This window comes from Anguilla rostrata, chromosome 9 (assembly GCF_018555375.3).
Source record: "Anguilla rostrata isolate EN2019 chromosome 9, ASM1855537v3, whole genome shotgun sequence".
NCBI lineage: Eukaryota > Metazoa > Chordata > Actinopteri > Anguilliformes > Anguillidae > Anguilla > Anguilla rostrata.
The window spans coordinates 17,182,330-17,434,547 of record NC_057941.1 but is presented as its reverse complement, the minus strand read 5'-3'; the positions used below and the strand labels follow the sequence as shown (position 1 = coordinate 17,434,547).

The following is a 252,218-nucleotide window of genomic DNA, read 5'->3' as shown; positions in this document are numbered from 1 at the left end:
CACTGCGAAAACCAGTGGACACTGCAGCCCTCCAGGACTGGTGTTTGACACCTGCGTGTTAAGAAAAACAGATTTAAAATGAATAGTTTTCTCAGCAGAGAAACCTATCCCCAGGATGAGCGCAAGGAACTATTGGGATAGATGCTTCCTCTTGACTTTAATTGTAAAATAATAATAATACTAATAATAATAATAATAATTGATGTTACACTTTGCAGCAGGTTTATTTAGCTAGAGTTCTAGGGCCAAATACTACCTGCTGTGGACACTACTGTTGGCACCCTTACCACTAAAACAGAAACATACAAAAAGAACATCATTTATTACACCTGTTTAACAAAACATGACAGTGAAGATTCTTTGCATGTAAACGTGATAAAAAATAAAAAAAAACATATTTTAATGCAATTTTTCATACACATACATATCACTCTGCATAAATTGGCTCATAAATAGCGTAACCGTATTGTATGATGGTTTGGGAAGTGAGAACTCAAACGTTGCTAGTTGGATTCCCACGTGTGAAAATGGTTTGCATGTAAAAATGCAATCTGTGTAAATGACTCTGGATAAGTGGCTCTGGATAAAAGTTTCAGCTGCTGAAATGTACATGTACGAAGGAAGATATTTTTGGCTTGCCTGCATTTTCATTTGTATTGATGAACCGTGAATTACACATCCACAAATAAAACTGCTGCCCCTGAAGTTCAACACAAGAAAGTATTCTTTCACACAGGCAGTAGATGGAAGATTAAAGTTTGGACAGAACAGAGCTGGTCCTGCCCTCCTTTTCATTGGAAAATATGTAATGTGTGGGAACAGGGTTTTGGAGGGAAAATAGAAAAATGCTGATATAACCATGGCTTGTTCAAGGAGCAATGGGTGGAAACACATTTACTGTTCACTGAAGGCAGCAAGATCGAACTCATTTTTACTGATCAGCAGTTGGAGAAACTGGATGCCCTTCCTACAAGTGTTTTTTGTTGTTTCTAAGAGTTGATTGGCCCTTTGTGTTTGTCTCCGATAATTAACTTTTGTTCAGCAAAGTCACATACAGTACTAGCACAAATTATGGAAACATTGCATTTATCAACAGGGTGCAATATTTTGCAACAATTAATCTTTTTGCCATAATAAATTTAATATGTTATTAAATAATAAATAAATAATAATCAGCATAATAATAAATAATCAACATTTAATAACAATAATAATTATTAAGCCTTCTAATGTGCATTGGTTCATATGTACATTATTTAGCAGTCTAACGTATCTTACTGGTAGAAATTTTCTGAGCTTGAACATTTATTTCATTGTCATTACCACTTGTGGTCAAGAAGATGATTGTTTTGAATATATTTTTACAGATGGAAATGGCTCAGAGAAGCAACAAAGGAAGAAAGGGCACAGATAAAAAAAATTGAGGGTACTAAACTTCTTCTTTGAGCAGTGTTTCCATGATTTGTGCCAGTACTGTATATCAACAAAGTTGCATGAATTTTAGGCAACTTTTATTGGGTGTAAAGGCAAGGACTAAAGTCCCTTATCTTCAAAATATAATAAAAAGTATTGACTACAAAGGCTTGTGACGCTACAGATTAGCATTGATCCAAAAAAAAAATAAATAAAAATAAAAATTCAAACCTCAACCTGGAATCATCTGCAGTACTAGAAAAAAACCCATTCAGCCAGTTTGATGTTGAAGACGAAACAAAATGAGTTTATGCAGTTTTTACATTTGTATTATTATGTATTATAAAAAATTGTGGAATTCAAGTCACTCTAAAACATGAATTCATATTTCCAAGAACAACGAACAGGTTGCAGCAATTAGGAAATGCCTTTTGGTTAAACTGTAAGACTTGATTTTATTTAGTGACCTACTCTAGCATCGACAAAAGCCAGCCTTGCCATCTGGACACAGAAATGGAACCCCTGTTGGCCCAAGGTGGAGCATGCAAATGCCGTCGTCAGGCTGGACTGTTTAATCCAGGGACAAGTCCTGTCACTCAGGTTCTATTGGGAATACGATTGGGTGCCACAACTGTATCAGTTTATCAAATCTTTATTCATGATTGTTGATTGGAGGAGCTGAGCTGTCAGGCGCCGAATCCCGCCCTGTAGCGGATTGGAGCTACTGTCAAGCGGCCGGGGCAGCCCTAATGACAACCTTAACCGGAGACTCCAGTTGAAATCTCCTAAAGGGACTCTATTGGTGAGAATTCGATGTTTCTTTTCTTTGGAAATGAGGCGTGCAGTTATATTTTATTTTTATAAATGTAACTTCTTATTTTATGATACGGTGCAATAAACACCCAAGAAACGCTTTGGAAATCATCAAGTTATGGGATAGCGGTCCCCAAGCCTATAATTAGCCAACTTGTCCGGTTCTCTTTTTATTTGGAGATGTAATGAGAATTTCGACGGTTTCTGTGTTGTTATTTTAACAACACAATAAATATCTACTGTCGACCGATTTGTGTTAACTAGCCGTGTAGTCCCGTGTTACTTTTTATTATGGTTTTTACGGTTGGATTGACTTCGATTTCTCTAATCTTTACGGTAGGCTAGGTTAATAAATGCCAGGTCACCGAGACTATAGGCTGCAATCTTAATGTTTTAATGAACTCTCATCCAATTTACTAATTTACCGCGATAGCCTACTGCAAAATGTAATTTCTTACGCCCATTTAGTCAACATTTAAAAAAAATTAGGCTGTAGCTTATTTAGCAATTTTATGTTTTAAAATCACGTGGCTCTTCTTAAAATCACTGTTTGTTTGTATCTGGGTAGTTTTGACCTGAACTGCATATATCCCCATTGCTTTTGTGAATGAACGACCCGACTAGGGCAGTAAACAGTAAAGAATTGATGTCATCGGTCCATCAATTGTAAATGTATAATGCATTCTATTTATAGAACCCCCTTGGTCTCGCGACAAAGCCAGTGCAGGCGCTCCGTTTTTTACCCGCTTTTAACTTTTCACACTGTTTTGGTGTGATTGTTAAAACTGGACCGCGTTGACTTCCCTCAGGAAGAAGGCTGCACCACAGCTTACTATCGTGATGTCATTTTCCAGTAAGTGTAGTGGGATGTCGGGCTTGGCTGCTTTTTTCTTCTGTGCATCTCTGTTCTCTCTCTTGAGTGCAACCTGTCTCCTGTGAGGGATGTTTCGTTAAAACGGGATGTATGACATTAGAGTACAATATCAATGTCAAATTAGATGTGTAGTAATATTTCTTTTTTTTGCTAAGAAAATTTCCCCCTAGGGGCACAATGAAAAATTTCTTTTTTTTTGTTAAACTGCTATATATCAGAAAAAAATTCAGCATCACACAGATCCATATAAAACTGTATATGGACTCTTTCCCTTGTTGCCTTTCAGTAATAGCCTAGATGTTTAGCTAGTTCATCATATTGTTTTCACCAATTTCAATTTGACAAATTATTATAAAGAGTTAAAATTAAGGTTCTGCCTGAAGTGTCACTAATCAGTGATGTGAACCTGTTAATGGATTTGTTTGGGAGCGGTAGGGCCTCAAGGTTCACTTTGGCAATAGCTTTGGTCTAAGTAAAGAGTAATATTAGGTCCATGACTCTCAGTAGACAAACATACGACAATACGCTGATATTGATATGCTGTATTGTGGGGTCCAGTATGCAGCTCTAACAGGGAGTGCTTCAGTGCTGGTGGACTTTTACAAAATGAGTAGCCACACTGTTGATGGCAAAGCAACACTCAGTCTTATTCACCAATTCAAAAATGTGCACAGATTGTATCTATAGGGGTATAATGCCTTGTCACTGGAGCAGTACTCTCAAAAGTATGCCCATTGTGCCCTTTACCCGATTAGATTAGTATTCTAAGTTACAAATTGGTCCTAGTGAGGGAACATTAAAAGGAACTGTACCTAGGAGAATGAAAACAGGCCCCTACCATACCCCCTTTTTCTGACAGTGCATGTAATCAGGTGAGCTGCACCTTATAGATGCTGTGCTGATTGTAAGATAAGCTACAGGTGTACAGTGCACGGTGAGTTCACAGTGCAAGGCAGCCATCCATGGTGCTGATCCACTGAGAGGGTCTTCCTCCTGGCCCAGCCAGGAGTGGGGTGCAGACTGGACAGGTGTGATATTTCACACAGGCAGGCAGGTCTTTACAGCAGCTGCCTCCTCTCCATTTGCCACGGGCAAGATTATGCTTTGTCATTGCACGATTTTGAAGTGATCTTAACATCACTTCAAAAGTGATGTTAAAGCCTGTTAAGACTTATTAGCCGTAATATGGTTTTCACTGAAAGACAGATAGGATATAATATATCCTTCAACTCGTAGGTCGCTATTGTTATTATCGTTGCAATGTACTCTTGGTAGTTACCTCAAATGGGTCTTGGTTCATTGCTGTTGTCCATTGAATGGCATTGAAAATGTCTTCTGTTCAGCCTTATCGATTCAAGCTAGAGCGGGACATTACTTAGGAGGAAAGCCCTCATCAAATAAATCAAAACAATGAAAATCAGACGAGACGAGAGTCGGACATAAGACTAGAGATCATGTCTGTGTGCCAACTGCTCACTTATACCAACAGAGATGGAAGAGTTGCCTGTCGTAAGGAGCTGCGCTTTCTAGCAGCAGCTGTTCAAAGTCACTTTACCATATGGGCCAAACTATCGTTTTTGGTGGAACTGAAACATGTCATCATCCCCATTAATTTAATTGACGTAACGTTATTATATATATACGATGTGGATCAATAATAACATTACAATATGTGGTTAAGCCCGTGATAATACCTCCTTTAAATGCATAATCCCTAAATGATAATACGTGCTGATACACTGAGATGTTTATTGAATCCACCCTATTCACACATATCTTGTGTATCACATCACACACAAATTCTGTGGCATTGTATTGATATTTCTCAATATTAATTACCGCAACTACTTGACAAAACAACTGTGCCCTCCTGTGCAACCATTTTACATCAACTACCCAAAGTGCACTATGCGTCTAAAATGATGGCGACCTCCATAGCTCAAAATTTCTATTAAGGGCTGGTTTTTGTGTTTTTCACAACATATTTCCTTAGTTGAGAGCATTTACAACATATTAAGCCATACAAGTATTAACAGGCGGGGTTCCCTTTAAGATTTGTATTTATGATATAAATGGGTATTGTCTTTATTTGGCCTTGCACATTCTGTGTGAAATGGTGAAATGTTGTTGTGTGATGTAGTAAATATTGCTCTTTGCTTCAGCCACAGATTCTGAGATTCACACATAATATTGTGAGTCAAACTCACTCTGGCCCCATCTGTCTTGTTTTGTGAGGTCCATAACAGTGGGTGTCTGAGAGAAGGTTAGGGGGTCAGTGGTTTGGGGGAGGGGAGACTACCAAGTAGTTGCCATTGTTACTGGGACTCCAAACCTCATTATCCCACAGTCACACTCTATGGCAGTAATAGTGACTGTAATTACCAACAACTCTTTAAAAGCACCTCGTTGATTTGGTCATTTAAACTTGTGTACATTTTTTAAAATATCCTTCATGGCATTCTATCCCTTTAAGGTATTGTTTGATTAAGACAATATAACCACCACTTTGCCATTGATGGCGTTTTATGTCAAAAGTCATCTAAGTAGTTCCCCCAGACTAAATCTGGCAGCCAATCTGTACAGTACTGTGCAAAAGTCGGAGACCACTCTTTATTTTATTTACTTTCCAGTGAAAACAGCCATTAAGTGCAAGTTATTTTCAGTGTCAGAAAATAATGCAGCAAACACATTTAACACAAAATTACACAAACCTCCACAATTATGTACAGTATCAAATCATTCAGTATTTAGTGTATCCACCCTTTGCCTTTTTTTACAGGTTCCTTTCTTTCTAGGAGACTTGCTTTGCGTTTTTCTAAGTAATCTGCAGGGATATTTGTTTACACTTCTTGTGAACACCTCCAAAGTTCAGTCTTAGAAGTCGGTTACATTTTCTGCTTCTCTCAATCGGCGTAATCCCAAATACATTCAGTAATGTTGAGATTTAGACTCTGGTGGCCAGTCCATTGTTCTGAGAACAAAAGCAACTTCATCTTCTTAGCAGTGTGTCTGGGGTCATTATCTTGCAATAGAATGAATTTGCGCCCAATTAAACTTTGTGCAGAGGGTATTTTATGATAAATTCATGGTGCCTTCAATCAAAGCTATATAACCAACTTCAGATGTTGTTATACAACCCCAAACTTGCACTGATCCTCCACTATGCTTGACTGATGGTTCTAGTCATGGTCTTTCATTGCTTCAGGAGCATACATGCTGCCTTCTCTTACTTCCGAAAATCTCAAATTTAGACTCATTGGTCCACAAAACCTTACTCTACATCTGAGGTGTCAAGTTTTGGTGTACTAGTGCTAACTTTCTTCTCTTTTGTTGATTTCCTTTACACTAGTGGAGTTCTTCAGATCTGAAGCAAGAGTGGAGCTTGATTTTTTCTTTGTTGATTGGAAGGGTGGAAGACGTACTGTAAAGTGGTAGCAGGGTGCACAGAAGAAAGACTGGACATATTTGATATGTATGTCTAGTGGTGGAGGCTTTTCTGTAATTTTCTATATATAAATATAGGCTTCCTGCCTGACACTGAAAAAGAATTGCACTGAATAGCCAAAGTGACTAGAAATTCAATAAACAAAAAGGTGCTCTCTGACATTTGCACAGTACTGTACTTCCCTTGTTCTTTTTGGTTGAGTCATTATTTTAGAGGTAAGATAAGAATATTTATTCCCCTCTAATATGTTACTCTCTCCAGCACCGAGCTAACATGATAGTAATGAACTATTGTCCAAGTTTTTAGGTGCTCATCAGTTTAATAAACTGCAATTAAATAAATTAACCATATTGTATTTTTTCATTTGATTTTGGAAGGGCTGCATTACCCATAATGCTTTGTAAACTTGATAATAAAACATGGTAAAAAGCTGTGGGAAGAGGAAAGTGGCGATTTGGCTCAGAAGATCACAGGAAACACCCAAGTTTAGTGACTGTGAGTGGGACAGGAAACAGAAAGTCAAAGACTCATTTATCTTTGGCTCAGGAGTGGGAGTGGGACAGGAAGCAGGAAGTTGAAGATCACTGATCTCCTGCGGCAGGCACATATAAGTGGTGCTAGAAAAAAGAAGGAAGTGGACTCTTTTTGCAATGCATGTTTGAAACTATATGTGTAAAAATATTTGCTTGTGGTCACGAATGTGATGGCATCCTGTTCTTTGATGTGAATATGTGTGCACAGGCCTTGACCAGCTGCTCAGTCATGAGTTGCTGTCAATTATATTTATAGGAATATATACTGATATTACATTAAAATACATGACAAAGTACTGAAGTGATGTTTGCAGTGAAGCAGAGCTTGTCATCACTTGTCTTAGGAAGATTGATGGTGGATTCAAAGCGGATCTGATTGGAAGGTTTATGGAGAGGCCTTGGAGAGGAGAGTGCTTAACCATGAGCCAGAGCTTATTTGTCTCGGATAAGCTGAGCATCAGGCAATCAGTGTGATTCGTTTTGGGAGTGCAGAGTCTTTCCCTTCAGAGCCATTCATAAATTCTCATAATTTGATCTTCGATGTGCGACAGAGCCGGACACCAGCATGCCGCTTGTTAAGAGGAACATCGAGCCGCGTCACCTCTGCAGGGGGCCGCTGCCGGAGGGGATCGGCAGTGAGCTGGACTGCGTCACCAACAACAACCTCTCGGCCATCATCCGCCAGCTCAGCAGTCTGAGTAAGCAGCACCTATCCCCACCCGACCTCGTTCCCTTCTCACCCTGTCTGGCGTGCTATCAGATGAGCTGCCTTCAATAAGATATGAGAGAGTTTTAGTACTATAGACTGCATGAAACAGTGAATGAAGTGACTTACTCTCAAATATGGTATGTCAGTTGATTAATTTAAAAAAAATGTATGATCAGATTGTCTCTCAGACAGTCAGAGTATATAAAAAAGTAACAATAATATAAACAAACATCAGGAAAATTGGAAATAACCTCCAAACTCCCTGTAGTGGATATTAAGGAAAGCAAAGGGGAATAGCATGTTATATCATGGAGTTCATGAAAAGATATATAAGTAAGTGAAATTAATTAATAAAGCCAGATTCAGGATCGAACAGGTACAGGCTTTAGAGACAGGGGACAGACATTCTTGTTGGTAAGGTGAGGTGAGGGGAGGTGGGGTTAGGTGTTGCCCAGTAGTCCTCATCCTTCAACGGTCCAAGGTAGTGGAGTGGTTCTCGTCTTCCAGGACATGAGGTGAACAGTTTCTCTCTCCCTCATATAGGCAAACACGCAGAGGACATCTTTGGAGAACTTTTCAATGAGGCCAACACCTTTCACTTGCGGGCCAACTCCTTGCAGGATCGTATTGACAGGCTGGCTGTCAAGGTCACCCAGCTGGACTCTACAGTGGAGGAGGGTGAGTCTGGTGTTGAGAGCCAGAACAGATGACGATGACAGTGAAGCAGACGTAGCTAATCGATTTGTGTCAAAGACAATTTGTGCACTACTGTTCTCTCTGTTATGCAGTTTCATTGCAGGACATAAACATGAGGAAGGCATTTAAAAGCGCTACTGTTCAAGACCAGCAGGTTGTGTCCAAGAGCACCATACCTAACCCAGTACAGGAGATATACAACGTCAGTGACAAACCACCACCCCTCAACATCCTCTCACCCTACAGGTGCATTCTGTCTCCATAGTGACCTTCTAGTTATCTTTTCCTGTTCTCTGTGTTTCGGTTTAGTTACAGATTGTTATCAGCTACTGCACAACTTCCATCTTCTGTATTAAACTTGATGTCTAAGTTTCCAGCTGGTGGCAGGAGTTTCTGATGCTATATATCAGTTTCTGAATATTCATGAAGAAATGTGCCCAAGGACAGAACATTCATGGCTGCTGATACTGTTCTTGGCAATACTCATGAATATTCATACAATGCACCAAATTGGAAAGTTACAGATTTGACAGTACAAGAGACATAACATTCAATAATAAGAATATAAGGCAGACCATCTGATTGAGGTGTCTCCTGTTTTGATCAGGTAACACCTCACTTACCTTTGGTCTGGATTTTTTCCCTCTTCTCACAGGGATGACCAAAGGGAAGGGATGGAGTTTTACACTGACCCTTCATACTTCTTCCAACTTTGGAAGGAAAAAATGTTGCAGGATACTGAGGACAAGAGGAAGGAGAAGAGGAGACAGAAGGTATGAGGGCCTGCGCTTTCCTTCCTCTTACTCCTCTTTACCTTCTTCCCCTTTCTTCCTCCTTAACTTGGGAGACTCTAACATTTCTACTCACTGCATTGCAGCTTCATAATAAAACACACTGGCCTCCTAATATAGCGTGAAACATACCAGCCTACACGCGTTGGCCTGGTACTCCATGGTGTAAAACATACCAAATTGCTACGCTTTATTGTAAAAAATGAAGCCCAGAGCTGCTAAAGTGAGGAGTCTCTGCGCGCTCTTTCTCTCTCAGGAGCAGAGGCGGAGCATGGATGGCACACTGCCACGGGAGGTGAGGAAGGTAAGGAAGGCACGGAACCGCCGGCAGGAGTGGAACATGATGGCGTTTGACAAGGAGCTGCGCCCAGACAATCGGCACGCTCATACCCTCCACCGGGGGATGTCATCCGAGGGGTCCCTCTCTCCGGAAAACAGGTCTTTACAACAGCCGCAGCCTGTATCCCAGTAAACCCACACACACACACACACACAAACAACAGCAGCCCTGCAGAGTGACACACAGTTATCTCCAGCATCGTCCCGGGATGGGATGATTTCATTCATCCATAGTGACATCATCTCGTTCTGCATCAGTGACCCCTGCTAGTTGATGAGGCACCCACAAGTTTGTCTGTTGAGTTGCGTGAGGTGTCATCCTCTGTGCCAAGTCTGCACAGCCCGACTTGTGAACTGTGGCATGATAAGAACATATTACAGACATTTACAATATACATATACATGAAAATTACTCACAGTCCGTAACATGTGATTGTACATTGGCAGAGGTTTCCTTTGAGACCCAGAAATGAAATACATATTTTTCTGCAATCTAATAAATAAAATAAATATTATGCCACACAAATTCAGATTTTACTCTGAATTGCTCTGAAATGAATTGCATTTATAGCCAATGAGGTGCAAGATGTACAGCAGTGATGATTGTAGGAGGATTTTGTTTGGTACATAAGTTACTTTTAAACTGTCCAGCATCAGGAGTTTATTTCTTTGTGTGCTCATGGCTATACCTGAAGCTTCTGAGTAAAACGTGATCTCGGTGTACAAATGTATGAAAATGTAATATCCCTCCATTTATCCTTCTGTCTTTCTGTCCTCTATTCCTGTCTCTGTGTCTGCTGTTTCTACAGATCGCATGGGGTAGATATCCCAAACTTTTCTCAGACCCTCCCACGCAATCCCCATGCCCGTTCAGCCTCTCACTCTTACATGGATAGTCACTCCGTGGTCCAGGAGCATGAGTACCACAGCATTGCCGTAGGACACAGGGCAGGCGCATCTAGCCGTCACAATCAGCCCCTGCCCTTGCCCCCTTCTGCTGAGGGAATGAATGGTGTCATGCCACTCCCGCCAGCGGACTACAGGTACTGCAACAGTGAATTATGTCTCACAGACAAACTCAGAAATGTGACTCATTTCATTCTGGCTAACGGGATGCTTAGTGTCAGTGAAAATGTGTCTGTATATAGTGTGTAATTCAGGATCCTCCCTCCTAATTCTTTCCCTTGCAGTGTGTCAGCTGCTCAGATGATGGAATGCTCTGGTCGCTCCAAGCCGCTGCCGCCTCCCCCCGCCCCAATCATTCCATCGGCGCAGACCGCCTTTGCCACACCCCTGGGAGGCCCTACTCCAGCCACGCCCTACATTGAGCCAATGGCTATGGGCGGTGACTGTCCCCTCCCACCCCCACCACCTCCTGGATCTCTGGGAGGTCCAGCTCCCCCAGGACCTCCGCCGCTCCCCCCTGCCGCCTCCCACCCAAATTCTGCACGGCCCAGCGAGGACAAGAGGCAGGAGGGCCAGCCAGTGAGTGATGCGCGCAGTGACCTGCTGTCTGCCATCCGCATGGGTAAGTATGTGCGAGTTAGCAACGATCCCGTTCATTCAAAAACACACAATTATGTGGTTAACCTTTTCTCCCCATTGTACTTCAGTCCCTAGTTTGAAAGGCCCAATCAGAATGTAGACCTATCATCAGCGAGTGGGTTTATTAGATAGAACAGAAAAAGCCCAATGTTTAAGCTCACAGTTTTCAGGGGCGTGCAGAACAGGACATTAGCTATCTTTTTTGCATCTACAGCAATCAGTGCCAAATTTGTCACAGAACACCTTCAACTAAATTGGTCCTGACCCACTGCTCCATATTTTGTCCAATTACAATAACCCATTGTCTCATGACTTTAATAAATAAAAATCTGTAAGTCAGGTGGCTGATGCTCATTTTGGGTATGGTGATAACTTTATTCTTAAGACACTTAAAAAAGCGAATGCAAGCATTTTCATCTTTGTTCATAAAGAGTAAAAATCTGTTTATCTCCAGATCCTCATCAAGTCAGCTACAGAAGTGAGCTGATAAATATAAAATACTTCTTTGGTTAGTCCTAATAATTCAGGATTGCCCCTGTAAGGATTATGACCAGGTTTCTGATTATTGACACGTTTGCATGCTAGATTGGACTCAGTGTTAATACTTTTCTTGTTTTCTATCTTAAACTAAAACTTGTTCTTTCTATCTTAAATAAACATGAATTAATCATTTGAAAGCACTACATTATGGACTTTTTGAGAACATCTGACTTTGTCTGCAGACCTTTATACTTAAAATTTAATGACTTCTTTGTGCTATTTAAGTAACTTTCTCATTGTCTCATTCAATATATTTATAAAAATATTTTATAGTTTATTTTGGCTCCTTATATATTACGAGATACAACAAAGGCATGTTTGTGTGTTCATTTTAGGGATACAGCTAAAGAAAGTTCAGGAACAGCAGGAGCTGCAGGCCAAACGCGAGCCAATGGGGAATGATGTGGCCACCATCCTGTCCCGCCGAATCGCGGTCGAGTATAGCGATTCTGGTGACGACTCTGAGCTTGACTACAACGAGTGGTCTGACTGAATCCTCTCTATAGCATAGATGGATGATATCCACACACTGGCCCCATTAACACTGAGACACACCTTTCCTTCACAATGAGACCGACACACGCACACATTTAACTATTTTCAGGTAAACAGTAGCGAATAGTGATCACTGTGACCAGTAGGGAGAAAGGAGTTTAACTTGAATCATGGCTGTAAATATTTTGTTGTACTACTGAAAAATGTGTAAAATCACCCTGGTTAAATGCATCCAGCACAAAAATAAATGTCATGTTCATGTTGAAAATAGAAAATTAGATGTAAACATTCTATAAATATACCGTTGAACACTGGCAGTAGTAAATTTTGAAGAAAGGGACATCAATACTAGCTATGAGACAGTAGTATTAAAAATGAGGTGAGTAGAGGGCAATCATTTCATTTGAATATTTTTTAGACCAGAAGCTTGCTGAAATGCCAGCCATTATGTCGTTTTTGATTGGCTGTGGGACCTTAGTGGAGATCAGGGATAGGATTCAGGCTGCTACAGAATAAGAATCGGGGTCAGTTACCTTGAGGTTGTAGATAGGGATGTTGATTTGGGTGAACGCTAAATTAACCAAGACAATCCCTTCACATACTGTGACATACATCATACATCATACCTATACCTAAGGAGAGAAATATTTAGTTATTCATGTCTAGTTTTGTTTAATTATAGTTTTATGTTACTATTCATGTCCATGTAGTGGTAAAGGAACTGGGATTCAATTCCCAGGTGGGGTACTGTTGTTGCCCTTTTGCATAAAGTAGCTTGAATGACTTAAGTAAATATCCAATTGTATGAATGGATTTGTATAACTAACACTTGCCCTGAATAAAGAAATAAACCATACTAACATACCCTGTCACAGAATTGTGTTGTTCTCGAATGGATGATGTAGAGATGTAACAACAACACCCCCCCTCCCCCCACACTTTGACCAGTGAACATAGTAAAATAGGCAACATGGATGGACTGAGAGAGTGGATGATCAAAAACTCAGAGAGTGACAAAGAAGCAAACCCTCTGTAATACGCAAAGGAATAATGGTGACCCTTTATTTTTTACAATAAATTGGGCTAATTGGGTTTCATATAATGCAAGTAGAGACACATACTTTTATTTTGAATGCTCTCTAAAATTTGAAAATTATTTTAGAATAGTAATCATAATGGTCATATGAGACGAACAAGTAGGCTGGTTTTACACTACGTTTTTAACCCTGTATGAATGAAATTCATCCAGTTAATTTATACCTTAAACAATTAGAAGAGACTTTAGGAAATTCAGCATACGTGACCAAAGTTTTTTTGATAGAAATGTATTTAGCTGTGCACTAAAGTCCACAAAGGTCTATAATACTATGGAAAAATGGAAACATGAACACTACACAAAGTATAGAGTGACTCTGATGGGTATTAAATTTGCGCTTAGCAACATAATAATGATGAACTGTGGATTAATCTTGACTGTTCCAAGTCACACGTTAATATTCAGAACCTTCTGTCTCATTACTTCTCACAGCTTTGGATTAGTGAAGACAGAAGGTCCTGACACAGTCTGTAGATTTCTCCTACATTGCGTGAGTCACTCCTAGCAACTCTGACATACTCTTCAGTGCTTCGACACTCATCACTGACCTCTGATATAGGTCAGTGCTTGTCATCCCCATTATTCTTTCCCCATTTGGCTTCAGATGTCCCCATTCCATTAACATAGCCACGCAATCAATGAAAACTGCCTCTAGGGGTGTATGTCTCTTGCTGGTTGTTGACAGTAAAATTTTCTAAAAATGTTCATATAATGCAAGTTAATAAAATAATTCTCTAATATAATTGAAATATATTTTCTTTCTATTATTATTTTTTAAATTTTATTGCAGACTACAGTATCTAAAAATAATTACACAATTTTTTCATGATAGAACTCTGATGGAAGGCTATACAGCCGTCATGGTAGAATGGTCGGAACAATGGAACTAGGGCAAAGATGGCAAATGGTAATATCAACTACAGAGCTCTGTCAGAGCAAAGCAGGTTAAGGGGAGAAATAGGAAAGATAAAGTATTGTTGCCGAGGACAGTGGTTCTCAACCTTGGTCCTGGGTACACGCTGTGTATGCTGTGTTTTTTTCCCCAACCACAACTGCAATCCAAGAACTGAACAATCTGTTAATTTCTCTTAATTAGGTACTTTTCATGTTTAGAGCAATTATTTACCCTCTTAAGTCACAGTATGCCAGAAATAGCTATGCATGCCATCAAGAACACAAGTCAAATATTCGCTTTGTGCTATATTGCATACAACTACATTAGAGGTAAAAAAAAAAAAACATGACTTAACTGATACAATTAAAGACAGTAGTGAATCAATAGGCTCTTAGATGGTGAATGTGTACACATGGCCAATATAATAATAATAAGTTTGGGGGGGGGGGGCAGGATTATGAAAGAACAACTACCAAATTAGGTGCCTATTAAAAACGTACCTCTTTTGTGAAATTGCTTGCAATATAACACAACAAGCACAATGTGAACATGGAACTTGTACTATTGGTTGATGATAAGGGATATCTTGGGTGAGGGGGGAGGTTCGGGAGGAGTTTGCGGGGCTGTTCCACACTCCATCACAGTAGGTGGCGGTAATGTACCTTTTATGAATGTTTAAAATAACCAGTAAACACCATCGAAGAAGACGGAAGGCTATAATTTCAGTCAGGCAGCATTGAGGAGTGCCATATAAAGGAGTGTTGGGTCCTTACCTCTTTCTTTTTTCCGGACCCGTCGTCCGTTAAACAAGGATAGGTAAGCAGATTAAAGTTTTTCTGGCTTAAAAACCTATGGAAAGTCTCCTGAAGCCAATTTGAGTGTAATACTACATTGTAAAAAATGTCAAATGTAACAATTCACCACTGAAACACGACAGTATAAACACCACAGACGACTGAATTAGTAACGTGTTCGTCGCGTGGTGTTCATGTGTTGGGCCCGACGCGCTTCCGTAATAAATCGATGACCCATTGTAGTACGGTAGTTTACGAATTATCCTAAATAAGACTAAGGTACAAAGCGCTGATATTAATATCAAGTCTTTGGAGAAATATTGAACGCTTGTCAAAACCGCTTTGTAGCGTCAATGTATGCTAGCTGATATAGCTAACGTTACTGGGCTGACTACTAATATAACCCAGTGGTAACGAGCATCGTGTATGTACTAAGAATACCTGGTAGTCACTCGATTGATTGTACATTGCAGACCAGACATGAATGTATGGCTGTTGCGTTCATATTGGCCAGCAAGTTCCTTGTTTCCTAGGTTAACCAGCAGACCTTTGGTCTCCAAGAAGCCGACATCATGACGAACACAAGAGGCAAGAGGAGAGGGACGAGATACATGTTCGCCCGGCCCTTCCGTAAGCATGGTGAGTATATTGCGCTTTCGTTCGTAAGCAGGGATGTCCAATCTCATCCGGAAGGGACCGAGGTGGGAGCAGGTGTTTGTTTTAGCCCCGCACCGAGGCAACTGATTCTATTTACCAAGGTCTTCATTGAAGAACGTGATTAGTAGAATTGGGTGCTATGGTGCTGGGCTAAAACCAAACCTGCCCCCACATTGCCCCTTTAGGATAAATGATCAAGATAAATGATAATGAGCCTTACTTGCTTTCTCTTTGAGTTCTTCATTATCTACCAAATGGCTGGCCTTGTATTTGGAACATACTGCAAATTCATATTTTCAGATATAGTTATTTGTGTGAAAAAGGCAGCTGTCTCTGACGCCTTGTGCACACTACATCATGTCAGCGCTTATCAAATGTTTTGTTGCTCTGTAGTTTGCATGAGCAACTACATGGGGAAAAAATGTTTGTAGTCTTAATGACTGTCAGTGCAAATGACTGTCAGTGCAACAAGAACAGTCAACTATACTGTAAGCATAACCAGCTATCCTACTGTTTTGGTGACACCTTAGTTGATATGTGAAGTGCTTTTTATTTTCAGGCCCTATCCCCCTGTCCACGTACATGCGCATCTTCAGGAAAGGAGATATCGTTGACATAAAGGTAAGGATTTATTCATATTTTTATTTGCTCCAATGTAGAGCGGAGTACTGAGTGTAAAATCGTCTTGAGTGAAAGGAAAGTGCTGATCTATACATCACTGACCTGTATGTGTGTATCACCCTGCTGACTGATCATGAGAGTGAATGAGACTGCATCTCACTCTGAGGCAGGGCTCTTCAGCAACTGCTTATGACCGACTCAGTCTGATTGCATTGGAGCGGTACTGAAAGTGTTAATGGCTAATTCTGCAATTCAAGGAGAGTGCGCTCTGTCTCAACTTCTCCTTACCTCCCTCCAGGGAACCGGAACCATCCAGAAAGGAATGCCCCACAAGTGCTACCATGGCAAGACCGGTCGTGTATACAATGTCACCCAGCATGCCTTGGGTATCATTGTAAACAAGCAGGTCAAGTAAGTATAAAGTCACAAAGTTCTAGGGGTTTTGTTGGGGACGGGAGATGGGAAATGGGAGATGGGTGAGAAAGATGGGGTGGGTGGTGTTTGAAGTGACCTCCTGGTGGCACTGAAACACCAGGAACTCTACATAGAAGCTCTGGCACTTAAGGATGGAAAATATTTCCTCTGTAGTGTAAGGATCTTACATTTCTGTTGCATTTCTTAGTATAGCGATGTACTTTGTAATCGAATCCTCACCATGCTAGAGTTGAGGCCTTCCATAAACAGAAACAATTACTTTAAATCAATAAATAATTTCCTGTTTTAAGAATGAACCTAAAGTGAAAAGGCATTGCTTCATAAGAGATTTCAGATTTGCGATTTATTTATTGATTTTGTTATATTTTGTTTATGGAAGGATTCCGGCTATGGTAATTTCTAGCGTGATCAGAATTATTCAACAGCGGAGTACATCAATACACTAAGAAATGTAGCTGGATGTTTAGCAGTAGGACAGTGAAGTGGCTCACCTTGAATTATGCCATCTTCATGGGACCCAGCTCCCTCTGATTGCAAAAATTACAAAGGAATGTGTGTATTTTTGCTACAAGCAATGCTTCAGAGCGGGGAAGGGGGGAGGGGAGGGGCAGTTCCATGCCTGCAGGACTAGGGATGTATGCAGGTTTTTATAGTGACCAATGCCCAAATTAGCAAACTGGCTGAATATGCTTATGCTGGTTTAATCATACATAATTAGACTACAATATCATGCTTCATGTTGGGACAAAGGAACAGCCTTCAACTGTCATCCACATTGTCATCAAAAAATGTAGCTGGAATAGGGCTGTTTCAGTGAATATTCAGACTGGTTGAACAAGTGAGCTCTCTTCGCAGGGGCAAGATCCTGGCCAAGAGAATCAACGTGCGCATCGAGCACATCAAGCACTCAAAGAGCCGGGACAGCTTCCTGCAGCGCGTGAAGGAAAACGAGAAGAGGAAGATTGAGGCCAAGCAGCAGGGCACCTGGGTGGAGCTGAAACGGCAGGTAGGCCAGCCAGGGTCTCATACGAGCTAGCCTAAGAGCACAGCTGAGCCTGTGTGCAAGCCTTTTAAATTTTTAGTGGCTATTGAGTATCTGCAGCAGGGCTCTGGTCAGTTCTACTTCAGTTAATTTGAGAAACGAACTGAAATTCAGTTAATGAAGTGAGAATTTCATTCATTGGAATTCATTACATTTCCTGATTTAATTCATTGTTCACTGTCAAATGTGTACTGTTGGTAAAATGAGATTTGTTGATAAGGTTAGTCTTAGCGGTCTTCTGTTTGCTTTTGTGTTTCAGCCAGCAGCCCCACGTGCTGCACACTTTGTCACCACCAAGAACAATGAGCCCCAGCTCCTGGAGCCCATCCCGTATGAGTTCATGGCATAGTGCTCGAATAAACAGATTAATACACTCTCCACAGTCTCTGTCTCTTATTGCCATAAATGCGCAGTGCTGTTTTTGTTTCTCTTGCATGAGGGCATGGAGATGTGGAAAAACTTTGGCTCTTTGAAGTTTTAGGCTTAAACATGTATTTAAATGTAGTTTTGGAATTACCAAGGGTGTGTGACCTGAATTTAAGTTTTTTGTTCTCATACACTGCAATAAGATACATTTGGGCACTAGGTGGCAGTGTGCACTTTAACTTTGTTCTCCGCTCCACATCGTCTGCATTATACAAGAATGTACTCAGGCGCAGGCATGCTCACCAATACTAATGACTTCTATTTCGTCTATTTGGCTTGCTTACATGATGTAGCTGCACATTTTGTACTCTGGAGATGTCAGTTACCATAAACAAACAACCAGTTCTTTACGACTTACTTGCTTCATGAAGTGTTCTCATGACAGTACGTACTCATTCCGAAGAGAAAACATTCAACCGAATTTGGTTCTTCTCAAGTTTTTCACATGTAAGTATTTTAGTGTCACTGTTCCAATAAACATTTTTCCTACTTGCTAAAGGAATGTAGTTGAATAGTATTCTCAAACATACAGTCCATTATGTTCTACACCTGACTTGGAATGCAACAAAGTTCTCTCCACTTCTAAGGAATTGTTTGCTTTGCTTGCAGTACCTCAGGTGGTAAGGGATTGATTGAGGTAATTTAGTTGTGAAATCGGCATTTCAGTTTCACTTAACGCTAATATTTTGTGCACGTTTTGAGAGCAAAGAATTGGAACTGGTTGGGATTTGTTCTTGAAACCTGTTTGCATGTGGATACGGAATGTTTGGCTTAAGACAATCTAATGAAGTTGTTACTTGGACTCACACTGGCTGAAAACCATGTACATCCCAATTAAGCACATTTTGTCATGAGTGATGGTTTAATTGGTATATGAATTTTCACAGTGCTGTCACTGGTTATGTAGCCTACTTTTGTCAGAATCTTTCTGGGCTGTTTCTGCCAAATAGTTATTCTCTCTACTTGTGATTGTGGTTTCCTCCAATTTCTGGAAGTTGAGGGAAATTATATCACCATAATTCACGCTTACAAAAATATGAAATCGGCTTCAAATCTCTTGAAGCAAAATTCTGGTCTGAGGATAGGGGTATGTTTTGGGTACAACTATTTAGCCAGTGCTACCAACAATGGACCCAAACTACCTGCCTCCAGGGTTAAAGCACAGAATACATCATAAATCATCCTGTTTCAGGACAGCTTTCAGATAAAAGATTGTATGTTATGAAAGGATGACAAACGTGAAAATCAAGTTTGAAATGAACAAAAATTGCCTGGCGGCCAACCAAGCTAGAAAGAGTAAATGAATCCCAGAAGTATGCACAAGGAGCAACTTTGTATAAAAAGCAAGATTTTAGCTTGAGAGAATTAGGCCCATATTAGGTTTAAAATCCAAGTACATTTTCTTCTGTACCCTCTTTAAAGATTTATGTTTTTTCTGTCACTCTATGATCAGCAGGATTACATTAAAGTAATGGGCTTCAACTAGGCAACTCTCTTCCCCATTACCATCTTCTAAAAGGCTCAGTTCTGTCCAGCTCCACCCTGTGTGACCTTCCCTAATAAGGGGTTAGATTTAATCCACAAGGGTTATATTTCATATTTGGCACAGATTATTTCCACCCATTAGCCACCACTCTGTTTTTTCTTCTGTTGGAATTTAACCTTCTGTAAGATGTGCTGACTACAAACGTGTATTTTTCCAGATGCTTGGAGTGTGATAGGTAGACCTCAGGGAATGAGAAGGATCTGGTTCAGCAGTGAACATTGCATTACTGGCATTTTGCAGGTACTGTTATCGAGAGCAATTTACACAACCTTAAAAAATTATTTTTTAGCATTTTTACATAACATCTGTTTTTACAGGGGGATTTATACTGAAGCATTTGAGGTGAACCCTTTAAAACACACTTACAACCCAGGGCTTTTTGTAAGAATCAATCCTGTCATAAATAAATGTTATCATGTCCAAAACTATATACAGTACTGACATGGCTCAAAGCTTGAAATAAAGAGCACATTAGTACCTAAATGACCAAATCCCCTGATCCTTGGAGAGTCTCACTCAGTAAATATACAGGATATTTTTTCTGAAAAACAACAAAAAATCCAAAAATAGTTTAATATTTTCTTTATTCTGTTTTGATTACATGTACCTCTGATGCTGGACAAATCCATTTTCTTTTTCCAATTGTACCGCAGGATGTATACAACACCAGGTTAAAAGTTTGGAGTGGATTGAAGTAAGGTGAACCACAGGTAGGCCCAAGTGTCCCCACAACCTCTTCAAATGGCACCAACCTCTCCAAATTGGAATATTGTACTAAACGTCTTCATAGTGGTTACTTATCACAGTGGTTCTCAAACTCGGTCCTGGGGACCCCTGGTATGCTGGTTTTCATTCCAACCTCAACAGCAATCCCATAATTTTCACAAGCTGTACATTTTTCTTAATTAGGTGGTTTTCATGTTTTAGAGCTGGGGTCCCCAGTCTTATCCAGAAAGGGCCAGTGTGGGTGCACACACATGATCCTGATTCTACTAATCACGGTGCTTAACAATGACTCGAGTGATTGATTAGTAGAATCAGGTGTGTGCACTCACACTGGCCCTTTCTGGATATGCCTGGGGATCCCAGCTCTAAAACATGAAAAGCGCCTAATTAAGAAAAATTAACAGCTTGTTAAAATTCTGGGATTGCTGTTGAGGTTGGAATGAAAACCAGCATACACACGGGACCCCAGTCAGTGACCGACCTTATCACACCACTAACACTTGAACAATCAAACCACTCTGGTCAACACAATAAGACCGCCCCCCCTGGCACGGTGGTGAATGTGTGGCCTTATTAGGGTGCCCGTGGCGCAGCCAGTTGCCATCATTGAGGAGATTGAGGAGGACGAAGCGGTTGGGGGAAACTTGTGGCTTACGGTGTGGCCCCAGCATGATGGCCCCAAACCCAGATGGATCCCTCCCCTTTTGCAATGACTCTAGGTGGCTGAACATGGTTTCTTTGCTCCCAGTAGGGCAATTCCAGTAGTGTCCTCCCATTTGGGTTTCATGGTTCACTGGTCACATTCCAGCCCTTGATGGATATAGTGCTTAGCTGTATCAGTGCTTTGCTGCAGCCTATCTGGATAGCATGCTTATCGACTCTACCACCTGGGACGAACATCTGAGCCACATCCGACAGGTACTCGAGGTTATATGTCACTACAATGGGTAAATATTGTGCCATCTGAAACATGTTGACACCACAGTAGTCTTCCCCTCCTTCCCAGAATATGAGAGGTATTATTTTGGCTATATGCAATATGCTTGGGCCACATTTAGCCAATCCCTGGACCCATGGGCTAGATTCTGCTAAGTGAGCATAAATTTAGCTTTTTACAGACTAAATATGGGTTATGTTGTGCTGAAAATGACTGCAATGAGAAATATACCAAGTCCAGATGGCAGTCAGTTGCTGCTGGGTGCATAGAGGCAAAAACAAAGAAAAGCCATTGAAATAGTTTTTTAAAAATACCTCATATCTGTATTTACACATCATCCAAAAAGCACCTTGTACACCAGGTTCAGTATAATTGTAAAACTGCTGTTAGACCACAGTGAGAGAGACCTTTCTCCTGACTGAACATGTAGAATCGTGAACAGTAATGAACAGCAGTAAAGGCTTTCACATTGGTCATCCATTCAGGATGTGAACTTTACCGGTTCACGGTTTCAGTTTGCTAGCTACTCATGTGAGACACTGGTCTGCTGGCTAACGAATTCTGCTGTGTGCCCTTGTTGGTGCCTCACTGCCTGTTTCACGAAATGGCCATGTCAGCGTAGCTAAATGGGCAGATAAAACTCAATTTCGCCGGCTTATCCCCTGCACAAGACATAGCTCTGGAATACTAGAAAGTCACATTCTGCCAGGTCAAGTAGGGGTGGGGGAGGTAGGTTGCCTTCCCTCAAAAAGGAAGGAAAACCAAATTAGGTTGACAATGCCACTCATATGCTCAGTACCACCTTCCTGTGACACAGCTGAGGTAGGATTGACATGGGGTGCAGGTTCATGCTGGCTCTCAGTCACTCGGCCTATTCTGTGTCTGGTCCTTCATCTCAAGTTGAGTCTGAATGGACTGACTGAAGAGTCCCTGTGGCCTCATGCTTTGTAACTCTGAATGCACTCCCTGGTAATTGGTATTATGTTCTGCCATGTTCGTTTGCTGCCATTCGTCTTGTGTGGACCGAGAGCAGCTTTTGTTATCAGAAATTATATAAAAACACATTAAGGTGCAACCCCAGTCTATAACAATAGCCAGGTTTTAACAACAGCTTATAATCTACTAGGCCATGCTTGTTTTTTATTTTAAAAGTAAATAAGTTTGAGGCGCAACATTTCATACAGAGACAATTTAATAATACACAGTTCTAACCTTGGAGTCTGAAAGTATGGCCATTTTTCAAACTGAAAGTCTTTTATTTTAAGTCTGTTTAACTTACCTACTTGAAGAAGAGGGACCAACTATTTATGCATTGTCTTTCCTATCTATGAGGTGCACTTTTCATTTTTTTAATAAATTACTCAACGAATAAAATCCTTCTTGGTACAGTCAGTTTGTGACGATGAGGAATGCCGCGGGGCGCCACCGCTGTGAAGTGGGGGTGGCGGTGGGGGTGCCGACGTGTGCTTCGCGGCTGGGCTCAGGAGAGGACTCCGGGCAGACGGGCAGGGGGAGTGGGTGTGTATAAATTACTCAGCCGGGCAGAGCAGGGGCAGTGCTCCTCCAGCCGCTCACTGTACAATAAGGCTTAAGCCTCCCTCATATGGAAGGTCAGTAATCCGCAGGCAGCTGTTGCATCCCCCCCACAGGGGAGTCCGGTGCCATTGGGACAAGGGTCAGTGGAATGCGGGGCAGGCGTGTTTTTAAGATGGTGGGTGGCTGTGTGTGCATTATTAAATTACTGCAGGTGGAGCCCCAAATGCAGACCGCTGTTACATGACGCCAGAGGATTACAACCTTTAATGACAGAAATCCACAACAAGCCCCCATTGTCATGATAATGCCTTTGCAGAAGTTAACTATGCCCAAATGAATGAGACTCGGCAGCAGAAAGGAGCTCTGATCAATTAAACGAACCGACGGGAGGTGAGGACAGACCCCGATTGCCATGTTCAACATCTGCATGTTACACGGTCACTTCTCTGGCAGGGCACAGCCACTAACTAACGTGAACATTCCACAGTGAAAAACCAATCACAGGATACCTCTCGTGTGCTGTCCGTATACAAGCAGATAACTACATCAAAGAAATATGAACACCTGTTCCATCAGTATTCAACATTTACAGTGAATGCCATTAAACATGCACTGTGGAACAATATATTAACTTGTACTATGTTCCTTAAAGCAAGCCATAATTTAACTTTTATTTCCATGGATTGCTGGCAGTTGCAATTCTTAATAGCTTTAAACATTCGCAGATATTTCAGTTGAAAATCTGTAATACTTTACACAACAATAATAAAATACCTTTTGGTCAAAGTTATTTGAGTGGAATGTGAGTGAGTGAAAGATTGCAGTTCTACAGGGACAGATGTGTACAATATTTGCGCTGTTGACTCCTCAATTTGTCTAGGCAAAAAGAACACTGAGAGAGAGTGTTTCAGCAGGCCCAGGGTCTGGGGACCTGCAGTTAACAGCTATCTGTGTCTCACATATTCATCTTGCATTCACCATTGAATGATATACCTCCAGAAGTCACATTGTACTGATTCTGTCATAGAAGGACAACTCTTCTGGAGTTTGGATATAACATAAAGGCTAGTTGGAATTCAAAATTAGTGGACACGTGGTCATGTAAGGTAAGCATCATGAACTTGTAGAATAAACGATGCAGGAAATCAAATGCCACGGACTCTTAATTACGCTTTCATAACTTCAGCAAAACCTCATGGGAAATTCACACTGTTTGTGAGCACATTTTTTAAAACTATGGATAAATGTAAAAATTTGGTTTACCCAATCACAACTCTAGGCCTGTCACGAGAGTGAAAGTTCTCATTCAGTGCAGTCATATGTGCATCCATACGCACAAGTCAGACTGGAGACTGAAGCCCTCCCTCCTTGGATGATACTACAGCCACTAATGTGACACCCTGCCAGCCTACCAGCCACAGTCTGCGCTGGCACAGTCAGGACTTGATGCCAAGCTGTGGGGTGTGTGACTACACTGAAACCCAGTGCAGTGCTGGGATGAGCTACCCCCCATGACAGCCCCCCCCCCCCCCCCCCACACTTTTTACATTTCCCAGGCTCAAGAAGGAGAGTAGAACTATCCCTTAATGAGGTAAGAGGTTTAAAAATGAAATTCCAGCATATTTACATCAGAGTTTCTCAAAGATCTCTCTCAGAGATCTCTCTCATTGAATGCCTTTGATTGAGAAAACCTTACTCCCAGAATGCTCTGGGCTCAGCATGGCCTATTCACGCTGTTTGTTTCAGTGGTTTTTAAGTTCTCGAGTTCACATATTTGTGGAGCCATGGAAAGATCATTAAACACTGTTTTACCACTATGTTTAATCCCCCCCTCAGAAAGGGAGAGAAAAGAGAAAGAAAAAAGGGGTGCGAGATTAAGTGGAGACTTGACGAATCTAAACTGACAGGTCATTTTCCCACCGTTGCTAAGGAGTATCAGGAATCTGATCCCGAACCTCCTAGCTCAAGAGCCAGCAGTCAGACTCTCCCTTTCCCGTGTCAGCCATCGACTCCTGAGTTGTCCCCCCAGAACCATCTGCCTGGATTACCCAGCAGGATATGGTATTATAGAGAGCATCCCATTCTTCTCATGGCTGCAGAGGTTTGCATTAAGGTTGAACTCGGGTGCGCTTACAATTAAAAATAGAGTAAGCTTTATCCATCTTCGAGCCCCCCCCCCCCCCACCCCCAACCCACCCTCCCCAAATTACTGCCTCTGTTAAAAAAGCCTTGTACTGGTGCATTTAAAAGGAATGTTTTGCTCTGGCATGAAAGTGGATCTCATCGAATGCACTGTCTGTTGCTGTTTTTTTTTCCCAAACGCGACAATAAGTGGTGCCCTGAAAAAGCCCATTGGTACGTGCCAAGTGTGATTGTCTGCTTTAATAAGCATCAAAAGGGCAACTTTCTGTGTTACCATACAGGTGAACTCATTCCTGGGAAAATGAGCGCTTTCTCAGCGGCTGTGGAGAAGTAGCGTCCCCCTTTTCCCTGCCCTAACGAGATTAGTCGTGGCTTGCTCCCCCGCTTTCACAGCTCTGTCTACTTCCCATCTCTTTACTCTGATGCTAATGTGATTAGCCCAGTGCCTGTGGTCCAGGGAGGGGCCAAGCCCCCCCCCCCCCTCTCGCTCAGCCTATACCTCTGTCTTCAGTCTGAGGCACAGTCCCTGGCACCTTTGTCAGACAAGGGGGGGTGGGGGGGGGGGCGGTTGGGGAACAACACCACAACTGAAAGAAAATGACTCCTCTGAAGAAGCTGATTCCATATTGAGTCCAGCGTGGGCAGTACAGGGTTTCGTTCCATTTCTTTTTCACTCTGCTATCTCCGAACCTCCTGAAGCTCAGAGGCCTCACTTGCTAAGTCAGACGTACTGCTGCTGATGCTGTTTCACTGGCCAGCAGAAGAGAGCATTAAGGGCGCTGGTGTAGCTGTAGCTGCCTCCTCGTGGGTTGCTGTTCCCACATGAGTCTTCCTGTCATTAGCATGTATGAAAGACAGACGTGCCATGATGTCCTAATTATCAATGAACATTGATCCATCAGTCAAACAATTTGTATTTCAGGCTGTCACTCACACATTATACTATAAATAGTCAGTCAGGGCACTTTGCAGATGGACAGAAATCAGCCAGAAAACAGCTCACGGGTACAAACCATTTCTCATCAATAAATTTGGAGAGTAATTATCATGTCCAATCAGGAACTTTCAATCTTTAAATCACTTTTGAGCATCATGTAACTGTACTACCTGTTCATGTCCTGAAACCTAGCAATATCCTAAGAACTTTCAGTTTGAGCATAAAAATCCACTTTACCACGAAGCCAGCTGTTTCAGACTACCATGATAATATGGCTGAACAAACATGTCTTAACAATATACTATGAAAGAGGAAGGGTGACATGGCTGGTTGCTGAAATCCTACTTTCTTCTTCTATTTGACTTTATGTTATGTTACAATGTCTGCATACTTGATACATTGAGGTTGACATCAGAAAATGCTCTGCTTGTGTCCACAGGACAAGATAAAGTCTGGGTAATCCCATGGTTTTGTTTGAGAATGATAGAAAAAGTGAATCACACCTGATGGTTAGACCATTGAAAATGTTTATGATGGGTATCTCCAATACATCAGGTCTGGGCCCCATATAAGATAGACGGGAAGGCTAAATTAGGCACAGAGGGGGACCGGCTCAGGCGATGGAAACAGGTGATGGAATGGCTTGGAGGAGGGTCCAGGACCAGACAGCAGAATGGACTCAAAACATTACTCCAAACTAAGAAGCCAGACAGGACCCCAAGGACCCTGAAAGTCACATTTCAACATTCTTCACATTTTTCCTGGTGTTGTTCAATCCACCTTGGGAATGCCACTGCTTATGTTTGTAAATAATTATCACAAAAGAGCTACCCTGACTTTCACATACTGTAATGCATCAGTGAATTCACTGTTATTGAATATGTTCCTGAACGTGATATTTATTGTTATGCGACGGTCTTGTGAACCAGCTTGGAATTAATGTAGTCATTAAGCTCTGTATTCAGGCTGTGCTGCATCAATTCGCCCTGGAGTTGCGTATCCACCCTCTTCCCTCACTGTGTGCGTGTCTCCAAAGAGAGTTGGTTCAGTTCCAAAATAATTATTGCATACGCTTCCGCAAAACAAATCTGATTCAGATCGACTCTGGATGTGTTCCGCCCCCCCACTCCTGCGGTCCGTGTGTTATGTCCCCCGGGTGTCTGCGCACAGCGATCGGAGGACGGAACGCTGCGGCGCACGCAGCCAGTTGGGTCTGTTCCCTTTCTCCCACCCTCCTGCACAGCGCTGCCACGTTCACGTGAGCTCACACTCCCGTCCAGCCGAGACCGCTGCGGCAGGGAGGATTATGGCCCCTAATTGAGATTTTGTTGCATCCCAGCGTGTGCTGTCTTTGTGGGAGACAACAGCTGCCTCGCTGGGTCCCGAATAGAGCTTCCCTAATGTACGTTTACACACCGCCTTCGCCCAGTAAACACCTGTTTGTCCAATGAGGCCGGGGGTGGAGCTCTGGTCCTGTGAGTTCATGTGACGGGCCAGGGGGGGTCCTGAGCAGAGGTAGCTATTAACGCGAGACAGGGGCTAGGGGCCAGGCACCATGTAATTGGACCTGACACTGATTGTATTAATATGGTCTAATGAGTGACTAAATGCGCCTGGCTGTGTCCTATGAGGATTCTCATCATGTAAGAACACTGATAAGGGTGGGGGTGGACGCGGGGAATGAGAATGGTGCGAGGATAGACCCAAAATCCCGACTCAAGCTGAACAACTGCTCTCTGCTGCACACATTCTTGTAAAATAAGAAAAAAATGTTTATGTGACAGCATTATCACCTCTTCTCCTGGCGGGGATTTTCATTGGTCATGGTGGGCAAGGTTCTTTCGACCTCTGACATGTTCTGAATAGAGAAAGCACTTACACTGACATGGTCAGCCTCAGTCACAAATGCCACACAGCAGGGAGGACAAGACCAGTTCAGGAGACTCAAATCTAGACACAACTATAGCAGCTTATATGACACCACTCCAACCTCTGCTCTAATACCTGCTATGACCATAGCAGTGACCATTGGACCACCCAGTGCTATGGTCACATCTTTGACCACTGCCATGACGCCTAAACAGAACCACTTTCAAATATGTGTGCGTGTGTGTGTGTGTGTGTGTGGGTGTGTGTGTGTGTGTGTGTGTACAAGTGTAAAAGCTTCACCAAAAAAGAAAAAGGTATTGAGGTATTGAACTAATTCCATGTAAACCAGTTTTAATTTAGCCAGGTGCAGTTAACTGACTTCACCTGACAATGATAGTAAATAAAACTGTATGTACCAATTAGATTCAAGTTCTTTCTAACAAATATACTCTTTCTAGCATGTTGACAAATCACTTCAATGAAGTCCACTGAATATTATTATCTATAGTCTCTTAACTCTGCTCAGCTGTGATCACCCCTTGTTGATAGCATTGAAAAGGTGCTTGTAATGAGTGAAACAAAATACAGATAGCCTAATTAGGAGTCAATAGAATGCTCACACTAAGGCCTGGATTCAGTTAACATTTATCCCCAAATCTGACTCATAATTAAATGCAAGTGCTTTTTCCTTCGCAAACACCGTTTGCTGAGTTCAGCAGTCAGAAAATCAGCTCTCCAAATAGTATTCACAAAGAAAAATACAGGTAGTCACATTCACTCAAAACAAAGTTTAGGACAAATGTTGACTAAAATCTGGTCTAAATTTCTACACATTTAAATTTCACTGATCACTGATAGTCTGTAATGTGTTCTTTATTGAGGAGTAAAATTGTCAGTTTAACTCTTGTGTTGTTCCATGTTAACGACACATACAAACGTTTTGTGTCCACAGAGCCAAAAATGACCCACCCTCGCCAGTTCCCCTGTGAGAAAAGCCTCTTTGTTGAATTTTAAACCCTAAATCTATATATTCCATGTAAAAGCAACCTGTCACTCATTAATAAATCAGTGAATAACTATTTTCCTACTTCACTGTGTAGACAGTCTGTATTTCTTCAGTCTACATTTTTACTACAAAACACATTGTTAATTATTATTATTATTATTTTTGTTGTAATAGATGCATGGTGCTTCAGTTTGATTATGACTTCATGATTTCACAACTGCATGGTTAAAAAAACTGAGGATGTACCCTGATGGTGTACCATTTTTACAAAAATATTTTAAAAATTTTAATATTATATATTAAACTTTTTCTAATGGTAGGGTAATTTCTTGTTGAAAAGGGGGTGGGTTCACTACTGTTAAACTCAGAATAGGGTCACTTTCATCTCTGAGGGCAACAAGAGGGTTAAATACTCTCCAACCAAGTTTTGTCTGACCAAGGGTGGTTTTAAGTGATTCTACTTTGCAATTAGTGTTGCATGTCACCAGATAAATACACAACTAGTACCTGTAAACGTGTGAGTTCTGAGTGTCTGACTGGACGGGTTGAATTAGTAAGCTCTGTTAGTGGGCTGAAAAAAGAATAAAAACGGACTAAGGCACCTGAGTGTGTGGCAGGGTCAAGGAAGAGCTGTATATTTCCTTTTGTTGTTTATTTTATTTAAATGCAGCAGGCTGTAATAAATCAGTTTTTATTTTAAACTAAGATAGTCTACCACTCATACATCAGGCCCTGCAGCACACAAAACGGATTACCAAGCTGTATGCAATGCTGTAACAACAGTATCTATTGTTTCACAGCGCACACAGATACACACTAATACAGACACAATAAGAGATTAATAACAATGCATTCCACCACACAGTAAAATAATACAGATTGTTACATTCATATACACTACACATGAAACACTCAATTTTCTTCACTGAGCATTAGTAATTTTACCATTATTATGACTTTGATTTGGATATTTTTGAGAGGCCCTTCACTGCATGTTAAGCACATGCATAATTTCACCTCTTGGTGGCAGTGTTGAGTCATATTGGCATATTTTCCAGAGATGTGCCTGTTGAAGACACTTGGTGGGTGTGTGGTACTTTAAATTATGATACTTTTAACTAGAAAGGAGTCTGTGGTTTCTTAGTTGCTACTGTCAGTGCTGAAAACTGTGCCTTCAATAGGCTGGAATGACAATGAATCATCCATGTTTCTTCAAAGTAACCTGTTAATCAATATTTTCTTGACTTCTTATTGTACATTTTCTATTCTCAGTTTTATATTCACTGTTTTCTAATCTGCAGGTTTTATGTTTTATGTTTTCTGCAAGCTGCTTGGTATTGTAAGTTATAGAAAGTAGGATGGGCTGGTACTGAAAGAGATATCGGCCAACCGAGGCCTGTGCAATACACGCCGACACGCGGCTGTGATCTAAGAGCTAAGTTGTGTGCTTGGGAAAGATACGGAATAAAATGGGAAGGTTGTGTGCCAGGGACAAATACAAATTTAATAGAGATCTTAATAGAGACCTTTTTTGTCAACTTTGAAAGGGAAAGGATCTGTCTAGTTCAGCAAACTCACATGTTGATGTGTATCCCTGCCAATAAAGGACATTCTTGCTTTATTGAAAATCCTTTATTTGTGATAGAGAACACTGAGACATAGCCTAGTTAATGTGGGGGCATTATAGCTGAAACCCCTCTTAATAACAGATTCAGACTGTGTAGCCAGTTCTGGCATTGAGCCAACACCCTCACTCCTCAATTCAAATTAGCTTCACCAGCATGAGACACAAAATATTTAATTTAAAAAACATACAATGAAAACACAACTATCAATAATGAAAATAAACACACAAATAATTAATAATATTGATAATGGAAATAATGATGCTAACGGTCGTTTATCTCCTTCTCTCAGACCTGCACGTACACACAATGCAAAAACAAACAAACAAACAAACAAATAAACAAACAAAAAACTATTTTGTCTCAAGTTTTAGAATTCAAAAAAGCTCAGCAGGACCAAACGATCGAACAAGCAGGCTTGTATCGGCGCCCAAGTTTAACGTCAGCACTTGGGGGCTTTGATTCCTTCAGACGATTTCTTCCCCTGTCAACCTTCAGCAAGCAGGCAGCGAGTTAAACCAAACCCACTGTGCAGCGGGGGTGCACACCATAATTAGAACATAGTTACACATGCGTACATGGGAACATAATACATTTATTGTAATGTGCCACTCCGAAAAATACAAACACAATATTGAACCGCGCGACAAACACTACGAACAATTGAATGTCTTTCTGTTTTATAATTAGTGTTGCAATTCCCCCCGACGGCTGGAAGTAGTACTTCCGCGACAGGATATACAGGAACACGTGCTTCAACATGGAGCCCGACAGTAGTGATTGTCACACCTGGGGAATACCAAATACTTTTGTAATTCCTCTATCTGTGTTTACGATGGGCGAAAGAAAGCAAGAGACTAGCAAAATCTACATTTGCTCGTTCCCCGAATGTGGGGCATCGTACAATAAACTATGGAAACTCGATGCACATCTTTGCAAGCACACTGGACTCGTGAGTTCTATTTAACAATTTTAGTCCACGTCCTAATGTCATGTATTTTGATGTAACTCGCAACTTCGCTGACTAACCTTAACCCTGACCCAGTACAGAAACGGAAAATCACGCGTCTACTGGTTCTGGTCCCGTAGGTAGTTGGCTAGCTTGGTATGGTTTACTTGCAATGGTTTCGTTTTTGCGATCTGTTCCTGAATTAATCTCTCCCCTATACAGAAGCCGTTTCACTGTGAGCGCGAGGGTTGCGACAAGAGTTTCTGCACCAAATACCACCTGGCAAGACATGAACTGAGCCACAGCGGCGAGAAGCCCTACCGGTGCGTACGTCACACAGGGCAAAACGGAGGCAGCTTAGAAACGAGGCCATGTCTAAAATGCAGTCAATTCTTTTCTTGTTCCAATACCTCCACTGTTCACAATATTCCAGGTGTACGGCAGAAGGATGTTCAGAGGCCTTCTCTACAAACACCAACATGAAGAAGCACTTTACTCGCAAACATCAAAACAAAGAAAAACTGTACACTGTGAGTCATGGGGCTGTGGTTTTTCTTCCTGTTTCATCTAGAATGTTAATGAATGTTAATTTTATATCTGTTCTGAAATTAATTAATTACTGCATTTAAGGAACTTCCATATTTGCTTGGTTCTTGTTAATCTTGGTCCTGTTCAGTAATTGTAGTATTGTAAATACTAATTAATTTTATTTCTGGATGCCCAGTGTGAATATGAGGGCTGTGGAAAAGTGTTCAAGAAGAATAACCTGCTTAGAGCTCACGAATATGAGCACACCAACCTACTTCCTTTCAAGTGAGTATACATACTGTCTAGCCTTCCTGTTGCGATTAAGGACATGAGAAATCAATTTGTCTGTATCAGTGAGGCATTTAAGACCAGGACTACAGTAGGAGGCAACTGGCACTCATCCTCTGGTTTTGAATCTCTAAATGTATAAACCAATGAGGGTGTTGTGAGCACAAGCAGAAGTTTTGATGAAGACCTGGGCTTAATAGGTTTGTGGATCTGGGTATGATAATACTGGCACGCCCTTGAGCAAGGTACTGTATTAACTGAATCACATTTGACATGCGCAAGTTTTTCTGAATAACGTTGTCAAATGAAGAAATTATGGTTATGGAAAACTGTGTTCTCTGAAATCTTGTGTGAAACATAACATTTATGTGGAACACTCTAAGCTTATTTGCTGGGCATTTGGGTAATTGTCAGATCAGATGTACTTCAGGTCAGACAAAACTTGAGCAAAATTATTCCGAAATGTGGAACCTTTTTCTGCAGTTTCCTTTGTAGCATCTTATAAATCTGATGTATTTTTTTTGGCTTTGATCAGGTGTCACTTTGAAGGCTGTGAAAGAAGGTTCTCTGTCCCCAGTAAATTGAAACGCCATGAAAAAGTGCATGCAGGTTGGTGTAAACTCTTTTTACAGCACTATACATATGAGTAATGTGGTGATTCCTGTCTTTGGAGGGAAAAATGTACATAAAACAAGGTTCACAAGTGTTTAATTGGATCTTGTTTTTTTCTGCTGGCTGTGATTTTCTGTAAAAGGTGTTTATATGTAGTTGTACTGACCCTGGTCATCAAACACCAAAGTAAAGATGATCTAGAAAAGATTGGAATGGTGTTACTTTGGCTGATGGGGTTTGCTGAATGTCTTCTCTACAGGTTACCCCTGTAAGGAGGAGGGCTGCTCCTTCCTTGGAAAGACCTGGACAGAATACCTGAAGCATAGACGGGGGATGCACAAAGGTACTCTTTACCCCACCTTGACTGTGCAGTTTAAAATCAGTGAACAGATTGAGTAGTTTGTCTCTAGTTGGTCTTAAATGGTCTATTATTATTTTGTTGTATTTTAGCATTTCTGCACATGAACCTGAAAATTATGTTGTATTTATATGTCAAACACTTTCAGTGGTGGGAAATGAGTTCCATATTGGTTTCTGCCAATTTCTGGCCTTAATGTCAGCCACAGACTGTTCTTGTGTCTCTGTATGAAATGTTTTACTATGATTTAATCTACGAGTGAACCAGCGTAGATGTATACAGCCAAATCGCTCATTTAGCATGGGTAGTTGGTGGGAACAAAAACCTGCATACACACTGGCCGCTCCAGGATCGGAATAGTGCAATAGCCTGCTTTAATTGTTCCAGATTGATTCGTATTGTTCACATGTAGCCTTCACAGAACTAATTTAAATGGCTCTCAATGTTTGGAGCATGAAGCGTACACTTTGACTTGTCTGCTACTGTGAAGAGAAACTGAGAGAGGGAACACTTAGAAAATATTACTTTCCAGATGCTAAGTATTTGAATTTACACCCACCCATACATTCCAATACTACAAAGTGTTGTGAAACATAACTAAATTTAATTGCATGAAAATGACAATTTTTAAAATCTTGTCTTTCAATTAAGTCTGGTTCATTTAACTCTAATTGCTTTGTGCGTGTACAAAATCTCTGGTTCTAAGAATGTGATCTCTCTCTAGTCCAGCTGCAGTGTGATCACTGTCATAAGGTGTTCCGGGACTCCTGGTTCCTGAAGCAGCACCAGAGAGCGCACCAGGGGGAGCGACAGGTGTTCAAGTGCCCGAGGGAGGGCTGCCAGCGCACGTACACCACGCCCTTTAACCTGCAGAACCACATCGTTTCCTTTCACGAGGAGCAGAGGCCTTTCTCCTGCCCGCACGAAGGCTGCGACAAGACCTTTGCCATGAAGGTGAGGACAGGACTTCAGTGTGGAAAGAGCCTGAAGTACAGCGTTCTCCTCCAATTCCTATTCTCAGCTGTGCTTTATTCAATAACGGATGGGAGACTGACAGTGCCTAGTCTGCGGGTTATCGAGCTGAATTTGAACACTTCATTTATTAGAAGGCATTTTCTTGTTTTATACAATGACAGCAAGTTTGATTTCTTTCAACTACAAGTTTTTTTTACTTCAACCTTTTTTGTTTCAACAGCAAAGCTTACAGAGGCACAGTGTGATCCATGACCCAGAGAGGAAGAAGATACAGGTAAATGCAGGCTGTTCACTACACAAGGTCTCATAATTGTTTAGAGGCACTTATATAGTCTCATTTACTTGTCTGTGAAAGGGAGTATGATTCACGGTTAGTAATTGGCATACGAATATTCAATGCTGATAATTGAGATGAATTTTAGTTCTGGTAGCAACAATCTTGGTAATGGTCTGTATGAACAACTCCATTAGTTCACTCTCTTTGAAGTCTGTAACATGTACTGTATGGATTGTTAATTATGTTCAGCTATACTGATCAGCTGTTCACTACATTTCCCATCTGCAGAAGAAGCCACGCCCCAGACGCAGCCTGGCCTCCCGCCTCAGCGGCTATCAGCCCAAGAAGGCTCTCCCGTCCGAGACGAACGGCTTGGCCGCCATGCTGAAGGACGCGACCCTGTCCGAGCCCCGCCCAGATGACACGTGCACAGCCCCTGAGTAGCCACGCGACAGGGGCCGCTCGGCGTGCCCTGGGCGAGGCCCCACAGTAGCACTTGTTTTTTGTTCCGTTACAGTATTCAGTAATCAATGAAGCTTTCAGTTCTGTACAAACCACTTTATTGAATAAAGTTCACTGCTGCAGCGGGCTGCTCTTTGTGCCGTCGGGGGTGGGATCGGCGTCTGCCGCACCACCGGGTGGGGGCTGGTTCGGTTCTTTTGGCAGCGCCCCCCGTTGGAGCAGCTCCTTCTCGGAGGGGGCGCGGAGAACACACATGGCCGCTTTCCCGTCCCGGATCATTTTTGGTTTGGAGACGAAGCCCACGGTGGTCGGCATGCGCTGTAAAATCTCTTCCAGTTTGGAGTCCTGCGGCCAACACGCATTCACATGCCACGGCTAGGTTCAACCTTTTTTCAGCTCTTTAAACATTTCAGATTCTTTAAGCTACCTTTCCCCTGGTTTCCCTCACAGTGCATAAAGATTCTGTTAAGTGCAGCTGAATTTCACTTAGTGTGGCAAAAATAAACTAGCCTGCAGCACATTTTACTAGTCTACTGTTTGGGGGGAAAAAAAAATATTTACAGTATATTTAACTCTCAAAGGGATGCCATAATAGTTAACAGTTAAGCTGTCACAACAGGGGCTTGTCAAACTTTTTCCATCAGAGCTTCCTGCGATCTATGAAAACTGCCATCCCAGACACTTTACAGCCTGGAATTAATATGCTTTTCATTGGTGGTATTGTTTATGTCCCACTACTTTCATAAGTGTAATCTTGGTGCAGTAATAAAAAAGAGCCATATAAATAGAATTCTGAATGACTTCATGTGAACCCACCAGAAAAACATTTTCAGACCTAAATAAATTGTAAATCATAAGTGTGCACTTTTGCCCTCCACCCAAAAGACATTTAAAACACACAAGATTTAAACACACGTTGCATAAATATGTGCTTGGATTACTTTTGGTGATTTACACAAAACATAACTACCTTAAACAATAAAAATGACATCTAAATAAGTTCAGACATCTTAAGTATTGATTTTGTCTTCATCCATGTTAAAAGTAACAGCGTTCATTTAAATATGAGGCAAGGACACCTGATAACCACAGAGTAACCACTTACTTTCCAGACAACGCAAACAATGTCTTGAAAATGTGGCCCTCAACAGTCTGGTAAAGTGCAGGTGAATCAGTGATGTCAGACATTTACAGCATGGCCGAATAAGTCATGTTAAAAAGTGGAATAGTGAGCAATGCCAGACAGGTAAAGTCAGATAATTAATGATGTCAGTCAAGAATATTTGGGTGAATGAGAAACACCAGTCAGATTAATCTCTAAATGAATGTGAGGTGTTAAAGGTAAATGAATGGGTGACATTAGACAGGTAAAGTGTAGATGAATGGGGGACACCAGACAGGCAGTTCTCACCGGTGGCTTTGTGTCGCTGACATTTCCCTTCCTCAGCGTCAGTCTCACATGGCACTTCTTGCTCAGCCAGCTCTGTATCTGCCGCAGCTTGGTGTCCAAATCATGAGAGCCAATATCTGAGGACAGGGTGAGCTCTTTTACCTGCACAGGGCCTGCCGAGAACAGCATGGACAGGAACTGAGCTTTGGCTGCATGCCTTGCATGCATGCAGTGTACACACCCTCTTCACACAGCAGATAGGCACAGGCACACAGGTGTTTCTCACCGTAAAACAAATACACCTTCTTTGGCCCTCTCCTTCCCCCCTGAGCCCACAAAGCACATACACGCTGTGGCTGTGGTTCGCTATTTTCCTTCATACTGCACACACAGTACACTCACCTGCTTTGTTCTTCTGTTTCTCTCTCAGTTTGAGCTGCTCCTCATGGATTTGCTTCCCTGTCATCAGCTGGTAGACCGGGGGGTCCTTGTTTTCATTGCGGGGGACAAGTTTCAAGCCTTCCTGGTCCATCAGTCGCAGTACATCTGCACGGTGCATTGTGCCCAGGTTAGTGCCGTCATGTCCTATCACCTGCAAATGGCGCTGGTGTATCTTCCTTCCCACACTGCCAATAGTGCTGCGTGTGTGGGCACTCTGCTTCTTCCTGGGTGCATCCCCGTCCCCTTCTCCATCTGCTGTAGTGGACAGAGCCGCTGCTACGCTGCAAGGGGCAGCTCTGTGGGACGAGAACAGGGTGTGTGGTCTCCAGGGGCTGACGCGGAAGTGACATATTCCTGTCACTGCCTGGCTCATAGCCCACCTCAGGCAAGTTGTTGACATACTGCTGTGAACATCAAAGAGACAGGTGTTATCAAGAGAACCCTGCAACTGCAAACGAGACAAGCACGCCAACAACCCCCATGTTTAACTGGTCGTGTAATGCTTTACGAGTTCCAAAACTAACCCCATATAAATCTCCATTACTCTGCTTTGTTAAATGGGTTCACAGGTATTCTTTAAATGGCATACAGCAGCCAGTGCTGACATTAACCAACAGGCGTAATAATACAATACTATTAATTGTTTAAATTGTTATGTATTGTTAAAAATAAAATCTTAAATGTACGTTACGGTAATTTCATGTTCTCGGAGCACAAAGAGATATAGTATCGTACCCGAAAGAATTCTTGGTTTCAGTATTAATGATTATCTAGCTCACCAATGTTTAGTTATGAAACTTACTTCAGCAGACAAAACGTGCTGCCCTCCGTTTCGAATAAAAGCAGACAGCTTGATAATAATACATTTAAAAAAGTGCCACAAATGCAGTAGACTAATGCAAACTAAGAAAATGCAACAAAGAAACTAATAATTTGCACGTCAACATCGACAGCTACAAACATAACCTCCAACTACTGACGCTTTAAAGGCTGCAGCGGGGTCCTTTTTTTGGTTGCACGAACGTCGCACAATGATGACACAGAAGCCTCGTGCCTCCCTGTCTGTAGTTTTTGTTAAACTTTGGAACTCGATATTTGCGGTTTTTTGGCCACGACAAACGGTCACCAAAATAGAGGATAGCTCCCAGATCCACAGCCACACACAATTACGGTAAAAACTTAACTCATATTAATAAAAAAAAAACCAGAATGAACGTAATCTGAGTAATAATTCATGTAAGTGAACCGAAGATAGATTCGGCCGAATATTAGGCTACTGATGTATTTGTAAATCTGTCAAAAAATAAGATTTTGCGCATATCAGTCATGGTATACACATCTGTAAACAACAACATCATGTGTATCGTTATAGCCGCTGATTATATTTATTTCAGTGTCACTATAGCCTACAGTAGACCTATGGATAAATAAAAAAAAACGCAGGAGTTGTAGCCTATTTAAGATCAACAGTTGGTCGAAAAACAACAATTCCTGTTCTTTTAAAACAGGTAAATTATTGCATTTAAATAATATCTCATCCACAACATTTGGAACAGGTAGTGCGCTGATAAAAGAAATACAAATGGATGCAGGACAAATAATTTCCATTCAGAGACTGGTGTGTGCGCGCTGAACTCAGCTTCTGAGCGCTCATCTGTAGTTAATGCGAGTTGACACTGTTTGACCCTACAACACCTCCGCTTGCCTGCCTTTGTATCCCTTGTTTACACACTTTATATTTTATCAATTTAGTATGTTACATAAATGTCTACACTCTTACCATGTTATCTGTTCTGCATAAACAAATTTTGCAACATTACACGAGTCATGAGAGATTGGTAGTGGAACTGTCGGCTAAAACAGGTTCAAAAGGGAAACAAGGGGTTTGTACTGAAAGAGATCTTTTATCTGTTTAGTGTATTTTGCAGGAGCTTAGTGAAGGGGAAAAAAGCTGACTGAGACACAAAAGTGGGTTTCTTTAGCCCTCAGAGAAGAACAGTTTGAAAAGAGTAGGCGGGAATGTTGTTTTTTATTTGTTTGTATGCTTGCTTTGGATGATTGCCAGTAGAACTGAAATTGCTCAAAGTGATAGACATTAAAATATTTTATGAGGCCTTTTCTTTTTTGCTGAGAAAAAAAACCTCAGAGATATATTTTAGTATTTTATGGAATTGAAGGCATGATGTGGCCCCCCAGTTCAAACCCAGTTCCTTTAGAAACAGTAAATCTAGAGATTTTACAGTCAGATGAACAGCAATAGATTAATTTGTTTAACGCTCCTGGGTACAAAGGGGGTCTAATCTTCACTTTCTTCAATGGCTTTAACCCTAGTGTCAGGGTGGGGAGGGACGCATTGGAGACGAAGTACGTTCAGACACACTGTCACCTGCCCTGGCACAGGTGCATCAGCCCCCCTCAATAGCACCCATGCTTTGTGCTCCCCCTTCACAATGTCAGCCTCTTCTCAGGGTCCCAGCTACAGGAAGTGCAGAAAAGAGAAGGGTCAAGGGTCATGGGGGGAAGGCGGGATTCATGTGAAGGTCATATCGGGTTTGAGGTTGAGCTTAAATCAACAGAGAGCAAGCGCTTGCGGCTGCTATAGTGCACAGAGAATAGGAAGGCAAAGAAAAGGGACTTAATTTGCGTCAAAGTAAAGACAGAAGAAACAGAAACATAAAGGGACCAATGACACAAGGAGGATGACGTGTCTCTGTCAGTCACTTAGGGAGGGCTGGGGGAAGCTCATGCAGTTGAGATTTGGTCAGATATATCAAAATAATTATTCCCAAAACAATGTATGACGTCTCAAAGATTACAGGGTTGTTAATATGTATTAAATTACATTTTAGCCAGCAAGTGTGGGTTATTATTACATTTTTAAAAAATAACAAAACCTGATATTTGGAGTGGCGCTATAGGCTAATGGTTTTCCTTCATTGTCATAACCGCAACGATGACTATTCACTTAAGACTATTCTATTATTTACTAATTCCTTATGTAAATGAAATAGTTGTCTGTTTTGAGCTTTCTTTACATTTTACATTTCATGCTAAGCGAAATAATGAGACTCTGTCGCGTGGGCCGGTTTCATAATATTGTCATTTAGGACAGCCAAACGACTTAATGATGAAGCCATGCCATTCAGCGCTAGCGGCCTCGGTCAGAATGCGCAGGGTTGAGGGGCATGAACTGCGAATGTGTAAGAACCCCATTTAAATAACTTTCTTTAAAAGGAAATCTGAACAAAAAGTGCATCGTTTGCGAGCAGCAGGTGGATGATTGTATATGGTTGACTGACTCGGAAGAAAGATGCGCTCCCAGAAAGAGCATTCACGACAGAGATCGCGAGCTTCCTCATTTCCTAATTAGCCCACGGAAGCCGCTTCCTCGTGCTGGCACCCCGCACAGCTACCGCATCCCAACAAAAAGGTAAGTTACCACACGACAGCTATTCTCTTTCCGCTCAAAAGAGACTGTGAAACACGCCGTTTCTTTCTGAGACAATGTTTCTTTCTTTCTTTACTTTTTCTTTCATTCATTCATTCTTTCTTTCTTTCGTAATTTTGATTTCTTTATCCCTTACTGTGTGTGGCTGATTTTCCCAAGCGCGCATCTTAACAGCGAATACGGTCTTTCTCGTACGAACAGGCGTTTCATTAAATCTCTCTCTCTCTCTCTCTCTCTCTCTCTCTCTCCCTCTCTCTCTCTCTCTCTCTCTCTCTCTCTCTCTCCCTCTCTCTCTCTCTCTCTCTCTCATGTCACTGTAATATTTATTTGACAAATTAGCAGGCAACATCTCTATTGTACTGTAGGTTACCTTAGCAAGTTCTCAAGATGGAGTTATTGCATATTCCGTAATGAACAATTAACCAATTAAGTAATTAATTACTTCAGATCTTTCATAATTGTCAAAATATTACATATGGTTTGACAGGTCCTCTCCAACATCTTTAAATAGTGATCTGAATTGATTTAGGGAATAATTCATTTTATTAGAAAAATGTGGAAGCTAATTATTTAATAACTAATAGTACTGGCATGGTCTATGGAACAACCTACTGAAGACTTGATTAGGGTATTTGGCAGTAATTTCATACCATGATTAAGAATTACTTGCATTTCTCCAAAAGGCCAGAGCTTTGGTTTTATTTAATTGTAAAATTCATTTTCTTGCAACTATTACCTTTTTAAAGTTATTTTTAACTGAACATTTAAAAATGTTTTCATTGTCTTATTTCCAACACAGACTTGAACACGCCTTTTTAACCCAACTATGTATCCAGATTTGCATTGTGACATGGATCAAAGTTTATCTTTGGCAGAAAGAAAATTAGTTAATTTGAATTCCCAAAACCATATTTCCATGTTGCATATGGATAATAAAAGTATGCCAGTATGTATTTCTAATCATATATATTTATATTTTTTGTAAAATATATAACTAATGGCAAAATATATTTATATTTTACCATTAGTAAGGCTTAGTTGTACTCCAATAAAATTCTGTAGCGCGGTACTGCTCTGGAACTGCATTATTGACGGTAAAGGACATCTTCAGTTAAAAAAAAAAATACAGGTCTGTAACTTGACCTCTCCATTTCACTCGTTCTGGGCTGGCTAAAATACGTTTTGTTGGTAATTATGTCTGAGAAGCATTTGGAAGACTTTGTTCTTCATAACTCTGGGTCAGAAATAAATATGTTTCTTATATTTCTAATACAAACAAGCCTCAGTAGGATAAAATCTTAAATCACTCCTATGGTCGAACAGCAAAAGAATATAATAACTCAAATATTTTTTTTTCTTGTGGATACATTAACAGTTTTTGGAACCAAACATTTGAGCAAACCAACTTGCTGATATTTTGGTCACAGAAAATTTAAATGAAGCAATAACGATGGATATAGAATGGCGATTTAATTCTAAATAGAATTTGAAATGCAATAGGTTACTGTAAAAATTGTTTTGTGAATTTTACGGTGTTTTATTTGCAAACAATGTTGCCAGTGAAGTGCTGTAAAATAGCAATAGATTTCAGTGAAGAATCACATGTTACTGTAATACAAACCCAATAAATTACTGTATTAGATTGACAGCCCATTACAGCTTTTTTACTGTTGATGTTTTACAGTAATCACATGTAACTCCATGAATTACAGTATTTTGCTGGCAACTTGAGTTGTCAATAAAGTCCTGTAAAAAAGACAATGTTATATAGTTAAGAACAATCACAACATTTCACTGTAAATGCAAACCCAGTATTTTACTGTATTTGAAGTACAGCACAAAGTTGCATTTCTACAGTAGGTTTTTTACAGAAATCACTTGTAATTCCTTGAATTACACTATTTAACTGGCCTACAAGGGTTGCCAATAAAGTCCTGTGAAAACCCCCCAATATATTACTTATTTTTTCACAGTAAATGTACTACAATATTAACTGCAATACAGTTTCATTTCTTCAGTGTCATGTAAAATAATGCAAATAATTATTGCAATCAACTAAATTTTACTTAATAGGTTGACTAACAAAAATAACAACACAATTTAATTTTTTCTTCAGCACTTTCATTGAGAAACACATTTAGCATCTAATGCTTTAAAATAGTTTTAATTCTTATATCAACATAAAAAGCCAACGCCTTACACTCTTCTCCAGGCTGGACAAAAAATAAAAAAAATCCAAAGGGCTCATCTCAAACAAGGAGGCCTTTTTATTTCCACGCAGGCTTCATCAGATTCTCTGTGTGTGCAATGAACTCTTTGGATGCATCACTGTGCTAATGTTTACTGCTCTCATCAGCACCCTGGAAGGTATGCATGTCTATGCAATGAACATTGTAGTTTAACGGAATAAAAAAAAAGAAAAGTTGACTCCTGAACAAAAATCTATTTTACTTCAGCCATGTTAAAATTTAAATGAGGTCAGGAATTAGCTAAACATTTCAGTGAAATGGAGCACCATAAATAGCATATGTAACTGACTGTGTCCTATGTGAAAATACAGAAACAAGTTGACGATAATGTCAGATTAATTGACCCAACCATATAGCACAGCCTCAAAGGGGGAAAAAGAAATCCCAAGAGAGAGCAAAATTCTGTGTATGAATAATGTCAGAATTTGAACAGCGCAATCCCCACAAGACATCAGAAAAACCACATGCACATCAAAACAAAACAGGCTAGTTTATGTTTAACCACAACACAGGAGTTAAAACACATTCGACTTATAACACATGATTTACTGTACATTTGTCAACTGCTTTCTCTCCTTACTGTGTCATGTTAACACATTGCCATGGTTCACTTGGTTTTCAGTTGGTTAACAAAGGACGCGTAAACACTCCCAATTTTGTTGCCATCTTTAAGAACATCCACAAAGCTTTTGGGGGATTTCTTCACAATCATTTCTTGTAGACAATCTGATCTTGTAGAATGCAGCTCAACGAGTCTCATCTCATTCACAACAATTATGACCATCTCCCTTTGGTCTGTAGGAGACAGACACTTTTCTAAGGCTGCTGCCATTCGCACTCCATGGGCATCTTGCACCACGGGACCTGAACGTTAGAGTATCAGGCCATTTAAGCAGGTCTGCTGTACTGCTTCTGCTGTTGGTGCTGACAGGAGACGGTGTACTAGAGGTGATGAGTTCTTAAGAGATGGATTTGCCAGCTCTGCAGATGATGCATTGATGATCTCTAACTGCACATGTGTGACGCACCTTTCCTGTTATAAAGGAAAACAATCCAATGAGCCTTTATAAGGCACAACATAATACAAGGCACAACATTATACAAAACACAATATATTACACAGAAAAGCTTAATTCGAATTTCATAAGTACTAGTAAATTGAACATTGATTTTCGTCATGTGTATTGCCTCCAGTGTTCCATGCATTAAAGAGTTTGTGACACTATATAAGTTTAATGTGCTCCAGTAGATGAACTGTGGGTCTGCCTCCACAACAATGCTTGCCAACTTGTCCAAGAGGGATGACAAGATGACAGACTTAGCAGTGCTGCTAGTACTGCCGCTCCTGTATCCTCTGTAGACATGGCTCTACAAAGAAGATAAGGAATGGGGCAGAATTACAGCTGATGTATTGTGTACTTTGCACACTGGCGATGGGTAGTAATCAAGAAGGTCTTCATGTGTAATGCAAATGAGTTCTGTGCTACTGGCTTTAAAGAATGGAACCCCAGATCATTAAGCTGCACTGCCTGCTACAACACAGTACAAAAAAGAACACAACGGACCAAGATCAGTTGTATTGCCCCTACTATCAACCCATTATCATCCCCTCTGATCACAACACACATTCCCTTTTTGTATTAGGTACCTTTCATAGTTATGTCACTAGCAGCTACTGTAGTGTCAGGAATTAGGCAGAGAGGCAGAGAAAATCATAAACACATAAAAACACATAACACATACAAATAACTGATGTTAACTGAGGAATTGAAATCAACATATGCCCCAGATAACGTGAACCACCAGCTAGCTTGTTGTCTTAATCCATGACAAAAGCAGAAATATAACATTATGCCGTATCAACTGATATTGTTGTAATAGCTAATGTTACACGTTTGAGAATTAAGTAAATTCATATAGCTAATTTTAACTGAACTGCTTGCACAGCTAAGACTCTGTTGGGTAACTGCTTCTTTCCCTACTCCATCGAAGGTAGCAAGCGACTCAGGCTGGATCAGTAGGGATTCTGCCTGGGAGTTGCCTGCTATCTGGGGAGTAATTCAACGGAATTAAAAAAAATAAAATAAAATGAAATAAAAAGACTTTCTTTAAAGTATGCATTACAACCATATATTTTTGATCACCTCAATTTACAATAATCTTCGAGCTTGGAGCCTTTCACAGAAGAGCACGTGAACCAATGATACCATTTGGAAATCCTCTTCTTTCTGGGGACAGGTGCCCACCTGTTTTTTCCATTTTTACTGTTTGATATACAGTTGATTAATGTAGCCTTATTGTGACCCAAGATGCATTTCAGACTACAATAATATATTGGATTAGTCACAAAACAGGGCATTACTGTATGATATTTCTGAAGGATTTACAGTAGTTTGTTATAGTGTGTAGTATTTTTATGTTCATAATTCTGCATTGGATAGCAATTAGATTCATGGAAAAAGTATCTTCATATTTTAACTAATAAAGACCAGACAGGAAAATAAATATGATAGGACAATAAATAAATAAATCATCTGAACAGAACAACGACATAATTCAAATGAATAAAACGTGTTTTATTTCACTTACACTGTATATTGCAGTTATAACAAGGATGAAAACAAATGACCAACTACAGAATTGTTAATGAACATAATAAAAACAAAATCTTATGTGACATTAATTTGAAATGGAATAAAAATGCGCCCACTCTTATAGTAGTCAAGAACCCCACCCCCACACCAAGACTGTCCTCTGCCATTGCTTCCTTAATACTTGAACGCCCACCCAAAGAGGCCGACTTTGCCCCAAACACCCTGAAACGCTTGAGAAATCTGCTGTGCGTGGGACACAACCCCAAAAAGTTTCTCTCTCAGCCTTGCACTCTGCCGCTCCATACCGCCAATCTCTTACTTGAACATGTTTATAACTGTTTTTAATCCGAATGGAATCAGGGCTAATGCTTCATTAGCAAGTATTTTTACATAATGATCCTTGTGCTTCGGCCGCTCAGTTTTTTATTAAGGTAATTACGGGGCTCTCGAGAGATGGGGTTTGGAAGGTATAATTACCCCGCTGCATGCTGGGAAATAGTTTCAGGTGGCTTTCAGCAGGTGGCCCAGGAGGTTAGAGGCAGGCGCAGGGCATGCTGAGGCGGGTGATTACTGGATGAATTTCACTTTAATAAATGTTGAGCTACATTTGGAAATGCAGATAGCGGGGCTTTCTTTCTAATGGTGCCGCACTAAAACCACTTGAGTGAGGGAATGATCTGAAAGAGGATTTAATTAACACATACGAGAGGGAGGGTGGGAGAGAGAGGGGGGGGATAGAGAAAGAGAGAGAGTGGGAGAGAGAGAGAGAGAGGGAGAGAGATAACGGGAGGGAAGGAAAGAGAAAAAGAGAGAAGGGAAGGGAGAGAAAGAAAGAAAAGGGGGCAAAAGTGATGGAGGAGAGAGAAAGCAAAAGAGAAAATGGGGAGAAAGAGAGGGCTGCCAGTAAGCTGATGTACAGTTTGCCCATGCAGCCAGTTTATTGCAGTTAAACACTCTTGCACTCCCTCACACAAACCCACACACACTATCACACATTTATACCCTCTATCTTGCACAGAGCTGTAGAATTTTCTTTGTGCTCGTTAGGCAGTGTTTGGGACCTCCATGAACAACATTCCTCGGGAACCTGCCCACCGACACATACAGGCACACATAACTCATCTGAACACATCTCCCTCACACAGTCTCCTAAAACACCCGCCAAACACACCCTCCTAAAACACCTTCCAAACACAGAGCTGCTCCCCCAGACACACACACAGCACCAAATCACACACATTCACACACATACACACACCCACTCCGACACACGGACTCACATACACACACACCCACACATCCACACACACACACACACACACACACACCCACACCCACACACAGCACTCCTCTTAAATACCGCACACCAAATCACACACATCCGCACACACTCACACACACAGACCCACACCCACACCCACACACACAATCACACACACACACACACACACACACACAGAACTCTCCTGAACACCCCTTAAGAGCTCTCAAAGCCACATGCCACAAGACATCACAGGTCTTATTTACATATCTTGTTATTGTTGTCACTAAGTGACAGAAATAAGCAAAGTCGATTGCATTCTGATGTGTTCTCTATGGTCTTTCAATCTGTCTTCTCTCGCCGGCTGGCATTGTGTTCCTCTACACTAAAACAATCCTGCCACGAGTAGGGCCCTCCTGGCTTCGCGCAGGCATGTTTACTTCAACTCCCCGGGAGCTAAAAGCCTAGAAACGGGACGGTAATTGCCCAATTAGGCCCCTTGCCACGCGGGACGTAGCGCACCACGAGCCTCCACGCGCTCCCAGCCTGGATAATTGTGCTGAAAGCAAATGAACGGACGGCAGACAAACAAGCTACTAGAAAATAATTACTTGGAGTGTTTCTTTTCAGTACCTGTACAGCAGATTTCATTATAGTCAATAGCCTCTAAAGCTGCTAGAAACGCTGGTAGTTGTCATTTTCATAGAGACTTGATAATGACATTAATTTGTCTTAATGGCCAGTTCTATTGTTATAAATAGTAGAATGAGCTGAAATTGTCTTGCCTGGGCAGGCGGAGAGGGCTCCACCGTGCTCCCGGCAGACATGAGGAGATAATTTGGTGTGCTTGTCAAATTTCCAATAATTTGTTATATGGAACATGAGTAATGCCAGTACCATTAATGTTCATTTTCCTGTAAATTCATTACTGCCCCTTTTCCCTTTTATGTTTTAATGTCTCTGCCATTTTTCTGTGCTTCAAGTGGTTATACAAGGGCTGGCTGAAAACACACACTCACACACACACATGCATACATACGCTCTCTCCCTGTTTCGCTCTCTCTCTGTCTCTCTGCCTGATGCGCATGCACACACACACACACACCCACACACCCACACTATCTGTCTGGCCCATGCATGCACCTATATAGTACATTCACAGTGTTTCCACATTCTCTCACACATGCATTAGCCACAGACACACTCATGATCACTCACACGCTCACACACACTCTTCTTGAATACAAACACACACACACACACACACACACAAGCACACACGCATGCATGCACACACACATGCACGCACACGCGCGCGCGCACACACGCACAATTATAACTAGATCTGCGCTACTATTTTTTTGAAAAAAACTTATAATGGCCTGTACTACTTTAATACTGTTCATAATTAAATATATTCCTTCAAGGTCAATCAATTATGTATTTCTATAGACTTTTACATTTTGATTGACCTTGAATGAATAAACAATGAATTCTTTGTGAACAGAGAATTCTTATTCATGTATTATATTTAATCTACAAAGTTGCTTTAATCCATTTCCATTACATTTCCACTACTAATACATTTATGCGAGGATCAATGATGAGCCAGTCTGTAAAATATCATAAGGCTTTTTCACTTCAAATGTTTCCATTTACATAAGCTATAACAGATTGCAGTGAAATATGTGAAATTAGTGCAGGAAAAAAATTGTACTTCCAAATGAACAAGATGCAGAACTTGTCATCCAGTTTTGGCAACATGGAGCATTTGGCCATCATGAGCAAAACAAGATCTGCAGAGGTGCAGGAGGTAACATGCAACCACTGATGAAAATCACGTTTCTTTTATATTTTTAGCAAGTGTTTCGTTGTAACCTCCCTGAATACTCTATGAGGTTGTGAGGGTATTGTAGACTCCGACAGATGCTTCTGTTTTCCATTTGATTTATCAGCCAGCTTGAAGTCACATGTATGGTATTTTAATGTATGTGTGTTCTGTTCATTAACTTTTATCAACATAAATAGCTGTCATTTAAAAAACACTGTTTCAAAAAAAGCCATTCAAAAATAATTGTTAGACTACTATTCATGGTTTGGACACAGTACTAGGCTAGCTTAAAAAATCAATTCAGTGAATAACTGTTGGCTATATAGAACTTTCTCTACTGGTTTGCTCCTGTTTTCTTTCAGCCCCATTTCCAGCAGTGGTAACTTCCGCCCAGGTAACTCTGCCATCTCATTTGTTGAAGCATATTGCAGAGCTGTCTTTACATTATAGTATCTTTACACCATCTTTGGTACCTTCTATAGACAGGGCAGAGAGGTGCTGTTGTAGTCAGCAGGGCTGTCCTCATTTCAGACACAACGCTACTCACCTGGTGATTGGGGACGTACTGTTCTCCCATATTGTCAGAGGATATTGCAACAAGGGGACATGATAACAGTTTAATTTAGCCATTCTAAACTGGAAAAAAAAATTAAGCAACTGATATCTTCTACAGCCATGCTTCAACACGCCATGATTCAACACATATTCAATCATTTTGACAACAGTAGTACAACAAAGTTTCTAACTCAGTTTTTAACTTAAGACTTTAACCAGCATTGTATACCGATTCATGGCCTCAAGCAGAAGATTGGTTTGGGAATAATGCATTTCTCTATGTGCAATCTTGGTGCAGAGCATGTTTGTTTGTGTGTTTGCACTCCCCCCCCTCTCCCCCCACCAATTCACAAGTCGTCAAGTGTTCTCCTGGCAGTTCAAAACATCTTACCGTTCACCACCCTCATGATGGTGGACCTCCCCCCCTGAGAATCATGTTTCCACCCATTGCATTGAGTTGTGTGTAATTGTTACTTTCCCTTAGAGTACTTTGTTTCTGCACTCACCTAACCTGTTGGGACAAACATGCTGTTTAAAAGAAACTGATTTTATGTTTATGTTGGAAGGATGATTAGGGCTGGCACTGTGGGAGGACTGAGTCAGTGCAGTTGTGTAACTGAATATTATACGCAAATCAAAACGAGCTGTCAGTGTGATGCGGAACCACACTCTAAAATAGCTTTTAAAAGCCCCGACCTAACCTTTCAGTGAGACTCTTATTTGCAAAAAGAAAAAGAAAAAAAAAAAAAACACAGGCTAGTAAAACTTAGTTGCATTAGTGCCGGTACATTAGGAAAAGAACACTTGAACTTACAGGGCTCCACTTCACGCCGGACTAAAGTAAAGTCTCCTTCCTGCCCAAGCTTGCATCAATCTAATGACCGATTCAAGCTTTGAGAGTCTTCAAACAATATTATGTGTAGACATGCTGGCTAACCTTTATTGTTATTATTATTTATTGTATGTACCTGGACTTTTCACTCTCCTGGCCACCTCCAAAGAGCTTCCAGATTATTCAGTACTTTTCAGCACTTTTGGGTGAATCACAAAATGAAAAGTTAATAGCAAATGCGAAATTGAAATTAATCATAATACTCTTACATACCTGTTACACCATACCATTAAAACAGCAAATCCACTCACATGGCAGGTGTGCCCTCTTCAAAATGTTCATGGCAGACAGAAGAGCTTCAAAAATCTAACTGTTTTGAATGTTCTGATTTTGTAGTGGAGGAAAAATAATTGGTCAAAGCAGAAACTCCTACGATACCAAAATTTGGAATGGAATCAATTTTCATTATCAGACCCAGCATGTTCTATAGAATAAGATAGATATTACCATCTGAATTAAAGTTATAATTATTTTAATTCTAATAGCAAATCATTTAATTTTATTATGTCAGTATCATATATGGTTTTGATTATGTGCTACGGGTTGCATTGATCATCAGATTCCATTTCCCAGGCACGTGAATAATTAGTATCACAGGGGCATTGGACAGCCAGCTTTAAAGGGTTTCTTATTCCCAAAAAACATAGCTACTGAAGATGCTTTCATGTAGACTACAGAATAGGATATCAAGTGGTAGGGTCAAGAAAGGCACATTCTCCATAAAACACTGCAAACATAAATGTTTATCTCTAAATGAAAAGCAAATTGAAAATACAAAATGTATAGTTTATGCATAGGGGATGCTATTACAGTCATTTTTTACCAACAGATCATTTTCAGCTGCTGCGGGTGATTTGGGAATTATCAGAAACCTTGCGAAACTCAGGGAAGTCATAAAAGGCAGGAAAGGCATAAAATATAATAGTTGTACAATGTTTAATGGTGACTTCACTGACCCATGCTGACTCACGTCCTGTGTGTTCATAGGTTCATAGCAAATGTAAAAGTGACCAGGATCACAGGCACATAAATGACTTGCATTGCTAAGTTAACTAGCAGTATTTTAAGAGAGTGAAATGAAAGAAATTAGGCTCTTGAGTGACGCAGTCGGTAAAGACTGTCACTATAATTGCAGTCTGCTCGCTGGCATTGCAGGTTCCAACCTGACCATGATTCAAAGAAATAATACCATGGTTGTGTGGTTGTGTGGCTCTGTCACAGACGTGGTTTCCAGGGGCTAAGAGAACCATTTTGTGTGGGATTTGACTGCATTTGAAACGTAATGTCTCCACTGGTACCCTGAAACCTGTCAGCATTCAGGTCACAAGGTTAAAGGCAAGGTCACCAGGTTCTTGATGATTTTTTTTATTTCAGTCTGTAAATTGAACATTGGTGACTTTATACATAAATATTTTCTTCGGTGTTCCCTTTTGGTATCAAAATCTTATCACCTTCCACATCACAATGTCAAAAGTCAAGGTCACAGAGCTTCCTAGAATTTTCTTCCATTGCAAGTACCTTACTTGGCCACCTGCACATGGAATTTTAGTTTCAAAATTTTGTCTTTTCTTCTGATTAGATTGATCTTCAACTTCAACAGCCATTTCACACATGAAAATACCAAGACAGATAGATTGTGATATCCACATCATATATGGGATAAGAAAAAAATAAATACACTCACATAAATACATATACATGCATAGACATATACATCTTAGTGGGTACAGCATCAAAGACAATCTAAGCATCCCCTCCATGTCACCTTTGATCAAATATCCAAATGTCTGGTTCTCTGGGATAATCCAAAATAAATGTATGTAGGTGGCTGTTTGTATATATTACTTTTGGCAACAGCGGGGAAACTGTGGAATCATATTTACTTCTAATAACTGGAGTAACATGTAATTTATGAACAATCGTATTTTGCATTTCATACTCATCTTTTTGTATTTAAGATTCTTTTCATGTCTACCTCTAGCCAATCTCTATCCCAAGTTATTGTAGTACTATTCATATTTACTTTACCTGTTTGAAACATATTATATTAAATACAGCTTACTTTAAAAAAGTAAGCTGTAAAAAAAAAGAGGCTTGAAGCAATACTTTTTCAACTAAGTTTGGTCTTTATATCCTGGCACAGAATTTACGTAACTTCTAACTTGGAAAAAATAAAAGAATTGATTTTAATGCATATTAAATTTATCAAAGAGGTCTCTAATATTAAAAATCCCATCATAATGGCAACGCTTAAATCAAACATGTAGATAGGATGGTGGAAAGTTTGGTTGATAAGTTTAATATTAGGTAATACATTAAACAATTTTTCGACCTAGAAAATTGGGATTTAAGGAAACTGTTCTCCTCCTCTGGTTGAGGTCCCAAAACTATGCAAAAACACAAATGATTTTCCAGTGACAATTTAATAGACTGCAGTGGGTTGCATGGACACATTTAATGTAGTCTTCTGATTGAATTATGATTCAAAAATAGCTCTTCTAATTGGGATTATATAATATTGTAATAATTTAAGTAAAGATTAACTGAATGATCGGTTTGGTTGTTAAAATATCTCTATTACTGGTTCACAGGTAATTTGTTTGAAAAAGAAGGATATTGACATGTTCCCTGGCTTCTAGTGTTAAATGTTAATCTAGAAGACTGTAAAAGCACTTACTCTAATACAAAGTCACAAATGGTCTGAATCTTTTCAGGCAGGACACAAATGATGTGCATTCAAAGTGAGAAATTGTCTTGTTGCTGCTCCCTGAAAGAACTGTGTGGCAGAACTGTTCTCACCAGTGCATGACAAAGCTGGTTATCACACTCAGCCATTAGGCATCAGGACATGTGGGTAGGAGTGTGTGAGTGCAAATGCGTGTGCATGGTTCTGCATTGGTGCTGTGTGCATGTGTGTGTCTAAAGATACAGCCGGGAATAAAACAAAAAACAAAATTCTGAAAAATCTTATCAGTTAAACAACCACAGATCTACCAATTAGAGAACTTTTGGACACTGGTTAATTCTTTAACCAGTCACGGAGCGACAGGAAATTGTAAGGTGATTTTCCGACCAATCACAAAGCCGCAGGGAGGCTGAAGACAAGTCCTCACAGACAATCACAACGGCTGTAGAATTGGTGACTTTTATTGGTGGAAAATGAAAGGATGGGATGAAAGCATCAAAGGCTAATGAAGAGAAAGGGGGATATATAGGGAGGGGCAGAGGAGTGCAGTACAAGCCTCCATCCATCAGTGCTACAGAGAAGGCGCATTCCTGCAGTCTGTGCCGGAGGACACACTATGTGAAGGCCACAATGGAGGGGCTGACTGGGAGGAGCGGTCATGAATAAACAACCTAACTGATGAGCCTGGACCTTTCTCCTGCTGCCAGTCTCCATCACACCCTTCTTTCTCTCTCCAGCTTTCTTCTCCCAATCGCACAAAGGGGGGGGCTGAAGTGGGACGGCCACCATTGGGGAGGGAGGGGGGAAGCAGGTGATGGCTCTCAGAGCGCACCCCTTTTGCAACCCTTCTCGCAACCCACTCTTTCTCCGGCTGAGCAGCGTGAAGAGGTAGAAGAGGCTAGGGACGCCCCCTCACGCCCCCGGGAAGTGCACCTGCCAGAGGGGGCGGGGGGCGGGAGAGTGGAGGGGGGGCGACAACTGTGAACTCTGACCCCGTGGTGTTTTCCCAACGGTTTCTCTCATCACGAGACCTAAGACAGGTAACGCACGCGCGCGTGCACACACACACACACACACATACACACACACTTTAATAATCACACACAGCTGTGAGAAATAAAATTTATATAAGAAACAAATAATTCTGTTGATTGTTGTATAGAATAAATAAGGTTGCTACAGCTCCAGTCATGCATGTGTATTAATGGGTACACAGCTCTGACCTTAATAGCTTTTCCCCTCTAACTGAAATGGCTTTGAAGCTTGAACTCTACTGGGACTTTGGTCTTGGTTGGGATGGTTTCGCAAGCCTGTTTATAATGGGACAGAGCCTCTCACTGTGGAGGATATTTGGTCCTTACTATAATGGGCTTGCGGCTCTGATAGTAATGGGTTCGAGGCTCTAACAGCGCCGGCGTGGACATTGGGTCTGTGGTTCTCGTTTGGCGGTGGCGATATGGGAGAGAAAGGCCAGGGGACAGACTCTCATTAATAAAAGTCATCTACTCCGACAGGCTGTCATGACGACCACAGCAGCTCTTGTAGAGTTTGACAAACTGGGTACAAATGGGTATTATTCAGCGAGAGGGGTTCCGTTTGGGTTCCGTCGGGCCTCGGTGCTGCGTGAGGGTCGGTGTCAGCGGACCCCCGACCCAGCCCAGCTGAAAGCCAGTGTTTGGGTTTCTATGGCAATGGGCGAATAGCCGCCCCTCCCGCTAGCGTCTCGCCGCGTGTCGCCTCATGAATAGAACGCATCTGCAGAAAATGGGGGACCCCCCTAAATGGGCAGTGACCCATCTCCAACACCCACAAAAACACTAACACATTTTATACTCCAGAACTGGGGAGCTGGGTCTTTTCTCATCATTTACGTCATAATGCAGAGACAAAGAGCAGAGGAAAGCGGGCCTCCGCTGTCAGATACGGCAGGAATGGGAGAGAGAGAGAGAGATAGAGGGAGAGAAAGAGAGAGAGAGAGAGAGAGGGGTGCCCCCCCTGGTCACTGCAGTGGGGGAGAAGTCAGATGCCAAAGTGAAAGAGAGAAAAATCAAACAAAAAACTTCAACAAAAGCTGCCCCCAAAACACAAAGCCATCCACAGAAATTTGGGATGAAAAGAAGATATTGGGTTATGAAAATATTCAGGAGCCTCCTTGCTCATGCAAATGCCCTCACCAGCTTTCTCATTTATCACCGTCGAACTGTCACCCTGAATGTGACGACGTTCTATGCACTTCCCCCGCAAAACTCTCTTATAACGCTTTTACAGTCTTATAGAAGTGTCACACCTATAATAACACTGAGTGGGGTTTCTGAGACAGCCCTCCGGAACCCAGGGAACCACCCAACTGTGACATGCATCGCAACACTGCCTGGTCGCCCTTGACAACTGTGATGGGTTAACCAGCCATTTCAAACTAACATTCACAGCAGCATGCAATTATGGTATAGTTAATTACTAATGATTTTCCAAGGCTGAAAATCGCAATTGAGTTTAAATGTACAAAACTTTGGAGGAAAGTTTTATGGAAAATGCAAATATTTTGAACCGCAAAAAACAGACTCACCTAATACTCCATAAACAGTTTTTGTAATAATGTAGGATAAAGAGGATCCCACATTAGTAAGCTATGTCTTTTCTTTGATTTTTCAGTCCTTATTAAGTTTTACTGGAATGAAACTGGCCTGTGAAGGGTGTGTTTCCCATGCCATAGCCAGTCTGCAGGTGCAAAGAGAAAGCACATTTCATTGAAATGTATACATTTTGTCTTGTCGTTTTGGCAGTTAAAACTAAAATTTACTCTCATTTCTGTTCTTGGGCACAAAATGCTCTATGAATTACAACCCCCTACAATAACACGGGCACTATGAAAGCAGCGATTTCCAGCTGTGCAGGGCTGGAGACATCTGTAAATTATGCTAACCCCATAGCATATATCCATTTTAAATGCAGAACCGTGCTCATTCAAAATTACTTTCAAATACATCTAAACCAAATCATTGGCTGAGCAAATATCATATAGGAAAAATACTAAAGGGATGCCAGTTTACAACAAGCAGGTCAAGGTTTGGATATCATCTCCTTGCCTTAGTTTTAGATCAGAAGCAATGAAAAAAACAGTAAGTATTCGAGTAAAGAAAAACACCATGATAGATGTGGATGGTTACTCATTGAGATGTGATTAAAAATAGATCATGAAGAAATTAAAGGATTAGAAGAGATCCAGAGATATGCAAATAAAGTGACAGGGGAAGGAATAGAGGGAGGGACAGTAACAGAGAGATTGTAAGAAAGAGGGTGAGAGGGCATATGCGTGTGCCTATGTTTGAAAGAGAGTAGGAGAGAGAGAGATTGAACAGTTTGTTGTATGTACATTACCATGAGCTGCTTTTAAGGATCTCTTGTGACTTTTGTAAGGAGAAAAAATGTGAATGGGGTAAAATGTGATTCACACTCTTTGACTTTTTGTGCAGTTGGAGAGTGTCTGGGTGTGAATGAGGATCTTCCACAGAAAGGGGGACAAAAGTGCACCTTAACTGAGGTCACCATTACTGACACTTTGAACAGCCTGTCAATGGGGATACTGAAGTGGTCACATTCTAAGCATTCTGTCACATTTGTGTACAAACCCTTGAAAGACTTTGGTGACCTGGCTGAAGTCCTTTATTGGGGCTCAAATGGCAAGACTCGCCCATTGTGTCCAGGGGAGTTCATTAAATTCATTGGTTTGACCTGTGATTTTAAAGCCTTAAAGTCCACTGAATTGGCAAAAGTGAGTCACCCATACAAAATGTGACACATTACACAGCCTCTAGGCCTCTTCAGACCATGAAGCTTGGGGAAATCAAGTGCTTTGAAAACCTTTTCTTTGCTTTTGTTTGAAAACAGAGAAAAAAGGGCAAGATTTGGAACATATCAGTACCATAACAAATGTATTCACAGCCTGTTCTTAATAAGAACAGCTGAAACACACAACTGGTGCTAAGGACATATGGAAGAAGTACAGAATGTATAGTGATAAGTATGTTTCCTGTCCAGTACTGTTTAGGTTGTACTGGAATCAAGTCTAAAGAAGCTTTTTGGATCCATCTGGGCTCACACCAGTGGATCCATCTTGAGTCAGATCAGTGTGTCCATACCTGCATATTTCAATGGATCAATCTTTAAAATGCGATTGAATTGCAAAATTCAATTGAACTGATAACTCTAACGTGGATAAGTGGATCCATCTGAGGTCATGTTAGTGGGTTCATCAACGCTCATTTCAACAGACACTTTGTAACTCAGATAAACTGACCCATCTGAGATCACATCAGGGGATCCATGCAAAGTCAAAACAGAAAATCTACTCATTCATTCCATGGTAGCATCTAGAATGATGACTGTGCTTCAGACTTCCTCTAGATCGGTAAGTAAAACAGTCTAATCTGCAATTAATAAATCCTCCCATTTAGAGAGTAAGTTCACAGGTCAATATTACACTGGGGAATACAACAGTGTTACCCAGATACAAAAACTGGACACACGCACACCCAGACACACACACACACACACACACACACACGCACACACACACACACACACACACACACACACGCACACGCATGCACACACACTCGCACGCGCACGCACACACATTTTGCACTTTACACATTAGGGATGCATGTATGCGGATCGGTGGCGCTCATCCCGAGATTATCACGACCCGTGACCCTTTCCGCGGCTGCCTCGGTTACGGCGGGACAATGCCCGCTCCGCCGCGCCGGGCGCCCCTCTCCCTGGCCGCGGCAGCCCGGGCGTTTTGAAGAGGTTGGGTGGTCCCCCCGCGCAGCCCGCTCTGCGCTCCTCAAACAGCCCGGCGATGGAGAATGTCCCGAAAAACAGACAGTAAGAAGACACAGAGAAAGCCGCCGCGGCAGAGGGAGAGAAACCGGGTAGTTCTGCTACCCCCCCCCCGGGGTGTCGCTCCGAGGGGGGAGGTGGGCACAAAGTGCACACAGAGACAATTCTTGTTGATGCATCTTTGCAATGACTGATCTTTTAAAAAGGAGGAATTTCGTATCCACCAGCAGCATGAGCCTTGGGAAGCGTTTACACTGCCGGGATTAACTCGGGCTAACAAAAGGACACAAAATAATGTCTGCGTGTGACTGTGTCTGTGGGCGTGTGGGAGAGGGGGAGATTTCGGTTATCTGTGCCAGGGTTAGAGGTGAGAAAAGAGAGAAGCAAGATGCTGTGTGGTCATAGAGGAGTGTTCTGTGCCATTTTCATGAGAACCTCGCTATGTATTTTGTTTAGATATATTTTAAATTCAGTTCTGTATATATTCCTTCAAATGAACTGCCAGGACACTTTTATATGTATAATAAAATGTAGCAGATGTATATGAAGCAAATATATGTAGCAATGGCAGAACGGTTCAGAGTAACGGGAATGTGGATGTGATCATGAACATTTGTATGTATTTCCATACCTCTGATCAAGAATAAATATAGTCTAATAAAACGTGCATTAATAGTAGGTTAAAAAGGAAATCCATAGATTGAAAGTGGCCGTTGGGACACCGAAGGAAGAAATGTTCAGGTTTCAGGGGCTCCTGATCCTTTGGGCACTGCTTGTTAACAGCATCACATGGGATAAAATAAAAAAAGATGAATCAGCATTGTTCCTGGTTATTGTTCCATCCTAATCTAAAATTACATATTTGGATTAATTATTAGGCTTTAAGAATGCATGTGATCATGTGTTTGAGGTACTGGGCATTTCACCATTCAGGCTGAGATTCTTAATAATCAATCAAACTCCTGCAATGAGGCTCAGATGGAACAAAAAGAAAGAACAGCACTGGCACTATAAGAGCATGGTTCTGGAAAGTAACATGGGGTTTCGCCAACATTTTGAGTAGCTCCCGCAACTGAACCTTACTGTACTGTATTGGAGAGGATCAGGCTATATACATGAATAGATCACAGACATATCGATGGTAAGGCTGCTCGGTGGCTCATCTTGTCAAGGCACTGTTGCACTGCACGGATGAGCCCCACGGCGCTGGATTGAATCTGGCCCATGCCAGTGTAGACTGCAAGCAACACACTTTTGGTGATAGCGTCGCCCACTAATCTGTGTCATCACTCTCAAGTGACTCTGGCTGGTCGACTGGGTGACGAGGGTTGAGTATCCGAAGCTACACATGAAGCAATCTCCTCCTCTTTGCACTGGTTGTAGGGTGAAAAGAAGTGACTACTGATACCGCATGTTTCAGAGAACATTGCCTTTGGAGGCACTCTCCCAAAATGACTGCAGAGATTGCCACATGAACTATATACAGAATATATACAGTAAAAAGTATTGGGATAGTGACACAATTTAGTTGTTTGGGCTCTGTACTCCAGTACATTAGATTTGAAATAAAACAAAAAACATGAGATTAAAGTCTAGACTGTGCTTTAATTTGAAGATATTTACATACACATGGGGTGATTCATGTAGAGATTACAGCCCTTTTTATACATAGTCCAACTATTTTAGCAGCGGAAAAGTAGGAAAATTAAACTAAATTGAAATGAAGTCATCATATTTCATACTTGGTTGTAAATGCTTTGCATTTGATGACTGCCTGAAGTCTATGACACATACACATCACCAGATGCTGGGTATCATCCCTGGTGATGCTCTGCCAGGCTTGTACTACAACCATCTTCACTTCCTGTTTGTTTCTGGGCAACTTTGCCTTTAGTCGTGCCTTAAGCAAGTGAAACACATTTTCAATTGGATTCAAGACAGGTAATTGACATGGCTAGTTGAGAACATTCCACCTTTTGGCCCTGAAAAACACCAACTTTGTTGGTTAGGGTCATTGTCCAGCTGCAAGGTGAAGCACCTTCCAATTAATTTTGAGGTATTTGGTTGGATCTGAGCAAATAAGATGTTTCTGTATACTTCAGAATTCATCCTGCTGCTGCCATCAGCAGTCACATCACCAATGAAGACAAGTGAGCCAGTGGTAGCCATACATGCTCAACCCATAACACTACCTCTGCCATGTTTCACAGATGAGGGATGTGCTTTTGATCATGAGTAGTTCCTTTCTTTTTCCACACTTTCTTCTTTCCATTAGTTTGGTACAGATTAATACTCGTATCATCTGTCCATAAGACTTTATTCTTTTTTTTAGCAAACTCTAACCTGGCTGTTCTGTTCTTGAGACGTACCAATGGTTTGCATCTTGTGATGAATCCTCTGAGGTTATGCTGGTGTAGTATTCTCAGTCTCATAGTCTTTGACACATCTATCAAGGTGAAAATGGATTTTTCTTCACAACTGAATTCATTTTTTTGGTCATTCATTACAGTGGTCTTCCGTGGTCTTCCAGGTCCTTTGCTACTGCGGAGCTTGAGAGTGCATTCTTGCTAAAAATGTATCAAACATTTATCTTGACAGATCCATTGTTTCGGCTATGCCTCTGTATATGCCCAATATATTCAGATTTTTTAGCCTCAAGCTGGCGTGCTTTATTGGGATGACACTCTCATTCTCTTGTTGAGAGACAACATCAACAGACTCCCAAAGGAAACTACACACCTAGAATGAGCTCTGATGCAAAGACACAGAGCAGGCCAAGACAGCTGAGCTGCCAACTGTCTAATTACCTTTTCACTGTCCTAAAATGGGCGACTATGTATAGAAAGTCTGGACTTTAAGGTCATTTTCATAATTTTATTTCAAATCCCATTTGCTAAGCCAAAAGAACAAAAACAGTGTCACTGTCTCAATACTGTTGCAATTAACTATATATATAGATATATATAGTTATGCTTCAGAATGCTTTAAACAAATTCAAAAAAGTTATTCAGATTGATCACCTTTATCCTTTGATGAAACATTTCTATCTTGATGGGAGTGGTATCTTCCAGGATGACAATGTCCCCATCCACAGGGCACAAGGAGTCACTAAATGGTTTGATGAGTATTAAAATGATGTAAATCATATGCTATGGCCTTTGCAGCCACCAGATCTCAACCTAATTCAACATCTATGCAAGATTTTCGACTGAAGTTTCAGACAGTGCTCTCCATCACCATCATCAAAACACCAAATGAAAGAATATCTTTTGGAAGAATGGAATCTGTCAAGGCACATCGAAGTTAGATATATTACCGAAAACTGATTATTTTCATTATTGATCAAGGGCTAAGGCAATTATTATATTCAGTCTGACTTCCTGTTCAAAAAAAGATTACTTTAAATGTTATAAGTCAAAAAAGTGTACCGGTATTTACTGAAAATCAGAACTTGTTAGTACTTGGTGTGTGTGCCTTTCACCATGATTACTGCCTTCACTCTGCTTCAGTTCAGCTCAGCAGCTCATCTGTCAGCTGCCAAAGCTGGTACATGAATGGGGGGTTCCAAATGGCCAAACTTCCCTATTGGCATTGGTACCCAATCATATTCACTGAAATCGCCCAACAATCACTCACACGCTTCCTGACAATGCAGGTCCCACGGATGGCATAATATTAATTTTATAGTGGCAATCAGTTACACACCAAAATATGTTGGCCAATTAATGTTTCATTACAGAAGCTCAACTATCAGTGATGTGTCAGCTGTCAATATCAGTTCCAGTAAATTCTTGGAGATTGCTTAACAATCACTCATTTGCCAGCCAAAGTTAGTGCACTGTGGCCAAATTCCCAGTGGCCCAATTGCACTGCCAACATTTGGATGCAATTATATGTACTATGTACAGTACATTCATTTCTTTCATTACTTTCATTACTTTCATTCGTCATTGTTGAATAACCAACAATTAACTCTTGGGTAGCAACTTACATTGATCCAACAATGCATTGTTACAGTTGCAGAGACAGGCACTGCTACAGTGTCCACCACTGGGTCATAAAATATATATCTACTTTTCTATCAGTTTTTAATCTTATCGGTAAAACCAGGATAAAAACTTCAGCTAGATACGTTCTTATATCATTTGTGCTATGTGAGTTTCAGGAAAAACATCAGATACAATTGGTAATTAGTTTTTATAAAAAAATATTCATGAATGTTTCAATGTATGTGTGTTCTGAGAATTGTTAATGAATATACACTCACCAGCCATTTCATTAGGTGACAGGAGTGGCACCTGGTGTGGTCTTCTGCTGCTGTAGCCCATCTGCTTCAAGGTTTGACGTGGTGTGCATTCAGAGATGCTCTTCTGCATACCTTGGTTATAACGAGTGGTTATTTGAGTTACTGGTGCCTTTCTATCAGCTCGAACCAGTCTGGCCATTCTCCTCTGACCTCTGCTATCAACAAGGCATTTTCGCCCAGAGAACTGCCGCTCACTGGATATTTTCTCTTTTTCGGACCATTCTCTGTAAACCCTAGAGATGATTGTGCGTGAAAATCCCAGTAGATCAGCAGTTTCTGAAATACTCAAACCAGCCTGTCTGGAACCAACAACCATGCCACGTTCAAAGTCACTTAAATCACCTTTTCACCCCATTCTGATGCTTGGTTTGAACTTCAGCAGATCGTCTTGACCATGTCTACATGCCTAAATGCATTGAGTTGCTGCCACGTGATTGGCTGATGAGATATTTGCGTTAACGGGTGCAGTTTGCAGTTGAACAGGTGTACCTAATGAAGTGGATGGTGAGTGTATAATTGTCTTCATTATCCAAGTTTGAATTTCACTATTCGCTATAAAGTTATTCATGACTTTTGTATGCTCCTTTAAAAAAAAATAATAATAAAGATAATATTTTTTTAGGTATTCATCTGACAGCTAGTCCATATATTGTTTCATAGTTCTTGTTTGGATGCCTATGTGATCTGGAAAAATAAAACAGTTGTAAGGCTTTAACGCTCAGATTTCTGGACTAGTTAAAGGTGATGCATTGTATATTTAAAACTACAAGACTTATATACAAGTGTCAATTGTGTATTCTGAAATTAAATCTGTTGCAGTTCAGGTAAACCAGTATATTTCATTGCTGAAATATAGTGTACATTTTTGTACACTTTACTGTTCACTTCAATGGGTTGATCAATATTGTCATGGCTGTCACTTTATGTACCAAATAATGTGTTGTTTCATGGTCCCTATAATATATATATATAAAATACAGTAGGTGATGAATTTTGTTTTATTCATTCCATTTAAAGCTTCACTTTCCAGAAAATAAGTCCTACCAATAACAGGAACACCTATCTCCCCACCCAGAGCAAAAACAAACTTTTATTCTAAACACCTTAAATATATTTCTGAGCTTGTTCATGCGTACACATGGCAATATGACACAATAAAAATAAATAAACTCCTACAGTGTAAAGAAACATGCTTTTACACTGGTGGAACCACACATAATGCAACTGGAACAAAAAACACATTGTTTTCAGATGGTGGGTTCATACTCCTTGCAACTATTTGGAAAGGAGTCGGCGAAATGGACTTGCAGATGGAAAACACCACACTCAATTTCACAAGGCAGCACGATTATCATTCTCAATTTTATTGGTAACATGTTGGGCTTATAACTTTTTTTTTGCAGGGTCAGCTGTGTTGGCTCTGGGACTGAAAGCAGTTTTGATGAGCATATGAATGATAATCTGCTCTTTGTATAATTGTCTCAGTGCAGAGGGGCCTGCAGGCCATGATGTCCCCCAAGGGCAAGATTAGGGGGGTAAAACAGGCCCTCAGTGTCACGTTGACAGTCACAGCACCCGTCCAGCCCGGCCAATATTTAATCCACTTTAGCACCCCCCATAGAGGACCCAAATCCTGTTACATTGCCAAGTCCAACTGCCAGATATGTAAGGAACATATGTGAATGTGTATATACGCTTATGCATATATGGGTTGTGGTTGTTAATCTGTGAGTGTGTGTGTGTGTGTGTGTGATCACACAGAATTATAATCATTGCAAAACATGTCAAATATTTTTAGATTTTGATAAATTAGAAAATGCTAGAACCCATTCTCATAAAATTAATGATTTGGTCTGGTATCAGAATTCGGTGCAAAATCTGTCTTCTTCAGACTATTAAGGAAACAAAAGAGTGTGCAGTATTTGGAGTTATATGATGTATAGCACTTGGAAGAGATATCAATAGGAAGTGTAGTGTTACATGTAAATGCACCTAATATGAAGGAAAAATTAGTTATTCTGAACAAAGAAACAGAAATAGCACTTTTAAAACCTCTAATGGTGTTTAATTCCCCACACATGTAATGGTAATGTTGGTAAATCCACTGCTTCTCACAGTCAGTTTCCCTTAGGTACCAACTGTAAGCATTACCAATGGATAGTACTTGGTTTTGTGAAGGATGATCGGACCTAGAACAGTGCATGTATTTTGTCCTAATATACACTCACAGTATAACGGTATCTTTAGGATTTGAGAGAGTGATACAAACTCCCTGTCAAACAGAGCTGAACCCCACATATAAACCCCTTCACAAAATGTCAGTGGCACACCTCCCCCCCAAAAAAACCCCCTCCGGTCCTTCACGCTTGTCTCCACGATTAGGATCAATCACACAAAGTTCAGATCCAGATTATTAGGTTATGTGATTATATCGTTTATCAGATTACCATTCCCACATTAAAAGGAAGTTCCCAGCCAGTGGCAGCTGCCCTAGTTTCAGAAGTGAGTGGTGATGGCGGAATAAAGAGCAACTGATAGTTCAGACTTAGTTTTAATTAAGGGCCCCACATGACTGACAACCAGAGACCTGGTCTGTACCTGAGTCATGGAAGATAATGCCCTGATGAACCCACACGGCTTTCATCAGGAATCTGCACATGTAGTATTCATCCTGTAGTCATATAGTAAAACGTTATGTGTGTATTTGTATAGTTATCTGACAACACTGACAGGGAAGTGCAGTTCATGACTTGGACATGAATGGCAAAGTATTTACATTTGCTAAGGATACCAAGGTAACTAGAAAAATATATAAAGTTGACAGACAACTGGCATGTAAAGAAATTCATAAAGTTGCACAAATTTCTTTACATTTCAATGCTAAATTTATTCCACCAATGTTACACATACATACATACATTCAGTAGAATCTCTGAGATATAGGAACACATAGGGAATGGATGTGGTTTGTAACTTTGAAGTATTTGTAACTTAGAAAATGACATGAAAATTCACCAATTTTAAGAACTTGAAATCTTCATTGATGGGAATAGTAACCTTACTTTTTATTTTAACATTTTTGTCCCTATAAACTTTGTTTCAATTTGAAAAATCAAAGCAGTATTATCAAGATCTCATTCTCAATCAGGAGCATTCATTATGTTTTTTCTTTTGAAACAACGGCCTTTTCATTGAATCACTATCTTTGGTCCCCAACCTGTCAATGTTAGAATCAAAGAATATATTCACAATTTCATGTTCACAACTGACCCTGCAGAGTGTGAAGGAAGAGCAGTATTAACTGCCAGTCTTCAGACATAATTTGACATTTCAAGGTAGCATTGGTAATCTTGTTATTTTAAGATAACAATGTGGCCAGTGGGACACATGGTTTACTCAACCTCCTCCACAGACAGATATCAGATATTGAGCACATTTAAAAGCCAATGCAATTATAATTTGTCAAAGAGGATAAAAGACCCCAGAATGGCAGTCTATATAGTTATACACCACAATCAACTGCCACTCTCCCAAGCACACATATCTCGACAGAAAACAATTATTAAGATTTGTTTCCTGTATATTAAACCTGCCATCTATCTATCTATCTATCTATCTATAGATAAATATATACGTACTATGGTCCAGTCTGCATGCGCTTCCTGCCCTCACCCCAAGAGGGCCGTTTCAGATCGTTTCGAGAGGTCAAAGCTATTTGTCGAGCTCCAGTTGGGATTACAAATGAGGCTGAGCTTCCCTGAACGGCGGAGCTTGCTGTGTCTCCCTCCGTCTACATGCACTGAATTACCCGCACCTGTGGCGAGAACCAAGGAATATGAAGTGCGTTAAATCCACCAGTGAACCTAAAGAAGCCAATATGTATTGCATATCCCACAACACAGTAAAGTGTTGTAGTGTTGAATCAACTCTTACAGAGTACATATGGTCCCTAATGGACTTAGATATCCTCTGTTAGAGTTTAATTAACGGTGCACCCTATGTCAGTCATTTGGGGAGCTCATTCCCTTTGTTTATTTATTCTCTGAATAAAACAGACAAACAGACAAGGTGCTCTCTGTGCTAAGGAAAGTTTTTTTTTCGGCTTGCGACCAGCCATTAACATCAAGTAAATATTGAACTTAATTGGAGAAAATTGTCTTGCAACAGTAGCCTACCAAATTGTCTTCTGTGTCCGTTATGGGATCATACCTTAACACGTCTATTAAATTAATCTAGTTTAAATTGGTGCTATGTAAATAGAGAAAGAATGCCCCAAATGAACTCTTTGTTAGATTATAACAACATCATTAGGCCATTTTGTAATTAACGTTTAGAATGAAACGAAAATTAAGAAGCTACAGCGGGATCCTCCATTAGTTAATGGACGACGCCTGGCACGCGGCAGCCCAGATAGTGAAAAGACTAATCCCACTCACGGGCAGATAACAGGCTCTTGCCCGCGTGACTCTGTACCTGCGATTATTTAAGGGTTTAATTGGTCCTAATTTGACCAGTAAATAACCGCTATTATAGTACTGCGAAGTTAGGGCCAAATTATACCCTTTATAGCAGTTGAGTGGTATTTCCCATAGAGCAGAGTTTCCTGTCATTTTACAAAATAAAACAAATAGCCACTGGCCATTACGCGGATAGGCTCGGTTCGGAACGGAGAAAAACGGTATCACTGAGCGGTCCAGTAATTGTCATGCACAAGGGCCGATAGAGGCATGTTTTTATTTATTTTTTTATTTAACAGTCGTGAAGCATGCGAAAAGAATGTCAGAATTCACCAAAATAATGGGAATACACATGAATAAGAGTATTCAAATCAGTAAAGTCACCCAACAACAGCACAAAATTGTAACACAACAAAAATGTGACATGGAACCAATCACATGAACTATAGAAATATGCTGTGACAGTTTGAATATTTGATTGCAACTAGAGAGTATAAAGAATTGAAAACTTTGTGTTCATGCAGACCATCACAGCGAGCACCGTGGGCTACCTGGTGAATTCCCTGGTGGTTTCTAGGACACGTAAATAGAAGGATGTAAATCGAATAGCCTATAGAATAATATTGTAATTCGATGTGATTTTTACTTTTTTAAAATTTAATTCCATTTTGACAAAATGTTAAATTACAAGTTTAACACACCAGAAAATCCCAAACCTTGGAATAGTGGAAATAGGATTTTCCGGACGTAACCTACTAAAAGCCTGTATTTCATCTATGCAAACCCACAAAAGAGAAAGAGTAGGCTCATTTTAAGAGCGCATAAAAATTTGGACGATATATAAAGACAATGAAGACTAATAAAATGTAATAATAATAATAATAATAATAATAATAGAAACACAAAGCATAACTTTAAAGCAAGCTGTGAAAAACCCTGATTCCAAATGGCAAAACCTCAAACAAGAAGAAAAGTCTGGAGCTAAATCGTCTGTTAAGTAAAAAAAAAAATCTTTTGAAATTATTCAGAAACGAGATAAAAGCACCGGAGTAAGGGAGGGGGTGGGAGTATCAAAACCGCATTCCAGTGTTTACTCGCACATTAATGGTCCCAGTCGCTTTGAAGGTGTTGTTTAGCGGTCTTAAAGTGAAAGAAAATGTTTTCCTATTACTTAATTCAATCATAGCGAGGAGGGGGCTTTCAAACGCCACGCATTCGGCCTCTCTGTGACAGAGTCTCCTTTGTGTGCGCCTATCCGCCGCTGTCACACACTTTAATTCGAGCCTCTTTCTCTCGCATTGAAAACTCTCTACAATGACATTCAATAAGGTCCTGCGAGTGAAAACCTGGTTATTTTTATATATGCTTCCCCGGACCCCGCGGGGGCCCGCGCTCAGGAATTAATCACTGGTTTTAACCGCATTGCCTGGAGGCTGTGACTTGTCTTTTCAGTGACTAAAAGTGATACATTGGCAACACAAAATAGGCACAAAAAAACACATTCACACGTTACACACGCACACGCACACACACACACACACACACACAAGAAAAAACTGTGTAACGTTAGAATTATTTTACAGTTTTACAGAAAATATTATAAATCGCTTTTTAAAATATTTTCGTTGTTCACAGATAAGTGTCAAGTGTTCCAAGTGTGGAATAAACAAAAACAGTATGTTCTTCTAAGAGTTCTGCTAAGTATCGTATATTGATGTATTAATTAACCGTCTGTGAATAGATCGCATGCAATGGAAATGTATTGAATCCATATTTAAGGGAAACGATATAAAAGTAATTTATAGAATAATTCAAGAAATGTTAAGTTAAATGTAAATAATTCAGTAAATGTTATACTAGAAAAAAGAATATGAAAGACAATACAAGAGAGGGACCAGGGGACGGAATTTGCACCAGCACCAACACAACACAACACTTGTTATGTAATCTAATTTAGGTCTACTTACTTCTGTTTGCGAACGTACAGTTTACGTGCATGCACCATAGGGATGGGCAAGGTATGTATTCATTGTAATTACAAAAGGCAATACAAATAGTTGTTTCTATTAGACCATGCTCTTCATCTTCTTCTTCTATTAGTAGTAGTAGTAGTAGTAGTAGGAGCAGACGCTGTTGTATTAGAAGTAGTAGTAATTATAGTTTGCAACAGTAGTACTACCAGTAGCAGAGGTTTTGTTATTAGCAAAAATAGAGATTATTATTATTATTATTATTATTATTATTATTATTATTATTATTATTATTATCCTAAAGTAAAAAGGGGAGGGGACAGTGTCGCCTTTTTCAGCGTGGGTGGGGTTGACAAGAATAGACTACATTATGCAGTTCATTTAGTTAACAAGTGAAATAATAGGGAAGCGTGCAGTGTGAATACCGAGAGAAAAGGCACAAAACCCTATTGAGGGCTCTCAGGCGCTCCCAACGTAACTGTCACATGGAGGAACCGGGTCCACACTATTTAAACTGCAACACTCTCCTTCAGCACCACTCCGCTGTCCAGCCACGCGAACTACACTTCAGGAAAGAGAAAGAGGTAGACAGACAGACACATAGATAGATAGAGAGAGATAGAGTAAACACAAAAAACTTAATTTGTGAAGAGAGAAGCTTGTGCACACAAAAATGCCGAGGTCTTTTCTTGTGGATTCGTTGATTTTGAGGGAGGCAAGTGATAAAGGGACTGAAAACAATCCACCTTTATTTCCGTATGCCGTGCATCCATCGCACACTCTCCACGGGCTTTCTCCGGGGTCCTGCCATTCTAGGAAGTCGGGCTTGTTGTGCTTCTGTCCGCTCTGCGTGACCGCATCACAGCTACACCCAACACCTCCGGCTATCCCGCTCCTCAAGGCGTCCTTCCCTGCCTTTGGTTCCCAGTACTGTCATTCTGCGCTGGCGAGGCAGCACACGTCCTCAGCTAGTGTCAACCTCAACCACGGCCCAGGGATATACCAAGCAACATATCCAGTTCCGGATCCACGCCAGTTTCACTGCATCTCCATTGGTAAGTAACTGTCTCCTATTCATCCAACTTTGCACTTCAGTAAGTAGGCATTTACTCTACAATGTCTTTTTTGGTGTCTATTTGTTTAGCAAGGCCATGGAATCGTTATTTAGAGGCCCTCGGATATTTAAAATTATCAAATTAACCTTAATCACACCGAAATGACACTTATAGAACAGCGATGTAAATGTATTTATACATTTTCATTTATGTGACAGGATTACTCACTGGTGTGCGTTTTTCATTTTCACAGAGAGCAACAGTAGTCAACTCCAGAGCAGTAAACGCATGCGTACAGCCTTCACCAGCACTCAGCTCCTGGAGCTCGAGAGGGAGTTCACTTCCAACATGTACCTCTCGAGACTGAGGCGCATAGAGATCGCCACGTATCTGGACCTCTCCGAAAAGCAAGTTAAGATCTGGTTCCAGAATCGCAGAGTCAAGCACAAGAAAGAGGGCAAGAATGGTTCGCACCGGACGGGTTCTCACAGTTGCAAGTGCTCCTCTCTGTCATCCGCGAGGTGCTCAGAGGAAGAAGACGACCTACCTATGTCTCCTTCATCATCAGGGAAAGAAGACGGAGAGCTGTCTGTCACCCCATGAACTCTCAATTATCCCAGAGACTGTTGTGCCACCTGTTGGATTCTGAACGCAGCCAAAAAGTTAACTGTACATAATTCTGACTATGTCATCTGTAAATACAGAAAAAGATATATAAACTGGGAGTTTGTAAACACCTGTATTATTGCATAATTTAGTAAATGCTGTAAGTTTGTAGTTTTTCTGAAAACGATCAATCTCAACCGTGAGTTGCCTATCCAAATTCAGTCTATAATCGCTGAAAGCGGTTTGATATTTGTATAATAAATATCAGAATATACTCATATAAATAGCACATTTGTTAGTGATATCTATTTTTGGAAAATAAATAATAGTTAAGTATTTTGTATCAATGGTGAATACTGTTTAGCTTTATTGCTGTGGACTTGGATGGGAACGGAACTGAATTATGGAATGTGTTTGGAAACGTCTAACAGTGTTTTCTGACGATGTTGCGTAGCCTAAATGGAACGGTTCTGTTATTGTATTGTCAGTGTAATTGAATATATTTATTTATTTAAAAAGCAATGATACTTAAATAAATAATTTCGTAGTTACGAAGCCTATTTCCATGTCAAATGGGTTACCATTTCGTGCACCACACCTACACAAGGGCCGGTGCACACAACACCACTCGCGCGCAAACGCACACCTTCCGCGTCAAACACTGGTCGGATGAAATCCCAAATGCGTATTAACTTCAACGACAGTCCGTAAATAATATTTTTACATGCATTTACAGGAGATCTTCGATGGCCACATGGAAAACATATTCGATTTGCCACATGCTCTAAATACATATTTGCATTTTTGAATAGGGCCTGACACTGTACTTCGTCCTTGCAACAAAAGACATGTAACTAAAGTAGTGTAATCGAATACAAAACGACAAACGAATTTAAATAACGATGAAAGTTGATTGGGTTGATTTTGCTTTTGTATGTGTAAAATCATATTTTGAAATAAGTCGACATGCGCATTTCAGTCGACAAGTGTAATTTAGTTACACTGTATTATCTGGGGTAGGTACTGCACGTTTCATATAGGACTACATTTCATTCTTTTAAACGCATTTGCCCCTCAGCATTAGCGTTCACTGGCTTAAATTCAGAATTATCTCTGAGTTAAAGCATTTGTTGTTGCACGTACTCATTCATGTAATATTTCATTGAGCCACTCAATTCTTTAAACAGTCTGGTGACACGTGCCTTATTTTTAGTATGCTGAGGGATACCATATCACTCTGCTTGTATTTTTCATTTTACTGGTGAACCATGTTGGGCCCTAACGCTATACGATGTCTTAAGGCCACTAATGATATTCAAGTCTGTTATAGCAATTACGCATTTAGCAATGTTGCTGTGGGTAGTAAATATCACAACATATCTGTAAAATGAATCATATTTTATTTTTTCTCAAACACAGAATACACATTTTGTCTTTACGATTCCACACACAGCAATCAGCTGGCACGTAGAAAACCGTACAATAGGATGGGACTCACATGTTATTCACTACCAAACAGATGTTATTATGTTTAGAAGAGGGTTTCACCGTTTGGATGCAATCTCTAGTTACTTATACACTACAAAGGTACATGGGTTGAAGCCGAGATGGGGCTGCAGCTTTCCTTGATACTGTACCTATGGACAGTTTGCGCACATGCTAAAAAGATGGTTAATCACCAGTATAACTTTCTAACAGAGATACCTAGACCTGTATACAATCAACCTTTATCTTTAAATTTGACATACAAGTAAATACAAGTATGACACTTTTTCTTTACTAACTTGGTTTGGCGATTTAGTTTAAGTAATGACTGAACTCGTAAAAATGTGAAGAAATTGTTTTTTTTTATTTTTATTGTTAGTTAGTTAAGGACAAATGTTGATCGAAATGAATGACTTTTAAAAGCCCATAGACTAAATTGGGAACTTTCCGTCCAGTATCCATCTCCAATCCAACACCTCAAGTGGGTGTCACAGCGACAGAATCTAAAAAGAAATAAAAAGATCTTTGGTTCTAATTCCCAACACAAATGGCATGAACTCGTGAATCTCTTTCAAGAAGTTCGCCCGAGTGGCGTTCACGCGGGTCATCTGAGACTTCTCCCTTGGGAAGGTTCATAAAGCCAGAGCTTTTCTCTGGCGCAGGACCCCTCGGAGCTCCAAAGACCTGTATCAGGCATTCGCGCCACGGCAGCCGTCTCGTGCTAGGGAGTTAATAAAACCTGTCGAGTGTATTAGTGAGTGAAAGAAGGAATTAATCAATGAATAAATACATTTTCGAATCAGTTAACACTTTCTTTCATCAAACATCTTAAGAGGTTGCTCATCTGGATTGAGCCACATTTCTTTCTTTTCTTGAACATGACAATGTTATAGGGAACTAAACTTTAAATGTGCGCGCGCGCACACACACCCATATCTGTGTGTGTGTATGTAGGTGTGTGTGTTTTTTTAAATCTATGCAGTAACATTAGTATAAATATATATGCAGTGACACTTGAATACAACTGTATTGCGTGAAAAAGCAAACCACTGTAACTCAGCTGATTAAGCGAAACGTTGCCTTGCGCGCAGAATGAAACAGCCTCTAAATTCAGTAAAAGTCCGAATCTAAATTTGGTTAAGGATAGCCTGTTTGACACGAATATTAGGATAAAAAAACGAATGCAGAAATGGCACGCCTGGCTGACGCGGTCTCTAACCTACTGTAAACAAGTTTTGCTAGATCACTAAACGGCGCGCGACACGCTGCTCCTCCTGCTCATAGTGTGTTCTCAAAACTACATTTAATTTATTGAAATAGGATTTAAATGGTATTTACTTCTCTGCCAACTTATAATCAGCCTTCCGTCGTAACAAAGGGTCCTCAGAGGATTGGACATTTACTAAATTATTCCAGATACTGTGCCGTCGGGCTGAGAAGTTGGCCTTGTAAACTTTCATTTAATTGTTCACTTAAACATTTTAACAAAACTCCAATATTTGCATTTGTTAAGATATAGGATTAGGCCATTTTGTTAATTGCACCATAGAGGCCCATTTTGCTCTGTGCGTCCTCCGCAAAGCGTCCTTTATCCATTCAATAGCTTGGGGTTTGCGCCCTGGGGGAGCTTATAAGCCTGGTGCTCAAAATGCTCAATTTATTTATTCTTAATTTTGTCCCGATCAATTCATTGAAGCAAAAAGGGCTACAGTGTCTTTTTAAGAGAAGAAAAGCGGATTGTTGATGTGACCTTGACGGGCTGCTGAGAGGGCTTCCCGGGCGCTCGAGGGCCGCTTGAGTCAACAGGCGCCCATCTAGCAGACTCGCCGTTGTCTTTATTCCAACTAATTTTTCATTTAAGGCTTTTCTTAGACATGTCTCTTATCTATCAGATTAAAAGAGCAGCTTGTAACAAATCAGTCTGCCCGATTTACAAGAGCATTAAAAGCAGACAAAAGGAGCAGGCCGTCAGTACCTGAGTCTGGTAGACGGTGCGGCGTTGCAGCTGATTCGATGGGTTGAAAATGCGCACGAAACAAAATACTTGAATCCTGAAAAAGAGCCTTTGTAAGTTTCTTTAGAAATCAAGCAATTCTGCATGACAAAGGACAATTAATAAGCCGTCTTTTCACGACCAGCAGCTGGTTTCCCCGTCAAGGAAAGTTGGAAAAAATTCAGACTGAATGCGCGCAAAAGCCCTTTGCGCGCAGACAGCTACCCAAGGTGACCCATTTGGCACAGCTAAAATAACCAGGCCGGAGCAAAAGCGAGGGAACTGTCAAAAACATTTAAGCTGGAATATCTTGAAATTGCAAATCCCTTTATGTGGGGGACGCTGCCGATGTGGGTTGGACGTACAATGGAGGTGGTTAAGTTGGAGAGGGCTTTGGAAACGGACACGTGGCTTCTCAATGAAGACTCCTTAGGACTCGCGTGGATCGCGGCTGCACTGCACACTTGGAGGGAGTTTAAACTACATATTTAAACAAAGTAAATTATAAAATACTCCAGACAAATTGTTCAGTTTATAAAGTTTAAGGATAAAATTTTAAAATCTTTAAACAACATGTTATTTAAATGCAAATGTGTCAGAATGTATTAGAAGGTGCTGCGGGAAGGCAGTTTTTTCTTCCGTTTTCCTGTGACGAATCAAACGTATTTGTTATGCTTTATACAATTTAAATTCATATCAGTACTTTGACGTGTACTTTCAAATATGAAATTGAACAGATTTACACATGTTCACTGCTGTTGACGGAAAACAACTTGTTGATTTCTTAGTCCACTGCCTCCTTCTCTGAATAATTAAGAACAAAAACGCAGGCAAAACAAGAATAAAAGAGAGAAAGAAAGAAAAAAACTCAGCCACTTTCTCCTGTATGCAGATAACTTTCTAAAAATCGGGAACCTGCATACTTTTAACTAAAATACCTTTAAAAAAGGAAAATAGAACATAGTCAATGTGAATGCTCCTCTAATTATGTAATTGTCAATGATCACATACAAAAATAAATATTAACAAAAATAGATTTTTTAATATGTCAATTTTAAATAATAAAAAACGGTGCAACTTCTGTGCTCTCCAAATTGCGTGGGTGTATTAGTCTCGCTGAAACAAACATTGTAATCGCATAGCTGGTTAGAAATGTAATCTGGGCACCGAAGATAACCAGATAGCTAGCGGAAGCAAATTAAATCAATTTTTGAAAAGTTTAATGAGACGCTTAACATTTCACATATTTTAAAAAATGCAGGCAGGAGACAGGACCCTTCTGTCGGTGTCTCACGGGGACAAGGTTTTAGGGGAGCATGCGGACACACCGGGGTCAATGGCTAGGCTATATATATAGCCTCGATTGTGGCGACGCATCCAGTCAGGAAATTCATCCCGACAGCATAGTCATCGATCATGACCTTGTAAGCATCAACTCTCCTCAGCCGCAAAACCGTCATGCCGTATATGTTCATTTTCACTTGAGTTTTGCTATAGAAAGACTGCGTATACATTTATTTTTTAATTTCGCTTAACTAAAATGACATGATCCAACTCACTATCGTCCAAAATATAGTTTGTACCAATATGTGTAGCACACTGTCATCATGCACCCACTTATACCTACAAAGTTTTCCCAAACAGAGCCATAGATATTTTCTATTTATACTGAAAAGTGCCCTGACTACAGTGAAATCAATATATTTCTTTATTAATCCATGCGCTTATGTGTTTCATCCACAACAGCAATCGTTGAGAAATGTAATTTAGCAATAAAGAAACAGTGAAAGGAGAAGCAATTTCCAGCTATGCTAGTCTGCACCTGCGGTGTCAAGGGTCAATAAATAATGAACTGCGCTGACTTGAAACTGCTCTTTCAAGTGTTAACCTTTGTAAGTGATATAATGACAGAGGGTGGAATAATATGGCCAAGCCGTAAAGAAAAGTTACACTTGCATACCGTCTGTAAGTCTTTCGCAGAATAAGCCGAACCTCGGCAGTTTAAAAAATTTCTCGTTTGATTAAATTTTGCACAGTTAAACAATTCTAACCACCTCCTACCCTCGCACTATTGAAAGCTTTCTGACCTGATAAAGCGCGCTTGGCTGCAGTCAAATAGCCCAGCTTTGCCCGTTCACATTTAAATATGGGAATTAGTCATGAAGCATGACACAAGCTGCAGAAATTGCTAAATTGTTGGCCTCCTTTCACCGTGGAGAGGGGGGAGAAAATCGCATTCATTATTTTGAATTTAGCGGCGAGGTGAGAGACCTTTTTGGCAGTCTTTTACCGAAATGTCATAACAAGAAACTGATCTGGAAATGAGAAGGGGTGAGCAGCAGGGGATTGGAGAACGAGAAGAGCGCGCCCGTCTGGACTTGCGCAGTGTAGCCTCAAAATAGACCCCATCGCGATATAAAGTTGAAGCGTTTAGAGATAAAATGTAGGCTACGGATAACTTGATTCTCTTTAAAGGAATTGGAAAAATAAATAAATAAATAAATAAATAAATAAATTGTGGCTGCCAGACACAAACATATGCCAATTGTGACTACTGGTTCTATTACTACACAGTAAAATGTCCAGTGTTAATTCAACTCTAACAGTGTTAATTTAACTAATTTGGTCCCACTCTGGACCAAATGTTAGTTGACACTATTAAAGTTGAATTAATACTGAACATTTTACTTTGTAGTCTCTAAAGGGTGATGACCACAACTACTAAAATCAGTGCTATAACTATTACTACCATTCACATTTAGCAGGTGCAATACTGACATTGAGAAGATGCTCTTAGAGTGACTTATAATGCAAAGATCAGTACTACTACAACCACTACTACACAGTAAAATGTCCAGTGTTAATTTAGCTCTCACAGAGTACAATAGAAACAATATGTACTTTGAAAGTGTTGATTTAACATTGGATATTTTACTGTGTACTGCTATTAATATTATTGCTACACAAGTACTACTACTGATAAATAGTAATAAAACACATTCTCTTGTAAATATACAAATTCTGACCTTTTGTACAATGATGGCACAAAGGGCTTTTTACCAGGTAACACCACTGAACTTTAATGAAGACTGATTGGCAGTGGCCACGTGGATGGACCTCTTTGCATGGGCATTTCATTTAAAGCAAAGCACAATAGCGGGGACCACGCAGTTGCTTATAATTTTGAGTACGAGAAGCACAACCTTGATTGATGAGCTGGTTTGGGCTGCAGCAGTGTTTGGCCCAGCTTTGCCCTTTAATATAACTTGCAGCTTCAACTGACTAGTTATGCAAAGAGCAAAGTGATACTTTGTAATAATAATAATCAACTCAATGAGCTAAGCATGCAAGATAGAAAGTTGGGCCATTATGTTAGCGGGCTAAACCATCTCAGCAATGACCTGCAGGCCAAAATATTCCCATTGCCAGATGCAACGGTGGTATACATATATATATATATATTGCAACATTATGCATGTTTAAATACCTAACTGAACAACATGCCATACACTTATAAAATGCAAAGGTTACACATAACCCATAAATCAATTCTATTATAATTAAAATTATAAATATAATGAACTGTTTATTTTTAAGCATCCTTTGAATCAGCCTAATTGGGGTTACTTACATTTAAGTAATCTTTCCCCCCGCTCACTTCACTTTTTCAGTTTTAACCATGATGTATGGTATGCATGATGCCCGTTTTTAATTACCACCCCTTTTGCCAGCCAACCCAAGGGGCTTGATGGGCCAAGTTTAGTCCCCAGGACGTAGATTGGTCATCCCTGCTTTAGACTAACAAGTGTGCAATTATACAACCTGCATTAATTTGTTTTTAAGCTCTGTAGCTAGTTGTTTGAGAACTATAGCTATACAATTTATGGTGGATATGGTGACAAAAAGTAAGCTACAGAACTAGGCTAGCTATACCTTTCACTGTCGTAGGCTAATTGGTGAAGGTGTGAGTATAGACTACGTTCATATTCATCAATTACAATGAAAGGATTTGAAAAAATAAATCCATTTATAGTAGGCTACAAATGAAAAGGACTTAGCAGCCAATACAATGCAAGACAATAAATAAACTCAGCTAAGCAGCTGGTCTTTGACTTAAGCATTCTCATATTTATTAAAAATTCCGACGGCAAACTGGTTAAGTGATACATGGAAAATAATCGGTAAGACAAAATACCGTTCTTTGGGAACAACTGCAGACAGTCCCAGAGCAGTCAGTTGGAGGCTATATAGCGCCACCTGCATACACACCATAACAGCAACCTGTAACAAGACTCACAATAGAATTTACCAAGTACACGTCACCCTCGTCCCCAACACAGTAACAAACACGCATTTAGCCTACAGAAAGTGGGGTTTGACATACATTATATTGCAGGCTTTTAGAAAATTGCAGACCACTAGGCCTACTAGCATACGAAACAGACAACTCTGAATCAGGTTTACACAAAACTAAAACAGGGCCATTTAGGCTACTTGTAGGACGCTAGTTACACATTTATTTTTGTGTACTTGTAATTGGCATATTATTTCAAACAGTTGTTTGGTGAGTCACAGAAAAAGGATTTATACTCACACCTGAATTTAAAAATTCCCCCACACGAAAATGAACGCATAGACGTATAAACACACATACTCCTACCAACCTAGCCCACCTACCAACGTACATACGAACAAGCCGCAAGAACAACTATCTCCAGTAGAAAAATCAAGTTGGCTACACGAAACTTCAGTTTTAAAGGTCTACACATTTAGATAAGATCACTTCTACAACAAGACATTCATCTCCGTCGCCCGAGCAACGGCAGTAGCTTAACCAAGTCAAACAGGAAAGCCTACCGCATTCTGTGTAGCCTATGCTATTTCTACAAATTCAAATATCGTTGACTGTACTCTGCGGATTATAAAATGTACATGGGTAGATCATAAGAAAAAGAACAATAATCATACCCGGAATAAACACAAGCCTCACAGTATTCACTATTCAATGATGTAGGCTAAATTCAGCTACACGTTTCAGTCATGAAAGTGAAGGAATTCGTCCGGCTGCCGTACATTCTTGGAATCACTAATCTCCTAATTTCAATTAACATACATCGTACGTATACTACAGTAGTGAAAATGGGAAATTACGTGTCCAGCTAAAACACAGGGTGAAGCAAAGTATTTACCGTCGAGAGCTCCAGTTTCTCCCTTTGCCCGCTGTCACCGGGCATTTCCGCTGGCAAGGCGCTTTCACCCACAAACCCAGAGCGACTATTGCCTACGTGCATGTACTGAAAATTGGAACTTGCATGCCCTCTGGTGGTTGTATGTTGCAGCTTAATTCCTTCACAGAATCCTGACATACTGTACCTGTACCTCTCGAAAACGGGGGAATAAAACGTTGTTTGTACTTAATGTTATGTCACTTTCATGTTGCCGAAAACAAGCACAAACGGCTTCGGTACATTCAGTAGTAGATAGGCATACCACGCTGGGAAAAATAAAGATAAATAAATAAAAACAGTGGGTAAAAACTGATTGCCACAACATAGTTTTCTTGTATTTTGTCTTTCGTTTGTGTTGTTGATCCTTGATGCTCATTTGTTGAATGCTGACTTTCTATTAGAGCAGACAAATCATTACCATTCTTTTTAATTTCATTTTGGGCTCTAATATTATTCTTTGTATCCTTAATTGCCTTGACATGTGTTGATGGAGATATTGGCAGAATTCTGTCTGCTTTAGTTAGGTGCTTGTGTTTTCCAGGAGTTTAAATTCTTTTTAAATAGTCAATTAATAATTTACCATCTTAAAATTTTAAAATTTTGTATTTTTTACTGTTCCAGATGTAACTATCAGCATGCTAGCACAGGCAACTGTCCGTCAGAAAAGTCCTAGAGACCTTTACCCTATGAACTCTGATGTAATATAGAATATAGATTCCACAACAGATCATAGTTGGTCATAGACAGTCCTACAATAAACAATGCATCATTCCTCTGATCCTAACTGGTTCAAGCTGGTTCAGTGCAGTGCTCCGCCTCTGTGTCAGATTACACACCCGTAAAATACCTCTCCTCCACCCACCCCTTTTGGTACATAGACTGTTGACTGAGTGATCTCCCCTAACTATCAACTGATTCTTGGCCTTTCTCTCCAGTAACAATGAGGCACTGTACACACCTTAAAAGACTCCTTCAAAATTCCACACGGATTACCTGACTGAGAAGACAGACATGTACTATAGTGCGGTAGAGCACCCTCTCCTGTCTGTCTCAATTGATTTAATAGTGGTAGATTAAAATTTGTGCAGCATAGCATCCTGTTTGCAATTTAGTGACACTGTGGTGATTATGCCAACAGAAGATCACAGCCTCAGGGATTGAGAGGATCAAGTATAGTTGCTGTTGCTACATGATTCCTCCAACACCCTCCCCTACCTTTCAGAGCCAATTGTTACAGCATGAAAAGACTATGATAACAGAGACTGTTCTATTATTAAGTAACTCTAACACATTGTCATCCTTGTACTTTACTTCAATGGTCCTGAGGGACAACAAAATAACATTTATTCATATTTTCAGGTCAACAATGCAATAAAATGTAACCCAAGAATGTTTACTTCAAAACATATTTATATAACAGATAAAGTGTCATATCAGAAAAATTGCTGAGTAAATCTGTTTGTATTTTGGCTGAGGTACATCTAAATGTTCTGCTGTGAATTCGCAAGCACCACACAATAACCAAGCACAGTAACTGGATTAGGGCTGATATAAATACACTGTATCTGGAAGAAGTGTATAACAAATTCAAACAAATAATTGTCTTTATTCATACATTCACCCTGTTATTTGTTTGAGTCTGTTCTATACTTCTTTCAGTGTGTTTATATCAGCTCTAATTCAATTGCCCATCTTCAGACTGAAGGGTAAGGTAGGCATCTACGAATCCGTAAACATGCACAAAGTAAATATTGTCCAACAAGTGCTTATATTCCAAAAAGAGAAGTTGTAACACAGGAAACCCGTCACACAGAAACATAGGTCCCGTCTGCTGTCTGTCCTGGCCCCTCGCTGGTGGAATGACCTTCCCGTGGCAGTCAGAACAGCAGAGAATCTGACTACCTTCAAACGCAGACTAAAGACTCATCTCTTCAGGCTGCACCTCTCCCCACCCCTCCCTAGCCTATAGTTTAGCTCAATGTACCTAGTTAGGCTAATACGATTACGTTAGTTTTTATTTGGCAGGATTGTTTTTGTTTTGTCTGATTCTGATTAGGCAAATGTGATTTCAGTGCTAGGTTGTACTTGGCAGGATTGTTGTTTGCTGAACAGGTTACTATACAGGGTTGGAGTCCTGATCTGTGGTCACTTCTGGCACTACGATCTTTACTTCACTCTAGTGTGTTTCTTTTGCACCTCTGCACCTTGAACTAATGCACTTGTTGTACGTTGCTCTGGATAAGAGCGTCTGCTAAATGCCTGTAATGTAATGTAATGTAATAGGTAAAACTGAAATGAAAAGACTTTAAATAGTCTATCTACACACATACTGAAATCAGGGACGTGCAGAGGGGGTGGCTACAGTGGCTCAAGCTGCTCCCCCTTTGTCTTCCTTGGCTGAAATACCCCTCTGGACCAAATAAATAATAATAATAATAATAATAATAATAATAATAATTATTATTATTATTAGTATTATTATTATTGTTGTTGTTGTGTTGTTGCTGCTGTTATTGTTATAATTACGATTACTGTTATTAAACCTAATTAAATCGCCAAAGTCGAAAAATTAATTGTCAGATGATAATGAAATGGGGGCAGCAGTTTTCAAAATGTCTGTGCACTACCCTGACCGAAATATACATTTAGCAGACTCTCTTATCCAAAGCAAATTATACAGCTTACCTTTACACACAATGCATTTATAGCCTGGGTTTTCAACAGGGGGTTTGCACACCACTGGGGGTCCTTGAAAATACAGTAGGGGGTCCCTGGCCAGACTTCATATGCAACAAGATATTCACTGAAGGTTAATTTAATTGCTCGAGAGTAAAACTGGAGTGCAATTGCTCATATATTTTTATTGTTGTTCATTGTTAGACACTACATTTATGCAATAATAAATGTATCCTTTTCAGGTCAATATAAGTTGTATGTATACACAAATAATAGTATGTGTGGGTAATATCTTAGCTTTGTATTTCAGCTTGATACTTTAACATTGAGGTGTTACCAGCCACTCTGCCTGTCTTCCATGTATCTTAATATAAGCATTCCCTCTATACAAATATGCAGTTTTTCTGCTCTATTGAAAATTGAGTGACCGTTTCCAAGCTACCAGAGCAATCTTCTTTTCTGGGTTGTCATCCTACCAGAAAAGGATGTGGAAATTTAGATATGGAATTCAAAAAGACAGATATGCACAAACATTTTTACAAAGCTGTAAATCCAAATTATATGCAAGATGACAATTATATCCTTAAGAATTTTTGATAAAACAGAGAAAGAAATACCCTGATCTGTGAGAAGTAATGACAAACAAAATCCCTAAATTTGTTTCCATAGATTGAAAACACATGTAGATCCTTGCATTTTAGGAAACAAATCCCATATTTGTTTTATGAGTCTGAGTGGGCATGGGGCACCTCTGCCCCACCTGTGTTGGTATCTTTTCACATCAACAATGTGGCGCCACAGGACAAATACTAAACACCCCAAATCTGAATTTCTGGGTATCTTCCATGTATTTCTCCATGCAATTATAATAAAAAAAATATCATAATAATTCTTAAATTTTTATCAGTGTTTGTAACTGAGAAATGACACTGCCAGGGATGGACAAAACAACAAATAAAATGATCTTGTTACAGAATTCCTTCCAAATGAATGGATGGAAATGCACTACAAAATATTGATGCCAAATTTGCCTTGACTAAAAAAATAGTAATTCATTACAGACACTGGTGACTGGCACAATAGACCAGTAAAAACTTGCTTGGTTTTCTATGAGTAAGATTAAGCTCGCACTAGCTTACTACAATAAAATAAAATAAAAACATGAAACAAACAATAAAATTAAGAACAATGCCGTGTTAATAAGTTCACAGCATCAGACAAAATATTTAAAGTGGAACAGAATCTGCCCTGTGCAGCCTTGCAGATGCCCTTCATTTTATACAGGAGTGAGGTGAGGTAGAACTTGAAGCCATACTGTGATTGTTGCCATTAGCAAGCTAGTCTCAATCGTCCATCTAGTTCCTGCACCATTACCTGCTACTTCCATGGTTTATGATAATTACTAACACTCAATTCTCAGAACAATCAAGTAATAATTCAAATCATCCCACAAGAGCTAAAGCAAAAGAATACTGGTAATGATTCAATTTAAAAGTGCAGAATGTAACTTTGGAGAAATGCGTGAGAGAGGTAGATTTTGTAAAAAAAAAAAAAGTTCTACCCCCTCCCCTTATGTCTCCCTCCAATGCCCCGCCCTCAAATATTATCAATACCAAACGCATCTGGAACTGGAGTGTGTGCCATTTCTTTTTACCACTTGAACAACCTAGGTAGCTATAAACATAACCAGCTAGCTACAGATACGCTACAATATAACACTTAACGTATTAGCATAGCCATAACAGTAGGCTAAATACATCAACTAACCAGCTAACATTTTCTAGCGACATCGGCTACACAGTTTGGGGTGATAACAAATTCCTACAGAAATAGAAAAACCAAGATCATTAGTCTACCTGTCCAGCAGAAATACTGCAAGCTCAGCATTACTTCTGAAGCTCAAGTCCCTGAGCTCTGGCTGAGAAGCTGAACTCATGTGAGAGAGAAGAGAAGGCAGAGAGAAGTTCTGATTGGCCTCCTTGCAGAGTTGGTTGGTTGGTTGATTGGTTGTTAAGATTCAGGTGTGCAGTGAAATTTAGAATGGCTGATTTCAGAGCCTGGGGCAGTCAGAGAGACCGGATTTTTTTCTTACGCTTATGAATTTGAATATCTGTCGAGATGTGAAGGAATTTTAACCAAATATGAACAAAAGTATTTTAAAAAACATACATGCTGCACATTTAATAGTGTAATTCATGCTAATTGATAGGATTTTCCTGATCAGACCAGACAGATGCAGATAGTGAATTCTGAAGCAAGTGGACCTGGTCCTGTTCACTAGATCATGTTTACGTGAACGACGTTGACAGGGATACTGAAAGTACATCAGTTAAATTTGCAGATTACACAAAACTGTAAGATTTAGCAAACAGTTTGAAATCTACTAAATTAATTCAAAAAGGTTTAAAGAGAACACAGAAATGGCAGAAACCTGACAAATAAAATTTTAAATAGCTAAATGTAAAGTTATACTGTGGGAAATAAAAAACATAATGGGAGGAATAAAATTGTAATATGCTCAGTTTGAAAAAGACTTAGGAGCAATGGTTAATCAAAGCCTTTAAGGTCCTAAGCATTGAGCTTTGGCAGTAAAAAAGGCCAACAGAATTCTGGGATATGTAGCCAAGTCAAGCCAAGCATTGAGTAGAAATCCAAGGAAGCTATAGTTACTGTATACAATACCCTTGTCAGACTACACAATATTGTGTGCAGTTTTGGGGATTGTACTACAAGAAAGATATAGAAGCCCTGAAAAAGGATCAAAGAAGGGCAACTAAAGTTGTTCTTCATATAAAAGATGAAAGTTATGAGGAAAAACTTAAGATGCTTCAAGCTTAGTAAAAGGATACCCATTGGTGATTCGATTGAGGCTTCTAAATTCATAAAAGGGATTAACAATGTGAACTACAAGACATTCTTCAGGTTGAGTTCTGCCAGTTGAATGAGGGAACATAAATGGAAATTAGCAAAAGGTGAATTCAGCACAGATATTAGGAAGTATTTTTCACACACAGAGTAATCACTGTGTAATAGCCTGCCAGGTGATGTAGGTGAGACAGGTTTTCAAGACCAGGCTTGATACAGTGCTGGATACTATATAGTTCGTAGATAAATTATGAGCACTAGGTACCCTTTAGTAGCAGGAAAATGGCAAGCATTATTGGGCTGAACGGTCTGTTCTCATCATTATGTTCACAGTGATTTGACATCTCAGAGGGGAAGTCTGATCTTAAAGATTGTACAATGCATGACATTGCAGCCATACCAGACTTGGTCAAAATGGACAACATTTACATATAATCCTTACTAAGAAAATAGGAAAAAATGCCATGCATATACACTACTCTGGACAGGCTATTACAATAAATTCTAATTTGGCACCTACACGCATTATTCCTATGAGCAAACGGAATTATAGACAGCATGGATTTCTAAATTGAGTATGAGGAATTAAATGCACCCAGTTTGTTGTATTCCAACTCCTGTGTGGTCTATTACCGGACGCACTGGCTAGTTGACAAGCAGATTAGTAGATACCAAGCGCTGACCACAGTCGTACACATATTTTAATACTTACAATTATTGTGATTACATTTTTAAATCAGACACCATTGCACACTGCTCAGGGTACTTTGTGGACACACACTACTGATTTCACCCTAAAAGGTGCATCAGACATGTCACTGAATCTTAAAACTTTTAACTAATATGTTACACTGCAGGGACGGCCGCGTCCAAACAGCGTCTTGATGGGCGTAGGTATTTTCTTCAAATATACGCCCGCACAGTTATACATGTTATAATTTCAACAATAAAAATTTCTAGAAATATAATATAATATAATCGTTAAACACGATGCACTTTCCAGAATAGCTCGACTACTTCAACCAATCTAAATAAAATGTCTAACTAACGCATCTTAAAAGCCGAAAACGCACGAGTTCAGGACAACTCTAGGCAGCTATCTGAACTGTGCGGCCAAATTTGTGGCTGGCGTACCCATAATGCAATGGTGTGCGCTCGTGCTTAATGAAGTGGCTCGAAAGGATGAGGACAGACAACACAGTGAGAGAAGGAAACTTGGCTACGGCGCCTGGTGTTTATGGATATTGCAGAGAATATATCGTTCTAATATAGCGCAAGTGGCATTCGATTCGACAGCCAATGTGAATTATATTAATTGTAGTTACCTCTCTGGATACTCTTTGCAGTTTTAAAGAACCCGCTCGGTGTCTGCTACGCTTCTCTCTATGTTTGAGTGTCTTCCGGCGGCAGCGGTGGCAGCAGCAGTAGCAGCGGCAGTGCCATGAATAGTGGGCTCCCAGCTTCAGCTGCTCCACTCGGGGGGGTCGGAATTCCCAGCGTCAAGGTGAAGTTCTGCAGATATTACGCCAAGGACAAGACTTGCTTTTATGGAGACGAGTGTCAGTTTCTGCACGAAGACCCGTCCGTGGCGAGCCTACCTCTGCATGGTGGAGGAGGCAGTCCTGTTCCTCTCTCCATGGCTGGGGGAGCTGTGGCGGCAGCTGGATACCCTATCGGTGGAACGGCGGTAGCCTGTCCTGGCGGCGGGGGAGCAAGTGGCCCAAAAAAGAACGAGTCTGTGGGGCCTGCAGGCACGGGTCTGGATGGACAGCTGTTGACCAGTGAGCATGTTTTTTAAATCGTTCTCGGCAGCGTCAGAGGCCTAGCCAATGAACACCATCTCTTTTGCGCTATTTCCCGGGTTTCTTAGTAGCTGGTTAGCACGTTAGCTAGTTATGTTTTTAGAAATTGAGACCGAGGCTTCTCCTAGGCCGTATTTCCTAGTATAATGCGGACCCATGCAATTATTTGGCAACGTTTGCTACCTTTACCTGGAAATAACGAAAAAAGAAAAAGGGAAAGAAGCGACTTAGTGATTAGTACATGCAACAATAGCACGTAAAGTTGCACTTGATTTCACTTGCCTTCTTTGGTTTGTTTTAGTTAGCTTGTTAGCTGAGCTGGACGGACGAAATGGAAAACCATCTAACTAGTTTTAATTGTTACATACCACCGCATGATCTTGCATTGATATTTTGCATTTTTATCTAACCGTTTGTGTTTTAAAACGTGAAGTGAGTCATTGCATTTGTTATACTGTTTATTTTGTTTACTTGGCTCGATGCTAGCTAGCAAAGAACATCATAGTATTGACTTGCTAGCTATGATACTTCAGAATGGCGAGCTGCAGTTTGCGAGCAAGCTATTTATCGAGGTAGATTGCTGTATAGGTAGCTAATGAACAGTGGACTAAGTGAATTAAAAACATTTGAGTTATGAGATGCTTAGTTTGGACAATATTGTTCGAAAACAGGTCGGTTTTGGCTTCAGTGCGTGTTTTAATTTTTGGACACAAAAGTTGAATACGTCTGTCCCGAGTCGCTCTGTGATTGGCTGAGTGTCGCAGGACGGCTTTGACAGGAGATCCCACTGCCCAAGATGCTAGCTTTGCTTGCCAACTGGTAACAGCTGGCTAGGAAGGTCGCGATTGATATTAATTCTACGGATTTTTTTGTTTGTTTTTAAAGACTGTTTCTTCCTTGGCCTTTTCTGAGCAACAGGACGAATTCTTCAGTCTGCTACCCTTTGAAGTAGAACTAGTATGGAAGTACAAGTTTGTTTAAAAACTAAACTATCAGTACCATGGACAGAGCGAAAGGGAAAACGCTTCATACGTTTATTGTGCGCGCTTTTCTATATAATATTACTATTTTATATAGTTATTTGACTCATTCTTGTCAAAATTGCAGGATTCTGCAACGGAACTGTTAATTCTGCTTTCGTGTGTTTTTTCAAGTGCGGATAAAGAACGAGAATATAAGTAATATTTGGAAATGCAATTTAAGCACTGAAGTGAACTGATATAGCTTATATATCAGATGGAGCTAGCGTTTTTATATAGACTACTGCCGTTCTATCACAGTTCACTGTAAGGATGATTGTAAGGGTAATTGAAAGGATGTTGGCTAGCTTTGGTTAGTTTTGTGGTGCAGTGGCCTGTGTAGTGGTCAGCGGTGTGTAAAGATTTCATAAACCTGCTGTATTTCATTGTAGTCCCTGGAATGGATGGTGGAGCCCTGGCTGACACCAATCTCACCAACTCCTACTTCAGCAGCAGCTTCATTGGGGTCAATGGGTTTGGGAGCCCCACTGAACCCAAGTACTCCATGATGCAGGTACTGATATAACCCTAACCAAAGTACTCCTTGATGCAGTGGCTTATCAAACTTGAAGTCAGGTGTATGCCATAATTTGGGTACTTATGTGTTATGTTTTTCTTTTGCCTACATCTGTGCTTCATTTTAATTAATAAAAAAAAACACTGGCTATACAAGCTGGAGGCTTATTTAGGCAAGGGTACATTTATGTAACTGGAAAATCAGCGTGACAGTGGGAATTGTTTGATCATTGGGGAGGCTGGAAAGCTAAATGTCGTTATGTTGCCTGCTATATTAAATCTGGTACTATGTAAGGTTTACTACATGTAACACACACACACACACACACACACGTATATATGTGTGTGTACGTGTATGTATGTGTATATACATAAATATTTATATATGTGTGTATTTATATATTATATATATGTGTATATAGACATATGTGTGCATATACATATACAGTACATATATATATGTGTGTGTATATATATATTATTTTTTAGAATTCATTTTTAAAATATTATGTCTTGACATTTTTCTGAGTTTGTCCTTGCCTTGTTGTAACAGTTGTGTGTTGAGTGTTGTTACTGTAGTTGTTATCTATATTGTATTGTGGTTTGCAGAGCTTTCAGCTTTTTTTAGTCTGTAGCCATGACTAAAGTAGTGACTGCTCGGCACAGTGGCTTGTGGTTTAAAAACTATGATTCCTTAGGCACTTTTTCATTTTCCCCTATCTGATTAGAAACAAACTAAAATGAACAATTTAGCCACATGTAAGAAAAAGTAGTCTGCTGTTTAAAAGAAGCTGCGTGTCAGAGGAGGCAGGCTGAATACCTTGTGTTATGTACTTTTTTATCCACTCGGTAGCTTAGGGGCTGCTGGATAGCTCATCCAGTCAAGGCACCGTTCTGGGTTTTAATCTCTACTGTGCCTGTACGGGCTGATAGCCCTGCTGGGTGAGACGCAATCAGCGGTAGCATTGGCTGGCGTCTGGGAGGGTTCGTTCGGCAGGCATCTGTGTTTCTGGTGTTTACACAACCTGTTGTGTGAAATACGTTTTTCATTATCCTGAAACTGATTAGTACGGATTTTTTGGGGCAACGCAAGCACCATCAGGACTCTTCCGTAGCATGGGTTTTTGTCAGTGCCATAGTTGGATATGACACCCGAGAACCTCCGAGGGACTCCTTGAAGTTAATATTAAGACCACAAAACACAAATGTAAAAGCTGGCCTGCAAGTATTTTGATCTTATCAGTTTGATTTGGTTATCATGTTCTTTTGTGGAGACTTTCATATTTTTTCTTTAATTTTGAAATGTTGACATCACTGGGTTTGTGTTTCTCTATTGTTGTAATTTCATGTTGTCATGTAGGGCTGTTTCACACTTATTGTAGTTTTTTCGGAGGGTGGTGTTATCCGTGTTAAAATGAGCAGTGTGATAGACTAGTTTGGAACTGGTTCTGTGCTGTGGTGGTGTATTCATGGTCTTCTTGTTGCTTTGCAGCGAATGGCCAGCAGCAGCAGTTCTCCCAGCCTCCTGAATGACAGTGCCAAGAGCTACACCTCACACGGTAAGGAGCCCTCGACACATCTGGAATGGCTCGGCACAAACTGTGAGAAAGGGCACAACTCGCACTATCGCTATGAGTTTGTGCCCCGGGCAGGACTGCTGCGTAGCGAGACCAGCAGCCGCGATGCCTTCGGGCAGTGATGGACCGCTTTCTGAAACGGCGGCTGTGCTAACCCTGAGCGCTGTTCACATTGCTCTCGCGCAGATGCTGTGAGCTCGCCTGCGTCGACCCTCTTCAGCGACTTCACTGCACTGAGCCTGGCGCAGAGGAGAAAGGTGAGTGGGCTGCGTCCCAGAGTTAGACACGGCCAGCTTGCTCGTGTCCCTCCCACCACCGCAAACATACAAAAATGGAAGCCTGAGAGAACCTAAATAATGCGAGACACACTGGCTTCATGGCTGTGGTCCTCAGTTACCCTCAAGATGTATTTTAAAACCTTTAAAAAAATTCTATATTGAATTATAATTTGTTTAATATGCTTTATCCACCAAAAAATGTTCAACAAACTCCTGAAAATGGCTTGGTAGCATCTCTACACCTTTACTCTCATTGAGAACGCCAGAATTATGAATTTTTCAAATTGACAATGCTTGTTGCTGTGGTCCTGGGATATAGAGTAGGCACAGCATCTGGATTAAAAATTAATTTCTTCAAAACCCGTTGACTTCTGCACGAGGTTCTGGAAACAGTTGTGTAAAATGTGCAATACAAGTGTGGATTCCCTCTATGCTGTCAGGTACATCAACATGATTTTTATGGACAAATTCCACCCATTTTTGTTTTAGAATGGGCTGCTTTGGTGACGAAGTTCCTTCCTCCAGATTGCACCCTAAAACTGCGCAGTCTGCCATCTTCAACACACAAACTGTCACAATAATGTCCCAAACCAGACGGCTTTCTGTGTGCTACGGTTTTAATTTACCACATCTCTCTCCTGTAATTTGCGCTTCTTTGCGTAGTGGACCATGATAGGGTTGACGCATTTGTGATGTCACAAGTATTGCGTGTACGTGCACGTTTCCAACTTGGATATCAGGACGGAGAGAAATTCTCCGTCTACTGTGGACGAATGTGAATCTATTAAACGATTGTTTTTGATGAATTATAAGGGGAAAATAATACAGATTACTGGTTAGGTGTTTTCCATGGAAAATATTGGCTGAAGTTGCTGAGCAGAAAGAAATCAGAGTTTAAAAAACAAAAATGTTCAATTAAATTAAATTAAATTAATAGATTTCATGTGCTGCAGTGAGGAAATAGTTGAAATAACATGCACAATTGTAGCAACAGTGACAAGTGCTTCAAGTGCTGCTACGAACAGCCTACGCATTAAATACTTTGATTCAGTGCAAAAACACCATCGAAGGTCCTAAAACAATGAGAGTAAGTTGTGGGTTTGACCAATGATATTGTTGGCCTACTGATCTCCTACATTCTCATTGGTTGGAAAAGGGGAGAAAATGGTCAACCAGATTCCTAACGAGCTGTTAATGAGCTTTTATTTCCAGTTAAGCCTTTTAATATCTATTGAATAGTTATGCTCTGAAGACCACATTATGGCAGAAATGGCTATGATGCATGCCATAAAATGTAATTGTCCCATATTGACATTCCAGGGATTTATCATGCAGGTCAACTAGTGCTTTCAATTTCTGTAATATAGCATATGGCAAATGATTCCTGAAGGAAGGGATTCAGGGTTTTTCTGGGCATGAAAAGGGTGTTTGGTGCTCCTCCTTGTCATTGGGCCAGGGTTAGTTTGGCTACATAAGCTTTGGCGTGACCTGCTCCATCGTTTTGAGTTGTTTTGACCCCGAAACATATTTCTGGTTTTATAAATGACAGTGAAGGTGAGAATCTCAGATTTTTTGTGATATTAACAATATCTGTCTACTCCAAATTTTCAGTGAGAGATGCTCATTTAAATATCTGTCACCAAACAGGCTTTTTGGGAATCAGTCTTCACAGTTCGACTGTCCATGTCTGATTTGACAAAAATGATGCATGTACAAACAAGCTGTTGTGACCTCCGACTCAGAACTTGGAACCTCATAGTTTCCTAATGATAAAGATTAAAATATTATAAATGCTGACATCATTGATTTAAGAACACATTAATTTGTTTCATTAAGGTTACTCATTGATTTATGGAAATCAAATTGAGTGGTTTATGTCTGTGGTGTTTCCCCAGCTCACGTGTTTGCACTGTGGGTAATAGAAATGAAGTGGCGTTTGCCAAGGAATTAAACTTCTTTCTGTTTCCACATTTTTGGCAGCTGCTTTAATTTTCCCTCAAAGATTTGTTTTATGCTATAAAGCATAAAACAAATGATTTATCACATAATTAATTTATTATATACAAACAAAGCTTCTGAAGTGAACAAAGATCATTTGTAGTCAAATGATTATGCTGGCTTGCTAAGTAAGGTAAGTGACATTAAATGGTGTGCAGGCTGCGCTCTCAGTTTCTGTACATTTAGTATCAACAGAATTCAGAATTGTGCTCTGGATATCAATGTTTAACTATACTCAGGCTTATAATGGTCAGTAGCTTTCTTCCAACAGTTCATACATCATTTTTCCCCAGACAGGAACATTTACAAGATCACTGCAGAAAAAAAAAAAAAAAGCCTGACTTGTACTATTGGGGTACTCTGGTCAAGTATAGTGTCGAGTTTGTCTCTCACAAAAAACAGACTCTTCGGTTTATTCAAGACAGGGCAATTGAATGAGCATTTGTAGTAAGATGTTTGCTTATACAGAAGACTTATTGTTCCATCGATATGTGCAGGTTCTCGCATCTGAGGAGGAGGCTGCCTCTGAAGAGCAAACAACTGGAAAGCCTGTATGTAGCTCCATGCCCAGGGTTAACTGCCGTAGATAATGGCACTACATCAGCGCAAAACTGCATCATTTCATTGGCTAGACGTCCTAGTTCAGGGAGGCTTGTTCAGCTGCACATGTGCTGAAATAATTGGGGCGAGGGACTCGGGCCATAGGGTGTGTGTGACGGCTGTTTCCTTAAAGAGGTTTGTAGTCTACTTCTCTGATGCTTCCTTTAGGCTCCGAACCCGACGGCGACCGAGTTTGTTCCGAAGGGAACGACGGGGCCTCGCGTGGCGTCCATTTCCCAGCCCAGCATGCCCGCCTTCTCCTCCCCGCTCTTCTCCCACCCCGCCCTGGGCAGCTCCACTGTGGCTGCCCTTGCGCCAGGTGAGTCTCCAGCTCCGTGCCCTAGAGAAGTGTCCTAGACTGGGTAAATGAGACACACTCTTACTCGTGTATCCCAAGTGGCTGTCATGCATTCTTACTAAGGCATAACCCAGCAGAATTATTGATGCCGAATGCAATTATTTTTCTGTCAATTCAAATTAAAATGATAAATTGATTTGCTGTAATCATTGTCTTGTAACTTACCACCACGGACATCAGGTTTGCTTTTGAGGTGAATTTAGCTCATTTAGAGTTGTTGGTAGTGACGTCTTTAAACTTGATGTGGTGTTGACTGGGTTAGGGGTGTAGCCAGGTGGTGTCCTCTGAGTTAGCTCTGCTGTAGAGATGTGAGTTTGAACTGAACAATGATGACAAACCTAAAACATCAGGAATTTTTGAAAAAAAATAGTGCACTTTGCCTTGTTTGGGGCTGCTACGCAGTTGGCTCAAGCTTTGCCCAGGGATGGGAGGATTTCAGTCGGCCGGTGTAAACTGGGTATGAGTTGCAGAGGTGGTGTATACTGGGTTATTCCTATAAGCAGGTGGCGAAACAGGTTTATTTTGTAGGCAGGTTGTGTTGAGTACGGAATGATGTATTATCGCTTTTCCCCTGCAGGAATGTCCCTCTCAGCTGGGTCTTCACCTCTCCATTCCCCCAAAATCACCCCTCACACTTCTCCAGCCCCACGCCGGCGCAGCCATACCCCAAACCCCAATCCCAACCCCGCCAGCTACCTGGTGCCCACCAGTGCCTCCACTCCACTGGCCGACCCCGGAGCAGCTGCCCATATCATCCAAAAGGAGACTGTGGGTGGGACCACCTACTTCTACACAGACAACACCCCTGCACCTATGGCTGGGATGGTATGTTCCCGACAGGAAGTTGTGAGAACAGAAGTCACAGAGAAAGTTCAGGTTGTTTATGACATTCCTTGCTTCATATTGTGTGTGCCAGGTCATTGCAGACCTTTTTGAATATACAATGGCTTAAAGTAAATAAATAGTAAAATATTGAGGGAAGAATATATCCCAGAAAAAAATTAAGTTTTTTTTTTTTTTTTTGCAATTGGAAGAGCACAAGAAAAATCCAAAATGTAGTTATGCAAAATGTCGAAATATAATGTATATCTGTTTCATATCTCTTTAAAATTTTCTTCTTCACAGCCTGGCATGTTTGAATGCAATTCATAATTTTCTCCCAAAAGGCAGCATTTTATGTGGGAGTCTTTAACACGTCTCTCTGCGTGCTATCTGAAAGGAAGTGCCAGGAGAAGCACATTATATGCTTTATGTTATCTGACTGAATGCTCTGAAATTAAGTAGCACATAACTGCTGTAATAAGTGTTGCAGAGAACATGTCTATCCTGAGGCATTTCATGCATACAGAGTTTTCAAGATACATATTCTTTTCACGATATGGATGGGAGTATTTTGGACAACGTTTGCAATCGCATGTGTTGTGTTTTTATAATTGACATCCCTCCCTCATGTTAGTCTCAAAAACTGGCAGAGCTCCAACTGAGATAATGTGGTGCTTTTTGAGTATAGAAAATATGAACATAGAACATATTCCAAAATATGTGCCTTGAAATATGAATTTAAAAAAGGATGTCTGTGATCATTATAATCAGGCATATGAAATGCTCTAATGCAATGGCAGTGGTCTCAGTGGTCGGACTAAAATGACAGCGCATTTGTTTTTGCTAGTTATCTAACTAAAATATTTGATTCTGTACATTTTGAAAAGGGTGAATCGTTGTTTTCTTTCTGATACTTATCATGGTGCTCCTTGATTCTGTATCATGCACATCACCAAGCTTCAGTCCTAAGCCCCGTTCACACAGGACTAGTTTTACCCCACGACGTCCTGTAATTTTAGCCTGTACAAGTCATCCCTGTCTGTAATTTTTACAGATGGGGAAAGTAACAATTCCAGCCTGAGTTATCTGCTGTTTTCCAGTCAAACTCAGAGGCCCTTACATCATACTAATTTGGTATGGATGTACTGGAATTTTGGAGCTACTTTCTCCTTGTTGTCGACCCTTCCCATTCATTACCAGGACACGGTCAGTGACTGGGGTGAGAACGCAGGGAATCTTTTGTCTCGTGGGAATGCTCCGCTGCAGTTTCCCACGTAATCAGTAAAAATAACTTTGCAGGACCTCCTTGCATATAACTTGCGAATAGGGCTTTATTAGTTATAAGATGGATTTTCATTGTCCAAATAAACAATGCCTGAACTAAGGTTCAGAGCAACCACTAACATCAACATGAACAGTTACAGAATTATGAAATATAAAACCTTCAACAGTTTGTGTGTATGTATATAGATTTTAATCAAATATCTTATATAATTTCATTTAAATGTGTTTGTAACAGTCAAGTATAGAGAAGATTGTTCTTGCCTTCTGTTTTGCCATTTCTGAGCTGGTGCTGAAAGCTGATTTGTTAGTGCCTCCATCTGGGGTGTCAAAACTATTTCTTCTGCCACTGCCACTCTCCCTGCCACACTTTGAGTCACTCCCCACTCCATTAATGTCACCACTCCTTTCCCCTCCAACCTTTGGGCTTCATTCTCATGGGGTCTCTGTAATGCTCCCTGCCTCTCTCGGTTTGGATATGCAGTCGTATGGGGATATGAATTTTATTTCTCTGTATCTGCATGGGAATGCATATTCACTCTGATCATCTGCTGAGTTCAGACATGGTTTGTGTCTCGCTGTTGAGGCAACAGGACGGGATGCTTGGTGAACCAGAATCACTGAAGTTAAATTTTACCCGCAGGTGTTTCCCCCCTATCACATCTACCCCCCCACGGCGCCCCACGTGGCGTACATGCAGCCCAAAGCCAACGCGCCCTCTTTCTTCATGGCCGACGAGCTCCGACAGGTACGTCTTTGATCTCTTTAATTGTCGCAGTCGAAGACGAAAAACGCACTTCGCGACAAACGATATTATGAAGAACACGGCGGTATGATTATAATCAAAACCTGTTTTGATTGTGAGCAAAGTCTGCCTGATTACAGCTTCACAGCTTAAAGTGTGTAATAGTTGATAAGCACCTCAAGAGAGAGTATATGGGGGGAGGGGAAAGTGAGTTTGATGCCAGTAGCCCTGTACCCTGCCAGCCAGTGTGTGACATACTTATCCAGAGTGCCTTATGGTGCTTTATTTTACTTTCTTTATCGTTTTTTTAATTCATTTTTTTAAAGATATACAGTATAAAGGTTAAGTTCTTTGCTCAGTCCTGCCACTTCAGAGTTACAAGCCCAGTTTCTTAATCAGACTACAGTGCTGCCTCTCTCTGTCTTCTACCCTCACATTGTTTCTCTCTTCTGAATTCGGACTGGAAGGAAATGCAGTTTGCGCCCCCTGGTTTCCTGTTCTTTTATGCCCTTTTAAATGTTAATTAAATCCACAAAACTGGATTCAAACTGTGGTTCTATTCCCCAGGAGTGACAGTTGATCATGAGTAATGAATTTGCAGAATTCTGTTTCCTGGACCAAAATAAAATAAAAATCAATGAGTCCTTTTTTCAGGCCATAAATAGGCACATACGTTAATTGGTAGTCACTGAATTCTGATGGGTGGGATTGTGGTGTGACAGCTCTTTGGGAAGATCTTACTCAATACTGGCTTTGGATTTGGTCTTTTTATATAGTACCTGAACTTGGATGGGATTTTCTGAACCTGAATAGGAGTTGAATGTTTTTAACTAAATGACTGAAAATTGTAGTACTACTTCTCATGGCTGCCACTTAAAAAAACCAAAAAAAAAACATAACAGGTGTGTTAATCTTATCCCAAATAGAAGTCGAATTTGTGTCCTGCTTTTTTTGACTGCTTTTTTTTTGCCTTCCTCCCTGATCTCCTTTCTTTTAACCTACCTTCCTTCCTCTGTTGAACTGTACCTGTCTGCAAAGTGTTCAGCCTGCTGTAGTTACATTTCAAAGAGTAACATCCCCTTTTCCTCTCTCGTGGGTGTTTGACGGCTGCAGCTGATTGGCTGAATGACTTTAATGTTGTTCTCATCCCTTCCACAGGAGCTGATCAACCGGCACCTAATAACAATGGCACAAATCGACCAATCAGAAAATCCTGGTAAATAAAATTTCTGTTATCTATTCAGTTTTTATTGGTTTGAACTTTGGAGGCACGTAATGAATTGTTTACATGCACTATAAATTAATAATTGATGTTTCTAAAGTTGCCTGGTTCAGATTAAACTGCAATGTAATGATTTGTTGTCTTAATTTAGGTAGTAGTAACCAAAAAAAATGTATTCATAGCTTTCCAAAATCTTTCTGAAAATTTAAATAATTCAACATTTTTATTTATTCATTGGAATATTTATAGCAATTCAAAAATCTGTTCATTTTTAATTAACACAATGTGTAAATGTGTGAGTCAGTCATTTAAGATTTAGTCAGTCATTTAAGGCTTAGTATTTGGAGTATGAATACATTATAGGTTCTCCTTATTTATCAAGGAAATTTTGGAGTATTCTATCTGTAACTTTCACATTTTAATTTGTAATAGTGTATTCAGACTAAGTTTCTTACATGGTCCAATCACATTCCCTGTTCTTGAATAAGTATTCAATGCAAACTATCCTGTGTTCGATAAAGACATTGCTTGCTTATTGTAGGGGACAAGGAAATATGTTAAAAGTAGGGATGTGGTTTTGCTTTGTAATAACATTAGAGGTTCAGTATTAACTTTCACAGTGCAGGTTAGCAATGTGCAAACAGCCAGAACTGAACATTGCCAGAAAACATTGTAACATACCAGTGTTTGGCTGGACCTATTTTTTGCCACAGTCTGTAGCTCTCTCTGCCCTCACAGTTAAAATGTGGAATTACTGCATTTTCTAAAAGTGTACAGAAATGTTGCAGGTTATATTTTACTTACAAAACCACTCCAGTAGGTATGATGGATGTCATTCACCGCACAATTTGAAAGAAAAAGCACTTTTTTTCTTTGCAGCAAATATGCGCGTGGCATTTCAACCTGAAGTCACAGAACATATGACCGTACATGATAATTTCGGTTTCCTAACACTGTTGACGTGAATAGCACAAATTCAGTGCTGTGCGGGCAACACTTAATACAGACAGGAACTCCCATCTTGTGCTCAGCGTACAATGCATTGACTGTTTGGATAGCGTGAGGAACGTTTTTGCGTACTCTTGTTTGCATTGTGGTTTTCTAAGTCAATGTTGACGCAACCACCTGGAGTACCTGCAGGTATGAGGTGTTGTCCGTATATCCACATGGTCTAAAATAATGTAAATCGTAGTAAACCAAGCACTTTGTTCAGCCTTTTTAAAAACATTTTAGAAACGAGGTAGTGTATTATTTATGTATAAGAACTGATAATGCACTGAATCATTTAATTGCAATGTAATCTAAAATACCTGCAAAGAAAACTAAAGCCCAGCTTTAGGAGGAAGTGTCTATGGTAAAAATGTAATTATAGGGAAGCGAAATCATGGCTAATATGCCTCTGGCTCGTTTTTAAGCAAGTGCCAGAGTGAATGTAAACAGTTGTGCAATCAGCCCACAAACAGACTAATGGAATATAATTCAACCTAATGTGTAGTTGTGCTTTATATTGGTGGAAATGCATGTTTCTAGTGTTTACTGAAGGACGAATAAGAAAAGAAATATAACTGTGCTAAAGTAGTGCTGGCTGTGTGCCTGCAGATACTGTGAGTATCTTGTTGTCTTGCAGGGGTTCCCACAGAAGTGGACAGTTATCACAGCCTCTTTCCCCTGGAGCCCCTACCCCCACCCAACCGCCTGCAGAAAACTAGCAACTTCAGTTACATCACTTCCTGTTACAAAGCAGTCAACAGCAAAGATGACTTGCCGTACTGTCTGAGAAGGATACATGGTGCGAAACAGACGCACACGCGTGCACACACACACAGACACACACGCACAGACATGCATACACACACACACAGACACACATACACACACACGCAGATGCATACACACACACAAACACGCACACAGATGCGTACACACACATACACAAACACGCACAGACGCATACACGCACACACGCACAGATGCGCATACACATACAGACGCACGCACGCACACACAAATGTGCGCACAAACACACACAGACACTCATACATGTGCATGGCAGCTCTTAAATACTGTAATTTCATACTACAGGTAAGGGTACAGATCTGTTATTTAACGCACATGTATTAAATACAGCTGAGGTCTCAACTTTGGAGGCTACTGTATATATGCATGCATTTAAAACACTTCAGTGCATACAAACACAGAAACTGAAGGCATAATGGTATAAATGTATATTTTTTTTGTCTGTTTTGCATTAAGTATTATGATGGTAATGGAAGGTTGTCTGTTTGTGAGAGTAATGAATATGAATACGAGTAATGAATATAAATATGAATTGTGCTTTTAGAATTGAATCATGTGAATGGGGTTTTCCCTGTGCTCAGCATGTGTTGCTCCTCCCTTTGTTCAGGTTTTCGACTGCTGAACACCAAGTGCATGATGCTAGTGGACATGTGGAAAAAGATCCAGCATTCCAACTCTGTGACACTGAGAGAGGTCTTCACCACCAAGGCCTTTGGAGACCATTGTGAGTGAGAGACTGGGCTAATACCGCATTATGTTTAGTCTGAAAAGGTCCGTTTTTTTACACACACTGATGGAAAGTAGGTCCTGAAAACAAGCTTTATCACGTGTCCACAACATGTGCTAAATTCTCACAAAGTAGGCAACCGTAAGAGAAGAAATTTGCCCGTCTTCCATGCTGTTAAAACATGGTTTGAAATTGTGTTATAAATCCACCCCAGCGTTGGTATTCTCCTACGACTTCCACGCGGGGGCAGAGACCATGTTCACCCGCCACTTCAACGACCCAACCGCTGACTCCTACTTCACCAAGAGGAAATGGGGTGAGTGGGACCGGGTCAGGGACATGTGTCACTAACTGGTGCAATGTGGTCTGAATGTTGATGCAGTCTAAATGACTGTTTATAAATAATGTTTGTCTTTGTAATTCTTCTGTTGTGAAGTACAGTACCTGACTGACACGGTTGCCGACTGTTCTATGCCAGGTTAATTTCTGTTTTAATAGCCATATTAAAATAGTAAAAAAAAAAAAAAAAACATCAAAATAGTTTATGAAAACGTAAAAATTGCATTTCAGCTCATTTCTTTACAAGCCCCATCTCAAACCCATTTACTGCTAGGAGCACTATAGTCTCAGTCTCTCAGTACCTACATATGGTGCTTAACTTCAAGATGAAGTTTTATGTGTTGACAGCCTGTAAGTATATTATCTGTTTATGGTACGATCGGTTGTGACTCTAATGACTTGGCATCTGCTCTTTGTTGCCTAGACCTTTTTGTATGCACTAACATAACTTGCCCTAGATAAGAGCATCTGCTCAATGCCTAAATGCAAATGAAATGTAGTTGTTTGTAAAAAAAAAAAAAAAAAAAAAAAGTCTGAAGGGTAGACCTAAAAAGCTCTTGGACAGAAGGGATGCTGCTGTACTATTTGGACACAATTGAATGGGTATGTGTATATAAAGATGCATTTTCCCGTTGATGTTGTTTGTGTGCCAGTGCAGGACAGTTTTTCCATTCGCAGTGTAACTGTGAGAATTCCATTCCAACACTAATTCTGTGCACGCGTGAGAGATGGAGAGTGACAGACAGAAAGCTGCGGTCGGTGATGCAGCCGACTCAATGCCCTCCCCGTGTCCCCAGCAGGCCAGCCCGACCCTCCCCCGCCCCGCCAGCACGCAGGCCTGCTGCCCGAGTCGCTGATCTGGGCCTACATCGTCCAGCTGAGCTCGGCTCTGCGCACCATCCACACCGCCGGCCTCGCCTGCAGGGTGATGGACCCCAGCAAGATCCTCATCACTGGCAAGACCAGGTACGCTCGCGCTCTTACGCACGCACCCGCACCCACACCCACACACGGGAGGTTCCGCACGCGTTCGGTTCGGAGCCTGGTCAGTCTTTGGAATGTTGCGCGTGCGTAGTGCGCAGCCTTGTGTAAAGGCTGTACTGTCCGTATTCGGGGCTTGTTTGAGGATGGGCCCGGCTTGTGTTGAGTGTGCTCTCTCCCACTTTTGCAGGTTACGGGTGAACTGCGTCGGAGTCTTTGACGTGTTGACGTTTGACAGCAGTCAGGCCAACCCTCTGGCCCTCATGGCACAGTACCAGGTAAGGCACTGCTTGGATTTAGTGTAGGGCTGTTTGTCTGTGAGAGCGACTGTTTGTTTAGTATAGGGCTGTTTGTCTGTGAGAGCGACTGTTTGTTTAGTATAGGGCTGTTTGTCTGTGAGAGTGACTGTTTGTTTAGTATATGGCTGTTTGTCTGTGAGAGCGACTGTTTGTTTAGCGTAGGACTGTTTCTCTATGATGGTGTCTGTTTATTTATGGCTGTTTCTCTGTAATGGTGTCTGTTTATTTGGTGTTTGGTTGTTTCTGTATGAGGGTGTGTTTATTTAGTGTAGGGCTGTTTCTCTGTGAGGATGCCTGTTTATTTAGAAGTTGATGGTGTTTGTTTATTTATGGCTGTTTCTCTATAATGGTGTCTGTTTATTTAGTGTGTGGTTGTTTCTCTGTGAGGATGCCTGTTTATTTAGAAGTTGCAGTGTATGTGAGGTGACCTTTCTCCTTCTGTGGCAGCAAGCAGATCTCATCTCATTGGGCAAGGTGGTGCTGGCCTTGGCTTGTAACTCACTGGCTGGGATTCAGAGAGAGAACCTCCAGAAAGCTATGGAGCTTGTGTCAATCAACTACTCCTCTGACCTCAAGAACCTCATCCTGTAAGATTCTGTGTTCCTCTGTCCAGCTCCTGTAAGACACTTTCTATAAAGCTGTGCTCCTGTCTCATATACAACAGTGTACCTCTCCTCTTTGAGGAACTGATCATTTATGGATGTTTTTGGATATCCAACCATAGAAAACCATATGAAAACTTGCAAGAACCTCATTTTTTTGCGCCCCTCCCCCCCCACACACACACTCACACTCATACACATGCGTGCGCACACATGCACAAACACGACCAGACGCACGCTAACAGCTCATGGTCCCGTAGGTACCTCCTGACCGAGCAGAGTCGACTGCGCAGCGTCAATGACATCATGCCCATGATTGGCGCCCGGTTCTACACCCAGCTGGATGCTTCACAGATGAGAAATGATGTCATTGAGGAAGACTTGGCCAAGGTACAGAGGGCCGTTCAAGGAGCAAAATGAATATTTAATATGTCTGTGCTGCGTATGAACTACTAACCTTTATGATTGAACATTACGAGCCTCTGCCTTTCAAGAGAGCCTGCTTTAAAGAGAAAAGGAGAGAATCATGTTCCTTCTCCAACAATAAGCGATGTAATCTTCGCCATGCTGGAGGCAGAAATTGATAAACACACTGCATTTTTCTACAGGCTTCACAGTGTGTGTGATGGTGATAATTATCTTTCCAATGTCATTGATGACATTGTTCACTCCCATTAAAAGCTTTGGCTGCTAGTGTGGCTGTTTAGCAGCATTGAAAAGGGGAGGAAGGTCATCTCCCTGGCTTTACTGGAAAGGCTGGTTTGGAATCTTCAATCATCCATGGAAATACTTGAGGCAAATGAGACCACTGAAAATTGATTATTTTTTCTCCTTCTGAGGAAGTCTTTTTTTCCCTAGCTTTTTCTTCCAGTCGCCTGCTGTACTATTGCTCTGTTTTTTTCAGGAGGTGCAAAATGGACGCCTTTTCCGGCTACTGGCGAAGCTGGGAACCATCAACGAGAGGCCGGAGTAAGAACAGGAGCCTTTTCTCCATAGCAGCCCAACAGAACAGTGTTTAATGTGTAGTGTTTAACTCTTTAAATGGATTTAACTGAACGCAGGTTTGGCCCATTCTCATTCACACCGTTTATTTACACCATGCTTTTGGCTAGCCTGTCAATGAAACCAGTCAAAAGAAAGTGTCTCTCATGCCCCGAGCCTCCTTTTCTTTGAGCACATAGCAGTAAAAACTGTGACATCCATTTCAGAGTTCAGTTCACAGTTCAGTCGCACTGATTTCGAGAGCGGGAAGCATTGAAAGGGCTTGTGCGGTGCTGGACAGCCGTGCTGAGGAACGGAGAGCGGTTGAGGTGTGCGCTGTGCGCGTGTAATGTGGGCTTTGAGCATCGGTGTATTAAAAAAAATGGTGCGTGTGCCTCACAGGTTCCAGAAGGATCCCACCTGGTCAGAGACGGGGGACCGCTACCTGCTGAAGCTCTTCAGAGATCACCTGTTCCACCAGGTGACTGACGCGGGGACCCCCTGGATTGACCTCAGCCACATCGTTTCCTGCCTCAATAAGGTGAGCTCTCACGGCCTGACTGCGCTGCGTATTGTGCTGTATTGTTCTATGTAAATATCCTCATGTTATACACCATGTAATATTGTGGAGACTGTGTAATGTTTCAATGGTAAAAAAAAGTAATTCTTAAAAAATTATTTCCCAATTTAAACTGATTCTTTTTAAAACTAATGCAACTAAAATCTTAGGACTTAATATTTATACCTTTTGAGGTGCTTTGTACTTAATGTTGCTGCATCATGACCATCCCTTAAATCAGCTACTGAACTACGTTTCCAGACTTTTCCCTCCTCATTTTCGACCATAAGAGACAGCGAGTCTGCTTTTAGCCTGTTCTTTGATCAATAGTGATTCGGAATCGTAACCTGCTCCTTGCTGTCTAACTCCCTTGTCTGCTCCTTTGCTGACTAACCTCCAGTCTATCTTTGTTTCTGTCTCTGTGTGTCTGTGTGTGTGCATGCCTGTGTATGTGTGTGCGCCCGCATACATGCGTGTCCCTGTATGTGTGCGTGCATACATGCGTGTCTCTGTGCGTGCGTGCGTGTGTATGTACACGCGTGTGCGGGTGCATCCCTTTGCACACGTAGCTGGACTCAGGTGTACCAGAGAAGATCAGCCTGGTGTCGCGGGACGAGAAAAGCATCCTGGTGGTGACCTACTCCGACCTGAAGCGCTGCTTCGACAGCACCTTCCAGGAGCTGCTGGCCGCCGCCAACGGCCAGCTGTAGCTGCGCTCAGCGCTCGCCTGCGGGTGCAGGCGGACGCCTTCGGGCCAGGACGCACTGAGGAGTTTAAACTGGAGCTACACTGCAGCTGACAGACTGAGGTCCAGGGACCGGGAAGCCAGGGCAAACGCTACACCTCAGCCTGGTACAGTTTTCTGTCTGGAGGGGTCTTTTTCTCCGGGCTCGTTTTTTAAGTTTTGAAAATTTGACCCTAGAGCATCAGTACCGGACACAAGGGGCTGTGATGATTTTTTCGGATTCGGGGAACAAAAACCAGATGTTTCACTTTTCCTGCTTTTTATTTTTTTATTTGGGGTTTTATATTCCTGTGGTTGATGCACTGAATTTTATTTTATTTTTAAAAGTCTTTTTGTGTGTGGTCTTCGGAGTGCAGGGGAAAGCTGGCTCTTTCATAGTCCTTCCTATTGGAGAGCAGAGACATAGTCTTTCCTCCTATTGGAGAGCATAGACCTGGTCTTCCTATTGGAGTGGAAAGGCACTGTTTTTCAACCTACCGGAGTTGAGAGACGTGTTCTTCTTTCCTGATTGAGTGGAGGCCCATGATCTTTCTTCCTGTTGGAGAGGAGAGGCATGGTCTTTTTTTTTTTTCCTATTGGCGAGGAAAGGCATCGTCTTTCTACCTGTCAGAGAGGAGAAACCTATTTCTTCCTGTTGGACAGGATGTGGTCGCTTCACGGCCATTCTTGTTTTGTGTCCCCAAGGGTTTGACCAAATCTAAACCTCTAAAGCCCTCTGCTGCATCTACAACAGAATCACGGTTGGACCATCGGCAGGGGGGGGGGGGGGGGACTGGCCCTATGGGTAAGAAGGTTCACTTCCTCCACCACACTTTCGTCTTCAACCCCCTCCCCCCCACACAGAGTCGTTGATTGTTCTCTTCTCCTGTCTCGCCACCTCTTCAGTTTCAGAATTGGTCTGATGTAAGGAGGAAGTATTGATCCAGCAGGGGGTAAGAGCATTGGTCTGACAGAGGCTTGGGTAATGCGAGGCATTTCCCCTCAGTATGCAAGTAATGCTTCTGCCTTTGGTCTTGGTTGCATTCTGCAGGCACTGATGACAGCCCGGGGACAAATTCTCTCAAACTGCTGTGGATTTTTTTTCTCTCTCTGGACAGACGTCCTTTCTGTCCAGGATGGATTCCAAACTCCTTTTGAGACCTGAATAAGCCGAACTGGCTAAAAGTTATCTGATTCTGTCTTTTTGTATGTTTTTGAGAATTTCACGCCTACGTGATTTTATAGGAAAAGGAACACTGAGATTTCCTCACAGCGGCCATGCACAGAGGCATGATGGGATGCAGATGGCCTCCTCCCTGCTATATCCTGTGGACTATTTATTTTGTGTCTAAAAATGCTCTCACTGTTGCAGATTATGTGCTTTTTAAGTATCTCTTTAATGACCCAGGCTTGGAGGCGAGCAGGGCTTCTCCAAACAACATGGACAGTTTCACTGACCTATTGATGAATAGAGCTTAATCTTCAACAAAAGTAGTATTTGGAATGTGATTGGCCCTTTATTATGCTGGAAAAGGGAGGGTTGTGGCTTCGGTAGCTGAGAGAATGTCCTGTGACTTTTGATTGCTGGCGGCCTAGACTCAATTCTGATCCCAGGAGGAGGAGCAGTGGAACAGGGGGTTTGAATCATGCATTTTGTCTCTTCTTTTTCTGATAAATGGCCAGACCCTGTCTCTCACACACGTGTTAACACACATCACAGACACAACACAGAGACACATCACAGACGCATCACAGAAACGACACAGACATGACACAGACACACACCATATTTGTGCCACCTCCTCAAGAAAATGGTTTGTATCATGACCCTATTGTGTTCGTCTCAAATTTTGCAATATTTGTGTGTACAGCAGTATTTTAATAAAGAATACCAACACTTCACCAGATCTACAGTAATTTGTGGGTATTTTGTCCTCTGCATAAACACGACAAAGATAGCTGCCTGCGGTAACCTTAACCATGGATGGCAGGGGTGGTGTAGTCGTTCCCGGATGGAAGTTTGTGTTTGTTCCATTACGTGAAGTTTCTTACCTGAAATGCTTGAATAATATGTTATGATCTATAAATGGATAAATGTGAAAAACCACCCCCTCTGTCACATGTGCCCATTGTTACTGGTGCTTATTTGGCAGATGCCCAGACTCCTAGTAACTTGCAAAACATGAAGATACAAACTCATTTCCCATAAAGGCCCTGCACACACACTGGGGAACAAAAACATGAACCTAGTTCATTTTTGTGCTTTATGTTCTTGTTGCTTGAGAATATATTTTTAATCGTGACAATGTGGCAATAATAAAATTTAGTAATTTCCTAACATTGTACATGTTGTTTACATAGTACATGTTGCATTGCAGGGCTGCCACTTGACAGTCGGAAACACAAACAACAGAAAGAGTAAAAAGAAATTATATTTCAACAAAAACAAGTTTTCCGTGTACAAAAATGTCAAGTTACTCATGCATACAAAGCACTGTGATTAAAACGTGCAAAATCTAGGCCTGGCATTGAAAATATTGATTAAAAAAAAGAAGTTACTACAAACAATATTGGTTATCTTACCTCAAACAAATTAAACAAGCTCTATTCCAAATAAATGCTACCCAATGTTTCCAAAATTATTTCAAGTAACTTGCCAATGTGTTTCCATCTTACCATCGGAAAAGAATATGGCCATTCAAACATTATGTGTCAAATCATTACATTATAGACAGTGCTTTGTATGCGTGCGTAACTTGCCATTTTTTGTAAGCTGAAAATGTGTTTTGTTGATATTCAAAATACAGTACCAACAGTCTATGGAGCTAACACATTTAGTGCTTTGCTGAGAAGAAGTTAACCCATAATCAAGTCGCGAGACTTTACATGTCAGCGCCATCTAATGTTCAGCAGGCAGAAGACAAACACCTGATACAAAAGGGTTGAAAAGAAAGAGAAATGCACAGGGCAAGAAGTGGGCTGTGGAGAACAAAAAGAAAGAGAAATGGTCAAGGAGAAAGGGAAAAATGAAAAAGAAAAGATACTGACAGGAAGATGAATGAGGTTTTGGAGAGGATAAATGCCTTATTTTATCTTTTTGTGTGTATTATATGACTTGACATCAAAAGCAATGGCAGCAGCAAGCAAGGTTGAAACCTTGTTTTAAGCAGGTTTTAGACAACCTATGACTAACCTTGCCTAACAGAACCTGATTTTGTAGTGTAGGCCCTGGCATGACTGAACACCTGGACTGGATTATGGGAAGGCTGTGATTAGGGGCCGGGTTCTCAGACATGGATTAAGCCTAGGCCTAGAAGAAGAAAAAAAGAAAAGAAAAATTCAACGATTTCCATTGGAAAAAAAAATTTCATCTGGGACTCAACTTAATGTCTGGGAAACCAGCCCTGGCAGTTTATTTCATCCTTTTGGCTGGTTGTTATCTGGGTAAGTTACTTACAGTTGCAGCTCTGGTAATGTGGGGGACAGTACTCCAAAATGGAGTAGGCTTATATTTTATTCTTATACTTATATTAAGGTAAGTGGATTTATTGGATTCGGAGCATTCAGCTGTTTCATGTGTTATATTATTGCACATCAAAGTAATCTATGTGGCTTTCCTGATAAATGAGGTTTATAGGACTTTGACAAAAACATGCTGAAAATAGTGTCTCAGGTATTTGTATACATTATTTAATCTTTGTTTAGCTGTTTCTTTTGAAAAGGATAACCATGTGAAACTGTTGTCATTGAACCCACTGACCTACCACAGAACTCTCAAAAATGTATTGCAATTTGAAAATAATTGCTGCATGATACATTGTAAAATGAGTCCTCAAGACATGCTTGCTAGCAAAAACAGAACACTTCTATCATGGTTCAAAGAAGAAGAAAAAAACAACCCGAGCAAGAGAGCCACCTGTCGTAGTAAACTGTAGACATGTCAGTGTCTGAGAGATAAAGGCCTAGATGAAAGCAGATTTATCTGAATAATGGCTTGTGAAGAAACCCATTATATCCACTGAAACAGCAGCTTCTATTAGTTCATCCACAGAGACTTGGGGGGGATCCATGTCTTTCAATGAATCTTTTCAAGATTAATGGAAAAACATGGTGATTCTATTAATTAATGTATATGTTCATTTTATTCCATTCATTGTTTCAGCTATGTACATTTCTAAAAAAAAAAAAAAAAAAAAACAGAACATCTGTTCCAAAGAAAAAACATATTCCACTTGGAATTCAAATGCAAACAGTACAGGAGTGTGATCAAATACAAGTGTTGGAATAATCTCTGTTTCTGTAACATACTTGAATAACAAGGATGAAAAGGTACAACACAAAAAAAGTGTATTTCATGAAATTTAAAACATGTATTTCTGAGGCAAATTAATTGCAACAAAACACTCCTGGCAGATATATAAATAAATGGATGTTGATTCAATAGAATCACTTTCCCAATTATCAGGGAGTGTGTGGTCAATTTTAGGTCAAGCAGAGGTTTAAATATGCTATGTATATGCAGAACCAAGACAAGAGAAGGTGCCAATTGCCCAAAGAAGCATAGCCTACACAGCTTCAGGAAAGCAACCCTTCCTAAGTGGGGAAAAACTATATCAGTGCTTTTGTGTGGCAAAATAAATAAATAAATAAAAAAATAATAAAAAAATGGAAACGTGTAACATTGAGTACATTATCACAACTCAGGAAGAACTAAACTGGTAAAACATAAGTTCTGTTTAACTGATGTAATATCTATTGAATTTGGGAATTTCTAAAATTTTCTATATTTCCATTAAGTATCATATATTCCAAATACAGTATAAAATAACCATTGGATCACTAGCCTACATTTTGGAGTCATGAAAGCAACAACATAGCGGGCCTACAGCTGATATGCGTATTACATTTATGAATATACCTTATGAACAAGGAATAGTTATGTAACGTATTGTAGTGGCGGAAACATGCACAGTACTTACTGAGAAAACCGGAAGTAAAAGGTGAAATCCATTGACTTCTTCAGACAACTGTGTGGACTACACTTTATCGAGCTGGCTAACAGGCAACGGAACGCTAAGTATTGTCCTGACAGAGGAACAGTATGGCAGCGGCTGTGCTGAGGAGCTGGGGGAGAGTTGTGCTGAAAATAGGACCGAGAGGAGCCGCTTGTCTTACGCCTCGGGCCTCCGGAGGTCAGAAGCGACTGTTACCTTTTGTTGAAACAGTGTTCTCCACAAACTTATCAAGGTGGTTGTACCTAGCAGGGAAGCTACTAGTATATGTGGAATAGAGAATGATTAGCAAGGCCTTGGCGCCACTGCTACCATATACGGTCGTGAGAATGCGGTTTGCGAAGAAATCGTTTCGTCTCTTGTTAAATAATGTCTAGTTAGTATTACCTGTCGGTTCAGATTCGTGTTTTGCTAGTACTTTGCTGCTAACAAGTCGAGTTATGTACGTGTGGCAGCAAATGACAGGCGCCGTCGTGATTAATTTTAGCTAATTGTCTAGCTAGACTAGCTAATTCAGCTAGCTAACATTTTCTTAAATTTAGCTGGCTATCTAGATTAATTTACGTTATCGTATGACCATAAACGATATAACGATTAGTAACAGAGTGTGTTAAGGCTCGGGATATAATGACATTCAACCTTGAATCTGCTCCAGTTGGTTGGTAGATCTAGCTAAGTAGCTTGGGTTAACTGGCTAATAACGTTACAAGTAGCAACATTGAAGTAACGTAGCTAGCTGGATTACTCTTCGTAGTGATATTAAGGGCCTTACATCTCTCTTATTTCACCACTTTTGTTTTAAACCCCTATAAGGAGTTTCTTATTCTTTCCATAAAGTTACCAAAATGAAATTAAAATACTGCCTAATTAAAGCATTGTTCAATCTGTTTTTACTTCATATGACTTAGCACTAGGACGCGAACAGTGGTGAAAACAGTCTGGGTTGATCCATTTCTGAAGTATTTAGATTAGCCAAATAGATTAATCTGTTAAATCCTCACCATTATCAAGTAATGATAAACGATTCGTCACACAAGTGAATATAGGTCACGTTTTCAGCAAGAATTACCTTGCATACATTTGCCATTCTTTTAGGTGCCAAAAAGAAATAAAATAGCTCGTGAACAAAACAAAAAGTGAAAAAAAGAATGGAAATATTTAGAAAAATATATTTTAAGACCCTGTTCCTTAACAATAAAATAAAATAAATAAAAATAATCTCAAAATGGTACATCAGGATGCTGCCCTGTTTCAGTGGTATCAGTCCTGAAGAGTTCCATGGCAAGGTTTCACAGGGCAGGTACTTTGAGTTGTTGGTCTGATGTCGTGCACATTGTCGTCAGGCTTCCTCATATGTCGTGCACTTTGTCGTCAGGCATACTCGTATGTCCTGCACTTGGTCGTACCTTATAGTTATTTGCAGATGTTGCTTCAGCTTATTGACAAGTGTTTGCCAAATGATTTGGTGACATGGTTTTCAGCCTATGTGCACACAAACAAGTTGCCCCTAAGAACATGAGATACTGCATGTGCTTATATGGACAATATTTAGATTTTTATATTGGATATTTTTTTATACTTCATTATAATTTTGCATTTAGTGTAATTTTAGTGACATGTAGGCCCACATTTTTTATTTTCTCCCTTCAGTTTGGTATCATTAGAAAATATATTTTCAGTTCTAATAATGTTTTTGTTTTACTAGTTCATACAAGTTTATATGAAAAACTGGTCCCAGCACAGATCCCTGGAGTATTCCTTTCCTAGACTGTCTGTTTTAGATAGCTGTGGTGCTTTGACAGACTGGTTATTCCTGACTATTCACGATGATGTTTTGCATGCAATACATGTTGACTTGTAATTCACTGAAACTGTGCATTCCCCCTGTTTTATGGTATGGCTGTTTGCGTCTTTCCGTGCATTTTGTGCACGTGCACCTTTGACTCAAATCCGTATTTTTTTGTTGTCGTTTAAAAAGGTCTCAGGCAAAAGTCTACAGTGCAGTTTGCGACACGGCCAGACCAGCCAAAGCTGGCCTATCGGAAGGTGAAGGGAAAGAGCCCGGGCGTGGTCTTCCTCCCAGGCTTCTCCTCCAACATGAGTGGGCATAAAGCAGAGGCACTAGAGGAGTTCTGCAGGTCTTTAGGCCACTCCTACCTGAGGTAAGTTTCATGGAGTAGCTTGAGCCATCATCAATGCTTCACATCAGCAGTGCCTGACTCATGTGTTAAAGGAAATAAACCATTGTTAATTGAACACTGAATGATTAAATTATAACCCAACAGTTTGTGTTATTCTGTGTTTCTGATGTGTGTATTGACGCCCACAGTCAAGCCACAGTAATGATTATACTTTGTGTAGGGTGATGCATACTATTTGTTTTGTTGTTAGCACGATATATGTTTTATTTCTGTTTTTTTAGGTTTGATTACACGGGCTGTGGGGCGTCGGAGGGCGTGTTGGCCGAATGCACAGTCGGCAGCTGGAAGAGAGATGTTCTGTATGTGCTGGATGAACTTGTGGATGGTCCACAGGTGAGTTTCTCCTGAGACGGTTTTCCTCCGTTTCTAAGGCAAATGCGTCCTCTGCTTAGATATGTCACAGTGTGCATTTTCTGCAGAATGCTTTGTTTTTGCTGATTATTGAAATATCAACAGGGTTGGTAAGTAAGTGTGCACGTGTTGTGGGATGGCGCAAGCTTTAAAATAATATTTGCTAAATGTCTTCCCTATTATGGACGCACCATCACAGATCACGGAAATTGTATTGAACTGTTTGTGTGCCTTTCAACCTAAAATATTCAACTCTAACCGTACCATCTCCTACAAGGCCCTGCAATTTGCAACATTGTTTTTTTTTCTTCTTTGGAATAATCTGCAGTTGCTTGGGTTCAATTTTAACAGTCAACACCGGGCTGCAGAAAGGTCAGCTTAAAGAGTTAAAGGAACTACCAGGAACAATATAAATAAAAAGACCAGGCCATTTACAGCAGTTGAATGACAATTCTATCTTCCAGTGGTGAAAATACTGGGGGCATCAATGGACTTCACATCGAATTTGAGAAAAAAATATATATATTTTGAGGTAAGTTGAGTTGTGCAGGCTCAAATAAATCAGATCAAAGACTGTCTCAAGTAAAGGCCTCAACTGCTGTGTTGTACACAGCATTCTTGTATCTGTGTTATAACTAGAATCATTAAGATGTAAATCATTTGAAGACTATTAGCTAAAGTTAAAGCTAGCTTATGTGGCATTAGTTGGTGACCGTCTGGTTGGACAGATGAGATGTTATTGTTCCAGCTTGATGATTTTTCTGGTAAAAGATTTACGATTAAAATGAGTGACATGGCATTTGAGAATTTTTTGATCCATTATAAGGCACTGGTTTTAAATCTTACTCCGTTGGTATGGAGCTATGGATTTGAAACAAGTTGGTGCAGAATTTGTTTAGATGGAAAGACTTCCATTTAGCTCATCAGTAAGTTCAAAAGAAAATACATTGCCCTCATCTAAAGATATAACTACATTCAGAAGATATAACTACATACAAAAGATTCACACATCAAAGTTTTTAGTTAAAATGGGGAATATTACTGAAATGTTAGGTTCTTACTTTACAGGAATTTAAGACTGCTAATGAACTTACAACACCATTTCACAATATGCAGATTTTTTTGTCTCATTTTAATTAAAAACATTGAGTACTGGTCTATTCTGAATGTAGTTGCTGATTTCTTTAGATCTACGCACCTCTGTTTTTAACCCAAAGTGCTGAAATTAGTGTAATCCGTTTCAAATTCTGATGTAATGACGGAAATCCTAGTGTCTGTGAAGCTTAGAGAAGTGGTTTTATGCCTTTAAGCAACTAAATTTACTGTCTTTTCAAATATATATATATATATGTATCTTTCCCATAAAAGTGTTGTCATGTTCTAAACTGTCAACTAAGCAGTGCTTGTTTAACCAGGTAGTGTACCTAGTTTTACCTGACAGTGTAGCATGCTTTGTTCCCCTCTGTCAGTTTTTGTTTTACTCTGTCAAGCATGATTACTTCAACCTCGAGGTGACCTTGTGCTATGCAGTCTCACGGGAAAATATTTTGGGTTTCCTTGGTTACCACTTAAGTCTAGTGTCTCTAGCCATTAGCAGGTTATACTTGATTATTATGTAGCTTTTATCATACTTTATGTATGTCTTACATTGACAGACGACAGCCATATTAAGCTTACAAAAAGGTATTGGCATCCTGGTTGTAGCTATATGTTTATTCAAATGCTTAAGATTCACAAAGCAGTGTGTGCAAGAGAGACCAGTGTGTCGAACAAGTCTGCCAACGGCCAAGTTGCTCTTAGAATTGGCACTTTCTCACCCTGTCACTAAAGAAGTTGTATTTTTTCCATCTATGTGCTAATCCTTAGACAAATGGAGAAAAGTGGAGGTAATGTGGCTTACTGGTTAGGAAACTGAACTCATAATGGTTGTGGGTTCGATTCCCAGCTGGGGTGCTGCCATTGCACTCCTGAGAAATGTGCTTAACCTTAATTGCTTCTGTAAAATATCCAACTGTATTAATGGGTTATATCAGGAGTGGGTAGTTCTGGTCCTGGAGGGCCAGTGTGTATGCAGGTTTTTTTTCCACCAATTACCCTGGCTAATTGAGCGGATTGGTTGTATACATCAACACTGTCTCATTTGCAGATTAGATCACAATAAAAGGTTTCATATAGGCACACAAGAACAGCCTTTGGTTATCCTTCATCCACTTGTCTAGAAATGTAGCTTACAATGTCATATGGTGTAGATGTTAGTGCTAATTATGTAATTAAGACCTGAAGCTGGCATGAAAACCAGAAACGGATACGGCCCTTGTTGCCCACCTCTGGGTTACATGTTAAAAAAGGAATCTGTTTAAGTCACTCATCAGGCATGTGTTTCATGCCAAAATGTAATGTGAAACTTGTTTATATTCAAAAGTAGAACTGTTTAAAGATATACATGTAAACAAACTGGACTCATCTGCTTACTACAAGCTTGCTGCTTTGTTGTTAGTAGAATGAAGAGCATTGTGTTTATTTAATTATACTTAGAGATTTTGAACCAAATGCAACACTTGAGCCTTCCCAACCGCTGAAATATTCTTGGGATCCACACTGAAGAGGTGGTCATTGATAGTACTGATCTGAAGCGTAGCTCTCCCTGGAGGTGCAGTTACAACTGACACAGACTGCCATTTGGACCTGCCAATGTCATCTCCTCTAACGTAGGCATGTTCAAAGGGAAACCACACAGCTGTTTTTCAGTGGTTACAGTGGGGAAGTCACCCTTTATATAACCATAAAAGGGGTATTTCTTCTGTTTGATATTGCAAACATTCTGAAGAGTAGTCGTGAATGGTTTAAATATTTTGTTTCTGTCATTTTGCGAACCTGAGGTTGATTTTCTGTGCTGTAAATGAACCTCAGCGTTGTGCACAGCTGCAGAAACGTCTGTGTAATCTGAGTGAGTGGTTTCCCGTGGTCCTCTGGTGCAGATCCTGGTGGGCTCGGGTATGGGCGGCTGGCTCATGCTCCTGGCAGCCATCGCCCGTCCAGAGAAGATCTCGGCCCTGGTGGGCATCTCCACCGCAGCCGATCACTTTGTCACAGCCTTCAAGTCGCTTCCTTTAGAGGTGAGGCAAATCTCTTCACCGCTACTGTATACTGTGATTATGAACATAGGCAACAATGAATACCATGTTTGTTCACTTATGCACGTTCACATGGTGATCCTTGTTTCTTTGAATGAAAGGCCAACAAAAATTGAAATGCCCAGCTGCTTTTCATGTGTGGGAGGGCATGCTTCTGTAACTGTTGGTTGCATTCCACATTTGCACGACAAATGCTACTTTAAGAGCTGTCAGTTAATTTTATTAAACTTATAATAAAAAATCTGCTTGCACTTTTTAAATAAATTTTTTTTATAACATAAAAGTAATCATATCATTTCTTGTCGTTTGTTTGGCAAAAAAAGCCACATCTGTATGGGAGAGTGTGTTCCTGAGCTACAGTTGATGTAGAAGCTGAAACAGCCCCTATGGACATGTTATAATTGTAAATATATGGATGTTTTGGAAAATATAATGACAAATATATTTCAGAGCAATATATTAATACAGTTGAAGATGTAAAGTGGTGTGCAGCTCCCACAAAGAGTCAGCATTGCGATTATTACGCCACACAATAACTGTTATAATCATATGAGTAGTAGATCCTTTTTGTGGGAGTTGTGGACCACTTTACACCTTCATACGAGTATAGCAGAGGCCAGCACCCCAACCCACCAATTAAGGGTGAGCTACTAGTGGCACCAGTCCACTTAAAATAAATAAATAATAATAGTCATTTGTGAATATGCCCCTTTATTGTGGAGTGTTGCAGTATCATTTGTGACCATCATAATATTTCATTTCCAGAAGGTGATGGGTGTTTGAATGCAAATGATATTTGTGAAATATCTCTGTAGCTGTGATTGTGACACTGGACAGCTTTTATCGCACGACGCTGACCCTGCCTTTTGTGCTGAAGGTGAGGAAGGAGGTGGAGGAGAAAGGCGAGTGGACCGTGGCCACCAAACTCAACGAGGAAGGCTCCTACACGCTGAGCATGGACTTCCTGCACGAGGCGGAGAACCACTGCGTGCTGCAGTGCCCCATCCCGGTGACCTGCCCGGTGCGCCTCATCCACGGGCTGAAGGACCTGGACATCCCCTGGCACATCTCCATGCAGGTGGCGGAGCGCGTCCTGGGCTCGGACGTGGACGTCATCCTGCGCAAGCACGGACAGCACCGCATGGGCGAGAAGGACGACATCAAGCTGATCGTCTACACCATCGACGACCTCATCGACAAACTGACCACCTTGGTGTGAGCGGGGGGAGGCGACCCCCTCCCAGGTGACTACACCGTTCCTCCCTCAGGCCGGGTTTGACCCTATCGTGCAAGTACAGGAGAGAGGAGCGGAAACGAGGCTGCAGACTGTGAAAAAAGAAGCTTGTCTATAACGTGCGCCTTACGAGTGGTTTTTAATCATTTTTTTTTTTTGGTTCCTGTTTATTCAGTGTTGTCTTTGTAAAAACCTTGGTCATGCTGCTATTTTCGGTCAACAGAGTACAGCCCCCCTTCCCCCCGGAGGTCTGTTCTGCTCAAACGCCAGGTTGCATAATTCTCTACCTGTGCCTTTTTTTTTTTTTAAAAACACTTTTCACACTGTTTCCCATTGTTAATTCACATAATAAACCATATGTTTCCCCAAGCTTGGGTGTCTCATGACATGTTCTCATAACAGCCCACTGGTATAAAGCATTCTTGCAGTGATCTTGAAGGGAACAGCCCTCTGTGATGAAGCATTCTTACAGTGATCTTGAAGGGAACAGCCCTCTGTAATTAAGCTTTATTACAGTGATCTTGAAGGGAACAGGCCTTTTTACTGAAGCATTTTACAGTGCTCTTGAAGGGAACAGCCCTCTGTGATGAAGCATTCTTACAGTGATCTTGAAGGGAACAGCCCTCTGTGATGAAGCATTCTTACAGTGATCTTGAAGGGAACAGCCCTCTGTAATTAAGCTTTATTACAGTGATCTTGAAGGGAACAGGCCTCTTTACTGAAGCATTTTACAGTGCTCTTGAAGGGAACAGCCCTCTGTGATGAAGCATTCTTACAGTGATCTTGAAGGGAACAGGCCTCTCTAATGAAGCATTCTTACAGTGATCTTGAAGGGAACAGCCCTCTGTGATGAAGCATTCTTATAGTGATCTTGAAGGGAACAGCCCTCTGTGATGAAGCATTGTTATAGTGATCTTGAAGGGAACAGCCCTCTCTAATGAAGCATTCTTACAGTGATCTTGAAGGGAACAGCCCTCTCTAATTAAGCATTCTTATAGTGATCTTGAAGGGAACAGCCCTCTGTGATGAAGCATTCTTACAGCGATCTTGAAGGGAGCAGCTTGCTGATGTGAAACATTCTCATTCGCAGCTGCTGTTTGCAGTGCTGCACGACTCTCGCAGCTGCTCTCTAATGAAGTTTTCTCGAAGCTAAAGAAGTGTCACAGCAGCTCTAGTGAAGCCTTCACTCGGCTCCCTGCAGTGAAGCATTCTCACAGTTCATTCTTGCTGTAAGGTAGTTTTCTCAGTCTGCCCTCTAACGTAGCGGCTCTGTAGTTAAGCATTTACACATTTGCTCTTAAATGCAGCAGTGGACTATATAATGAAGCATTCTCACAGTTTATCTCTGTAATGAAGCATTCTAACAGTTTATTTCTGTAAAGAAGCATCGTCACAGAAACTCTGTGATGGTGCATCCTACTGTAACAGCAGCTCTGTAAAGAAACATTGCCATAACAGCCCTCTGTATAGAAGCATTCTCTTAGCTGCTTTTTGTAATGAAGCAATGTCACATTAACCCTGACAGGATGCATGGTTACAGCAGGAAGTATTTTAGAAGGCATTGTTACGGTATCTTTAATAGCATGCCAGCATGGACTGTCACATAAATAAGCACTCTTAAAAAGCATTTTCATGGTTTGTCTGACAGGATACATTGTAACAGCTGGAACTATTGTTAGCCTTGTTGCAGTTGCTGTCTTTTAGGAAACATTGTAACAGCAGGAAGCATTGCAATGTATTGCCACAGTAGTCTCTGACACGATTTTCCACAGTTTTCACTGATTCCCCTAATTTTTCAATATCATTTGTTTGCGTGTCCCTTTGCTTCAACCTTCTTGAGTTTGGGAGAACACAGGCTAGTGTGTTTCCTCAGAAGTGCGTGCTGCCTGCAGTTCATCATAGCACCACAGCCCCCCAGCAGAGCTGCGCTTTAATTGCGTGGGAGGAGTGCACCGTGCTCGACCAGAGGAGCTGCTCATGCTTGAAGAGGTGGGGGAATCCTGCAGGGATCTGGTGATGCTATCAGAAATATTGTGCCACACACCACTAATGTTCTGACCACAGTTGGCACTGCCAAGTTCAGAATTTGTTTCCAGAGCATCTTTGTGTTCATGTATTTGATTTGCTTTTTCACTTTCCCACAGGTACATTTTTAAAAATGTATTTCAAATTAGATTTAGAGAAGGGAGAGCATTACTAATGTTCAAATTTCTGATGGAATATGCATTGCTGTTTGTACGAGATTAAACTGTGGAACAGCCTCTTGTCTTGCCTATTGTATGACTTCAGATTTAATGTATGTTTGTATTATAATTTTACATTTGGCACAAATGTCCTCTTTATTTCAAGCTTTGAACCGTGCATGTACTGTATATAATTTTGGGTATAATGGGGTTTATTTAAATGCATAGTATGCAGGGTTTTATTTGAAAATATTATAAAATAACTATGTTCAGTCATATCTATACTGCATTGGCAGTCTCTGTCTTGGCACACATTTGCTGAATCTGTGGTTCTCTGCCTTTATTTCTTCTAAAATATGTAATGCTTTTTTGTGGGGAGGAGAGGGAGTGGCTACAGGGCCTGTTGGGTTGGGATCGGCTGCTGCAATGGCGTGACGAAGAAGAAAGTGCGGTGAAGCCAAATAGCAAGCCGTCAGGGCTCGTTCAAAAACCAGAGTCAACCTTGGAATAGCTTTTCCTCGATGGCGATAGACATTTGTAAATTGTATGTTTGTGGTGTTGGTCCACCAGAAATATATAAAATTTGGAAAGATTCAATATACAGTGTGTTTGCAAAGTAAGTTTAATTGAACGAGTGTTTCTGGTCTGATATTAAGCAAACCTAAATTAAACAGTGCATTTAAAACTGCAACAGGGTGCAAATTAACTTGGTGTGAAAGTGCACAAAGTACATAATTATTCTCCCTATGAGACCAGACTTCCCTTGGTATGAGAAACCCTGTATATCAACCTATATTTAAACCTCCATTAGATGGCAGCAGATCTTAGTACTTGGGCTCTGACTTGCACGCAGGAGAAAATTGTAACGTGAGGACCCCCATTGAGGAAGACTCACTGGATCACTGGCTGCAGTGTGGAGGACTCACCTGAACACTGGCTGCAGTGTGGAGGGGTCACCTGATCACTGGCTGCAGTGTGGACTCGTCTATTCACTGGCTGCAGTTTGGAGGACTCACCTAATCACTGGCTGCAGTGTGGAGGACTCGCCTGACCACTGGCTGCAGTGTGGAGGACTCGTCTGATCGCTGTTTAACAAAGTTTTAAATTGATTAAGTTTTCTTGTATTGTGTAAAATGTGCCACACCATAAGACACAAGAAGAGGGAATTGAACTAAAAAGCACGGTTTGCTTGTTTGGCAAAGCTCACCTTTTGACCTCCTCATGTACTCCAGAGATGTCTATTCTTCCTGGTTCAGTCAGGATGCTTTCTCTGCATGGGTTTCTGAATAATTAGCTGTTTAAAAATTCATCAATCAGCATAGACATGGACTTGAAGGACATGAAATTTTAGTATCACTAGAAAGAATTGTGCGGCCAATGCATTACCTTACAAACATTTAAAAACATTTTAGATAAAAATGATAATAAAATATTGCTTAAATATACAAACATTGCTTATTTTTGTTTGACATTTCAGAAAAAGCCCATGTCACATCGACACCCATATGCGTTCCCTCACCGGTAAATTCCTGCTGAGTTTTGAAGAAAGACTTGTTTCTCAGTTTGCTGGCACGGAAACACGTGATTATTTGACCAGTGTGATTTAGTTTGGTGTGCTAGAGAAATTTCTCCCAGTGAAAAGAGGCTTTTTTTAACGTGTGACGGCTATCTGTGAGATTCATTGGGACTTGTGATTCAGAGAGATTCAGGCAAGCAGGGGTGAGGTAAAGATTACTTCACATCGCTTACTGCAGGTAATTCAGTCTGCTAAGTATTTATGCATAAATTCGGTATTTCTATTTTATCTGACCAGTTTATGTTGCACATTTATGTGGTATTGGTACATTGTAGTTTAAACACTATAAGTTAAGGAGCCTTGTACTGGTGTCCAACAGTTCCAGTTAGAATGCATATTTATGGAATCACCATCTGTGAGATTTCTCATTACTGTATAGTTATGCTGTAAAATATTTGCCGTGGGTATAATTCTGCATAGCATTCATGTGCCACGAAGAATTATAGTGGGCAGTGTTTCAATTATGGTGAGAAGTATACAGTATATACACTGTAAAAAATACTCTGTAAAAAACAACAGCAATCCTGTTCATTGCCATTATTCTATATGACCTTGACACTGTTTTGAAAAAACCAGAAATCCTGTACATTTTACAAACATTTTCCTGTAAGAGATATAGTTTTTTAATAGGGTAGTCAGGTTCTGAAACTACAACTACTGCACCTGATTTCAAAATCTGTGTGGTGTCAGCCCAGAATCTGAAGATTTGTCTTTGGCCAACTGTCCATGACATTAGTGTATTGTTTATTAACGTGTATGATTGTTCATTGGACTGGACTCACTGGGTTGAACATCACACTGCTGCAGTAACCAGGTCTGATTCAAAGGTCATTCTGATCTGTTAACTGCAACACTGACCTTTCAGAGGCATATGCTGGCAATAAGTCAGCTTCACCTCAAACGCACAAACAAAGGGCATATCAGCAATAATATCAGGACACACGTACTCTCACACATTACTGAAAGGATTCAGAAATGTACATACTTGTACCAGATTTTCAGAACTAACTGTTTCTTTTTTTTTTTTTACAGGTTTGAGACATGAGGACAATTATACTTCTGCTGATTCTTTTGAGTGGTAAAGTGTATTTTACAGAACTAATACTTAAGCTTATTGGATTACAGTGAAGCAAAATGATTACAGTGTACCCAATGAAAAATAAGTTCAATTGCAGGTAGCCATTCCTTTCACGTGACACTTAAGTTTGTCCACATGATGTATATTGAGGAATGATTTGCTTTTTAAGGCCATGCTATTTCAACATTATCAATGTGTGCCATGAATACATGTGTCATATTCACAAGACCTGTAATCAAGCCAGTTAACTAACATTTTAATGTACTATAATGTGTTATATTGAAAGAGAGGCAGGATTTCCATATTTAGAGCTGATGCATTTAAATCTGAATTTCTGTTCTGCTGTTCTATGTTTTTGTGATTCTGTAAGCTTTAGCAGTCTCAATATATGTGGAAAATGGGGTCAAAACATGACAACTCATTTATATTTTAGATTTTAAATGTTAACATGTTTTCAATGGAGATCATTTCACATTAAAAAATGTGAACAGAACTGAGGGACACAATATTTGAGAGCGATGAAATGATTGGAATAAACTGCTAGTTTAATAACTAGCAGTTACATTCTAAAAATGCTTTTTGTAGGTTTATGAACTGTAATCAATAACACTTTTATTTAAAAATATTTTCTACATCAGGAATTTATACTGCCCCGGTAATGAAAGAGGAAGAAGCAAAGCAATTCATCCGTCTGAAAAGGCAGACCCAGTATCCTGGCGCAGGGTACTGGGACCCATACCACTCCCAGAACCAATGGGGATACACTATACAAGAGCAGGTAGGGTGGTAATAACCAATGGGGTTCTACCTCCAGATTTACACAGCAAAAGAACATACTGAAGACTCTCCTGATTGGTCCCTCATTCACTCCTACCTTCAGACTCCCTTTGGAGTGATCAGTGAAGTTTAGTGTTTGAGGGAGTGGTTTAGAATGTTATTATTACATATACATCCTCAGCATTTCATTTATAGTAGAATAAAGAAGCTAATTCCTAATCTATGGATTCATGGGTTCAGATGTTACATGACCTTATTTGATCAGTCTGCATTTATTCTATTCTCTTAGAAGTATGCATTTTCTTCTCATACATTAACTACTGGACTTTCTTTAGATATGAGTAACAAAACATAGCTGTCTTTTAAAAATATGAGTAAGAAAGCCGTGGTTGTTTTTAGCAGCAAAATATACTGAAATATACACAGTGGAATTATAGTATAGTTTAACTTGTGTACACCTCTTGTCTCTATTTTTGCTTTTATGGAAAATTTTTTATGAAAGTGCATATGTAACTTATGTTGATACGGTGCCATCAATGTGACTAGTTTGCACGTCTTTGTCTAATTGCGTATCTTTATGTTTGATGTTCTGTGGGATGCATACATGCACACTGTCATGCATGGGTGTGTATACTGTATATGTATGTTTGTGTGTAATGCCGTGGTCTCTGTGTTTCAGGCCAATGAGTACTGGACGATGCTCCGGACAGATGCTCAATATTACATAGACATGGGCTCCCTCATGTTTGACCGTGCCGTTGCCATGTGAGTACCGAAGCCTGTATAGACAGTTTCTATTTATTAAAAATGTATTATTATGATTATTATGATTATTATTATTATTATATTGTCAGCTGTGCTCATAGGCTATCCAACAGAGATACTTGTTCACACATAGCCCCTCCCCCCCATCCACTTCTCTCAGTTAAACCTTGCTACCTCTCTAAACCGTTTTTCCTTTGTATCTCTGCCCTGTTTACTTTGCATGAAACTGAGAATCTCAGCATTCACTGCAGGGCCAGTCCAATCATTTTCTCCAGCCAGAGATTGTGGCTTCTGGCTCTCCCTCCCATTCTGTCTTGGCTCTGTCCGCAGACGTTCTGGAGTGGTGGTGCACTTGAGCCCCTCAAACCCACAGCTAGCTTGACAAGTTCTGTTCTGCATTTACTGTAGCACTGAAGCAGCGCTAATGAGTTGCTAACAATCTTCCTTCTGGTTCCACTTCCTGTAAATACCGCTACTGCTCCCAGCAGCCTTGGAAACATATATCACTACATGCATTATGAACGTCTGTAAAAAGGATTTTTCGCCAGCTAACAATGGCCTTGTATCATGTCATTCTACTTCTTCACTCACCATTTTTTATTTAATTGAATGTTGTAATACATGCATCAAACCTGTCAAACCAGGGGTCCCACTGGGTCACAAATTTAACCTATTAGCTTTAAACATTTCCTGTATGCCTAAAGCTCTATTACCCACCATGCCGTGATATGGATGACAGTGAAATCTTATTCTCATGCCCCTCAAATGAACCCTTCATTTTAGCAGCTGAGTGCATGAGCAGCACTGAGACCTGGAGCAATCACTCAGTTATTTCATTAAATTAATACTGTCTGTAATGCTCTTCCATCCATGGCAGCCACTGAGCTGGAAAATCAGGATTTCACAAAAAGAAATGGCCATGACATTGAGACCCATGATTCAATGAAAGACAATGGATCATCATAGATCCCAAATGAAAATGTTAGTTTTAAAACTGAGTGTGTCCATATTGTTTGGGACAAAGGCATATTTTTTCTTGGTTTGCCTCTGTACTCCACAATTTTTGATAAGCAATAAAAACATTTGATTGAATTTAATCAGAGTAATGGCAAGAACAATGTGTGAAGGCCAAAAGGAACTGCCCAAGATCCAAAGTACAACCCTCATCTATGACACATGGTGGCGGGTGTTATGGTTTGGGCATGCATGGCTGCCATAGGCACTGGCTCATCATAATTGATGATGTAACTGCTGAAAGTAGTAGCAGAATGCATTCTGAAGTGTACAGAAGCAACACATCTGCTCAAGTTCAAAGAAATACCTCCAGACTCACTGGGTATTGCTTAATCCTACAGCAAGACAATGATCCCAAGCATACTGCTAAAGCAAAAAAGGAGTTTTTTAAAAACGGGGAAATTATTGACTGACTAAGTCATTCACCTGGTCTGAATCCAATTAAACATGCGTTTCATATTCTGAAGAGTAAACTTAGGGCAGTTAGCCCTCCTAGCAAGCTGGAGCTGAAGATGGCTGCAGTACAGGCCTGGCAGAGAATCACCAGAGAAGACACTCAGCACCTGGTGATGTTTATGGGTCACACAATTCAAGGAATCATTGCATGCAAGTACTAAACATTACTATTCTCATTTCCATAATATTTATGTCCCAAACATTATACTGCCCTGAAATGGGAAGACCGTGTATGAAAAGTGCTGCAATTCTAAATTGTGAAGCCAAGCTGAGAATGTATACTTTAACCATATGTGAATTAACTGATTACAAATCTAGAATTGTGGAGTACAGAGCCAAATTGAGAAGAAATATGTCTTTGTCCCAAACATTATGGAGCTTGCTGTGTAAATATAGACCGCTGAACTGAACTCAAATCTGAGCTAATGTCATACCTATGCACATCTTCTTTCTGTCTCCTGTGTTTGATCCGCAGTACATTCTTAATGGTCTTCAGTACAACTACAGCCCATACTTAAATCAGACTGTTACCAAGAAAAAAGGATATGGCACTGATTTTTTCACATTAAAAAACATGCTCAATCCTATCAAATTATTTTTTTAAATGAATGTATTATTTATTTATTTATTTATTTACAGTTTTAGCCCAAGCAGATATTTATAAAATCCAGTTGCTTCAAAGTCCTGTAAACAAATATGAAGTGTTCATAGGCCAAAAGATGAAGCTTTATGCTAACTTTAAAAACATATATTAGCAGAAAGATAATAAAATTATTTTGCAGATTGTCATTTCTAAACACTAGCATTTAAGGTCTGTACGTGTGTGTTCTGCGCTGTACTGGATATTCTGAATGGCAGCACACTAAATGGTCATACTGCCTTGTTAATGCAACATTGTTGCTTCAGGATTTAAAAACATATGTCACAGCATTTGTTGGATTTCACAGGTTTCAAAAGCTTCAAAAAAATCAACAACCACACTTGAGCATACACACATAAACACATTCAACATTGCAGCATAAATCCATATATATATCTTGTCTTGTCTTGTCTTCCAGTGAAAATAACAGGCTTTACATGGATATGCTTCGGAATGCTCGAGCTCATCTTGATGGACACACAGAAAGACACTGAGAATGCTACAGAAGGAGATACTGGCGAATAATGAGGGAACGGGGAACACCCACAATTGTTCACTTCTGCTGAGCAAGATAATAGAAATGAAGCCCTTGATACAGATGTAGGCTCTGCTGGAATAGATGTTGGTTCTCGGTAGTGAATCAATCTGACATATGTAATACATTTTATTTTACTTTACGACAACGTACAGCAGATTCTCGTGTAACCAAAAATAAATATGCATTTGTGAACAATTATCTATGTCATTACTGCATTTCACATGACATGATCATTGTGCAATGAATCGCTGACTTTCCAAAATCTGCATTCAATAGGCCTGCATTCAATTTACCGAAACCGACGAACCACTCCAACTTCATACTCATTTGCAGGCAATTAATAACAATACACATCATCTAAACTCTCTTTAAGCCGAAAGGAAACGTCATTTTGAGGGACAGCGTATTAACTTACACGTGTTAGGCTATGCAAGGCAGTCATCTTTTGAAAGCACAGCGCTTATCGATCGCTGAGAACGCTTTCTGGTTTGCTAAATTTAGACATACGATTAAAGCCGTTTCCGTTCGCAAGCGGGATCTTATATCACTCACTGGATTTTGATTGACGACACTAATTTGCACGTAGGCTTATGTTTGAATGAACGAATGAAAAACGCACGACTGCATAAACGAATAAATAAAAAAACGAATACCTGAAACATTAATTCATTCTAGTTCCTGTTCGTATTTTGTATTTACTAAGGAAATAAAAAATAGGCTACTCAACATCGGGAGATTTAACGTAGCCTAGTGTGCAGAAGGAGGCCGACCAGAGCTTCACGCAGCTTTTGTGGGCTGTGAAAAGCAGAATTTGAGGCTCGTGGATCCCATTTAATTAAACTAGGCTTAATTGTTTCCTGAAGATCAATATTGAGTTGCAGCGTCTATGCGATTATAGTGAAATGTTATTTTAACCCATGTATCCCAGGGTAAAACGTACGCATGAGTTTGCCTTCATCTCTCCTGAAGTGTTGTAGCACTATTTTGTACGTCATATCGAGAAAATAATTGTGGAGTACAGGTTAGGAACTAGTAACAATAACGTAGGAGGTGGTCGAATTGTGGCACTGGTGTACCCCGGTGACCTGAATTGCTTCCTGCTATATAAAAGGATGCGAACGTCTGTTAAATAAATGTCGACTATTTCAGAGCAGCATCTTGCATATAAAACGTGGAGCAGTCCGCCTCCGGACAGTGAGCTCATAGCCTCGCCCACGCACGCGCCCCTGTCCAGCCTCTTCAGCAAGTCACTGCGGAGTGAAACGAGCAGAAAGCAACGACGCTACGCAGGCCCTATCTACAAAATCTTATCGTAAGTGCGACAATGAAAACGGGTTTTAAATGTATGTATTAAAATACAAAATGTGATTATATTTTTTTAGCACTTTCATTTTGCTACATTGTTACAATAATTTTGTAAAGTCACGCATTGATGTCATGTTGTCGAGAATTAGGATATTTGACGGTTATATTGAAATAGCAGTTGCGCTATTACGATGGTGCATTTGAAATAATCTTCATTTTCCTGCGATTATTTTGAAGAAAATAAACTGCGCGTAATAATGTGATTAAATATAAATGTGCAATCTACCATATATACCTAAGCGTGTACTTTAGAATTGGATTTTAAAGATAGAATTGGAATTAGAAACTGGATTGTACGTATGTAAAACAAAAGTAGGATATTACATTGTGACAGAAGGCGTTTTTATTTCTGACTGTAATTGACGTCCAGTGCCACACCCTACTCTACACGACCGCTGGTCCCAGGACATTGGTACGCAATAAGTTCTGGCTTCGGGTGGGAGGAAAATTTTGTTAATGCATTAGGAAGTTCTCCTAGGTAGTCTGAAATTCAGCTACGGTTAGGTTTTGGACTTCAAAGGCAATGACTTAAACGCTTTGGACGAAATTGCCTTTCTTAAAAGATTGCTCTACTGGTCTACAGCCAAATCCTTTTTAATATACCTCACAGATGACACTTGATTCAGACGATAATATTGTTATTCGTCAGGCTATTATTCAGTCCCACACAGGATTCAACACTTTTAACTTTGGTTAAAGAGCTTATTTCCACCATTTCTCCATGCTGTCATGTAGTAACCTGACACCAAAGACAATATATGATAAAAATAATGAATATCTAGCACATTAAATGGATACATCTATTCTTAGACTGATGATACATGATTATTACAAATTAACAAAATATTGCATTGCATTGAAAACCTGTATTGAATTCTCTTTCTTAAAGATATGCTCCTTGGAAGAAATTTGGATTGACAGCAAGTAATAATTGTCAGGTTGACCCAAATAACATAGATCTCAATGTAAATGGTTGGGATTCTCTATTGAGTTCTAGGGTAATCTAAAGACGGAAACACACCCTGATGAGGAAATGAAGCTGTCACTGCAAACCGTGTCTAATGCATTTAGTCTAATCCATGTCTTGTGCATTTTTCAGGGTGTTGTTCCATATTTGGAGGGCAGTAGTGCTGGGTGGACAGTTTGTACTGAGAAATACAGCAGTGATGGCCAACAGAGGACCCAGCTACGGACTGAGTCGGGAGGTGCAGGAGAAGATAGAACAGAAGTATGACCCTGAACTGGAATCCAGGCTGGTGGACTGGATCATTGCGCAGTGTGGGGGCAACGTGGAGAGGCCGCAGCCAGGAAAACACAACTTCCAGAGCTGGCTAATGGACGGAACAGTGAGTTTATTCATGTCCCTGGCTATAGACCCTCATGGATGATTATCAGTCAATAGTACAGACCACAGACCCTCAGTGATGCATATGTGGGGGCGATGGGAGACCTTGTGAGTTACAGAAATGCTTTGGTTGAGGGCCTGATATGCCTGTTTTCAAAGTTGAATGGAGACAATTGGCAGGCAGTTGACAGAGATTACTGTAAGTGAGGAACAGGAATGGAAAAGTAGGTACATTGAAGCAAAATATTCAACTATTGATGAGAAATGAGCTTTTTTAACAATCTACTATATGTAGCTACCTTGTATATGAAAAAATAAAAGTAAACAGTGTTCTTTCATCGTTCTTCGACCTGGCAGAAAAAAGTTAAAGTATTGAATTTTTTTGACAGCATGCACTTGTTTTGGATGATAAAATTGCAGTGAAAATATTATATATCTTATTTTTATTGAAAGTCTTGTATTGTATGTTTCAGCAAAGTAGAATATATGGTTCTTGAGATTAGGACCAGAGACTCATGTCTACAGGGGGAAAATGAATTTATGGGTCTTATGAGGATACAACTGATATATGCAAATAGATATATCTACATTGTGTGTAGCTGAAACACTATAAATAGACCTTCACTCCCTTTCCAGTACCACAGAAATATAGTGTGTTCTGTGTTTCAGGTGTATGTTAAAATAGTAATGGATATAATTTCAGTAGACTAGTTTCATGATTTTGTTGGTTTGGAATGTGTTCAAGGACAGTTGGTTTTCCCTGTTTTGAGATGTGCTGGTCAGTAGTTGTCTGCCACATTTGCATGGTCCTTTCCTGCACATGGCAATTTAAGCAAACTAAATGCATGTTTTGAGGTACTGCAAATTCATTCAGGTTTCATTGGGAGGATGCCATTTTGAAGGACCCGGTAGTGATATTCTGTCATAATGATTGATGTATAGCCAAGAAGAAAATGTGACCACTTTGCAAAATGTAGGACCCTGCTATTTGTTGTCCACATACACATCGTACACTGACTGTTGTCCTTAAAAATTATAGTTTTTAACTGCCTCTCCTCCTTGTAGCAGCCAATAAATTTGCTGGTATAAGTGGTGTTGATGCGTCAGCAATGAGCCGTCTAGAGACTGGATGAATAAACTCACTGCATCAGTGCGATGAGAGAGGATCCGTGGTGAGGGAAGGGCCATCAGATGGGGCATTAAATCCTGGTTCTGATTCTGTATGATTCTGATCCCATGGCAGGGGTCTTACCTCTTGTACCGTGGCCAAATTTCTGATTAGACCATCTCCATCTGGTCACCTAATCACACCCTCTGCAGGAAATTGGCTTAGTAATTGTGTTGCTTACTCACACGAAGCTGGTGCTCCTTAATAGAAATCAATTGGGAATGACTCAGTATATCTTAACACTCAAACCACATGATTCAGCACTTAATACCTCATAGTAGCATTGCAGTGGATAGCAAAGACCACTCCTATAGCAGTACCAACATTGTAGTATTTGACATTATGTTAACCATTGCAACACTATAAAAATAATTTACAAAATATTATCACACCTTTTTCTAAGGAATTGCACTCCACTGTTCAGCTTCTGGGTGGAGCGTACAAGACAAAGCCACAGTAACATGAAAAAAGAGGAAAAACTAGATTATAGCCTTAAATCATAAACACCGGGGAAAATAAGTGAAAAGAGTATACACCATAAACCTAAATTTCATGCAAATTGTAAAAATAGCCACAGACAAATATCCAGACTGTTAGCCAAGCTGTTGGAGGGTCATTTCCCAGAGCAATGCATTTTCAACCAGTTGCACAGTCAGCCATGTTTTCTCATGGTGGCTCAGAATTCCTCTTTCCTGTGCAGCTTCTCTGCAGACTCATTAATAGCCTGTATCCACGCGGCAAAGAGCCAATCAAGAAGATCCCAGAGACACAGATGGCTTTCAGGCAGATGGAGAAGATTTCCCAGTTCCTGAAGGCGGCTGAGGCCTATGGGGTGATCACAACTGACATCTTTCAGACTGTCGACTTGTGGGAAGGTTGGCAAACGGTTTTATGATACAGTAGCTCATGCCTGGCTAGACTGTAGATCCAGATTTTCACAGACTGCAAGAAACTGACCAGAAAAAGAAAGGCAAAACCATGCACATGTTTGTTTCTGCTTCTGCTGTTTTCAATATGAACAAACTATGGTTGTAATATCCAACCAAAGGCCAAAAAATATTAAAATGAAATAATTGAGCCATCCATTCATCCAGTCTTTCTGGAGTGAAAAGATTGTACAGTATATATTTTTAGTGAAGTTACTGAGATGTTCAGTATGCAATATTTGAACCAACATTATGACACAGACATGTTTGTTTAATGAGACTTGGACATTAAGGGGTACTTTATGCTTGTATGTGTCATGAAAAAATTCCCTGTTTCATTCTATCCGTGGTTACAGGAAAGGATATGGCTGCCGTGCAGAGAACCTTGATGGCTCTAGGGAGCGTGGCCATCACAAAGGATGATGGGTACTACCGTGGTGATCGTGATTGGTTCCACAGGTGAGAGTGATGCTGCTACACTTCATGGCATTAGTGCCGTTTGTCAGAAAGTACTTGAGGCTTTCCTGGTTTTCTGTGCAGTGATGCACCTCACAGTGTGGTACTGAATCCTGACTATGCCAGCGTCTGACTGTGCAGATCTGTGCAGAGAGTCTTGCAGGGGGGGGGTGCATAATTTCCCACATCATCAGGAGGAGCAGAGGGTTTCAGCTGGCTCAAATTGATTAGGTGCCTGTAGTCTGCCAACTGAGCTTGAAAAGCCTTCCTCAAATGCAGTGGCTGCACAAGTGAGGTGGACTGGGGAGGCAGCGTGCCTATCTGGCTGCGCATGTCTAAGCTGGTGGAGAATCTCGCAGTGATGCAACAAGCCATCCAAATACAACTGGACATCAAAAACAGAAAAAAAGGGGGAAAAAATTGGATGAAAGTTGGTTCCAAAAACAAAACCTGTGTCCCATTAACCTATGCGATTGCCTGTCCCGTCTCACCTGTATGGTTGCCTGTTCTGTCGTTCCCGTGCCCTCAGGAAAGCCCAAGGACATCGGCGCGAGTTCTCCGAGGAGCAGCTTCGTCAGGGCCAGAGCCTGATCAGCCTGCAGATGGGCAGCAACCGCGGGGCGTCTCAGTCGGGCATGACGGGCTACGGCATGCCCCGCCAAATCATGTAAAACTGTTCCTCCAGGCCTCTTAGGCTCATTCCTAAATGTACCCGCGTTCCCCTGAACCCCCTAGCTCCACGTACCCCCGGTACTCCCACTGTATACCGCTGCGTCCCCTCAGTATTACTGTCACAGCACAGGGGCCAATCTGTCACACTGTGTTACAGCACTGTCACAAAATGGCGGCAGGCTTGGCAGGAATATGCCCCAGCATACACACTAGTGAGAATGAAACTTTGGAAAGTATTATGAAAGTATTTATTTATTACTTATAATTACATATTTATTAATTCCAAATTATTATGAATATATTTATTAAATAGTTGTCTTGTTAATTTATTTATTTATTTGTTTGGATTTTTCTCATCCTTTACTTTTATTGTTTGATATTTATCTTGTGAAATCCAAAATTTGGCTCAAAGCGATGACATGTAGGTGTGTGTCAGATGTCATGAAGTGGTACAAATACAGAACGATTAGAACTTTGATTACACATCTGCAATAAGATGACCCAGATGGAGTTTCAGTTGCAGAGCCAGTACTGTATTTCTGGATTACATAAAATTATGTTTCTAATTTGTCCTGTACGTTAGTGTTGTATATTTGGATGTTAATATATTGCATGTTTAAAAGAGGGTTATTGGTTACGATGTGGCAGTTTTAGTTTTGTATATACACAGTATTTTTGTTTCAATACATTTTACTGTGCCTGAACTTGTCACGTTAAATGGGAGCAGTATATTTGCATAGGTCTGGCAGCATGTTTATTGAGAGAAGTTAGTAAAAAAAAAAGACTAATACACTTCATCTGCTCAAAGTTACCCCTAGAATCCACTCCTCATGACGAGGCAATGCTTAAATGTAGGAATAAGAAGCCTTTTAAATACTCTCAGCCCTTTAAAAATCAGGGGCTAAGGTGAAAAAATAATGCCTTTGCATAATGCGTTTATTTCAGTGCCACAGCACTTGTGTTATCAGTGTGGAGATGGGAGGTGGCATACCCTTAAAGGGAGGATCACTGGCGTTATATATTGAAATATGATTTTCAGGTTGATGCTGTGTTCTCCACTGCTGTATGAAATAAGGCAGTGGATAGGTTTATCTGAGGGTTTATCTGTGCCATTAATGAATATCTCAAATGTTAAAAACCTGGCCAAAGTCTGTATATTTGATTATATTCAGTGGACAACCATTAGTGGACTGAACATGTGCTTATAGATTTTTATTTTTTTTCCCTTTCTTTAATATGCAAAACATGACTTAATACTTTGTGCCTTCTTTTACTGGATGCAATTTGTGAATACAAACAAAAATACAATAATCTTTAAAAATGTTTATTTAAGTAGTTATGTCCTCCTTCTGATCTCACTAACCAGTATGACTGTATGATAGTTGAGTGAATGAAATAGCATCAGGTCATGTGTTGTCACTTTTCTTTCAGTGCCATAGCATTTATAATATTTTTATGTTCTGAAGCTGTTTATCAATCAGTCTACATATATATAGATGTTTGTTTATTTAGAGCAGTGAATGTGTGCTCTCAACATTTCCAACTCTATTAAATTATATTTCATGTGCTACTGCTCTTCACATTTAAGGTTTTTTCTTAAATGTTTATAAGTTTGATGATGTCTGTAGTTTGTAAGTTCCTGCCTGTGTCTTTATTGTTATTATTTAACATAGTATTTCTGTATTGCAGAGTTTTGTTTTTCTCTAAGTGACCATTGATTACGTCAACATAAGAAAACTACAATTAACCTCCCAGTCAGTTTGGCAATGGTATTCATTTGTGGAATCTGATTTTATTCCAAAACCGTGACTCAATTTGTTTTTTGATTCATTCAGTAGATTCCATTTTTATTTATTTATTTTTATTTTGAAGCCACTATGGATATAAGCATGCATTAAAAAACACAATCCCAATCACATCCAACAAAATACTTTTTGAAAACTAACAGATGAATATTCTTGGTATTTTCTTTTATCTAATACAATGCAAACTGTTTTGATTACCTTTTAATTCTGTCGCTTGTGGAGATGAGGGGTGGCATTAAACATGTGGAAAAGGGCAGCCTGGATGAAAGTTGTTTGCATGTAAATGGTTTGCAAATTTATGGGGTCAGAGTATTTGTTCACTCAAGTGTAAAAATGAGTGAGCTAAAGACGAATGAATTAGCATTTATTAAGTGAAGCATCTACCCCGTTTTCTTTATTTAAGCGGTTTTGCAAACAATTGACAGGGGCCCTCAAGAATTTTAGAGCGTCCCTGGGCTGTGATGTGATGAGTTTTAATATCAAATATAGAACATGCTGCCTAAGAACTGTGCCTCACAAGGAACATAAATCAAATAAATATATTAGTAATAAATACAATAATTTTAAAAAAAAATTTGAGGATAAAATACAGAACTATTTTACAGACCTATTTGGCAGAATTTGCAAATTGGCCAGATGTGCTGCACTGAAATATTGGGGCACAACACTCCTGAATTCTAATGATAATAACTTGTATGACACTAAAACAATGGCTGCAAATTTAAGGTAAATTACTGGTTACTAGCAGTAGTACTTTTATAGTATACTTCACATTCATTTAGTGTAACATATATGCAGTATATTGCAATTAAATGACAACTATATACAGTGATCTTACAGCAAATTAGACCATGAATAGCTGTATGCTACTGTAGAATTACAGTAAACAGTTGTTTACTGTATTACAATAATAACTTTTATTTTCACATATCAACTGTAAAAATAATGCAACTTAGTAGCCCATTTAATGTCATTTGTAATAATAATAACAATAATGATAATATTAATAATTTGTAGCACTTCTTATAGCACTTCTCACTCTCAAACAAAACAGTGATGAGGGAGAAACTTACTACCACTGTGTAACACCCACCTGGATGATGAATGAGAGTCATTTTGTGCTCAAACGCTTGCCACAGGAGGAAGAGAACAATTCTTTATCCATATTAGAAATATTATACCAGGGGATGATTAGGTGGCAGATTGAGAATTTGGTCAGGACATCAGGGAACCTCCTACTCTTGGTGTCATTGGGTCTTCAATGACTACAGTGAGTGAGGACTTTGGTTTAACCTCTCATCCAAAAGACAGTGTCTCCTACAGCACAGTGTCCCAATTACTGCACTGGGACATTGGTGATTATTTGCCCAGAGGGCCAACTGTACCCTGCTGGCCCACCAACACCACTTCCAGCAACAACTTAATCTTTCCAGGTGGACTCCATTCCAAGTAAGCCAAGTCCACACTTGCTTAGCTTCAGTCATTCTGCTGGCGCAGGATGCAGGTGGTATGGCTGCTGGCATTTTACGACCCCTTTTCTAATTAGGTAAATTAAAATCAAAGACAGTATCCATATTACGTTACGTTTTTTATGCTACCAAAATGTATGTCCATAGGACTTAGAACACCATGAAGAATTTGTCAGGAGCTTACACAATGAGAACCGTATATAAACAATCAAAAGAAATATATTTCTATTATGCAAAATTATGTAAACATCTGTTTTAAATGCAAATGTACAAGCACAATAACACTGAAATCTTCAGAAAAGATTTTAAAACAATTCAAAAATAATGGAAAATCAGCTATTTAAAAACCTTAGATGAATGAATGAATGAATGAAACATTGCATTTATATTGCAATGGGGGAAACTCACCTCAACCACCACCAATGTGTAGCACAAAAGTACAATCACTCTGGTTGAAGCCTGCCCTCTCTGTGTTGATGCACCTGTGAACAAAAGGCCAAGACAAAAGCCTTCAGTTTCATAGACATTTTTGGCAAAGATTCTCCAAGGTACATGCAATAATGCCTGTTTCCTTATAACACTGAATGCAATAAAGAAAATTACTGAAAGCCAAGTGAGATTAATTCCACATGTATTTTACCAAACAGCAACACAGCGTGATGAACTGACAAGTTGGCTAATAATTTCAGTATAAAATAACGTTAAATTTGTGATATTGGATATCAGCCGCTTACAAAGCTAGCTCGCAAGTAACCTTATCTCAAAAGAAAAGGTTTAATTAAACCCAAACCCAAAAGATCATTCACTCGCTCATCCATTCACTGACTATATGATTTTAGTTAGCTAGGCTAACGTAAAGTTAACCTTAACAGTTGCCTCCATAATCTGACACAACAAACTCCAGCTACAAAGCATAAAGTATGACTCAAGTGTTGAAGTAAGTCCTGTAATCGGTTATATTTGAATTGTATGGATATAGACATTTTAGTCTTGGATGGCTTTGATGCTACAGACCTTCCGGGGGGAAGAAGGGAGAATTTTAATGTGTCTTTGCCTCTTGAGTTAAACCACAAATGCATGTTTTGTTTCTTGCTACAGAATGAGGGCCATCTGGTAGAGTTCTACCAGAAGCAGAACAGTTCCATGTATTAAATCTGGGCTTGCATCCAGTTGCAGTTCAAAGGTAACATGTTCACATCCAGATTTGCCAGCGCAAAAACCATCTGCACAATTATGGTGGCTGAGGACACTACAGTGAGTGCTTTCATTAAGTCACCATGTGCGTGTGCAGAATTAATGGAGGACTCACAGTGTGGGCTTATCATTACCCACATGCCTGAAAACTCGGATGGAAGAGAAAAGAGCCATACAGATACATTAGCCAGCAGTGGATGTACAACTAATCATGGACCAATAAGTAACCAAGCAGAGCCTGGTTGCAGTTCTCTGTCTGCTCTGTGCTGCTCTGTGGACTCTGCACAGTGTGCGGCTGCAGTTGTGGTTCAGTGCTACAGTGTGTATGCGTGTAGCAGCGTTTGTCTTGGGTGTGTGTGAGCATGCTGTGGTTCAGGGGGCTCCTCCTGCTGTCGCTGCTGGCTGTGGGGGACACAGCGCAGGAGGGTCCACAGCGGGACACCTGCATGTGTGGACACCCTGGAATCCCAGGTGACCCCGGCCACAACGGGGTGCCGGGCCGCGACGGGCGAGACGGAGCCAAGGGGGACAGGGGAGACCAAGGTAACGCTAGGGCTGTGTGACTTCATTGATACTGTGGAATATGTGTTTTTCTGAATAATTAATTTTGGTTCTTTTCCTCAATAAAAGAGGGTGAAGAAAAACGGTGTGCAACATTATAAAAATAAGCCATGTTAGAACATTGCTGCTCTTGCCTAGAGTGTCTATAACACAAAATAGCGTTGCGTAAGAATGTTGTTTTTGTGGCAGGACCTGTCGGTACATGTGGTACAGCAGGGCAGGATGGTGCCAAGGGAGACAAAGGAGAGCCAGGTGGGTCACAAAAAAATATACAGGGGCATACAGTATATACAGTGGTTAAATATTGGTTGGTAACTGGTAAATACTGCCCCATGAAAACTACATCTTTCCTAATCACTATCTGTGTTACCATCATTGCATTTTCTATGCTGTTTGAGCTCATCAGCTATGTTTTGATCACAGAGAGGGCACTGCTGTGTTGTGTGTCATAGGTTTATATTAAACCTCAAAGACTTGCATCATTGCCACATGCTTACAATGACCAATCAATACTTTAGTAAATGAATAGATTTGAATATTGAAATGATTGGCAAAGCCCCTCCCCCATTGTTTGGCAGGTGCTGCAGGCATGGCCGGCATGAAGGGGAGACGGGGAGATAATGGGGATCGGGGGTTTCCTGGGAAGATGGGTCCACAGGGTGTTCCAGGGGTCTTGGGCCCTAAAGGACAAAAAGGAGAGCTGGGTCTGCCTGGCCCTCAGGGGGTAAAGGGTGAAGTTGGTCCTCAGGGCCCCATGGGCCAGCAAGGCGACATTGGCCTTCAGGGAGAGAAGGGCTTTCCAGGGCCCATGGGCCCCACGGGACGGCAGGGCCCTAAGGGAGAGATAGGGCTTCAGGGTCAGAAGGGCAGCATCGGGTACAGAGGGGAAAAAGGGACGAAAGGAGAGCTGGGAGAGAAGGGGGTCCCCGGCGACATGCCCAACATAGGGAAGAGCGCCTTCTCTGTGGGCCTGACGGAAAACAGCAAACTCCCTCCCGTGAACACGCCCATTCGCTTCGATAAAATCATCTACAACAAGCAGCAGCACTACGACCCCCGGACGGGCCGCTTCACGTGCTCCCTGCCTGGGGCGTACTACTTCAGCTACCACATCACCGTGTACTCCCGCAACGTGAAGGTGGCCCTGATCAGGAACGGGGAGCGCATCGTCCACACCACGGACAACTACCAGAGCAGCGAGGACCAGGCGGCCGGAGGCGCCGTGCTGCACCTGCAGGCGGGAGACAAGGTGTGGCTGCAGGTGACAGGGGGGGAGCTCTTCAATGGCCTTTTCGCTGACGAGGACGATGACACCATCTTTTCTGGCTTCCTCCTGTTCTTAGATTGAAAGTGAAGAGTATGCAGATATGCACGCACACGCACGCACACATGCACACGCACACGCACACGCACACGCACACGCACGCACACACACACACACACACACACACACACACACAAACCCTAATGCTAACAGTGAGGATTGTTTGGACAGTATTGGCCTCCAGCAGGAAGATTAAACATACAACTAGACTGCGCATGGCTATAGATAAAAAATTATGATTCTCAAGAACATTTTAAGCAGATATGTAAAATATAGTAATTCTTAAAACCAGTGGGTTTAATAAATTTATTTTATACTGGTTAAATGCCTGTCTTTATTCTGATTAATTATTATTTGATGAATACATTATTTGTCTTCAAGGAATGGAATAACATGGCTTTTTTGCTGAAATAAATTTTTATGCAACGTAGAGGAAAAAAGTTAATTCATCCCACTTGAATGTATTTAAAATGTTTAATCAGCAAAGAACAATGATAAACATGATTGAATAAAGTGTGATCAAAATTCACTAATCTCTGTAAGATGAACATTAAAAGCACAGACTGCTGGTCTGAATAATGTCATTGTTCACATGTTGTTATGAGAAGCCAGATCAATTCCACAGCTTTGTGGTGTTTCATGTCTGCACTGTACAGAGTATATGTCAAATGAATTAGATCCTAAATTTGTCATTCTAACACAATGAATCCGTGCAATTCATTTCCATGATGTGCACACAAAATAAAAAGTCACACATACTTGACATTTTGTGTTGGTTTATTGCTTCGTATAAAATCCTCTGCTTCTTTTACAAAGAATGATTAGCAATTACAAACCTAGCTTTACATTTCAATGGCTGCATCTAGATCAAACAGGTTATAATGCAGGCAGTGTGCAGTTCACCACACTAGGCCATAAAGTCACATGTGAACTGTGGTGAGTGGATAGAACGTGATGTGCGATTAAGTGTGATAATTATTTTTAGTGTCATTTCACGTATATACACACGGGTAGATGACTAAAACCTTTAGATTGCATACGCTCTACAATTGGCCATTAGTCATATAATACATACAGAGTTAATGTATACCATGAAAATACTAGAAATACCTATAGCACAGTACAGATGCTCCGTACACAAAATGGAAACAAATGAGGCAAATAACAGCACAAAAAAACCAAACTCAGGAAAATAAATAACTTTCAATTTGCTGGAGCTTTCTCATGTTTGTGTTCATGTTACAGGTCCCTTGCTCATTTCACATTATGTTTCATGTCTTATTGAAGAAAGTGCTTCAGGTGAAAAAACCCAAAATAAAAAAAACCCAATTTTCCCGTTTTGAATAGTAAATACAGCTACAGTTCAAACGCCTCGCTACCAAAATAAAACTAATCTGCTGGCAATACAACCATTCCATGAAAAATAATTTAATCATTCATAAAAACCAAGAGTTAGTACAAAAATGACCTTAAGTAAACTATCATCTATTTACCATCAATCAAAAAGACTGAAACCAGTATGAAATTATGGTTCTCATGTATTTTCAGCAAACACTGTCATTTTAGGAAATGGCATCTCAGTGGAGCTTTAAATAAATGCTTTACCGCCTATACTGTTGTCCTGTCATTTGAACTGGATTTGATGAGTAAATGATGTGTCAGAGTTCTAGTAATGAGCAGATCAGAAGAGTCCTCTTCTCTCTTCCTGTCGTGTGCTTGTTACATTTCAGAAAACAGTCACCAGTTCTTCATGACCTGCCTCTGCATGCGCACCTTCTCCCTGTGGAGCACAGCAAATAAAATACATCTTGCTTCAGCCTCACACGGCCATTCACTGCCCTCTGTGGAACCACCAGTTCACATTACAGCACATTCACCACTGATTTAACACAGACCTAGAGACAATAGTGATGTCATCAATATGCGCCTCTAGTTTGCATAAGGTTTCACAGCAAGCGGCAAAACAAAGACGACATCACAAAGGCCTTATGCTCCCAACAGTGAGCACATCTACCACTAAAAAGATATTCCATTTCATATATATATATATATACTGCCAACTGTTTTTGAAAAGCCGAACAGTAAATTAGGCCTTGCCTGGAAGATGAGGGTGTAGTGGATGATGAGTTCGCGGGTGAGCCGGACCATGTTGGTGTTCATCGCCAGGTCCTGGAACAGCGTGGGCACAAACACCAGGGCGAGGTTCTGAGCGGTCATCCGGTTCTCACCGCTGTACAGCTGAACCCTGTGCCAAGAGCAAGCGGGTGAACATGGCTGAGCTCCTCCACACGCTTCCATTGAAACCGCCAAAACGTGCTTTACTTCCCCCAGTGTTCTCAGTAGTACAGTCCGGAGCACGTAAGCCAAGACAAGCAAATGTTCATCTGTAAACATTTTTTTACGATTTTGTGTCTCTTCGACACTAGGCAAATCTCAAAGCATTTTTCCTAGCAATGCAACTAAAGTTCAAGCAATGTTGAAATCACATATAACTGGAAAAGGATACATGCCGTGGGGTCTTCATTTCTGGGCAGGGGCACAACTAATATACAGCCACTGATTAAACAGACACACATCTATTGCATTCGAGCTGGGCAGGTACTATGCGCACAGCCTGCCTGAGGTGCAGTGTGCAGTGCAGTGTGATAATCGCTCTGGCTTACAGGTAGAGGTGTTCACAGAGGGCGTTGAGCGTGGCTCTGTTGTCGGGGGGAAGGCCGTTCAGACTCCTGCGGAACATGCGCAGTCTCTTGGTCTCGTCCGAACAAGCTGCGTGAACACAAAGGGAAGTGAGGGAGGAGGAGAGCACAGAGGGACAGGAACCACACTGGACCGCAGCGGGTGAGTACTGGGGTTTGCAGTGCCTGAAGAGGCAGGGGAGTCACAGCTGGAGAGAAGGGCTTGTTTCAGTTATTCTGAAACTTCAGCACCAACTGCACCAGAGGCTCCACCGAGCTGCCGCCATTTTAATGACCTTTATCGTGTTTGCCTTGCGAGACCCGTCACCATCACAGAACCGCACGCTTCGTAACAGCTGTTTTGGACCTGTCTTCGTCAGGCACGGAAGGCCTCGTCACACGCTCGCCCAAAGGAGCGCGTGGTTGGGGGGGGGGGGGGTGAGAAACGTACCCGCCGCCTCCACCCAGGAGCCCATGTGCGTCCCCGGGATCAGCACCACCTGCTGGCGGAGGATCTGCTTGAGCGCCCCGGCCGTGTCCAGCACGCCCATCTCGTCCGCCTCCAGCTCCGCCGCGCCCGGCGACCTGCTCAGGGCCGCCACCAGCTGGCCGATCTTGGTAGCCATGCCGCAGCGCCGGTAAATGCCGTCCACCTTCAGGCCTGATCGGGAAACACGCCGCTCTCTCTCTCAGTGTGCGCAGTATCTCAGTCAGACACAGATATACCACTTAAAATTGGTGTGTAAATATGGCTCAGACAGGGGACTGCCGGGGCCGTCCCCACAAGTCAAACGGAGTGTGTGTAAGTCTATCTGGATAAGAGCGCCTGCTAAATGCCTGTAATGCAATGTAATGTAAGTGCTGTAATTTCTACACGCTGGTAAAAATGGCACTACATGGTGGTAAAAACACCCTTAAATAAAAGCTGAGAATGTGCACTTTAACCACATGTGAATTATCTGATTACAAATATAACATTGTGGAGGACAGAGCGAAATCAAGAAAAAAATGTCTTTGTCCCATACATCATGGAGCTCCCTGTATGTGCTGTATGTTCTGTGATCTATTCCTTACTGTCTACATACACTGGCCACATACGCATCCCAGAGGTGTATAAAAACGCTCACCATACTGTGTGATGTGAGAGATGCACCTCTCTACAGCCGGCGGCACCTTCCCGCTGACCACAGGGGGCATGGAGGGGTACAGAGAGTCCTGCCGGCTGACCTGCAGGGCCGGCCCTGGCAGTCTCCTCTTCAGCCCCATGGCCCAGGAGCGGCAGGGCTCGTCCCGCTCAAACTGCATGGACACAGTCCTGGAGAACAGATGTGGAACACACACACACACACAGGCACAGACACACACACACCGTCAGTCTACACACAATGTCAAAATGTCATGACAATAGTTACTAGGCTCTACCACGTGGCACGGCGTCCCTATGCTTACAGTAACTGCTAATTGAGCAGGCTGAGGTAATATCGGTTACTGTATATTTGTGACAATTTCATGTGAGGTGTTTTGTGTAGAGTTAAAATAAACAAATAACAAACATACAAATTACATATGGAATACCTGGAATAAACATAAAATATAGAATACAGAGCTCTAGTTTCCTGACCTCTCTGCAGTAATCAGTTGAACGGTGTTCTCAGGCAAGTCCAAGTCTGTGGATACAAATGAGGCCGGTCAGTTTTCAGCAACATTACACGGCACACTCTGATCCCACAGCCTGCACTTGACCAAACAACCAAACTAAAATGCATAAAGCTCTCTTCTCTGAGCTCCTGTAACAGACACCATTCTTTAACATGCTTCAAGTCACATGACCCTCTGTCAAATATTGACACTCAGATCCCTTTTTTTTCTGAAAGTACAAACTATGAAAAGCCCTTTTGTGATTCATCAACCTTCACTACTCGAATTCTATGCATAGGATGGTTTTATATGAATTGTGGTGTATTTCTGTAAACTAGAGTTAATATTTCACTTCTCTTCATTTCACAAGCATAATGTTTCTCCACAGTACTGTATGCCAAAAAATTACAACTGCTCTAAAGAGGAAATATAATATCACACTTTATCAAATGTATCATATTTTTTGTTTAGTTTTGCATTTTGTTTGGCTGTCTATTGCTGTTAGTGATACGTACTGAAGGCAGTGTCAGGGGTCAGTGGAAGCTTGTCCTTTTGGCGCCCCCCAGTGGGGTAGATGAGTATCTCGTTGTCCTTGAGGGCCACCCAAACCTCAGTGTGCTGCAGGTCGCCTCCCTCCCGCATGGCGACTCTGGACACCGTGAACACCCCCTCCAGCTCCTCATCTGACACGGGTCCGGGCAGAACCACCTGGGACAGGCGAGCGAACGCAGGCGAGTGGAGCGAGTGCAGCAAACCCAAACTTTCAATCAAACAGGGCCTCTCAGAATGAATAGGTTCACCACTGCCTTACATGTTCAAGTGCTCTGTCTCTCCTCCACTCGACCTACCCTGTCTTTATCCTTAGTTAGCTTGCCCTAGCACAGGATGTTCATACAACTATGTCTTGAATAGAGATGGCTAAATGCAAGTTGACTGTGATTACATCAATACCACTTTGATTTTCCACAATGAAACAACACAGCTAGGCTTTGAAAATTCAACATTTTGTCAGAAATCCAGTAACCTAACAAATATGGTGACTGTACTATAGTATTGAGGGAAGCTGGGTGGAACGTAAGAAGCAATTAAGCTTGTTCTGTGTCTTATTAATGAAGAAACAGCACAGAGTGCTAGAAGGACTAAGTTAACTCACACCAGTACAATACAATGAATCCAGGAAATCAAGGACAGATCAATAGAGTATTGTGTCATTTTGTTAGTTTAAGAGGAGATGCTGTGGTACCTTGAGAATGTGTGTTAGATGTGCCAGCAGTGCCTCACGGGTGTCAGCCTGGCACACCAGCTGGTCTGTCAGTGTCAGCATCTCAAACTCATGGGTCTCCCTGTAAAAAGGGGAAAACACAGCCATCAACATGCAATCACATGGCTCTGTGCACATCATAAGGGTCATACTGAGAGTCATAATGTAATCCCTACCCAGTGGAGAGGTCGAGTATGGATATGACCTCCCTCAGATCCAGCACATCACACGCAGCAGAGTCGTTTTCCTCAGAGAAGAGGAAGCGGTCCTCCTCCAGCTTCCCATGAAGCTCCTCCTGGCTCCCTGCTCCTCACAAACACACGCACACATACACACATGCACATGCACACACACACACACACACACGCACACACACACGCCACGCACTGGCACACACAGCGCTTATGCACATCCAACTCACTCTCGTACAAGAACACAGCCATACATGCAACACATGCACGCACATCAAACATACAGCATAAAGCATCCCACCCAGGAGAGCACAGGATATGACCACTCAGACCAGACACACACGCACAGACCCAAGAAGACACCTCACGCATATGCTCCTCTCTCACAACACACGCACACATACACACATGCACATGCACACACACACACACACACACGCACACACACACGCACACGCATATGCACACACACACATACACACATGCACACACACACACACACGCATATGCACACATACGCACACACACACATACACGCATATGCACATACACACAAACACACACATGCACACACGCACATGCACATACACACACACAGATTCCGTTAGGAGACGACAGAGCACGCAGTTATAAAGGTATATAGTGTTGTGGACACTATATACCTATATAACAATGCACAGTAAAACTCTTCATAGTCTAGGCACATGAAGGGGTTACTCCCGCACAGGACTTTGGTTTATGGTTCTAGAATGTTCTTTGATCTGTAAAGGACATAAAAGCACTTATTTGCTGGATGGCGAAGTTCAGGCAAGTCTTACGCATTGGAATGTCAGATGTACATCTGATATCCCACAGAAAAATGTGGGTGAATGCATGAAAGCAAATCTAGGCAGTCATGCCATGCACAAACAGCATTCCAAAACTACAAAAGAATTGCTTCACTCTAGAAAACCATATATGCTGCACGTGCATCAATTCAGGACTATACTACTGAAAAGTAGGTAAGGGATGACATTGCGTCCCCTCTGTGAAACACATATCTGAAGTACCTGCGGTAGAGGTAGAGTCAGGCACTGTGGTAGATGACAGTGTCTCTCTAGATGGCTTCTTTGGGCAATATGCAGGGACCTCTGCCAAGACAAACAAATATATAAATACACTTGTGGGTGATTAAACAGGCCAAAGCACAGCGCCTGTTTGATGTGCTTGTCGGTACTGTAGACATTACGGACCGTACCTGCATACTCATTATGTCTCAGGAGCTCCGTCTGCATGGCCTGACCGGCTCGCTCTGCCAGGGCGATGGGCGAGGGGCACTGGGGGTCCCCAGAGTGGCACAGGACCCGCGCCCCCGAACAGAGCAGAGACATGGTCTCCGGGATATCGCCACCGCACACCACCTCACACAGCCTCTGGAACCAGAAAAACAGGGTGAGTGACCGACACCATAGAGATAATACAGGCAGGCCTGCAACTAGATCAAAACCCGTCCTGGGAAGCCTTACTACATTTGGCTGTACTCACAGACCAAAACAAAACATGTCAATCACTGACAAACAAAGGAGTCATGTGCGAAACACCTATCTTATCGCTTACACTCCCGGTCCTGGCATGGTGACTCACAACTGAATGACCTCATCGCATTAATAAGCACATGACCTGAGGGATGACACAGCTAGCTGGACGGGGATTCCCTGGCTTCCGGGGTTTGCGAAGGCCACTTGCTACGGAGCGCTGCTGCCCTCTGCTGGTGACGGGCGGCAGCGCGGGAGCCTCACCTGGTTGAGCAGCTTCTGGCTGGAGGCCAGAGGGTGTGCCCGTCGGTACAGCCCCTTGCAGTACTTGGCCTTCATGAAAGCGTTGCGCTCGTTCGGGGTGGCGTCCGGCAAGATCTGCTCGGCGGCGGGCACGTTGTGGCCCCATATCTCATTGGCCACTTTGTTCCCGTACAGCACGAAGAGCTGAGGAAGAGAGACACGTGCTGCTCAACACTGCGACTGCAGACGCAGGAACTCAGACGCTCCACAATCATTCAGAACAGACCGGGAATGGAGACTGGTGACTCGACACATACCTGAATCAGAGGCTCCGTCCACACCTTGCTGTCCATCTTCAGACTGCGGACTTTGGACACGTTGATACCCAGCGACCGGTGCTGGCCTGAAAATAGCAGTTGGTTTTAATGGAGGACCGGAAAATCCGGTTAGCTCAGACGGAGCGGCTCCAGCGCAGGCTCACCTGCGCAGGCTTCGCAGATGACCACCAGCAGGTTGACGGAGGCCCACTCGGGGCTGGCCGAGCCGCAGTCGGCGCACACCTTGTTCCAGGGGCTGGCCCACATGCGCAGCGCCACCTCGCTGCAGGACAGGGCGCTGCGGATCACCTGCGTCAGGCAGCCCTGCCACACCGCCAGCTCCCGGGAGGAGTCCGCCGAGAAACTGGGAGCCAGATGGGGGGGGGGGGGGGGGGGGGGGAGGGGTGAGCCGCTAACGCTGGAGCGCTTGCGAGTACACCGCGCTGTGTTCACACTGTGCTGCGTTCACACTGTGCTGAACCTCAATCCCGTCACAGCATTCACACTGCGCTGCGTTTACACTGCGCCTCACTGCACAGGATCTCACTTTTATCACAGTTTATGCATTGTAAGCCTATCTCACTGCACAGAAGTTACGTCACAAAATTCTCCCTGCGTTTCACAGAACAGAAGCTCATTCACAGCACTCCCAACGCATTCCGTTGCGTTGTTGTGCTGCGCAGGGGGGCTCGCTCACCTGAAGGTCCTGTAGGGGGTGATGAGGCTGAAACCGTGCCGGCCCGTCTGCTTCACCGACGCCACGCTCATCGACACGTAGGTCATCCCCAGCCCCAAACCGTAGTCCTGTCGCGCGCAACCAGTCACCACAGCACATTTACCCAAAGCAACGGATGAGTGACCACAGAGAACACCATCAAAGCACCGAGCACAAAAAGCTGCTACAGCGATGCACGGGACATTGTGCTAATCGGGCACCTGGCACTTAAAGCATACTGCACTGCATGTCAACAGACAACCAATAACAAGAGGCGTGTAATCACGGTACAGCAGAAAATACTGTGCTTTGAAGGGGCACTAGATGTCTAGGGAATAGGCAACTCCAGTTCTTGAGGGCAACAAGGTGAAATGGCATTTACTGCACCTCATCTCAAGTCATTATACACTAACAGACAGGAAGTCGCCTCTACCTTTACAATGAGGTGTATAGGACCTCCAAGGGCCCTGAACGACTGAACCTGCAGCCCTGACCTGGAGCCGGTCCCGGCTGCAAGTCTGCGTGGTTCCCTTGCCCCAGCCCCGCGTACCTCTTTGTTGCGATAGATCCACAGGTTGTGTCCCAGGATGGCCGCGTACACCTTGGTGCGGGGGTCCTTCATGACCAGGGGGCCGTGCTGCTCGGGCGGGGGCGGGGGCTCCTGCCCGCGGGAGGCGAGGAGGGAGCTGACCCAGCCCTCCTGCACCGCTGCGGGGGGACGGAGGCGGAGACGGCGGGAACACGTCAGAAAACCGCGGCGAACCGGGAGAGGCTGGCCAGCCCTCTGCCATCCCTCACGGCGGACTCACCTGCGCTGTGCGCCATGAAGTCGATGTGCTTCTTGCCGAAGTAGATGGAGAAGCGCGCCCGCTCCTGAGGCCGGACGCTGCTGATGCTCGACACGTGGAACGCCATCTCCGTGAACTTGTCCTGAAACGTGCAGGGGCAAAGGGGGGGGGGGGGGCGCGGTGAGGCTCGAAATAGAGCACAACGGACTGGAAGCCTTTGAAATGCCACCGGGGCCAAGTCTACAGGGCAAGGACAGAGTATGTAACCGCTGACTTGTGGCTCTGTTCAAACAAATGACGATTCTAATTAAAGAGTCTCCTAGCCTAGGCACTCCCTCTATACTATACTATACTATACTTCAGAATGAAATATAATTCAAGCTTATACAATTACATTTCAAGTATACAATTTTTTTCACATGGCTGACAGAATAGAATCATGAGTCTTGATCGTTTATTTTCAATGATCTCTCTGTATTCTGCAAGTATACAGTAGATAGACATTAGTCAGCCAGGGGATAGCCAGGCTGGGAGTGCATTAAGACCTTTTTCATTTCTTAAATGCCAGTAACAGATATTTCCTGGAAATTAGAGCCTTCAAATCTGACCAGATAATATATATATATATATTATATATATATTTCATAAAAGTAGCCAGTAGTCAGCCGGTGCTTATGGACAACTCTGATTTGTAAAAATAACCCAGCAGACAGCACCTATGTGCTTTGGACTTCCATTCATTCTATCAGTCATAAGCAAACACCACTAATACAAACAGTTGTACCAGATGACTTGACATCAGTTCTGCTCGTTGCTTAGACCTTTTCCGCATGAGCTTTGGCAATGAAAAATGTAATAATACAACAAGTGGTCCTACTCACTGTACGCTTCTTCCAAAGAGACATCAGCTGCCCATCCAGCGTGGCCCACAGCACGTGGTGCCTGAGGAGCACAGGCGAATGCAGATCAGACAGAGATTTAGCCTCACGTGCTAAAAAGATATACGCCTTATCCAATGGACGCCAAGTCCCGTTGCGCCATCGTACCTGCGGCCTTGCCACACGTCCAGCCAGCTGGAGCGGGACACCGCGCCCTCCCTGAGGGACCCCTCGCCAGGGCGAGTGCCCACGCCCGACTCTGCCCGGCCCCGCTTCTTCCTGCTCACTCGAATGGTGGCGGCTCTGTGGAAAAATTGAGTAGACTCCTCTTACGGAATACGGCGGAAATACAGTGAACATCAGCGTTCGGGACAAATGCATTTTTTTATTGAACTGCACTCCACAATTTTTGATTTGTAATCAAACAGTTCACATATGGCTAAAGCGCAGATTCGCAGCAGATTCTCAGACTAATCAGATCTTTGTCTCAAGTATTATGGAGCTCACTGTATGTGAACCTTGGGAAAATGTAATGATAAATGTATTTCACAGCAGTGCATTTCAAAAAACATTACAATATCTGAAAGTGATAGTAATGAGTATATTTACCCATTTAATGTGAATTGCAATATCTGAAAAATACATTTTATTTTAAGAAATTATGCAGCATATTATTTCCATGTGGTTCTCCAATCCCCCCCTCACTGCAATGATGCCTGACCCTCAATAACCCCTCCACCTATCAGGATAGCTTCCACCACAGCCCTTTATACACCATACAGGTTGTCTGATCTGCGCGCTGGAGCATTTTCTCCTTATATAATTACTAAAACTTTCAGATTTGTCCATAAATTAAACAAAAACCTTTTTGTACTTGTGACAGCCCTGTGTGGTTGACTCCAATGTACAGTTATACTGATTTTTGATCTGTATCATCCCATGCCATTCTAGTGATCAGTCTGTGACTTTAAGACATGCCTGTGGACACTGGCTCCTGATATTATCATTCTGACATGAGGGCAAATGCCACTACAACAGGACTATGACTTTCCAAAATTTGTCAAGTGAGCTGGATGTGATGTAATATGGCCAGCGGTCACATGATCTCAACTCATGCGTCTCAGGAGTCACGCATACCGGGGAGCCTTCTGCTTCACTCGCTTGGTCAGAATGATTGGCCCGTTTTCTGGCTGAGGGGGCTGTCCAGTGCTGGTGACACTGGCTTGGCCACTGGACACCTGAGAACTACTGTGGAGATAGCACAAGCAGGGGAAGAGTGAGATGAAGGTTCAGTATTAAAAAAAAAAATTCATCTGAGAGATCTTAGAACAACTCCTACTACAATGACACATACCATGGGAGCACTTTGTCGTTCTTATATTTCATACGGTAATGCGCATACACACTGTGTGACAAAAGGACATTGTTCAACGAGAACTGCTTTGAACCTTGAGCCTGTTTGTGCGGAACTCACCCAACTGTAAGCGATTGAGCCTGCAGTTCTTTAGGGCTTTGTCTGGTTTCAGTCCTGACAGTGGCCTCGTCTTCTGACTTTGGAGTCCCAGGGGTGAGACACTCGTCGTCGTTGGTGTCATACCCAGGCTCCGTGGCCCATTCAGCCAACTCCTGGTGCCCGGTAGGGCTGGCTGGAGGAGTGGCAGGCCAGACAAAGTGGTTTTGACTGGAGTCACCTGCTGCCTCACCGCCTGTCCCGGAGTCTTCCGGGGGGGCAGAGGGAATCAGCCCGCAGTTCTGCTGGGAGTGTGTGGAGTCCTCCTGGCTCTGATTCTGCCAAGGTGGTGGGTGGAGGAGAGTGTCAGAGAGTGGCTTTCCATCTGCGCTGTCTGTAAAACACATTGCCTTTCTGGTTTGGAGAGTAGGGCTAGTTGACTGGACTTTTGGGGGTCCTTTTAGTACAGTAGGCTTGTCACCATTTTCTTGACTGTCGATACCATAAGCGCAAGGACCTCCTGTAGACCCAAATCAAAATAAGCACAATAAAAATACAGCGCACGGCCAAGAAAAGTAACCATGGTTAAATAAACATATTATTGTGACACAGTAGTCATGACTCATGACGCTCAAATACTATTACATTTCCAATTTCCCCTTCCATTCACATGCTGAGAAAAGTGTTTTGTAACTAGTGGGGAATTTTCCTTCAGCGTGACAGAAAGGCTATCTTTAGGTTTAAGAATGTACTACTAGAGGTGGCAAGTCAACCAAAGATCTATACGGATTTTAAGTGGCTGACTTCCTTGAAGGGCTTGAAAGAATGTACTGGAAAAAATGTACTATTCAAATAATTACATTAAAATCACATCTCCTTAAGTCACTGTGCAGATTGCCTATGACAGTGAATCAAATTAAAATACATCCATGACTGATAATTATATAAAAATTCCATGACTATAAATTTGTATACACATTAAGTGCCACAAATATAACGTTTAGTACTCGCCAACACAAGTTACATAGCAAACACATTTACATACCAAACTACTTCAATTTACCTGTGGCGACAGGATTATTTTTCTCCTGGAGATAATCTTGCGGGACTATTCCAGCTGTTTTGGCATCCAATGAATCATTTAACAGATGCCTACAAAGAAATATAGCTACATTGAAACAATGCAAACAGGTTTATCTGAAGGAAAAGTGAAAACGAGCAATATCCAAAGGATGGATCTTCACCCAGACATTGATAAGTGAATACAAACTTGAGTTTAACTCACCTGTCTGAAGACAGCTGTTTCTGGACACCTGCCTCAAGTCTGTAGCGAGCTCTGGGTTTTGGTATAGGTGCAGTCATGTCCGTGCTAAAATGAAATATTATTTTGAGGAAATAAGAACCAATGCTAATGGAAAACAACTCTTAATGCTACCTTCCTTATCTGCATAAGAAAAAGTAAACAAAAAAGTCGTTAGACAACCGAAATCATAGGACGAGCTCTTTCAAAAATCTAGAATTACTATGTGACTAAGCATTCTGTTATTGAAAAGTTATACTGATTTTTTGAGTGACAACAACTAAAAGAGAGAAATGGCGTGATGCTAATTTAAATAAACATTAAGACTATTAGCCATTATTGCACAGACACTAAGAGCAGGATACTTAATAAGAAAGCTCACAACAATTTCTTTATTGAAATCGATACAAGAGAAATGTATTTACGTTGTATTTGGCGTCACCAAAACGATAAACGAAATAGACTGAGCTAAACGCTGGCTTAAATGAACAACACTGAATGTTACTGGCTTCAACAACTCTATAGCAACAAAACTAATTTCCGTAAAACCACTGCACAGCGCATGTCATTCTTATTGTGTTCAAAGGTAAGAACGTTATGTCCTTCGCCACACACTGTCCAGCAGGTTCCCTGAGGAAACGGTGACGGAAATCTTATTTTATCTACCCTCAATTTGGAACCTTGCTATTTAAAAATGAATAGGTGATAATAATTCTGTATACTTTCAATTAGGTGCGCGTATACAGTGAAATGTGGCAGCTTCGATTTGAATAAACGACTGTATTTGCTTAAATATTGCGCAAGTTCCGTGTCGAAAATCACTACGCAAAACATTTTTGACCACCAAACGTGCGTTTTTTCTTGAGAACGAATGTATTTTGCATAGAGTGGACTCTCAAGAAAGTATCAACAAATCATTCGCTAAGTCCTTACCTGGCAGGTGGCTCGCGAGGCGTTTGAATCAGTCTCGCGAAGCAAATTGAAGGCAGTAAAGGTTGTGAAAAACGAGATTATCTCCGACGTGGTTCACGCGCAGCGGTTTCACCTGTATAACTTGTTCAGTCACTGTTCTTATGGGTAGGGCTGCCATTCTGCGCGCCCGCGGATTTATGATACTTACAAAGTTCATGTGGTTTTTAATCCACACAAAGTATCCTTGGACAAATCAGGTATACTTATAACGGAATTATAATTTCTATTGAGCGTTTGTTCATCTGATGGAACAGGTTTTGTGCAAAAAAAAAAAAAAAAAAAGATGCTGGCATGTGTCATAGCCTATATTTAAAATTACCAGTTGCCTCTGCTTTCACATGGGCTACGTGTATATGAATATGTATTATGAATATAAATGCTGGGTTTAATTGTTAATATTTAACAATATTAAGTCTTCCTTATCAAGTAGACTCTTCTAATGTTTACAACCCATGCTCTGACACTCACAGCTTTCCATTTATAATTACAGTAGCCTGTTAGGGTAAACCGGTATAATTTTAAGCAGCCCATGGTCATTTCCCCCATCCTGACTTGAAACAGGGGTACTTAACTAATTGAATGAAATTGTTGTAATATAGGTCAGTATAGGTTTAAAAAAACATGAAATAAATACATTGTGAATTTTGCCTCATAGTAGTTTGATCTGAAATACAGACTTGAAGAAAAACAACAAATTTGACAACTGTCCCAATACTTATGGATTTAACTATATCTAATGAAGTCAATCACACTGGGTGAACTGGGAGTTACTGTTATGTTTATGTTGAAGTCACGTTTCCTCAAGAAGATCCCAAGTATCAAAACTTTGTCTGGCTTACATCCAGGTGTAAATAAATCGAAACCACTTGGGAGCAATAGAGCAGCCCAGCGCTTCATTCTCTTTCCACTCCCCCTTTAAACACAGCTTTAAGGATAGGCATGTGATTCTTATTTTTGGCCAAAACACATTTAGTCAACAACAGGGTAGCAAAATGGGAGCTATGAGTCACAACACTGCCTAGTTTGACATCATCGTGCTGTGCACTTCCGGTTGTTCTCACACAACCAGTTCTACTGCATCAAAAATATCAGTTCACAAAAACCCAGCAGTTCAACAGCGTGGAGGCCATGACACAGTCATTGTTTGTAAGCCATATGTTGTCTAATACTCTACATTATACTGTAGGCCATATTTGAAAATTATAAGTGTTCATTTTAAGGTGAAACTTAATACAAGCAGTACAGGTCAGATTTTAATTTTAATTTAAGAGGAGAAAGAGTGAGAAGGTATGTAGCTCAGTGACGATCATGTTTTTTATTTTTATTTTACAAGTGCTTTTAATACAATCCAGCTCATATCTTCTTTGGATGAAACTCATGTCCACGCAGCTTTGCACTACTCTTATTAGCTGGACATTGGAATACCTTGAGAACACAGCATGTTTGCATCAGACAGTGTTCCAGTACCATCCACTGCAGTACAGGAGCACCACAGGGCACTGTTTTTATTCACAATATATTCAGCTAATTTTAAGTATAATACCACCTCTACAGACATTTTCAGATCACTGCTAAGTAGTGGGCAATGATGATGGGGAGAACAGAAGGACAATTGAGAGGTTTGTTGATCAGAGCATGAACGACCGCCCCCATCTTAATGTAAACAAGACCAAGAAACTTGCGTGGTGGATTTTAGAAAGAAAAAGTCACCCTGTGCTCCCATTTTTATCCGTGGCTTAGAGGTGTACGGGTATTTTTTCTTCTTCTGTTTGTTGGTGGGTGGGATCCAGAAGATGGACTCCTATAGGATTAAGAGACTAAGGTAGGCTAGCTCTACCATTGCCCATCCCCTAGACTCACTAGAGGAAACAGTGAGTGACAGGATGGGTGAAAATCAGCATCATCAATAACAAGCAGCACCTGCTCCATAAAATAATCATGGACCACAAAAGTGCATTCACCAAGCGCTTAATGCTCCAACTGGCTTCTCAGAACGTTTCAGAAGGTCCTTCCAACCAGAGGCCATTAGCATGCCACATACAGCCACTCTGCACTAGAGCACTTAATCTGCACTTTCATATCCGTTTTTATTTCATTGGTTAGGGACAATACTGTTTAAATCCATTTTGGATGTTTTTGTTGTTTTAGTGCCTTTACGTTTAGAGGGAAAGTAAATTTCCCTTTGTGTAGTGGTAATCTCATCTTGTTTCAAAAATGGTCTCCAAACAAGGCCAGGAGAGACATTTGGTGAAATTTTACTTTTTATTTTGTGATACACTTCTGTTCTTATACAGCCAATAGCAATAGTACATTATTCACACACACTTTGCTAAAGACTAATCGACAGCATGTTTCAAATGGACAGACGCACTCCAGAATAGCACAGGAATGAGTATTCAGTGACAATAGTAAGTGACCTATCCAGGTAGCGGGCTCTTTCATACAAGGTCGATTCAATAGTTATGTACATTTTTTTAAAATTACAAGTCAAACTCTAGCAAATGGGTATCTATGTGTACGTCGTGGATGGGGTATGTATGTGTACGCATGGTGAATGTGAGAAAACAATTAAATGACTGTTCCCATTCACTGAATACTTGCTTTGCAGTGTGACAATGACTGCACAAGTTCAGAGAGACTATAAACCATGAGTTCAAGAATGCTGTGGTGGCTGAAATAACCAGGTCAGGCTACTATAATTGGTAGTGTGAAAGAACAAAGTAATTATGAAACTATTTACTCTACATAATCAAAATAAATTTACGACCAGTAAACTACGATGCCATCTTGAGTGATGCATTAAATACTCTGCATATGCATTCAAATTCACCAATCAGTTTGAGCAATTAAGAGCTGTATCTATGTAAAATGTATCCAATTGCAAATTGCAAATAGACTCAAAGTCTTAGGCCTCTTACATGTGTAATATTCCACATTGCAACTCAATCCAATACATATGTGGGGGGATGGGGACAAGCAAGCCCTTCAAAACTTTAAAACTGTGAGATTTCTTGCCATTGTATCATACATCCCTGCATTAGTGTAATGAAGACATTGAAAACTGCTGATGTAGCCATGTCAGGAAACTCTTCTAGTTATACTAAATGGAATGCAGTATTTGTCCAACTGAAAATATGAGCATTTTAAAATACGATGCAATTCTATGTGAACAGCAAAGTGAGTTATCAATTTCCAGTTTATGGAGAAAATGAAGGGTTAAATGAAGTACGCATCCCGTTGTTTTCTCAATGCAAGTTCCAATATACACTGCTTATAGCCTGCCCTTGTTTAAGATAAAGTATCATATGAGAAAACAAAATGGACGTTAAATATTCTGTTAATTTAATACACTATACAGTAATTTCATCTGAATGCAGCTGAACTCTGAGTGGAACAGCCATAATTACAACTCATAATATTTAGCCCTCAGTGACCTTCACAAACTGCAGTGGTGAAATTGCACCCCACTGCTACCTTTTATACTTGATCAGAGCCGGACAGCAGAAAAGCAAAGATTGGACCAAATGCGCTGGTGACAGAAGCTTTGTTTAGTTTCAGCACAACTATTGCAAAAGCAGTTCTTTACACACCCCATGTAGAGTAAAAAACAAAAACCACAAACCAACCGAACGAAAAGCGTGTTTTTTTTGGAGAAGCAGAGGCCTTCACTGATGTCACAACATGTGCATGGATATATATTCTTAAACTATACAACAATGGTAAAGTGTGACGACACTGATTTCGCTTCAAAAAAGTGCAAGAAAACTCAAGTGTGGTGGGAGAAGCCATCTCAGTCTCAATCCTATATATGCCATGCAGTAGTAGATGAAGGTTTTTGAGCACATCTGCATTTAACTTATCCTGTAATTTAGCTAGTTTATCTTTTTTTTTTTACTTTACTTTTTTTGTCTTAAGTAACAGCACATCCACAAGGTTACTCCAAAAAGTCACTGAATCGAAGGGAATGGCGTTTTTTTTACGTGGTTGGTGCAGGTGGCCACTGAGAGACGAGCTGTTGGATATGAATAACGGGGACAGGCACTAGCAGGAGCAGCTGCTCTCAGTGACGGGCTGTTCCGGAGGCTTCTCTAGTTTTATGTCAATCACTGCGGGGGGTGTGGTTAAGGAACACGAGGAAACAAAAATGCATGAAATACAAATTCGCCCATTCATACTTAACACAAAAAATTTGCAAAACGTCCCCCCTGTGAATAAAAACACACACTATTAGCCTGAACCACGTTCAACATTGTTCAAAGCTTGTATTGCAACTGAGAAAACTAAGGCCAATATTCAATTCGCATTTGTCGTTAACTTTGACTTATAAGTAACTTTGACGTATAAGCTTCAAACCTTTTCTTTGAAAACGCATTCTGGCGAGTTAGTTTTAGCAATTGCTCAACTGCGTTTCTGTTGGGGGAAAAATTGCTTCTAATTGCCAATTGAAGTGAGAGGAAGAGTGAGGAGATAGATAGCCAACAGCCATACCTCCATGCACTCTGCTCCTGCCAAATGGCTGAAGCTAAGCAGGTGTGGGCTTGGTTAGTACTTGGATGGGAGACCACCAGGGAATACTGAGTTGCTGCTGGGAGTGGTGTTGGGTGGGCCAGCAGGGGGCAATCTTCCCTCTGGTACAAATAAACCCCAATGCCCCAGTGCAGTGATGGGGACACTGTGCTGTAGGAGATGCCGTCTTTCGGATGAGACGTTAAACCGAGGTCCTGACTCTCTGTGGTCATTAAAGATCCCATGACACTTATCGCTAAGAGTAGGGGGTTCCCCGGTGTCCTGGCAAAATCCCAGATGCGGCTCTCGCAAAAACTTGTCACTAAAAATCCCCCAGACTTAATTGCCTAAATAAATGTTCTCTCCCTCTCCACCTTCGCTAATGAGTGGTGAGCGTTCTGGCGCAAATTGGCTGCCGTGCATCACCCAGGTGGGTGCTACACATTGGTGGTGGGTGAGGTGAGTTCCCCTTCACTGTAAAGCACTTTGAGCATTTGGAAAAGTGCTACATAAATGCAATTAATAATAATAATAATAGTTTACATGTATATTTTCACCCCTCCAATACCTCCCTCCCACCCAAAGGAGACCCATCTCAAGGATACTGTCCTCTTTGCTTTTCTCAGGCGTGCTATCCATGCCAGGCAGGGCTGCAGCGACTCGGCGGAACAGCTGGAGACGGGGTAAAGTGAGACAGAAGAGGGATGAATACAACCATTCTGATACCAATTAATCAAAATAAATTACATTATATTAACTTGACTTTTCTGGTGCTGCAGCGACACTGAAAAACTCTTTTCCTAAAATGCATTGGATAGTCAATTTATATTTCAAATTAGAATTCTCAAGGTAAATTGAAGTATAAGAGTTTCCGTAACACCGTTTTAATGTGGCAATATTCACAGACGTGAAAAAACAGACAACAAACATTACGAATACTTGCAGAAACCTGCTCAGATGTAGCTACAGGGAAATTGTGCACATGCCAAACACGCAGGACTGCATATAAAGTGTTTGTGAAGCAGACCAGATAAACTGATTTAAGCAGCTTAGATCAAGGTTGGGTTGAAGAGCAAGAATGTGACAAGCACGGACGTGTCGACACAAAGAGGCTTAATGGAGGCAGGCAGAAGGAGTTTGTGACTCAGGCAGAGAGAAGTGCAGACCAAAAGACAGGAGAAAGTCGTGGGGGCATCACAGCACAATGGGCCAGACTCTCTCTACCTGTTTGACATTGTAGCCAGTCTTTGCGCTTGTCTCAATGAACATGACATTCAGTTCCTTAGCTCTCTGCTCGCCCTCTTCTGTGGTGATCTGTCTGCTCCAACCACATCAGAGGCAAATGCGCAGAAAGATTGGCAGATGGACACAGAATTAAGAAAGAATGAAGGGAAGGAAGAGAGAGAAAAGGAGGGGGAAGACAGATGAGCTCACAACAGTCAGCAGAAAAAGAAAAGGTTAGCACTTTCCCACCATCTGAAAAACAATAGCACTTCTCGAGGTACCTTTAGAGAAGACGGAACTGAGAGAGTCACCACAAATATCACCAGTTCACTCAGCCTTTCTGAGTCTACGCCTTGAACAGTAAGCAGAGGGTAAGTTGAAGGTCACACCTAGAACCACATTTCACACGCAAAACCAAGACTGAAAGCCAGTCAGGAGAGGCAGGCACTTATGCCGAAAGCCACCCCGTCCTTCAGAGAGCCACACCCCAGGTTGTATGCAGACCGCATCTTTCACACAGGCAGGGGGGGACCCACCTGTTTGATGTTATGTCCAGTCTTGGCACTGGTCTCAATGTGCATCACACCAAGTTCCTGAGATTTCCTCTCAGCAGCCTCTAGTGTGACCTCCCTATTCGCAACCCGGGGGGGGTGGGGGGGGGGGGGGGAGCGGCAGACAGCAAATCATAGGTGATGATGAGGAGGAAGGCAGGGAGGGAACAGAATTGGGGAGGATTAAAAAAATGAACAAAATAAAATATAATCATAGGTGTTGAAAACCAAAAACCAATGGCAGTGGTGAAAAATGTGCATGTCAGGTTATCGACTCAAAATATTGCCAAAGTGCAATTCATGTCTGGGTTAAATGATGGCAGTACATGCCAAAAAATAGCCAAATCCAATTCATTTTTACAGGGACTAGTGCCTTCAACCATAGCTGATAAGTAAAAGCATGAGAGACTAAAAACTGTCAACTTCCATGAAAATCAGACAGAAATAATTAAACCCACTTTTTCTGCCCAGCATGAATATGTGCATGCATTTTAAAAATTCCACAATAAAGCCCAATCACTGAGATCAACGGTTTAAGAAAACATAAGAATAAGAAGCTTTAAAAAAACAAGATGAAAATAAGACTGGATAAGATGCTCAAAATGATTATTATAAATTAATGGCAAATGAAATATAATTAAATATGACATAAAAGGCAGATGACGCTACTACACATTTACAGTCAGGGTGGGTAGGGGTAGGGGAAGAGCCAGACTTCTCTTTTTTATCGTTGTAAGACTTGACATGTGTCTCAATAGGCCAGAGATCACAGACAATGACCTAGGAGCTCATAGTCAAAAAATAACTTTGCTTACATCCCTGCTATTTACCTTTTATCAGCCAAGTCTGTTTTGTTTCCAACTAGCATGATTATGACATCACTTCCTCTCTCTGTTCTGACATCATCAATCCATTTTGAGGTTTGCTGGAAGGAGTTGAGGTCTAAAGGGGGAAGAACATATTTGTTTAAGAATCTCATAATGACTAATTTCATCCATGTGTAAACACTTCAACATGTATATCTATATACATGTACAAATATCTGAACAAAGGTCCCACAGTCACAAACAGAATAGTAAAGTGAACAAACAGTAGTCTGAAACCCACGATGCAACATGGGACCCTTCAATGAAACTGCTATAAAGAAATAAACTTGTGTAGCTGTTGTGTTCACAAACACACACAGGCAAAGATAAGGCAGACAAAGCAAAATAAAAAAGCGGTAGCAGGGTTGAGCTTGGTTAAAGAGACAGTAAGCAGTAAAGCCCCCCCCCAAAAAAAAAAAAAAAACAAAAAAAAAACACACAGGCGTGTCAAATTATTGGTAGCAGTAGCTCCGGAATGAAACCAAAATACCCAGCACCTTTACGCGTATGCATAGGTTACACATTTATAAAGAAAGTGGACCCCTGATATGAGTTCCTGAAGAGTCTATGAAATGTCGTGGCTCCAGGGACTGGACGCCATGACTCACTGGTTATATCATAGACCACCACAGCAATGGTGGAATCACGGATGTAGCTGGGAATGAGGCTACGGAAGCGCTCCTGCCCCGCAGTGTCCCACAGCTGGAGCCGCACCTGAGGGGGGAGGGGAGGGGAGGAGGAAGACGAAAAAGAGGAGGAGATGGCAGAAACAAGAAGACAGCACAGGTGTAAGAGTGATTGAGAGGGAGAACAAGCTTCGCCAGTTTTATTAAGACTGCTTCCCCTTTAAGAGGCAGTCTAATAAAGGCAAAGTATTTGCTACTGTATTAGGGAAAAGTTCACAGGGTTAGACCAAGATTTCACATGCAGCATTTGACAAGATGACAAAGCAGTAGTCTCGGAGCATTTAATTGCTGCTGTACATGTTAAAGATGCCAGAAGCCACTGTTCAAAAGTGAGCCAATGGAAAGACAGCACAAGGTCAGCACAGCCTTTGCCATTCCAATGTGAAGGCCTCCATCATTACAAAAGAAATGACTGCTTCATCCTTAAGAAGATTACATATGAAGTTCATGCTGGACAGACAATTTGTGAACAGCCAACATTTATCACACAATTCCAATCTTAAAAAAAAAATTTTTTTTATGAAAAATAAAGACCAGTAAAATCATATTTCATGCATCTGTAACCAAACCAAAAGTAACCAGAGGGAAATACAGAAGATGAATTCAGCTCACACAAAGTTTAATTTAAAAAAAAAAAAAAAAAAAAAACCAGGTTGCTCCGTTTTAACAATATGCAGACTGGAAAAACGCTTGTATGATGTCCAGGGCACCATAGAGCCAAGAGATAGGCCCGTCCCCAGCAGGGCAGACCTCTCTCCTGGCCGGTGCTCATGAGCCAGGAGCCCTGCTGTGGTACCTACTGGGAATGCCCTAAACCACCAGGGCAGCTGAGCCCCAGTGCTGAAGCTGAATCTGCAGCCATCCACGAGACTCGTGGGGCAACTGAACATCGAGAAAAACGGCCAACGGAGGGAGAACATAGACAAAACCAACTAAAAAAATACAAAAATGCGACAAAAAAATAACAAAACTTAAATGTGCATACAAAGAATGAAAACAAACCATGAGGGTGACAGATGACACCAATGTATAATGAGAAATGGCGTGAAGATGGGCAATGTAATGCGACATAAAAGAAAATGAAGACGACAGACACCCAACCTGCTAGGTACACAGTAGTAGATGAGCAGGTGAGTAGAACATAGCACTGAGGTGAGTGCTTGTCCATGAAATACATGGGTGGATGGGCATTACAGTTAAGTCTTCTTGAGCACCAGCCACTTTACCTCCGTGAGCAGGACACATCCTGCTGGCCCTACATGCACTTGTGTGTCACTGAGGGGTTTTGAAGCGATGTAACTAGCCTGCTTTATGATAGAGTTTGGTAAATATATCCTGACACAGAAAATGACCAAAAGTACAATTATATAATAAAAGTTGACAATGGAGGATCAGGTGAAAAAGAGTGTGGAGACATTGTTACCACTGATATAGAAATTCTTATAGGAGGGAGTAAATCGGAGTGAGAATGCCACTGGAGCAGGGCATACAGGTGACACATAAAACCTGGAGTGGAGTGATTATAAAATGTTTAGGACAAGGGTGTCCAATCTAATATGTAAAGGGCCAGTGTGGGTGCAGGTTTTTGTTTTAGCTCTGCACTACGACACCAAATTCAACTAATTAACTAATCATGGTCTTCAATCAAGTCGAATCAGGTGCTTAGAGCTGCGTTTAGCACCCCAGTATAGAGCAATGAATGCCATTTATGCTCACTCAGCTGAAATGCTCTGGCTGGAAGTGCTGTACTCCACAAGTACCACCTCTTCAGTTCCAATATCATGAGCAGAAATGGACAATTGTTTCTGAAAGACCAGACACCACCAGTCTTATAAAATTATACATAAAAAAGAATAAAAAGCACAAATTTATTAATACTGTTCTTACCGTACGATCCTCCAAATACATGGTTTTCGACAGAAAATCTATGCCAATAGTTGCCTGGAAAATAAGTCATTTTAATGTCACAAAAAGGTGCACGGTAAGGCTACTTTCATTACAGCATATGGGGATATTACTTCTTTATACTTTAATAAAACATATCACACTATCAAGAGGTCATTCAGTTTTAATAACACAAAACTCAGACTGTCTACGTGCACACTGTACAATGAACAATGACACCTGAAGCATTGTTACAAATGGTGACAACTCAGCATTGAATGCAAAATATGAATTAATTCAGAAGAATTTACTGATCCCAACAGTACGTCTTTAGATTTGTGCACTTTAGTGTCAATGTGTACTGTACCTGATATGTATTGTCAAAGCTGTCATACATAAACCTAGTGATGAGCGAGGTCTTCCCCACTGTAAAGACAAGAGAATCAAGTTAGTGCATGATTATATGTAAAAAATATAAATAATTTTACTTCAAACCAAGGACCATTTCAGATAGAAATCAGTTCTAGTTGCATACTTGCATACTTACTGCATACTTAAATACTTGGAATGCTTACTTGCATACTTACTTACTGGCATACATGCATGCTTACTTGCATACATAATTGAGATACCTGCCATCCCAATGTATGTACGTATGCCTTGGTGGGGCGGCATGCCCCATATACACACATACAATAAACAAGCTTTGGTCTGGAAAAACCAAACTGCTCAGCTAACTGTAACGGCAACAATGGATTTGGGGGAAAGTAATTCTGCTGCTAACAAGGGAGTTGATGGCTTAGTGAGTGGGCTTGGTCACAGAGAGGCAGGGACCCAGAGAGTGGGATGGGGAAGAGAATCTTGTGGATTATTTATTGTCACAGCCATTCCATAGTTTGGATTATGCAGCAGCCAACTCCACAGGTAATCAAGATGAAAAATCAGATCACCAGAAAGATTTAGATTTGTTTGTTGAAATTTTGGGATCAGCCTAGGATTTTCTGTTTCATGAAGCGAGTGACAAAAGTGCAACCTATCGCAAGACATATTACAATTCCAAATATCACTACTCATGTGGAATGACTTTAGTATAGGCTATACCCCTCCCCCACCACCACTCCAGCATTTACAATAAGGAAACCCTTCCATAATAATTAAACTAATCCAATCTTCTTTTTGTAGCCTGCATCTCAAAGCATTGTGGTGGTCTCTTGAAGACCAGAATTTTATGTAGCTACATTTTATATTTGGCTACAATTTTAATGTAGCCAAATATAGGGAGAGGACGCATCTAATTGACCGTGGCAGTAAAGCTGGACCGACCGCAGCCGCAGTCACACCAAGCACCACCTAAGCCCTATTTTGAGCCAGGAAAACCCCTGATGACTAAAAGACTGTATTGCTGGTAGGGATGGGCAGGAGTACCCGAGGATTCAAAAGACAAGGACTGCACCAGCCTTATAAAGTACTTGGGGAAAAAATAATTTGAAAAAAAAAATGTAAACGTGTTTAGCAGCATTCTTTATTTTTTACATGGCAGCTTTAGCAGTTTTTTGTTTTATGGGTAATGACGTTATGTCAGAAATCCTTGCTCCACAGTCTATAACTATTTCAAGTGGTGTTGTGACTTTACAGTGGTGGAGTTTTCAACATTGTTGGCCTCACGAAGGATACAGACCGACGTGCTTTTACCGCTGTTGCTGATTCTAAGCAATCTGGAGTGTTCAGTTGCTTTGAAAATTACATCAAAATGTGAGTTTAAAGTCAAGTCAAACTTTAGTCACACTGAATCTCCACTTAAGGACTTTAGTCTACGATACGTTTAAGGTTTAATGCATATTTTAATGGTTTATATTGATTTGCAGAAATTTTCAGATGCCCTGTTCATTGCTTCCCATTTCTATTGCCTACTATAATAGTCAATATACAATAAAAACATCACTTAACACAGCCCACGGCATGGTATATTCCAAATATACATATATACATATATATGTATACATATATTAAGGCTGGGGTTTGTCACACAAATAGCCTAATGTCTAAAGTCATGGTGCAGTCGTGGTAAAGTTGTTAAAATCAAGCAAAACTAGAAAACTGAAAAAAAAAAGAAAAAAAACATTAATTTGTTAAATTAATAGAGCTTCAGTGCGAAGTGACTGAAATTGCATGCACAACTGCAGCAACAGTAACAAGTGCATGAGGTTTACAAAAAAACCAGCAGGCAGTTGCCTGTGTTACACCGGAAACTATGACCGTCGAATTCTGTGACCCTAGTAAAGGATGTGATCAGGTTAAAACCTTGGGGAAAAAAGACAGTGATTGACCAAATATTGTCTGACATTCATTACTGTTGTCATTAAAGCAGCTGAAATTGCTATTCAACACCCGCTAGGGTCACAGAATCTGACAGTAACAACTTTTGGTGTAACACCAGTGCAGATTTACTCCCTTTGGTCCATCATGGAAATAAAGCATTTTACTTTAAGAATGTGAAGCACACACATTAGGCCGAGTAATATGATAAAACTGGGCTACCGTCTGTCCATCTTTAGATCATTTAAGTTTGTTTTGGCACAATATGTTGTTAATTGTGAGGTTGGAGTCTTTGATAAGGCATGCTGTCCCTGACACGTTACAGTAACGGGGGAAGGAGTGCTCCGCAACAACTCTGTTGACAGGTTGCCGTCAAACAGTTCATTACAGCTGACAAGGGCTGAAATTTTTATCCCAGCACATTCTAGAATCTACACTGACATACGGCCAAGTACTCTAGCACTGAAATCATCCAAATGCCCATCATAATTGTTCGCCATGCCTTCTGATGGGGAACCCATCAACAGGCCTCACAGCAGCTATGCAGATAACCTCCCACATTGTAAAGCGAGAGGGACCCTCCCACAGGAAGAACTCTAACAGACTTCGTTTTCCCTGTGTTTGTATTGATTTTCATGGTTTTTGTTTTTCCTTATATTTGCATATATAATTGAAAAAATATACTACAACATGTTTATCAGCAGCTCCTTACCAACTAGCTAGTATCTATCATACCTTCTTCAGTGACGTCAACCCTTATGGGGTGGATCATCATGTGAGTAGCAAGATGCCTTACAGCAAACGTTAGCTGTTACACTAGTTACGGTCAATTTAACAAATATTCGCCCATCCCAGAATTAAAGACACAGAATTGACGTTACTACATATGCTACATCTAAATTTGACCAAAACAGAAACCAATACAATCTTGTAACAATTATTTCTACAAATTGAAATAACGTTGGCTAGTAGGCGTTTACCGTCACGCCAAACGAACTAGCAAGACAGCTAACAAACCATCAGCTGAATTAATTTTGCTCCCCCCGAGAACCATCTTATTCCAATAATCGGGGCATCTTGAAAATGATTAGTTAGCTATAAGCAAATTAGATAAATGAGTCAAATAAATGACTCTGGTGACAGACAGCTAATAGCCAGCAGTCAGACGTTATCGTTAAAATAATTCCATAGCATCAATCAGTCGAACCAGCAAGCAACATCACGTTCGCTAGATTACCCAGACATCGCTGGGCGCAGAAGAGGCCTAGACCATACATAAAATCATTAAAGGAAAGCAAACTATCGAACACTGACAACGTCAGCACTGGTTAATGTGTTCCTCGTCGGTGTCAGAGTTGTTATGCTTTCCCTCAAACGTTGGCTTTATTTTCAACCTTCTGGTCTGTCTCGTTCAGCCAACCTTTTAAGATCTCACCACCCGGTTTATCATTCATCTCTTTTCGAGTTGCTAGCTAGCTAGGCCTCGTTTCCACCTCAGTCACACCTGCATCATTACGCCCAAAGCATTGGCTTACCTTAGTCTTCCATGTAACGACCTCGAAAGAGTAACTAGTTAGCTTTGCTTTTTTTTTTTTTTTACCGTAACGTTACCGTCGGCTCGCTAGAAAAAAAATAAGGACCACTTACCGCTTTGCTCGCCCAGGAAAACAAGCTTGAATTTGCGCAGGGGGTTACCAAACTCTCCGCCGGCAGTGGTTGTCATCTTCTTATAGCTATAGCCTGCTATATAGCTATCCAGTAGCTAAACAGCTATGATGTTATCCGAGTGTTTAGCTAGCAAGCTAGCTAGAAAGAGTTCTGAAAACGCAGGACAAGGACAACCTGAGTAATATTAAGGCGTACGCGAGACCTCGCAGCACAACGGGAACGGAAGCCAGGTGACACAGGTATAAACCAAACCAAATCCGCAGTCGGTCACACTGGGCCCACGCAGGGAAAAATGAATGAATATATAGCTATTAGATTAGGTATAACCGACTTTGCTGGCGAGCGACGGCATATAGCCACTGAGCCCAGAATGTATCAGGCGTCACTCTTCTTCAGAGGATTCACTTATATTTACACATGTAGTTCGTGACATTACCGCCATCTACCGTGCTGGAGTACGAGGCACCCACAAATTTCAGCATAGAGATCATAAACGGGCATACTGAAGAATTAAGGTAAAATACCCAATATTGTTTGTTGTAACTTGGCCTAATTTTGATATCAATTATTCTAACGGTAATCCCAGCCTATATTTTTCAAGTTTTAATGGATGACTTATAGACATTACTTTGTATGCGTGAAATTACAGAAAAGAATGCATTTCAGGTGTATAAATTAGCTTTCAACAAATATCGTTGTAATTTTCTGGCTATTGTTACCTTCTGTTGGCTGAAATAGCATCACATTATATGTCAATTTTGCCTGTGCATCCGTGTATCCTGCAGTTGGCTTTGATCAGACGTTGTTAATTGCAGAAGATGTAGCTAAATGTCCAATTGGGAGAATGATTGATTGTGGGACTGGAGCATTTGCGATGTTGAAATTGGCATGAAAAAGAAGAATAAGCCAAGTTTGGGGCTTTATTGTGTGGACGTGAAGTTGTATCTTATGAAGGCGGTTTATCATGTGCGTTGTGACTTGGACCGAAAAGGAAAACACTGAAAAATTATTCTGTGATAATCTTGGGAGAGTGGAACAATGTGCAAGGAATCATGGAGTTGCTTTATGATTATATCTTAATAATTATAACTTTTTAATGCAGACCTGAACATGCAAACCGGCTGCATGCTCTCAGAGTTGTACTTAAGTCGTGTCCTTCTAGTAGAAAACAATGGGAGGCAAACATTAATTTATTAATTATCGCCACTTGATGGCGCTATTTGACAACCACATTATCTTACTTTACCACAAATTCATTGATGTGAAATGTATTAATCTTTTGGCTAGTCTGATATAATTTTGTCAAATGAAAGTTGCTACGTACTTAAAAGTCACAAGTCAATGGAATCACGAAAAGCACTTTGTAAACAGCAAGCTACGAGTTTGGCTACATTATGACAAGTGAACTTAACATAGTTATTGGTTAAATGTATGGTTTTGATAAAACAAGACAGAGGCATCAGTCGTACTAAGGAATTACGTCAGATTAATTTTTTTCTTAAATTATTTACTGCCTTCCTTAGACCTTTGCATTCAATGACTGCCTGAAATCTGTGACCAATAGAAATCACCAGATGCTGGGTATCTTCCCTGGTGATGCTTTGCCAGGCCTGTACATATGCTGCAGCCATCTAAGGTCCCTGCTTGTTTTGATCTGACACAAGAAATCAATGTAAAAAAAAAAAAAAAAAAACACAATACAAACTGTGTGGTAACAGTTTTATTTTAACAGTGATTTGTTCCAAAATCCTCTTGTACGGTTGTAATGAATGTAAGTAAATTAAATTCTTTATTGAAAACAACCCCCACTGTTACATAGGCTGACCAATTCCCTAATTTTCTGGTCAAGACAAACAGTGACTAAAGAGCCAAACTGCCTTCCCCCCCCACCCCCACCCAGCACAATAAAAATGATATATCTGGCATATTTGTCTGTATTAAATAGCTTCACACACTTCACAAAAAGTGACATCTCAAGTTCTTTGTCCTATACACATCTACTGTTGGGGCTATACACACTGACAAACTACTTAAGTTATCTGTATGGGATGCTTGATTTTGGATAAGAAGGGATTGATTGTGAAAGACGAACAGACCGGAGGTTCTTAAATAAGGACATGCTATTCTCTCAAGCCACAGATTTGTGTTTTGCACCACCATTACCTGATAGTTAATCTTTACGCAATATTCCAAATTGAGTTGAGGGGCACAAAAATTATATTAAGTATCTCAGTCAGTGGTATTTATGTTGAATCAAGATAGAAAGTGCCTTAGGAAATATGTCTGTTTCAAATTTTCAATTTACTTTGGATGAGGGAATTAGTATTTTTGTGAGTGCATAGCAATTCTTTTTTTATATAAATTTTGGTGTCCACTTGTCCTGTCTGCTTTCCGTCCTTCGGTTCATCTCTTTGCTCTGCTGCTCCTTGGTGTTGTTCCCTTTTTTTGTCTGGTGTTGAGTCTACTCAATTACAACATCTGTGCTGAAGTTCATAAAATGGAAAGAAACATACACAAGAGTAATGCTAGTCAGTCCCCAACACCATCACATTGCAATGTTACAGGCTGGACTTCTGTCAGTTTCTTTGTGAATGTATAAGCTTGATACTAAATATCAACATATATGTATATATTTCTGTTGCTGCTTGGAAATTTCTCAGAATGCAAGTGACCTCACCTTCACTACTGAACGGGAATTTTACTCCAGTACGCTGCAGTTCACAAAATGCATAAACATATGAGAAAAGCATTAACCGTGTGTCATTGACATCACCAAAAACATTACTCTCAGGACTTTATCAAATTATATGCATACTGTATCAAAACACATTACTCAATTGTACATTTTAAGGACATGTAGTTACTGAGGATTTATTGTGTAATAAAATGAACAAGTATTTGTTAAGGAAAGGCCAAGACAGAAGGCATCTCTGGGCCTTCCCAAGGTCGTCCTTCTCAGAATATTTACTTTTGTCAAAATAAATGTATTTACTTATGTAATTTATGTAAGTTGTTCTTGAGAAGAGCATATGGAAATTCCAACACATAAAGAAATGATAAAATAATATTCTGTAGTTTCTCACACTTTTGGGAACTAAAAGATCAATTGAGTATCTGCTCACTATAAGCTTGCTGACTATTCAATGTTGAGGCATTTCCAAATGTGAACACAGCAGGTATGCTTTTAGAATGAATAAAAACTGCTCCCCATGATTTTATCACCATAGACACCCTTTAAAAAAAATAATTTTCCTTTCATTCCAATTAAAAAGCTGAACACATAGTCAGTCACTTTAGTCTGGTTTCCCTTCAGCATTAGGTTGTACTTACACATCTTCTCATTGCAAAGTCATCATTGTGGCAGAAGAAACAGGAAAGAAAAAAATTCATGAGAATTGTTTAATCAACAGCACTGTTAACACTTATCTTCACTCGCGTAACTTGTCTGTGCTGAATTAGACTTTTAAAAGTACCATCACCGCCATCAGAACAAAACTTAGAACAAAAAATAAAATAAAATACCTGAAAGGGGTTACAAATGCTCAAATGTCATGTGACTAATGACTCTGATATTTACCGGCAGGTTTAGGATGCATCAGAACCAGGGGGAGTTCCACAGTTACGTCACTGTTAGAACAAAACACACAGCCAATGAGATATCCTTAGAACAATCCAACACACTTTCCTACAGTTACGTATGTAGCTCACACCTGTGCTTTTTATGACACTACAGTATGTGCGCCACTATTTGCTGGTATCACTGGTATCATCATGTCACGCTGTTCCATTACTTTAAAAAAATTACTTGTTTGAAATTATGATTTTACCTTGCGGTCAGGTCTCCCAAGAGGCTGAGGGAAAATAAACATTACATATAACATATAAGAATACATATTTTCATACAATTAAAACATTTCAGGTTGCTTTTATTGGGTTGATGCGTACTATTTTAGTGATTTAGAAACAGACTCATTTTTTAGAATTTACTTCTAATGTGCGTTGCCATGGCAAATACGTAGAGTCTGGAGAGCTGCCTTACCCTCCTCGAGTTGCCATGAGGTTGACCCTAATTTTGTAGGAGACTAAGATGCCTAGCACATCCTTCTCCATGCCAGGCCGCAAGCTGCAAGAGAGAGGAACCAAAAAGTCCACGATATTGGATTTTCCATCATTTGCATTAAAAAAAAAAAAAAAAAAAAATTCTATACCCTCCTACATGGTTGAATCTGAATGGAGTTTAGTACATATGATATCTGGACCAAGATCTAAAATCCCTGCATGAGACAAGTTTAATCTGAGGCAACATGGCGACCAAAGAATGTTTAAAATAGATTGATATTAAATTAACAATTTATTTTCTCTCCTTGATCCTTGACAGCTACTCCAGCCCTGTAGCATTGGCCAAATAAAAATGTGTGGTGGTTCTATTGAGCTCCAAATAATAATAATAATAATAATAATAAACTAGAAAAATTTGCTTACATTGTAGTGGATGCAAGGTTAGTGTCCTCATACTTCAATCTGCCATCCAGGGCCAGACCACTCTTCTCTTTGTTGTTAGTCAACAATGGGGTGATGCTCAGGACTTTCTCCAATGTTCCATTGGGCTCCACTGTCTCGCTGCCATAAACATTCAGGAGAACATTTTTACATTGTACTGTAAAGATGTTGCAGAGCTTATCATCAGAAGTACTCTACCAGAGATTAATTCAAATTAACCAGGGACATGCACGTTTTCAAAAGACAGGTCAAGATGTTACTGCAGCCAATAATGCTGTCATTCTTTGAACAGGAGTTTTGCTATTTGTATTGTACCGTTATACAATTATTATGCATTACTTAGATTTGTATGTGTTTGTAATTCTTTTGTGTATGAACCCAGGAATGCTAATTTGATTGAACGAATGGGTTTATAAATAAATTAAATGAAATAAACAAAAAAATATACAAACATTTCTATTCACAAGAAGAATTTGGAGACATGCTAGCTCATGCGTAACTATACCAGACACACTCTGAATGTTGATGTTTGTATATTTGGAATCTTAAATGAACTTAACAGAATTTTTATTATACTTAATGGTACATACATCTGCCTACAATATTTAATTGTATGCCACAATACTACATTTAATTAATATTGATTTGAATGAAACAAACAATGTTTTACACAAAAGAATAATGTGTTTGGACCACTTACGAAAACTCCTCGGTCAGAACTGTCTTGTTGTATTTATCAGCACAGTAGAGCACCACATCTGCGGTCTGATCAACTGATGATAGAGAACAGCAATGGTTACAAAAATAACTTTTAGAGTTAATTATATGGATAAGAGAGCCAAACAGAATAAATGTGTCATGTGTTTTGCTTTTGAATAGTTAATAAGTTTTAACCAATTAGTTAAAAGTTAACCTACAGTTGAACTTTATGCTTCTAGCCTCTTTCTGCCGTCCTCTTTTCTTACTTACCACACACTTTGATATTCTTCACCACTTTATTGGATTCATTGTGGATTTTTACTCTGACTGGGATTGGGTCACCATGGTAATATATCTAGGAATGAAACCCACAAGACAACAGTGAAGATCTGGATGCAAATCAGATTATTTTCCTGTACAAAGAGGTGATGGTTGGTGGCATCAGTGAAGGGAGTGGCAACAGCAGGAATGCAGGACTCCTCCTGTCATTGCAACCAAACTGGACTTCATACCTCCTTCTCAATGGATGCTTCCAGGTGGACTGGCTTGTCTGACATCATGAACTGCTTGCATATGTCGGCCTTGGGTCCCGTGCCTTTGTTATCGGGGGCAAACTGAATCTTGCGAATGATCAGACGGCAAGTGTCCCTGTGGGGGACATAAATGTATAGGTAAATTCTCACGTTGCATGATTCAGAAGAACACATTAATTTGCAGGTGTCAGATTTCACAAGTAAGGATTCTACTTCCTATATTCCATAGATTTTCCTCTTTTCTTCTTATGCATTTCCGTAACAGCGATGGAGATCGCAGGCGTACTGAATTATTATCGGTTCTGTGTTAATGTAGTTCCCAATCAGTGGTTGCCCGGTACACAATACAAGAGACAAGTTGTTCTTATTGGGCTTATAAGCTGCAGTGAGGTTGGCAGTGCCTTTTGAGGGGTTGAACGTACTTCTTACTGATTTTCTCATCAGGGTTATCTGCTTCATTGGCAATGTATGCCTTTACTTCAAAGTCCACACCACAGGCCTGCAGCAATAGAGAGCAGGAGTGATTACTTTCCCAAGAGCGTTTCTGGGCCTTTATTTATTTCAGAGATGTCCGGAGAGAGAGTTAGGTCATACCTTGCCTTTATCTCCTGTGCCTGGCTGCAGAGTGACAGAGCAGGGCAGGTTGGTTGGAACCTGAAACAGAGGTGGTGAAATGATTCAACCTCACTATCCTCTATGCTCATCTAAATTAACATCTACATGGCAATGTACCAAAAAGAAAAAGAACAGACTTGAGAATCATATTTGGGGTCAAGGGTCTGTGCCAACATTTGTAAATGAATGCATGGATACTGATACTCTCAGGGTGTCAAAGATTGGGAGTGAGTCAGGGGTATATACAAGAATAAGGACCTACGTTGAATGTAAAGTGATATGTTTGGTCACCAGCTTTCTTCATCAGGGTCTCCTGTATAGGGGTGGGGGCTGGTTGGTCTCCAAGGGAAGGGTATATCTGTTTGCGCTGTGTCCAGATGTCTTTCCTGAATGAGAGCCCCATCACGTCCATGTCGTCACGACCATAGCGGAAAGCACAGGACAGGTAGACCCAGACTGTGGAGGGAAGGTGGGTTATCATCTTGTTGTTCAATACTGTACCAGTTAATTGCTCTCATATCTATTTGCCTTCTGTGCTGAAGCGTAATCTGTATTATTTACAGGAGGTCAGTTCAAACTAGTTCTCTAAAACAAAGGATCTTGTCATTTGTTCAATTTGTTTATGAAATTTCTTTTGCAATTGTGTTCCATCCTTCACAATAAACCAAGTACAGAGAGGCAATGTAGATGAGCGCAGAGGCAGGACTGATTTGGCAACCTGGCTCATACAGCATTACCAAGCTCATTCAGTCATGCACTTAAAGCATTACCTAGCTCAATCACTCATGATTATAAAGTCTTACCAAGCTCATCAGTCATCAGAGAATAAAGCCTACCTTTCTTGCCTCCAAGATTTGTCGGGTCAATCTTTACCACACCGTCTATTAGAGAGAACATGTAAAACAGAAGTCAGTCCAGCTTCAGTGCTAACTAGCTACCTCTTGAAAAACACAGTTTCATCTTGAACAGAAGTGCAAGATTCCATTGGATTGATGTGACAATTTAAAGGGTAATTACAGCCTAGATCACTTTAAAAAAAAAAATAATAAAGCTGTCAACATGTTTGTATGCTGACTTTATAATTAAACATTTTAATCCATGCTGTTATTTCAAAATTTCTGAGATAATGTCATTTGACAGAACAAACTGGTTGAAAACGTCTTGGTACTGCCCTTTAATGTTTGAAAAATGTTCTGGCCCCACCCCAATCATGATAACGGAGAACCTCTTTGGAGGTACTACTATGTCATGTTGGTGTCAATCAAAATAACCAGTCGCTCACAAATATTTTTCAAACCAGAGAAATATGGAGGCCTGTTCATAAACCACCTGTTCATATTCCACCTAAATAGTCCACTAAAATATGTTTCTAAAACATTTGAAGTGAAAAATAGTCCATGTAATTGCTGAATCTTGATTCATCTTTAATCTGCAATGCTTAGTTTAACAGTTTGATCCAGGTTTTGTGAGTCAGGCATAGCTATGCTTTAAAAATACATAATACATAATGCAAATGAAATTGACACACCTACTCCACCCACCCCAGGTGGCATTTTTCAAAATTGTGTAGTAGAAAGAGCCAGGCTGAAACAATGAGTGCAATTACTCTTTAACATTGACTCACCAATAGGATCCACGGACTCCACATGGTCCACGAAGTCTCTCTTCCCCAAGTAAATGGTCATCTGAAGATAAAAGAGATGTTGAATGAGGACAATTGTATGGCCACATGTCCAAAGTCATCTTAACATTCTGACATCATAGTAGGTCTGTTACCACGGAGGTTTTTACATTTACAGCGTATGTTTTGATGTTTCTGAGCACAGATCCTTCAGTTACTCTCAAACATTCAGGTTCATTTGTTTTGTGTCTAGATATTTACAATATTATTAAAACCCTCATCTGGCCACTATGGTGTTGCAATGGAGGCCTTTGTTTATATTGCCCAATGTGAAACATGTATCCTCTCACCTGACCATTCCCACTGGTTTTCTTGAAGACTCTGTACAAAGACCAAAGAAAAAGGAACTATTAACTTTAGATGAACTGCATATTCCCTTCTTATTTCTTAGAGGAAAAGTCAGATAATGAGTGCCATTCTTTGTACTGCATACCCATGCACGACATCGGATTAGAACTGACAAAACCAAATATTTTGGTGTTAGTAAGAGGTTACATATTAGGCAAATATTGAGCAGTTGATGTGTGGTGAGTGTAGATGAGCATGCATTCTCCAGGTGCTTCTTTTCACATCACAGCCCACAAGCCAAGCTTGTACAGGCATGACTTGGAGCAAGACACTTCATGTGCTGCTTTAGCAAGCAGACAGTGGGCACCTCACTGACCACTGGGGGTCGCCAAAGAGCAACGGGAAGAGATCCAGGCTAGAGTTCTTGAGTCGGTTTTGGGCCAAGAATTTTTGATAATTGATTCAGGTTGGTTTGGGCACGGGCAGCAGAGTAAAAGAAAAGGTTTGTCTGTGTTTATTTACCTTGCATTTCTACATGTGAGGGGAGCACTGTCCGTGTGCTGATTTGCTTCATTTTGAGTCAATCAAACTTTCTTTTGTAGTTAAAATGTATCTATCTAATAGCCCTCAAACTCCTGTTTGCTGTCACAAACTACACGGTATATATATATGGCTTTAGCGCAAATTGCTATTAGCACGCTGCCACGCTCTAACCTGATCAATTGGATTATGATATAGCCTAAAGGAATGGAATGGAGGCGGGGATATCCTATCAATGATAAATTCACAACAACAAAAGCAAAGTCAGAAAAAGACGTGACAAGATGGATGCGGAATCAGGAAAAAAGAAAAAAAGAAGTTGGCGACGGTCGAATATGTTCTGCTCTCTCAGGAGGAAAAGTCAGACGCGTGGAAGGTACATTACATTACAGCAGACGCTCTTATCCAGACCGACCAGACACAACTTTTAGATTGCATATATACAGTCGGATATATACTGATGGTTATATACCTTGCTCTGTGACCTTTAGGTTACAAGACCAGTTCCTTACCCATTGTACTACATTGACAAAGGTATTTGGTGTTTGGATTTATAAATTTGAGGGTTATCCGATTGTTAGTTACATTATTTTTTAAATAAAATGTTCGATTGTATTTAAAGTATTGTATGCTGTGTGATTAATAATAATAGGCTATCAGCCTATGCAAAGATTAAGACTAAGAAGTGAACTACCAGACAATAAAAAAGTTTCACCAATTGCTTGCTTTTGGAAAAATATGTTTTTGTTCGGGTTGGATCGGGCTCGGGCTGAGTAAAATACATGTGATATTGGGCCAGGCCAAGTTCAGGCTTTAACTAATTCGGGCCGGGTTAGGCTTGAAGTTCAGGTCCTTTGAAAACCGTAATCCAGGCTGACTGAACCCTCACTACCCTTAGATGACACTTCTACCGATTATACACGTCCTTGTGAGGCCACTGGCCACAGCTGGCACTGGCACAGTTGGCCACCCATACACTACAACAGTCCTTTAACAGGGAGATTCACCCAGCTGCCCCATAAAGCATTTTTAGTTTGATTTGGCGTAAATTCAGAGCAAGAGAAAGAGACTTACTTTGACATGACTGCCTGGTTGTATTCTGGGGTTCTGCGAAGATAACACAACTGTCAATAGCACCAGCAGGCTGTCAATAATAAACAATAACTTTATACATAGGGGCAAAATTTATAAAACCAAATGTGTGATTACTAAAACAGACCAATTTGAAGTACACTTAATGACATAAGAAGAGAAAATGGAAATGAATCTGTCTCTTAACTGAGCATTGTCAGATTACATGCACGGCATTGTAAGGCAGATTCCAACCAAGCCAGAAATAAAAAGGATATCCCTGGAGGGGCTAATCTCTACAAATTACATTAGGGTCTCAAACTAATTTCACCTAATCTCAGCTAAAGGCCTTACTGGGAATTAGCTCCTCTAATCTCTATTCACACACACCAATTTATTCTGCTGCAAACTAGGCAGGGGATGCGTGCAGCAACTTTGTAAACCTGTGTGGGTCTTAGTCTACTTGCATTACATTTCTATTTTTACAGTGTATAACTAAATTAACTCTGACCAAGCTGCTCGTTACAGAAAAAGCATCTTGGTTAGGATTTTTGTTTTGTGGCACGAATGTCCCTCAAGCATGTGTATTTAATTTGCATGCAATGGGCACATCACTATTCCAGTTTAATGGAGCCATGAATGGTTATTTTGCTGCATATATTTGTGACAACAAAGACATGCAATATATTTTTTAAGTTAAAAAGACAGATGTACATGTACTCCCTCAGTTCCAGGCTGCAGTAATGTGTGGTGGATTATTATCCAGAGCCATTTACGTAACTTTTTACATAGCATTTACATTGTAGCCAATTGTACAGCAGGATATATACTGAAGCACTGCAGGTTAAGTACCTTTGCTCAAGGGTACAATGGCAGTGTCCTACCTGGGAATTGAACCTATGACCTTCAGGTCACAAGACCAACTTCTAACCCATTATATTACACTGCCAGATTTTATTAATCTGAGATTCAGATTGATAAAGTTTTTATTAATAACACAGGCCCTCCTGTGTTAATAAAAAGTATGTTTTTGCATATGCTGCTAATTGTATTAGATACTCTAATGTCAGTATTTCTGTATGATTACAAAAATGAATCACCAAAAGCTATCACTTAGTAAACAAGTTAACCATAATTCCAGGTAATGCTAATAAATTGCCCACTACCCTTTTCTATGTGAAGAGCAAATATTAACTTTCTGGAGGCATATATTAATAAGTGTCAGACTACATAACTTACATGAACAGTTAATTCAGGTAATACTACGAATAACAAATTTGTATTTCGGTGTCATAAATTTGATGAACTTGAGGTTTAATATTTTTACATTTTGGAAGCCGAAGATTTGTATTCTAATTTACCACACAGATGATCTATCTATTTTCCATTCCTTTATATACTGAACATGATTTTATTAAATTAACTGAAAGTACACAATGACCACTGCTAACTGTATCAATGCAATACATCATTGCCATTTTCTAAATGTCACCATAATTGTTTTGGATGCCACCATCAAAAGCCAAATCCTGGAAATGATTCTTTATATCTTAATAAAATTTGATTAAACATGGCATTAATTTCAAGAATAGAACATTTATTTTGTTCTGCAGACAGGCATGGCATTTAAAAAAATATTAATTGAATCACAATGAATGTTTTTTAAAGCTCAGCCCAGAAGGTTGCAGCACATCTCTGCAAAAAGCTAAAAAAACACCATAATAAAGAGTAAATATATTGGTACATGCAATAATGCTCTTTGAAAATCAACAATGTTTGAAAGATTTGTAAAACTTTGACTCATCAAATACCATCATTCATCATTCAGTCATCACTTATAAAGGCTGACACGCAGATTACCTTGAAATGTTTTACCGCATACTGAATATAGAAATTCACTGTTTGAACTGATTGCTTTCAAACTTTTCCTTTTTGCTTTTTCATTTCCTTAGTGCACTTCGACTTCATAGCTAAACAAATTCAACTACCTTTAAAATATTATGCACAAACATCTTTACCAGAAATGTTATACCTGTCTCGTAGCAATCGAACAATCAATTGTTGGGTTTGTGTACTTCTAACGTTTTTTCAAAGTGTCTACTCCAAAACCAATAACTCTGTCAAACTGAGATTAGATACATGCAAAGCAGAAAGATAATGTTACCTGTTCACAGTAAGTGCGCACACTGGTGTCCTTGTAATTCCAGTGTGGTGTGAGGCTTTTGTGGTTTGTGTGAATGGCTGCCACTTGCTTTCTGTTCTGTCTTTATACCATGATCTCTGCCCCCTCCCCTAGGCTTACCTGGCCCAATATAGTCTGTTGTTTCCCCACGTAATCCTATTTGATAATTACCTGACTGCTTTTTACAGAAACCAACTGTTTAAAAATATATTCTGTTAATATTTATGTAAGGGATTATGACTATTTTTGTTGCAGTGGGGCTTAAAATACACGCTCGTTTGAGGCTTTTTTTTTCAACTGGTTACATATTCATAGACAGCAAAAATGCTTTGAAGGCCGCCCAGGGATATTCTCTGGTATCGATGGAATTTCCAACTATCTAGGAACAATCAATATGACTGCATGCCTGTGTAAGTTTTTAGCTGTGGCTGCACTATACAGCAGAGGGAATTATTCACTGAAAAAACACAAGAAATGACAAGAAGCATTTATAGTAGTTCAGCTGCTACAAAATGAAGAATCGTACACTTTCTGATACAAGCACCAAATCTGGCACAAAGGTAGCTCTATGATAGAAAAAGATTCCGATACAGAGCCAACAAATTTTGGGCCCCTGAGGGCCGTGGTGGCCATTTTTAAAAATGACCACCAAATAGTATTGTGTCTTCATCCATCTTTTGGACATTTTCCTGAGGTAAAATTGTCCTAGTCAGATATAAGAAGGGTCAGATCACCTTAAGATATCTTATCCAGCTACATAATGTGCTTATGTTCATTTAATGATATCAATGTTGAAACTCAGCAGATACACTTTCATTAAATTTTTTATTTTTACTTTATTTTTAAATTTCAATTACACAATACCAGCATTGGCGACGTGAAGATAAATATGCATGTGTAGGCTCACACACTGCACGCCACTGGTTAAAATGAACACTGCAACATGCCTACTTTTTTTTCAGTTTTTTTTTCTGAACAGTTTGGACAGTTATTAAAATGAAAGAAACCCCTGGGGGACTCAGGAATGAACACTGTATAGGCTGGCTAACTGGAACACAACTGCGGTTGATCACAGACAAATCCGAAAAACTCTAAAACAACAGTCAGTGACATCACCAGCAGATTCCAGAGGGCAGGGTGAAAATATCACAAGCCATCCTATGCAGAAGACTTCCAGAGGAGGATAATAGAGGCTACACTGCCAGACCTTTCATCAGCTGCAACAATCAAAAGGCCAGTTTTGTGGACAGATGAGACCAAAATGAACTTTTTACCAAAATTATGGAAAGCCAAAAATATGGAGAAAAGAAGGAACAGCCCAAAAGCACCTCCCCTCATCAGTGAAACATAGAAGAGGTAGCGTCATGCCTTGGACATATACAGCTGCTTCGGAAACAGGCTCCCTCATCTTTATGGATGGTATAACAGAGGATGGCATCTGAAGCATGTGTACAGACAGATTTTGCAGCAAAACAATGACCCCAAATACACTGCAATCAAAGCATTTATCAATGGGAAACAGTGGAAAGTTTTGGACCGGATTTAAATCCAATTGAACGTGCATTTGACTTTCTTCTCTGGTAATGCTGAAAAGGCATTACCAGTGAAGAAACCAAATGACTGGTGATGTCAATGGGTTGTAAACTTGATGCAGTTCTTGCATTTAAGGGCTATGTAACCGCATATTAGACATTATTGATCTAATTTACTCGTCAGTCCACCCGATAGCTTGCTTTAGCACGGCTGAAAATGCGTTCATTTCATGTTTCAATGCTGCATTTCAACCCTAATTTGGCACTTCTGACTCTACTGATTAGCAACTCAACAAGACCTCCAGCTATTGAATGAGGTGTGCTTTGTTGGGGCTGGAATGAAAACCCACAGGGTGTTAGATCTCCAGGAACAGGGATGGCGACCACTGCCCCAAAGAGGCTTCTCACTGTACTGCTCAGTGCCCCATAACCATAGTTGTAGCTCCTGTTCTTATGCTAATGCAATGTTGAGCAGGTGCAGAAGAGTCAGGAAAGATTATAGGTTGGCAGTAGTGGGGGTGGGATTGTCTGCACAAAACATATGGTATAATGGGATAATTATAGTGACCCACAGGACAGTTGTATATTTTCCTTGTGCTTTTAACTTTAATTGAATTTATTTCTTTGCTATTCCAATTGATAAAATGATAAATTGATAAACCAATTTGTACAACATGGTGCTGCAAATTTACGAAGGTGGCAAAAATGGAAGTTTTATCCACTGAAGTCTTGCAAAATCTGATTTGTCAAAAAGGTTCATTCCATAAGATTTTTTATCGTTTTAAGAAAAACAGCTCTGTTCAAATGTACATTTAACTAAACATTTCTACACCACATTTGGAGGTAGCACACAAGAGAAAACTATTTTCCTATGGACTACTTGTACTATTGAAACAGTTCATCCAGGTCATGGCTACAGACCATCACAAACTGCCAGAGTACTAGAATTTGTGATGGCTTAAAAAGGAATGTATCACTGGAATGTGACTTTTCTTGACGGCAGATCTGGTGAAAAAACCCCCCACAATTACCTAGAGTGTAAAGACGGATTTAAGCTTTTATCTCCTTAACTGTATGAACCCAGCAGACTCCTGCCTGTTTAAAAACCTGCCAATTGTGTGCTGAAGGTTAAAAAGTGATTAACAGGGTTGCATGGTGAAGCTGTAAAGGTAATGAACCTTCTGAGGTCTGAAGACTAAGTGGTGAGCGGTTGACTTGAGGACACGAAACAAAAGTCAAATGTATTAAGGATATGCAAAATTTACAATCCTAACATGACTTACCCATGGACACGTTGATATTATCTCATTTTCCAATTTAAATCAAGCCTTTGCTTAAGTGAAAAGACATCATGCCACAGAAAATGGCAATAGACTGATATTAAATCTCATAGAGAAAATTTTAGATAGGCAAACAAGAATGACCATTAATAAAAAATGAAGAAAAAAAACTTTAAAGACTAGAAATAATGAAGCTTTTTGCAACAACAAAATGAACTGATTGAAAAACAAAACACAATAAAGAAAAGTTTAGACCGGATGAGAGAGAAATGAACAATACAATTCAAGTTTCAGTGTTGTCCCCTGGTTTCTCAGAATCTGAAACGGTTTATCAGAATCTCCCCATAAAAAAGGTTTCCACAAATTTTACCACACCTCCTTTTAAAAACATACAGTGATCAAGTTATGCATCATACATGTTTGACTCCAGTTATATTTTTGTAAAATTTCATACCAGTTTCAGACAGTTTTATAGCACAGTGTCTGGTGTCTTATTGTTATTAATTTAAGTTGATCTTCTCTTCTGAGTTCAGTTATCTTCCTGCCTCATTGGTCCTTGACTTGAGGTCTGCCTTTGATACAGCAGGTAACCAATTAGATAATAAGGTATTGTGCTGTATAAGGGGAAGTGCACAATCTTTGTCCAGGCCATATTATCCTGAAATTAATAACATTATACCAAACTAAACAAACTAATCCAGTGTATGCAGTGTTATGTAAGGCATTCCTCAAGGTTTACTTTTATGTCCTTTTCACTTTCCCCCTGACTACGACGCCCCTGGTTGGGACGACTGGATGCAGTTTTTGTGAAGGGGGATTATGATTTTAAAGACCTTTGCCTGCTTATTCTAATCATCTTACTGCTAAGCTCTCACTAAAATAGCCGTAGTTGAGTAAAAATATATTTTACTGCACAATAATTCCAGGCAGCTTTTATATACTTCGCTTATTTGCAAATGTGGTTCCCCAGATGCTCTTTTGAAAAAATTTGTAATTTCTCTCGATTGAATGAGACGGCATGTACATTTGTTTCTGTAAGTCTGAAGGTATGTAATAAAAATGGAGAGGAAGCAAGAACTTGACAACAAATGATGCCCATGACATCTGTTAACAAGATTTAAAAAAACAAACAAACAAAAAAAAAAAAAACAATTAATCTAAAAATCTAAATATTGCACTGGACACTGATTTAGTGAAGGGAATTCTGTCCTTGTATTGCAGGGACAGTAAACCACGTGACCTCCCGGTCCCGTCCCACCTATATTGACAGATGGTGTAAGACTGACACTCTGCTGCTTGTATTGGCTGAAACAATGTCCACACTTAGTGCTCATTCAAGTCCATTCACCTGTAGGCTGGGCGGGGAGGCCTCAGCGTGAAGCTATGTTTGGATTAGACTCCTCATCCAAGAATATCTTCAGCTTTACCAGTTCCAAGTAAGCGTTATATGACGAGGATGGCTTTCTTTCTTTAGAGTCTTATGACAGACACACTAGTCACTCTAACTGAGAGAGTTTCTCATCCATTCATCCTGTTGGTTTTTACATGCACAGAAAAATTCAGTACCAGTAGCACTTAAAGGCCAAATTAAATGCATATATCTACTTAGTTATAAAATTATTTTAATGTATGGTATATATTTGCTCCTGTGTAATGGCTGAACATAAGAGTCTGAAGCTATTTAGATGGGAGGGCTCCTGTGAAAACGAATGTGCTGATGAGTGTGGTGTTTATGACCTAACAAGAAGATGTTCTTCTACTGGGCCAAACTGAAAAGCAATGCAGCTGCAGTGGCACTATAGTACAGGAGACACATGCTAGGATTCAGTCAACTCTTGTCTTTAACTTTAACAAAAAATGAAAGGCAATTTTTCCCTTCACAAACATAGTTTGATAACTTTAGCAATTACTAAAACTAACTTGCCAAACTGAGTTTCTTCAAACACATTTTTCAAAAGGGCTTTTTATTGATTGTTGTTGTTTTATTGATATTTTTCTCACTTTCATTTGTGGTAAAAAAAAAGTAGTAAAACATACAGCTAACAGGCAATCAATGCTCTGCATACATCTATCGACTCCCTAGAGTTCAACATATTGAGTTCCAATAGACCAGACATTGAATGTTGTAATTTTTTGTTCCTGTATGGCTTCTTTGTCAACTGTGCAAATAAATAGATGGTGTGCAGTCTACTTGAAGGGTAGCTTACTATTGCGCCCAATCACTCAAAGGCTTTTTTGTATTTGACATTCCATCCATCATGTCACATTCCATTCTCTACACTGTTTACTGTATCTAATTGCTTTAATGAGGGTCACTAATTGTATAATTAGTCATGCAATTCTGAATTCCTACAGTGCCCCATAGGGATTTAGGTGGTAATGCAAGTTAAAATCCTTTTGGGTCATATGCCCTTGACAAACTGCTGTCCCCAATTATAACTGTCTTCCTGGACTTTAACGTCAATTTTAAAACCCAACCATGTTGTGGTCTGTCTCCACCATGTGGCCATTGTGAGAAGTGTTCCAGAAGGGGCTCAATGAAACAATGTATGTTGAAGGATGGATGAAACAGGTGGGAGGTCTTCTGTCATCTAAGTTACCTATCGTTTCCTCTGTTTAGCATCACAGAGAAACACAGAGGAAACCACCAACAGCACAGGCACAAGCCAACATTGCCATAAATACTGGGTTTTTCATTCATTGTCTTCTGCTGATAAACTAGACTTGGCACAGCAATGGAAAAAGAGGAGTTAAAATTTCCTTATACATTGGCACTACTTTCTTGGTACCTACTCTGCTGCCACCTGCCTCTCCTTCATCCACCTTTAAAAATAACAACTTTGCTCATCCTTGTGCCTATTTTTGAAGCGTAATTCTACCCACTTCAGTATGGTCATTAAGGCTCATGCTTTAAAGGGCAGCTGTCACAACTTCTAAAAATAATAAGAGAAACGGGTTCACGTTCAAATACTGCATATCGCTAAAGTCTGTGGGTTTTCTCCTTTCTCATAATGACTCATGATAATTGGAAGACCCTTAAGAGGGGAGGGCTGTGGTTGCTAAACAAATGGGGAAATCTCATAAGTCATGGCAAATTAATGCTCATTCATAAGTGTAATGTGTAATTTTCATCCAGGGAGCAAAACTTGCTGTATCTTATCCTCACACCCACATCCATTTCGACCATTCATCAATGATTCATGAGGCCCCAGATTTATGATTCAAGTGTAATTCAGAATCCCCCCATAAGCAAATTCGTTTTGTACCATATTAATCTTGAAGCCTCAGGATCCTTACAGGTAAAAGTTTACATACTTAATGCAATGGGGACTGATTTTCTTTAATTGAGGCAATTCAGGTCAAGTACCTTGCTTAAGGGCACAATGGCAGCTACCGCACTGGGAATCGAACCAAGAAAGTTGAAGTGATGAGGCCAGGACCCTGGCCATTACACAACACTGCCACTCCTAATCAAAAATGTATTTCAAGATATATTTTTCACAGTATTATATCTATATATACAGTAACCCAGAATTATATTAATATATTAAATCCTAGATTAGGACTCTTATTATTGCATAGATTTACTGTCAATACATTAGCATTACCAGTGCTACATATGCTGATGAGTGAGCGTCCTCTCTACAGATGCATTAGACTGCAGCTAGACCATTTGATCTGATTTGGGTGATTTAACATCTGGAACACTCATACAGCTTTACTGTCTGTGAATAAGATTGAGGCAGACTAGACAAATTAATGTGAAGCGCCCTTCAAGAAAACCTGTCCAACTGTGGCATCAGACCTGGAAGGAAGAGAGATGTGGGAGATAGAATCCACACTTATCTCTTACCTGCTGGTATATAAGGAGGTTTCTGTTTTACAAGTGTGGCCTTTATTCTCCAGAATGTGGTTTATAATGGTTTACTATACATTATTGTATGTATATTTTACTGTCTGGAAACCTTGTTAAAATGACTAAAAGGTCTGCAAAGTGTGTGCAAAAGTCCTAAGTCCATTCAAAGGGTTTTGTGTCCATTCAAAGGATAAAAGCTCAGTGTAAATTGCTGCACACATTCGGCCTCACTGTTTTGACCAACACTGGCGTACGTAGGAGTTACAGGAACTCTTACAGCTCAACCCATAAAAATATCATATTGTAATTATTAATATTAATTTTTAGTTCAATGAGACATTATACATCTTAATTAAACATCTACTAGAACATTCAGTGGTTTTATGTCGAATGAGAAATGTACACTTGTAGTAGCACCTGGATTTCTATGAAGTCGAAATGATGTAATACAATTCAGTTATGAGACATTCAGTTTAGTTCAGTTTATGAAAATATTGTACTGATCTGCCACTTCGATAATTGCATATTTATCAGGAAATTGTAAGTGGGAAGTGCGCGTATTATTTAATACATATCTTTAAAATTTTAATTTGCGTTTAGAACCACTGACGTGTAAACAGTTTACATAATAAGGCAACCAATAATAAACCGTGAAGAAAATCGATGGCGTAACGTGAACAAATACAAGATTCAGAATTTTAGGAGGGTGTCAGGGAGGGAGGGGGCATCTGTCAGGCAGACAGCCAGCTGAGACCGTCATAACTCTTTTCCCGACGTGCATGCCGACCATCCTCGCTGCGCGCGTAACCGTAGTAGGCTATTCGACACATCTTCTTCGCTTCTTCATCTTTTCTTTATTTGTCTGAAAGCAAGGTAAGTCTGTTAATCCTAATAAGGTTTCCCTTTTTATGTCAACGGTTTTTAGTGACATGAACACTAGAACGTGACTTCTTATTTGCTACGCCTGTGAATTTGTGCGCGCGCCTGTCTGGTGTAATTTTGAGGCGATTTCGAAGTTGCACTTGTTCACCTTTTACTTAGACCGGGCTTTATTTTTGTGCCATACTTTTGAGTCGAAAATATTGATAATACTAACAAATAAGACAATGCTAACCCAGGTAGTGATTATAAATGTTATAAAAATTATTATGATTTGATGAAGCAGATAGTTAACAGTTAATATCATCATTACCCTTGTTACAGTTCGGTTGATTTTGATTACTCTCCCCTCAGCATCCCTCAGTCGCAATGATTGCATAAACGGTATGTTGTTGCGGTCTGTTGTATTCCAGGCAGGTCATTTTCTTACACTGACCATAAGCAAGCAGTTCTTAAATGTTTATTCTTCCAAGAAGGTGGATTAGACCCTTTTCTTCTCTCAGTGACTGAAAAGTCTACTCATGTTGAGGTCTCTCTGTGTCTTGGGGTGGCACATTGAGATGTAACCATATCTCTGAGCTGAGCAGCATTTCTTTTGCTCGCTTGCAATCTGCCAAATGTACAAAATATGACAAGATACACGCAACCAACGTGGTCACATTACACATGGAACGGGGAGTCCAGCCATATTAAGACCCATGTACATACTGTATTTTATGGGTACCACAAAAAGGAATTTTTATATCACATGTTTTTGAAGCTATGCACTTTTTTCAAAGATTCAGTTTTGCACAGTGGTGTTTTTTTTCAATATTACATCAAAGAGGATTTTCTTTACAGGAAACAACATGCATATGGTTTATATTGTCTCCTAAATGTTATTATCTAAATGATTGGGCACTGATTAAATACTTTTAAACTTTCCCCTTCTAGAATATTTATGAATGTCACACCCAGAAGCACCTGCTTGGAGATAGAGGATGAATTCTATATTGTTTTATGTGGACAATCAGACAGATGTGTCAGCGCTGTTCACCACCCGGCCATCGGAGGGAGCTGGAGAAGCAAACGCTAGCTGTCGCTTCGATGAGGAGTTCAAGTACGTCTTGCTGCCCGCGTCGTACAGCCTGGTGTGTGTCCTGGGGTTGGTCCTCAACTCCATGGCCCTGTGGATGTTTGTGTTCAAAATGCGGCCCTGGAAGGCCGGGACCGTGTTCATGTTCCACCTGGCCGTGTCAGACACGCTGTACGTGCTCTCCCTGCCCACGCTCATCTACTACTACGGCAACCGCAGCCACTGGCCCTTCGGGGTGGCCCTTTGCAAGATGGTACGTTTCATGTTCTACGCCAACCTGTACTCCAGCATTCTCTTCCTCACCTGCATCAGCGTGCACCGTTACCTAGGCATCTGCCACCCCATCTGGTCCCTCGCCGCGGTGAAGCCCCGCGCCGCCCAGGTCGTGTGCGGCCTGGTGTGGGCCGCCGTCACCGCCTGCCTGGTGCCGAACCTCATTTTCGTCACCACCAGCCGGCGGGACGGCGACACGCTGTGCCACGACACCACCAGGCCCCAGGACTTCGAGGGGTACGTGAACTACAGTTCGGCCGTAATGACCATGCTCTTCGGCGTTCCCTTCCTGGTGATCGTGGTGTGCTACTGCCTGATGGCGCGGGCCCTGTGCCGCCCCAGACGCGGTCTCTCCCCGGGCCAGCACCGAGGGTCTTCCCGCAGGAAGTCCGTCACGCTGATTGTGGTGGTGCTGGCGGTGTTTGCCGTGTGCTTCGTGCCCTTCCACGTGACACGTACCCTGTACTACGCGTACCGAGTGCTGGGCGCCGACTGCTCTGCGCTGAACGTCGTTAACTTTGCCTACAAGATCACACGCCCGCTGGCTAGCGTCAACAGCTGCATCGATCCCATTCTCTACTTCCTGGCCGGGGACCACTACCGCTCCAAGCTGATCCGGGCCCTCACCCGCCAGACACCCGCTCGCTCCATTGCCTCCGCGCCGCTGCCGCCCTCCCTCCCTCAGCCTTACAATATATATAAGATCCCAGACCATAATCCCCACCAGGAGCCAAATAGCTAGAGTCGGGAGATATGCCGTAAAACTGAGCGCTGTCATGTGCTGCACTGGGTAGAGGTATTTGCAGAAACACAAATCCTTGGTATCCATTGCCCAGTTAATCTGGAATGCAGTAGAGAGTAGAGATCAGCTTCTACCGCCTCTGTCTTCCTCCTTGTGCCTAAGGAAGCGGAACCTGAAAGGGTGTCCAAGCCAAGCAATGGTCGTCATATCTAATTCATTCTTTCTTAGTCATCATCCTTACTACATCTGAACCATGGGGGACTAATATGTCCAATGCTGATATGTGATCACACTTTGAAAACTGGTGAGGATGTAAAAGTACACAGTTGGCCCTTTTGCTCAACAGTATTTGGTTTGGATGCCTCTTCTAGCTGAAGCTTCCTGACAGTAGACAGTCCAAGTTACATTTGCCCTTCTGATAGTTGTCAGAATATTCAGTCTGTATGAAGGGAAGCTGAGAAGTAAAGTCAGACAAAGAAGAAACTTGCTAGCGATGGGAATGGCAACTACAACTCTCATCATAGGACACACACACAAAATTCTGCATTCCTAACCATCCACAACTACCACTGTCCCTTTAATGCATTAATAATAATGATGAAAAAAGAAGAAATATGAGGATTTTATTTACATTGAGCTTTTCACAAATGCAGCACTTTATATAAAAGTGAAATGTTCAGAGCAAAATGCTTTTTAAAAGGACTATAGTTGCACGAAGCCATTCATTACAAATAAATGAAAAATTAATGGTTGGGTCTGTTGCTTTTGCTACAGTGCTTGGTGATATCATAGAAGGCGGTCAATCTATAATGGATAATCCGGTGACAGTGGACAGTCAGTGTCAGTGTTCACATGTTGCCCAGTGACTCCCTGCAAACCAGGACACAACAAAGCCACTGTGTGCCTCTAAACTAGAGCCGGTTCACCCCTCCCCAACCCCAATCACACAGAGCAAATTTACAACACAAAGCTTGCTCTAGATATCACACAACTATATACACAAATTCTCTATCAAGTTGCTACAACTGGCTGAAACTGGATTTAATGATGTTAAACGTGATACATTTTCCGTGCAACCTGGACCAGGATTCCGTACATAGGTACCGAATAGGTTGTGGATGATTCTGTTCTAAAAACCAGCAAAGAGGCGATAAAGGGCCTATTGAAAGCACCTCCTCATGTCAGCACAGATAGAATTACACATTCCCTCTGGCTCCGATACAGACTCTACCCCACACTCTTTTGGGTTCCTGAAAAGGGCTCTGCCGTCATGACCCTGTTTTCTGTGATGGAGAAATTCACTCATCAGATTCTCTCATCAAGTGCTGCCAAGCGGACTTTCCCCAAGCTCTTCTGGAAGCTTCTTTGGCTGTTTGTACCTAGTTGTCTTGCAAAGGTCAGTGATACTTGTTTCCTATCTCCATTGTATAACTGGTGGGAAAGGGCTGACGTAAAAGCACTCCTCAGTTTCGAACATGAGGAATTAGACTGAACTTATGCTAATTCACACCCGGCCAGATACCCATTGCTCGCATGCTGAATACAGCTGTGGACAGTAGATCAGATCTCTGTACTCTAGGTTTTCCTCAGTCACCAATTTAAAAAAATGAATTGTGTGAGTTGCGCCCATCCCTGGCACTCCAACAACAAAAATAGCTTTTTAGAAATGTATGAAAGTGAAAATTCTACTTTTTAAAATACTCCTTTAAAATAAGGAGAATAAAACCTGCCTTCATTTTGAGAATATGTCCAACTGCAACATTGTTTCAATGTGTTTGTGGGGAGCTGTTTTATTATTATAGTTTGTAATAGTATTACATTTTTATACATCTTAATAAATGGTCTTGATAAATTGATGAGTCTCTTCATTTTTTAATGCAACATGGTCTCAGGCAAAGCTGAGAAGACTTGCAAAAATTGTGAAAATCAAATACTCATTAATTTGTTGTCCATTCCAGTAAATCATGAATTGCCTTGGCAGAAAAGAAAGCTCTCCTCACTGTCACCATTTCGATTTTAAGGACATTTGGCAATGTAACACTACGCTCCTTCAGCTGAAAATCTGAACTGTTAAGTAGTTTGTGGGGGGTCTGTGAGCAGCAGCAATGGAAGAGGCAATGTTCGAGAAAAGCACGACATTAGCAACATTTCTGCAGATCATCTGGGTTGAAGCCTGAGAGAACCGGGATTGGGATTTTACAGGGTAGATTTCCTGGTGAATTTTTCCCAACCGTTTAAAATGGAGAAAAACAATCAAAACAATGTACTCTGATAGAATAGGACACGCCATTGCTCAGCCAGGGGATTTCCTGATCACTATAAAGCACAAAGCTATAATATCTTACTATCCATTCTTAAACCAAGGAACACGTATGTGCACTTGTACAGCAGGTGCTTTTTAGTTCTTAGTCAACTTGATTCCGTGAAGAGGGAAAACAGTGAAAACAATGCACAGTGCACTGTGTAAACATTCAGGCTTCCTATTCAAGACTTTTTATACATCGTTACACTTGCCCATTATCACAAGCTATCACACGTCTTTCAAAATAACCTATGTGGATTTTATTTAACTGAAAAAAAAAAAAACAGAATTGGCCTGGATTAAGTGTTCTATACAGATAGCATTCAGGATCCGATGTCTCGACATTCTATCAGGAAGCAGACGGCATCTGAAAATTCTAATTTTCATAAACTGCACAGCTGCCTGTGTGATGACTGAGCGAAGCAAACTCTACAAGGATAATTTATTTCCAGTGATTGTTTCTGCAAACAGTCACGGTGCCAAAATCTGCCCTCAAGTGATCATTTGTGGAATTACAATGTGAAAGCAAAGGAACTATTAAAGAATAGACTGATGGCCAGCTTATGACTCTTCCTTGTTCCTTTTGACTTTATTTAAATAAACATGTGTAAAGCCAAGAAACATTTTAAGTAAAAATCACTAATCACAAGCACAGAAATATTTTTTATTGCACATCACTCATTATTTTGGTAACTGGGACATATATTTAATTTCATATAAGTCAGCTTTTAGAAGGATGCAACACCTCTCTGTGACAACTGTTAGCAAAAAAGTGCTACCATTTTACATTCTCAAAAGAAATATATGATAAACTGTAAGGTGAAATATCATTAGTTTATCACCTGCTGTATGTCAAATGGCAAGAAATCCAAGTGGATAAATCCTTGGAGTTCAAGCTCTCCTGGAGTTCAGTCTGCACCAGAACAGTAAGTAATGCACCATTAAATTACACTGCCTTCATTTATCAGATGGTCTTATCTAAAGTGAATTACAATATAGGAGATACATTAGTGCATTCATCTGGTTAATGTGAGCAATACTGCCAGGCCTAGTCAAAACATTCCCAGACCAGCACAATGTTAAAGCACAAGTGCAATTAATGCTACACTAACCAAGACCATAAATACAATTTCTGAATACTTGCAGATTACATCCTCAAAAAGGCGTGAGAAGAGGAACAAAGCCTTACAAATATAATTTGTCCAAAAACAAGGTGGTTAAATCATTTAAATGTGTTGTAGCCAGAAATATGTTTCATAAAGGATTTGCACATGAACAGTTATAATGCTTGGCCGAGTTCATTTATTATTGTGCAGTTATATTTCTTCACCAGTGTTTATCACGTATTGCAATTATTTTTAGTATTGAAGGTTCACAAATGCCTATAGGTAATTGTCTTGCAGAAACTGAATTTGACCAGCTGGTGTCATTGCTTTCTAGGTATTTACTGCTACTACTAAAATAAAAATATTGCCTTCATATAAGTTCGGGCATTCATGTGGCCATCAAAAATGTAATTTATGTAAATCATAATGAAATTATTTTTTAATAATTAGTGTCAGCAGAATTGAATTTTTGTCAACTCAATTTGTCTGTTATGACCTATAGAAAATTAGATGTGTTTTGTGACGTTCTTGCACAGATTGAATCATTTTTTTCACTTTACTTAAATCAAACAATGACCACTTATAGTGACTTATAATCACATTTTTATTTATTATTAAGTAATATTATAATGTATTACAATTATGAGAATTATAATACCCCATGATTATTGCCAAAAAAGTTAATAAAAATTTATATTTGCAAACAACTAACATTATTTTTTGAACTGAAGCTTTATGTTCAGCAAATTACATTATGTGGACAGAATTAATTTAATCAAACACAGTTGAGTGCAGTGATTGTTGGAAACAGTTATTTGCTTACTAACTACTCCTCTCCAGTGTCATCTAGTGTGGCCATGAAGGAAGGAAAGGGGAACATATTTGAGAGTTAGATGATGGAGAGGAGAGAGCAGAGAAATAGAGAGTTGAAAAATAGTCCACAAGAATCCCCCAATGATCTTCACTCATAAAATACTGCTTGGATGGTTATATATATATATATATATATATATATATATATATATATATATATATATATATATATATATATATATATATATATATATATATAGTGTGTGTGCTGTAATGAGCACATTTGGCTACTATGCATCTCTGGAAAGCATTTATATTGTGTGCAGGTGAAAAAAAGACTGGATTGATTTTCAATGGGCTGTTTTCTCCATTCTTTAAATGAGCTAAATCAATGCCCCATCTATCTGTCCTCAATCCCCTTATACTTTGCCCTTGGTCCTCCTGAGCTCATATGCCAGTCATGTGACAATCCTTTCAGTCACCAAGGACATTAGTGCTGAGATGGAGAAAGGAGAAGCTTGGCTGAATGTACAGGGTCACAGTCTGGTACAAACCACAACAATGAACCAAAATAATGAACTGCCTGTTACACATTTCAGATTTTCCCAGGTTTCTGCATCATTTAAGAGGAAATGTACGTCAATAAAAAAAGCATCTCCGACATTATTTAGCCTTTTCTCCATTTTGAAATGGTGGTGATTAGTTTGATTTGCACCAACCAGGCTTATGATATTATATAGTTTGACTTACAAAAACAATTTGAAATAGTACCACATGGAAGAATCATTGACTAAATGAAATCTATAGGAATTATTGGAGTTACTTCAGAGTAGGTACTAAGTTGGGTACACATCTGTGAAGGGTGCATTGGAAGTGGAGTTCCACAAGGATTAGTGCTGTAACATCTACTTTTCTTTATTTACAGAAGTTATATTGATCAGGTTGTTAATAGCAAACAAACTACATGTGCACATGACACAATCTACTCCTGAAATCTACTCCTGTCCTTAACATTAAAATGGTTTCTTCCCTTCTGTCTTGTTCACTAAACACTGTCACAATCATAAAAATTCAATATAGCATCAATAAAAACTATACACTTTAAAAGGCTAACTCCGTTTGAAATAACTATTAATTACAATTGTTGGAAATTAAACGACAAGAAGTCTTAAAATCAAATGAACACAGGATTTTAGATATTAAGATCATGGAAATTATATGGCACTGCACTGTTTGGAAGCTCTATGAAGATAGATATAACCATATTAATATTGTTTAATTAATATTTTACTGCTGTCTATACTGTGGCTGTTTTGGAATGTTGTTATTTTTCATTTGTCGCAAAACTGTTTTGTGACCCCAGTCTAGGCGAGAGATCTACAGCAGTTGCAGTTTATGTTATTAACCCACCTGCCTGTGTTTTTATTTCTTTGGACTGGGGCTTTCTTTGAAATGTGTGATTTTATAGTATTTTCTCATTCCAGGTTTTCCTGGAGATGCAATGCTATATTTTTTAAATAGCTGTTCCGGCATGCAGCACAATAAGCTGTGCTTGACATCTGCCCAGAAGTCCATCAAACCTTCCGGATTGTACTGCTCAACCACAGAACCGCTTCACCCTACTCCCAGTCACCAGTGGGTAGGTATTTTTATTACATGAATTTCCACATAGATAATAATTTACACCATCAATATTTACTGTAAGACATGTTTGTATTACCTATATAGGGATTGGTAAGTAATTTGAAAAAATGTTAAATATATGAATATATATTAAACAATTATTCTTTGTTTTTGAAAACCCAGATTTTAGATGAAGTTAAATATTTATTTTACATCAGGTCAATGAATTTAAAATCAAAACATTAATATGAACATTTTAAATAGCCAGATTTGAAACAAATCTGTACAATATAATATTATATGGTTAAAAGATACTTTATCTGGTTGTTTATGTTTGTATTTTTTCATTTATCTGTCTGTATGAATAAAATGGTGTATTTAAGGTGCAGTCTATATTTGAGAACAAAACACTATCATTGCCTAAATCTCTGTCAGTGGTAATCTGGGAATGAAATTCTTTGTTTTGAGCTGACATTTTGCTTAGCATGGTGTCAGGTATCAGTGTTTATATATTTAATATATACAGTATTAAAGATGCAATAAGAATTATAATCAGAGGTAATATACACACACACAGTACAGTACAATTATGTTTACAATTACAACTATATCATGCAGACCTTGAATGTAAAAAATATTAATTTATCATTTCATTCAAATAATTTTAACCAGTTTATCAATAGATCAGTCAGTTTAATTAAAAAACCATGAATCCCCTAAAATTTTAACACTAGTGTATAAGTACAGATATCATCCACAAACTTTTCAGCTGAGTCCACAATATTGCAAGAATAGGTAAAAGTCATCATTAGTGTCTTTATGGCTAATTTATATGGTTTCTATGTGCTCTACAGTTCGGTTTTTAAAAAAAGAAAACAGAAATGAAGGATTTCAAGGACATGTGGATTAGAATTTAATCAGAGAGCCTGAGAGCAAAGTGGAAGAGTGACACAAAGAGGAGAGAAGTCCATTATTCTGCTGAAAAGGAAACCGATGGCTTTCACAGTCACCATGGGAACGGGCCTTTCTCTTGCAGTCGAACCTGTGATAAGGTACTTCACAGGGCTGACCACAATTGTAGGTAGGTAAAAAGGAAAATATTACTTTTCAATGCTAATAAATGTTAGGTATTGATTGGCAGGGAGATGAATGTAGAATCCCAACCTAAATATTTCACCCGCTTCATCCTGGCCACCTAAAAATGGTTCTGATTTTCATGTAAATGACTTACGTGGGTGTCCTAAGATTGGCTCCTGATTGGCCAGGGAGGTGCTCAGAATGCCTTTTGGCTCAGGCCTTCTCTTACACTTCCTGCTCTCTGCTTGCCTGTGTGTGTAGTGAGCGCCATAATGTTTGGGAAAACAATATATTTTTGTTTTTGATTTGACTTTGATTTAAGTGTATTTTTACGTACTTTGGTTTCACCACTGTCTCCCCATTTTAGGGTACCACAATGTTTGGGAAACATTTCTGATCAATCAGGTGTGTTCAGTATCTAGTCTTCATTTTGAGAATATAATTAAAATTTAAGAAGCTTTTGCACTTGAAATTTCAATGCAGTATTTTACTGCATTGTGTGTGTGTGTGTGTGTGTGTGTGTAGGCATGTTTTACTAACCAAATCTCCCCACAAGGATAGAAAGATCAGGAAAACTACCCAATGTGGGGGCCTTTTGCTGGTCCCCACAAGTTCAAGAGGCTGTTTTAGGGTTAGGACTTAGGGTTAGAGTTAGGGTTACAATTAGGTTAAGGTTAGGGTTAAGGTTAGGCATGTAGTGGTTGGGGTTAGGGTTAGGGTTACGGTAGGGTTAGAGGTTACGGAATGAATGTAAGTCAATGGGAAGTCCTCACAAGTATAACAATACAAACATGTATATGTGTGTGTGTATGTGTATCTGAATGTGTATGTTCAGGTAGTAACTAGCCACATAAAGCCAGTTTAACATCTATTGAAAGGTAATGAACATTCAAATCTGAGTGTCTGGTGAAGGTCTGTGCCAGAATGCAAATGTAATGGCTTTAGAGTCCTTTTATCATCGAACAAAAAAGTCAAGTCAGAAATATTATACTTAATTATCAAATCTGCCCGAATCTGTTTTTTAGTGCCCCTTTTCGGACTTGGAATTGGATGTCAGAAACATGTAACCCGCATGTCACAATCCCTATCTCTGACCACCAGAGGCCGCCAGTTCCTAGTTTTTTCCTTTGATTGCACGTTTGATCTTTCGGTCTGCTAAGGGGTGTCTGATTGACTAGGCCTCTAGTTATCTACTTTATTTCTTGTGTTCTTTTCTGTTTGTTATTCTTCAGTGTTTCCTCTGTGTTTTTGCTTTGTGCTTTACTTTTGTTATCTGTTTTATTAAAGTTCCTTGTTTCCTTTACCAGCCTTTGTCTCTTGAGTATCTCTACGCTTGGGTCCACATATAGATAGAAAGACTTAAACACAGTCATGGACCCAGTGGAGATTGATCAGATTAGGATGGTGCTGGCCTGTCAGGGTTCAATCACTGGATGACATGAACGGCTATTGCAGTCCATCGCTGAGAACCTGCAGACTCACACTGCAGCCGTCATCGCGCTTCGGGAGGGGATTCCTCATCAACCATGGCATTCAGTCCAGAGTCAGGGACTTGTAATCCTCAGTGTGAGCCACACTTTGCTTGTGCCAGAAGGATTTGATGGACAGTTGGACAAAGGTCAAGGATTTGTGACCCAATGCTCACTGGCATTTGAGCTACCACCATCTACATTTCCCATGGATCATGCTAAGATGGTATAGGCATATATATATATTATTTCCCTGTTATCAGGTATAGCTCTTGCTTGGGCTACCTCACTTTGGGAATTTCAGCCCCCTGTCGCCCCAGCAGGGATCAGGAGGCAGCCAAAAGGCTAACCTCTCTCTGGCAGGGGACTCGCAGTATGGCAGAATATTCTTTTCGAGTTTTGCATGCTGGCTAGAGAGTGAATGGAATGAGGCTGCTTTGGTGACTGTTTCTCAACAAGAGCTTCCTAACGAGTTGGGGTTTCAGGATCTCCCCTTTTACAGGGACTCTCTCATTGAACCCTCCATTTGTATTGACTGTCTATGAACACGAGAAGAGGAAAGCTTCACATCTGGGTGTCTGGCTTCCTCATCTGTCTGGACCTACCACCTTGTATTCTATCAAACCTCCTCGAGCCACTCCCTGTGTTCCCAGCCCTGTCCAGAAGAGGAGCCTATGCAGCTGGGAAGAACCCAGCTTTCACCTCAAGAAAGTGCTGGATTTACTGTGAGAAGACTGACCACGTCCATGTTCCCTGCCCTGAACTGTTGGGAAATGGGCAGACTCGTCAGGAATCGGAAGACTCTTGACAAGTCTGCTCAGTTATCCTGGACCCTCTATTTCCCAGATTATGCTCCCTACTGAGCTTCACTAGATCAGTCATCTGAAATTGCTGGCTTTCATTGACTCTGGGGCCTCTGATAACTTTTTTGATCACTCCCTGGCTGTCAAGTGGAAGGTGCCCTAGTTAACTTAGCTGAACCCCTAGGTGATACGACCCTTGGTGGTAGACCCCTGGGTTTGAGGAAAGTCATTCACCTCACTTACTCATCTGTAGTTCTCATCTGAAACCTTTACTGTATCCTGAACTTCTGGTTTTGTCCTCATGTTCACTATGCGTCCTTACTTATACACACTGTAAATAGCTATAATGATAATTAAAATTTTTGCTTGCCCAAACTCCCCTCTGCCAGAGAGGACCCAAACTTATAATACAGTATGCATTCAGAATTCATGATCTCCCAGTAGACATTGTTTTTAACTATGGGCCACAGTTTACCCCCACATTTTAGAAGGCCTTCAGTTCCTTTGTAGGCGCCTTTGCAAATCTGTCATCCAGGATACACCTCCAGTCCAACGAGCTAACAGAATGTGTTAACCAAGATTTGGAAATGATCCTGAGATGCCAGGCATTAGCTAATCCCTCATCATGGAGCTGAATACTTACCTGGGCTGAGTATGCACATAATACCCTCCAAAGCTCATCGACAGGCCTTTCACAATTTGAATATCAGTTTGGGTTTCAGCCTCCTCTGTTTCCTGAACTGGAGGGGGAGGTGGGAGTGCCAGCGGCCCGAACCTTCATAAGTCACTGCTGCCAGGTCTGGTGACGAGTTCACATGGCACTCCAACAAGCTTTGGCCAGACACCAAAACCAGGCCAACCCCCATCGTCGGCCTGCTTCAACTAAGACAAACGGTTTGGCTCTCTACCACAAGTTTTACCTGCGCCATCCTAGTGATCTTGGATATGCCAGGAGCCATTCATGGGTGGGGGGAGGCTACCAGTTCCCAGTTTTTTTCCCCTTTGTTTGAATATATGATATTTTTGTCTGCTAATGGGGGTCTGATTGGATTAGTTAATTGTTTATTGTCTGCACTGGTGCCTTGTGGGTTACTTACTCTCCTTTGTGTCTTTATTATATTACTGGGTTAACTATTGTTTGCACTCGTGTTCCATTAGTTTATTTTGTTCACCTGTTTTGCTGTGCATTTAGGCCCCTGTGTTTTGTTCAGCCTTTCATGGTCCTTGTGTTCCTTAGCACTGCTTTCAAGCCTCTCTATGCCTAGCCTTTACCTCTCTAGTTTATTTCTTGTGTTCTTTTCTGTTTTTATTTTTCAGTGTCCTTGTTTGTCAGTGTTCCCTTCACATGCTTGCCGGTTCATTACTTTTCTGCCCTGTTTACTTTACAAACCTGGGTCACCTGAGTATCCTGAGTACATCTCTGTGCTTCCACACACCTATAACTGCATACCATAAATGTTTCAAAGAACTGTGCCAGAAGTGCTGGTATCTTTCTATGCCTTGTTCTGATTGGCTGTGTGTTTAGTTGCTCAGATGATTGCGTGCAGGCACGGGACGCTGCTAGGTCAGATAGGGGGGCCAGGAGCAGGGTGGAAATAAATGCATGCATGTCTGCGTGGCATTTAGTGCCAGGGAGGCAGCATGTGGTGAGGAGGACAGGATGTGGTACCGCTGGGAGCAGTTGAAAATTGTTTTAACCCTTATTGCAGGACCAGCATCAGACTCCTCTTATCTGTGCCCCAACAGCCACTCATTAATATTCAAGGCATATGGCAGCACCTTCTATATCATTGTCCATTAACGAGAGGGGTAATCACTCATTCAATTATCTGGCAGTCAGCAAAAGACTATCCAACCCCCCAGCCCCAGCTCTCCCTGTCCCTGTGTCTTACCATCACTAGTGGCAACACATAGACAACTATTTAGAAGTGATAGTGGGGATTACACCATATTAGGGGATTTAATTAGACCAACCACTGGTATGGGGGAGGCTAAAAGAAAAGCAGCTGTCATCTGTTCTTCTCAGAATACTATCTTTAAAAAACAGTTACCCTATGTGGAATGTTCATCATACTTTTAACACTTATATGGTGACCTATTAAACACCTCTATGGCTCCCCAGGTGGAAAGATTGTTCTGATGAAATTTCAGAAGCAGCGAATGTGCTGTGGTTGCGTGAGGGTCTTCAGGGTTTAATGACAGTACAGTGCCTTCGCTGTGTTATTCACAGCATCAAAAGACAGACAGCTCTTCTGTTTTCAGCACAGTCATGGTACCAGACTGGTGCCAGGGAAAGTTTGTGCTGCAGTGTTGCAGTCGCCAATTGGGTGAACTAGAGAATACCGTGGGCATAAATTTATGGGCCTGGCTTTTCACTTTGTTAATGAACAGTCTAGTGTGGCTTTCCTCCCGTTTGCTCCGAAGTTACGGTCTCTGAAGCTGCTCTCTGGTCTTGCCTGGTGCCTTTTTCTGAACGCACAGGCCTGCAGCAACACTGCTCAATCTGGGACCCGGAAAGTGCTGACTTACTGGAATGCCTCTGCATGTGATTACTGCAGAGCTCTGCTCGCTTGGGGCACAGAAACAGACGCAGTAAACTATTGTGATGGGGAGAAACCCACACATCCAATCTCTAGCAGTGGCACATGCCGAGCTGAAAGCAGAACCTGCAAAGAGATTGTAGGTGAAATGTTAACAGAAATCAGATTAAAGGCAGAGTTTGATAAATTCTGGCCGTTGAAACGGACAGAGAGGAGCAGGCTGCTGGAGCCCCTTTGTGGGAGCCACATTCTCCCCCAGTAAAGCTGTGTGTAGGGTCAGGGAAGTTCAGAAAGTAATTACAGCTCCATAATTCACAGCCTGCTGCAGAGAAAAAGAAAGCAAGCTGTCAGTTTGATTTGGAAAAATAAATTACAATTTTAATAATGGGGTGTTGGGGTGGGGGTGGGGATGTTGTGTGAGCGCTAGTGGGTCTGCAGCATTGGCTGGTTAATGGGGGAATATGAGGTGCCTACTTATCAATAGTTGCTATTTTTTAAACATCATTGGTTGTACATTACGAGAGCACAAGTGTCCTTAAAAAGAAAACCCCGGAACATTAACATACTGATTTCATGCGCGTGGCAAAGGGCCTGTGCCAATAACAGAGAGGACTCAGCACTCCCATTGTCTGTGGGACTCTGCTCCCCTCTGATATGAAAATTCAATTATTTTATAACTAGATCTCATGCTCCGTTTTGACAGTCGACGGAAGCGTCTTGCCAGCAGCGTCAGCGCGGGGACCAGTGGCTCCTGATAGTGCGAGGCCAGCCTTTCAGACACTGACATGTTTTTGGTGGACAAGATTACCCGAATGTGTTGCATTTAGGGAACGAAAGTTAATCTAATGCATTGCCATTATCTCGCCCAGGTAGTTCTAATGCCATTCCTCAAATCTGTATATTTACACACTTACACACACAGACACACAGAGGCAGACACACACACACACATCCACTCACACACACACAGCCACCCACACACACACACACACACAAAGACGCATGCACACACACACATCCTCTCACAGTCACTGCTTTACATCTGATTCTCCACTGTAGGCATTCAAAACTATCTAAAGGAAGCAGTTTAAAGAAATAATTTTTATGCTGTGCACATACAAGGGAAGAGAATCAAACTGTGCTGTCTTATGCCGGTACCTCTGTCTTTGTTCAGGTGTTTTCACCCACATGCTCAACAGCAATGTATTGTCAAAAATACGAACTCCCCATATTTAATATCCCCAGTATTATCTCCCCATATTTGGTGAATGGAATCAACTTTCGAAGACTACACTGGCAATTAACTGAATGATTATACTGCATATGCTGTACTCTATTTTAAAGATACATGCAGTCTTTATCACTCTGAAGCCCTCTACATGTCTAGCATAGGCAAAGAGCTCCGACTGCCAAACCTTTAAAACTAATTACTATTTTATTTCCACACAAGAGGCACCAGTGTACTCTGACTGGCACTACCTGTCCTTCACTGAATCCACTCAGTCAGCGTGCGGAGCATAACACAAACACTCCAGAAGGCCGTGAAGCAGCTTTCTTGCTCTTCACATCTCAAGGGTAAATTAAAATGTTATTTCCAAATTCTGTTCATCATTTCGCGAGATATATTCACGATAGAACAGAGCGCTTCGCAGGAATCAGTTGAATGGTATCAGTTGAATGGTATTACATAAAATGTGATTTGCGAAAAATAATGAAATAATTTACAATACAAAGGGGAAAATCTGCATCTGCTGTTCGAACATCATTGTGTAATACTGATAAATGTTATTATTTTGATCTATACAATAATGTGCATTTTCTGTTATTCCTTTTTGGGGAATGGTGAAAGAAATGTCTGTTGCTCTTCTGTTGAGGTTGTTTACTTCATGCAGAAACACAAATGTTCTTTATGGTATAGTCTCATGGCCTCTGACTGGCTCAGTGTTGAAAGGGTTTGTGCAGACTGCCAACCAAGAGAAAATGGCTCCATATTATGACCATCCAGAAAACAACTGGCATAGCACACCTATGCTGTACTTGGATAGAAACTTCAGATCTCCTAAAGAATCCAGTCTTCCCCACATCTCTTGTAAAAGATTACTTTTAATTTTGGCGCTTGTTTTTTCCAATTTTTCCATGCACCCAAAATTTCATTCTTTGATTGTTTCCTTGGTTTCTCAAACACAACCTGAATTAATACTGCATAAGACTCTGTAACAAAATATTAAATGCCTTCAAAATTAGAGAAGAGTGTGATTCATCATAATAAAATGAAAAAATTATTGTGCTACTTGCTTGTCTATCAAGTGAAATATTTGATGACTTTCTCTTGATTACTTGTTTAAAATGATCGCGGAACCTTTTCATGGATATTTGTAATATCCACAAAGTCTGTTGATGTAAATTGGTCATTTGATGTATTATTCACAATATTTAAATTTTGGAGTTACAGTTGGTCCCTGTATTTCAGTCCTGGTTCATTCATATGGATGATGGTCCTGGTATACGGAGTTTATAAAGTGCTCACTGCTAATAATGCTCTGTTCATGTTTTGCACTTCAGAATCATGAGTGATGTGCCTGAACCTCTTTGCAAGGCACTGTCATTGAAAGAACTTCTCTGCATCGCCTATGGAACTTGCAACTTCGCCTTTTGGAAAATAAAAGCAAACCAGACTAATTAAATTGCCTGCAAAGATGAGAGGAAAAATATGAAATGAAATGAAATTTTCAAATAGACATTCTTCAAGCATATAATTCATTAAAATAATGTATTGTTACTAAGACTAGATGAATAGGATGGACACAATTGCGAGGTAAGAGTAATAACATCCATAATTATTGTAATTGTTATTACTTTATGAAAATATTATTGGATTATTTCTGAGTAAGCAGGGAGTAGGTGTGAGTCATTCAGATCCAACATTTGCTACTAATAATGTTTGATAATATGACACAATGGTGGCCATAAGTTCAGGTATTAAACTTTTTATCTTTTGCAGAGAACAAACTGCAGCAAAGTGAAGGGCGATGCTGAGATGATGCACTCACAGAGGTATTGGCATGACTGAAATAAATAACTTTTAAATTACTGTAACAACTTTTAAACTACTGCCTGAAACCGGATTCTGTCGTCCTTCACTAAATACATTTCCTGTGAGATTTTAAATGTATTTAGGCTAAACAAACATGGCACAAACAGAATAAATATAAGATGGTGTTAAGAGTTGCGGGTAATTACTGCTCTTGCAGTTGGCCCTTTTCTTATTGAGTGGCTGTGCATGCTACCAGGGTCATTCATTATTTTCAGTCTTGCATTACTTTATACCAGGATAGCATATTTGTTTATTTGCACCTATACAGTCCTGTTCAAAATGAATGGTTCCTTTTTTATAACCTTTGGGGTAACAAGACTAGCTTGGGGGATCCTCACCTTCTATGCTTTTTGGAAATCCACAGACAACATGAATTACAGTAAAGCCAGTATCCTTATCATGGCAAGAATACGGGAAACAAAATCCAAATATGAACCAGGATTTATCCAGTGTTGTGGCTGCGGCTTCATTGTGTTTCTAAGTGCACCAAGCACACCCACAATCGTCTGTATCCGCTAAAAAATTGTTAAGGTGATAAAAACTTCCAACTTCCACTTCTAGTACTTTCTATCTTTGTTATTGAGATTAATTCTGACTCTTCGAAAACCATCTCCCAAAGGTTACCTATCAGGAGAGACTAGGATTATGACTGTAGTCAAAAGGGTTCAGGAATAGTAACCATTTTATATTGGGTATGTCATTTTCAGGCTTGTGTTTAGAAAGAGGGCATTACAGAAGGGTTTAAATGAATTCAATTGTCAGGGAGGCTGATATTCCTCAGAGAAGACTGTAAGGCATTTGAATTGTCAGGGAGGTTAATATCCCTGAGAGAAGACTAAGCAGTACACAGCACGAACACCTTCAGAAAATGAGTACCAAATGAATGAAAGTTTCAGAACCCCAAGAAGATCTTTAACTACAGCTAAGAGGAGAGCAGTTTTATCATACAGAAGATATGTATGCATACATTTTCTGATATACAAAACATATATTTTGAGATACCTAGAGTCAAACCTCTGTTTTTACACATTATTTTTCTTTTTCATATTGAAATTTACAAATGTAGACATTACTTTTTTATGGGAGTAGTACTAAAAGTAACAATTGTGATAGTGTCTGTGGTTTTTGTATAGTCCATTGTTTAACTAAAGGCTCCTATGCTCGTCTTTCCAACCCTGCAATCAACAATTGTGTTTACTTATTTAATTCTGAACTCATTTTCAAGAAGCGTAAGAAATTGAGCAAAAATTGAATGACTCTGTATACATTGTATTGTTGAGTCCAGCTTCATCATGCATCAGCTTTTTAATCTCAGCTGAAATGCAGTTTCAGTGCGGCTTTGTATGAGGAGAATAATATGTTGAACTCAGGATCGAGCCCAAAGAGGTCTCATCTCTAAATGACAATTGGGGAATAAATTCTTTAGAAAATCGGCTGTTTTTTCTCCCCCTTATTAGTTTGGATTGTGAGGCCTAATAGAGGTCACGGTGAGGTATTTAAATGCCACTGTCTAATGCAGTCTAATAAATAGAAATAATTGTCGGGGATGTTTTTCACTGCTTCAAATTGCTCTTCTATGCTTATTTGTTTCTGTACTTATGTTCACATTGAGGTGTTCTTGGAATGGGAGACAATTAGATGATTGTTATTCTGTATTGATACAATATGTTAAAAAAGCATAATCATCACAGCATTTGAAGCATTACAGGGAACACCACAAGACTGGCATTCCCTGTAAGCTGCTTTATTTATTTATTTATTTTTGTTTCTTGGAGAAAAAATAAATGAAGGAGACCTGAAGTGGGTAATTCTACACATTGCAGCTGCAGCGAATATTTATTTGTTAAGGGTCCAACCAGGGACAACAAGTTCATGATTTTTGTTTAGAGAAGGAACCAGTGCTTCATTGCTCTCTTCCATTGCGATCCCAGGATAAAACCCTTTTTTTTTACTGATCTTCAGAATATGGATAATGAGTTGTCCTGTGTGTTTTCTGAAATGGTTTAGATCTATCTATCTATCTATCTATCTATCTATCTATCTATCTATCTATCTATCTATCTATCTATCTATCTATCTATCTACCATCTGTCTGTCTGTCTACATTATTATTGTTGTCATTATTTTATTTAATTTTCATTTATTTATTTTGGGGGAGGGGTTGTGATATCTGTGATATCTTGTGTCTCCAATGAGAGCTGGTAGTATTGTCAGTGTTCTGTGTGGGGTCTGTCTACCCCCATCTTGGTGGCCACACAGGAGACAGGAACCACTTGAACGTGGGGGATGCCTCCCCAAGCCCTTGTCCCCCAGGATGACCGTATGTACCCCACATTAACCAGGGTCAGGGGGAGGACATACAATGAGCCAGCAGCAAAGAGGAAAAGACCTTTAAATTGTATTCGGCGTGGGGGGTTGGACCATTAGTGCTCAATTAGCAGTGAGCGCACAATTCACACTAAGCAAGAAGGGGGTTCATGTCCTGCACTATACGCTCTGGGTCTTCCCCAAGACTGCACACAATGAACGGGAAAAATAAACTTCTTTTGCGCTTGTGTGTAAATGTATTTTCTTACAAAATGTCACAGAAATGTACTACATTTGAATACCAAATGTCCATGCAGAAACAAATGCATTAACTGCAACGTAAGATGGGTTATTTCAACATAAAACATTGATATATACATTGATACAAAATGTATAAATACAGATAATTATTTTAATAATCAATCATTTCATTAAATGCAAGACAAATGTGGCAGAATAAAGTTTCTCCATTAAATTAATACATTTGTCAGGGAAACTTATATACAGGCATATCTCATAGGTTATATATTCCTTGTAATGACAAATACATTTGAATTAGGCTTTGTCTTTTAACCAACAGCTCTGTTGCTTTCTAATTACTGCCCAGCCTTGTATGTATACATGTGCATTAGTTTATGTTTTAGTGTGTTTGGTCATCAGCACTTGTACAATATACAGTACACTGATATATAATAATATACTAATATACTGCTGAATGTTTTAAATGGTATCATGCCCTACGTCTTACAGATTTGAGGTGGTGTCAGGCCACTGGTTCTCAGATCCAGTTGTTAATAAGCAGCCAAGGACTTGATCCCGGTCTTATTCCCCTAGAAATCTGTTCCATTCTTAGCTATTGACTTGTCTGAAAGGGGCTTGTGAAAGGGCTGGAGTCATGCCCCATTTAGAAAGCACACAGGCTCCATTTTCCGCTGCTGTGCAACTAGAGTTCAGCTGTTTTCTCCTGGCTCCTGGGCTCTCTGTATTATTGGCTGAATTGAAGATACACTTATGCAGGGTGACTTACATGGCTCACATTTCACATATTGTCCATGCATACAGCTGGATATTTTTACAGAAGCAATTCAAGTTAAGTGCTTCGCTCAAAGGTACAACTGCAGTGTCCCACTAGGGGTTTCCAAACTGCTGCCTTTTGATGAACAGGATTGGTTTGTGAACCGTGTTTCAACAGCTACTCTAAGCACATTCTGCCAGTATGGTGGCTGTGATATTGGGTGTATGTTTACTTTGTGGATAAAGAGACACTGTAGTTTATATTAAAATACATATTTCATGTACAGGGGGATTTCCTGGCTGGTGCCCACCCACACCCACCATACACAGTGAATGGATGTGGGTGGTGGGTGAGAAGTGGGGGGCTCTAGCTTGAGCATCCTCCCCACCCATGCATCAGATGTGCAGTGTGACATCTTTGACTTCCAGACACCTGATACCTGTCATTTGCACTCTATGGCATGGTTGGCGTGTTGGGTGTCATTTTCCCACCAGGTTGAGCAATATAGACCAGCAGGGGAGCAGAGCTGGGAAACTACTGTTGGGGGAGACATTTGTGTAACCTTAAAGTAAAATGTATCCTTTGTTCGATTACGATGTTTAGCATTGAGAAGTGACCAAGCCACGGACTTTCTGTCACACATACCCTGGTTTCAAGACTTGACCATCAATGCCTGGGAATTAATAGCAGTAAAAGTAACACCTCCCAGTGAGTCCAGTGCACTTAGCACTGGTGACTGATGGGAGTTAAAAGCCTTGTTAGGCTTCCAGATTAATGTGCGGTTGTCACAGCTACTAAAGGGACAGGACGCCATTAACTGTCAGAACCCATCAAAGACTCATCAGAACAACAATTAGGTCATGGAATGAATGTCCCTCATCAAGATTATGATAATGATGGGTAATCAAAACTCATACGAAATCTTTAAGGGAAAAAGTATGCAGGCATTAGTTTATCTATTATTAATGACATTATTTGACATATATCCACATGTTCAATGATTTGCACTCTAATTGGGATATGACTCTTCAGAAATGCTTCTGGTTGGACAGTGAGGAGCTCTCTTCTATCACTTCAGTGCGTAGCATGTGACTGACATTCTAAAACAGACCAGTTTCTGGGTAATTTAACATGTTTTGCAGCCCTTCTTCTGAGCAGAATGAACAGCTACAACCAAGAGGGAACAGTTTTGCAGGACTGACTGGCTACAGCATCCCTTGCTTACAGGTTGAGCCTGTCACGTCAGACTGATATATGATAGATGTCAGTAGTTTTCTCAGTGCTGTTAATTTGACTACATTTGCAATTCTGGGGTCTTTTCCATGCGTTCATGCTATTTACTGTTTATGTCAGAGTAACACACTAGCATCTGCTACTGTGAACCTTTGAACCACCTTTTGATTGCGCCCGCACGTATGGACACGCATGCGAAAACAGACGCAGCATGCTACACAGCCACCACGGTGCCATCTGTGAAAAATAAAAACCTCTTTCACAGAGCCTTGTTTTTTTTTAATTCTTGCCCCCCCCTTACACCACCCCCTTCCCCAACCCAGTCTTTCAGATTCGAGCTCCAGGTCAGTTCCCCCTGCCAAGTTTTGTGGCCTGCCATATTGTCTGCTCTGCTCAGCTATTCGAAAAATGTCGAACATCAACAATGGCCTTCGGCGGCGCATTGTGGCCGTTTGTATGAAGCGATCTTGGCTGAATGAGACGGTCCCAGAGCTGGTGCGGCGGGCTGCGCTGCGCTGCGCTGCGCTGCGCTGCGAGGGGCCGCCCGCCTTCCCCGGGCGCTCGCACGCGCGGCCCCCCGGCTCCCGCCGCTCTCCCCTCCCGCGTGAAACACCCCGCGCGCTCGCCGGCTTTCCCTCTCTTTTGTGTGCGGCGGCGGGGCGCGCGGCTCCCCCGGCGCGGGGGGCGAAGACGCAGGACGGCGAGCCGGGCTGCTCCGGGAGCCGCGGCGAGGTCGCGCGGATGGAGGTGAGTCTCCCCCTGTAGGGAGTGCGCCGGGGAGACAGAGGGGACGTGGGGGAGCTCCGCCGAAGCATCGTCTGCGTAGCGCCTGGTCAGTGTTAACAGCTGTGAGGCCAGGGTGCAGAACCAACCCTGTGGTGGAACTGGAGCCTGTAGATTAGTAAGAGACGGGGGAGTGTGGGGGATCACACACCTATGTGTGTGTGTGTGTGTGTGTGTGTGTGTCTGTATGGGAGGTGTTCAGTTGTTGCAAGATATTTATTCTTTAATGGGCAGAAGCAACATGTCAAATTATATATTGTGTTATTGGTAATGAGATTTTATATATTAAATGACACAAATCAGTAATCCTGAATTTCTTTCTATGTACTTTGTGCTGTAACATATGTGCTCAGGTTTTTGAAAATGGGTTTCTCTGCAGTATTAAATTCAGGCATTTTTTCATTTGAGGACACTGGCAGCAATTTCAGTTTCAGGTTTTATGGTACACACTGTCGCTTATTCTTATTTACATTTATTTTTAAATGGCAATAACAAATTAATAATGGAATTAGAAACTGATATAATGTTAACATTTTATCTGCTTTTATGTCTATATATTTTACGACAATAAATATGGAAATAATAATAATAAGAATAATAATAATAATAATTATTATTATTATATACATTTTAACAAGAAGATTGTTCATCCCTTTGTTGCTCTGATAATACTACTCTGTTCAGGATGATGAGAATAAAATGGAACACATGTAATGTAAACCTTGAGAGTACTTAAGAATACGTAAGAATTACTAGTGCGATTGATTTGTGGCCAAAGTAAAAAACAACAAAAAGAAAATATTTAGAATAAACGCTAGATAACAACAGGGTGAGCGATTGAACTATGTGACTTCAAGCTCCAAGAGCCTGCTGATCAAAATTGGAGCTGAATAAATAAATCATCAGACTGTTTGGTACTTATTCTCATAATACAATAACATTGTTTTATGAGGTAATGAGGCGATATATCACAGTGTTTTAACACAGCACATTACCCCCAGTGGCCTTCAATCATGTCCCTATCTGGGGCATGCGAGCATGCAAAACCTCTCTCTGTCATTCCCCCCGCCCCCCCATCCATCCCTCCCACCCATTCACCCACATGCCCACAGACTGGGGCAAAGCCAACACTGTGCCAACTGGCTAATGATCCAGGAAGGAACAGTGAGGCATCCCTTCCTCTCTAACCATGATGCTGTCATTTACTTCATGGACAGCTCAACAGACTTATGTCAATGGAACATAATAGTTAATTAGAAGGTCCAGCTATCCAATTAAGAATTATATAGATTTTATCTGCTTCGTTTGCATTACGTAGCTACTTATACTATGCAAATTATGCAATATGGAAACAGTGTAATCCTATTTATTATACAATTAAAACAATAGCTTATGATATTACAGTGCTAAGGCTGCAGTTTATAAAAATATGGCAGCATTTCTTAAATGACTAAAGGTTTCAAACACATGTAAAACTGGACATACTGAGATATTAAAATTATGCACATTGATATTTATTATGCACATTGATATTCTGCAAATCAGGAGCGGTGGAGTTTCATCAAACTCATCAATCATCGAAAGAAAACCTAGTTATTTCTCCTGCATTTTTAACGTTGAATGCAAGTCTAACCATTTCATGGTTCCTTCAATTTCAATGCTCTTTGGACATTTGTTCCAATTACGGTTGAAAGAAGGCTAGTGTTCAGTAGAACTAACTGATCTACCCCTTAGTGCATTTTTTTTTCAGTGAGTCCAGAAATATTTCCAAATGCTGTAATGTTTTAATTTGGTAGATCTCAAGAACTATCACTGAAATACATTTGGATTTCCAACTGCTGATTTTTAATGTACAAAACAGTTAATAAATAGTTCCATATTTCAATACCACCTAATGTAGGTAAATTATAATTATCCAGTGCCAGAAAATTCATGTATCTAAAGTAAATAAAGAAATAATTGTGTCACAAACAGAAATCAGCCAGTTAAAAATAATCATTTATGATTGGAAAGAAACAGACAAAACAGCTAAAAGAAATTAAAGAGTTGCTTAGCACTGACAGATGCTTTCTTCTCGGCAAGAGGCTTATTAAAATTCATGAAAAGAAAAATAATTTGAAAAAAACCGTCTCAATGCCTCCATTTGAATTAACAAGGAATCTGTATGAAGGTTAATTTGTGTGTGTGTGTGTGTGTGTGTGTGTGTGTGTGCATGTGTGCGTGTGTTTGTGTGTGTGGTGTGTAAGACTCTAAGAGTTGGTAAAAAAAAAAAGAGGTATAGGGCAGAAACTGTAAATAATCAGTGTTCTTTATTCTGCAGAACAGGACTCGGTTCACACATGTCCCTCAGAGCATTTATAACATTCATATCACATCACTTGTGTTTACGTGCAGCATTAGCAAATCATCAGTTGTTACGTTTTACTGCTCTCCCAAATAATGTTAACAGGGTTAGATTTATTGTTATTGAGAGATTGTGCAGAACTCCTTCACCAGTTCATGCTACGCCATCTGAACTACAGTGTTAGTTATTGTATTAGTTCATATGAGTAAAAATACATGCATATATAATGCTCCAAAAATATGTCTTTGTCTCAAACACTATGAATCTCACTGTATTTGTGTGTGTGCGTGTGTGCGACAGAGAGTGCTTGTATGCATTTCTTTGAATGAATTTGACAATTTGCATGCAAGCTTGTATATGTCTCTCAGAATGAGACATCACCTGCATGTGTGTATGCATACATACAGTACATACATACATACAAACTGGAGAGTGGATTTCATGGAATGCAGTCATCTCACAAACAGATATAATTTTAACATCAGCAACAGGTTACAACACAGGTGGAGTGTACAGGTAGTGGAACTAAAGCACAGTTCCATTCATCAAAAAAAGGCATTTGTGACAGGGAAAGATCACTAACTTTTGCTGTACCAGTAGTTTGTTATTTCTATCCGCAAGTACAGCCACTAAATGACCTTCCAGTGAAGTTAGTTTGGTCATGCCATATTATTTACTTATCCACAACAACTTCACCCTGGAGTTCTATTCAATGTTTTCTCTAGTGTTTTATCCAGTCAGAGATCAAACAAAACCCCGAATGGTTTAGACTTCATCTTGGTTTGCATAACTTGGGCATGCCCTGCAGCTATTGCAGCAACCTTGCAGCCCTTCGAATCCTGAATGAAACATCATGTAGCATAACGTTGCTCTTCTGGTCTGTTGTGAAGCACTGTGAGTAGATTAGCATGATGGAAGGTGACGTTAGTCTTATGCCTCACTGTGAGGCGCTGAAGGAGCACTTGTGTGGATAGAAATGCACTTTGAAGACGGAGTCTATTCATATTTCTTCCCATTGAGAAGATGTGCCTCACACATACAAAACCTTCACCCACACATACATCACCGATTGTTCTCCGTGAAGGACAAGGAGTGTTTTTCACACAGTATGTCCCTATCAGGTTTGCTTCCTTGATGATGATGATGATGATGATGATGATGATGATGATGATGATTATTATTATTATTATTATTATTATTATTATTACCACAGAACCTGAACCTAAATGAAAGTACAGGGTAGATGTGACTGTTATGATTGTAAGCATATAGCAGATCTCTGTATGGTGTGTGTACACATAATGAAGTGAGGGTCACTTCCCTGTGATCCTCTGCCAAGTCCTCCTTGTCTCTCCCATCAGCATGGTGTAAAAATCACCCCTTTCCTTCCTCAAGGTGACCATCCCCAACTCTGACCATCCATTATCCTGTCAACACACACAGTTCCCCGCCATAGTTTCCACCGGACTGAGAACACAGTATTTAATTAAATCATCAGTAATCCCCAAACTCATCTCTTCTCAGGGAAAGTAATTAATGCTTTTGGAGGGCGATGGCTAACTCTTAATTAACTTTTGCTTTTTTTAAAATAAGACCTTTATTGGCACTAAATTTATGGCTAGTATCTTCAGTATCAGGTGCTCGGTGCGTGATAGGAATTTGTCATTTCCACCTGAATCACAGAGATTAGACACAATAGAGCTCATAATGAATCCATCAATTTATACTTGTTTGTTTCTTTTTAAAGGGCTTAATAAGCTACCTCTGGTAATTAGCGCTGCAAGCATTGGCTGTGGTAATACCCTCCATTGCCACCATTAGTGTGCATAGTATTTCTATTATGTATTCATTTTGGAGACAAATACCGATAAAAAAGTTAATGGTATTAATCATATTACAAAATTAGCCGGGTTTAATTAATTAAAGATATGCAGTGCAAATTAATTATGCATTTGCACAATATTATCTTTAACTAATGAAGGCCTAACAAAGCAGCAGTGTCGATTTTTAAAAGGGGTAGATTAGTGAGATCTCAATTATGTCTAAAACAAAAGCCCGCCGCTTGCATGGGCACGGTGTTGAGCAAAAAGTGTCTTTTCAGCACTTTCCACCCAACAGAAAAGGAGAGGAATTCTCCATTGTTTTGTATAAACTGCAGTACATGGAAATGATTTAAAAGATACATGGGCAATAATGAGGGCTGTGATTGGCAGAAGAGGCAATAATGACCTTGTTGGGGCTCGCTTACCTGGGGAAAAAAAGTTATTAAATGCAGGTGTTATTAAAAAGGATGACACACAAGCGAAAAGTGTGAACCAAGCTTTTGAGGGTCTGTGGTGACTTCCAAGGTTGCCCAAAAATGTTTTTGTACACACTTGGTGGTTTACAGCACTTTATCACATTGCTGGAAATTTTAAAATGAGATAAGTCATTGCAATTTAGGTGCAGTGATTTGGCACTGTGTGGTCAACATTTTACAAATTAGTTGCTATTTTATTCATTCATTGGACTGAAATTTACACTTGACTTGATTTTTTCCCACAGCAGAGTACTGGGTACTGGCAACTTCAGTCTCATATTTTAGCCCAGGTAACTTCTGAAGACTATTTCCAGTCCTGCCAATCACTGTGCATATCAGTTTGACTTTTGCCTTTATATTCCATGTGCTCTATAATACTGAGATTTGAATGAGAGTTTGAATCAGATCAACTGACTCATCTGATTCAAACCTCTTATATTCAGTGGGAATCTTTTTCTTTTTCACAGAGCAAATATAGACTCTAAGAAGTAAGTAATGCCTAACTGTGGTGCCTTCTGCTTCTATTTACTTTCTATTTGTGGTTCAGTATCCCTCAAGCAAAGGACTACTATCTGCTGCTAAATGTATTTTTTGTTGTAAAAGGAAATTCTTTCAAATTCTATTTGGATTTGTTCCCTATACTATCTGGACTAAATGTCTATTGTCTTCATTCTCAGAAATGAAATTGTAACATCCAACTCAACTCAATGACTCAGAAACAAACTCAAATTTATGATAATTTTATGCTTAATTAAAACAGTAATCTAGCAGAAATGGATTTTGTGAAAGGATGAGAAATTATAAGTCTCTTTTTTATTTAATGCGTGGCAGAAAATGTATAACTGTGGATTACTTTACCCTACTATGGAAGTAGTTACAGTGATATTTTCGAAATCTGTTCTGCTGGAAAAGCACATAGCAGGCCTATCAGTGTTTTACCCATTAGCCTTGTGTTTCGTGGGCTTGTGCATTCACAGATGTTTCACGGCATGGAGATCAATACAAATTATACAGTATGGTAAATAGGTCCACCACATTTCTTTGGTTATCCTCCCAAAGTTGGACGTTGCATGACTGCAAGCGGACAAACGTTTTTAGGGTGACAACTGTGTGAGCGAAAGTACGGTTTAAAAGTCAGAGAGGAGAGGAGGGAGAGGAAGAGCCTTTGGTTGTGTAGACTAAGGCTTTTGTAGCTACGTGAGATGGAATGTTGCGAGTGTTCTGTTGTCACGCCTTGTCTGTTCCTGACAGTCGCGGGTTAAAGAGATTACACCGGGGTCTCTGTCAGCAGCCTCGGACTGGATCCACTCTCAGTGTAACATAATGAAGAAGGATATGCTTGGTCTGTTGCTTTTTAAAGGCACTCTTCACTTGAAGCCATAGGAAATAAACAACAGCATATGCTTGTTGTATGTTCTAAGAGAGAAAGTGACCGCACGGAGACAGCAACCCTAAAAAACATTCCGGAACGCATGATGGTACAGCCTTCAGAGTGAATGCAGTTAATATGCTAGAGAAGCAATGCAATGAAAACACAACCGCTCCTGCAATAACGGTGGCTAGAATGCACTTTCCATCCACCCTGACAGAGGTGTGAAACTCTCGTGTAGCTTTGTTGCACCACATGAAAAAGGCTGTGCGCTAAATGATGCTAATGACAGCAGAGATGGAGTTGGGCTGTGTGAATGTTTGCCTCAATTCTAAACGCTTGAATGGCTGTGTCTCCATCAAAACGACTGAAGTGCTTTCAGTGACACAGATGTGCCTATAGTGGTAATTTATTCATCTCCTAGCCTGCTAAGGGTGGGCTGAATAAACTTCCTGTCTCCCTCATTAGGAGCAAATTCATTAGACCTGCACAACACTGCAAATGACGGGCTACATGTGTGAATCAGATTGAAAGTACATGGAAATGGAGTGTGTTATAGAGGTGGAGAACAACATCTCTTTCATCTGCCAGGGTTTTACACTTATCCTGTTTAGTAATGAAAGCCTCTCTGATTCCGTGCAAGGTTTTACGCAGCTACTGTCATAGAAAATAATTTAATCAACCATCTTCCCTGTCAAGGGAATTCTGTTACCACATACTTTTCCACATTATTATTATTATTCTTATTATTATTATTATTATTGTGGTTGTTGTTGTTACTATTATTATTATTTTATCATTATTATTACTATTAATATTATTATTAGTAGTAGTAGTAGTAGTAGTAGTAGTAGTAGTAGTAGTAGTAGTAGTAGTAGTATCAGTAGTCGTCGCCATGTGCCTTCCCTTAAGTTTCTCGTGATGGGCAGTGAAGAAACAGAACAGCAGAGAATTCTCACAGCCTCTAGGCAAGCAGTAGCCCACAGCCTACTTGGGTTCATCAGAGGTTTAATGCCGCTTAAAACGGAAGAGATTGCCTGTGCATTTTCGCAGCCACATCGTGCGTTATCACACGTGCAGTAGCCTAATGTAGGCTAAACGGGATTAGCGCCTGCCAGAGCTTCTGTTCCCGGGGAACAATCGTGTCTTGGACTACGTGTGCAAATTAAATAGTGCGGTTTATCACGCACAGGTGTACAAGCGATAGGAATTGTATATAGGTCAGAACAATTTTAAGGTGTGAATTATTATTATTATTGTTGTTGTTTTTGTTGTTGTTCTTATTCTTCTTTAGAAAAAATTCCAGGACATTCCAGGACTAGCCTAAAGTTTCTCCCGAAAACCGGTTTCGACTTTGCCTCTCTTAAGTTTGCAGACTATTAATTTGCCTAAAGTGCATCAGGATGACTTTATTGAGGGAAATGGAAATGGTTGTTTGATTCTTCCTTGTCTAGCAGAAACAAGTCTTCAATTATACATAGTGACGCCTCACAGAATGGGACAGGACCTTTATCTCGCGGCGCTCTATTTCAATCTCCTTCAATTAGTTGCCCGGTCGTTTGTGAGCAAAGGCATTTGGCGAACGAAGCTTTTTAAATTGCAGCGAGATAAATATAACACCACTTATACTCCTCTAATGAAACGAACTAAAGGACGCTGTGATTGCTTTCATTATAATCCCACAACAATTAGCTTTAACGAAATAATCTTAATCTATTTTTAAATTCGCTTTCTTTGGCCTTACAAGAGGAGTTGATGGTTTTTGAAAATGCGGCTCGTGGTATCTTAGGCCTACCCTAACACCGACAACGATACCTAATCATTTAGTAAAATGGAAGATTGCCCGAAGGTGTTTGCCTGAGGTTCAGATTGAATTGTAATGACGTAATGATAAACTGTGATTTTATAATTGGGCCTACACTGAAATGTTTAAGAGGATAAGCCTAAAATGTAGGCTACTTCAATTTGTTACACCTATGTAGGCCTTTTTAAAAAATTTTTTTTTAAGGTTTTCAAACTGTGTACCAAACTGAAGTAAAATTTTAGGTTCATCCAATGAAGGTTTTTTTTCAGTGTAGGCCCTATTATAAATTAGCAGTACTCTGATAACCAAATATTGAGGGGCTTAATTAGTTTTGATCCAAAGTTATAGCTGTGAAATAAGTTGTAACCTACATTTAGATCATGTATATCAGCTACGTTTGAAAACGTAGTTATGTTTCTGATTAGAGCACTCCAAGCCGACTTTGAGCTGGGACCCTTCGACCGATGCTGGCAAGCTTATTCAATGAAACGCAAATTTAAAAACTGCTTCAAGGAAGTCTCCAAACACCATAATTGGGTAGGCCCACTAATTCTTCTTTATGCTATTTGCGTTATATTTATGTAGTTCATATGCGTATAATACACTTATGTAATATGTAAATCATTTTAATAACTGCCCTTTCGTGTCTTGACCGACTGTCCTGACTTTTACTGACATCAGCGTATGTTATGGTGATGTCCTTCCTTTTTAATGACCCGTGAATATTACTTTACCTGCGTTGAAACGAGCGGGCACGCAACTATTCAGCACGATACAATGGGAATAGCGGACCGTGTTTAAATCGCATCTTCATTTGCATTACGGGTCCAAAAATCATGCAAATCTTAATGAGACTGTCTCCATTGTCGACGTAATTGAAAAACCATTCTGTGTTAATTACTGTTACTCAGTGGTCTTGTCCGTGGTCACTGGATTGAGACAAAGTTATTGATTCTACAGACTTACTCAGAGTGTAAATGAGCATTTAACGTAATTGTTAATTGTTGCAATTGGCCTTTGAGGGAATATTTATATCTTGAAAGGTGATTATTAAAATAAATACAACTGGTTTGGAATATCCCATACATTTTGTTTATTTATGAGGTAGACTACATGGCGAAAGGAAAGAACATCTAAAGGGGAAGCTCGTTAAAACACAATATTTTCTGTTTTACACTTAGCTAGAGCTTAAAAGCTTTTCAGTGAGTTGACTTGTAACTTTTCTTTGGACATAATTTTTTTAGAAGATCTGGTGAATTCCAATCGCATCGTCTTGACTTCATATACCTGCAGTCCTCTTGGACGAAGTCTTCCTTTTTTGTGTAATGTCATAATGTGTAGTCTATGGGTCTATTGTTAATATTCTGGCCTTGCTCACTTAAAATTCATTCAATGAGTTTCTGTGACCCGATTCTATTTGTGGGAACCGCAATGCAGGTTTATTTTAATAGCGGAAAACTTCAATTCAAATGTATGACGCCAAAGTAAACTTTCTTAAATTTTGATGCACACCATATTTGTCATGTCTTGGAACGATACAATATTATCTTATTAACAGATTATGAGTCGTTACATTGTCCATCTTTTTGAACGGTTTATTCGCCGGTCCAGCACATTAACAGTTTAATGAAATTATACCGCTCATCATATAGGACACGAATAATGGGCTTGAAGTTTTTCCGTCGAGTGTTTGTTCCCTGACAGCGCGGCAACGTAACGCCGTAGTTTGTGCATCGGAAAGTTTTGTCAAAGAAAACATCAAACTTTTAAATACATATTTCTGTCTGATTTATCAAGCAAAACATTTGAGAGCTAATAAATAAATAGGACTACAGAAAATTTCAAGATTTGATTACAAGAGTAGCCTAAATCGTGAGACTTGGACTGCGTTTGGAACAAAAAGGAAAATATTCCTGGTATTATTTCTATGCCTGTGGAAACTACGATGTTTTGTTTGATGCTTTTGACACAACCTGATTCTGTAGCAGAGTCACGGGAGGCAACGTGGCCGCGACATCTTCCCAATTTGCAAACAACGTCCACGCTATGTCGCGACTACCACCGACCGACAGAAAGCGCCAGGACACCTACGTCGGCCCTATGTTCTTTTCTCAGCGGACTGTCTGGGTCAAGTTAATGAGAATAGCATTTTATTTGTAATTTTTATTTATTTATTTATTTTAGCCTAGGTTATGTGTGTAAATTATCACATATGACTCATATTAGATTAGGATTCTATAATAACGTCAATGTGCACATTGTATAAGTTAATTATTTTTTGATGATGATAATGATGATGATTATTATTACGATGACGAGCACAATTTTATTAAAGTTCACATAAATCGTCCTACAGCCTAAGCGATCTTATTTCACTTGAATGGAGATATTAACGATTTTATTTGTTTCTATAATCTAAATAGCCTATATATTTTAACCCGTGCATTTATACCAGACTTTTAAGAGGGCTCCATTTAATAGGATTGTCACAACGGTCAGACTCTGTGAAGTCCAGTTAAATGCCTTATAAATGGTTTTTAACGTAAAGAAATTTGTTTAGTATGTCGACTGTCCAAATTTTATTTAGTCTATACAGACATAACTATGAAGCCTTGCTTTTATGTATTTACAGTCATCATTATGGTACCGTATATGGCTATTTATTTACTGTTTCAGTCGATTAACTCAGATGCCGATTATAATGTAGATAATAGGCCTATTATTTGTCCATGTGAATATTGTTTACAATTTCCGACCATCATACAGTTTGCTGTTCAGCCATTCGAAATGACCAAAACACATTGACTGTTGTGATACCAACTCGTCCGGCCAATGCAATAATGAAAAGAATTTCTGAAATGTGGGCACATCCGAGAAAGACCGTGACGCACGTGACTGGAGAATCGCTCCTCGCACTACCGCGTTTCAGTGCTTTTGGCCGAGGGGCTTTGAGTTCAGGTGCCTGCTGAGCAGCAACATTGCCGGGCTACGCTGGTGGTCTTCGCCCTGTGTTCGCGTTAATTAGGAAACTTACTGCACAAAATACCGAGTCTTGAATTCAGCAGCTTTTCTTTCCCCGCTGTTGGGTCTATTTCCATAAGGAGATTACAAGGGGATCTGTTCCTCCGATCTTCCATGATAAACAAATCACCGTTCTCTCAGAATTAGTAAGACTGCAACAACCACTAATTAGAAGTTTAGCTCCTGCCTGGACCCGTTCATATCAGCCTGAGGACCTGTACACTCTGGCACCCAAGGGGGTTAGCGGGTCTTTACAAACAATTGTTAATTTTGCTCTGAGTCTATTAAGTATTCTGGCCTGCTCTGGGGAATGGGCAATTTGCGCCTTTTCGTTTAATTTTTTTAAATTTAACGTCTGGCTAGAATGGCATATTAACAGAATAAATAAATTAAACCGAGGTCGAAATATCATCCACTTAGTGATTCAAGCAGGTTGATAATGTAGGCTAGTGGTGTAGCAGTAGGCCTATTAGCAGATGAAGTGCATAGACTACACATATATACAAGCAGAGTTCTTTTTACTGTACTGAAATGTGTAATGCAACGGAGAAGCGATGCTTGAAGTGATTAGGCCTACCTGGAAATTACATTGCATTACGATTAGACCCAGAGGTGCCTCTAAATTTGGCCTAATTGTTGCCAATTGCAAATGTCAATAATGCGCATTACACGACAATAACGTTACGCAGGCTTCTGTTACATGCTCTTGGGTGATCAAATACTCGTGTTGAAGCTCCTGTTACCTCCTACCATCTTTTGACTCGTTTCATTCAGTAGACACATAGCTGACGATTTTGTATCCATGTTGACACTTGACACAAATTCCCTTGCAGTGCAGATGTTAAGGATGTCTTTTGAGAATCTCTTGTTGATTTTTCTTATTTTTATTTTTTTTGGACTTGTGTTTTGTCAATTTGATTACATTGAAATGACTTCGGACAATCTATCTGAATGACACTATAAGACATCGCACTTAATTTGATGCGCATGCAACTATAACGTTCAAATGTAATTAAGCTGCATAGCCTATATTTTAGGAAATAAAAACTTTACAAGCCAAGGCTGCAGTCCTGATGACAATTTCTCTTTACAAAATAACGGCAATTATACATTCTTCAGGGCTAACCTTACGCATGAATTTCTTAATTTCTTCGCGATTCTTGGTAGCTGGTAAATATTCATTAACTTAAATTGTTCACACTCCGGGCTTAAGCGGTCTAACTGTTAAGAGGCGACGATATACTTAATGGTCACAGAGCGTTGTAAACAGCAGGTGAGAAGTTTGCCTGAGGTTGTGTTGAGAATCCCACTCACACAACTGCTGAACAGAAGCCGTCAGTGACAGGTTTATTTTGTCAAAGGCTATAAAAACGTTTTGACCAACTTATTTCATAAATCTGTTCAAAATTTCTTAAAGCTAAAACAAAGATTTTAAGATATTAGCTGTATTATTTAAATCTCAGAGCATGTTCTTCAAAGGATGCATTTTATTTATTGGGTCTTCACAGCGCCGTGCTCCAAAACTTTGCAAGTTCTAAAATGCATAAGTCCCTTTCACAATTCTCAAGTTTGTAGAATTCATATTTAATTATTAGTCACCCTAAATATTACATATTCAAATATGACATTTTTAATTTAGTATAATTTATATATCAGGAATGCAACGTGTCAAGGAAACAATTTGTATTGGTATATGAAATAGCAGTTGTATGTTATCACCGTGTTGCCGTAGTAATAATGGCAATTTATCTGTCAACAGGCTGCGCACGCCCTCAAGATAATAGATAAAACATCGCGTTTTCACCGCTACCGAAAAAAAGGCTAGTGTAGTTGTCAAGTTCGGTGGTTACTAGTCCAAATCAGAAGCTGAAGCCCCAGCAAAATATACTTGACCTATCATGTTTATGATTCCTGTTACATGAAATATATCCTTACTCAGACTGTTCCACAAGAGGCCAATTGTTCAGATTTTTATTTCATGTTACACTGCAAACGAGGGCATTTCTTTATCGAAAATGCGTGGCCTTCGCCTGCAAAAATGAAGCATTACGAGGATGCAGCTACCTTGCATCAGACCAAAATGCATACTTTCGAAAAACATTTTTCTTTTGTGAAAACTTTTTTTTGTACCAGTAACCTATAATATAAAATAAGTTGCTTTGTTACTTAAGATAATGATGTTGGTTTTTAATGTTAACAGAAATAGCCTAGCCTTGGTCATTAAAAACATTGTCCAAGGACAATAAACACAGTGCGCTTGTCTCTGACAGTAACCTATTCGCTGTTCTTAAATACGATCATTCAAGTAGCCTATTTTATTCAGTGATTACCAATATTCATTATTTACTGACATTGTCCTTGTAAACTTAAAAAATATGGGCCTAAATATTTAAATCATCTCCTCATATACATTTAAGTACACCATTTACCACAAGAGGGCAGTGATGTACTATCGCAGTCTTCGTTTCTCTTGGAAACACTAAGTTCTAGCTGAAAACTTCGTGTCATTCAAAATACAGTTTCGCGTCATTCAAAACACAGATATTCGCAAAATACGATAAGGTAAGAATTAAGTTGGTTACTTCAAATGTATTTTGTAGCATACAGTTATATTTTAAGTAATCGGTATATTATAGCGTAAATATACTGGTGTCAGGATTTTAAAAAGATATATTTTAAATAAAGATTAATAAAACATGCACGCAAGAGATTTTATTTTTATTTTTTTAATGGACTTAACATTAAATCCTTCCAGAGTAAATCGCGGTTACCGGTTATAGCTTATACTTTAACGAGACTGCAACACGGCGGATGCATTTTTGTCATTGTGTGAATAATTTGTAGAAGTTATGGTTTTGTCCCAATTTGAAAAAGAAATACAAATGGAAAACCGGGATTTTCAATTTCTGGAGTGTGTCAAACTCTCATGATATCGTCGTATCACTGCATACGGAGAGGAATGCTTCTGCTTCGAGACAAGCACAGCGTTGAGCTGCTCTCGGTTCTTTAGAATCCGAATATACATAAATAGCCTACAGTTGTTTTCTGTCGCAAGTGTGGATCACAAAAAACACCCCAAACATATGCTTCAGTTATTTATCCAAGTTTTCATTTCATGGAATAAAGCTCAAGTGAATTAACCTTCGCTATGTATACAACTGTGACAGTCAGCGCGCAATGAGTCTTTTACCGTCTCTCATACATGCATTTTCTCAGGGAAACAAGTGAAGCGAACATTTTTGCTAAGATAGTTAGCCAGTCAACTTGATTTATAAGCGTGAGTATGTGCGCGAAAATACAGGGCCGTGTGCTGATAGGCTGTTAACTAATTGAAGTTAATGAGTGTATACCCTAAACATATAGGCTAGTGAATTAGATTAGGAATGATTATAAAACTATTAATGTCGCTTTGGCGGGGTTTGTACGAAAACGATTTAAGACTAACCATATGTTTTTTGTTGTTGTTTTTGTAATTGTTCGGCTATTCAATAAATTACTGTCCTTTTGAATGTAGAAACAAGGGAAACAAATTGATATTATTCTTATATTTTTGCAAAGATTCGAGTGTTATTTAACTATGTTTAACAAGATATATAAATTGAATTAATTGTATGTAACAAGCATTTTGAGCTGTAAATTAAGGTTTCACATATATTATACTTCACTCGTGTTGTAAATGTCACTTAACATTACATTTAAATTTTATTTTGGCGAGTTCTAACCAGAGGTCATGCTGTCCAGCTCATCTATTTGGATAGAGGCTTGAAATGCCCTGCTGTGATTGGTCAGGATGGAGCTCATTGTTATGCTGTCAATCCAAATCACATGGCAATCCACTATTAACAGCTGAGGTTGGCGGATAAGTTTTCAGAGTTCACTCAAGACCCGTGTGAGGTGGAGCAAGCAAGTGAACAGAAAGAGAGGCGAGAACAAGCGGACGGTGGCAAGTGCCAAAGCTTTGGCATAAACTGCAACTTTGAACATTTTAGTTTCGATTGTTTACGAACACTACCTCTCCCTTTGATTTTTATTTTGATCCTGTCTTTTTTCGTGGTAAAACTGAGCACTCTAAAGGCAGTTGAATGTATAGCATGATGGAAACCGAGATAAAAAGCCCGCTTCCGCAGTCTAATACGGGCTCGGGCGGCAACAATGGTAAGAACAGCAGTGCCAACGACCAGGACCGCGTGAAGCGGCCCATGAACGCCTTCATGGTATGGTCCCGGGGCCAGCGAAGGAAGATGGCTCAGGAAAATCCTAAGATGCACAACTCGGAGATCAGCAAGCGTCTTGGGGCAGATTGGAAACTGTTGACCGACGCAGAGAAGCGACCCTTCATTGACGAAGCAAAGCGCCTGCGAGCCATGCACATGAAGGAGCATCCGGATTATAAATACCGACCCCGCAGGAAGACCAAGACCTTACTCAAGAAGGACAAGTACTCCTTGCCTGGGGGACTACTGGCGCCTGGAACGAACGCTGTCAACAATACCGTCTCCGTCGGACAGAGGATGGACAGCTACGCACACATGAACGGATGGACCAACAGCGCCTATTCCCTCATGCAGGATCAGTTGGGATACCCTCAGCATCCCAGCATGAACAGCCCACAAATTCAGCAAATGCACCGGTATGAGATGGCCGGGCTCCAGTACCCCATGATGTCAACCGCCCAGACCTACATGAATGCGGCATCCACTTACAGCATGTCTCCGGCGTACACACAGCAGACCACCAGCGCGATGGGCTTAGGTTCTATGGCATCCGTGTGCAAGACCGAAACAAGTTCGCCTCCTCCGGCCATCACTTCGCACTCCCAAAGAGCGTGTTTGGGGGACCTGAGGGATATGATAAGCATGTACCTTCCTCCCGGGGGAGACGGAGCGGATCACTCCACTCTGCAGACCAGTAGGTTACACAGTGTTCATCAGCACTATCAAAGCGCCGGGACTGGAGTGAACGGAACGCTACCCCTCACCCACATTTGAAAAGACTTGAGTGTTAAGTACTTCGGATACTTGAACATTGATCTCTGAAATTTTAACATTATTCGGAGGTTTTACGCATTGCTTTTTAAGAAATGCATTTTTTTTCATCTCATACTGAGTTGTCCATTTTAAAAAGTTTTTAAAATGACATATCTTGGACTAGGACTCGTTTGCATTTGAAGAGCCTTTTATCACGAGCGTTTATAAGACATCTACTTATGTAGAAGAATTGGGACTATTCATTTTAATTCCTCACTCGAAAGTGTTGCTCCAGAAAGACTTGTCAGCGGAGAGGGAAACTAAACTATCACAAGTCAATGTTTACACTTAAATTGTAGTGTCAAGATTTGTGCTGGCTATGTCCAATTTGTGTACAGTTGTTTTTTTTTTTTCATGAACTAAATAGGTTGTAATGAGACTGTGCGGGTCGCAAGCGCAAGTTTATTTATAGTTGTATTTTACTTTTCTTTATGAAGCTTGTGAACCTCTGTACGTTTTGACATGTTCTTTCTTGGTTTGTGAGTTTTTCTGTAATATGTTTTGGCAGTATCAGGTTAACGAATATCACTGGCGCAGAGAACTATTTAAACTGTTTCTACAGATTAAGGTCATTCTCTATTCCAAAAGAACGAATAAATTTGTACAAAACGCAATGAACGACTCGAGTTTCATGTTTGTCCTCGAATCTTTTACCCTGTTACACGCTACTGAGACGAAACTTGGAAATTGTTTTGCCATCAATTTGAACGGTGTTAATAAATGTTGCTTGGTGAGGAAACTAATAGGCCTAAAAATGTTTTCGGGCAGTCTTCGCGTTGAGCGTTATTTTTTTTTTTATGAGAAGTGACTTTTTCGTTTGCCGTAGGCCTATGTTCTAAAAACCCCAAGAAATGCCTGCAAACAGGTTGCACGCCGTTAGAGCTTTAATTCAACCACTATGTATCATTAATTTGAACGGTTAATCTGTACCATAAATCCTTTTGTTAAAATACCACAAAAGCAGCCAGTATGTGGTCGTTACAGTTTAAAATCGCAATATGTTAATGTTTATAGATAACATGACTTTTTTTTTTTTTTTTTGCCATCGTCAGTGTCATATTTGCTTTTATTTTTCTTTTACAGTGTTAACAAAATTCACAGGTGTAGCCTACATGTTTGTGTGTCGGGATTAAGCCTGGTCATGTGGTTATCGCCTACACATTAAATATTTTTTGAAGCCAAAAAATGTCGTTTCTTGGAAAACATACTTCTACCTCGACGTTTTAATGAAACGCTTTCGACCCCTCCGGGTTAATGTTACCCCGTGTCCGTTTTCTTTAGACTTCAATCGTATAGACGGCGCCTTTAACCATGTTCCCAGAATCTTCAGATACGTCTGTCTAATACGGATGCTTGTGAGTGTGTGTACCTACAGTAAACTAGGTGATTTTCTTTATATGAAAGCACGTGCAATCGAAACCCCATACGTGATCGATTTTTAAAAATGTTTAATTTATGCAATTTCCATATGGACCATCAAATTGTTCTAGCCCATTTACTCAGTTCTCAGTTGCAACCACGGGGTAACTATTAGCCGAATAACTGGGTTATAGGCCTGTTGGTAAGCTTTTTATTTATCCACTACCTTAAGATTACATTAGAAAATACAAAGGCAGAACTGAAGTTTTCGGCTGAATTGTCTTTGTCGAACTGATTTATTACAAAGTGGGGTTTCGCCAGTGTGGAATTGAGTTTTCGTAAAATGGAATGATAGCTGGTTTACCTTTATTCGTTTACGCATTTTTAAGTTATTTCAGTATACTTTAATTAGTTCCCCTTCGTCGCATGAAGCGTCTTGTTGCTCTTACCGAGACATATCCATGATTGTCATTCAACTAAAAATTTACATCAAACTTTATTCATAACATAAAATAATTCAGATTTGTTTGTCATCTCCGTTATTAAAAGTACCGGACCCAACTATCAGGAAAGTACATTTTATTGTAAGAAGGCCGTGAGGACCAGATGTGCGCTATTTGTTTTTAATCGCATGCAAATCAGTACGATGCAGCGGTATGTTTCTTTTGGAAATGCTTTTCCCTTCTGTCCTCCGTAAATTTGCCTGTTGTAAAATACAATTCAAGTCCAATTAATATTGATGACGATGAAGATTTTCATAATATATATATAACTTAATCTTATTTTTTATTGCAAGCAATTGAACGACCTCCATTATTGTCTTTTTAAATTTATCTTGGAAAAACATAATTCCATTAGGCTACCTGTACACCCAGATTGGATGAACAAGGCCGATTCCAGCGAAAGCCTACATAACAGTTGAAGAAGGTAGGGGACATTTAACTTAAACTAAATTAGGCCTTTTTCAGAAAATAAGCAAATATATATGAACATATTACTGCGTGATCAAACTGATGTTCCTCACATTAATTTTTAAATTGAAACAATTTAAAAGGAAACAATTAGACTGATGTACGAGCAACAGGACATGACACGAGATGTATTTACTAAAATTTAAAATCTTAGGCCTACTCCAAGAAACTAGACTAATTATCATGCCATATAGTGAAACTACTCACTGCTTTTAAAGTATAGTCTAACACGCATGTCAAAGGAGAAACTGAATCAATTTGGCTTTATCCAAGTGATCCTCAACGCTGAAAACGACTAATCTGAATATCCACAACGCAAGCTACTGATTGTTTATGGTGCAACAAACAAATTACAAACTTTTCACCGGTTTCATCTACTAACTCTACCGCGTGAAATTACTTTATTTCGGCAGAATTTGTTTCAGAAGTGGTAATAACCTTTCTAAGAGTTGTTTTTTTGGAATGTGTCTTTTTTTCAAAATTATAAATCAGTGTTCTAGAACTTTCAATTACCAGCAGTGATTGACATATCAGCAATAGAATGTTCAGATTAGAACATTCTAATCACATATATGTGATCACACATATCTTAAAGAGTTAAACCTATTTTTGTCTTTTCTGACGCATTACATTAAAAAATCAAGACCTGAAAAGATGAAGCAATGCACAGTTGTAACCGTTCATTCTCCTTGGGTTGGTTAACTTAATTGTTGGACAAAATCATTTTGTTGTCATTTTTTATTTTCATTTTCACTGAAAGAGGTTTTTTTTGTACCTTTGTACCAGTTTTTTAGTGTCACAAGAAGTTGCTATGAAGTGTGTGTCTGTATATGTGTGTGTGTATACACATATGCACATTATCAATACAATTCTGAATTATGGGCACCTTGCTCATGAGTACACCCGCAGTGGACCCACAAGATTCACGCTGATGACATTCTGAGTGAACATACATATGTATATTTACATTTATGAAAAATATGAAATTTGTTTGGTAAAGCTGACATCACACAAGGTCTGTATGATGGCACCACTTCCTCTTGCCAAAAATGCAGCTATACTCAAATCTAATACCCTAAATTATGAACGCAGAGGCTATCGATGTAATTACTTCCTGGTCCAATGAACAGTGGTGCGGCAGAAGCTGTTACGCCGTGTGTTTTAGCCAAACCGCGCGGGATGCCAGGAGTGATGCGCCTGCCGGCGATGGCCCAGACAGCCCCCTTTACCTAATACCTTCACAGCGGGGGGGGCTCCGGGACGGCCGACGGGCCGCTTGCCACAGGGCACCCTGGGATAGATTTCCCCCGGCCGTGAGAGGGCCAGAGTGGTGTCAGGCCTGCTGGCCTTCCCACACTCACAATTAGTATTTAATGTGCCGCTCAGGCCAGCGGCCGGGATTAGCTCCATGCACCTTTGTGGAAGAGAAAGATTAGCCCAGCCTCCTCGCCATTCAGTGACAGTCATCTTAAGTCATTCCAGAGCCCCAGCGGCAGTCAGCCTCCCAGTTACTCTTTCCAGCTCTTTTTTAACAGCTAAGCAGCTTTTCCTCACCGGCCACATCATGTTATGCACATAGGTGGAATGCTGGGAAATGGCATGTTTGGTCCATCTGACTGAACTGCTTGAGTGAGTGGTGGTAAGGGGGGAGCTTGACTCAGCACTGTGTGCCTGATTTTGAACAGTTATTACATGCATGTTATTTTTAGCTGAGCAGTAGGGTGCGGACTGGGATGCTGAGCACAACAAAGTTTGGCCGGTGAAAATTCTTTACTCTAAAAATGTGTTCCTACTAGCACAAAAATTGTTCCGGAGAATTATCGAAAAATGGTCGGGGGCCTTCTGCGGCCTTGTAAAATAAATCACGGAGAGAATTCAACTTTTCTTTTTCTGAAGGTAGTCTGGCTACCATCTGAATTTGAATATTCAGACTGAAAGCCCAGCAGCAGTCTCTGTGCACACAAGCCCCTCGCTGCTGTCATGTGAACCCACTGCCCACCCGGCAAGCCGAGGCACATCCCGCTATCATTAGTCTCTGTCCGCACCACCGGTTTGTGTAACCCTCTCTCCAAAAGCGTCCCGATTAACTAGCGCTGAAGGTGCTGCAGGTTCCGTCGCTTCTGTTTTCGTGCGCTTGTTTGGTTGTTTGGCTTTGTGCGTGTTTGTGCGTGCGTGTGCACGTGCGTACACAAACCAGGTTTAAATGCGTGGCAGAGGCATTACTGATAATCTGTGCAAATTACTGAGCGATGACATCAACCCTTTGCTGTCCAACCTGTTCAGTCACAAACCAGGGGCACACCCTCTCTCTGTGAGTGAACGCTTTTGCTCTAACTTCAATTTATTCCCAGGGTTGGCAGATAATAAGTTTTATTATTATTATTATTATTATTATTATTAATAATAATAATAATAATAATAATAATAATAATTAAATGAAGAAAAAAAATGAAAAAATAGTTTTATTTACTATTTTTTGGTGGGGTGTGGGTGTGGGACCTGGGGGAAATACTATATAAATGACTTACTTAATTACTGCATTACTCTCACAAGTATCTCTCTGATTGGACCCTTTTTCAGTCCACCAAGCTTTAAAAGAGCACGGGGATGTTGATTAAAGTCTGCTTGTTTAAATGACAAACTTTAAAAGCTCAATGTACCTATTTCAATTTGACATTACAGTTAAATTGATCATTTATTCATTTAAGCTGCCAGGTTTTTAGCAGTTCATTCCTTTTTTGGATTCAGTTCCACTGAGAGCAGTACCTAAAGGGACAGTTCACTTTTAATATATATATTGTTGCAGTTTTAATGTATTTATTTATTTATTTAATTTTATAAAATCCAGACAGTTTTTGTGTGCAATGAAAGATATTTTATATATTTACAGTTTTTGGTGACCTGCTTGGTATACAATGGCTGGTATTGGCATATTCGGGGGGCTTATGGTATAATGTCAAGTAACTTGTACAATGATGTTATGTTTCCTGATTTTGTTTGTTGTATATTACCTGGTTATTCTTCAAAAAATCTTATTTTCAGTTGGAACTATTTGCTGTGACTACTGCACTCAAGGAAAGACGTCCTGACTAATATGTATGTTTATAATTCTGAATGAACACTAAAAAATTAATCTGTTCATATGCAAAGTCATTGGATTATAATGTCTAAAAATATCAGGGAAAAAGAAATTCAACTATCTTTTAAGTGGCTGTTTGCTACCATGTAATTTTCATTAAACATATTTATAGCTCATATTTGCAGCTTGTTAAATTTGAAACTTGAAGCTTTCAGGAAACTGCAAGTATTTGCAGTATTTGAGATAACTTGAAACTAGATACACATAGCAAAATAAATGAAGTCAGCCTTACAAATGAGAGTTTTACATGTATTATTGGTTTGGCCAACCAATCTTCGCTGGGGTCATTGAGCAACCTGGGGTGCCCTTTAACTGAGCCAGGAGAAGGCGGGCACAGGGGTGGCTATCCTAAGAGAAGCCATGCCTAGCGTGATCTGACTGGGGCACTGGGTCCTGCCTCAGGGTGAGAAGAGAGTGCCAGGGGAGAATAATTGCCCTGGACTGGAGCAGATGTTGTCAGCCATCTTCTCTTAGATCCCCTCTCATGTGGGTCAGGGTTTTGTACTTGCTCTCAGAGGCCCTTTGCCCCATTTAATATCTTTATGGCAACTGCATCCTCAGAATTTTGGATCAGTTAAAGATATGGGCTGAAGTAGGGCAGTGACATAGACAGGGCTCCTGCAGATGTGATGAAGAGTGGTAAAGATTCAGGGTGCCCAGGCTGGATGGGGTGCAAAAATGTCTGGATGGATATGGCAGAATATCACTAATGGCATCATATTTTTTTGAGCGGCATATCATATATTTTCTTTTCATGGGGCTTTGTGGCTGTGTCCATGGGAATAAATTTTGAGTTGCTGTTTCTACTTTGTTGTTTGCTTAGTATAAAGTGGCCGGATATCGGTGACATGCTTACTAAACAGTTGTATGAACTTTAACTCAATCTCAGATTAACATTAACTGTGAGTCAACACTGACAGCACAAGAACAGCTCTAAAGCCACTGTGCTGATGGTTTGTAAAGTCAAGGATTATGTTCCTATAAAGTCAAACCACTGAGGATACATCCATCCATCCATCCATCCATTATCTATACCTGCTTATCCTGGTCAGAGACGCGGGGGGTGCTGGAACTTATCCCAGTGTGCATTTGGCGAGAGGCTGGGATACACCTTGGACAGGTTGGAAATCTATTGCAGGGTTTTGAACAGGGTCTTCACCACGTAAACACATGAAATGCCTTCATCTGGGTGCCTATATGTGTTCACAAATCTATGGCTTGAGGGATGAATGCTGCCGAGATGGATGGTTTCGAATGTGGATTCTCAAAGGAAATTGGATCAGGGCCTGAATTTGGTGCTTTGGGCCCAGGTGGCTTGTGTTTCTCTGAAGGCACAGATTCAGGCAGGCTGAGAAGCACACAGCCCTTCATTTGACAACTGCTTGAAATGCAGAAAGTTTAGCAGAGCTGTACTGTTGTCATGGCCACTGTTTTATGAGTCTTCCCCTACTATCAATGCGCCCTTTAAAAAAAAATGCTTTATTTTTTATCCCCAATTTAGGATAACCCAAATGTATTTATCAGAGCTCACTGTTGCAATGTCCATCATTGATTTGGGAGAGTGCAGGTAGGCATGCACTCTCCCATGAAAGTGATGTCAACTGCCACTTTTTATCACCCATAGATGTGGGTCAGAGGAAGAAACTTCACACACAACTTATTAAGCAGACCTTCCCCACCAACCAGCAGCAGTTGCCATTGCGGGGTGAGCTGAGACCATCCCAGCCAACTGAAACCCTCCCATCCCTGGGTGGTGCTAGAGCCAGTTGTGTGTCGCCCTGCCAGCCATAGTGGGCCCTGACACAGTTCAGATTCCATACCAGACTGTTAGGCCCTTCCACGCATGAAAACAGTGCCTTATTAGGCTGAGCCATCCAGCAGCCTCATTTCTGTGCTCTTTGGCTAACCTGTAGTGGGATTTGAGTGGGAAGTCATTAGAACCACACAAGGGTACAGACCCAACTGTAGTCAGTGCCCAATGCCAAAGCCAGGAAATGTTTTTTGCTGTGCATGAGGGAAAATAATGTTCACAGTTATCCAGGGATTTACTGAGAACTGGTCTTCAGTGTGAGTGTCATACATTATAATGTCTCAAAACAAAGTGATGTGAATTTGAATGGATGAAAATTGATTGTATTGTACATGTCTAAATTTGGAAGCATATAGTTTGGTCAGTTTAAGTGTTGTTTGTTTTATGACAAAGCATTTAATCACCACATTTCTGCCCTTGTAACATTTATTTGAACGTGTTTCTCCTTAATGACATACAGAGAGCAACAGGGACAGATTTTAGGGTTCCAGACCAACCAGTGTGGGGAAGTATGAAGGATTGTCTGATCTGAAGTCTAAAATTATATGGGGAATCTAGTGAGGAGAGATGTGCCAGGAAGGAAAATTTTATTAGGATTTTCTGTCACCTCACAGGATACTTTGCAGCCTGGTTCATTTTTCACTGATCAGATGTGAAAGATTCTTATTGACACGTCTATATTGTGTCACTGATTTACCGTAAGGCTGAATTTAAGCTTCTAAAGGCTTTTCCGGAAAACACAAAAGAACTGGGCCAGGTTTGACAAAACTGTGTCTGGACAGCGTGTGCACAGTAACAGAGATATTGTGGGGATATTGTTCTGGGACTGTAAAAAGACAATGCTGGTTGTGGGATGGGTGTGTATCAGTGGAAGGGTCGAGGGGGGCAGGGGCGGTCCTGGGGCAGATTAGGCCTCCCATCTAGGCCACAGATATTGATTAGTGTTTGTTGGGGTTACATAGAAGGAGTGGAGATTGATGGATGCACACTGGATTGATGCCAGTGAGGCTCACCCTGAACTGCGCAACTTGATCATTGTCATATGATGTCTGGGGCGTCCAAAAACCGGAATCATTTTTTACTTGGAGGAAAAGTGTCACTGATTCTAACCTATCTTTCGTAACTGATCGGCACCGTGCGAATGTCTTGTGTCACTTCCTGGAACAGGACACCCCTTAGCGTGCGATGAGAAAAACTGGCTTTGTTTTGACGCCACGCTTTCGTTGCCACTTCCTCTGGGCTGCCCCAGAGAAGCTGGGCACATTTGGCAGCGGCTTAGCATTGACTTGCTCTGTCACATATTGATTAGTTGCCATTGTGAGTTTATCAGCCCCCTCCTCCCTTGGTGATGTGTCCTGGAGGGTCAGTGTTGTCCCGATGAGGTGATGGCAGCTTGTCTGTGTGGGGGGCTGGGCAAATGTCTCTGCTCTGGCTTGAAATATGGGGGTCAGGAACTCTATCACCCCACACTACTAATCTGTCTCGTCATTGGTTCCATACTGCCTTACAATAGAAATATCCGGAACAACTCGCACAGCTTTTTAAACATGAATTACTGGAGCAACTAAAGTTCAGTGACATGCTTATTGATTATAATGGCGGTGCCACACCTGGGGTTTGACGCTCTCTCTGTTATAAGAGCAGTTTAGCATTACGCCATGCTGCCAGTCTGTAGTTTCATGTCTTTGAAATAGAGACAAGTACTGAAATACAGAAAACATACTGAGGATTAAATGCTAAGAGTCACTGTCTTCACACTGTAAAACAATTTAGAATCCAAACTGGAAGCATTGCATGTGTCATGTGCACAATTATGCCAGCCAATTTGCTAAAATAGCAGTATGGCTAAAATCATAGGGAATACAGTATCCTTTGCTTGTTTGATGTTATTGTGCTTTTGAGGTAAAGAAAGGGTAAATTAATTTACTGAATGAAAATTGTAAGAATGTAAGTGTATTTTGTAATGTATTTAAATAATCCCTTCTCTGAAGCTTTACAGCCTTCCTGTGCTGTTTATTTATGTATATATTTATTTGTCAGCCCTAGTAATTGTTCGGCCTATGTTTTGTGGGAAACATGAAAAAAAATCCCAATGCATTGTCAATGGCAAAGAATTCAAAATAAACAATTGTGTCATTATTGGATCTTCTAAATACTCTTTTTGAAAATCAGCAGGTGACATTTAGAAGTTTTGTCTTTGTCTACAACGGTTCCTTTCTCCTGAATCTCAGTGTGTATTCACTTCCTCCAAAACTCATGACCTAATTGAAACCATACATTTTTGTCAAAGGTTTTGAATCTTAACTGTCAAGTGAGGTATGTAAACTCAGGACTGTATGCACAGGGAGCAGACATAGCTAAAACCTTGTGTCAAAGTGGATTTCAGTGTCGTCAACCCTTCCCTCTTTGTGTTCATGATGACATGTCATGTGTAAATATATGAGGCAGGAGGACTCCAAATTCACTATCCATACAGAACGTTTGAGTCATGGGAGAATTATCAGAGTCCGGGGGGGTGATATCGCTAATAGGTTTATAGCTCCCTAATTCCAAGATTAAAACGAGGAACGAAATGTCCCCCCTCACCATATGACTGCTTTCCGATTCTCTTTGATCCTTATGATCAGCTGTGATCCCCTGATGTAAGCACGGTACCTCGGCTACGTAGAGCAGGTCCACTGACTGGATGACAGGGGGCAGCTTTCGGAAGGGACAGTGAAGTATAACCTGTGATGCTGCAGTTAGCTTGTAGCAGCTAGCAGTACCATAACTCACCACTTCACCACTTTGCGGGGGTTGGGGGTTGCGTAAATGATTGATGAAGGACATATAAGGAAGAGTGAACAGGTTGAAGAAGGGAGATGTTGACATCAGAAGTCTTCTTTTGGTGGGTGCCCCAGCTATAGCCTGTAATGGGTGTAGTTTCAGAACTGAACTGACAGCTCCAATAGCAGGTTCAAGTATCGGCAGATGATTTGCTGCCTAGTGGTAGGAGGTATAGCCAATGGGGGTTGTTCACTCCCTCTCATCACTTTCCAGCGACTTCTACTGGCATGTGACACCTGCGTGCCTTGTGCCTGTAACAGGCAAAATAGCGTTCTCTTCCAAGTGTGTCCTGTTGCCTAGTTACCGTCACAACAAACCAAGTGGGTAAAAAAGGCGGTGGCTGGCTTTTTGCTAGCGTCAGAGGAAGCTAGGAGTAGCCTTTGGCCTCCAAGATTGCGGTGGATGTTGTGGATGACGAGTTCTCCTAGGATTGTGAATTGACAATGAATAAAATGGCTGTGAAAATGGGGAAGAAACCCCCCCTCCCCAAATAAAAGTTTGCTCCACATCTTTTGCATGGCCTTTGAAGAACCATTGTGGTTTCTGTATTAAAACACGATAAGGATATTTAAAAGAAAGCTGATGAATTTAATGGTGAAAGTGGAATTCTAGCTTTTAAAGAAACATACTTCATAGAGAATAGTACATCTGCCACTAACAAATTGAACTGTTTACACAATCAAGCAGGGATTAGCAATGTAAACCTACAGTCTTTGCTCTTCTTTCTAATGTGTGCACCTAGGCTTTTCTTAGTTTGGTCCCTCAAACTCGTACCTAAAACTTGAGAATTCCTTGAACTCCGTACTCCCCCCTCCCACTCCAAACCATCCTCACCCATCCCAAATCTCACACCCCATGTGCATTACCATGCCAGAGCTCCGCACATCAACCCTCCAGGGGGCTGCTGGGGCCATAATGCCGAGCTGTGACACCAATCAGGGGAGATGGCGGGCTTCTTTGTCATGCTAACAGGAACGGGCCCTCGTCTCTTATTCGAATTCCCCTTCTCTCGCTCCCTACTCTCCACCTCTCCCTCTCAAGTCCAAGTTAATCCGGGTCCAGAAGTCCCCCCTCACCCCCACCCCCACCCCCAGCCGAGCCCCAGCCCCTGCCCCAGGGCTTGCGAATCGAGATGCTTCTCTCCTGGGGGTCATGCTGACTCTCCTCTGTGCGCCTCACTGTTTAGCTGCCTGACGGGGGCTGTTTCATATTCAAATGCCCCAATCAGGCCTCGGACCCAGGAAAGGATGGGGGGGGGGGCATTTACGAGCCGGGCTTTCGGTCAGGGGGTCAAGATGGTTTAAGGACGATTTTAAAGATAAAGCAGAGGAAAGAGGTGGATGGAAGGGTTTTTATTTTTTCTGCAATGTTTTGTGTGTCTTTGTGTGTGTGTGTGTGTGGGGTGGGGGGGATGTTTAATCAGCATTTATAATCCTCTCAGATTTATCAAGAACTCCACCGCCACTTAAACAGATTCCCCTCAGCCGAGTCAAGGCTTCTTCACTGCTCACTGCCGCGTATAGTAATCACAGGTTGTGTTAAATCAATTTCAGTGTTATAATTTGGGCTTTGAAACAGATGGGACGTGACACAGAGTTCAGGGATCAGACAGCAGAAGAAGGACAGAAGTAATCTGCAGAGTAATTAGCACATCGGCGGCTTCCCGATGCTCGTCCCTCGTCTTCAGTGGCACTGTGAGACCCCTCCGCCTGTCCCATCTGTGTCACGGGACAGGTGTTTCCTGCTTTAGCACCGTACACGTGCAGGTGGGGCCCTGCAGTGGGGGCTGTGTGACCCTCCATCCTGTCCCACTTGCATCCGACTGTCATCGTGTCTCTGCAATAAACTCAATGAAATACGGACCACTGTGATTCCACCCATTGACTTTCCAGGGGCTTGGTGAAAAGATACAGTGACTTGGCAGTTTACACACAAACTGTCCCTTATTTGTTCACAAAATATTAAAATCTTCTTTTTTTGTTAAATGCCCAATAAAAATATATTCACAAAAAAAAAAAATTAAAATCTTGTCACAATAACTTAACCAATTGGCACATGGGGAGACCTTAGACAATGAAAAAACGCCTATGGCGAATACATTTTCCTGAGGGAAAGAATGACTGACCTTGTACTTTGACCATATTGTTACCGTTAACTTACATTGAATCGGGTGGCTGAATCACTTGTACTGGAGCCAACCGCACTGGCACTATTGAGCAACGTCTCTCAACAAGACAAAGTGAGCTTCAACAACAAAGCCTGGATTTGGCCACTGGGTCTCTGCCTGTCTTCATTTGAGCACCTGAATGTGTTCCTATCAATGACTTAGACCTTCTTTTTGCTGGGCTGTCTGTCCAACTGCTGTCTTGTTTCATTGGCTGAACCGACTCTAGGAAGTCAACATATTCATCCTTAAAATAGTTGCTGATCAGACCTGGTGGGTAGACCTATGGGTTGTAGGTTATGTTGCAGAACCACAACAAGGTGAGTTTGGTGCATTACTAAATTAGGCTATGCAGTTGAACCCACTGTCGTCTAATATTTACTTACCAGATTCAGTTAAACAACTGTGTTGATCCTTCGTCATTTATTGGATATGAGCTCTCATGACTCACTACTGTAGCAGGAAACAGGGAGAGAGGAAGTGAATTCAAACAATGGTTCTAAGGGTGGGTGAGACCCTGCGACATATAGATCTGTCAAATATAGAATAGGTTTCAAAAACATGATGTATGGATGTGTGGGAGGCAAACATGTCTTCAGCTCTGAGTGATGATTTTTTTTCAGAATATTTCTCAACAATGAACAATGAACGTATATTTCCCACTTATTTCCTCATACCGCTATATTTCTCACTTAAATTTGTAGTTTTTGGCTAAAAGTGATATTGACCGTTGTTTTAAAATATATTGTACATTTTATGCGTCATATCGCATTGTTTAAATTAAATATGGCCCGTATAGTATCTGTTTCCCCCTGCGCTGTTTGCCTGAGTTTTTAATCAGCCCTGGAATGACTGCATGCTGGCTGCATGCTGTTGAGGAGAGAGCCTGGGGTCTCACAGTAATGTCACATAGTCACTGAAGTCCATTAGTGCTTCAGTCACCCAAAACCTTCCCGTAACTCACTGTTCCCCATGACAAACACGACCAGCCTGGTGACAAACAAAAAAAAACTTTCAGCTTCACATTGCTGACGAAGTGGAGCAGTGTGCAGTAGGAAAGCATGTAATGTTGATAGTCAGACTACTCCGAGTCCTTTGGTCCACTCTGCTGAATGCTTGAAGAATGGTTTTAAACACAGGTGACAAATTAGTCCTTTTATTTGTTTTAGTAAGCTCATATACACGTAGTGGTACCCAGAGGCTTTTTCCAGGCATATGTTTTCAGTTATTTTATTCTGAAGTTTGAACACTCAGTAAAACTTCTTTGCGGCTTTTCATTTTACTGTAATTATTTAAAGTTTCTGTTTGGGACAGTCCCCTGCCTATTTGGCAATGGATGATTATTAGTAGAAGCAGCTGTTAATTGGTATGAGCAGTAATTACATGAATGAAACCTTGCAGTATGTCCAATAGAATTGTTTGCACCTTGTGCGGGTCTGAGAATGTGCATTTCGAAGCCTGTCTGTGTGTGTTTGTTTGTGTGTGTGTGCTGGTGTGTTTGTGCGTGTGTGTTTGTGTGTGTTTATCTGATTCCCAGGCCCACTTTCAGCCTGAGAGCAGTCTCTGTCTTAAAACCAGAGAGAGCACTTACTGCCATCACTAACCTCCTGGACCTCTGCTTTTGTTTAAAAGCATTTTGTATCTGCGGGGGAGAGGGTGTGTCTGTTTGGTCGGAGCAACAACTCTCTCTATTTGTGGCCAAATGGTTAAAGAGAAGCGAGCTATGGACTCAGAACAGATAACAAAAGCTGACGAAAATGAGTTCGAAGAAGCTGACGAAAATTAGACGAAAAAGTCCATGAAGATGCCGCTTCACAACAAGCCATAATGAGCCAAGTCACCCAAGCTGTGGCCCCCAGTCCCCCCCGCTGCCTGTCGCAACCCGCTGCCTCTCCTCTGGCCCTCCTGGACCATTTCACCCAGCACTCCCTGCACGAACGGGACAATGCCCACAAATCTCCCGGAGAGCAGTCGAACCCTGGCCGCTCTGCTGGCCTTCCTCTCCTGTGCCACCGTGGCTGGGTCGGCAACAGGGCACCGGGCGGGACGGAGCCGGGTTTTAACCCAGCTGCGGGTTTTCCGTCGCCCCCCCCCCCGCGGACTCCTCGCCGGGGCGCGGGGGTCCGCGGAGGAGGTCCGGCGCGCGTGCGCGAGGACGGGGGCCAGGCTGGGGAGGGCCGGGCGCAGCTGCAGCGGGGCCCCTCTCTCCGCTCGGGGCATTACTGCTACTCTGCTACATTAGCAGAAAGGCCCGCGCCGCTTGGATGAGCCGCGCGCCGCGCAGGCTGCCAGCGCCGGGCCGGCACCGATCACGCTCATTTTCCCACAAGACGGGAGAGAGAGCCGGGGGGACGGGGCGCTGTGTTTGTGCGGGGAGAGGGCAAGGGGGGGCGGGAGGGGGGGGACCAAGCGGGCCTTTAAAAAGGGATCAGGAGGAGAGGGGGCCGATTGCATGTGGCCGCGTTTCTCTTTCTCTTCGTGCCTCCGCGATGACCGTTTCCCACAATTCCCCCCTGCATGCCGTCGTATTGAGACACACCTGCGCTGTTCAGAGCGCTGACAGGCAGGCGGGCGCACAGAGCCGCCGTGTCGCTGGGAGGGGGGAGGCATTGTGAGCCCCGGAGAAGGAAGGGGGGGGCGGGTGGCGAAACTCGGAGGAGATAAGGCCGGGCAGAAAAGCTGGAGAGAGCAGCGCTCTGTTCACACACAGCCCCTCCAGCAGAGAGACACCAGAATGCGCTGGTGTTTTAAATGCAACCCTAATCCTAAACCCTAATGCAACCCTAAGCTTTAGACACTGGCATCACTGGCCTGTGTTAGTAACAACACACATTTGTGTTGCTGAACTGTGTGAAAGGTGCCCGTCATATTTCTGCACAGTTACACTTCCATGTCAGTTTGGAGTGTTTTCGTTCTGAAGTAACTTTTTTCGAAGTTGCTTTGTGCTTACATGAATGTGTTGACTTGCGATCCTTTCAGGTATGATTGGATGCTCTGTATGACAGTGAAACCTGCCTACCTGCATCTACGTGTAGTATAGTGCTATGATCAGTTACATACTACTCTTTACTCACTTGCAAGCCAGCCCCAACACACACACACACACACACACACACGTGCGCGCACGCAAACCTGGATCATTGAGACCTTAAAAAAACGGAACGTGAAAAAGCATGTAAATCGCTCCAAATCACCTCAATTTTGTCATTAGGTGTGCGCGAGCGGGGCCGGGATTGGCTGGGCCGGCCATCCATATTCAACGGAGCTGGATGAGGCTGGGCGGCCTGCTGAGAAAATGGTGTCGTAATCAGGCTCTGCCTGCTAGTCCTGATCAGGCCTGCCATATCCTGGCCCCCTCTCCTTCTCCCCTGCCCCATAAGGAGATCTTAATGGGAGTATGCACTGAGCCCTTTCTTGTGTGCGTTGAATTGGGATGGGGAGGTTGGGGGGTGGGGGGATGGGGGGGGAGGATGGAGGGTAGAGGTAGTTACGGGGGCTACTTTTTTGTTCCCACATTTGATTATTCAGGTTGGCTGAACTAAATTCTAAACCCATAAAAACTTCTTATCCCCTGTGGGGGGCATTTGCATACATTTTGCCGCCCCCACCCTTGTTCTTAGAGAGTGAGAGGGACGGCAGGGCGACCAGGCTGGCCTGGGCTTTACGATGTCACCATGGTGTGAAATATTGGCGAACAAGCTGGGGCTTTGAAACTCAAATTGCCAACTGACGCCCCCCCCCCCCCCATACCCTCCTCAATTCCCAATCCCCGTCCCCTTCCAGCCCCTCCCGCTCACCTCCGGAGAGCACGGTCTGAGAAACAAACCCAGAGCACCCGCCGGAGCGATCAATCTCGCCCCGTCCGGGGGCGTGCAACCCCCCCCCCCCCCCCCCTTGGCGGGGGCCATATGCACACGTTTTAATATGTTTGTTTCTGCCTGTACGCCTGGGTGAACTTTGCGTTGACACACCTGCGGAGAGCTCGACATGTGCCAGGGCTTGTTTTACTGGACGCCGGGACAGCGCGAGGAGCGCTGCCTGAATTTAAACACGGGTGGGTCCCGGCGTCTCCACCGCTGGCGGATACAAGGAGCGATACGAGTTTCCTCGTACGTTTTTTATTTTTTTTTTTTAAACAGATGGAATTCAACTGGTTGAAAATCAGCTGTGTCATTGAATGTCGGGAGTTTGAAAAGTGTGTGCGTTTCTGTGCGTGCGCGCGCGCGCTTGCGTGCCAGCGTTTGCATGTGTGAGTGTGTGTCTGTGTGTCTGTCCATGGGTGTATGTTAATGTATACAGGTGTGTGTGCCTATACGTGTGCGGGTAGATGTGTGTTAACAGGGTGGAGAGATGTGTGTCTGCCACGGTTGAGGGACCTGAGGAGAGCGATGGGGGACATCTCGGTTATTGACAGTGTAATGTGAGGAGGGGTATGAATATCTGCAAATAGACATTTACCTGCCCTCATTGTTTGCGTCTCGGCCCGTTGCCGTGGGCACAGGGAGAGCCCTGTGTCAGATTCCAGACCACGTCACAGTTTGCATCGGCAGGCTTTGCCTGAAGCCGATTTGAACTTTGGGCCTTCGAACGTGAGTCTGCAGGTGCATTCTTCGACTTTTCGAAGCCAAAAGGAAGACTTGTTTATACTCATGCTCATCATCAATTCTAGTACCTTGTAGAAAGTTAGACAGGTGTTTTTCAACAGACATTTAATTCCATTTCACCGGCTTGTGCGGTTTGTCTGGGGTATTCCTATTGCATTGAAAGAAATTCTCGTCTAAAGCAATCAGCACAAGGCAAATGGTTGCCAGATGCATATTTGGCCAAAGTCAAATTCCTTGAATCTCAGACTGAGCAGTTCATCAAAGGGAGAACAGACCTTTCAATTGTTCGAACCCAACATTTTGTCAAATGTTGTGGATTAAAGTTTCAAACAGAAAAAAAAAAAACTTATGTCAGGTCTTAAAATTCCAAGTGGGATGTGTGTCCAGCGGCGTAAACGAAAGTCATCTGATGAAAGGAACACACATGCAGCTCTGCCCAGTGATGATAAAAATGAAAGGGGGGAGGGACTGTATTACAGCAATGCTTATGTGCATGTAAGTACTTGTGCTTTAGATGAATATACATATACAACTGCAGAAATAACACAAACTCACACACACATACATATATGCATACACACACGCACACACACCACACACATACATATATGTATACAAACACACACGCACCACACAAGTACTCTTTTATAGTGTAGTAGCATGATGCGCTGGGGGCTTGGAGAGGGGAGTTTGGTATTTGGTCGCAGGGGGTTGCTGTCCCCCCACCCCCCCCGGCCTTGCTCCACCAGCGCTCAGGCAGAGTGCGGAGTCAGGAGGCAGAGCACTGAGTGGCCATTGTGCATGCTAACCAAAGCGGAAAGTGCGGGTGACAAAAGGGGGAGGAGTGGACTCCGGGCACACAAAGACAAGGGGAGGGGAGAGTGCCGGGGCAGGGGGAGGAGGGGTTGAGGGGGTGTGGGTGGGGGGGAAGTGGGCGCAGGTTCCGCTCAGCTCTAAATAGACCCACTCACCCCCGAAACCCCATTCACCCAAAGCGCCCGTTCCCGGACAGCCTCCAGTGCGATGGGGTGCACGCACTCTTACCCACTTGTTACTGGGAGGTGTGGAGATGAAGGGAACTTAATAAATAGCTGTCAAAAGTTCACAGTGATTTTGGCTTTCTGACCGATAATATTTGCGCATTGTTGTGCTTCCGTTTCCAAAGAGTTATTCCTCATTTGATCCACATTATAGTTATCAGAAGATTGTTCGGGAGGCCAACAAAAAAATCACACTTTGTAAGGGGTTTTATAATGCCTCCTTGCCAAAAACCGATTGTGTGGAAGTCCGTACCACCCACCACCCTCCTCGCATACACACAAGTACACACTCACACACACGCACACGCACACACACACACACGCACACGCACACAAACACACATTTCCTCCTCTTAGCCTGACTGCCACACTAGACTGAGCTGTAGAGAGGGGGTAAGGAGCGGCTCTGGGCCTCTGGCTGGCCTGTAGCTCCCTTCCGCTGCGCGGCAGAGCTCATTGTCATGGAGATGCCCGTCAGGTCGCGGCCGTTGAAGCGCTCGGCCCGCGAGTGTGGGCAGATGATGCCCCGCGGCTACGGCGGCCGCGGCCGGCCCGTGACTCCCAGCGCCGACGACTTTGAAAGGGCCTCCTGCTCGCCGCACCTCCTTTCGACCCCTCCGAGATCCAGCGTAAACTCTGCAGATCAAAGGGAGCCTCTCTCCATATCGGTGCCACTCCCCTGCCCAGCTGAGCAGAAGGGAGAGGGGTCCTTCACACGACCCCTGTGACTCTGCTCTACTCGCAAACACACACTGCGGCCGGTGGTTTTGTTTTTCTCTGCGGTCAATACCGGCTAGGAAGTGACCTTGCAGGGGGGCTGCTTTCGACTCGCATGCGATTTTATTTGATTTGGTTTGATTTGTTGTTTTTGTGCAAAGGCTACCAACATCATACATACATAAAATGCAAGACAATTGTGCCGGAGAGGAAAGACACCCTGGGGGGCTTATTCGAGTCCTCCCCAAAATTATAATATGCGCACATGGCACACGAAGTAAACAAAACCACAAAACAGCAAAGAGACAAAATAAAACAAGCACAGAGAACTTCATGCATAGGAAAAATCACAGATGTAATAGAAAATGCACGTGAAGTAATTTCAAAAGTATGTGTGGGTGTGTGGGCGTGCAAGTGTGCGTGTGTGTGTGGGCATTGCTCAGTGAGAATGCAAGGGTGCAGTCATGGGCGAGTAGGCTAAAACTGAGGAGGAGGAGTGGAGCAAGAGAGAGAGCGAGGGGGACAGAGACAAAGAGTGAAAGAAAGACAACACATGGCATGTTCAGATAAACATATAAGGATGGACCTTAACTAGTGTTTAAACTTCGAAAGAGGTGTAGCTGTTTGTAAACTGGTCATATACTCATTCCATAACTCTGCTCCTCTGTACCAAATTGAAAGCTGGCAATAAGAGACGTGAAAGAGAGGGAGACAAATTACTGGCATGTCTATTGCTATACGCGTGAACTTGAGTATTAAGGCGGAATAGATCTTGGCAAGGTTTAGGAAGGGATTCTGGGTGATGTAAATATTTATAGATGAAAGAGCATGTTACATGAATGTTTATACCAAAAATAGACAGCGTGTTCAGTTTAGCAAAAAGTGGGGATGATGGCTCATCATGTGAGTGAGTAATTAGTCTCGCAATTTATTTCTCCAAGATGAAGATTGTGTGAAGAGAGGTGGGGTATGTGGCGGCCCGTGCAATTTCACCGTATAGAAGAGGTAAATGAGACTGTGGAGTTAAGAGACAGGACTGGCGTACCAATGGATGGATTTTATGGATGATACCAAGCGATTTTGTCACTTTTCATCAGTTAAGATGCCAAGGAATTTGGCTGACTGGGCCTGTGAGATTTGATAACCATCAATAAATAATTTAGCAATTGATCTACAATTGGAGATGAATTAGCAGGGGAGTATGTTCTGAAGGATGGGCAGGCTAGTTCCAGAACCAACTGACGAGCTCAATTAAGGCTCAGTCGCCAGGATAGCTTGGGGGCCGAAGTTTAACGGTTGCCGTGTTTGTCAGCGTCAGCTTGCCGTGGCCCTGTGCCCATACACACATGCTTATGTTTACATAAAGAAATGTGCCTCCTGTCGGAAGCAATGTGTTTTTCCCCCGGCTGCAAAACTTGGTAGTCGCCCAACCTCGCCGTGACACGTGGAGGTGCGCTTATTTCGACGTCACGAAAAAGGTGATGTCACCGACGTCACAATCTGGGTACGGGTCAGAACTCTTCGTCTTCGGCCATGTTGGTTGCGGGTGCGTTGCAGACACGGTGTTAACAGGGGTGTTAAGCGTGTTAAGTGTGTGGTTTGCTGTCAGAAAGATAAACAATGTGGCGCATAAGTGAGTGTGAGCGTCGCTGTGGTCCTAAAAATTGAATGCGTGTTTACACTTTCCTGCCTTAGCAGCATCTGAGCCATACCTCAGAACGCAATTCGTTTTATAGGCTTGTGGTTTGATGGCCTGTTGTTTGTTCTTCTATTTACTTTACTGCCTGGGTAAATATGGCAGGCACAGACATCGTTTTCTGGGTGAAGCTCAAAGTAATACCTCTTATTAGCCCTCAGTCTCCTCTTCAAGAAGGTTTGAACTGAAGAGGGCCTGTGTTATTGAAATTCATATGGAAATCGATTGTCTTACACTGGAGGGTAATAGCTTGGATGAGATGAAACAGAATCTAAGTGGAGTAATCACAAATGTAAATACATTTTTCCAATTGATGAACACCGGTTACATTTCGGAGTATTGCAGTGCAGTAAGGCACATTCCTAGAACAGGAGCAACAGGCACATTCCCAGAACCGAACAGGAGCAAGGGCTGACATCACAGTTGTGTGGTATTGGATGTATGTACTGTAGGCTTCTTTAATAGTGATTGTGCCAGCCCACATCACCGTCAGCAAGAAGGTACAGAAGGTCCTTCTATAATCAATTTAAGTTTAAGTTTAACCGAACAAACCAACAATTGTTATTGTAAATAAGAGTAAATACTCCTGTACAGCTAACCGATCTTTACTGAGCTCTTATTATAACATTATTGTCCCAAAAGGAAAGAGCAAAGGGACATCTTATTGGGTGGAATTTGAATGGCATTCTAATGCGGGTCTGGGGAAGTCAGGCTTAAGTTGTACAGAGCCTAAGGTGGAAAGATGAGCCTGTTAGTTGCAGAGCCCCTCCCCCCCACTCCCCCCCCAGGTAACAGATCAGGACTGCTGCACTTCTCTCCCCCAGGGGCACCATTACTGGTGGCCGGCGGTAATCAGGACACGTTCCCGCCGCCCTCTTCCCTCCACCTGGCCTGCAGCCGGCTCGCTGCTTCTTCATTTGTGTAATTGGATAACCTGGGACCAATCTGGCTCAGGCCCGTTCTCCCGCCGCCACGCAGAGCCGCTCGCGGCTCGACCCGCAATCAACGCGCTAGCCCGGCGGAGGCAGGGTGCGGCGCGTGTGTGATTGTGTGTGTGTGTGTGTGTGTGTCGGGGGACCGGGGTTAGAGAGACAGAGGGTCCCCGTGCGCGAGCTTTCCGATCACACGACCGAGCTCCTGTGTGAGTAAATGGGCGAGAGTGGGTGGGAGCGGCTGGCGATTGAGAGAGGGCGAATGAACGTGCGAAAGTGAAGAAGCCTGTGGGTCCAGTCCTGCCCTCTCTCTCTACGCCCCTGCTGCCCCTCTTACCCCCCCCTCCCCCTCTCCCCCTCTCCCCCGCTCCCCTCTGTCCCTGGCTGGGCTCTGCATGGAGACCACCATTGTCTAAACCCCAGTGGAATTTTGATGACATCACCGCTCAGCGCTGACCTGTCGCAGGGGCCCCCGTCTGGCCAAAGCCGACCTGCCCCAGAGGGAACTGAGGGCACTGCAAAAATGTGCTGTTTGTGCAGACTGGCCGTTTCTCAGTACCCCCGCAATGTGCGGCTGTGTTTGGCACGTGCTCCTGCTCTGCTCCCTGTACATGGCCGGCTCCACTGTAGTGTAATGTTTGGAATGGGTTACTGGCTGCCAGGGCAGCAGAGCACAGGAGCACTGATGTAAGCATATCTGGGTGTGGGCAAAGGCAGTTTTAGCAGAGGCTCGTCAGGTGCTAGCATTAGCAGCAATTAGCAAGTCTTCCATTCATTGCGAATGGCTGTGCTTTGGGTTATGGGTAATTTTGCTACAAAGGACTGCTCAGCATGTTACCGATTGAAAAAAAAAAAAGTAAGTCAATTGAAACTTCATCAAGGGCGCTACTTAAACCCTGATAATGATTATAAATGTCTTATTCCAGTTTTTTTTTTGTCTTTAAAATTTCTTTTCATTTTTCATTTCATTTTAGGACCTGAGCTGTATTTTAGGCCTTGAGCCGCAAAGTGCAACAGATGCCATAAAATGCTAAGCTAGCGCTACTGAATGACATTTCACCATTATCCATTGTATCTGCTTGTGCTGACACATCTCTAATCAAACAATCTCTGGTGTGGGCGATGGGCTAGGGCAAAACTATGGATGTTGCACATTGCAGGAGTCTTATATAAAACTATTATGTCAGTATTATGTCAGAAAGGTTAAAGGTGATTTTATATTAGAAAATTCAACATGACCCATGACCCCTGCTTTCCCTGGCCTTCACCCTGTCTCAGAAGACCTGCTTCATTTCAGGATTTTCACTTCTGTTTTTATTGTTCAATTAGCTCAGTAATGTACATGTCCAATTTAGTGAATCAGAGTTGCCGCATAGAGTTGCTGTTTAGAAAACTAAACAAATACCAGAGTTGTCCAGAACCAGAGTTGGCCACCCAGATTATTATTTTTTTAATTTAACGTTCCTTTAACTGGATAATCCCATTGCGACACAGAGACCTCTTTATCCGGTGAGAACCGATATGTTTTAAATTCCGTCGTCACTTTTGAGCTCCAATGGAAGCTCCACATGCATCACGCGTAACAGTCAAATAATGTTTTAGCGCGGTCTTTTGTCCATAACACAGCCTGAGCAGAGCTCTCTGTCGCTCTCACGATTCCGTATCCTCAGCCATACTGTACCATCTCTCTCTCTCTCTCTCTCTCTCTCTCTCTCTCTCTCTTTCAGCTATGACAACCTACACCGGGCAAACCTGACTTTCAGGTCTCTCCCACAGACGGAGACAGGGGAGCAGGTGAGAGGGTGTGTGAGAGAGAGAGGCCCAGAGTTCCTCTGGGCTTTGGTTACTGGGTGGGGTGGAATAGCGCTCAGGTAAACCAACCATTACTCCCACAACACACCCCCCACCCCCCCCACCCCCCACTTCACTTCTCTCCCTCACACCTGTCTTTTCCAATCCTCCATCATTCTGTCCTTTTTTTTGGAACAGCCTCTGGCCCCGATTTAGTAGAGCTTTAATGCTTCTTTCATTCCTCATACAACTTTACGATGTCATGAAACTTTAAAATGGAAAGATATGTTATAAATCTTAGTAGCTAGTGTCTTTGCTTAGCCATTTAACCATGTATTCAAGTCTATAATGAAAATTTGATTTTTTTTATTTGAGAGGTTATACCATTATTAATATGTTAGTAACTGCACATACAGCCTCTAAGCAACTCAATAGCATTCATTTTTGGACATTCTGAAGAAAGTTTGTAGCAGAACCTTGGGTGGTTCTTCCTCATCCATCGATTTCCATTCACTCTGATGGACCAGTTTAATCTGCAACATGACAACTGTGGAGAGATTTCATTGTCATACTATTTCGACTAGTCAAAATAAAATAAACTTTTTGGGGAAACTATATCTTTGGATAAAATTAAACAGACAATCATGATTAGAAATCTCACATACACCATACACACACACTCACACACTCATATACATGCACACACACACACACACGTATACGCTCACATACACAGACAGACAGACAGACACACACACTTGCACTTGCACACACGCGCACACACGCAGACACGCACACACGCAGTCGCACACACGCATTCACACGCACACAGTCACACACACGCACATAACACACGCACAGACACACACCCAGAAGGAGTTGTTGGGTGTGTGTTGTTTCCTGTACTCACGGCAGGCTGAGGCTTGACTGACGTGCTAACGCCACTGCCAGAACATCTCCTCCACCCCACCCTCCAGACATGGATTCCCTTTCACTCATACTCACTTAATCTCTGCTTCTCTCTTTTTCCTCCCCTTCTAACTCTCTCTCCACACACACACACACACACACACACAGACATACACATGCACACACACATGCACATGCACACACGCATACATGCACAGACTCAAACGCACACACAAATGCACACCCCCATGCACACACACCCCACACGCTCACACACACATACTCATGCACGCACATCTACACGGACACAAACACACACACACACACACACACACACACACACAAGCAAGCGTACGCACACGCACACTTGCTCACCCACTCTCAAACATGCTGTGCCAGCCGAAGTCTGCTGTCGCTCAGGTCAAATGCGCATACGCGTGCGCGCGCAGCCACGCTCCTTCTGAAAAACACACCATAAATAGGTTAACGTACTCTTCTCCTCTTACACCCAGATGCAACCACCCACGGACCAGCCCGCAGACGCACAGCATGCCTCTCCACAGCCTGGCGAAGCGCTCGAGCGGTGCCATCATGAGCAGTGGCTCCAGGCGCCTCCGTGGGAAGGAGAAGACTGTAATATTGCGTCACGAACAGTAGAGCTGGACCCTTGACACGCAGACCTTTCATCGTCTCATTTGAAGGCTGTTCGTGTCACCACCTGCATGTTCAGAAGCACAGAATGTCACGATTACCACACGAAGTGTCAGGATAATTGCATGTTACATACCTGCCCAGGGTGTAATCCCAACCTACGAACATGAAGGCTTGTAGTGAGTTTGTTTGGCGCCACTAAGCATGAGAAATCCCCAATAATTTGTCTCCTATTGTGAAACCCCGTGTGCAGCCCTAAAAATAGTCGCACCGAAACAAAGGTGAGCTGAAAGTGTCCCCGGCTGAGCCCAGACGGAGGAGAGTTGGGTAAAGCAGGGGTTTTTTACACGCTTTTCCAGAAGAATAAAAACAACAGAAAGGAGGAAAAAAAATACTTCCTTTACCCCCTGGCTCTACACCCCCTGTTGAACCAGTGAATCAAATGTGATGTGACTTTAAACTGCTGTGTCATGAAGATGTGGCTGACGCCTCGCTGGATTCAAACGACTTCCTCCAGGAACCTCTGAATCAGGCCTGCTCGTGACTCCCTTCTGTGGTCCTTCTGTTCAGCGGCTTGGAACTGAACGTCAGCCTCACGGCACCATTTGACTGTGGCACTTTGCCCCTGGAGCTCAGGAATACTAAACTGTTCTTGATCAGACATACGTGCTGGCCGTGCGAACATGACAAGCATACACACACACACACACACACACACACACATGCAATGAAACACCTAAACAAACACACTAAACAAATACTTGGACACTAACAGACATACATATACAAATACTTACGCATTCCCTCTCACACAGAGCCATGCACAGAACCAAACTTAAGCTTGTGTCATACACAAGCCACCTGGCTTCTGTGTTAGTGGTGGGGGAGGAGAAGGGGGTACTGGGGTCCCAGGGCCATCTTGCGGTTAAAGCCTTCCTCCCCTCTAATCTCTATAGACTCTCGTAGGGGAATTTAGGACACATCAGGAGAGGGCTTTGTACCCTTGTGGTTGTGGTTGAGTAGATGACCAATCCACGCTCTAAGGAACGCTGAAACAGGTGATGTCTGCATGTCAACAGGTGGACTGTGGTGACTGGTCGCTCCCTGTGTAACTGCTTGAAATAAAAATAGAATTGTTTGCATATATATTTTCAGGAACTCTGGCTATATGTTGTTTATTCAATTATTGAGTCTTTTCATGAGCTCTAACTGCTCATTCTCTCTTTCTGTACAAAAGCTTTCCCCTTCTCCACCATTCTCTTTTAACATTTCCTTTAGGCATCAGAGTTTTAGATTTTAAAACCAGGCAGTTCAATGGGTAGGTGTACTCTGCTAGACATACAAGAGCTGCTCTCTAGCTCCTACCTGTGGAATGGAATGGCGTTGCACACACAAAGTTGATTCCGGTCATACTGCTATGTTTATGATCTGGAGACCCGGCGCATTGGACACTGAGTAAAAAACAAGTGATATAGAGGATGTGGCCATATCGCACTCCTCTGGGCATACTGAGAAAATCAGTCTCATGCCCTCCCTACATTCTGTTACAGCCTAGGATTTCTCCTTCCATAATTCAGTCCAAACGAAAGTAAATTCCTCTGATAGCACAGCAGAATATCAGGTCTGCAGGGAGAATTCGCTTAACTTTCAACAGGGTCAGTGTAAAAAAAAAACCGCTAATGTCTGAACTCATTATGTTCTTCTGTTAATAAATGCTAGAACTCTGCTCACAGTTGTTTCTTATGTTATGTTTGTCATCCATACCTGTGATACGTGAAAAAAAAAAAAACGATAATCAGCAGTACGCTGAAAGGAGAGCGTCGGTGCCATTGTTCAGAGGGGAACTCAGATAGGCGAACTGAGCGTCATCCCCTTTGATGACGGCGTTTATTGATAAGTGGGTAATTATCCGTAAGCGATATCGGTGCCCAGCCGTTAATCTCCCCTGCGGAGCCGCGGCGCGGATCGCGTTCCTCAAAGTCAGAGTGTGAACTGGACACCTTCCCTCGGCTGGCTCGACTAGACGTCACCTGCACCGGTCACGCTTACCGGTAGGGCTGTAAAAAAACCTTGCAGTCACTAAAATTAAAAGCCCCAATGTCAGAGAGGAAACATGTTTATCTTTACCTAATGTACTTATATCATATGTGTAGAATAATTATGCATGCAGAAAAGGAGGAGAACATTTGGTGGTTTTCACAGTTGTATCAATATGTGTAGCGCTGAGTGCTGTAACTACTTTCCATAGGCTGAACGGACGCATCTTCTGCAGTGCTTGAAAGACAGGTAGGTATTCCCAAGCATACGGTACAAGGCTCCGCATTGGCATTCCAAGGAAAGTGGTGAGTTGGTGTGGGCCCTCTGCTCATGCGCGTGCACGTACTTGTGTGTTCTGCGCCTACACACGTATCAGTGTGACATGAAGTCGTGTGAGTGACCTCTATCTCTCTCTGTCCCGCTTTCCCCTCCCTGAGATGTTGTTTTTCCCGGGTCCCCTCAGCCCGGTTTCGGGGTTCTCCTTCATCGCCCGGTCTTTCCCAGAAGGGGTCTCACAGCCGCTCCTGCACTTCCCACAGAGGAGCGCAGGTCCGTCCCTGAGAACCTTCCTCTGGCGCGGGGAACGAGGACAATGGCTGACCCAGAGAGTTCGGCGTCGAGGCGTCGCTGTAACTCAGTAGCTTACTTTTTCTGTTTTTTTTAATTCTTTTTTTGTTTCCCGCACTGCGGACCGGGGACCCTGCGAACGAGCGGCGAGCGACGCCGGGGCCGGAATATTCGGTTACGGATGCGTTTCCATCCGATTGTCAGCGGCGGGCGAGGGGCGGTAAACGATATCGCTTTGGGTGTCGTATTAATGCCATGCGCTCGCACAACAAACACAGACCACTTCCTTCCCGCTCCCATTAGAGCCACGCCCGCGGAGAGCGTGTAATTCTAGAACGGGATTCACAGGGGACCCGTGGAAGAGGTGGGGAAAAACAACAGGTTATTTGGGCTTATGTTTTTTTTTCTATCTGTATCATCAGGGCGAGGGGGCCGGGGTACATATCTTGGGCTAGAATTGATTTTAGTTGCATTTGAATATCTTCGTTAGTTATGGATCCATATCGCAGAGTCTCCCTGTAGCCAATAACTACCTCTTTGACTAGCGGTCTTGCGTTTGGGGTCTTGAAAAGGTTGGTGATATCTGCTGATATAATGGGAAAGATAAAAATCTATTGTGCTGCGCATTATGAGTTAGCGCAGAAAAAGAGAGTGTGTGTGTGTGTGTGTGTGAGAGAGAGAGAGAGAGAGAGAGAGAGAGAGAGGGAGAATATGAAGAGCTGCTGCTGGAATCCACAGTGTTGTGAGAGCGTCATACCTTTCAGCTTCATTAAACCAATTTCACGCTGTGCTGAGCTAAGAGAGGAAGCGCTGAATCTCAGCCACGGCAACAATGGCGCTTTGAGGGGTACGGGGGCCAAACTAAATTAGGTACCACTTCAGAAATGGCAAATTAAAAATTGGAAAGTTAGAAATGAAAAGTTGTGGGGAGATGATTATGTCTTTATTGTGGCCCCGCTCAGACTGTGAGAAACCCTTCTCATTCTCCGCACCCCCCTCTACCCTCTGCTTTCCCAAACCAGGCCGGAAAAAAAATGATGATCTATTTCAAGTCTGGTAATTGGTTTTTAAGATGCTATTACAAATAACCTCCGATTAAAAATGGCAAAAGCTGCATATAGCCCTCTTTTCAAACTCTTGGTATTGTTCAGCGGCCAGTCAGAAATATGAAGCTTCCAACCCCCCTTTCCCCCCCCCCCAACTCGTACAAATTAAAAGTTTATGCAGAGCTAATTTTCTGATAGCCTATCATATCATATCCAGTGCTACCCATGACCATCTGGCTTTTCGATTAGCAGGAGTGCAGGTCTATATCATTTGAACTTTGATATATTAGCAGTTTTTGGAGCATTTTAACTGAAAGTCTAAGGGCAGAGGCTTAAATGTGTGAGTCTATGTTAATACTTTTAGGGCGGGTTTCACAGACACAGATTAAGCTTAGTCCTGGACTAAACTGAGTCAATCTTCATTGAAAATTGAATTTAGTCCAGGACTAAGCTCAATCTGTGTTTGCGAAACTGGCCCTTAAAATATAATCTAAGTCTAAGTGTAATCATGTAACACTTGACACACAATGACGCAAGGGATGGTTAGAAATGAACAGTCTGTGTTTTTTTGTGTTGATAATTTCCATGCTAGCACCCATAAGAAATACTCTAAAAAATAATGGTTGTGTGTGTTTTTATTTTTCATAAAATCTGATTATGAAAGCATGAAGAGGGCACTATCTGTGAGCAGGAGACGGAAACACAGGAGCCAGTGGTTAACCGCGTGAAAAGAGAGAGAGAGAGAGAGAGAGAGAGAGGCACGGACCGTGGCAGCTGTGGGGAGGGCAGGTGACGGGACTGTGGGAACGGGAGGTCCGGGATGACCCGGGGAACGGGTCTCGCTTCAGTCGCCCCGCATTCTGGACGGTCGACTCCAGAAAAGTTCAAAAAGGAGGAGAAGGCATCCGGCGAGGTGGTCTGGGTCTGTCGCCTTCGGGCTGCTGGTTGTTTTTTTTTACGAGACGGGCGCTTCCCCCCCGAGCCATAAAGCCATAACGGCCTCAGAACAAAGACGGAGGGGCCTGAGGCCTGAGGCGAGGTGTCACTCACGCCGCGGGGACGGGAGAGGAGAGCGCACCCGGCCCGCCGCGAAGCGGGAACGCCCTGCGCGTACGCTCACGCTGGCTTCACCGCCTTCCCCGACGACGGCACGTCATTCCCGCTTCATTGTGACCTCACGCAGGCCTGCTGCCCGGCACCAGTTTGCGAGCGGCGCAGGATCAAATCAGCTCAAATAAAGTTTATTTGTATAGAAAACTTTTTACAGGAAACTGTCACAAAGACGCTTCGCAGCAGGAGAGAATTTCCTGGATGTGATTTGGGATAACGTTCGGCATATCGCTGTAGCGCTACGGCGACGCGGCGGCTCGAGCGGCAGAGGGACAGCGAGCGGCGGCGGCGGCGTGCCGTCCGTCGTTCCGCCCGCGGCCCGGTCCCACCAGCGCCGGGCCGACGGGCCGGTCTCCCGGAGAGGAAGTGCGAGCCCTGCTGGCGTGACAGATGCACGGTGAATCTTTGACCCTCCTCGCTCCCCGCCGTCGCCGCATCTGTCCTCGGCCCCCGCGGCTCGCCCCGGCAACCCCTGCCCCCCACCTCTGAGAAAAACAACAGAGCAGCTATCACCGCTGCGATTGATTAGTCCATGGATCAATGCCAGGACTATGAGGCCATAATTCCAACAGGCATAGAGACTTTGTGAGTGCCATTGGCTTTAATGTCATATTCCTGTCCTGTTTAGGCTTTTGTCTGGCAGAAATATGGACATTACACAAGTGAAAACCACTGTGCCTCCTTAAATTCATTATTTAATTAAAAATTAATTTATATTCTATTGCTCTTGGTTCCTGAGAAATGTTTTGATTGGCTAAGAGCTCAGCAGGAGTCCCTTAACTTGTTGAACAGGTTCACACTCATTGGAACATGCTTGGCATAATATTTCCTGCGTGGTATGAACATGCTAGGTGGCGACTGGCATTTTTCTGGCATTACGTGATGGGGGCTAACCTTTTCTCGACGGGGATTGCTGGGGGAGTGTAAATTTTGATCTGTGGGACTCCCTTTGCCCGATCTCCTCAAGCGAGATGGTTTATTTTAATTGAAAATTAGCAAAACAAAACAAGGGGCAAGAGGATCCCTGAATGGGGCCCCTCTTCTGCGGGCTCCTGTGCCGTTGAATAATGCATATGGGAGAAAGTAAACAGCAGCAGCGGGCCCGGAGCGGGAACAATGGGCAGCACACAGCTCGAACCAGGGCGCCGCATTTTATTACCGGCCTGTCAATCCCCCGAGCCTGGGAATCGCGGGA

The 252,218-nt window shown here is 41.2% G+C and overlaps 14 protein-coding genes and 2 long non-coding RNA genes across 31 annotated transcripts; 11 read left to right on the top strand and 5 right to left on the bottom strand.

Annotated features, from left to right (window-relative positions):
* Positions 1-2,111: 2,111 nt before the first annotated feature.
* LOC135263090 (actin-binding protein WASF3-like) lies at positions 2,112-13,055 on the top strand. The gene is made up of 9 exons (XM_064350702.1): positions 2,112-2,215; positions 7,630-7,776; positions 8,331-8,465; positions 8,576-8,729; positions 9,139-9,256; positions 9,531-9,712; positions 10,423-10,656; positions 10,804-11,141; positions 12,034-13,055. Exons 2-9 carry the CDS (start codon positions 7,644-7,646, stop codon positions 12,189-12,191), a joined length of 1,452 nt encoding a protein of 483 aa, XP_064206772.1. The 5' UTR covers positions 2,112-2,215; positions 7,630-7,643; the 3' UTR covers positions 12,192-13,055.
* A 1,794-nt stretch (positions 13,056-14,849) lies between these two features.
* LOC135263091 (large ribosomal subunit protein eL21) lies at positions 14,850-18,111 on the top strand. Its single transcript, XM_064350703.1, has 6 exons — positions 14,850-15,000; positions 15,512-15,617; positions 16,195-16,256; positions 16,555-16,667; positions 17,547-17,697; positions 17,993-18,111. The coding sequence occupies exons 2-6, from the start codon at positions 15,551-15,553 to the stop codon at positions 18,080-18,082; spliced, it is 483 nt and encodes a 160-aa protein (XP_064206773.1). The 5' UTR covers positions 14,850-15,000; positions 15,512-15,550; the 3' UTR covers positions 18,083-18,111.
* Positions 18,112-31,222: 13,111 nt separating this feature from the next.
* gtf3aa (general transcription factor IIIAa) lies at positions 31,223-35,054 on the top strand. The gene is made up of 9 exons (XM_064350695.1): positions 31,223-31,435; positions 31,655-31,755; positions 31,866-31,962; positions 32,157-32,245; positions 32,784-32,857; positions 33,120-33,203; positions 33,943-34,172; positions 34,414-34,467; positions 34,759-35,054. The coding sequence occupies exons 1-9, from the start codon at positions 31,244-31,246 to the stop codon at positions 34,912-34,914; spliced, it is 1,077 nt and encodes a 358-aa protein (XP_064206765.1). The 5' UTR covers positions 31,223-31,243; the 3' UTR covers positions 34,915-35,054.
* mtif3 (mitochondrial translational initiation factor 3) lies at positions 35,014-37,737 on the bottom strand. 5 transcript variants are annotated; one of them, XM_064350696.1, is made up of 4 exons: positions 37,566-37,737; positions 36,725-37,167; positions 36,344-36,495; positions 35,014-35,277 (listed from the first exon to the last, which is right to left on the bottom strand). In XM_064350696.1, the coding sequence occupies exons 2-4, from the start codon at positions 37,161-37,163 to the stop codon at positions 35,044-35,046; spliced, it is 825 nt and encodes a 274-aa protein (XP_064206766.1). In that variant the 5' UTR covers positions 37,164-37,167; positions 37,566-37,737; the 3' UTR covers positions 35,014-35,043. The 5 variants fall into 5 exon arrangements, with proteins under 5 accessions (XP_064206766.1, XP_064206770.1, XP_064206767.1 ...); XM_064350700.1 differs by having other exon boundaries at positions 36,344-36,459; XM_064350697.1 differs by having other exon boundaries at positions 36,725-37,164.
* A 30,547-nt stretch (positions 37,738-68,284) lies between these two features.
* Positions 68,285-70,070, top strand: gsx1 (GS homeobox 1). Its single transcript, XM_064349427.1, has 2 exons — positions 68,285-68,909; positions 69,163-70,070. Exons 1-2 carry the CDS (start codon positions 68,528-68,530, stop codon positions 69,510-69,512), a joined length of 732 nt encoding a protein of 243 aa, XP_064205497.1. The 5' UTR covers positions 68,285-68,527; the 3' UTR covers positions 69,513-70,070.
* An 828-nt stretch (positions 70,071-70,898) lies between these two features.
* LOC135263086 (uncharacterized) lies at positions 70,899-82,970 on the bottom strand. Of its 4 annotated transcripts, none has more exons than XR_010332396.1 (4): positions 82,754-82,970; positions 77,189-77,274; positions 72,976-73,051; positions 70,899-71,739 (listed from the first exon to the last, which is right to left on the bottom strand). It is a non-coding gene; the product is annotated as an uncharacterized LOC135263086 (long non-coding RNA). The 4 variants fall into 4 exon arrangements; XR_010332395.1 differs by lacking the exon at positions 82,754-82,970 and adding an exon at positions 78,183-78,380; XR_010332397.1 differs by lacking the exon at positions 77,189-77,274 and having other exon boundaries at positions 82,754-82,956.
* A 1,903-nt stretch (positions 82,971-84,873) lies between these two features.
* pan3 (poly(A) specific ribonuclease subunit PAN3) lies at positions 84,874-104,896 on the top strand. 4 transcript variants are annotated; one of them, XM_064350691.1, is made up of 18 exons: positions 84,874-85,543; positions 86,976-87,097; positions 88,592-88,658; positions 88,863-88,933; positions 91,721-91,871; positions 92,488-92,786; positions 94,657-94,761; positions 95,917-95,974; positions 97,608-97,769; positions 98,385-98,501; positions 98,719-98,820; positions 99,641-99,809; positions 100,015-100,102; positions 100,571-100,710; positions 100,986-101,115; positions 101,630-101,694; positions 102,109-102,247; positions 102,835-104,896. In XM_064350691.1, the coding sequence occupies exons 1-18, from the start codon at positions 85,204-85,206 to the stop codon at positions 102,973-102,975; spliced, it is 2,466 nt and encodes an 821-aa protein (XP_064206761.1). In that variant the 5' UTR covers positions 84,874-85,203; the 3' UTR covers positions 102,976-104,896. The 4 variants fall into 4 exon arrangements, with proteins under 4 accessions (XP_064206761.1, XP_064206762.1, XP_064206763.1 ...); XM_064350692.1 differs by having other exon boundaries at positions 84,875-85,543; positions 99,644-99,809; XM_064350693.1 differs by having other exon boundaries at positions 84,876-85,543; positions 92,488-92,735.
* A 3,081-nt stretch (positions 104,897-107,977) lies between these two features.
* abhd10a (abhydrolase domain containing 10, depalmitoylase a) lies at positions 107,978-115,290 on the top strand. Its single transcript, XM_064350690.1, has 5 exons — positions 107,978-108,181; positions 109,980-110,163; positions 110,424-110,535; positions 113,532-113,669; positions 114,565-115,290. The coding sequence occupies exons 1-5, from the start codon at positions 108,091-108,093 to the stop codon at positions 114,904-114,906; spliced, it is 867 nt and encodes a 288-aa protein (XP_064206760.1). The 5' UTR covers positions 107,978-108,090; the 3' UTR covers positions 114,907-115,290.
* Positions 115,291-125,103: 9,813 nt separating this feature from the next.
* LOC135263082 (transgelin-3-like) lies at positions 125,104-131,941 on the top strand. The gene is made up of 5 exons (XM_064350687.1): positions 125,104-125,260; positions 126,413-126,659; positions 128,527-128,701; positions 129,109-129,211; positions 129,738-131,941. The coding sequence occupies exons 2-5, from the start codon at positions 126,480-126,482 to the stop codon at positions 129,877-129,879; spliced, it is 600 nt and encodes a 199-aa protein (XP_064206757.1). The 5' UTR covers positions 125,104-125,260; positions 126,413-126,479; the 3' UTR covers positions 129,880-131,941.
* Positions 131,942-132,114: 173 nt separating this feature from the next.
* c1qtnf9 (C1q and TNF related 9) lies at positions 132,115-136,996 on the top strand. Its single transcript, XM_064350686.1, has 3 exons — positions 132,115-134,891; positions 135,099-135,161; positions 135,488-136,996. Exons 1-3 carry the CDS (start codon positions 134,711-134,713, stop codon positions 136,255-136,257), a joined length of 1,014 nt encoding a protein of 337 aa, XP_064206756.1. The 5' UTR covers positions 132,115-134,710; the 3' UTR covers positions 136,258-136,996.
* On the bottom strand, positions 136,993-150,407 carry LOC135263078 (arf-GAP with Rho-GAP domain, ANK repeat and PH domain-containing protein 1). Of its 3 annotated transcripts, none has more exons than XM_064350682.1 (24): positions 150,140-150,407; positions 149,192-149,275; positions 148,970-149,058; positions 147,931-148,426; positions 147,594-147,701; positions 146,625-146,759; positions 146,460-146,520; positions 145,600-145,720; positions 145,341-145,498; positions 144,773-144,879; positions 144,240-144,439; positions 144,076-144,161; positions 143,780-143,962; positions 143,239-143,413; positions 143,051-143,131; positions 141,987-142,113; positions 141,793-141,892; positions 141,065-141,257; positions 140,533-140,578; positions 140,039-140,226; positions 139,363-139,572; positions 138,897-139,002; positions 138,331-138,478; positions 136,993-138,013 (listed from the first exon to the last, which is right to left on the bottom strand). In XM_064350682.1, exons 2-24 carry the CDS (start codon positions 149,266-149,268, stop codon positions 137,960-137,962), a joined length of 3,249 nt encoding a protein of 1,082 aa, XP_064206752.1. In that variant the 5' UTR covers positions 149,269-149,275; positions 150,140-150,407; the 3' UTR covers positions 136,993-137,959. The 3 variants fall into 3 exon arrangements, with proteins under 3 accessions (XP_064206752.1, XP_064206750.1, XP_064206751.1); XM_064350680.1 differs by having other exon boundaries at positions 147,594-147,704; positions 150,140-150,404; XM_064350681.1 differs by lacking the exon at positions 150,140-150,407 and adding an exon at positions 149,632-149,882 and having other exon boundaries at positions 147,594-147,704.
* Positions 150,408-154,054: 3,647 nt separating this feature from the next.
* Positions 154,055-164,279, bottom strand: LOC135263083 (ras-related protein Rab-6A-like). 3 transcript variants are annotated; one of them, XR_010332393.1, is made up of 9 exons: positions 163,859-164,279; positions 160,263-160,321; positions 159,899-159,952; positions 157,934-158,039; positions 157,290-157,401; positions 156,445-156,538; positions 155,909-156,002; positions 155,290-155,356; positions 154,214-154,284 (listed from the first exon to the last, which is right to left on the bottom strand). XR_010332393.1 is itself a non-coding variant. In XM_064350689.1 (8 exons), exons 1-8 carry the CDS (start codon positions 163,932-163,934, stop codon positions 154,220-154,222), a joined length of 633 nt encoding a protein of 210 aa, XP_064206759.1. In that variant the 5' UTR covers positions 163,935-164,279; the 3' UTR covers positions 154,055-154,219. The 3 variants fall into 3 exon arrangements, 2 of the variants coding, with proteins under 2 accessions (XP_064206759.1, XP_064206758.1); XM_064350689.1 differs by lacking the exon at positions 155,909-156,002 and having other exon boundaries at positions 154,055-154,284; XM_064350688.1 differs by lacking the exon at positions 156,445-156,538 and having other exon boundaries at positions 154,055-154,284; positions 163,859-164,278.
* A 1,305-nt stretch (positions 164,280-165,584) lies between these two features.
* Positions 165,585-176,081, bottom strand: LOC135263080 (arrestin-C-like). 2 transcript variants are annotated; one of them, XM_064350684.1, is made up of 16 exons: positions 175,971-176,081; positions 173,810-173,842; positions 172,198-172,228; positions 171,851-171,911; positions 171,063-171,107; positions 170,489-170,682; positions 170,206-170,265; positions 170,034-170,110; positions 169,591-169,726; positions 169,349-169,433; positions 169,080-169,152; positions 168,362-168,499; positions 167,919-168,002; positions 167,707-167,730; positions 166,557-167,506; positions 165,585-166,362 (listed from the first exon to the last, which is right to left on the bottom strand). In XM_064350684.1, exons 2-15 carry the CDS (start codon positions 173,815-173,817, stop codon positions 167,437-167,439), a joined length of 1,086 nt encoding a protein of 361 aa, XP_064206754.1. In that variant the 5' UTR covers positions 173,818-173,842; positions 175,971-176,081; the 3' UTR covers positions 165,585-166,362; positions 166,557-167,436. The 2 variants fall into 2 exon arrangements, with proteins under 2 accessions (XP_064206754.1, XP_064206755.1); XM_064350685.1 differs by having other exon boundaries at positions 165,585-166,357.
* Positions 176,082-183,436: 7,355 nt separating this feature from the next.
* Positions 183,437-187,459, top strand: LOC135263076 (P2Y purinoceptor 4-like). Its single transcript, XM_064350674.1, has 2 exons — positions 183,437-183,529; positions 184,469-187,459. The coding sequence occupies exon 2, from the start codon at positions 184,516-184,518 to the stop codon at positions 185,623-185,625; it is 1,110 nt and encodes a 369-aa protein (XP_064206744.1). The 5' UTR covers positions 183,437-183,529; positions 184,469-184,515; the 3' UTR covers positions 185,626-187,459.
* Positions 187,460-220,135: 32,676 nt separating this feature from the next.
* Positions 220,136-222,268, top strand: LOC135263074 (transcription factor Sox-3). Its single transcript, XM_064350673.1, has one exon. The coding sequence runs from the start codon at positions 220,710-220,712 to the stop codon at positions 221,613-221,615; it is 906 nt and encodes a 301-aa protein (XP_064206743.1). The 5' UTR covers positions 220,136-220,709; the 3' UTR covers positions 221,616-222,268.
* A 1,455-nt stretch (positions 222,269-223,723) lies between these two features.
* LOC135263075 (uncharacterized) lies at positions 223,724-247,409 on the top strand. Its single transcript, XR_010332392.1, has 3 exons — positions 223,724-223,940; positions 244,640-244,706; positions 246,125-247,409. It is a non-coding gene; the product is annotated as an uncharacterized LOC135263075 (long non-coding RNA).
* Positions 247,410-252,218: the final 4,809 nt, after the last annotated feature.

What these genes read in the sequence shown, in the direction of transcription:
- LOC135263090 (XM_064350702.1), top strand. Translation starts at nt 7,644, where the DNA reads ATGCCGCTTGTTAAGAGGAACATCGAGCCGCGTCACCTCTGCAGGGGG. An exon ending in AACATCCTCTCACCCTACAG is followed by an intron (nt 8,730 to 9,138) that starts GTGCATTCTGTC and finishes CTCTTCTCACAG; the next exon opens with GGATGACCAAAGGGAAGGGA. An exon ending in CTCCCGCCAGCGGACTACAG is followed by an intron (nt 10,657 to 10,803) that starts GTACTGCAACAG and finishes TTTCCCTTGCAG; the next exon opens with TGTGTCAGCTGCTCAGATGA.
- LOC135263091 (XM_064350703.1), top strand. Translation starts at nt 15,551, where the DNA reads ATGACGAACACAAGAGGCAAGAGGAGAGGGACGAGATACATGTTCGCC. An exon ending in CCGGCCCTTCCGTAAGCATG is followed by an intron (nt 15,618 to 16,194) that starts GTGAGTATATTG and finishes TTTTATTTTCAG; the next exon opens with GCCCTATCCCCCTGTCCACG. An exon ending in GGGTGGAGCTGAAACGGCAG is followed by an intron (nt 17,698 to 17,992) that starts GTAGGCCAGCCA and finishes TTTGTGTTTCAG; the next exon opens with CCAGCAGCCCCACGTGCTGC.
- gtf3aa (XM_064350695.1), top strand. Translation starts at nt 31,244, where the DNA reads ATGGAGCCCGACAGTAGTGATTGTCACACCTGGGGAATACCAAATACT. An exon ending in ACCAACCTACTTCCTTTCAA is followed by an intron (nt 32,246 to 32,783) that starts GTGAGTATACAT and finishes GGCTTTGATCAG; the next exon opens with GTGTCACTTTGAAGGCTGTG. An exon ending in CAGAGAGGAAGAAGATACAG is followed by an intron (nt 34,468 to 34,758) that starts GTAAATGCAGGC and finishes TCCCATCTGCAG; the next exon opens with AAGAAGCCACGCCCCAGACG.
- mtif3 (XM_064350696.1), bottom strand. Translation starts at nt 37,163, where the DNA reads ATGTCAACAACTTGCCTGAGGTGGGCTATGAGCCAGGCAGTGACAGGA. An exon ending in GAAACAGAAGAACAAAGCAG is followed by an intron (nt 36,496 to 36,724) that starts GTGAGTGTACTG and finishes TGTTCTCGGCAG; the next exon opens with GCCCTGTGCAGGTAAAAGAG. An exon ending in TCAGCGACACAAAGCCACCG is followed by an intron (nt 35,278 to 36,343) that starts GTGAGAACTGCC and finishes TGTTGGCCGCAG; the next exon opens with GACTCCAAACTGGAAGAGAT.
- gsx1 (XM_064349427.1), top strand. Translation starts at nt 68,528, where the DNA reads ATGCCGAGGTCTTTTCTTGTGGATTCGTTGATTTTGAGGGAGGCAAGT. An exon ending in GTTTCACTGCATCTCCATTG is followed by an intron (nt 68,910 to 69,162) that starts GTAAGTAACTGT and finishes TCATTTTCACAG; the next exon opens with AGAGCAACAGTAGTCAACTC.
- pan3 (XM_064350691.1), top strand. Translation starts at nt 85,204, where the DNA reads ATGAATAGTGGGCTCCCAGCTTCAGCTGCTCCACTCGGGGGGGTCGGA. An exon ending in CAAGAGCTACACCTCACACG is followed by an intron (nt 88,659 to 88,862) that starts GTAAGGAGCCCT and finishes GCTCTCGCGCAG; the next exon opens with ATGCTGTGAGCTCGCCTGCG. An exon ending in TCGTTTCCTGCCTCAATAAG is followed by an intron (nt 102,248 to 102,834) that starts GTGAGCTCTCAC and finishes TTGCACACGTAG; the next exon opens with CTGGACTCAGGTGTACCAGA.
- abhd10a (XM_064350690.1), top strand. Translation starts at nt 108,091, where the DNA reads ATGGCAGCGGCTGTGCTGAGGAGCTGGGGGAGAGTTGTGCTGAAAATA. An exon ending in TACGCCTCGGGCCTCCGGAG is followed by an intron (nt 108,182 to 109,979) that starts GTCAGAAGCGAC and finishes TCGTTTAAAAAG; the next exon opens with GTCTCAGGCAAAAGTCTACA. An exon ending in TCAAGTCGCTTCCTTTAGAG is followed by an intron (nt 113,670 to 114,564) that starts GTGAGGCAAATC and finishes TTTGTGCTGAAG; the next exon opens with GTGAGGAAGGAGGTGGAGGA.
- LOC135263082 (XM_064350687.1), top strand. Translation starts at nt 126,480, where the DNA reads ATGGCCAACAGAGGACCCAGCTACGGACTGAGTCGGGAGGTGCAGGAG. An exon ending in GACTGTCGACTTGTGGGAAG is followed by an intron (nt 128,702 to 129,108) that starts GTTGGCAAACGG and finishes CCGTGGTTACAG; the next exon opens with GAAAGGATATGGCTGCCGTG. An exon ending in GATCGTGATTGGTTCCACAG is followed by an intron (nt 129,212 to 129,737) that starts GTGAGAGTGATG and finishes CCGTGCCCTCAG; the next exon opens with GAAAGCCCAAGGACATCGGC.
- c1qtnf9 (XM_064350686.1), top strand. Translation starts at nt 134,711, where the DNA reads ATGCTGTGGTTCAGGGGGCTCCTCCTGCTGTCGCTGCTGGCTGTGGGG. An exon ending in GGGGGACAGGGGAGACCAAG is followed by an intron (nt 134,892 to 135,098) that starts GTAACGCTAGGG and finishes TTTTTGTGGCAG; the next exon opens with GACCTGTCGGTACATGTGGT. An exon ending in GGGAGACAAAGGAGAGCCAG is followed by an intron (nt 135,162 to 135,487) that starts GTGGGTCACAAA and finishes ATTGTTTGGCAG; the next exon opens with GTGCTGCAGGCATGGCCGGC.
- LOC135263078 (XM_064350680.1), bottom strand. Translation starts at nt 149,268, where the DNA reads ATGACTGCACCTATACCAAAACCCAGAGCTCGCTACAGACTTGAGGCA. An exon ending in GTGAAGCAGAAGGCTCCCCG is followed by an intron (nt 146,760 to 147,593) that starts GTATGCGTGACT and finishes ATTTTTCCACAG; the next exon opens with AGCCGCCACCATTCGAGTGA. An exon ending in CATCTGCGAAGCCTGCGCAG is followed by an intron (nt 144,162 to 144,239) that starts GTGAGCCTGCGC and finishes TGCTATTTTCAG; the next exon opens with GCCAGCACCGGTCGCTGGGT.
- LOC135263083 (XM_064350689.1), bottom strand. Translation starts at nt 163,934, where the DNA reads ATGACAACCACTGCCGGCGGAGAGTTTGGTAACCCCCTGCGCAAATTC. An exon ending in TTTCCTGGGCGAGCAAAGCG is followed by an intron (nt 160,322 to 163,858) that starts GTAAGTGGTCCT and finishes TTGTCTTTACAG; the next exon opens with TGGGGAAGACCTCGCTCATC. An exon ending in CTGGACATAACATCAAACAG is followed by an intron (nt 155,357 to 156,444) that starts GTGGGTCCCCCC and finishes CCCCGTCTCCAG; the next exon opens with CTGTTCCGCCGAGTCGCTGC.
- LOC135263080 (XM_064350684.1), bottom strand. An exon ending in GATGAGAAAATCAGTAAGAA is followed by an intron (nt 169,727 to 170,033) that starts GTACGTTCAACC and finishes TGTCCCCCACAG; the next exon opens with GGACACTTGCCGTCTGATCA. An exon ending in AAGCATCCATTGAGAAGGAG is followed by an intron (nt 169,434 to 169,590) that starts GTATGAAGTCCA and finishes TTTCATTCCTAG; the next exon opens with ATATATTACCATGGTGACCC.
- LOC135263076 (XM_064350674.1), top strand. Translation starts at nt 184,516, where the DNA reads ATGAATTCTATATTGTTTTATGTGGACAATCAGACAGATGTGTCAGCG.
- LOC135263074 (XM_064350673.1), top strand. Translation starts at nt 220,710, where the DNA reads ATGTATAGCATGATGGAAACCGAGATAAAAAGCCCGCTTCCGCAGTCT.